Genomic DNA, 237,822 nt, shown 5'->3' with positions numbered 1-237,822 from the left:
CAGAAGTGGTTTAATTCGTAGCAATATATTTTTGTTCTCTCTTCTATCAGCGATCGAGAAATACTTCTCTAAGCACATAGAATCTGAAAATCGATCTGTATATGAATCTACTGTGTCTGATATGATACAGAATTACAGTTTTTCATTTCCTTGCCAACGATATAAGGATTTAATTGTATCACATATGATGCACTACGACATAACTATGAGAATGCGACAATGGGCGAAAATTAATACTCGGGACGTTCTAAAGCAGAGCCGTGAGAAGAGAAATGTTAAAGAATAATCAGTCGATAATATGGCGTATCCATAATTCGTATTTGAGGTACGTGGTGGCGCTACTGTATACTTACTTGTATCTCATAAAGTCGAGTTAGCCTTCTTGAAACGGCTGTTAATTATGGTCAAGTAATAATGAAGGACTTTAAAAGATGTGTGCCATCGAATAGAATCCCACCTAATCTGTTCAGGTTATGGGTCCAGAAACGAAAAATGAAAGTACAATATAAAATAAATAGATACGGTATTGCGCCATTCAACAGTTCTGAGTTTGGAAATTGGCTATATAGAATAAAACTTGTGTTAGAAGAAAATGATCTCAATGGCACGCACAATGAAGGATTCAACATGGAGGAAGAAAATTCCAGAAAGAAGAACCGAGGCTGTCGGATTTTTTATGTAGGGACGCCAAGGCGAAGAATATAGTCGTCCAATGTATCGCCGATAATCATCTTGAACTGATAAAAGAATGTAACACAGCACGAGAAATCATCCAGAAGCTCATCAAAAACTTTCAAAGAACAGGTATAGCATCACAACTACTGTTAAGAAAGAAACTGTTGACTCTTAAACATAACGAAAATGAGAGCCTAGAAACCTTCTTGATAACTTTCGATAAGATTACCACAGAACTGAAGGGATCAGATGCTAAGCCAAGTGAGAGCAAAATAATATGTCATTCACTGTTAGCTGTGCACAATACTTACGATAGTGCGGTCACAGCAATAGAAATGATGGCGAACAAAGATCTTTCAATAGAGTGAATATAGAAAGTGTTCTTCCTCTTCGAGACACAAATTTGTAAGAATGTCTGTAAGTGTTTACATTTTGGTATCTTACGCTTCTTGGTACGAAGCTCGTAAGACAGTCAATGACCGTCTAATATTGAAATGCGGATATGCATCATCAACATTAATATTAATCACGAGGCAATATTCATTTTGTGAATCGTATATAATTTTTGAACTACTGGTAAATTCGAAAAATTAACGACGGAGCCAGGAATCGAACCTGGTATCTAGCGATGCTTTACCGGAGCCTTACTCCACTAGACCACCTAGCCGCCCTGACTCTGATGTCGTTAATTCCTCTCATCACCAGTAAGTTCAAAGTAAGGCTCCGGTAAAGCATCGCTAGATACCAGGTTCGATTCCTGGCTCCGTCGTTAATTTTTCGAATTTACCAGTAGTTCAAAAATTATATACGATTCACAAAATGAATATTGCCTCGTGATTAATATTAATGTTGATGATGCATATCCGCATTTCAATATTAGACGGTCATTGACTGTCTTACGAGCTTCGCACCAAGAAGCGTAAGATACCAAAATGTAAACACTTACAGACATTCTTACAAATTTGAGTAGTATACCAAGGCCGGTTCTGGATACAAACACCTTCTTTACCGACCGAGCTGCTCCGCGCAGCCCAGACTCAAACCCTTTTCCGCGATGACGTCACAGTCTGACGTACCGAAGGTCAATTACCGACAGTTGTATCGATCGAGGGTCAAAATCGTGCTGTTTTACCTACAATCTTACCGACAGTTGTATCGATCGAGGGTCAAAATCGTGCTGTTTTACCAACAATCTTACCGACCGAAGGTCTGTAGTGCTCGCCTGTCCCACGATAGGACTGCTGATGTGTAACATGAACCACTCCGAATTCCTTTCCCACGGTAGGACTGCTGACGTGTAACGTCAACCACCTCACATTCCTTTCCCACCTTATCAACCACCTCACATTCCTTTCCCACGTTATCAACCACGTGACATTCCAAAATTAATGGTTCCGAGAATTGTTTGTCCCAACGTCGCACCGAAATCCTTTGACCGCATACCGCTCGCCGTCGAAACTTGTCGAACGCATTGTTTTGTCTAACCACCTTATCAACCACGTGACATTCCAAAATTAATAGTTCCGAGAATCGTGTTTCACTTATTCGGATGTCGGTTTGATATCGACCACGTGACATTTTTTGGCTTGTAACTGCCGTGTGAACTCTACGATGAGTATTTGGACGGGTTCAGACAAGACCGGAGTGCAAGGTCGGCCGATAGCTGCGGTACATTCAGAGCCAAGGATCTGCGGTGTTGGGTTACTATCGCCCTGGGAATGCCAAAAGGTGCGCGCGCATACACAAACGTAAATCTGTAACATCTGACCAGGTCCACCGTTCGTATAAAATAAGTTAGCACGTGAAACTTGTACATTAGTCAGACTGCTATGCTTGTGAGGCGAAAACCTTAAAATCATCATGATACGTAATAACGAAGAAGTAATTATCGGATTCAGCAACGCGACGTCAGAGTTCTCGCTACAAGATCTTCGGTGGCTCGTTGAGTCTGTCCGGAGAGCTCGTGTGCAACCGCACAGACTACACAGGATATATTTTCAGGACAAAACGTTGATCCTGACTTTTCAAAAATGGCAAAACGAAGTAATTGCAGTATTATCGGACATTGAACCGGATGACGATGAAGGCGAAGCCGATTTCATCGAGTGTCGTCAGATCAACGAGGAGTAAGAAACAAACCGAACCGTACACATCTAATGTTACCCACACAAACACACACACACACACACACACACACACACACATTCGACGAGTCCAAACGAGGTTCGGACAGCGCTTTGTCACAGACCTGAACACCGAATTCAGCGTGTTCTTACCGGCACGGATTGTGTGACTGCTGAACGAGGACGAGACCCAATATCAGAAATTGATGCAGACGATGGAGGAGCGGTTGTTCTTGCAGTATATGGACGGTCAGTACGGTCAAATTGAATTCAAAGATGCGTCGACTCTCGCTTAATTTGTACACATCGTACCTGGACAACGTGTGCAGCGTCTCCAATTATTCTACGTTGCATAACCTTTATGAAAATTGTATACATTGTTTGACGAAGCTTCTTTATTTTATATCATTTTATTTTATACCATTTAATGGTACGACGTTCTGTATTGAAATATATGTATTTATCACTCAACGCAAAACCATCCTGTCCACCTTAAACTCGACAAATTGTTGGTAACAGCAATTCGACTTTTACAATCTGAGAAAGTACCAATTTGAACACCGATGAGCAAAGACGAAGGTTTTCTAAGCTACGTTTTGAACCTCGTAACTGTAACGTGAACAGTACGATGAGATTTCAGCGGACTCAGTCAAGGACAGAGTGCAAGGTCGACCAACATCTGAGTTAGCGTACGTTTAAAGCCGCAGGTCCTACGGAGTTGGGTTACTATCGCTCTTGGAATGCAAAACATGACGACGTTGGTGTACAGATTAGTCGAGAATGAGATGCAAGGTTGAGGTGCAGTTTAGATTTCGTTTGACAAGTTTTTTATAAAAAAGTATTAAATATAATATATACAAGTTTTTATTAATTTTATAAAAAAGTATTAAATATAATATATATATACATTCGGTTTCTCAACAAAAATTTTGCGAAAGGCTTCAACGATTGGAGAAAAGATGAGAATTATCACAACGATCGGACTCTTGAAAGCGCTCGCGGAAAAATTCTAACGTCTTCAGAAAACGGACGGAGGTACGCGGTCGATGAAAATAATACTTGGAATCTGTTCTATGCGACGTTGAATTCTGGAAGTTTCTGAAATAAACTCTTAACTAACAGGATAGAGGTTCTGAATTAAAAACGGATCGTGAAACTATGACTATAAGATCTGGTATTTATTTAACGAAATTAAAAATCTGTTCAGTAATTTAAATGTATTAAAATATTGTCGAAGATCTAAAGAAATTAAAATATTGTCGAAGATAAAAAAGGTTTGTACATTGTGTGACTATAATGATCTGGTACTTATCTAAAGAAATTAAAAATCTGTTTATAAAGAAATTAAAAAATCTGTTTCGTAACTTCTTATCTTTATCTTCCCGGTATAATATAACAATACTCATTACCTTGTACATACAAAATAATGCACACGTCGACGCGGGTAGTTCCGGCGTGCAGACCTTTTTTGTCTTCGTTCTTCCGTTAAAAATCTGTCTCGTGGAGCCATATATCTCCAGATTCGTCGTAAGTCAAGTGTATTAAAATATAATCAAAGACGAAAAAGGTCTGCACGCCGTGAACTGCAGCATCCAGTCGTGAAACTATGACTATGAGATCGTGGAGTTGTTCCTCCTGGAGCTGTGTCTCGATCTGACGGTGTATATATATGCGACGTATGTTCGGTAGATCCGGTTCCGGAAACATCACATCCTGTGGTGCCAGCTCCGGACTTGGTGGCAAGTTGAATACATCGGGAACCATGATCTGAGGAAGAAAAAAAGGGTATATTCAGAAAAGTTGAAGATGTTTCAGTAGTTGAAAAATGTTCAGGTGAGAAACAAATTCGAAAGCTATTAAGCTGAGTTTGGAGATTTATGAGTAGTTGAATATGTTTTTAAAATCACTTGAAGTTTCCTCAATACTTTGAAATATATAGCTAATTTTTTTTGAACAAAAGAAGTGAATGAGTGTAATAAATTGAAAAAAATTTTACGTTAGGTAGCAATTTGTATAAGGACTTACCGGTTCTTTTCTGACAAAGCATATAGTTGAAGGCGCAAGACACTTGAGTTTGACTGCCAATGAGCTGGTCCAGAACTGAAAATTTGAAGATGTTTCAGTAGTTGAAAAATGTTCAGGTGAGAAACAAATTCGAAAGCTATTAAGCTGAGTTTGGAGATTTATGAGTAGTTGAATATGTTTTTAAAAATCACTTGAAGTTTCCTCAATACTTTGAAATATATCGCTAATTTTTTTTGAACAAAAGAAGCGAATGAGTGTAATAAATTGAAAAAAATTTTACGTTAGGTAGCAATTTGTATAAGGACTTACCGTTTCTTTTCTGACAAAGTATATAGTCGAAGACGTAAGACACTTTACACCACTTGAGTTTGACTGCCAATGAGCTGATCCAGGACTGAAAATTTGAAGATGTTTCAGTAGTTGAAAATGTTCAGGTGAGAAACAAATTCGAAAGCTATTAAGCTGAGTTTGGAGATTTATGAGTAGTTGAATATGTTTTTAAAATCACTTGAAGTTTCCTCAATACTTTGAAATATATATATAGCTAATTTTTTTTGAACAAAAGAAAGGAATGAGTGTAATAAATTGAAAAAAAAAAAATTTTACGTTAGGTAGCAATTTGTATAAGGACTTACCGTTTCTTTTCTGACAAAGTATATATTCGAAGACGCAAGACACTTTACAACACTTGAGTTTGACTGCCAATGAGCTGGTCCAGGACTCGCAGTCTTATATAACGAACCCTTGTGTTTATGTTTTGCAAACGTAAAAATGTGATATCGTAGGGTGGTCCCATGTTCACCGAATGTCGTTATCTCGATTCATGTAATTGTTCTGGTGCGTACCGCTCCACGCATCCGAACAGTCTCGCTCGTTGGACAAATCATCGTTATTAACAGTAGAAATTCAAAAATGGATGAAAGTCTGCAGTCAAAATATACCGCTTCTTAACAGAATTTTCCGGAACGGTCGTACTTGGTTATATCATAGATGTTTGACTCACTTTCAGATCAGAACTCACATACTTTTTCCGATACTGCATAATCTGTCAGGTTACGATTCGCATTTTCTGACTAAAGCATTGGAACCTAAATTGACAGGCAAATCACTTACCAAGCAATACTATGTTGTTCACTATAGGGTTTTGAAACAATGCTTACAATTAGGCTTAAAATTACTCAAAATTCATAGAGTTCTCAAATTCAGACGAACCCCGTGGCTCAAAAAATATATATATATAGATTTGAATACCGATTTGCGGAAAAAATCTGACAACGAATTTGAGAAAAATTTTTACAAGCTAATGAACAACGCAGTTTTTGGCAAAACTATGGAAAACGTGCGAAAGTATAGAGATGTCAGACTGATCACGAAATGGGACGGAAGATACGGTGCTAGAGCTACCATAGCCAAACCCAATTTTCACAGCTGCACCGTTTTCGATAAAGATATAATTGTTGTTGAAATGAGTAAGACGAAAGTCAAATTGAATAAACCATTGTATGCAGGTTTCTCATCATGGATCTTTCAAAATCCTTTATTCACAATTTTCCTTATAATTACGTTGAAACGATATTTGAACATCAGACAAAATTAATGTATACCGACGCGGTTGGTTTAATGTACCACTTCACCGCCCCCGATGTTTGAGAATTTTGATCTAGAGATATAGGAAACTTTAAACCATCATACCGTAGCACTGAGCTGATATGCGGGTACGAGCTGATCGCGTTAGGATGGTTGTTGTCGGTTGGGAACAGAGCTGCGGTGACCGACCAAAGAAAGCAGTAAGAGTCGTTGTTTCTGATGTTTACTACATCTTCTTATTTTGAATATCTTTGGGTAGTGGTGTGTATGTGAAGACACCGCCTCGTAGTGGTACGTACTTGTTAATATTCACAGTCAAATTGATTATTTCGATCAACGGTCAACCAGAGTCTTTTTTCGTGGAAATTTACCACTTTGAACAATACTTCTGGTATTTTGAGTTCCAAATCGAATCCATTTTTTTGAATTTCTGTCGGTGAAGATTTCTCAGATGAAATTTTGGGTGTCGTCTTCATGATTTTTATTAATTTTCAGAATCCTTATTTGTTTTTCTTCTTTCAATCGCACATACTTGACTAAGCTATCGTTGTAAGAATTGCGTTAGAAGAACTGTTCCATGCTGACACGGTCACTTTTGTGGGCAAGCAACAACAGTCTGACTCACGCATTATCGAAAATTCGTGGACAACCGTATGCAATATTCTTTGATAGAAATTTCTAGATATTTCTCGAACGAACCTGCAGCGCGTGTAAGATCGCGAGACAGTTCTTGGAACTTGGCGAAAAAGTTTCGCACGCCTCATGTACGAGAGAGCTGTGAGAGTGAACTAATCGCTGGAGTTATATTTATGAGTAGTTGAATATGTTTTTAAAATCACTTGAAGTTTCCTCAATACTTTGAAATATATAGCTAATTTTTTTGAACAAAAGAAGTGAATGAGTGTACAACCTGAGCCAATCGTTAAAGAAGTTTAACATATTGCATGATAGTTGCTTTGGCACAAGACGTTGCTTATAATTTCGATAATGATAGAGAATCGAGATCAAGATTACACCGGGTTTTTATAATTTTTTTTCACAATTTAAACGGAGATCGAGGACATAGAAAAGTATCTTCAAAACGTGCTAAGAAATACAGATATCAGGCTCGCCATCAAACCCAACAATAATACACCGAACAATGCTGTAACTTTAAAAACCTTGAGACGAAAATTCAGCGTGCTGCAAAAACAAATCGACAACCTCGATCAAATGATCAAAGCTTTGGAGATCACCGCGAAGAAAGCCTTGGATACCTTCTACACAGACTTTAAAACAGACAGAGACTTGTCGATTTGTTTTTGCAGCACGCTGAATTTTCGTCTCAAGGTTTTTAAAGTTACAGCATTGTTCGGTGTATTATTGTTGGGTTTGATGGCGAGCCTGATATCTGTATTTCTTAGCACGTTTTGAAGATACTTTTCTATGTCCTCGATCTCCGTTTAAATTGTGAAAAAAAATTATAAAAACCCGGTGTAATCTTGATCTCGATTCTCTATCATTATCGAAATTATAAGCAACGTCTTGTGCCAAAGCAACTATCATGCAATATGTTAAACTTCTTTAACGATTGGCTCAGGTTGTACACTCATTCACTTCTTTTGTTCAAAAAAATTAGCTATATATTTCAAAGTATTGAGGAAACTTCAAGTGATTTTAAAAACATATTCAACTACTCATAAATATAACTCCAGCGATTAGTTCACTCTCACAGCTCTCTCGTACATGAGGCGTGCGAAACTTTTTCGCCAAGTTCCAAGAACTGTCTCGCGATCTTACACGCGCTGCAGGTTCGTTCGAGAAATATCTAGAAATTTCTATCAAAGAATATTGCATACGGTTGTCCACGAATTTTCGATAATGCGTGAGTCAGACTGTTGTTGCTTGCCCACAAAAGTGACCGTGTCAGCATGGAACAGTTCTTCTAACGCAATTCTTACAACGATAGCTTAGTCAAGTATGTGCGATTGAAAGAAGAAAAACAAATAAGGATTCTGAAAATTAATAAAAATCATGAAGACGACACCCAAAATTTCATCTGAGAAATCTTCACCGACAGAAATTCAAAAAAATGGATTCGATTTGGAACTCAAAATACCAGAAGTATTGTTCAAAGTGGTAAATTTCCACGAAAAAAGACTCTGGTTGACCGTTGATCGAAATAATCAATTTGACTGTGAATATTAACAAGTACGTACCACTACGAGGCGGTGTCTTCACATACACACCACTACCCAAAGATATTCAAAATAAGAAGATGTAGTAAACATCAGAAACAACGACTCTTACTGCTTTCTTTGGTCGGTCACCGCAGCTCTGTTCCCAACCGACAACAACCATCCTAACGCGATCAGCTCGTACCCGCATATCAGCTCAGTGCTACGGTATGATGGTTTAAAGTTTCCTATATCTCTAGATCAAAATTCTCAAACATCGGGGGCGGTGAAGTGGTACATTAAACCAACCGCGTCGGTATACATTAATTTTGTCTGATGTTCAAATATCGTTTCAACGTAATTATAAGGAAAATTGTGAATAAAGGATTTTGAAAGATCCATGATGAGAAACCTGCATACAATGGTTTATTCAATTTGACTTTCGTCTTACTCATTTCAACAACAATTATATCTTTATCGAAAACGGTGCAGCTGTGAAAATTGGGTTTGGCTATGGTAGCTCTAGCACCGTATCTTCCGTCCCATTTCGTGATCAGTCTGACATCTCTATACTTTCGCACGTTTTCCATAGTTTTGCCAAAAACTGCGTTGTTCATTAGCTTGTAAAAATTTTTCTCAAATTCGTTGTCAGATTTTTTCCGCAAATCGGTATTCAAATCTATATATATATATTTTTTGAGCCACGGGGTTCGTCTGAATTTGAGAACTCTATGAATTTTGAGTAATTTTAAGCCTAATTGTAAGCATTGTTTCAAAACCCTATAGTGAACAACATAGTATTGCTTGGTAAGTGATTTGCCTGTCAATTTAGGTTCCAATGCTTTAGTCAGAAAATGCGAATCGTAACCTGACAGATTATGCAGTATCGGAAAAAGTATGTGAGTTCTGATCTGAAAGTGAGTCAAACATCTATGATATAACCAAGTACGACCGTTCCGGAAAATTCTGTTAAGAAGCGGTATATTTTGACTGCAGACTTTCATCCATTTTTGAATTTCTACTGTTAATAACGATGATTTGTCCAACGAGCGAGACTGTTCGGATGCGTGGAGCGGTACGCACCAGAACAATTACATGAATCGAGATAACGACATTCGGTGAACATGGGACCACCCTACGATATCACATTTTTACGTTTGCAAAACATAAACACAAGGGTTCGTTATATAAGACTGCGAGTCCTGGACCAGCTCATTGGCAGTCAAACTCAAGTGTTGTAAAGTGTCTTGCGTCTTCGAATATATACTTTGTCAGAAAAGAAACGGTAAGTCCTTATACAAATTGCTACCTAACGTAAAATTTTTTTTTTTTCAATTTATTACACTCATTCCTTTCTTTTGTTCAAAAAAAATTAGCTATATATATATTTCAAAGTATTGAGGAAACTTCAAGTGATTTTAAAAACATATTCAACTACTCATAAATCTCCAAACTCAGCTTAATAGCTTTCGAATTTGTTTCTCACCTGAACATTTTCAACTACTGAAACATCTTCAAATTTTCAGTCCTGGATCAGCTCATTGGCAGTCAAACTCAAGTGGTGTAAAGTGTCTTACGTCTTCGACTATATACTTTGTCAGAAAAGAAACGGTAAGTCCTTATACAAATTGCTACCTAACGTAAAATTTTTTTCAATTTATTACACTCATTCGCTTCTTTTGTTCAAAAAAAATTAGCGATATATTTCAAAGTATTGAGGAAACTTCAAGTGATTTTTAAAAACATATTCAACTACTCATAAATCTCCAAACTCAGCTTAATAGCTTTCGAATTTGTTTCTCACCTGAACATTTTTCAACTACTGAAACATCTTCAAATTTTCAGTTCTGGACCAGCTCATTGGCAGTCAAACTCAAGTGTCTTGCGCCTTCAACTATATGCTTTGTCAGAAAAGAACCGGTAAGTCCTTATACAAATTGCTACCTAACGTAAAATTTTTTTCAATTTATTACACTCATTCACTTCTTTTGTTCAAAAAAAATTAGCTATATATTTCAAAGTATTGAGGAAACTTCAAGTGATTTTAAAAACATATTCAACTACTCATAAATCTCCAAACTCAGCTTAATAGCTTTCGAATTTGTTTCTCACCTGAACATTTTTCAACTACTGAAACATCTTCAACTTTTCTGAATATACCCTTTTTTTCTTCCTCAGATCATGGTTCCCGATGTATTCAACTTGCCACCAAGTCCGGAGCTGGCACCACAGGATGTGATGTTTCCGGAACCGGATCTACCGAACATACGTCGCATATATATACACCGTCAGATCGAGACACAGCTCCAGGAGGAACAACTCCACGATCTCATAGTCATAGTTTCACGACTGGATGCTGCAGTTCACGGCGTGCAGACCTTTTTCGTCTTTGATTATATTTTAATACACTTGACTTACGACGAATCTGGAGATATATGGCTCCACGAGACAGATTTTTAACGGAAGAACGAAGACAAAAAAGGTCTGCACGCCGGAACTACCCGCGTCGACGTGTGCATTATTTTGTATGTACAAGGTAATGAGTATTGTTATATTATACCGGGAAGATAAAGATAAGAAGTTACGAAACAGATTTTTTAATTTCTTTATAAACAGATTTTTAATTTCTTTAGATAAGTACCAGATCATTATAGTCACACAATGTACAAACCTTTTTTATCTTCGACAATATTTTAATTTCTTTAGATCTTCGACAATATTTTAATACATTTAAATTACTGAACAGATTTTTAATTTCGTTAAATAAATACCAGATCTTATAGTCATAGTTTCACGATCCGTTTTTAATTCAGAACCTCTATCCTGTTAGTTAAGAGTTTATTTCAGAAACTTCCAGAATTCAACGTCGCATAGAACAGATTCCAAGTATTATTTTCATCGACCGCGTACCTCCGTCCGTTTTCTGAAGACGTTAGAATTTTTCCGCGAGCGCTTTCAAGAGTCCGATCGTTGTGATAATTCTCATCTTTTCTCCAATCGTTGAAGCCTTTCGCAAAATTTTTGTTGAGAAACCGAATGTATATATATATTATATTTAATACTTTTTTATAAAATTAATAAAAACTTGTATATATTATATTTAATACTTTTTTATAAAAAACTTGTCAAACGAAATCTAAACTGCACCTCAACCTTGCATCTCATTCTCGACTAATCTGTACACCAACGTCGTCATGTTTTGCATTCCAAGAGCGATAGTAACCCAACTCCGTAGGACCTGCGGCTTTAAACGTACGCTAACTCAGATGTTGGTCGACCTTGCACTCTGTCCTTGACTGAGTCCGCTGAAATCTCATCGTACTGTTCACGTTACAGTTACGAGGTTCAAAACGTAGCTTAGAAAACCTTCGTCTTTGCTCATCGGTGTTCAAATTGGTACTTTCTCAGATTGTAAAAGTCGAATTGCTGTTACCAACAATTTGTCGAGTTTAAGGTGGACAGGATGGTTTTGCGTTGAGTGATAAATACATATATTTCAATACAGAACGTCGTACCATTAAATGGTATAAAATAAAATGATATAAAATAAAGAAGCTTCGTCAAACAATGTATACAATTTTCATAAAGGTTATGCAACGTAGAATAATTGGAGACGCTGCACACGTTGTCCAGGTACGATGTGTACAAATTAAGCGAGAGTCGACGCATCTTTGAATTCAATTTGACCGTACTGACCGTCCATATACTGCAAGAACAACCGCTCCTCCATCGTCTGCATCAATTTCTGATATTGGGTCTCGTCCTCGTTCAGCAGTCACACAATCCGTGCCGGTAAGAACACGCTGAATTCGGTGTTCAGGTCTGTGACAAAGCGCTGTCCGAACCTCGTTTGGACTCGTCGAATGTGTGTGTGTGTGTGTGTGTGTGTGTGTGTGTTTGTGTGGGTAACATTAGATGTGTACGGTTCGGTTTGTTTCTTACTCCTCGTTGATCTGACGACACTCGATGAAATCGGCTTCGCCTTCATCGTCATCCGGTTCAATGTCCGATAATACTGCAATTACTTCGTTTTGCCATTTTTGAAAAGTCAGGATCAACGTTTTGTCCTGAAAATATATCCTGTGTAGTCTGTGCGGTTGCACACGAGCTCTCCGGACAGACTCAACGAGCCACCGAAGATCTTGTAGCGAGAACTCTGACGTCGCGTTGCTGAATCCGATAATTACTTCTTCGTTATTACGTATCATGATGATTTTAAGGTTTTCGCCTCACAAGCATAGCAGTCTGACTAATGTACAAGTTTCACGTGCTAACTTATTTTATACGAACGGTGGACCTGGTCAGATGTTACAGATTTACGTTTGTGTATGCGCGCGCACCTTTTGGCATTCCCAGGGCGATAGTAACCCAACACCGCAGATCCTTGGCTCTGAATGTACCGCAGCTATCGGCCGACCTTGCACTCCGGTCTTGTCTGAACCCGTCCAAATACTCATCGTAGAGTTCACACGGCAGTTACAAGCCAAAAAATGTCACGTGGTCGATATCAAACCGACATCCGAATAAGTGAAACACGATTCTCGGAACTATTAATTTTGGAATGTCACGTGGTTGATAAGGTGGTTAGACAAAACAATGCGTTCGACAAGTTTCGACGGCGAGCGGTATGCGGTCAAAGGATTTCGGTGCGACGTTGGGACAAACAATTCTCGGAACCATTAATTTTGGAATGTCACGTGGTTGATAACGTGGGAAAGGAATGTGAGGTGGTTGATAAGGTGGGAAAGGAATGTGAGGTGGTTGACGTTACACGTCAGCAGTCCTACCGTGGGAAAGGAATTCGGAGTGGTTCATGTTACACATCAGCAGTCCTATCGTGGGACAGGCGAGCACTACAGACCTTCGGTCGGTAAGATTGTTGGTAAAACAGCACGATTTTGACCCTCGATCGATACAACTGTCGGTAAGATTGTAGGTAAAACAGCACGATTTTGACCCTCGATCGATACAACTGTCGGTAATTGACCTTCGGTACGTCAGACTGTGACGTCATCGCGGAAAAGGGTTTGAGTCTGGGCTGCGCGGAGCAGCTCGGTCGGTAAAGAAGGTGTTTGTATCCAGAACCGGCCTTGGTATACTACTAATTTGTGTCTCGAAGAGGAAGAACACTTTCTATATTCACACATACTATTACAGCACAAGAAAACAAATTTGAACTTACTGGTGATGAGAGGAATTAACGACATCAGAGTCAGGGCGGCTAGGTGGTCTAGTGGAGTAAGGCTCCGGTAAAGCATCGCTAGATACCAGGTTCGATTCCTGGCTCCGTCGTTAATTTTTCGAATTTACCAGTAGTTCAAAAATTATATACGATTCACAAAAATCTTTCAATAGACTTTGTGAAGAAATCCAAAAAAGGCCTTTAAAAAACCAATGACAAAAAAGGGCAAGTATTTTCGACAAACACGAATATACGAATATATAAGAACGATTCGAAATCCAGATTCCCCTTTGAGTGCTACAAATGCGGCAAGTGAGGACATAGGCAATCAGAGTATAGATTTAGAGGAAAGAAGCCCAAGGAAACTCAACAGAACAAGAAAAAGAAGTCTGTTTTCTAACATGCAACAATACTCAACAGAGAAAACCAGGTCAGAATTTACATTTCTATGCTGATTCCGGTGCCACAGATCGTCTAATAAATTCCGGCGAATACTTTGAACAATATATTGCTTTGAAAAATCCAATAAGAATCGAAGTTGCTAAAAAAGAGAAAGCTGTAATAGCGACCAAAATTGGAACAATGTCGACAAAAGATTGCAGACTAAAGAATGTACTATTTGTCCCAAGCCTAAGAAGTAACTTACTATCAATCAACCGAATAGAACAAGCAGGATTTGAAGTAAAATTCAAGAATAACAAAGTAACGATTTATAAAAACAAAGAAGTAATTAAAGTCGGACATAAAAAGAATAACCTATACAAGATAGAATTTCACTTCAAAGAAAAATCATCGCAGAAAGCATACTCGATACTCAAGTAGCATGAAACATGACACAGACGTCTTGGATATACATCAGCGAAAAAAATGAAAGAGCTAACGAAAATAAACCTGATAAACTACAAAATTTCAAACAGAGAAATATTATGTGAACCATGCCTGAAAGGAAGACAAACGAAACTACCATTCAACAAGTCAGGAAACACCACAGGAAGGAAACTAGAATTGATTAATACAGACCTCCGCGGTCCGGTAAAACCATCCTCTCATAATAATAAAAAATACATACTTACCTTCCTAGATGATTTCAGTCACTTCGTAGTGGTGTACTTGATAGAAAGTAAGACAGAGGTATTAAAATGTTTTCAAGAATACGTGGAAATGGCCGAAGCAAAATTCAATTCCAGAATATCGAGACTCAGAAGCGATAATGGAACTGAACATACAAATAACGAGTTTCGAGGATACTGCAGCAAGAAAGGAATTCTAATGGAACAAACAATCCCCTATTCACTGCAACAAAATGGTAAAGCTGAGAGGCTAAATCGCACACTCCTACACAAAGCAAGGACACTATTAGCAGATTCATCACTTGAAAAGGATATGTGGGGTGAAGCGATATATACCTCTGCTTACATAATCAACAGACTACCAACAGTAAATGGAGAAATACCAGCCGAAATATGGAACAAAAAAAACACCAGACTATGGAAAGTTGAAAATATTTGAATCAGATGCCTACATCTATATCAGAAAAGAAGAAAGAGAAGGAAAGATGACCGAAAAATCAAAAAAACTATTCATGATTGGATACTGTGATAATGGCTACAGGCTGTGGGACTCCGAAGAAAGAAAAGTTATTAGAGCAAGAGATGTAATTTTTAATGAAGAAGATATACTAGAACAGAAGAAGGTAATATATGTATATTAATCCAGAAATACAAAAGAATGAAGAAACTGAAAATCAGAATACAGAACAGACCAGAGATCAAGAACAAAACGAAACAGAAAATGTATCAAAGGAAAAACAAAACAATACAGAAACACACGGAACGGGGAAAAGAATGAAGAAGAAGCCGTTATGGCTACAAGACTATGATTGCCACGAATATCAGGATTGCGAATTTGCAGGTTGGAGTGCAGAGAATTTTATACAAAACGAACCCAAAACAATTAGGGAAGCTTTGGAAACAATCGATAGCGATAAATGGGTTGAAGCAATAAATAAAGAGCTTGAGTCACATCAAAAACATTCTACATGGACTATTGTAGAAAAACCAAAGAACAAGAAAATAATCAACAGCCGCTGGGTTTTCCAAGTGAAGGGAGATATTTACAAAGCGAGACTCGTAGCAAAAGGTTATGAAACTACTAACTATAAGGAAACATACGCCCCAGTCGGTAAGCTATCTACGCTGAGGAATCTACTAGTCATCGCAAATAAGGAAAGGATGCTTATTGCTGCGATGGATGTGAAGACTGCGTTTCTTCATGGAACATTGGAAGAGGAAATTTACATGCACCTACCTGAAGAGATGAAGAATGATAAATATTTATGTAAGTTAAACAAATCTCTTTACAGACTCAAACAGAGTCCCAGATGCTGGAACAAAGCATTTCATAGCTTTATGATAGATAATAGATTTCAATGTTCTCCACATGATATGTGCTTGTATACCAAAGACTGTGCAAGTGATACCTACTGAATGTACTTGAAACGAGTACTGAGATACTTGAAGGGAACTAAAGACCTAGGGTTAATCTATACAAATGACCATGTAATAGGATATACAGACTCATATTGGGCTGGAGATTGTATTGTTAGGAAGAGCGTCTCAATTTTTGTGTTTAACCTTATATGGTAACCAAGTTTTGTGGGCAACTCGTAAACAGAAAACTGTATCTATTTCAATGGCAGAAGCTGAACACGTCGCGCTCAGCTTTCTCGTCACTGAATCCTTATGGTTTAAAGGCCTCTTGAACGACTTGAAACTAAATTGCTCACATGTATTAATATTTGAGGATAACCGGAGTTGCATACACATTGCGAAAAATAGAGATAACAGCTATAGAGTTAAACATATTGACATGAAACACCATTTTATCAGAGATACTACAGAAAGCAGAGATACAGTACCGCTCAAATGTATTTTGATAATATGAACTTCGTTATTACTTTGATTAATCGTTTGTCTTACTTTTCTTAATTTATCTTGATTTTCGAGTAATCGAGAGTTCATTTTCAACAATTGTGTACAACATCGAATTTGTTTCAACAAATAATATTATTGATTTTTGTAATTTATTCTTGCATATAATTAACTCAATTACTATCTTTGTCAAAATACTTTTGAGCGCTACTGTATCATTATTGAATATATCCCATCTGAACAACAAAAATCAGATATATTCAGTAAATCATTAAGTAAGGAACTATTTGTTGAGTTAAGAAGTAGCATTGGTTTGAAAGAATGCATGTAAGTTTATACCTAAGAATTTACTATCAAACTATTCTGTTTCATGTTAACAGAAAAAAGAAAAAACAAAACTTATGTAGAAGCGCAATATTATGGGGAAGTGTTAAAGAATAATGAGTCGATATTATGGCACGTTGATAATTTGTATTTGAAGTACGTCGTTGCGCTACCGTATACTTACTTATATCTTATAGAGTCAAGTTAGCCTTCTTGAGACGGCTGTTAATTATGGTTAAGTGATGATAAAGAACTTCAAAAGATCTGTGCTATCAAATAGAATCCCACCTAATCTGTCTGTTACGTCCGGCGTATCATCTCTCTCTATTTTTCCTACTCGCTAACTCTCCCACAGTTCTTATAATAATAACATGGTCTCTGCCCTGTCCTCTTATCTCTACCTAGTCTCACGCTACTCACTATCGTACTTACTCATCTAATTCTATTCCCTTCAGCATCTTCACGCCTTTTCTGCACCCGTACGTTTCTAGTCTCTAGCGACACTCCTATTCTAAAACTCAACAACGTCACATCCAGACTTTTTACATAGCTTCGTACAGCACACTTCGTTTTTACCGCCATCTCAGCTTCTTGGAAATAAATATATAAGTAATATCTCAAATAAACCCTACGTTATTTAATCCTCATACTGATTTCCGGTTGACCTAGTACGTAAAAGTGAAGCCGAACCGGTTTATTCCTACCGCTCGGGAGTATAATCCATTCACGGACGTAACATTGATGGCAGCAGTAGTCTTCGCTTTCCGGAAATTCAGTGATACAATTATACATGTGTGCTACGCATGAAGTACCATCTGATAGACCAGTTCCAAATTGTACAAGCTCAGTGATGTTAATACAAAAGTAATACCACTGTGTGATAGTGTTGAGGACACTCTGAAAGTCATATTCTACGTCTAATGCAATCAACGATGTCTGATTCACACGAACATCACAAACAAATCCGTATCTCCAAATTGATATTTCTGCATAACCGTTTCCTGCTGCTACTACGAGAACATCTTCATTCTTGCAGACACGAAATCGCTATACCAACATTTTCACGGAAGAATGCAACATCTTCTTCCATTGCTTCTCTTCATCTTCACTTTGTAAGTCGCAACTCCTAGGTTAAAATTTACAACATAGCTACCGAAAGTATTTTTCCGCACCTGCCTCTTACAGATGCATTGGCTCTGATTCCCACGTTTAATGGCACTAATATGCCCGTATCCGAATTCGTAATTAAAGTAGAATGCGCAGAACAAGCTGTCTTAGCCAGAGAACTAAATTTATTCTCCACACTCATTCGCACAAAAATCGAAGGCGACGCGAGTAAATATGTTGAGTCAGATAAACGAGATTCTCTTCGAGATTTGCAAGACTGCCTAAGACAGGCCTACTTATCTAAACAACACCTCCCAGAGTCAGAGAAGGAATTCTTAGCGGTCGTTTATATCGTGAAACATTTCCGCCCTTACCTCTACGGTGAACCCTTCACCTTGGTAACAGACCACGAACCACTAAAGTGGATCAAACACGTGGAAGACCCGACTTCTCGTGTAATGCTCTGGAGACTGAAATTGGAAGAATATTCGTACGTCACAAAACATGAAAAAGGAATAGCGAACTCCAACGCAGACGCACTTGCCAGAAATCCACCTGTCGATTCTTTCCGAATTCTGCTTATTACCTCAAAACGGGCACAACCCGATACGGAATGGAATGCTCATCTACTGACGCCCACAAGTGCGCCAAATTGGCTCACCAACACCCAACACGTGCTCGCGAACCAGGTACGCTATCTTTGTCCACTGGCGCTCACAAACGCATGAAACATATGGACCAGTACCCGACACGAACACGTGGGTCTGCACACGAGTACACTAACCCTTCCCAACGGAGACGAACCAAAACATTACAAGACACGTCCAATTCTGCTGTTACCTCCGACTTAAGTGCCAGTATGACTGACAATAGCAGCGCAATGGAGCCACTGATTGTAAGAGGTAAACCGATCAAGCAAACTACGGAACGAGTTTAACCACTTACCTCATCTAAACCAAACCAAAATTCCGGTAAACTCCAGAGCCGTAGTATTAAAATACGTGAAAAACAGTCTAACACACTGAATCAACGGACATCCGAAGCCACTACCAGCAAAGGCCGAAATTACGCCGCTCGATTCACGGAATTCCTGACAGACGTAACCACCTACCATTAAGGGATCGTCTCAGTGTGACCCTCCGAAAAATCACTGATTTTCGCGAATTTTTTTTTTAATGTTCAAATAAACTAATCGGTCCGGTTTTTTTTATAAATAAATACGTTTATGAAGAATACAAAATGATTTTTTTAAAGTTTATTTATTGATTGCATCATTGTTGTATAAATTGTTGTAATTTCACGTGAAAAAAAAAGGTGCTGCACGGTTCCACGCCGACGGCCGCAATTTTGATCTGAAAAAAAAATTTCAAAAAGATTATTGATCTGTAGGAAAGTCGCTATCGCGCTATGGAGGGATTTTTTTTTTTTTCAAATTTGACAAAATGGCGGCGGTTTGAACAAAAAGTGTCGAATGTGGCCCTTTTTTTCGACAGTTTTTCGTAAAAAAAAATAGGAAGTTTTCAAAAAAAAAAAAAAAGCTTCCATAGCGCGATAAAGACTGACGTTTAAAATGTTCTCCCGAAATTGGAACTAGATATCTTTAAAACTCTTCCTTTGAGAGTGGAAACCGTTTTGAAAAACACCATTCTGAGAAAAACGCGTTTAAAAATTGAAGTTGGAAAAGTTTATATAAATCGTTTACTTACGATCAATCGGCGATGCCAGGTCTTGATTTTTTTCTTGGGGGTTTCTCTCGTACGTCTATCCGTGGTGGATGTCAAAAACGAACTGAAATGCTTGGACAGTTTATTCTGCAAGGTTATAGAACCTAAGCACCTTAGTACACGCGCAGCTAGAAAAACCGTTCCCTTTCTACAAGAAACGCTGTAGCGACCGTAATAATTTGAATTTCGATTTGAAAATTTGAGAGAATGTTTAGAACAGTGTATACTATACGATAATGCAAAAAAAAAAAAAACAATTTTTTGAAAATTTCACACTGAGACGATCCCTTAACGCATAGTAAATTTATTCGAAAAATACGCGTCAATCTCCTCGTAAGACAAGATAACCTAGCCCATTGCATCTCAGCAGACTGCAAAACATCACGAGGAGTCGCGGCACAACTAATCAATAGGAAAATAATCACCCGAGATCAACTACAACAGCTAGATCGTGAAGTAACGAGCGTATTGACACTACCACATGGTACCCGCGTCATTTACAATCTAGTCACCAAGAAGTCCCGCTACCAGAAACCGATTGAAGAAACACTATTCAACACCCTAGCAAACCTAAAGAACTGCTTAAAACAAGATAAAGTCAAATCGCTCTCGATTCCAAGACTAGGCTGCGGCTTAGATGAGTTGGACTGGAACCTTGTTAATCGGATGATCCGTTACATATTCAAAGACTGCGATATAACGATCACCATTTGTGATTATACCAATCCGGCTTATGACTCGACATCTTTTGAATCTGAAGCAAAAACTTCAATACCCAGAATCCCTGCTCCTCCTCCGACTCGTCGGCCGACACGTCAGACCGGCCCTAGGTCGGCTCCAAGACATGCTCCCGTTTCTGCTCCCTCGCGCTACCCAACTGATATCTCGGAGAGTGATTCCGTGACACATGATTTGGAGTCAGCTGTTGAAGACACGGATAGCGATGACTCTGTTGTACCTATAGCAACGCTACCTCCTTCATGCTCACAACGTCGCGACACTCCCGAAGAGCGAAATCCGGACCGCCCCATATTGACAATGATAACTTTTGTTGCTTAGATTACTTCGTACAAAATCAAAATGACATATTCCCAACACCTAACGTAGCCGAAACTAATGACGTACTTCTCATGTTGCGCGACAATTACGCTCATTTCGTATCAGCTGATTGTCGTTGGGCAGAATTGTAATTTTTGGTATTTTATGTTTTCAACTACAGATTCTGCTCATATTTTCATAAATATGACACGTTCATCCCATGATTAACCTAAATCAACCTCCTCTGTTTCGAACTTTACGTGCCGCCATTATTGTTTACAATGGTCTGGCCAAATACCGAATTATGCAAAAATTCACAGCCGCCGAGCCGCAGCCGGACCACCTATTATTCTTACATCGTGGCAGCGGAGGAGAGACGCAAGGTACATGGTATACAACGTATATTACATGTGTGCTGCGTTGCTTATCATCGCGCAATTTTTCTCTCGCACCGGTCGCCCGGACAACAATCCTGTGCCTCTCTGTTTCTCATTCGCGGCAATTGGAAGAGGCGATGCATCCCCTTAATTAAGTTGGTAGATCGATCCATGCTTTGAAAAAGAAACGCGAAGTCAAGAAATCAGAATTTTTTAATCAACAATATTTGTGGTATTTGTTAGTGGAGTAGTCAACATGGACGAGGGGAAGTAAAACACGGTTTGTGGTGTGATTTCACGATAAAAAAAAACGTGGGCAGTTCACACGTGGTAGAAGTGAAACCTTCAGAAACTAAACTGCGAGAATGAGGAGAATGCAGTATCAGGAGTGGAATAATTATTTGTTCCAGCGATGGTAGTTTCATTTCTTTACATCGATAGTCGTTTCATTTCGTTTCATCGAGTTTCAAAGCACTACCGTGCTGAAGAAGTCAAGTTTTGCATTTCCGTTTTATCGATATTTCCGTTACATCGATAGTCGTTTCATTTCATTTCACTGAGTTTGAAATCACTCCCGTGCTGAAGAAGTTTTCACCAACGCTGCAACAGCTCTAAAGAAGTTTTCATTTCAAAACGTAACTTCTGATAAATTTTGAATTGAAATCTGATACTGAAATTTGGTATCTTTTTTGATTCAGGTAACCGTAAATTACCCATATAAAAACATTGAACTATAAGACAATAGATGGAGATAGTTGGTACTACAAACTTATCATTACGTATGATAAGGTTTCCTGTTACTTGAGAAAAATTTATTGAATTGAAATTCGAAGTGTCGTTAACACTGATGATTGGACATTTGACTATTATAACCAAGAAACGTGCATCACAACGTAATCCTGAGATATTTGGAAATTACGTGAACTATGCAGCAAAAATCTTTCATCACTTTTCTTCATAACTGAGACAACTGCCATTCTCTTTTTAAGGTACTTTGAATTCGAAAGATACATTTATGAACGTGGATTGAAATCCACGGTGTAACATATTTTTTTTTTTAATTCACTACAAAGTATATCTGCCATTGGTTGTCTGAATCGCGCATGACATCGATGCATTCTATCTCTTCAGGAGCCGATGGATTTTTAGTTCAGAAGCCATCAAAGACATTTCCTGGTAAGCTTTGGTTGCAGTGATGAGTCTAATCCCGATGATGATGTCAAGGTATGCATTGCCCTTTCACTCGCGACGTGAATGTTATGGTACCTGATGTTATGGTAATGAGGTATTTCTGCGCAGGTTCAAATAAATTGCAAATCACAGACTGCTTGGAGTCAATTATTACTTTACGAACTTTTGGTGTACAAATGAGACATTTGCACATATACTGGGACAATCTCCTGTAACTTGAAAATTAACTGCTCATGCGCGAGTTTTGTCGGCTGTTCGTGCAGGCTAGCCATCCCGAATTCCATCAAATCTATTCTATCAAATTGTTTCTGACGGTGATATAGTTGATACGAATTTTTGAGGCTAGAATCTTGAATAATTGAGGTAGTGACTCAGAAAATTCTTTGAAAATTCAAACATACACATTTTGTGTACGTTGTCCCTCTGCATCGCAGACGAGAATATCGCTACGGGAAGATTTCACCGACCAATGAGACTGAATTATGTGGCGCATCCACAGTTGATTTTCAAGTTTCAAGAGATTGTACCGGTATATTTATTCGCATTAGAGTGGTTCTTGATTTGGATTCGGAGAAATTTTTATCGTTCTGCACCCTGACACTATTCCCCAATTGTCGTTGATAATCTGTCTAAAATCTGACCTCCCTACACCAATTATGGTCATCAGAGCACCAGCAAGCTTGGATTTTTCCTATCCAGGGTTGATATTTTGGGATTGCGAAATTTTACATTTTTACTGGAAAATATAAACACATAGCGATTCAGCATATTTTTCAGTTTCCGCACATTGAATAGCAAATTTTGTGAGCATTTTTCAATAATCAATTCAAATTTGAAGGTGATCAAAAATTTAGTTTCACCTGAAAATCAACCATAAATGAGGAAAATTCAAGCTTGGTGGTACGTAGGTTCCCATTGCTGTAGAGGGTTAAAATTTGTAGCACATTATTTTTGAACGATTTGAAACAGTTTTGGAAGACAATTTTTAGTAGTAATACAAGGAAAGTTCTACTCACAGATTCCTGTTACTGACACTTACCGACATCCTCCCCAGACTCAAACCCTTCTCCACGATGGCGTCACAGTCTGCAGTACCGACTTGAGGTCAAAAACGTGCAACCTTACCGACAATTGCATCCGTCGGCGGTCAAAATCGCACTGCTTTACCGACAATTCTTATCGGTCAAAAGTCAAAATCGTGCTGCTTTATCGACAATCTTACCGACCGAAAGTCTCTATGTTGTGCTCGTCTGCCGACGATAGAGGGTGCAGCGGAGGGCGTGAACTTTGTTATCGACCTGGATGTCTGTGACCCGTCCTGCTTTCTTTTCCCACGATAGGACGGCTGATGTGTAACATCAACCACCTCAAATTCTTTTCCCACGGTAGGAATGCCGATGTGTAACATCAGCTACCTCACATTCTTTTCCCACGTTACCAACCACGCGACATTCCAAAATTGATGGTTCTGAGATTTGTTTTTTACCCACTTGGATTTCGACACGTTATCATCCACGTGACATTCTTTTTGGCTTGCGACTGTAATGTGAACTCTACGATGAATTTTAAACGGGTTCAGTCATGGACAGAGTGCAAGGTCGGCCGATAGCTGCGGTAGTATACATTCAGAGCTATGGATCTGCGGTGTTGGGTTACTATCGCTCTAGGAATGCAAAATGTAACTCGGTTTGAGTACAAGGATCATCGGTCAAGGATGGAGAGCAAGGTTGAATATTACATAAGCTTCGTATTGAAAAAAAAAAATTCTCTCTTAAGAGCCAAGGTAAAGGTGCAAAATTAATTCATGAATATTCTTTAAAAAACTGTTTTATTGAGTACAATTTTTAGGGTACAGTTGACAATCACTTCACAACGATAGTACAATAATTTTATTCAACAGTATCGTAACCAGGATGATATTTTCGCCAGGAATGCGGGACCGTTCTTGTAGATGCTTCTGCGCAGTAACACAAATCGTACACCCTCGCCATCCGAACAGTATGATGATTTTGCAGCCAATTTTGAAGTAATAAAACGTTTTGTGCTGCACAGATTGCGATGGGTATTGTATGCACGACTCATGTTAGAGACACAGCTGAAGTTTTTTGCAAGGTTTGAAGCGACGGACAGCCGAAGTCCCGTAAATCGAAGCTTTCCAGCAAGGAGACACAGTGTGACACTGTGTTACACGGTCGAACACTGTGCCTTGGTGCTTGTTGGAACGCTTTGAGGTTCTTAATTCAGTCACTAGAGTCCGCTCGTGCATTATACGAAAAATCTGGGATCATTGAGCGCTCCAGGAAAAAAAAAACATTTGTGAAACGCGTGCAGATTATCATTGCATTTAATAAATAAATATAAACAATACCATGCGTTGAAAATAAAATCTCTAACTAAAAAATTGGCAGCAATGAATCCGACATAGTGTCCAATCATGCTCCGCAGCTGTCTCCGACTGTCGTTCTGTGTCGTTGTTGGAAAGCACCATGTTCGACACAGTGTCGCTCTGTGTCGCTCTGTGTCGTTGCTGGAAAGCTCCCTAAGTGACTATGCCCTGCAGGGGGATTCTGTAACTCGTTATAAGAATAACGATTCGGAACGCTATCGTAACGATAACGAATTTCGCCGCGTGTAACGACAATCTTATAACGACGGTGCGATTCTGTAACTACGAATAGCGATGCTTTGACGTTACAGAATGCGATAACGAAACGTCGTTATGAAACGTTATCGTTATCTTGTAACCAAAGCGGAAGCGCCGTATCCGTATCTCATGAAGGGGGCTTACTCGTAAGTTGGTATTCTATTTATACTGAACAACTTCAGTCTACTAGTTATTTACTAAAAATCACTAGTAAGTTACCAGAAAATCCTAGTAACTCACCGGCAAGTGGCACGGATTCTCATGTTTACGTTCTATTTTGCACCCGTATTCATAATCTCTCCTCGTCTCAAGGATAAAGGACGCCTTGATAAAGGCTTCCTTAAATCTCAGAGGTGTCCTTGTTTCATAGTCACAACTAAGCTCTCCCTTCTAGAAGGAAGACATATTTAGGGATATGTGATTGCTTATGGTGGTAGAACTGCTGATCGAAGCGCCGCTCGGCTATATTTAAATCTAACTTAAACCGCTTGGCCACAGTCTTACGTACAGGTCTGGAAACTCTGATGGTGGGGGGCGACTCACTTATTGAGTCCGCTATCAATAATTCTCAGATTGGCCGCAAGGGTCACTGTAACCTTCTAGGGTCACCCCCACCCGTGTCTCCGCCGCCCGTGTCACCTGTGAGCGACAGAGATAGAAAAAATTTCTCTCTGTTGGCGCAAGCGTGCTACAGCCTAACCGGCCCTACTAGATAGTAGCGATAGCGACGCAGTGCCGAAACGGTAAACTACAAATTGATTCGATATGTGAGTCACTCCTAGCCACGGTCTTACATACGGAGTTTCCAGACCTGTATGTAAGACCGTGCGCTTGGCTCTCATTGTCAAGTTGCGTCGGTTGATGAGAGTGTATAACCTCAAAGAAATTTACCTGTAGACTGGCTGTGATCTCTGCGTCATACGGGTCATAAGTGCATAGACGCCAAGCGCAAGCGCATGCATTGGCTACATGAAACGAAACAGCCAATCGCAGTGCCGAAGGTTTCCTCGAGGAAGCTCGAGACCTGCCTTGAAAGAAAGAGGCCAATAAGGCTCCTTATTCTGTCGAGGAAGGTCTATGAAACGTGAAATGAGGAACAAGGAATCCTTGTTCCTCATGGAAGTGTGACGTCGGAACGGTGCCTAGTGGAAATTTCCAGATGTTAGACACCGAAATCGTTCACACAAGTACAGTTAGACTCACATCAGTAGTTTGGGTCACCAATTACCGATAAAGTATTGAAATACACCGGACAACGGGCATTCTGTCACTCTAATTGAACGAACCGAGGAAGGAGTAATTATTGGATAAAGGATTTGATTAATTGGCTTACCTTTTGAGAATAATCTGGATATGATGACTTGCAGCGTAGATTGGTGAGAGGATTTAACGGAATGACTGATTTTAATATATTTGGATACTTTGATTAACTTGGATTTATTTTATAAGTTCAGTATTTCAAGTCACAAAAACGGAGTTACTTAGTGTAAGATCTTGAATTAATATGACAAAATGGAGCTGAAAGCTCGCTGGACTTTTGGGCAGAGTAATGTTGTATAAAAAGTTTAAATGCAAAAGGCAAAAGGATTTTACCGCGAGACTGTACCGGAACAAGATGACGAATCTGGTGGTAGAAACCAAGAAGACGATTCGATGATCGGTCGCCGTTTTTATAGGTGTCGATCGTTGCGCAGAATGATCCCCTTCTTTAGATTTTGTCAACTTTTGCGCACCTCCCCCTTTTTCTAGGAATTATAATTAGGGCACGATATCTTCGCCGCATGCACGCCTGTGATCTTAGTTCTTTAGCTATTACTATATTGCAAGCTTTTACATATGGTATAACGCTGCGCTGCTGCGGTGGTGTAGGTGCGGGGTCGTTGTTCTGTAATTTTCCATTCTGCGTGGGCTTGTTGTTGGGGCGTAAGCCCCCCTTGGCCCCTCGGCTGCCGTGCTTCTTCACCGCTGTGGCGTGCTTTCAGCAGCTATTTCCTAATATGGTAATCGCAGTGCGTATGCGCTAGTGGTGACCCATGTTTCGTGGTATATGTGAGTGCCGTGTGCATTTTCGGGGTCACAATGCGCTGAATTCCAGTTCCTGTTTACTTCTTAAATATTCCTACTATCCTGTTCGTTACAAAGTCTATATATTAAGATTGTCATATTGGTTACTCGTCGTTTGTTAGTTTCACAGCGTGTAACTATATAAAATTGCGTATGTATTATAATTGATTACTGTCGTTATTCACCTGGAGTACAATAGCGATTGTTTATGCGACATAGTTGCTATTTGCTTGACATTATTAGAATCGCGCTGCTGCGAATATTCTTAGTTGTTTGTGTTATAACTATCATAACAGATTTAGGGTATTTAACAATTTGATAATTCATGGTCTTAGAGCAGGTTTACATGTGGCTTTCGTATATAATTCTCCTCTGTAATTATTAATTCTTATATTGATATAAATCGGCTTAGAAGCTTCCAGAACGTTTCTCTTATGTTTGTCGGTTGCCTGTTATTGGGCGTTGCCACGTATGCATCTTTGAGTTTATTGCGAGTTGATTTACCTTCAATCGTTTCGTCGGTAAGTTTCCTAATGTGTTCTCTAGATGAAGGTCTGTATGGCTTCACATTGGAGATCTGTATTGCCTTCAAAACGTTGCGCGTGTTGCCTACAACACGGCGTTACGGAGAAGAGTATAGTTCATGCTGAATAATTAGTATTCACGGTTTTGAAGGTTTTGCAGTCTCTAGTTTTATGGATTATTGCAGCAGTGCTATCTTTACATCATAATGGTTATACATTTATCTATGTTTTTACAGTCTTCTATATTCCAGGCTATATGGTATAGCGTAAGTTGCTTATAGTATAGCTCTCAGCTCCGAATGCACAAATGGCATTGTCGAGTGCTATATAATAATTGGATGTAATCGTGTTAGTTAATTATGGTGTTAATATGATAGTGATATATAATAACGTATAATAATATTATAGCTCTTTGTAGTGCGAAGATCTCATAACTTGGTTTTTAAGCTTTGGTTAGTGAATGTCATAGTTATTTCCATCTAGGGATATTCCAAATAGTTAGACAGTTGTTTTAATTCCTTATGGTTACAAGATTCTCGTACTTCGAGTTTGGTTAGTTGATAAAAGTAACATGCAGTAATAATAGTCGATAAAACATACGGACGTTCCGGTCGGATGTTACAGAAGGACTATAAACAGAGAGAAACCTCTATAAATACGGGTGTAACTCACAGCAGAGATGAGTAGGGAGATCTCCAACGCTCGGCTTTTCGTGATACCAGCTAGATTGGAGCGTCGACGTGACACCTAGGCGGCCACGCACCGAAGGTGGCCCATTTCCGACCTGACACCTAGGCGGCCATGCACCGAAGGTGGCCCACAATCGTGTATATATAGATATACTCGGTCCCTCGAGCAAGTGGTTGCCAATCGCATCCTTGTCCCCGCTCGCACAGATGTTTCCAGGAATGCAAGAATTGGGATTTTTTTGTTTCAATTATGAATGTCAGCGAATAAAAGTATCTCCAGATTTGATAAATTTTGGATTCAATTAGCGGACGCTGAACCAAAATAATTAACCATACCCAGCCCGAATACTTTTTTTTTTTTTTTTAATAAATATTATTTTTTTATTGATATGAACATATGTGACGCCTGGTGTTCTCGAATATTTGTACACGCAGTCTATGGAAAAATATAAGAAGCCAGCTCGATAACATTTATGCAAAATGTGCAATGGGCAAGTGGTTGAAGGAAATGTTTTTTTTCTCGAACTGAATCTTCCAGAGAAGCATCAGCGAATTCCAAGCAAGCTCCATAAATATACCGAGCAAACGCGCGATCACGGACGTAGCTGTGGTGTGGCTGAGTGGATACCACATGAGGATGAATTTTCAATCACAGGTTTTTGCGCGAAGTTTTCCTGTATTTAAGTTAATTACTGCTGCCTTTGCTATAATACTGAATTCAAGTCTTAAACAAAACACTAAAAAATAAGTTAACCACTTAATGTAAAACAAAATGTTAGATTGAGCTTAAAATTTAAGCCGGAGTTACATAAACTAAGATAATTACAAGTGCAACATTGTAAATATTGTACATTTATTGTTCATCTAAATAAATATGGTTTCCTCCTCAAAAAAAAAAAAAAACATGAGGATGGAGTGATGCGGGACACGGGTTCGATCGCAGTTCACTCTTTTTTTTTTTTTTTTTTAAATTCAATCCCGGCTTTTTTTTTTGTATTTTCGGAGAGAAAAAACAAATGAAAGAAAGAAAATTTCGAGAGCCGGTCGATTTTTTCCTTCTTTCCTTTTGCTTTTTTTTTTACTGAACCTACCTTTTTTGTAGTGGGGGTAACCCGGAAGAGAAGAAATAATTGAAACAATAAAATTCCGAGAGCGAATCGATTTGTTCCCCGTTTTTGGCGCCTCTTTTTTGATAAGGAAAAGTTTTGACAGTAATGGAAAATAGAGATTACTAAACACAAATGTATTGTTTTTTAATAACACCGGCCCACAATAAAAAAAAAAGTGGTCTGTACTTTTGACCGGACCTACCTATCTTTATGTATTTTGACGCGCTGAATCCGAATCTGGAGTCAGTTTTGCCCGTACACCCTCAAAATTTTGAGTAAATTGCAAAAGACCATAAAAATCGCCAAAAATTAGCAGTTTTGGTAAGAAAAAAATTTGTGGAACTATAGACCAAGTATGATTTTTATGCATTTTGGTCCGCTAAACCCAAATCTGAAGTTTATTCAACCATAAGCCTTATAAAATTTAATTGGGCCAGTGTTATTAAAAAACAATACATTTGTTTTTAGTAATCTCTATTTTCCATTACTGTCAAAACTTTTCCTTAATAAAAAAAAACGCCCATTTTATATCAGTCTTGACGAGCATTTCTTAAGAATTTTGAGAGATGCGAGATCGGAACGACAAAATTAATTCAGTAGCAACAATGTATGGACCCCTCTCCTCTTCGGATATTGACAGCCAGTTAAGAGGCTTCACAGTGTTCAGTTTAGTGCCAGCAGCTCTCGAGGTATCAAGATGGTAAGTGAATTACATAATTATTTTACATGCATGCAAAAACCGGCAGGTTTGACGCTCGTCTATTTACTTTATAGATTAAAAAGAGAAAAAATGGGAAGGACCTGTAGTCGTATTTTATACTTTATTTAATTTTCCTTGAATTGTCAAACGTTTTTATTTTTGATTGTATAGGAAGAAGATGTGTGGGGAATTCCATTCTAGTGCCCAAGAATGTAGTACACATTTTCGATCGTTTTAACTTTTTTTTTTTTTGGGAAAACATGTTCCTCAATTTCCAAATTTCCTTAATTTTTTGGTATTCAAATCGATTCTTAACAATTTTGCGCACAGGTGGGATTTCTTTAATTATTTGTTCCCTAAACCTGAGGATATTTCCTATCTGAAATCACTGTCAATAGGCGAGATTCCGGAAATCATTAATTACCTTTTTTTCTAATTAAAAAGAAAATCACATAAGGCCACTAAGAGCTCGAAATGAAAATCTGAAAAAATTAGAGATGGTTTTTTGTATTCGAAGCCATTAACGTAAAAAATCCGTTTAACGACCATCCTAATAGATATACATTGTATGTTGGGCATTCCACGTCAAATTTGCAACCCATGTACCTCACCCTCTTCGCTTTTGATAATTGTTTGGTATGATGTTGCAACCACGGTTTCAATCGACTTGAAACAGTGTCGGAATTTTTTGCAGATTTCTTTAGCCACCACTGAAAGAGAAAAAAAAATGAAAAACCAATTCCGGAAACGCTTCTTTTAAAATTCTGAAAAAATTCACACTGATTTTATAATTGAAAATATGATTCTTAAGCACGACACGATAACGGGATCTCGAAATTTACTACTTTTCTAGCAAGTTTTTTTTCTCATGCCGGAATTGGAGTTTCTATTTATTTATTCGGTCATAAATTTCTCTATTATTAATGGATTTCAATTTTTCTGAAATCTAGAGGAATGCCAGAAGGCCTGAATATAGTTTATACCATTTCATTCTTTTTTTTCAAGTTATTCAAAGATCCAAGAAAACTAAAAACTTGCGAAAACTATAGTAAATGTAGAGATCCCATTATCGTCTCGTGCTTAAGAATCATATTTTTAATTATAAAATCAGTGTGAATTTTTTCAGAATTTTGAAAGAAGCGTTTTCGGAATTGGTTTTTCAATTTTTTTCTATTTCAGTGGTGGCTCAAGAAATCTGCAAAAAATTCCGACACTGTTTTAAGTCGATTGAAACCGTGGTTGCAACATCATACCAAACAATTATCAAAAGCGAAGAGGGTGAGGTACATGGGTTGCAAATTTGACGTGGAATGCCCAACATACAATGTATATCTATTAGGATGGTCGTTAAACGGATTTTTTACGTTAATGGCTTCGAATACAAAAAACCATCTCTAATTTTTTCAGATTTTCATTTCGAGCTCTTAGTGGCCTTATGTGATTTTCTTTTTAATTAGAAAAAAAGGTAATTAATGATTTCCGGAATCTCGCCTATTGACAGTGATTTCAGATAGGAAATATCCTCAGGTTTAGGGAACAAATAATTAAAGAAATCCCACCTGTGCGCAAAATTGTTAAGAATCGATTTGAATACCAAAAAATTAAGGAAATTTGGAAATTGAGGAACATGTTTTCCCAAAAAAAAAAAAAGTTAAAACGATCGAAAATGTGTACTACATTCTTGGGCACTAGAATGGAATTCCCCACACATCTTCTTCCTATACAATCAAAAATAAAAACGTTTGACAATTCAAGGAAAATTAAATAAAGTATAAAATACGACTACAGGTCCTTCCCATTTTTTCTCTTTTTAATCTATAAAGTAAATAGACGAGCGTCAAACCTGCCGGTTTTTGCATGCATGTAAAATAATTATGTAATTCACTTACCATCTTGATACCTCGAGAGCTGCTGGCACTAAACTGAACACTGTGAAGCCTCTTAACTGGCTGTCAATATCCGAAGAGGAGAGGGGTCCATACATTGTTGCTACTGAATTAATTTTGTCGTTCCGATCTCGCATCTCTCAAAATTCTTAAGAAATGCTCGTCAAGACTGATATAAAATGGGCGTTTTTTTTTATTAAGGAAAAGTTTTGACAGTAATGGAAAATAGAGATTACTAAAAACAAATGTATTGTTTTTTAATAACACTGGCCCAATTAAATTTTATAAGGCTTATGGTTGAATAAACTTCAGATTTGGGTTTAGCGGACCAAAATGCATAAAAATCATACTTGGTCTATAGTTCCACAAATTTTTTTCTTACCAAAACTGCTAATTTTTGGCGATTTTTATGGTCTTTTGCAATTTACTCAAAATTTTGAGGGTGTACGGGCAAAACTGACTCCAGATTCGGATTCAGCGCGTCAAAATACATAAAGATAGGTAGGTCCGGTCAAAAGTACAGACCACTTTTTTTTTTATTGTGGGCCGGTGTTATTAAAAAACAATACATTTGTGTTTAGTAATCTCTATTTTCCATTACTGTCAAAACTTTTCCTTATCAAAAAAGAGGCGCCAAAAACGGGGAACAAATCGATTCGCTCTCGGAATTTTATTGTTTCAATTATTTCTTCTCTTCCGGGTTACCCCCACTACAAAAAAGGTAGGTTCAGTAAAAAAAAAAGCAAAAGGAAAGAAGGAAAAAATCGACCGGCTCTCGAAATTTTCTTTCTTTCATTTGTTTTTTCTCTCCGAAAATACAAAAAAAAAAGCCGGGATTGAATTTAAAAAAAAAAAAAAAAAAGAGTGAACTGCGATCGAACCCGTGTCCCGCATCACTCCATCCTCATGTTTTTTTTTTTTTTTGAGGAGGAAACCATATTTATTTAGATGAACAATAAATGTACAATATTTACAATGTTGCACTTGTAATTATCTTAGTTTATGTAACTCCGGCTTAAATTTTAAGCTCAATCTAACATTTTGTTTTACATTAAGTGGTTAACTTATTTTTTAGTGTTTTGTTTAAGACTTGAATTCAGTATTATAGCAAAGGCAGCAGTAATTAACTTAAATACAGGAAAACTTCGCGCAAAAACCTGTGATTGAAAATTCATCCTCATGTGGTATCCACTCAGCCACACCACAGCTACGTCCGTGATCGCGCGTTTGCTCGGTATATTTATGGAGCTTGCTTGGAATTCGCTGATGCTTCTCTGGAAGATTCAGTTCGAGAAAAAAAACATTTCCTTCAACCACTTGCCCATTGCACATTTTGCATAAATGTTATCGAGCTGGCTTCTTATATTTTTCCATAGACTGCGTGTACAAATATTCGAGAACACCAGGCGTCACATATGTTCATATCAATAAAAAAATAATATTTATTAAAAAAAAAAAAAAAAGTATTCGGGCTGGGTATGGTTAATTATTTTGGTTCAGCGTCCGCTAATTGAATCCAAAATTTATCAAATCTGGAGATACTTTTATTCGCTGACATTCATAATTGAAACAAAAAAATCCCAATTCTTGCATTCCTGGAAACATCTGTGCGAGCGGGGACAAGGATGCGATTGGCAACCACTTGCTCGAGGGACCGAGTATATCTATATATACACGATTGTGGGCCACCTTCGGTGCATGGCCGCCTAGGTGTCAGGTCGGAAATGGGCCACCTTCGGTGCGTGGCCGCCTAGGTGTCACGTCGACGCTCCAATCTAGCTGGTATCACGAAAAGCCGAGCGTTGGAGATCTCCCTACTCATCTCTGCTCACAGATAGTTGCCTGCCGGCAGGGTCATGCGTGCACGCATGTGACGGTCACATCACAAACTTGCGACAGAATACTACCTGGGTATAAAAAAATTACCGAACAAAATTGTAACCATAATTTCATAACACAAGATTAGAGGGAAGAAAATGTCATCAATTTACGGTAAAATTACGGTATTTTTTCATTAATTTCACTGAGAATTTTAATACTAGTCCGTGTTCGTAAATTGGCTGACAGTACTGAAAATTCCTTAGGACAGAGTCAGAGCTATCCACGAACTTGGAAGCGCAAAGGAGATAAAAGATTGCTGACAGTACTGTCAGTCAATTTTCGAACACCGCCCTAGTGAACACTATATTTCAGGTACATACTTTGATTTGTTGGCGTTCAACCGCGCTCTACGCCACTGCGCTTCTATATGAACCCACCCTAACTATCCTCTTCTAGCGTTTCTCCATTTACGGAGCTTGGCAAAGATCAGCGTTCCTAACCTTTATGCAAGATTGTGGTCCACTTGGACATACTTTTGATAACTTTAAAAACTGATTCTTCCCGGCCAAAAAATATGGCAGGTGGTAAAAACTCTCAGGGAGGATTCCAACCGGTTAGTATTAGACTTAGAAATTCCAAAATTAGCTCACTCAACGTAGTTCATCCTATTATAACCTGACTTAAATTTTTAATTGCTAGGATTCTGATGTCCACATTACTTACGAGGATCAGCAAAAGATTAACAAATTCGCCAGGCACAACGCAAAGCTAGAAGATTACAAAGATGAATTAAAATCGAAGCAGGTATTTATATTTGTATATGGTTTCTAAACCAACAATAATATACCTATTTTTTGAGTGTTGTTAAAACTACTCATCCAAATGAAGCTTCATGAAGCTTGGCATAGCCAAGTTTAGGATTGGCCAGGAAGCTTTGGTACAAAAAATTCTTACTTTCACCAACTCGACTAACGTTTTAATCCCAAAAGTGAAACCGTAAAAAATATAGGATATTGCCATTGAGTCTCCATCATGACAGTTTCCAACGAATATCTATAGGTGTTTGTCTTCGGTGATGAATGTTATGCATTATTTGGTCATGGCAGCATTCGAAAAACTCATCTCTTAAATTTTCGACTTTCAGAATGACATAAAAAATCTTGAAGATGCCTGCGATGAACTCTCCCTCTTTGATGACGATGTGAAAATTCCGTACCTCATTGGAGAAGTATTTGTAGATCAGGATTTTGAAAAAACCCAGGTTATCCAACTTTATTATCACTAGTTCTTACAATTTAATTGGCAAATATGGATATACAGGGTGTTGAAAAAAGGTGGATACACCTGGATAGCACGAAAACGACGTAACTTAGAGATAAACTGATGATAGATTCCCGAATCTCGGGCCCAAACACTAATATTACCACGGGATTCCCAGTTTATCTCTAAGTTACTTCGTTTTCAGGCTATCCAGGTGTATCCAGAATTCTTTAGTATCGAAATTGACCCTACGTCACTAGAAAGGGGCTTATGACCCCGGCGATGGTTAATACGTATTCGGACGTAAAATTTCCCGCTGAATCCAAATTCGAACGAAAAAATTGGGTTTTCCATTTGAAATTTCAAAGCTGGGCCTCATAAGGCCCCCCTGGGCCCATCTGGTCCAAAAACTAATATTACCATTGGATTCCCAGGGAAAAATTATTCGGGAATCTATTATCAGTTTATCTCTAAGTTACGTCGTTTCCGTGCTATCCAGGTGTATCCACCTTTTTTAAATACCCTGTATAAAAAACATCAAGTTCAACCCATGTTTGAATATACCTCAGTGAATTTGATTATGTTAAGACTTTCTATTACACATTTTCAAAGTTTTATGAAAATTCTATAAAATTTCCAAACTTGTCCAGAGATAATTTACGTTATTTTGCTGAGATCATTGAATGGCATTGCTCCGATACTTGATATTAACCGTTTCAAATTAATTGTGAATAATTGAAACTTGAATGATCCATCCTTGCTATTATTCTGTTTACAATATGATAATACTTGTTAACTGGTAAGTGCTGGAAATAATTATACATCGAAATAAAATTACAAAATTGCAAAACCCATCCGCTTGCAAAACCTTGGAATGAGAGGACTTGGGTTGAAAACTGCAGCAAGTCGAGGAATACCTGAGCCTCCAAAAAATCTAAGAGTTGTCACATTGCTCAGACACAGAATTAAAATGCTGAGGTTTGAACCCACTCTTAGTACATTTATGCCAGGTTTTCTCCAGCTGTGCTCCTTTATCATGCACATATTGGTATTTACAACGAACCTTTCAAAGTAGTTGCAGACGTATAATGATGGTTACTGGCCATTCATCCCTTATCCAACATAACCTAACAATAGCTTCTGGGTATATACCCTGCTGGGTGTGGCAGGATAGGTAGTGATTGTTATTACTATTACTATTACTACTATCCTTATCATATTGTTATAATTACAATGTAACTATTTGAACTGCAAGATCAAAATTTCTAGTATTTTCTAATTATCAAGTTGTTTTCTATACCAAATAGAATGAAGGTAAGGTGGATTATAATCGTACCTTTGACTAAGTAATGAAAATTTGTAATATATAATTGTGTGAAGCTGCCTCTAGCAATTAGAGGTGAAGGTAAAATACTCTAACGTTGATTAAAATAAGGCAGTGAAATTCAAGAGTCAATGCTTTACGATTCTCAAAAATAGGTAGCTAGTAGATGTATAGAATCTTATGCCTGAAATTGGACTGCATTATTCTAAGTATAACAAATTTAGTGTTTGCGGTAACTAGTTTCAAATTCATCCTAATTTCATTTGTAATAGATGGAGAGCCAGTGACGAAAAAAATCACGTTTTTTGACCATACATATTTTCTATCCTAATATATTCTTCAAACATAGTTTATACGGAATTTTGAAGTCTGGTTACCTTGTGGTGTAGTCTTTGGCTTGGAAGTGGGCCTAAAACGGGTAAAAAAAAGAGATGCAAGAATGTGAAATGACCAAGGCTGAACTTGTTTTTTTCTAATAGCTAATGATGTTTTATTTACAAAATTAATAATGCTAGACACTTGGGTAAGGACCAAAGTACTGCCTGACTCAAACGGCAACTTGTTGTTGTTAAATAATTCGTTTATTTTCAACTTTCGAGTAGAAATGGCAGTAACTACACTTGTAGAAAATTCAATTTTCCACAACTTTGATTGCAAAAATTTTTAGTCTACAATCGATATTTTCTAACTTGAACCTGAAAAAAGGGAGTAAAATTGGATTTTGTTGTGACATCACGAATAGTGAATTCCACGAATTTACTTGTGAGTAGTAAAACAGGAGGGGGTGATGGGGGTGAAAACTGACACGTAAACAAGCCAAGATGACGAGTACAACAAGTTGAGGAAATTGTTACTATAATAGTGGATCCAGAATTGGGCCCACTTTTTGCTGGTAAGCAGGCTGTTGTTCCATCTCCTTCCATCTTACTTCTTGCATTTGAACATCACCACGAATCCGCCATGTATCGACTAGTTTCAAAGAACCATCTTATTATTTGATGGGTCTTCATACTGCCAATATATGTTACATTTATTTATCACAACTAACACGTCTATATGTTTTGTTTGTATCAGAAATCATTGGAGGAAGCAAAAGCAAAGAAGCAAGCAGAAATTGCAGAGCTGGAAAGTAAATCCTCAGAACTCAAGGTAGTAATGAGCGATTTGAAAGCACAACTCTACGCTAAGTTTGGCACACACATCAACTTGGAAGCGGAAGATGAATAGTTTATATAATGCAATTATAATTAAGGTCTAATTTTTAGTTATTCAAGCAGTTGAAGATATGGTTTCAATTATTTTCATACGTACTGCTTATTAATAACCCTCACCGTTATCATTGTTCTCAGTACTCATCAATTTTTACAATTTCAAAAATAAAAAAATTTCACTGCTGCATAAACAATTGTCAGAGTGAAGGAAACTAGGTAATATCAAAATGTAGTTTTTCAGTAATTAGCTCTGTACTGAAATATATTAATTGAACACTATTTCTGGCATATAAACATATAAGTTAATTGTATTCATAAGGTAAAGATACGTAATCTTTATTAAATTCCATTTGTTTTAGAAGTATTAGTTTGGCTATTTATTTGATATTGATTATTCATTAATAGAAGCTTGTATCTATACGAACAACACAATAAACATCTGCTTACACTATCAACTAGCAGTAAGTATTGCAATGCCATAATAATAAAATCAAAGTCTTTCTCGAGTACACCAAGTAGTCACATGGTAGACGTACCATGGCAAGTCGGTGAAAGTATCCGTTACTCTAGTGTGTTAGATATGGATCACAAACTATTGCCAGAATTGAAATATTTGAACAAATTTACCTAAGAATCGCTGATTGACATGAACAGTTTTTCGTATGGTTGCTGAACTATAGATTCGATGTCAAGAATAAAATTTCAAATATAATAGCCTGTGAAAAAATTTTCTAATAAGCCCAGATATAACTAGATATGAAATGTCCATATCAGGCCTGATATGAAAATTAGGCAGATCTGAACATATACGGACAGATCAAACTACATCAGTTTATATATAGCCTGTTATAAAAATTGGCCAGATCTGGTCTTACATGGATCGATTAGATTATATATGGTTATATCTAAGTATTTCTCATACTCATGGAACACAGACATACACCTTCCACAACAATATCACGGAATACAATACACTTAAAACTTCAATTTAGTACAATAAATTATACAGATCTGCGATACATTTATAACTAAAATGTAGAAATACCTGAGAAGTTTTTGGAAACTTCTATATATACTAAATTTGAAATATTTTATCATCTACGAGAAAGGCTGTCATGTTAAGATTGTGAATAACCCGTTAAAAAACAATTTTTCTGTATAACTGCGTTTAAAAAATGGATTTGATTTTTAAAAATCGAAATTATAGAGACTAGAAAAAAATTTCAATTGAATTTTTTGTATTCTTTATTAATTGGAACATGGAAAAACAGTTTCTTTTCAACAAGGATGACTATATGATCTGACATGGACATATTCTAATGGACATATATAATCTGATATTGTCATACATTTCTATATTAGAAAATATTTCACCAAAATATACAAAATCATATGCAGACATATCCGGCTGTATGTATTAAAACTTGATTTTTCATTGATATTTTCTGATATGGACATATATTGAAATATCAGCTCATATATGAATATGACCATATCAGAAGACTTGCTGCCGAGATAAAAAAAGCTATTGTAGCCATATGTAGCCGGATATAGCTGTAAATGCTTAGATTTCATTACCTGATATAGCCTTATGTAACCTGATGCGACCATATATAGATTGATATGTCAATAAGGAAATCAAGTTTTAATACATGCAGCCTGATATGGTCAGATATGTCCGCATATGATTATGTATATTCCGGTAAAATATTTTCTGATATAACATTACATATAAATTTACATCACGTCATATTAAGCTATATCAGACTACATATGGGCTTATCAGAAAATTTTGTCATGGGAGTACAAATCGCCAAATGTTGAAGGGTGTCTATGAAACTCCTTACTCGAGGATTTTCAAAGTTGCAAGATTCCGTATCCTATATCAGAAATGGGAAATTCAAAGTGGCAAACTTTATACCTAATCGTAAGTAACACACATTCAACCCATATTATGATTATTGCCGACAGAAAATTAAGTCAACTAATTTGTACCCAATAAATAGCTTGAATTTGTATAAATAAATTAACTTTACGGCACCCCGAGGCACATTGCTAACAGCTACCCATACTCTGTAAATGGGGGCTTGCCATACCAACTCACAAATGTTTCACCCTTTTGCGGATTCCGACGATCCGACCTTACATGAGACTGCATCATGAGGCTTCGGTATTTATTTGGGAAATAACAGATCGAAGATTGGAAATATCATATCGATGTAAAACGGCGTTCGAACTTGCGATCGGAAGTAGCTGCTAATGACAATCGATACACAAGTTTAACTTGTGAAGAATATATTAATTTCAGAATAATATGGTCAAAGACGTCGAAACTAACGTTAAATCGGAAACGTTTTTCCAAACTGGTTATGCATTACAGTGACCAGTGTTATTTCTGTATGTGGAAAAAATTATCTTGAGATCGTGCCCATAAAAGAATGACAAATATCGGTTTTTAATTTTTTTAACAATGACGCACTTTCAGAAAAAATCACAGAAAATTACACATAACCAGACATTCAAGCTGTCGAAAAGAGAAGGTGGTCACTAGCTAGAATCCACCGGAAATCAGCGATATAAATGTTCAAGAATTTTTAGACGCTCGAGTTTGCTACTGAAAAACCTGAAAAAAATCCTTGACATGTGTACAGATGTCTGCTAGATTTGTAATTTTCTTCATAATTTTTGGAGTTAAAATGGCGGATTTAACGCAAAAAGACTGAAAATCGCGTTTTTTTACGATAACTTCGAACGAAATGGAGTTAGAAGGCTAAAATTTGGTATGGGTCAATCATTCTCCAATAGAAAACAGAAAGTCACTTGCAAAATCCATTCCGAGCGGGGGCATTTTTGGTATGCTTACGCGGCTATGCTCTCTAGGCTTCTAGACTAAAATACACCTTTTAAACTGTAGCATGTGTCAAGGGTTTGATTATATAGGTATTGACTTTATGTTGTTTTTGTAGGTTTGTGTAATAGTTTGTTATTTTATTTCCAGTCCAATTTTATCAGTAAAATAGTGTTTCATAGAATTTTCTACCTCTCCGCTACCTATGTTTTTATTTCTTTCTTAAACACCACCTTACTCTTCTTACTAATATCTATTAGTATAATATGGTTCCATAATTCAGCTGCTATTTATATTTCTTGTTGTATTTTGGCAGTCTGGATCAACTTGATTGTTACATCTTCATTGGTGATTGATCTAGTATGGTGTTCGTGAATTTTTCTTCGTGTGTCTTTCTTTCTGTTGCTGCGTGTGCTGTGATCAGGACATTGTTTTTATAAATGTTTACCTGATATCTAGTGTATTTAATTCTTTGATCAAAATGTGTATCGAGCAGTCTCTTGGTTTTTTGAAAGCAATTCTTATTGTTGGTATAACTTTCTGTGCTTGAATTAGCGCTTTCAGATTCTTTTGTAAATTCTTCCCCAACGTATCATTCCGTAATCTATAACCGAATTAACGGGGGTGGCATATATTGCCTTCCTTGTTTCGGTGTTTACAAAAAATTTTATGTAGAAAAAGGCGTGTATTTCTCTTCTCGTTTTATTGGCAGTGTCTTGGACGTGGTAATGCCATTTTAAGTTTATGTCGTTTTATATTTCGAGACGTTTGAATTTTTTACATCCTGCATTCTTGTTTCATGGTTGCAGATGTGGCTGCGTATTGAGTGTTTTTCAATCCATTCTTTTTTTGTGTTCCTTTGGTTGATTTGAGAAGCTATGCATTTTGTTTTATTCATATTTATGGTCTAATCGTAAGTAGGGTGTCTACTGTCAATGATATATCAAATTCCCTGACATTTCTAGGTTTTTCAGATGTAAATAGACATTTTCTAGGACTCATTTCAATCTAACTGATTACTATCTGAATAAATTAATTCTCTACTAATAAATTCACTTTTTTCATGCAAATTAGTTGAAAGTAAGTACTACTCTATTATATTGGAAAAAAAATTATTGTAAGATACATTTAATCGATAAAGAGGAAGGGCACAGTGACCCTGCTTAGCATTAAACAAAATTCCAAAAGCTATTTACATTGTTAAGGATACTATCTGCAACTCGGATAAAATAGGTGTCAAAATCACGAAAGGTGAGATATTTGCGCTGTGCCGTCAGGTCTTTAAATTGGCTACAGTCATTAAGATCAAGAGAGCTTATGAACTTGGCATGCATGGGACTTGTCCAAGATACATGTCGTCTGTCTCAGCTCTTACTATACCACAGTGGGAAGGACGGACGTCTCAGATATTCACCAGGAATGTAGCAGAGAAACAGCTCAAAGAGCATATTATAGAAGCAGTCGCTTATGGAGTCGGCATCCAATATTCCAGAGAAGACGTCTGACCAGACCACCTTGGACAGTTCAACGGCAATATGGAAGAACGTGACATTTCAAATTGTGCTAGAAGAACGTGACATCTCAGATTGTGCCAGAAGTACGTGACATCTCACATTGAGAAAGAAGAACGTGACGACCGAGGTTAAATTTTAGTCGTGATGTCACGTTCTTCTTTCACAATTTGAGATCCCACTTCTTGTGTCACAATCTGAGATGTCATGCTCTTCCATACTGCCGTCGAGTTCAGAGCAGATCTTGAAATAATCACTTGGCGAAATCAAAAACGAGTTTCCTGAAATCTATAGCGGGCTTGAACTTACAGACTACTCAGATATCAAGTGGCGCATGGAATTTATCACACTTGACATGAGAATAGATAAACTGAGAAACCTAAAAATTCTTGGACGTAGAAAAGACAAGATCGAGTGCTTTAGTGGCAGAATTACAGACATTGTTAAACTAGAAAGTGCCCAGAGCATCGAAACAGTCAGAGATAATGGAGGCGGATTCGATGTTGCTCTTGCAGGGATGAGAGCTTATCAAAGAGAGCTGACCGCTGTGTTGACCAATTATGTCAATCCGGGTAAATTATAGTCGCTGCAAAGTAGGAAATCAAAATCCGGGTTATTCAATGCAAGCTAGTTTAATGCTATCGTTTCAACAACCTTGACACGTTTTTTCGTATCGTTCATCATCACCTAACAATTTAAACGAATATAATTTTGATCTCAACTCTACAAATTCTGACATTTTTTCATTTACACTCATCTTTCATTAAACCAAATACTTTTTGTTATTTATGAACAACATTTCGTAAACATTACCTGGCGGATAATCGGAATGTTCAAATTTATTGAAGTTCTGTTTCATGCATTCTCATATGTCAGGAACGCTAAATTGGTACATAAGGATGTCGGTATCAGTGTACATCAATTTTGATTGGTATTCAACATTACTTTCCACGTAATTTTAGCGAAAATTGCGAATATTAGTTTTGAAAGGTTTAAGATGAAGAAATCGGTTTATAATGGTTTGCTTAGTTTAATTTTTGTTTTATTCGATTCTATTATTACCATATCTTGATCAAAAACTGTATGACTATGGAACAAACCCCGCAATAATCTTATGGGAATTAGGTTTTAGTGAAATCATCTGGATTATTTATATGCTGCAGATCTTGGCATTGTAAACAAAAATCTCCACGGCCACGACCCTCCCGTATGACTAGTTTCGGCGCTATAAAAACGTTCATTCTATATCCAGTATTCCTTTGTGCAAGAAAAACTACGAAAAAAATTATTATTTCTAATAAATAAAACTCGGGCATTTAACCGGACACGGCCACTTTAAGTTTATGGACTCATCCCCTCTTCCAACCTCAGTGATTTTACCTGTAGATGACGTTATCTGGTGGAACCTGGTGCAAATAGGCGTTTTCAGTTCTCCTATGGGATAATGGAGATGAACAAATAGTGAAGAATAATTAATAATAATACATAAGCTCTCTCTGCTATGTAAAAATATAACAAAATAAAATTCTGGCAATCGAAAATAACTGTAGCCCCCATTCTCCCATCTGCGCAGATTTACGCTCATTGTCGTTGTCCTCCAGGGTGTTCAGGTCAAGATGTTATCTGCCCTTTTGTCCATAGAATTTGGATAACTTTTTGCAAATATTTATTTTTGATCCAGCCCTTATAGTATGACGAAAGTTAGATACATTTTCATGTGTCGTTATTGCTGTCTACCGCTATTTTTCCAGCTACCAAAGTATCTGTCATGTTTATTATTCAACACAAAATATCATTTCCTGCTGCCACGCTAAAAACTAGCGCTTATAAGATTACGTTTTTCAATTGATTTTTTTAATCCTTTGCGCCCGTACCGTTGCGCTCTTCAGTACTGGAGGCCAGGCAGATTTCCATATCAATTATCAGCGATGTTAAGAGAGTATAAGATGGAAAATTTTCTTTATGAAATGACGTAACTAGAGTGGCCATCAACTCTTAGACTATAGCAGGCTTAACCCTTATGTGCGCATCTAACTTCTCCTACGTCGATGCGCACCCGGGGTACCCGGGTACCCACCTCCAGTTTTAATTACTCTTTGAGTTCAGATGTGAACAGAGTAAACATAATTAAAAAGTAGTTAAGCTATGTTTACGTTTAAAAATAGCGTGTAGTTGCCACAAACAGAGATCGAAATTTTGTTGTTCAACTTGGCCCCTGACAAAATGATTCCTCACATCAATGTGCTCTGTTCTTCTATGAAATATTGGATTTGATAAAATCTTTTGGATGCTTTGATTATCATTATAAACTACTACAGGTTTCTTTGTATCCATTATCTCTTTGAACAGACCTTTTACAAATAATACTTCTTTTGTCGCATCACTTATTGCTAAGTATTGAGCCTCGGTGCTTGATAAGACTACCGTTTTTTGCTTACGTGATTTCCAACCGATAGCTGCATTTGCAAACATATGATATCCCGTATATGATTTCCTATCCTGTACATCACCTGCCCAATCAGCATCAGCGTATACTTTTATATTGCTATTACTTTTCTGGTAAGATAAGCTATAATCAACAGTACCTGCCAAATACCTTAGAATTCGTTTTGCGGCTATCCAATCTTTTTCAGCATACTTAGCATTGTATTGACTGAGTACGCAAACACTGTGAGCTATGTCCGGTCGATTGCATACTGCTAAGTATGACTGTTTTTGTAGTGACTGGTTTTGCTTGAGACATGTCGAAGCGTCTCAATATCTTTTTTGTGTATTCTCTCTGACTGAGAGTTAATGTTCCTGCTTTTTTATCTCTTAATACTTTCATGCCTAAACACTTAGAAATCTCACCTAGATTCTTAACATTATATCTACTATCTAATAGCTTTACAAGATCCTTTTTCTCCTGTTTGTTATTATTAAATAGAAAGAAATCGTCGACATACAACGCAACTATTGCTAACATATTATCTTTCCTTTTAATATAAACACATGGTTCACTTTTAGATCTAATGTAGCCAGCTTGTTCTAACGTGACATTAGTTTTTTGATTTCAAGCTTTGCTTTCCTGTTTTAGACCGTAAATTGTTTTCCTTAGTCGACAAACTTTTTCTGTATTTACTTCTACAAGCCTCTCCGGTTGCTCCATACAAATCTTTTCATGGAGTTTCCCGTGAAAAAAAGGCGTTGTTATGTCCAAGTGATTTATGTCTAGATTCGTTTCGGTTGCCAAGGCGAGAATAATAACCTTATTGTGGAGTGTCTAATTACTGGAGCAAATGTTTCATCATAATCTACTCCATATTGCTGGCTGAAACCTCTTGCCACCAATCTTGCTTCATGCCTCTCAACATCTCCGTCAGCTGTTCTTTTTACTTTTAAAAATCCACTTACATTTCACATTTTTATTCTTGGGTCAGTCTACTAATTCCCAGACATTATTGTCGTGAAGTGAGTGAAGTTCAACATCCATGGCCTTATGCCATGCCTTCGCGTTTGGTCACTCTAAAGCTTCTTTAGCCGTTTTAGGTTCGCTCTCGGATCCTTGAGCAAAAGTCTGGTAAGTAGTGTAATCATTCATCCGAGTCGGTTTGTTTCGAATTCTTCCAGGTTTTGTTCCTTCTGCTTCTGGAATTTCCTGCATTACAGTTTGATCTCTGCTTCTGAAATTTCTTCTTCTTCTAAAGTTTCATCTGGCAAAACTTGGGTTTGCACTTCAATAATCTTTGGTATATCTTCATTAATTTGATGACTTTCTTTATTTACAGGGTTAGCAACTTTATGCTCTTCTTCAATGAAGATCACATCACGTGTTTCTATTACTTTGCCTGGAGTTCTAGGGTTAGCAAACCGACACCCCTTAGTCTCTTCACTGTAGCCGATCATGATATATTCCTCCGATTGGTTGTCTAATTTTACTCGCTTTTCTTTTGGTATATGTGCATATGGTCTGCAGCCAAACACTTTCAAGTAACAGAGATTTACTTTGTTGCTCTACCATACTTCTTCTGGTGTTGCATTTGGTACTGCATTTGGTAGGAGATCTATTTTGACGTGATAACGTCTCATAAATCGATGAACACCGGCTGCACGCACGAAAAAGTGTCACAATCCGCTGAGCCTGAGCGTGCAAGCGAGAGCGCGGAACAAGCGATAGAGAGGCACGATTGGCTCAAGCGTCGGCTTGTACACATTTATCTCTCTTCTCGCGTGACGTCAGAGCTAGCAATTCGAATAGTTCTGCTACTTGAACGCTGCCACGCAAGCTTCTTCGAGAACTTACGTGTTTGGGGTTTATTTCTAAAATTTAATAAGATTTAATAGATTTTCTTCATAATTTTCAGTCGGATTTCATTTTGATCACCTCAATTAACTGTTTTTCTCAAAACAGTGGCATAATTTAAGTAAAAAAAAATTGAATTAACGAGTGTAAATAAATGTTAATTTACCGAAAAATTATAATTTTCAATTAACTCCTTCTTTGTATTATACAAAATAATGACAATTCAGTGATAATAATTCAATTCAATTCATAAAAGTATGCAATTTTTCATCAATGTTTCTTTATGACGTTATCGCGTAAAACTATCGTCCGTAAACCGACTTTACAGACAACCAATTTTTTTTTTAGGTAAATGGCTGAAAATCGTAAAAAATTGCAGTTATGAGAATGGAAAAAAATTTCTTTCACAAGATGAAGTACGTTTCACACAGATAGTATAACTGTATCTTATAAAACTAGTTAGATGAAGTCAGAGATTATATAAATCCAACAAATTTATATATAATTGATGTATCAAATTATTCACATAGCTGCGAAAACACCCCGGAACTATAAAGTGGAAAACACATTATGCAAGCTTATAAAAAGGCGAGTAAACAAAGAAAGAAGTAAAACTTCTCTGGGCAGTCAATAATTGAAAGTACCTTGACCCCACGCAAAAATATAATAGCAACATTCCAGAAATATATCAGAATTACGGCCATGTCTGTATATATAACTTGCAAAATACTTCCCATAAATATTTCCCAAGTTACAAATACAGACACAGACACATTTCTGAAATATTTTTGACACGTTGCAAAAACATTTCATGCTACAAACGAAACATTTCTGATATATTTCGTGCCACGTGGGTGATTAATATGCAAAATAAAAACGCATTTTTGAGGTGACAGCAGGATTTGTAAGTTACCTTAACCTATCCTCTCTGGTCCCGAATGTCGATTTAAATGCTTATTTAAAGTCCGCTGTAATACTTCGTATTGTACTATCCGCGTTGGAATCGAACCGAGATCTTCACATTACTGGTTGCACGTCTTAACCACTACGCTATATTACCGATTACAAAACTTATCTAATTTTTCCTCTATTATTTTTGCCGTAGCAATAATGAAATTGAGAAATAATAAAATGGCTAATTATTTGAACAATATATTAAATCGATAATAGTGAAGTCTTACAAAGTAGTGACAATGTTAGGTGGCATGTTAAATATGTTCAAAATAAAATATATTTCAGAAATATTGGATACAGCATATTTGCATCGTCAAATATTTAAACTATTTTTGAAATAATGAAACTGTTTCATTTCAAATAACACATTCTTGAATTTTTTCCGAAATATCCGAATTTTATGTTGCAGTTGACATATTTTCGAAACTTTTCAGAAACACCCAAAATGATACGTTGCGATTGACAGATTTCTGAAATATTGGAAATGTTATATTGCATTTGAAATATTTTTGAAATATCGGTAATGTTAGCTTGCAATTGACATATTTCAAACTATTTTCAGAAATAGTCCTGAAATTATTTAATTTGAATCTAATATGTTGCAACATATCTGAAATATTTCTGACATATTTCGTGCTGTATGAGATTATTACGGATTTGCATAACTTTTACACGCATCACAAAAGCAAACATTTTTTTATCGGGCGTTGACTTTTTCATCCTAGTGATATTGTGTAGCATGCTTAGGAAAATTGTTGTCTGGATGAAGAACTGTATGCTTGGAAAAATCTTGAACGCATTTGAAATTGACAAGCATATTTGCTTTTTATTTCTGTCTTGCGGTACTGCTCTCTATTTTCGGATTCGTTAGTCTGAATACAGAAATAGATACATCGCATACAACATGGTCACTGACTCTGCTTTGCCGCATCTGAACGTATGCCAATCCATTTAAAAATTTCTCACCAGCGCATGTATCGAGTTTCATGATAACCGACAAGTTTTTAAGATGATAAAATGGTATCGTTTCATTTGACCGGATTTTATCACCCTCACTTTGTTACAGATATATTTAAAATATTTTTATGTATAAAAATGAATTATTAATTGTAATGTATGATCTCATGATATGTACGAATGTGTATGCCTACATTAGAGTTTTGCGATCAATTGAAAGAGCAATCAATTGAAATCTATGAGTAATCGCACAGCCTTATTCTATTCCAATTTATACAATTGTGCACAAAGTTCATAACTATTCATGGCCATTTACAGTATAATCACATATGGCACGACTTTTTCCAACTCAGCCACACTTATTTTATATTATTAATTGGTTGTATAGTAGTACTACTAAACCGCTCAGCAGTCAGGCGAAAAGGAGACTTTCGGGCCACTTTTGTGCTGGAAAAAAAATTTCACAGATTTATCCAATAATTCAGCGAATTCAAAATGATGATTTATTAAATTACAGTCAAACCGATGAAGTAAAAACATGTTTTCTTTTTAAATGCCCACATATGTGTCATGACACACAAGTGGCACGACTTATTTCTATTCACACGTGTGTCACTAACAGTCAAGAGGTTAAAGGTACTCTCTTTGAATTTGTGTACATTTTTTAATTCACTCGTTAGGAAACGGCTTTTTATTAAATCTGTATGTCATGGAAGATTGAAGTCGGGCAAAAAAAAATATTAAAATAAAAAAGTTATATTGCCTATCAACTATTGCAGTATATGTTATATTTTTGATGGCATCGCTGTGAATTTTACAGGGTATTTAGCAGTGTATTAGGGACGTTTAAAAAATTGGCATCGTGGAACTCGACATTCTTGCTGATTAGAAAAAAATATTTTACTTTGAAAGGTATATTAAAGTACATCTGATTTCTTCTTTTCCATATACTATTTAATGCGATACATGTTATATTCTGGCATGGTTATACATGGCATCAAGAATATAAGATGCATCTCATTAAATAGTATGTGGTCAAGAGGAACACAGGTGCACCTTAATGCATCTTTCTTGGTAAAATATTCGTTCTATTCTGCAAGAATATCGAGTTCTACGATGCCAATTTTTTTATACATCCCCAATACACGGCCAAATACCCTGTAAAACTTACAATGAAATTAAAGGTGTCGCAGTGAAAGAAAAAAAGATCCATTTTCTTTTTTTGCTTAACATAGTCTCTTTGATGCCATTAAAGAACATAACATATGTTGCATTAAATAGTTCATGGAAAAACATGAATTTTTTACGTAAAAGTTTTTTTTGCCTGACTTCATTCTTCCATGACATACATGTTTAGGAAAAATTAAAAAATGTGTAAAAATTCACGGAGAGTACCTTTCAGTAGTAGTAGTACATTCTAACCAATTATGGAACAAATACGAGGGGATGAAAAAAAGTGGCCGAGTTGGTGGAGAATGTCTCATATATATAAATAGTCACATTGACATAAATGGTCATACATAAGTTACGTTGCATAGTGTTGTGTTAATAGGTCTGCTTTGAGTTGAACGATGTTACTAGTTCGTACTTATATACACCACCGCGAAGAACGTGGATCTCGGGTACAAAAATCTCTGACATAGAATAGCCGTGTTCTCGTGTTACGGGTAAGTTAAAAAATTGTTATAATAGAAAACAAAAGAGCACGGAAAAGTTATATGCTTGTGTAAAAATAATTCTGGTACTAAGTAACAATATAACGCGGATAGTAAGTACTTGACGACGAGCATATTTTCATCCTCCTGAATAAAACTAGTTTGAATTGCATTAATTTAATCGAAATAGTTGTTTTTTTTTTCTTCTCTGTCAGTTTGTTTACAAAATCTTCACATCAACCGAATTCAAGTCCTTCTAAGAAGCAATTGGAAATAATATAACGTTATTATAGGCATCATTAGAACACACTAAAATTGATTAGTGCATAAAGACCACCAGACAACAATGTTACGTTATTGGTATAATGCTCAGAATTTCAGCTTTGCAGATTATAGATCTGGCAATTACCAAAGGGATAATGAGTCGTATGATCTATCATTTTTAAACATATGAATTTTTTTTACACTTATTACTGTAAATCAGTTTTTAGAAAGCAAGACATATAAATACAACATTATCTTACCTCACTTTCTCGAAACTGGTAGTGTTGGATTGTAAAAATAGGTTGACCAATGAGTCATCTAGAATAAAAATAAAATGTCAATCACGAACACCTTTTAAAATAACATGGTATTCAAGGACGCTTGGTTTAGTAGCTGCTGCTTAGTACATGTTAGAAATTCGTGCTGTACCATACAACGCTGATAGATTGTACGTCAAATCAAATATTTATTTATTTATTTATATATTTTCATGTGTGAAGCCCAAAGTGAAATGGAAGCGTTTTATTTTACGTATTAGTGAATATAATATATGCACAAGATCTCGTTCGTCAAGTACGAGCTGGTAAGAATACATTTTTAAATGATTAAATTAGCTTCTAAATCAACATAAGTACACTTATGAATAGGACATTAGGAAGAGAAAAAATTTGCTATTTGCCAGCATGTCACCCCCTAAAAGGTTTTCATTGGTTAAAATAAAGATTCTCGGCAAGGATGGGCGTTTTACGTTATGTAGAAGATTGTCCGCATTTGATTTTTCATTTTTGTTCACATTTTTTGAATTTATGAAAAATAATAGTGAAAAAATCTATTCTTATAAAATAGCACATTGAGATTGTGCAGAGTAACGATGAAAAATGTAAATCGCATTTTGACTTGCAATTTCTTGAATTCAAAATTAAATTAAAATATCTGAGATAGTAAGCAAGAAGATTTACGAAGAAATTGTAATTTTGCATTTTAAAGGGCATTAAAATTACGAAATAGTATTTCGATACTTTCTCACAATTCATGGGTATTCAGACTTATTGCGAAACGACTGACAAAATCATGGAAGTATGCATGGTACGTGGTAACGATTGACTGTTATTTTTGTAGGAAATTGAAAACCTTAGAAAACTGTACTTATTCGTTGTTGTATCATTGATCTTTATCAAGTTATAAAAAAGTAATGAAAAATAAAAACGGAGAAATAAAGTGAGGAAATTCTCACTGAGACATGTAGAACTACAATTATTTTTTCTAGTCTAAAATTTATATTGAGCCCAAAAATTACGATCCGTAACATAACGATATAGCCAACGGGAATTGCATTTGTTTAAATTAAACGTTTGTATCCAATTTGTACTATTTCATGAGTTAATTGAATTAATAATCAAAAAGTCGTTAGATACTCTGCTCAAACATCAACTGGAGACTTAATATTACTAATGTGAGACTTATGCATGAGGTAAATTGATATTTTGATCGATATACGCAAAACATTTTTTTAAATCACCATTATTGTTCATAAATTCAAAAATTTTAAATGAAAATGATCGATGAATTGCGGACCATTTTCCACATAACGCAGAATGCTAATATTTTCCTGAAATATTTCTTTGAACCTAAACAATCTTTTTAAGGGGTGCCATGGTGGAAAGTCGCATATTATTATATTATTATGTTTTCCTGAAACACCTCAATAGGACATACATATGTTCCATAAGACTTTGCACACTTAAAATATGTTTAAAACAATCAGTGTCACCTTACTTAGTAGTTACAAATTCCTTATAACGAAATTTACGCTCAGTTACTTGGGTTGTACAGTGCAGATCACATTACTACCATCTTGTCTGCCACTTTATCCCCTGGCAGAAGTATTTTTAGGCGTAATTATTTCATGAACTCCGCGAATGTCGTTAATCAATTCAGACACTCAGTAGCCTCCGCTTCCTTCGGGTGGTAATTTTAGTCTCACCTTAGTGTTGTTAGTACAAACTCCGTTAAGGATTGGCTAGATTCAATTCACACATAGCAAGTTTCCTATTACAAAATATATATGAAACAACAAGTTGATCGTTCACATAATTTACGACACAGAATACGAGAACTCTAAACCTATTTCGCCATTTCTGCCTTTTCATCGTACAAAGTATCTGAATAATTTTAACACGATTCTCAAAGCAGCAACATTAATAACGTGTTCTAATTGAATGGCAATGTGAAGATTCTTCATAAAATACTGATATCATATTTAATGCATATTTGTAACCGTACTGCATCTTGTCAGTGTAACAAGTTGGATTTACCTATTGTTCTGTGCGTCTTCCTGTTTATTGAAAGGTAATTCCAGTATTTTTATTGATCTTTGATATTTTTACACGAGTTGATAAACATTCTTTGACCTACTATATAGAAATCAATAATCCTAGAATATGTTAATGTTAATTACAGTTTTGTGATAGTAATTTTCACATTTATTAGATAATTGATTGCAGAATAACTTCGATGTGACGACCTTTGCCGTATAGAATCCGAAGGTTCAATAAAAATAATATCGCAGTTCAAAATAACATGGATCAAGCTAAACAATTGGTGTTGGCTTTGAAACAAAACAACAAATCGCACGTTGGGTATGGCTTGCAGCAAGAAAGTGAAGCACTTGTTAGTCACATTCTCCAAAATATGGTAAAATCAAGCCTTCCACGTTTCAAGCCTAAAATGAAAAATTCGAAAGATTCTATGAGGTATCGCGAAGAAGGTAAATACGGGTTCCTTTAATTACAAGTAATTAGATTTATTAGGTAACTATTCATACAAACTTTAACCGTAGAACTAATGTACGGGGTCGTGAACGACCCCAGCCATCTTTCAAACTGCACTTTTAAGGTCATGAAGTACTGCTACTTTTACTGATCGAGCAAACTCACCTTTTTTTCCTATATTAAATGAACAAACGAATGAAAAGGGTTCCAATTTCGACGGTACATTGCTCTTTTGAAGCGGAATTCAGGCAAATTACTCATATCCCGAAAATCTTAAGAAAATGAATGGTTTTCTTACACGTTTTACTATTCCCACATTTTGGTAGTTAAACTCTTTCCATGCCTTTGTTTATGTAATATAGGAAGAAAAAGGGCAAGTTTACTCGGTCGATAAGGGTAGGAGTACTTCATAACCTTAAGCCAGAAATTGACATGATCGGCTGGGGACCGTAACTATAATTCAGTTTCACTATCTGGCCGTGAGGTTAGGCCGGCAGTGCATTAGTTGCTCGCTGGTCATTGCACAAAACAATTTTAAAGAGCAGCTGGGATCGCTAACGACTCCCACTCTGTACCTACTGTAAGTGTTTCATGGAAGTACCTGAGCAAATTTCACTTTTTTACTCAAACCGAAACATATGTTTTTTTGTTATGTACTGTAAGCGTCAATAGTCACGTATATTATCTGAAGCCATGTACTTCACACACCGAAGCAATTTTCTCCGTAAACTCGGACGCTTTGTACAAAATGTGCGCTACTTTATTTTCTTCACTTGAACTTGGCAGGATTACTAATCGCATACTAGTTTTCAAATAAAAGAAGTTGAAAATATACGAAAATCCCGTACAAACACTTTTTTTGTTACGTTTTGATTGACTTTTTTCATGTTTCCGTATGTTTCCCATATTCATATTCCAAAATAAAAAATTTTTTCCAACGGGATATAGAGATAGTAGTTCTTTCCTGCTAGTCTAAAGTATCCTCTTCAAAATCGCGTTTAAAGTTTGAAAATCAGTTCATTACGAAGAATGATGTGAGATTTTGTTGAAAAAATAAGGTTTTTGCCGTTCCTTAGCACTATTGGTAGTTAACTAAATTTTTCACCAACTAAACTTCAATAAAATTGGATTTTATCTCCACCATACGTTTTTTTTACTAAAAAATGAAAAGATTGATGCATTCACGAGTCCCATTATTGCTTGCCGAACAAACGTAGGAACGAGAAACGCATGGCGTCGTTAACTACCCCACTCACGAGTTATAAGGTAGAAAAAAAATACGTGTATTCCTAGGGTTGGAAAGATATTTATTCCCGATTTTATTATAATGTTAACCTTTTTAACCTGAAAAGCGAGACGAAAGTGGTATATTTTTTTCTCCCAACTTTTATGGGGAAAAACCAACTTTTTGGAATTTGTGCAAAAAATTAGATTCACAGCAGATATGATAGAAAATGTTCGAAATTGGTGTGGCGGGAGGGCGAGAAGGAGAGAGGGGGAGGGAGAGGCAGAGAGGGAAAGAAAGAGAGAGAAAGCATATTTATTTGATCCTGGAGTGTTACTCCCTAAAGACCACAGGCATATATTACAAAATACCAATGACAACCTGAGACTAATTAATTTTAAACCTAAAGCTAAATCAAAATAACATAGCAAGCGAAGAATTAACAGGAAGAAAATTCAAAAGTAGAGAAGTAATAAAATAAAATAATAATTGTAACCACTACAGACACTCAAGCAGAGACAAAATAAAAATCATACATTCATACAGGCGCCATACACACGATCTGATTAATTTTACACATCGTCAAATCATACCCTATGTCTAGTTCCTCGGGTTCGCTTCACGCTCCTCCGCCGCAATCAATTATCCACAGCAGCGCGATGGAAAAACTGGTAGAGTGGGTGTTAGCATGATTTCAAGCGGTAACGAATTCCAGAAATGCACACCAGTAAAAAAAAAAGATTTCTGATACATGACAGTGCGAGCAGATGAACCTGAAACGTATCCGTACGAGTTTGATTGCGCTGTAACGCAAGGTTCATGCGCAAACACAGTTGGCTATCAAAAAGCCATGGCTCTGCCAGGTATATAACCTTGTAAAAAATACAGCCAACTAGAAACAACCGACGATTACATGGCTGCAGCCAACCGCAGCGTCGCCTATGACTGGATATGCTCGCATCACGTGGAAGACGCATTAAGCAGCGCATACAGTTATTGAGCGCCACCCGAATCGAACGCTCTAATTCCCCTGACAAAGTTGTAAACACTGGAGCCTAGTAGTGAAAAGATGGAAACACGAAGGTGACGATCGGCCGACGTTCTAATGCTACGCTTAATAAGCTGTCATTTATCCGGATTCTATACATAGATGCTGCCGCCTTTTTGCTCACAAGCACAACGTGTTGCGGCCACGACAAGGTATTATTAAGGACAACCCCCAGATATTTAAAGGTGGGCACAAACTCTATGGCTTTATCCCCTATTGTTACCAGTAGGAAACTTGCGTTGAGGAGTCCATTGACATATCGCGAACTGCCAACAATCATCGCCTTTGTCTTCTCGTCATTAGGGTCCAATTGATTTTGAAGAGACCATTGCATTATGCGCTTAATGTTCCTATTAAGCAGATGGCTGTATTCAGCAATCTCGTCCAGCCGGCATTTGAGGTATATTACCAAGTCATCGGCTTAAAGCAAGTGAGAACAACTGCACAAGTACAACGGTAGATCATTAATGAAGATTGAAAAGAACAGAGGACCCAGAACACTACCCTGAGGAACGCCAGTTTGTGAATAAAGCCAGTCTGACAGCTTACCCCCACCCCCATGGACCGCTTGCATGCGGCCGCGTAGGTAAGAGTGAAGTGCCCCCATGGAGAAACCCAACCTCTGAATCTTCTGCAATAAGAGACAATACTTAACCTCATCGAAAGCCTTCGTAAAGTCAAAGAAGACAGCTATAGTGACGTCATGGTCATCAATCCCTTGACGAATATCATCCACAAGCTTTACGACAGCAGTCTGAGTCCCCAACACTTACCAAAAATCAGTCTGCTGCCCGTCAAATAAATTGCGTGACGACAGGTACGACATGACCTGATCAAATTATAAACACTCCAGTACCTTAGCAATGGCACAGAGCCACGAGATAGATCAGAAACCCGAGCACTGCGTTAGACAGCGTGACTTTGGCAGTAGATTCACAAACGAGAACTTCCATAACTCAGTGAATACTTCATCTCTAAGTGAGCTATTGAACAACATGACAATAATAGGTATTAGCAACACCCGAAAAACTATGAAGGCTTGAATGGTCAGGCCGTCCGGCCCCTGTATTCGCATAGTCACCCGTGCCATCGCAGCTTCCACACTCATCAAGTCAACATTCGCCAGGAAAAATTGTTTATCATTCATCACACCTACATCATATTCAGTATCAATACATTCCAAGAGCTCCGGTAAGGGATCACCCGAGGAGATTGATGCTAATTGCTCATTAAGCGGCTGCAGCTGCAGATGCGCCGAAAGTTCACGGTAGGCAGGTTTCATGACTCCCAAATCATCAATCACCTTCCAAAATTACTGTATGTTGTCCGTTGTATCAAACTTCGTCTGAACATGGTCAGATTTTGCACTAAATATGTAGCATTGTCTTCACCTTCCTACGAAGATCAATATATTTTTGGAAAACTGTCTCCGAACCTGACCGCTTGGGTGCACGATAACACGTATCCCTCTGGCGCATAAGCTCACGCACTTTTCATGTAATCCACGGCACGGAGGGGGGGGGGGGGGCGTGTGACCAACACCTTTTATAGCGGGACTGCCCGATCCAGGATCTGATTTACCAACCTGTTGAACACAAAAATCTTACAGTTCATACTCGGCTAATTATGAAGCAGCGAACAATCAAACGATGATACCACATCAGTTACGACTGCCAGGTCAACGTCATTCCAAGGGCGATACTGGAACTGCTTGGCGTTGGATAATCAATGCCATACCTGAAGGAGACGTGAATCAAATCAAATCATGCCCAGAGAAAAAAGTTTGAGAAGACTGCTCCAAGTTGTTGGAGAGCCCAAATCACTGACAATACAAACATCCAGCCAGGAGTCCGGTATTTGGGTGTGCTGGGTGGACTAAAGAGGTACTAACTGCAATCTTTGCGATGTAAGAAAGTCCTTGAAACGGGAAGAGTCATAGGTGAAATTAAGTAAGTCTGCATTAAAGTCCCCAAGGAGAAAAGCAAAATTGTAACGTTACAGACACGCCATATTTGGCGGTCGGTACGAAACAGCTACTCAGAACTTCGGCTGCGAAGTACCCCACACCTCTACTAAAATGAACCTCGGAACACCATCCCTTTCCAACGACGAAGCGGAAGCCACAAGCTGCCCACACAGTCCTTTGTGCAAATACAGTGCAACGCCACCACCATGACGTCCTCAGTAATCGTCTCGAAAAATGTTATGCGTTAGAAGTCTGACTTGCGCATCCATGATGCGTTCATTGAGCCAGCGTTTGGCAACTGCAATTATATGCTAAGGGCTACGCCGGAAGAATTCATGAACCTCACCAACAGGTTGAGGCAACAGACATCAATCACAGCATCAACTATCTCTACTTCTATGAAGCGAAGTTCACATAGTGGCTTGACATGGTTGGTTGGAGATAAGTAATCATACTGTACACGCAATGACAACAACCATTACCAGCGCCGGCTGCAAGACATTTGCCGCCCCGGGCAAACAAGAATATTTTCGCCCCCCGTCTCCCAACCGCTTTTTGACCGAAATTTTCAAACTGATAACTTAAATGAAAATTCACTCGCCTTGCTTTAACGTAGGCAAACGCTCTTAATGACAATCGACATAATTTACATTTGGATGAGAAAAAAAAAAACCGCCTCGAGCCGCCTGTTCGGCGCCCCCCTAAACGCGGCGCCCTGTGCCATAGCCCAGCTTACTCCCCCCCCTCCCCCCCAAGAGCCAGCGCTAACCATTCCCACCTGGGCAGTACACGAGATGCGTCCGATCGAGTTTGACAGCAGTATACATGTATACAGGTTTATAGTTCCAAAATAGATACCGTCACGACGTGCTAATCAGTGTAACCACAATTGTGAAGCGGGAGACCGATATATAATGACAACTCCAGCGCCTAACCCAAAAATGATCAAGGCCACTATAATCGACTACGAAGATAATACTTTCATATAATGATCAATTGTTGAATCATTCAACGTCGAGCACACGTTTCAAAGTACAGATGACACCACATTGCACCACACCAATACGCAGATGCAAGCAGTTTCCGCGGTTATTTCAGAAAGCAGTTCAGATCACGCAACATAACAACATATCAACATATCAAGAGATAGAGTACAAATGAATTAGAAAATACGGAAAGAAAGATATAAAATAGTACAGGAATTGATTAATTTATTTAAAGAAGATCGTGCACCCTTATGTGCGCACCAAACTTCTCCTACGTTGATGCGCACCCGGGGAACCCGGATACCCACCTCCAGTTTTAATTATTTTTTGAGTTCAGATGTGAACAGAATAATTATAAATCGATTTACTTAATTGAGTAAACATAATTAAAAAATAATTAAGCTATATTTACGTTTAAAAGTAGCGTGTAGTTGCCACAAAGAGAGATCGAAGGAGGGGATCTCGAGCGCTCTACAGCCAATTATTGGCTTTATCGAGCAGCAGATGTTCCAAACGTTTGTGGAAGTAGCAGTTAGATAGTTAGATTCCTTTTCAAGTATACAAGGGCCCAGCAGTGACGCATTTGCTCAGTTAAGAACATTGATTAACATTAACATTGATTTGCAGATGAATATATCAAATTTTTCTCTAGTGTGTACTCGGGTACCTTGGGTGCCCCCTGGTACTAACTGTACTTCAAGTTCATATTTTTATTGCAAAAAAATTTTTTTTTTCGAAATATAGTTATGGGAATTTTTTCGTGAAGAGTTAAACTTCCTAGATCCGGAGGCTCAGATCGAAAAAACATTTTTTTCAAAAAATTACAAGCAACAATGTGACGACGTGGGTACCCGGGTACCCGGGTGCGCACATAAGGGTTAATGAGCATCACAATACTAAGAGAAATAGATAAAGTAAATTATCAACAATCCAGATACCTTACAGCTTATAACTAGGGATCTACATCTAGTAACAGTCCTAATCGGCGAGCTGTATCAACAATACAACACCAACTAAGGATTTGCCTTTGACAATAGCAGATGCGCAAACAGCCTAGCGTTCAACATGTTGAGGGAGGTAACCGATGAAACAGAATCCAGGAAGCTTCAGAATCCCAGAGAGGTAGCACTCGATGCACTCGCTAGTAGTCAGTCGCTAACGGTCAGGAGAGCCAGATGAGTCTCGGATTGAATGATGATAGGCTCAGACGCTGCATCACGTTTCGCCAAAAACTCCCCATTCTTGACCCAGATGTACCTAAAGCGACACTCCCTGCCACGCGAACACCGGGGTGTGAGGATGCTCCCCTATAACATCAAGTTCGTCAACATACACATGGGGCCGGGAACGTTTGGCAGCCAGAACACGATTTCGGATATCCGTCAAGTGGAGTCGTCCCAATATCAAAGACTGTTTATCAGTAACCCTCGTGCTTTCAAAGTGAGTGATCTCGATAATCTACAAGTCCGGGACAGTAACTGAAAGAAGCGCTATAGCAGATCGGAAGATAGTAGGTAGATCATCTGCTTCTAGCTAGGAAACACTCGCCAGCAATAGGTTACGACTTACTGCATTGCGTTCCAACGTCTTTATCCTATCCATGAGTTGAGCGATCTCAGCAACGTGGTCAGCACGGGCTGCCTTGAAGGCATCAGTTTTATCCAAGAGTTGGTGGTTCTGAGCAGTGAGTGCATCAACCTTTCCAGAGAGCTCATCGTCGAGTTCTGTGGTAGATCTAGCGAGTTCATCGACCTTGGAAGACAGAGCATCCATCATGGCAGGGAGCGTTGGGAGTCCATGTATCTCTCCATTCAGCAACGTCGAGCTAGCTTGAACCGCTGCAAGCACAGTGTCCAGAGTAGGAGGCTGCAAAGGCGGTTGGTGGATGCCCACCGAACGAGAACTCGCTTCACCAGATATAGGATGCAAGGGCAGCAAACTAGTATTACTGCTGTCAGAACGACATGCGTTACTTCCGGGAAGGCAGCGCCACGAACACCAAAGAGGGCACGAAAGAACGGAGCCGCTACAGACGCAGAGGTACAGGACCTTTACATTGGGTGCCTGACCTGGCATTTGGCTTGGCCGCCTTTATCATCTGGGTGCAGCTGGGATGATAATGCCCACCGCATTTGAAGCAACGTACAGAAGATTTAACGTCCTTCTTACAGCCTTTGCAAGTTCTCACGACCGATTTCACCTGAGTATGGGCAATAACATCAGGCATTATTAGATAAGTTCAGATCAGAGTAGGTAGGTTAGCTGAGAAGAGACGAGTTTAAAGTCCAAACAAATAGATACACACATCAGGAACACAAGCACGCACTAAGCCGAAGTAGTAGAGGCTACACACACCTCTACTATCACAATGTGTCGAAAGTAACACAACCTATCGAATTGGACAGGTGAATAGTACAAATAGCACGTAAAGATGAGCTGGCATGTAGCACTAAGGCAGAGCAGTAACGTGCATACAGAGTCAAAGACAAAAAAAAAAAACACAACTTCTCCGGGGGAGGTGCAGGAGTACGCCTCAAGAAATGTACTGGAGACAAACTTACACAGTATCCCGTACGTAACTCACCGAAAAGTTTAAGAAACTGAGAGCACACATAAACATCTCTCGAGAGAGAGAGAAAGAGAAAGAGATACAGAGAATACACAGCTGTCAACCGCTTCTTCTATAAGTGCCATACAATTATTTTTATTGTATTTCTCAGTTTTTTTGTTAAGCTAATTTCGCTTTCAAAAAAGTTTGCTTTTAGACGGAGGGGCTGTGCCTCGTGACCTCCCCGTAGCGGCTTCGGCCCCTACATGCCCAACCAAGACTTGCAGCCCTAGATCCGCTCCTTCACCCTACCTCTCGCCGACCCACACCCAAATAATAGTGATTGTATGCATTTTTGAGAAATAATTTTTTCATTATTAATCTACGTTCTCAGTTTTTTATACCTAATATAACGAAAGATATATCAAGTTCGTATTTTTAAGTTAATAATGTTCCCAGAGTTGAGTGGGCAATAAAGTCTTATATGTAATACAGGACTAAAGTGGATTACCCCTATTATAAACTGGAAGGAAAAATGAAAAAAAAAGAAAATATACAATAATAGAAAAAAAAAGATTTGCAAAACAGAAAGAAATAAATAAAAAGAAACAGCGTCCGCCATTGTGCGCTTATGGTATCTTTCATTTGTGGTATTTTTCGTTTCTGCCATTTTCGATTTACGTTTCACACCACGGTTAATTCTTCCCGGGAAAGTATTTTAGTTTAGTCATGTGAACAGCCCGTAAAGAGAGCCCGCAAAGAGGGAATTTTCCGGGATCCGCCACAATCACGTAGGCGTTGTCTACAGGAAAATTCATATTTTATAAGTGGACAATGTTGCCGCCTCCATCGTAAATGAAGTCGACGTGCGCAGGCACCGCATGGTGGACCCGTCGCCGTGTTAGCCGACGACCAGAGAGACTTTCGGGTCACTCTGGGGACGCTAGACCCCTTTGCGAAAGTTACTTCTGAGTTTGGTTGGGTCATCCCTTTCGTGTCTGGGAAGGCATTGTATCGCCCGGAGCCGAATAGCTAACGTGCGACACGATGAAGGCGGCGATCAAAATTAAAATTATTTGAAAAACACGACCGACGCCGCGTGGACACAGAGAACGCCGGGAGGTTGTAAGCCAGCCCAGCGTACTGGTAAATCAGAAGAGCAGCTTCCGAGGTGCGGTGTACGACGTTATCGGCGGCGCTCGCGCGTGTTGCCGCGGCCCCCCACCCCTCACGTGCCGCTTATCAGAGTTGGACCTACGACTACTTAAGCGAATGTGCGCCAGCGGATCGTCAGAATTCCGACAATTGTGGAAGAGACCACATATCATAAGTGACGAATTATACCCATATTAAATATTAGGGGCTTCGGCCCTGCGCGCTTCGCGCGCCAACCCCGGGTCAGCGCTTCGTGCCTCACGATCAACCGCTCTTCAACCCCTTATTGTCTAAATTTCTAAAAACGCACAAAGCACTTTTTAGGTATTTATATTATGAACTGTTTGAATCAAAAACCAAGTCGATGTCTCATCTGTGTGCGGAAATATCGTCGAAACCGTAAAAATCACTTTTAACCACTTTTCACCCTCTTAGAGTTTGAATTTATAAAAATCGCTTCTTAGTGAGAACTTACGTTCCGAGGGGAATATGCATTCTAAATTTCAAGTTTCTAGGTCAAGGGGTTTGGGCTGTGCGTTGATCGTACTTGTTCCTTGTATAGAGATAACAGAACATCGACAGTTGTAAAAACAAATAAAACATCATTTTCTATCTTCATCCGTTTGTGTCCTTGTCCTTGTCACCCACAATCCCCTTGTTACATAATAAACTATTTTCTATTTTTTTTTCACTTGAAAGAGTAACCGCGAAAACACCCTTTTTTCGCCCCTTTTTGCGTAGTGTGCAGCAAGAACGGGGAAGGTCGTACAGAGGTCTCCGTGGGCTTAAATTAATCGTCATCGAAAATGTAGGTGCGCATATTTCGATTTTTTTCGATTTTGCGCGACTTACCCCTATTTTGGGGGTGAAGTATGTTTCACCCCAACGCTAGGGGTGTTTTTCCCTTTGAAGATATTTGGAAGAATATTCTTGATATTACTCCTGCCATGTGGAATTCCGCCAATTTTTCCCCAGATTATGTCAACCATTTTTGATTTTTCTTGTACTGGGGGTGGTTTTCACCCCCTGGGAAGGGTAGTTCTGAAATAAAAATGGTTCAAATCATCTCCATATGAATACAGAAAGTCAAATGATCCATTTTTTGAAGTTAGGTGTATAATCCTTAGGGTAATAATAGTGATTTGAGTTTGCTTCGTGGTAGTTCAAAAATGCAAAGTTCTGACATACTTTACCCCCAAAATAGGGGTAAGTCCTGCAAAATCGAAAAAAATCGAAATATGCTCACCTACATTTTCGATAACGATTAATTTAAGCCCACGGAGACCTCTGTACGACCTTCCCCGTGCTTGCTACACACTACGCAAAAAGGGGCGAATTTTGTGGTCACTCTTTGGTACACATTTTTATATTACAAGACAATATTTTAGTACGGGTTTTAAGTGGAAGAACAGTGGTTTAGGTGGCACATTGACAATCACGTCGATTTTTTTTTAAATATGAAAATACTAGCTTTCGTGCCAAGCTGGAAAGTTGTACGGCCGTAGTGCGAACATTATTTTTTGACATAGTAGTCTCAAAGTATATCATTATGGTTATGTTATCCGGCCATCACATGGCACTTGTGTTCAGTTGGACACGTGTCCATAAAGTTCAGCTTTACGGCCGGAAAACGCAACGATACCTAATTGCGTACTTTGCGGCTAGTATTTTAAAAATAAATTATCAAATGTCACCCGAAACCGAATGAATTCAATCTTCGTTACTGATGAACAATTATGATACAATGATAACTGAATATTGGGTTATCGCCTGTGAATAGTTCTCCGTGGGCATAAAATCTCTATCATTTATTTATCTCAATGGTAATATGAATTCCATTTTTTTGACGATGCTATCTGTCGTTTGCACATACCGATCGTATTACTTTTTGTTTCAATCGACTAAAATATGCTATATATTGTACATAAATAATATGTTATGCCACACGGGCGTCAATGACGGTCTTATGCCCATGTTAGATGAGCTATTTTTTGTAATAGTACGCGAAAAATTGTCATATGTATAGTAAATTATATTGCGTTACATCAGGAAATTGTGCCTGGAGGTGCCAGCCCTGGTTGCAATATAAGAGGGGCGAGGGAGGGGGGGGGGGGGGGGGGGGGGGGCTTCCGCGGGGGGTTGGCCCCACTCCACCTATGAAATACTATGAATGCTATCAATACTGAGAAATACTAACATATACATGAAAAAAAAATTAATATTAAACATGCATACGAAAAAATATTTATGCTAACAAATGCACAGTTGAATGGGATAGTTCTTAAAAATATCGTCACGGTTATTTAATTAAACAAACATTGATTCACACAATAATTTGAGTATCATCACATTTTTTTTAATTTGATATGGTTAAAATGTAGATAATGTACAAATACGTACAAAAGGACGGAGCACGCTTTGTGTTGTCGATCGTCAAAGCGGCACTGACTATATGGTGCGGCACGGAGAAGAGTCATAGGTTACACACTTGTACCTGCATGAAAATGGAAGAAAATGAAACTGTGTCTTCTATTATGTGTCGTATATATTACCTATGTGTCATAAATATCGTAAAGGATATATTATTAGGGCATTTCTATAGTACATAGTGGTATAGAAACGCAAAGAACTGAATTTTTCCTGTTACGCCCGTGAGTGTAAAATCAAATTTTACACACACTCTTGCAAAAAAGTATGAACTGCTATCAGTGTTAGGCGTTTTTTTAATTCATCACAATTTATTTACAAATTACGAATGTGATTACTATCGGTTTTTATTGTAATTAAAAATTACGAATGTAATGAAACTAATTTTTTCTTCTAATTAAAAAGTACAATTATCATTAGGATCGTATTAATATTTTCTGAACGTATTTGATATCATTTTTCGAACTACTTGAAATCATACTTTAGACATTCATAGATCATTCCAAGGACATACGAGTAACTTCGAGAATGTGCATTCAACTTGAGCTATGTGAAAAATCTGTGTTTACAAAATATAAGTTATGAGACTTCAATTTTCCGAACATTACATTACTGTTTGATTGGCTTTGTAAAATTTTGTAAGAAACAATACGGAGCTTACGCGAAAGTAAGTGTAAGTTTAAAACAGGCTGCAAATTGAAACTTGCAAATTGCTTCTTCTGGAAAAATATCTTACTTCTAAAAAATATTTGCCGGTATAGGAGCATCGTCAAAAAGTATGGGGAAGAAAGTCGGAAGTAATAACTTGCGGTTTTGAAGTATCTTAGTGCAAGAATCTCGAATTTTTTTTCTATACCATAGGGCTTGATTAATGAGAATATAAAATTCAAAATTTCTCAACATGCAATAAGAATCGATGTTTAAGAATGTTACATAATTACAGTTTTAGGCGCTTTTTTAAATAATTACATTATAATTACAAATAAAGAATTTAATTAGTCGAAGAAATCCAATTCTAATTACATTCGTAAGTTGTAATTAACAGAAAAACCGATGCTAATGACATTCGTAATTTGTCACTGGAAGAAAAACCAATTCTAATAACATTTATAATTTGTAATTAGAAGAAACAAGGATTTTAATGATATTCACAATTCGTAATTAGAAGAAAAGTCGATCCCAATTAGATTTGTAAAAACGCGTAAAACATGCTCGGGTTATATAAAATAATTTGCTGGCCCGGCAAATTTCAGTGTTAAGGACGTTGCCTACCGAGCTCGCGCGGGAACTTTGGCTTCCTGCGCGACTCAAGCCAAGCGGCCAAGGGGAAGAGTGGGCAGGACTTAAGTCTATGCCCCTCGCGTGCTATGGCCCCCCACTCTGCACTCCGTTGGGACCAGGCCGCTTGCACTTGAACGTTCTGAAGTTCTGACGTGCGAGGAATATAACTGGAAGCCCGTATGAGTTTGGCGTGGTTGATGAGATTAGGATACGTTTATCCAAGGAGAGGTTGGCACGTATACATATTATTTCAAATATTTATTGCTTTTGCAAATAATAATAAGTTACGGAAATCATTGAATAATCTTCGTGTTTTCAAGAGATCTATTGCATAACTCGTTGCAGTAAAATGAAAAATATTACAAGAGAAATTACCCGAAACAGCAGTTAGCTAATTCATGATTAAATACTAGGGATGGGCGATCTCAAGCAAAAGATCGATTCTCAGAATCGATTCGAATTAATTTTGAAAAAACCGATTCATCCAAAAAATCGGATACAAAAGATTGATCTTTAGAAGATTGATCGTTATTTTTACTTTTTAGTTGAACTGGAAACCGGTGTCTATATTGGAGATTAAAAATCGTGTCACACAAATGTAGTACTTATTCAACAGTTTTGATATTTAACAATAGTTTGCTTTGGGTCATATTTGTTTATCACAGCAATAGTTCTCATATACATATTACACAAACCCAGCCGACTAGGTGGGAAGCATTTTTTATTAGTTGTGATATTAGATTTATTAAGCGCTAGAAATTGGTCAATTCTTTTGTATTCTCAAACCTATATTATTCATAAAATACGGAACGCCAAAATAGACTTTCAAAACTTTTTTTAATTGAAGATTAAAGAACCTAATCCGATCCTTGCAAACTTGGAATCGATTCTAGAAAAAATCGATTAGTAAAGTATCAATACAAAAGATCTATTTTCTCGACCCAAAAGTTCGATTCTTGAGTTGATCGATCTAGAATCGCGCATACCTACTAAATGCATTGCCATCAATGACCCAGGTCTCACCATGTGGGAGTCGCTGCGATGAAGAGACCCACTCTATCCCGTCCCAACCTCTCAACCATGCCAGGAAAAATCAAAAGTGTCACATACATCGATAGATATTCAAGAGAAAATTAGTAAATCAAAAAAATTGAGTTATACATGCAGGAGTATATTAGAAATTGATAGATAAGGCGTATTGAAAAATCAGCAAAATCTATGGTACAAAATATAATCAAAAGTAATGGCGCGTCAATAAATAAAATGTATACATTCGATCGCGTGGAATACCATACTTTTCGCTTTTCGTTATGACGTTTCATTGGTATAACAAGTAATTATTATAGAAATACAACGAATCTTAAAAATAAACTGTTTCAATAAATATTATGGAATGAAAGATGCAATCATTCACCAAGCGAATATGAGAGATCATTATTCAGAAATTCATTAATTTCTGAACTTGAAAACATAATGTGAAAGCACGTTGTATCCGTGCAAAATTTCGAATGGACTGTAACTGAAAAATGAAAATTTAACAAGCAGGATATACATGCGAGGGTTGATTTGTAACACAAAAAATAAAAAAATGGCCTACACACAAAGAAAACAATCCTTGAATGAAGAATTGAAATATTCTTGAATCAAGAATAGTTTTCTGTGTGTGACATTATTGTGAAATAGTTATCTATAAATGAAAGGAAAAATATACAAATATGTAAAAACTTCTGTATAGTCACTCGTTAGTACTGTCGGTTGTCATTTTCATTTTCTTACGGATGGAAACATCAGTCGTTGAGTTTTTTGATTCGACCGCAGAATTTCTAGCTTCATTTATTTGAGGAGGGTCGCGAATCGGTAGTTGTCGAGCACGTCTGGAGTGTACTATTGCTGGCAAAAGGCAGAAATGAAAAACGTCAGCTAATTTATTTTACAGTTTCAATTTCCAAAAATTGTCGTCGCGAATAATTTTGTCAAAGATCAGTCCTTTCGGCATCCAAACTACGAAATAGCACCACTTCCTTTTCTTAATGTGGAGAAGACCCGAACATAACTGATAAAGCTGAATCAGTGCTGGAGTCAAGTCTCAGGTCTCATCGAGTTGAATAATTGGCTCATTTCGAAACGTGAATGTAGCGTACCGAACGTGGCTGGCACTGAAACTTCAAGCTGCAACAATGTCTTCGATAGCACGTCATGTTTTCAATTCATTAGTGTATTGTGCATTGACCTTGTCCAGTAGATGTCAAATATCACAATCAAATAGTCAATTAGGTAGATCAGTGTGCGGTAATAGTCATCGGTAAGTTTGTAATCGTGAGTGGACGAAAGATGGAAAATGATTTTCCGAAGAATAGGTTGACAAAACACACATTGACAAAGGGACGGTAAATAATAATTCGAAGAGATTGTTAGGAAAATACGGTGTTCTGAATTAATAAAACGTGCATGTTAGTTAGTCGGTCTGAAAATGAAAACTATCAAGTCTATGTAAGCAAACTTGATGCCATTCTATTTATCTCAACCTCTCCCGCTGATAACCCGCCAAATTTTTCCAACCCTGGCCCTTTTTCTTACTTTTCCGTAACACTTTCCTTATCTTAGTCGTAGCGAATGACCGATGAACACTTATCAAGGGATTTTAGATGCTTTACTAATATTTACTCACGAAGAACACACCGAATAACGCTCACGCCTCGCGGTTTGAATTACGGGTTTGCACGTGTTAAATGAAGACTGCTGCTACGGCCGTTAGTTCGTACGACGGGCGGCTTAAGGTAGTACCGTGATAGCAGCAGTCCTCAACTTCCAGAGAAATATCCCCCGTATAAAACATTATAACTAAAGTAAAAAGTAGTTGAGATACAGTACACCTTTGCGCCTCCTCTCACATGCGCAGAAGTATAAAAATTTTCCCATTGCGTCTTTTGTCTGACTTGGCAACGTTGCATTCTAACTCAGTATCTCTTGCCCCTCAAGCATGTGTTGTAGAGAAATGTATTGTTATGAAATCAATTTGAGGTTAGTTATAATTGGAGACTGAAAATAATACACAATGACTTCGCGATTAAAACCTGTACCGTAACCTATATCCGCAAAGTTCTGACATTTATTTCAATTCGTTGGGCCTTTATGGTATTTTAAACTTCCCGCGTAGGGCAACGTTGCCAAGTCACTATTTCTCACGGGTCAGGTTATGAGAGAAAGTTTGAAAATCATTAAAAGCAACAAACTTTAAGAATTATTTACAAAAAAATGAATGCGGCTTGTTTATGTTTTTTTTGAAAAAAATTACTTGTTATATCCTCAATTAATAATTCTCAGTTTTTAAAAAAAATTCTAAGAAAAGTATGGCTGTTATTAAATAAAATGCTCCCTCTAACTACGGTCGGGATAGGGAATACATGTAAATTGTACGACTTTTGATCGCTAATATTGCAAAATTTAGTACCGCAAGGACTATTAAAAAAAATTCCTACGTATAAAGGACACTTCAAATTATGTGTATTCAAAAATTGAAAGATATTGTAAGAAAAGTGATTTATCACGGTACTACCTTAAGCCAGAGATGGCGCCAGCAAGCAATCGCTATTCGCGGCGAAAATCCGCTGTTACATGCTTCAGCTCGTGCAAGTTTTCTCGCAACTCTTAAGTTCGATTTTATTGCTCTTAGTCCTAAATCAAAGGTGAAGAATTTATCTGTGTCGTGTATTTCGTATAATTGTAAAAAAAATTCATTCTTGTCTTATTACAACGGGAACTTTGCTCACTTTCAGTGCTGTTTTCTACGACTCTGAAAAAAAATTTGAAATTCGGAAAAATACACGACACAGATTGCTCCTTCGTCTTCATAATGCTTGTAATAGAAGTTCGATATCTTTATAAATGACGGAGAAAACTTGCATCACGTGAACTTCTGCAAGCAGCAGTTCCGCCGGGAGTAGGCAACGTCCTTAAGAAAATAGTATGTAAACCTCGAGAAAAAACGAGCGTTTGCGCTTATCAACCGCCCGTTTTTGCTCTCGGTGCACAATGTACTACTCCGTCCAATCTGTCATGCCCAGCCATGAATTTAGCACCAGCAATACCTTAAATCACCAAGCACGAGCGATTGAGGTATTGTTCGTCAACCTTAACGTTACATTCCTTCTGGAATTTCTAGCAATCTTTCGCATCGTCATTTGGCAGTGAACCTCGTATAATATATCTATGTTCGCAACTAAATGACAATACGGTTATAATTTAATAATCATAATACTACTTTAATCTAACAATCATAATATCATTGTAGAATAAGTACAATTATAATATATAATATCCTTGTAGAATAAGAAAAATTAATTAAATGTAATGTAATACAGCACACGAATTAAGTTCAAGAGTTGAGGTGATTAGAAAAATTAAGGGCACAGTCTCCAGGGTTAGGTGGAGTAGTAGTGCAAATCTCAGGCGAACTATAAGCATCCATAGATTCTGGATTCGATTCCTGGTACCCTCGTTAATTTTTCAGTCACCAAAATTTTGACATTTACCGCATAACATACTCATGTATTCGTATTGAGAAAAACTTGTTTTTAAAATACTTAGGGAACCAACGATTTGTATCTGGTGAAGATATTGAAGCTATTGAGAGCTATACTAAGAGCTTAGCCTACGCAGATAGCCCTGAGCTAATGGCTTATGCCTATGCAAACCGCTCAGCCGCCTTGTACAGAAAACAATTGTACGAAGAGTGTCTAATAGATATTAACGCAGCATTGTCTTTGGACTACCCAGCGAGTAAGAAAAAAAAATTACAAGAAAGAGGCCAAAATGCTATGTCAGCAGTCATGAAACGAACGAGCAAATCAAATGGCAAATTACATGGTATGAACAGGATAGAAAATAATCACAGCTCGGACACCGAACCTAAAGAGAAGTGTGCATCTGACAGCAGTGTGGAAAATGATGTATGCGAAAAATTCACGTTAATCCCAGACATGGGATTTGAGATGGCTGCTTTAGAACGATCTTTGACTGAAAGTAATATCACGTGTGACGTAAAAAACTGCTCCATAAACAGTCTGGATTGCAAAACCTCAAGAGATATAGAAATACCCGAATATCTTGCGAATGAAGGCCTGCCGCAACTTGCATATGGTCCAAGTAAAGAGGCTCCATCGGCTAGTGACGGAGTACAAATTACGTATTCTGAAAAATTTGGAAGACACCTGATTGCTACTAAAGCGTTCAAGCCAGGGGATGTTATTGCAGCAGAGAAACCATTTGCTTCGGTTATATATGCAGAAAGGTGAGGGAATAAATGAGTATGAGTGATTCAAGGTCTCCTTTGACGGCATTATTTTTCAAAATCACATACTAATGTTACGTGGGGGTGAGAGTGTACTGAGCGGTGGTAGTTAATGATTAATTAATAATCAAAGATCCTCCCACGTAACGACAATGAATAAAAATTAAAACTAAGAAACACTTACCTCTCGATAAGCCGGTAATGTGGGTACGTTGTTGCCTAGTCCTATACAAGTCTGTGAGAATTGTTTAAATGGTTGAGGCTAATTTGTAATGAAATGGGATAGGTTATCGTTCAAAATACATGGTTGAATATGATTTTGATTGTTAGAAGATAACGTATATTCTGCAAACGATTACTATGAAATGAATGAATGGTATAAAAGAAAAACCAAAAAAGGTATAATCATAAAATGTCTGAATTTAAACATAGATAACGTCGACGGACGAATTCATATTATAATGCAGAGAAGCTGTAGAACTAATTGAATTCAACCGTTTACGCTTCTTTCAAAACGTAGGGTTCTTTTAATAATATATGAATAATATATAACTAAACATAATGCTTGCTAAAAACATCTGTCCTGAACGACTATTATTTCTACTTCTGGTCGGTTATTATTATATGGTATCTCTCTTTTTAGATTACATGTAACTTATGTTAATAGTCCAATCCTGCGCTACGGATCAGTCGATCCGCAGAATTACATGCGTTACTTAGCTCCGATTGGAGCCGGCAAAAATATGATTTGGGGGCCGAGCTGTAGACAGGAGAGTGTCTCTCTGAATAGCCAAGGTTATTATCTACAGCTAGGTCACTTGTTTTTGTTTAATACGACGTTATGCAAAATTTGGAATGATGTTTTAGAAGACTACTCGAATTAACTTATCTTTAAATTAGTCCAAGAAACGGGTAGAAAAAAGGGCAGTTTTATGTCACGGCGTGCAGAAGGGATGAGACCTGCGGATTCTGGTAACGATTATAGCCCACATGAACGCCTACTACTTTCCAACCAAAGATTTGACTTTCTAAATTTTTGACACGCGTTTAAAGTTTTGAAAAACAGGTTTTCTACTAGGATCTCCTAAACTATTAATTGTATCTGATGACAGCAGCAATGATAGTCAAATAGAATTTAAGGACGAGATCAAAGATGATTTAAGTGACGAGAGCGATGATGAACCAGAGGTGCCAATAAAAAGAACTCGAGCGAACAGCGTAGAATACGTAGACTTGTAAATATTGATTGTAAAGAATTGTATGTTTAAGAAAACATTGTTAATATTTCACGTTCAAAGAGCTGCAGTTGCAATAAATTACAACGGTAATTAGCCAATGATGTGCGAGGGCGACCTCCTGGTGCCCAAATCTACACGGTCAGCGTTAATTCGCGCTCTTCGACGGTGTTCCGACGATTCTCAATTTCGTCGTTTACACGTGTAAGATGTTGACAAAAAGTATCTTAAGATAATTCTCACGCATTAATCCATACATCTTAACAGAGAATCATTTTAATTTGGTGGTTCCAAAGTTAGTGGGTTATCCTAATTATTGATGATAAGTTTAAATTAAAAAGAGAGATATTTTTAGGCTGAGCGCTGCTGATGCTAATTCAGCAGTCTCTTGTCTCAGTTCTTGGTACCAGTTATAAGAAACAAAGTTGAACCTTAGACTAGGGATCGTTGCTGGTCTCTACGTGACTTTTGCCAGGAGGGGTGGAACTCGTCAGTTTAGGCAATACGATATTTTAATGTTATGTATGGCTGTAGCTTTCGTTACAGCGTTGAAAGGGAATTTTGAAAAACACTTCACGTATTGAGAGTCCTAGTTATATTCTGATTTCGAAAAAGGTATGCCCGAGCAATACGCCAGACGTAACACTAAGAAGAACAATAATGGCTTTCAATTATAAAATTTTGGTACCAAACCAAAGTCAAGTGTGAAAATATATACCTTAATGGAGTGTTGCTATCAGAGTACAGCAGTAGTTAACCTGTTGGCGTATTTTTGTCGTAACTAGAGTACTAGTAAAGTAATGTGAAGTAATAGGAACGAGGCGTCATCACTTTGACATCAATGGACATCTGCAGTATAATGTTGCAATTAAAGAGTATTTCACTAGTAAAGATCACAAGTGATTTTCCATAAAGCCAAACTTGAATAATTTCAACATGAATACTTTTAATTTTTGTCCGATTATAGTGGTTAAATGCTTGTATTCTACATGGAAAAATTTATCGTTACATTTACTACTTTGCGGGTTGTTGCTTAGGTTGGTGACATTATTACCATTTTTGTATTTTTAAATTTTCCCCATGCAAATGAAACTGTCGATCTAGGAACTGTAACAGCAAACAGCGCCAGTTCCTCATTTTGCCAGAGATTGTAATTAATCCAACAACAATTTCTTCCACATATATCTGTTATTTATGCAATTGTATGATAAGCTATCAGAACTCAACTTAACCTACTAGTCATCATTTTTTTTGTATTTTTTTTACACAAGTCCTAATTGCAACAACACATTCTAAATTTTGTAGGATTGTTTAAGGTTTTCATGTCCAAGAAGTGAATTTTCGTATGACCATTTCAAAATCATATATTAAAAATAATGAAAATATAACCATAAATTTCAGCACGTTCTACCTTTGAAAATATTTTTATCATTACATCATATACATCAATATTAGGTACTCGGATAGAATTTTTAAGAAAGATATCTGTATCTTGTTTTTTTTTTTTTTCTGAAGCTAACTTCTAACTCATTAAATCAGGCAGCTTCCTATGAAAGCCCCGTAGGAAGCTGACACAATTAGTAGCCGAACTGAATCCGGAAATTATTGTAAACTCTTGATGCATCGGCTGCTCACGATACATTCAAATGTGAAACTTGAAATCATAATCTGAAATCGAAAATACAGAGTGTTTCCGAGTAAACGCCGCAGTAAATTGAGTTGCCTACCACTGAGGGGGGGGGTATTCCGATAGGTGAATAAAAAATTATCAACTTTTTTTTTTCTTTCATATTTTGAAAGTACAAATTTAAGACCAAAATTCAAAATAATAACGGAGTCACATCATATGGAAGAGAGCGCGGCGTGAACCGCGTGACATCTGCAATCGTATAGCGATCTTCACAAAACAGGTTCTAACGCCTTCACTCACAAGGAACATCCGCGAAGTGTCCGCCTCCGATTTTGATAAAACTTCGTAGTAATGTTAAGTACGCTAAAATAAAAGATCCGTATTTTTTCATATCGGCTGAAATTAATTTTAAGGGGGTGAACTACCCCCCCTAATGCTATTTTTGACAATTCCTAATCTATTGCATAATAGGACCTAATTTACCGACCTACCAAGTTTTATCAAAATCAGAGGCGGACACTTCGCGGATCTTCCTTGAGAACCCTATGTACATACTGTGACGTTTACTAAAAAACACCCTATACGGATATTACGTCTTGATAGAACAAGAATCTTTTTTACAGTCGTAGAGTACATGAAAAAAATATCAGGCAAATTAAAAATAATGATGCTTTAAGAGTATTTGGTTTGACGTAGAATGAATTCTATAGAACCACTGCACGAAATAACCTGGTGAACTAATTTATGATGCACACATTTTATTCAAATTTAGCACACTTCCAATCATACTTATAGCGGATAAATAATAGTGTATCGTGTTACAAATATGGAAAGTGGGCGGTTCCGAGGAGTGTGAAGTTTGCAGCGCAAGTCGCAAAGGCGAGTACAGCATTTGCATGAATGCGAGTGTGAAGTTGACGGTACGAGCAGAAGGGAATTGCTATAATTTCACAAGTGTTGTGTGGATGCAGCATGAGCCAAGGCGAGCGCTGTAATCAAACTAGTCAGATATCGTCGCGCCGCACATGTTGCACACGTTTTTTTTCAGCACCTGTGAAGGAAAGTTTGGTTTGTGAAGCAATGAAGGTACTCTGGCGCTCAATGATACAATGCCTCGAATTGAGATATTTGAAATTGCGCATTGGCGAAAGAAGATTGTGTGTAAAATCGAGCACTTTAGTTGTGCGCATGCACCAATGGCATTTTACCGTACTTTTTGAGAATGCGGCATTTCACGCACGCTACATAGGTTTCACAAAGCGAACTTTCCTAGCAGATGTTGGAAAACGAAACTTACGATTTTCTTGTTATACTATATATTAAAAAATTTGTTTAGGTACTATACGCATTGTAATCATTGCCTCTCTAAATGCTACAATTTGATTGCTTGCCCAAACTGTCCAATGGCTTTGTACTGTTCGAATCATTGTCAAAAATTGGCTTGGGCTGCAGCACATCAAATCGAATGTCGGATCATATCTCTTCTGCCGAATTTACTAAATGTTGACGAAGATAAAATACGAATGCTGACAAAAATTATGCGATTACTGATCATGGTTACGCAAAATGGTATGCTGATTGACGAGCTGAGGAAGGACACGGAAGTAGCAGAATCCAATTCAGGTATTTGAATTCCAGCTGCATTGAATATAAAACTCCCAAGCCTTATCAATAGATTATTGACAGTAGAAACAAATTAAACTTCAATCTATAGGTTTTCATAATATAACAAAAGAAAGTCATTTATAGATTAGAGTCAGAAAAAATTTCAATAGAAATAAGGTTCTTTTTTTTAAGAGCATATTTTCTCATAGCTCAGGCAATCGGCTATGATTTATAATAATTATTAGAATTTTCATCTGTGTTTTGTTATGTTATCAGCTTTTTATAAATTTCAAATTCTAAAATCCAATTGGGTATTTCAAAAATATTTTTTCAGTGGAAGCTAACATTATTATTTCGTGTTCAAAACATCAGAAATATTTCGAATGTTTTGAATGGGCTTGATTCGTTCGATGCAGTATCATCACACCTGCCGATGCACAGTCGCCGCTACTACCGTCCGTGAACACCTTTATTTGAGTGCGTGCGTAGTCTCATCCGTATTGCTTGAGGACGCGATACCTTCACTGCGAAGAAATTTTCTCGACGTGAAATTACCGAGCAAATTAAGAATTTTTTTTTTGACCATGACTGGACGAATTCTAATTTTTCAAGCTGCGCAATACTCAGAATAACGTGTAACATGTTTTTAAAAAACATCTGAGTGCTGTACCAGTACCCCGTACCTCACTAAGAACACAAGATTTGGATAGGCCATAACACTGTCTTGAATACAGATCTGACAACGATCTCGAGTTTCAGATGGTATAGGAGGCCCTCGTTTTGAGGCCAAATTGGTAGTCTGATTGCCGCGTGTGCAGGTGTGTGGTATTTTATATTCATGTACTTTGTTGATCCACAATCTGAATTTGGAATTGACGACCGCTATCCTATGCAAAATATGAGTTTCAAAGCGATCGAGTAAATTGTAAACTAGATCGTTGCTAACGATCTTCCCAAAAACTGTACAATAATTTTTACCAAGGTATGGGGGCTGAATGAATACATGTAATTGGCTCAACAAAATTTACTTTTCAATAATTACTCAATCATTGGTCAACTGTCGGTATTATTGTTTACCTCAGACTGGAACCGTGGTTAACGGCTTATTGACGGATACTCAAAATAAGGTTATGAACGTTTGTTTTCTATACAACCCTACCTATCAGCGCTTTCGACGGCCACAGTATGAACGACAAAACATGCTCTCAAAATGAGGGCATCCTCCACCACCTTTCGTTTCCAAACCTATCTACAAGAGCGTAGACCATATTTTCACTTTTCATCATTCGAGTGCCTCTCTATCAGGTCCCTAATACAAAGTTTGAGACATTGTCCAGTGTCCTTCTTAGTGACACCAGCCTCCACGCGGATCGGTCACTCTGCCGATCGTAAAAATGTTTATAGTAAATTCTTTTTTTTTTTTATATGTTATTCAATCTTGAAATCAATTTGTAAATTTGGTAAAAGTCGGTGAAGCCCATTATTTTATAAAATAAGTGAATGAGTGAAACAGTGATCAAGTGTCGTGAGTGAAAAAGTACGACGACCGTCGTTTTATGCCGATTGATGTTAATTATCACTGACATCTATATTACGGGCTCTTGTGATTGCACAATACAGATTCTTTGAGCTACGTGTAGATACAGAATTAAACCAACGATGATGCGATATTCTGCAATCGTTACGAATTTGCAAAACAGCCCAAATAACAATCAGAAACATTTGCGTCACGCATAAATGGCTAGCAAAAATATGTCCAGGAGAAGGTTGTTCGTTCGCCATGAACCTGACAAATCAATGCAAACCGTAGCTAGTAGAAGAATAGATATGATGCCTTAAATCAGACGGTATGTTACGTATCTTGATTCTCATTAGATTACATTTATTCAGTGTTTCATTGCAAAATAAAATACTCGACTATGCTACAGAACGCAATTAAAAATAGTAGCTTTTATTGCAAGAGTAAACCAAATAAATATACTGTAAAATGCTTTAAGTAATAAGAAACCTTATAGAATCTTTTAAATCGTTTGAAATAAAATCTCTCGAAATCGTTCAAATCAATTGAAATTTTCTGATATTATGTAAACTAGTGAAATATTTTAAAATAAGTATGTTGATTTGTTGTAAGATCAATTTGTAAATGCTGACATAATTCAGAGTGATATTAAGTCTTTTAAAATCTATGAAGTCAATTCAATCACTTGATATTTTGTAAAATCTGATCAAATCGTTTGATACCTGGTGAGATATACTATCTATCAGATTATTCAAATAACGTACGCTACAATTCATATATCACTGACCAATCATTTGAAACCTTGCACACTGGCCTGTATCTTTATGAAACAACTTTTGCTGCAGTTCCAACCATGATCTGCATGTGCTGATATAATATTACATGTAATTCCTTGCTATTGCGATATGTTGACCAATTGTAATTATTTAAATCAATCTATTGTTTACTCTAATACTAATGGTTCCAATGCAATGTCGAATATTTTACAATTATACGACATGTGTTTCATCAATTATTAGTGAACTATTACATATATTTACCACTCAAAAACAATGCTGGAAATGAATTTCATGTTAGTTTGATCGCAGTCTTGGATTATATACTACGAACTCGTTACGAGAAATCACTAACATGCAGGGTGCAACTTGAAAACGGCTATTTATGACAAATAACACTGAAAACTCCAAGGCTGTATATGATGATATCTACTTCAGAAAAATTCAAAAGAAATAATATACACAACTTGAACCAGTGAAAATACACAAAATATGAACTGGAATCACCGCCAACTATACGTATGGGTTAACATATAAAACAAGGAGTCACTTACCTGACGCATAAGATGAGAAAACGGCATTATCAATGGAGATGAAATTACTACTTCCAGCTGCGAATAAAACAACAATGTAATCTACAATGTCTGTTGGCAGAAAAATTGGAAAAAGACGTTACAAGCAAAACTGGGCAAATATTACGTTGAACCAACGTTAGCAAAACAGTTTTCTCTAAAGCGTATTATATTATATTACGTTGTACAAATGAATAAACGCATAGCAAATAAATCTTAATTTCATTTACTAGCCTTCTGTCAGCTCAGACAGAAAAAATTTATCATCTAATGAAAAAGATGTATACATCCCCAAACCATTTGAAAAAAAGAGAATCAATCTCTATTTGATTGTATAAAAATAATATGAATTTAAAAAAAACTTAACGTCGTTAACACAAAAGCTGACGTTACATTACGTTAATTACTTTCTCATATCTGTAATTATATTCTGTCCAATTTTCGTAGTGATTAGTGTAAATTTCTAATCCACTAGCAACGTGATCGTAAATCGATGAGGTTCATAAACATCTGATGAATAATCTAACGTCAGTCACAGTTGACATATGCTCCTTTTGATTTATTTATCAGAACGCATCGTACACCCAAAATCGAACTATAATTTCTCGGACACATCATGTACTTTCCACTTTCGAGTTGTTAGAAAAAAAGATCAGCAGTATTGTTATTTCAACAGGTACAATAGTTGTGGTTTACTGACAGTCAGTTGATTGGTTACTTCAGTGCAGCAGTATCATTGCCGCATACTTACAAAAAGTGAAGGAATCCAAGCAAAAATATCTTGAAAGTTAAAAACATTCGCCAAGTTACCGAAACCTTATTACAATAAGAATACAAGAACAACTTAGGTATTGCCAGTTTCTGTCATGAGATTAGGAAAAAACCCCAAGCCCTAGGATCTCTCATGAGTTATTTTTCTTTCACTTTTTGCATACCATTTGTTAACAATTTATACATCAAAATTCATATTGTGGAGGCCTCGGGGCTTTAGCGCCCGCTGTCTTTTCTTAGATCTGGCTCTGCGTGTACGGGACAAGGGCTTGTCCTAAGGCTTGTCCTTATTCTCGAGACATTGCAATCCTGTAATAAGCTGGGCTTTTGCCACCTGTGAATCCTTTTTTCGGCGACCTGACTAAGAAAAAAGCATGGTTCCGGCATCAAGCGCACATTTTGTATTGCGACAATATTGCGGCGGATGTATTCTCCAATAGTTAAAAAGAGTTTTCATAGTTAGCTTCATCACGCGAATGATTATTCCAACCACGATAGATTAATTTGGAAATAAAGTGTCTGATTTGTGATGGTTTATTCACCTTTTTATGTAATCGGATTCTACCTGAGTTTTTGAATCAATAAATTTGCTATTATCTATTGGCTTGCTTGAGCTTTTCCTTCCACTCCGTGAGGATTTTTATGCCTCAGCAAGTCTTTGTTTGTTTATCAAATAATATATCAAATTTGTATTGTATTGTATTCTATGTTAGACGGAGGTAATCGAGCGCTCAGTCTTGCTGGACCATTATGCTTAGGCCCGTTGGGGCACCCTAGTATGTAGGAACCGACGTGAGGCCGGCCAGTTTGGCAATTGAAGCAGCCTGCTCACCTCTATTTCCGCAATTTTTTCCTCGCCGGTGTAGCTAGCTCCAAGGGCCTGCTTTCGCAGTCCCTCGAGCCCACCACACCGGGTGATGAGGTGGAGGGGAGTCTCCTGCTCTTCCCCTCATCTCGGGCACAGGGACTCCGTTCTGACCCCCAAGTGTACGAGGTGCGTACCCGTGCACCAGTGACCAGTAATGAGACCCATCGCGGTTCTCAGCTCGGTCCTCTTTAGATTGATGAGCGTGGCTGCTAGTGTGTGCGATGCCCCTTGGAATAGGGCCCTCGTATGAACCATGCCCGATGCTCTACTCCAGAGTTCCGTGAAGCAGGTCTCTGTCGATTGCTTAGATAGGCATTTTACATGCCCCGGTGATAGGCCAGCAAGGCAGCCCTCGTCGCTTGTTCGGCGTGAGGCTCCCTCTCTCTGGCTAGATTGTGTGCCAGCTCGTTGCCTTAGATGCCACTGTGCCCAGGCACCCATATACCTAAAGCTTATGCGGTTATTCTTTGCCAGCCGTGATAGAAGACTGATGCAGTCCCAAGTCAGCATTGATCTTACGACGTCTGCGTCCAGCGCATCCCGGTACGCAGGGTTAATCTCGACTCAAAGATCTCGATGTGTCCCATCATGAGGTTGCACTGCCTAGTGAAGAGTACCAGCTTGGTTTTTCTAGGATTGATCCTCAGTCCCTGAGATGTGCATCAGTTCTGAACAAAGTCAAGTGTGTTCTGCACCTTGCTTGTCATAGAAGGATGGTGGGCGCCTGTGAGGATTAAGGCCACGTCGGCGATATATCCCACCGCTGTCACCATCATCTTGTCGAGCCCCGTAAGTAGTCCGTCCATGACCGTGGTCCAAAGCAGGGGGTAGAGTACGCCCCCCTGTGGGCAATCCCTGCCGACTTTGGTCCTGACCTCGGTACCTCCATGATTGGTGGTGACAGTCCTAGTCTATAGCTTCTGCCTGATCCAGTCGACTAGCATAGCACTTATGCTGAACTTCGTGGCAGCCTCACAAATTGCATCGAAGGAGGTGTTGTCGAACGCCCCTTCAATGTCCATAATGTCCATTCTTGTTTCTGGGATGAATACTACCCTGACCCCCATACAGCTCATGGGTATGTAGCGTATTCCTAGGCACGTTCTAAAGATTTTGTTCAGCCTGGTGATCACGGCTTCGCCACCTTCTCGAAGGAGGGCTGGGAAGATCCCATCCGCCCCCGGACTTTTAAACCTGTCAAAGGTGTGGATGGCCCACCTGATCTTGGCCGTCATGATGATCTCTCCCAACGATTTCCAGTTCCACAGTCCCTGAACTGGCGGGCCCGACCCCGAGAAGTGGACCTCAAGCATATGCTTGATCGATGGGTCTGACGAGAAGACTCTGCGGAGCTTCGCCACTAGTGGTAGGGCCTCGGTCTCGCTACAGAACCCTTTCCAGGCCTCTGTCTTTGATCTTTCGATCAGTTTCTTGCATGTACTCTTTCTGGGCAGCCTTATACGCCACCCAGTCCGTGTCCTTGTTTGTCTTAAGGGCCTGGTTTAGGAGTTCTCGGAAGCTCGACCTAAATTTACCCAGCTCTCTGTTCCACTAGGGGACCTCGGACCTATTTACCTTGGGCTTTGCGGGACACGCTGCCTCAAACGCCTGGATTATGGAGGATTGCAGGTGTATTACCTTGCTCTCCACCAAGCTAGCACTGCTCAAATGGCCGCAGGATCCCTGGAGCCTCGAACCCAGTTCCTCTTTATAGGAGTGCCAGTCTGTTGCCTTGGGATTCCTGCGCATCCCGTCGAATCCAACTCGGATTTCGCCGCGAGGGAGAACGTGATGCACCTGTGGTCTGAGAGTGTGTCTTCTTCTTGCACCCGCTAGTCTCTGATGAGTTCCAGAAGCATGGGGCTGCAGAGTGTAAGGTCGATCACTTCTTGTCTGTGTGAAGTGATGAAGGTTGGTCTTGAGCCCTTGTTCAGTATGTCGAGCTCGACTGATGATAGGTACTCCAGCAGAGGTGTACCCCTCTGACTAGTGTCAGAGCTGCCTCAGACCGTGTAATATGAGTTCGCATCGCAGCCCACAACGAGGTGCAGCCCCTTGTCGGTGCAGTACCTGACTAACTTTTAAGTTCTTTCGTGGGAGGTGGTTCCACGGAGTCGTAGGGAAGTTAGGCCGAGCACACGACTATGTCGATGGTTTCACCCTTCTCCCGTTTTGCTTGATCAAGGCTGCTGCCAGGTCTCTACTGCAGAATAGGCTCAGCCTTAGTTCCTGATGCCTGCCATTAATGAAGACCGCCGCCGGGTCCAGCAGCGCCTTTCTCGCACACTAGCATGCCGATTTTTCTATCTAGTCCTCAAACAAGTCCCTCGTTAATCCATGGTTCTTGAATGACTGATATGTCTGTTTGCTCCACGGCCAGGCTTCGGGTATGGATAGCCAAGGCCGCTTTGCAGTGTTGCAAGTTGATCTGCGAAAACTTGATCTTCCACGCGGTCATCGGGCCGTGGGATGTCAGCTTCGCTATTTCGGGGGATGAGGGAATCCCGTTACCGAGTCCCCCCCTCCTTGTCCACAGGGTCGCCAGATGGCTGGTGCCCTTGTAGCAGCTCCGCCGGTGTGGAGGTCGCACCTGGCAATGTCCTTTGCGAACCTGCCTGCACGCTCTTCCGCCAGGCTCTACTGATTGTAAGCTCGTGAGCTTTAGGGGGACAACCCCTGGGCCTCGCGGCACAGCCACCTCCGCCTCCTCCACCTCCTCTTGTGGCATCCCTAGTGCCTCGGATCGCGGACCTCTCACCCCTTGTTCTCGAACCCGAGGGATCCACGTCTTTCGTCGAGGCAGCGGCGCGTGACGGCCTCGTTGCCCTTCGCAGCGCTGGTGCCCTTTCCCGCGGCGCTTTCCCGACCTCGCTGCCTGGCGGGCGGTCGTCCGGTCTCGTCTCCGTCATAGGGCGGCTTTTCTTGAAAGAGATACGCCCCAAGCCGAAATGCCCCCCCCCCCCCCCCTTCCGTGCACTTCTCTCGATTTGGCGTCTACGCCCAACACCAGATGGACGGACTTGAGTCAGTCCATCCTGTCCCAGACCCTCCAAGGATGGGTCGGGAGACCGGCGTTCAGGCGCTTCAGCCTCCTCATGATGGTCTCCGTTTCCACTGGTATACTAGGGATGAAGACCATCATTCTTGTGAGCCTGGGCAGTTGCTCCCTTCCAGAATACCGAGGGAAGCTTTCGCCCGAAGCGTCAAGGTCGGAGCCGTCTGACGCAGTCAGGTGAGCACCCCCTCGTCTGAGCATGTGACCCACAGGACGCCCTGGTCATGCCGGCACTGTTCAAAGCGCGGAACCTCCTTCCAGCGCTCGCACCACCAGGTCACCCTGCTTGGAATCTAGAGTGACCCCGGAGTAGCCCGAGGAGGTAATAACCACCCTCCGGCCCCCGCTGGCCGCCACCACATAACTCCTGGGTCTGAGCTCTTCTCGGTCCCTTTTGGGGGCCCAGTAGACTTCTGGAGGCGTGCCGTCCGAGGGCCTGGATCTTTTTAGACCCGTTCCCTCCGATGGCGCCTGGTTATCTTCTTGTTGCACCTCGGTATCAAGCTGCCCAAAAGATGGGCCGCCCGTCCTGGGGTGTGCGGGTATGGAAAAGGAGGGTCTCCCGCAGTGGTCGTCTCAAAGGAGGTCCCAAAGGCTAGCCTGGCCTTCCTAGCCCTCCTCCTTAACGCCCTACTGCGGCGGGCCCTACCGGCTGTTGCTGTTGCTGGAGGAGCGGCGGTCCCAGGCTGTGCCGATCCCTCCAACCCCCCAGCCCCAGCGGTCGTCATGACCGACAGAACGCTACGTGTCAAAGAGATTAAAGTCTCTTCGTCCGCCCGCATCCCACTGGTTCCGTTGTTCGTTGTTGTCATCGGCAAGTTAGTCTCCGTGGAGACCCCCTCGTTGGGCGTTGTCCTTAAATCTGGGTTTTTGTTTTGGTCTAACTCCATCGGTGTCTCACGAGTGAGCAGGAAAGGACGGTCCGCCGCCATAGCAGGCTCTGTGGGAATGAGGCTAATGCAATGAGGAGGCGGGGGGGCACCCGGTACCCCAAGAGCATCGTTCGCGACACTTGTAACCAGAGTACCATCTAGCCCTCGGCGCGACAGCTTACACCTTGGCTTGGGAAATTGGTCCGTGGCCGGGGTTTTAGTTTCCTTGGGCGGGTTTTCATGCCAACCAGCATCCCGGTTCCGGGCACGGGCGTGCGGAGTCTTCCCTGGCCGTCTTCCCATCCACCACCCGGAGACGCGGCTCGGTTGGCGCTCAACCTGTACCCCTTTGCCCCATGAGGGGTGCGGGGACCGAGAATATATCAAATAATAAATCTTTTCTTCAGAGGAAAGGTATATTAATTAATTGTTCTGAAGTCGGTCGTATTTTTTGTTTAAATAATTTTACATTTCTCAGGTTCCGATCACTTCTCTGTTGTCAGTAAAATGTATCATGGGAAATTAAAATAAAAAAAAGAAGCTTACACTCTTCTATGATAGATAGTTGGTCAAATATTTGGGGATAACAATTGCATCCTTACTGCCACAAGAACGTAAACCCGTCCCATTAATTTTTTTGACTGACTATTATGAATTATCAAAAAGATGATGATAAATTCCGCGTTTTCAAGTCACTTGAAACATTTCTGAAAATATCACAGAAATGATATTCATATTCGTGCAATACTTTCATGAATATTCCTAATGCTTACCGCATAAGTGATTTCATGAAGCTGGAGATCGAAAAAAAAATAGGTTTTTTGTTTTTTTTGAGCCAGTCTAATATATACTATATATATGTTAGATACTCGAAGATTCATCAACGTCATACAACCGGTGATCAAAATGTAACAATGACACAATATGGTGATGCGACATATATACTATGTATGTCAGTATATATACTACATATACACTATGTACTGTGACGTGGATTTTTCCCGCTCTTCGGTCACTCGGAGAAAATGACCGAGAACTTACCTCGTGCACAATAAATCGGCGTCCGCGATGTACCCTGGACCTAAAACAATATCGCGAAATTTGTTGGGCGCCTGGCGTGATTAACACGCCTCGAAATCGGTAATGCGAAATACCGTGACCATATACTCGATAGCTCAGTACCGAGGAGAGGGGAGGGGTAATTTCTGGGTAGAGAGAAATGCAACACAAGTAAGCCAACGCGTGATGTGGCCAAATCACTATAAAATTCCAATAATATATTTCTCGTCAGCGATATTACAAAAAAAAAATAAAAATAAAAATAATACTACGACTGCGCAAGTCGTCCTTCGCGATTCCAAATACAAAGGTTTAAATTTAATCCAAAAGAAATAAGAAAGGGAGAAACAAACCAAATAATAAAAAAAAAAGGTGAATAAATCTAGGAGACCTCTACGGCCGACGTGCGCTAGTCGCCGTCTTAATAATACCCTAACTCGCAAAAACCAAAAACAAAATCGGACTCGATGCGCTGCCCGCGATCGTCCTCGACTACGACGCTACTCGTCACTTAATTATAAACCGCTAAACAAAAACGTGATCTAGATCATACTCGACGCGCTAATCGCAATCGTGATTACATCTAGCTGATATCTTATTTCTACGGACGCTAGTCGCCACCTTACTGATGCACAAAAATTCGTAAACTAAATCAAAAAGACGTCATTCGACGCGCTAATCGCGACCAAATTAATAACTCTAGGAAGCTTTTCTGATCGTGCGAGTGTGTAGCGTATTATGACGCATCCGAGCTCCAGTCGTAGTCCCTATTTCCCCAAAGTTCACAACCCTTCCCGCTAAATCAAGCATTTACGCACGGTAACACGCGACCCCCCCCCCCCCCGAGAGGTGACCCTTTCTACGTACGCAGACTCGACGAGACCCCGTGCAGCGGAATTTGGCTACACTCAATTTCGAACCGAAATTGTTCCCCACTCGAAACCGTGACTCTACGCGAGACTTTACAGGGATCCACTTGACTCTACGCGTTATCGCGAAAACTCAGGCTACGGTCATCAACAAGGAGATCGGCAAACGAATTTCGAGTACTACTCTAACTCCACAAGGGCTAGGCCAACCGGGTGCCGGTGCGCCGATCTACTTGCACTCGAAATGCGTTCGCAAAGAATTAATAGCGCTTACCGCTTCGCAACCACACCAAGAACTCGCCAACTCCGGTTTCGGCCATGGCACACACACTTCTAAGAGGTTTTTTTTTTCTTTCTAAATTTCTATTCTACTCGACTGTCGCGAAATGTCGCCAGGACTCAAGTGACAAGTCCTGCAAATCGGAGCCGCAATTCGAACATGCCCCGAACATAGGCGCCATCCATAGTCAAAATTTTCCCGATCGAATTGGGGTTCTCGTTACGCAATTCTTACAATCTAGCGTATCGCTATCGTTGAATTCCGCTGTCGCGGGGTGTTGATTGGCTGGCCAGTCTCGGGTACCCCGTAGCTTGGCAGTGGCGTGGTGACGACTTCGCGAGGGTACCTGTCGTCAGTTGGGCGACGGAGGGGGGGGGGGCTACGGCTCGCCGGCCACCAACGGGAATCTCGTCCGCCTTGGATTCCCTCGCGGCAGAGCTCTCCGTTGACGCTCTCTCCGTAGCCTCGTGCGAGGCCCTCCTTTCGTCGCGATCCGCCGCGATTGCCATCCAGTAACGTCGTTCGGATTTGCTGCCGATCCCCTGTCTGAAGCCGCATTCACTCGCCACCCAAAAAAAAAATAAACAAAAATCCTGAAAAGTCTTATTCGCTAAACCGGCGATGGTCCCCTCTTAGAGTCTCGGATGCGTGACTGTTGTCCTGGCGCTCTTTTTTCGAAATGAGCCGCGGTCTGCTCCGCGTGCTCCCTAAGTTTATGGTCCGTCTAGAGTTCGGGGAGCCGTGTGGAACGCGCAGTAAAAATGCCACGTTACAGTACATATACTATACATATACTATGTATATCCGTGACATATATGTATAATATGCGTGCAGAATGTAACTCGTTCGATTTTTAGAATCGCGATATCTCAGAAATGATAATTCTTAGGAAAAAAAATATAGACACCATTTTTTTGAATAATTTTATGATCTACAATTTTGGTCTGAGCTATTTTTTTGATAAAATTAACCGTTAACGAGAAAAATCGAAAAAACCGAAAATTTAGACCTTTGACTTTGAATAACTTTTTTAGCACACATGGTATCGATGGCGACTTTTTTCTTTTTCTTTATAATAGTAAATCCAAGGTCTCTACCAAAATTCAGCTCTGTCGGAATTATTGTTTTTCGAAATGTCTGAATTGACCGGACTAAAATGACGGAAAGTGGCATCGAAGTTACCAATTTTTGATCACATAGTAAAAGACACGCTGCTATCGTAAAGTTGTGGACATCGAGGCGATTCGTGAAGCTGCAGGCTGGACGTCAAAATTAAGCGTGTTTGCTCGTTTTTATAACCAACCTGTGATTGAAAAGGCTAGCGTAGTTAGGTCTATTATCAATTCAGTTTATTAAGTGTACACTAAAAGACAAAATATGTCTTAAATGTTTGCTAAAAAACAGGTGTTAAAAAATTGTTTCAATTGTAGAGCCTACGGTGTAATCATATACGGTATAATTAAGCTCGTATCAAATACAAATTGTATTAAACTTTGAACATCTACCTATTGATCTAGAGGACAAGACCACGCAACATAATTGTACAATCAATCGAACTTACCCTGAAGTTCACATTCTCATCAGCATTTGTTGAAGTACAGAGAAAGTATTGTTCGCCTTGTTTGTTGGCCATGTTCAATATAGTATCAGATTGGTGGAATTGGTCTCATTAACTGACATTAAAAAAATTTATCTTTTTTTGAATGCATAGATAGCAGGACAGCTGGTTTCACAGACGATGGAAAGTTGGATAGCTTCAATAGCCGGTCGGCACTCAGTCTTGCGACGAACATGACATCAAGGCCGTTAATTGGAATAAGCGCCTTTGCTTGCATTTCTTCTTTGGCGGTTTTGTTACTTGCTGTAGAAACTGATTTTTTCAAAAAAAAATTCTCACTTGCAGAATTAAAAGACGTCTCAATGTATGCAGACATCCCATTCTGCGGTGCAATTATGCTAAGGGCCTGTGTTATCATGTCTTCAAACTGTTTCTCGGTGAGTATATTTTTTTCGAGTACTTATTAAATTTAAGGAGGTTGGCTGCTGGAACATAGATTAAACATCATGAGAAATGCTAGGAATTTATTACATAAGTTATTTTTTTATAACCTTTGTTGACAACTATTATGAGAGTTTGAACTTCGTTGCTGATATTTCTACCCTACACTCAGAAAGATTTTTTACTATTTTTGTAAAAACCTATCAAGTTATACATTGTTTTTCTTAATATGTCAAATTACTGTCATTACTACAAATCTGGTGTTCCAAAAACACGTCGCTGTTCGGTCTCGGTGTCCCTAGTTCATTAAAGCTGTTAAAGGGGTTCCCATGGTGATTCATACCTACGAGTGATATTCGCCCACTAAATTCTTGAAAATTGAGAAATGATTCGTTGATTCATTAAATGGGATTGGTACCTTGGTCACAGTTGTACGTGAAGTAGTCGTAGGTAGCCACAAACGAGATTGAAGGTACAGTAAAATGTTAACGAAATAGGCTCAAAATCAGAGCAGTTACTATGCGAATGCATGACATTGGCACAATAAACATGGCCGTCGTTCGCGTCGAGTGCAATCACATGGGAATCACGTTTTGAGGATACAATGTTTTTATTAATTTTATTTAATTGAGTACTATTTGTCCCTCAACAATATCATAGCACGAATAGTTAAATCGTAATCCCAAGCTGTAAATTAGTTTAAACGATTCCAATTGAGGAACTGAAAATCACTCATAGATGAATACATTTGTAAGTGAATACCCCACTGCAGAGCCCCTTCCAAAATGCCTTAGATACATTTTCTTACTGTCTGGAAATATTTAGTTCCCCGCCTACATTATTACGTTAACATATTTTTGATAGGAATAAAGCTACAAATTGTCAACTCATAAGAAATAAACGATTGAAGAATGTTTTCATTGGGCTGTGTAGGGTATGATACGGATTTTTATTATTTATGGATATGGATGAATACAATTGACGGCCTCTGGGACTTGGTAAGGGTTGGTCTATGTTAAATCACGATCCCCACTGTCAGTATTTTGTATTATAGTTACCACCATCCTCACCTCCGCGTCCACCTTCGACAGTGGTAGCCTATCGCTGTGAAAAAATGTCCCATCGTTTCATTCTTCCATCCTAATGCTGCATTACGGTGATCACTTGTAGAAAATCTGATTACTGTTTTTCGATTTCCTGTTGTTCGTTTGATAATTATAGCAATCCCTTCATGAGTAATTTCGTTTGGATGCTAGATATTATAGATAGTACTTTGGTACTTTTGAGTAACTTTATTTTATCGGAATAGTTAGATTCGGAGATCGGCATAATGTCTATTTTTATGTTATAGCTGTGTAAAAATACTTTGAATTTTTGGTTCTATTGGAGTAAGCCATTCATTTTCCAGATTACAAACTTTATTTTTCTAAACATTATGACATCTTTGCGACTCTATCAGCATATTCAGTATATTGTCCGTTGTCTACATTTGTTTATGGCGTTATACCTTCTAATATGATGTTAGTTTGCGTCTATACCGATGTGCCAGCTTCTTGTTTGTTGTCTATTGATTGGGTGTATTGGAAATAATTCTTGACCAGTTGGTTTGAAAGTGCTGAATTACGATTCTCCACAGGCTCATTTATTTTTAGACTTACTTTTTTATGGATAGTACGGAAAATAGTTTCTGTTGTAGTTATTTGCCAATATAGTACAGCCAATGCAATTCGTTGGATGGTTGTCTCCATAGTTAAAGCATTTCAGTTTTTTACAGCCTTGGACAACCACTACTTACGCATCCAGGAGATTCAAAAAAGCAGATTTTATTGCATATTTGTACGATAAATTGTAACGCATATGTTGCGGGATGCACTTTTTTTCGTGCAAACGTTCGAACCTTGATGATACATTTCCTTGTTGTTTTTCGCTCCTATTGATCAAGGGGGAGTAGTAATGATTTGTTATTGTTATTTTTAAGGATGTTATTATTGCGTAAGCATGTTTACTATTGTCTCATTTTCTGGTCATGTTCTTCTTTTCATGCCTGTGTAAGTTCGTTTGTATCTATTGCAACGTACACGTTTCTGAACATTATTTTCAAGTTGTTGTATCGTTTCCTTTTAGACCAGTCACAGGGCGAAAAAATTAACCGAAAGTGTAAAAAACTGTTGGTCGAGATTTTATTGTTTCTAACGCTTCATTGAATACCATTAACAAGACTTTACATTTTCCCCTTTCGCCGAGATTCGCTCCGAACTCTGCGATGGCTAAATGGAACAAGCCATTAGTTTTACATATATCTCGTTTTCTGAGCTTATGGGGTAAAAATGGTTCAATACAAAATTGAAGGTGGTGAAAATTCTCTAGAAACCAGGTCCTATCTAACCTTTACTGTCATAGCAATAGATGCGGAAAGTTGGCCAATTTTTGACAAGCACAAAAGACATGGATTGTACTTACGAAATTCCACGTTTGATTTATGCTAGAAAATCTAAATCAATATTAGCGTGGAAGCACAATCTGATAAAAGTGTTTTATTATTTGCTCTGATTCTCTAAAATTAAATTCATTCCATTATTGATAGAACTATTGTCCGGTACATTTTCATATTCATTAAGCTGCATTTCAAAGATTCATTCGGCATATTTTTTCCGATCTGGAGTCTAAGTTTTGTATACAAAAACACAATGACCCCTCTTGCCCGCGTATGTTGGACTCGCAGTGCCACCTGACTTAAACGGGCACGTTCCGATACGAAAGCCACTCTTTTCTCTTCTTGTATCTCCTCCGTTATTTCTATTAGTTTTTGAATTATTAATGTTGTTTCAACCGACGTCGGTCTCCCTTACGCTTGTTGTTGTTTTATGCTTTTACTTATACTTTTTTACTTTCGGTGTGGAAATGGCAGATGAAATGCAGTATATTGTATGTGAGTAGAATTAAAATGAAAGTGACACCTTTCAAGTTAAGGAGAACAGGTTGAAGACTCAAAAAGAATCTAGTATTCGCCAAAAAAATAGTAAATTGGATCAGTTTCGAGAAATGAAATCACTTACTGTACATGTTAAGTGTTAGGAATCATAGACTAATGGAAAAGATAACCGTGCCACTGTTAAAGCGAATACAGGTGAGGGTTTAGTTACTTATGTATTTTAGATGGGGTCTCTAGTTTTTCTTATAAAAATGACCGACGTTTCAAGATATAACAAAAATTTTTTATGTTATCCTCTAGAGAACATGGTAAACAGATTCACTCTCCACCGCTTCATCTCTCTAACATCTTCTTCATATTGATATCAATACCCCGTGACGGTATAAACGATACGATTTAACTGAATCGGGGACAATAGGCGTACCCCCCGCCCCCACCCAGGGCAGTTCTTGGATCTGTCGACGTTGACTTTGTCTATAAAATCGTAGCGGTTGACCACCCGTATTCCGCGGTGGACTGAATTCTATTGGGGCACATAATCCGCGCCATGATATAGTGAAGTAGTGAAGGGTATTGTTACGACAGTAATTACATTGTAGTCTGAAGTTGACATTTCTATTTCACAGCTGAACATCTTGGTAATGATCACTTGTTTGTCATTCGAAAATAATGCAAATAGGAGCAAACTTTAATCAGTGACTTCCGAAGTTACAGTGGTGAATATCAGAAGCAATAGCCAACCTCCTCAATAAACTCTAGTAAATTAAGAGTACTCTATGTGGAATAAAACATTCCGAGTTAATACTAACTAAATTCCATAGAAAAAGTACTTTTATTTTTATATCCACTTTCCCACAAAGCCACATACCGCATACTTCCATTTTCCGAACTCCTGTGAAAGATTCTGCAATAAAAGCTTGAAAAATAAATCAATTAATGACTCACATAGCTAATGAACATATTTTCTCTTAGATCCAGCAAGACCCAGGAATCAAATCTGGCTCGGGTCTTTATGTGCTTCACAGCCTACAAAATCATTCTTGCGCACCAAATACATTTAGACACTTCGAGGGCTTGTCTATGATAACCAGAGCATTAGAACCTATTGCCGTTGGTGAACAAATTTTTACTTGCTACGGCACTGCTCACGGCTGCATGCCACGAAATGAGAGAAAAAAAAGGATCATGGAAGAATACTTTTTTGAATGTGAATGCCCAGCATGTTACAATGATTGGCCAACATACAAAGAAATTTTAGAGAATCACATTGGATCAATAACCAAGAACAAGGATTTGGTTCAAAAACTGAAGCCGTTTAAGAAGAAACTATTGAAAAATAAGTATGACATTCATGCGGTGAAAAGTATTATAGAAATATTACACGAAGAAACGACAAAGCCGTGCGAAGAAATGATCCACGCAGTTCAGTTTTTGAAAAGCTACTACTTAGGTAAATTGAAGTGAATTTTTTCTTGTTTACGTGGCGTGATAGATAATTGATTTTGGTGTTCAATATGATCCTGCTTCAATGCGAATATAAGTAGATAATTCCCCGCAATGAGTAACAATCAGGTCTCAGGTATTTTCCCTAAAGTGCCCATTAATCGTCCACGAACATTGATTAATTATTTCCAGTCAATCGTGATGTAAATCACTAACGAAGAAGAATAAAACTTCATGGGTGTAGATGGTCAAAAACGATTCATTTTTGCAGGTAACATTTCGGTAAATGCAATTTTTCATATTTTAGGGGAAACTATTATAACTAAAAAATCATAAAGTTGTCAAATTTTAACAAGTTATCACAGTAATCTACGTTAACTCAAGGTTAAACAATACAATCGAAGAAAAGACCGAAGTGAACTAGAGGTTATGTCGCTACGTGGTTTTAAATTATACATACTATTCAAAACATTAAAAATTATAAAAAAAACTTAAAGATAATTTCGTCATTCATTGTTTATCTACTTCTACTAATTGTATGATATGACTTCGTACGTATAACTTAAAACCACGCGGTGACATAACCTCTAACTCACTTCGGTCTTTCCTTCGATTGTAAATTGTTATAAAATTGTTTATATTATATTGTTTTACCTTGAGTTAATGTAGATTGCTATCATAACTGGGTAAAATTTGACAACTATATGATTTGCTAGTTATATTTTAGTTTCTCCTCAAATATTAAAAATTGCATTGCTACAATTTTTTTATAGGCTCTGATGATTGTCGACCTCATGCATTTACCGAAACGTTAGCGGCAGGAATAAATCGTTTTTGACCGTCTACATTCACAAAGTTTTCTTTCTCTTCATTGTATCTACAGTCAAGAAAAGTTACACGTAAATTACTTTTACTTACGTTTTGTCAAATGATTTACACACCGTTATTCTAATTAATCACGACACTTAGAATTCAACAATTAGGTTTGTACATCTCTAATTAAGATTCGAGATGTTTTGGTAGCACTTGTAATTTTTACAGGAGTTAGGATATGTGGAAACACACCTAGAATTTTATGAATTTCAATCATAAGACTTTTTTCTCTTGAAAACAAAAAACAAACCTGTTCTTATTCGAACTTTACATAATTGCGATTTATTTAGAAGTTTTTATATACCAAAAAAAAAAAAAAATTTGAACCCCTACAGGACCTTGGGATTTTTTTCTACTTTTCAGTTTGAAGATCTAGACTTAGCTGTCAATATCATGGAATTAGATGGTGGAAAAAATAACACTACTTTCGAGGCGATGTATCGGCTTCCGGTCCTGTAGAAGTTAAAAATAAAATGAAATTTGTTTTGTAAATCAACCATTGAAAAATTGCTTTCGAAGTTACAAATTTCTATCCTGAAAGGGTGACTGTTGTTTGCTCACAGAAAAAAATATCTGTGTTGTATTAATATAAGGGTATTATGATCTATTGAAAAATAGCATATAGCTTGGATTCACATCACCAGTAGTTCAACTTAATCCTTGTAATTTACATAACTAGTTCGATACTTTGCAAACTAATATAAGTCTTCATGGATTATCATATTTTAATAATAATCTGGCTGATAATAATTAATTTTCTTGAGACCTGATTAAATCTTCACACGTGGAACTGTCTATTTATAACTTTAACATGCTTTATATGTAGGTACATAATATAGTTGCTTCGCAGAGTTCATATAGAGTGATACGCTTTTCGGCACGGGTGATGGCTTAACTGACAATTTTTAATATGTGTTCCATCTGAAATTGTTAATACTCTTAGTATTTGGATTCATTTCAGCCAAGCCGTAAGACTCCCCGATCGTGTAACAAGTTTGACATGATATATTCAATTTACATGAGAAAAATACATCATGCAGTATGTTATTAGGTATAGACGTATTTTCATAACTGCGATGCTTGAAAAATATTTTGAATTTTCGTAGAATTTTGAAAATTCAACAAAGTGTTATGAAATTTTATAGGAATTCCATGGAGCTCCTAAAATGCATAAATTTTTGAAACCCCAAGAAATTTTCAGGTCCTAAGTTCGTTGTTAAAGTTAATGAACTACAGGACTAACGTAATAGGAGTATTCACATACAAAATATAATTCAAGATTTAACAGGTCGCTAGGCTAGGATCCACAGTGCAGTAGCGCTTCACCATTCAGAGCATGAGGGGCTCCCTTTCACAACATAGATACGACAAAAAAAATTTTTTGGCTTGAGGGTCAGACCGTGTTTATCATCTGTTTTTGGGGTCGCTGAAACCGAATTTGAAATTCATTTCATCCCATCATGTCAGGTTTTTGACATAACCTTTAACGCCCGAAATGCATCGAGCATTACAATACTTGTATATTATCCATATTCTCTCAAATCAGTCGACTAACAAACGACAACTGGACCGATGTTGGCCGATTCCTTCCAGTCGTCATCCCGCGTCCATGATAATAGCCTTCCTCTAGTCAGAACCAACGCCTTAGATATGAAGTAGATTAAATCGCGGTAAAACTGATCAAAAAGCATATAGGCCAACGTAGCAATTAGGATTAAAATAAGGGAGAGTGAGAAAGCTGGAAACATAAAAAGAATCTTGACTGTAGATATAGCCAAATCGGCGGAAATAAGTTGGGAAAAAGAAAAGCTATAGCATACTCCGCGCTCGAGTTGGTGTGCTGACAAAGAGGGGGAAACCGCCAAATCTGTATAAGTATAAACAAGTACCGGCACGACGGTCGGCACTCTCTTTCCGCGCTCTCCTTCGGAAGCGCTAAATCCGTCGAACCAAGCAATCAGCTGAGGCTAGCTCTTTAGCTGATTTGGTTTCACATTCAATCTTGTTATCGAAAACTTGATTTAACTAATTTAATTCTTTTATTCCCGTTAGAGATTCTCATTCTTTCCTAATGCTTCTCTCGTTAATATCAATTAGAAATATACTAACTACTTAGTATTGGATTATCACTTGTAATTTATAACTACATTTACTTTTATAATCTATCAAGATTTATTATTTCGGTAATTGGCGCCGATATGAGGCCACATTTATTTATTTTTGTTTCCTTATATAAATATTTTTTTATTATCTAGTATGTCATTATTTCTTCAATTTGCTTTCGCATTTCTTTCTTTTTTATTATTTCTGTACTGATACAGCCATAGTGTTGGTAATAAAAATAACCTGTCCTTATAGTCTTCCATAACAACGAGACTAATCATTTAGATCACCGCGATACAGGATCATTTATGCCCTGACGTTCAGCGCTGCTATTATAGTACCACTAACGCTCCCAGGGGATCTGCCATCAATCACTCATATACGCATGCACGGCTGCACGCTATGTAGTGCCACGGTATAAGAATATGAGGTGGTCCGACTGCCCTATAATCCCTGTGTTGAGTTCTGTGATTATTATGTCTTAGTACGACGGAAATCCGCCAGGGACCTCATGCGTCGGTGAGGATGAGGTTAACAATAATGGCGGCGATCTAGCAGACAGTATTCACGAAAGTTTGACGTTTGCATGTGGAAAATCAAATCTGCTGCTGAAGATTACATGAATACATTAATATTTAACAAAATAAAATAATTGTATGATGAATGTATGTGACTATAGCGATAATATATTATAGTGAAAATGAAATGCATGATGAATCGAAAGACCAAGGATTAAATAAAATTCCATCGATAGGCTTCCTTGATAAAGAGAAAACGGTAATCACATTGAATCAATCATGCAAAGGATGCACAATAATAAATGTGTGGGGTAATAATAAAATAGTTACGCATTATGTATAATATTATTATTATCATATTAAAATACATTTCAAAAATTTAACGTTTCTTGTTATGTACAGTATAGTTTGGCTTGCTTCTTTTTTACCCCACTAGTCTTTACCATTTCCCGACTTTTTGTATTAGTTGCTTGATGCATTCGCATAACTGTATAGTAATGTAGACAGTACGCAATGACTTCTTCCTTATGCAAATCACATGGAAACGAGAACTTAACAATTTATTAGAGCATCATCAACTATCACCTGATATAAATTAGGTACGCCATAGTTGAAGTGCTTTTCGCAAATAAAATGATTGAATTTAAGATCGACGCTAATTTGTTTCACAGCACTGGATCACTTTTGAAATATAGGAGACTCTTTCGACAGCTCCTAGACATCCGCTTCGACAATCGGGCAAACAACAATTCACCATTTTCTTACCTTTTGAGTAAACGACAGAAACCCAAACGTTGATCCCGAATTGCCTGTCAACTTTCGTTATTATTACCACACATATTTATTATTGTGCATCCTTTGCATGATTGATTCAGTGTGATTACCGTTTTCTTTTTATCAAGAAAGCGTACCGATGGAATTTTATTCAATCTTTGGTCTTTCGATTCATCATGCATTTCATTTTCACTAATATATTGTCGCTATAGTCACACACATTCATCATACAATTATTTTCTTTTGTCAAATATTAATGTACCCATGTAATCTTCAGCAGCAGATTTGATTTTCCACATGCAAACGTTAAACTTTCGTGAATACTGTCTGTTGGATCGCCGCCATTATTGTTTACCTCATCCTCACTGACGCATGAGGCCCCTGGCGGATTTCCGACGTACTAAGACAAAATAATCACAGTGACCGAGGGCCAGTCGAACCACCTCTTATTCTTACACCGTGTGTAGTGCTCAGACGTTTCGCCGCAACATATACCACACAAGGCACGCCCCACGTTGACTCATCGTCAACTTGCGACTTTGCTAGCGATATCGAGAGCTCGACGCCAATCGCACGCACTAGAGACCTAGGCCGGTTATCGTATTGCCATCGGGGCATGGTGGTTGGTATTGACTGACCGGGTTCGGTCACTTGGCTTAACGAATCATATTCGGGTGCTGAGGGCTGTCAATGCGACGGGACTAGCGATACCTGAAGGTTTGGAGTAAAGCATACGTCGATCAAATCACGAGAGCTGCTCTGGGCCACCACACACACGCAAGTACGTGAGAGGTGGTATTGGCTCATCACGTTCCACGTGTTGATCCGTGAATTCCAACAGAGCGTTGGTTCGGTCAGTGCGACCTTGCCAGCGTTTCGTGCGGGTATTGCACACCAACCATTCACACGTACCGTGGCGCCAATTTTTACTGTACCTCCGCCACCCGGAGAAGTGACCAAGGATTCACCGCGCGCACAATAATTTGGCGGCCCGCGATGTAAGCTGGAAAAAAATTAGATCTTACAAAAGATATCACGAGATTCTGTTGAGTCCCTGGTGTGGTCAACACGCCTAACAATCGTTACTTTCGCTAAACCTCGGCTAATGAGCTCGGTAGCTCAGTACCGCGTAGATGGGAGGGGTAATTTTGGAGAGAGAGCGAGACACTCCTCAACAACACGCTATTTAACAAAAATGAAATAAAATAATATAATTTGTAATAGCGGCGATACAACAAAAAAAAAATAATGATTCAAAATTCGCTCTTCGCGATCCAAAATCAAATAACAGTAAATCGTTCGTAACCTACGCTATTTCTTAATCTATTGAGCTTGCCGCTCGCTAACTAAAATCTAACTCAATATTTACAAATCTCAAACGCGCAACTTTCAATTCGATATCTAGACATATTCACGTTACAGCAATAATTGCTCGAAACTGAAACTATAAATAATTTCTCGACAGTGCGCCGCCGGGCTACCGAACAGACGGCGTTCTCAATATCACCTGACTCGGAGCTTCGACACTACCGCGAGATGACTTAAATCTAAACTTGAAAACTTAAATTAAGATGAACCTTATTCTTTACTTAGCTCAACATTATGCGAAATTCAACTAATCAAATTCTTAAACGCAATCGTAATTCAAGTGCAACCAAAACTCAATAACACGAACTTCTCATCTCAACCGCTATGTAAGTAGACAAAACGAAAACCAAATCTGAACTAAACGCAATCTTAATTCAACGCAAACTCAACCAAACACATTCTTAACTGAACGTAAACTCAACTAACTGCAATTGCAACGTATCCGAACTCAAAACTTTCTCAAAGTCCTCAAAAACGCTATTCGCTAATTCGAGCATTCCACTTCAGCAATTTGCGACATACACGACAGGCGACACTGAAAAACACGATACCGTGACTCAACCTTGTACAGCGGAATTCAGGCTGTACGTAAATTCAAAAACGACAAAGACTCAATTCAAAACCGTGAATCTACTCAACATTCTCAACCCAGCAAATTCTACCCAACTCCATAACGCGAAACTCAGGCTACAGTCACCAAGCAAAAGAATCGGCAAACGAATTTCTAGTACTTTCCCACAACGCAAATCCAAAATAGCTATCCGTTATCCCGCAGGCCTTTACTTTATTAACTTAGAAATTCGATCACGAGAATATTAGCAGCGCTTATCGTTCCACATCCATGCAAAAAATTTTCCAACCCCTTCGTGTTCTTACGGTAATGTTTCATTTTTCGCAAGACTCCAAAAAGCGAACTCGCTATCGAAACTTTATGATTCTGCGACTATCTCGCACGATCGCCAGAACTAGAGTGATCTCAAAATCGACGACCTACCGCAACACCGATCCCGGTACGCTACTTCCTACGTGACGTCATTTCCACAAGAATACGCAACAATTGATCCGTCATCAATTTCGTAGATTGTGCAACTCCACGCACTCCTGTCGGAGCATCGCGACGCAGAACTTGACGCTGGATCGCAATTTCGTCCTCCGCGCAGCTGTATGATGCTTCGGTGGTGAGCGGGATGGTGCTCCCCCGTCGCTAGTCGGTCCTTCGCAAATTCGGCAGTCAACTGTTGGCGGGGTGAGCGGGGAAGGCTGCGGCGCGCCGGCCACCAGCGGAAATCGCGTCCGCCTTGTATTCCCGCGATGCAGGGATCTTCGTTGGCTCTCCCTCCGCAGCCTCGACATCCTTCCTTCGAGATCGTCGCTATTCCGCGATTCCGCAATTTCCTCGATTTCGTTGCCGACTTCCTGCTTAATGTCGATGAAACTCGAAAAACAAAAGAAACAAAAAGCATGAAATATCTTATTCGGGACTCGCTAGTGTCCCATCTCGGAATTGCGGATGCGTGATTCCAGTTCTGGCGCTCTTTTGCCAATACTTTGCTACTGGATATCGGAAGAACCTTTAATTTAAGTTCCGTCCAAGCTTCAGGGAGTCGTTCGTAACGGACATCAAAAATATCACGTTAGAGTATATGTACACGAATGCATAATCACAAGGCGCGACTGTACGACATTTCGGGGTACAGCCGTATAGCCCGACCAACGCAATAGTTCATAGATAAGGGACACGGATATACCTTGATAGAAGCGGTAGACGCCTAGTCGCTACCCCCGGCCTGAGGCACCCCGTGACCAACTGCTGGAATCGGTGGGTCATCCTCCCATCTTGCGAATCGACAGCAGTGAATCGCGCAACCAAAGTCGAGACATTTTTGCATCTAAACGAGACAAATAAATTCTACAGAAAGGAAAGAAGACATACGTCCTACACAGTTGCGGTTGACGCAAAATCAAGACATTATAAACTTAAAAAAAAAAAAATTATAATCCGTGTCCAATTAGCCTGTTATACTTAATATACGAGTATAACCTAGGCCTAATATAACCTCATAATCTCTTCACCCCATAACCATTCGAGCCCTTCCAACTTGACGTTTGATTGAAATCCTATCTACTTGACATTTGTTATTCGTTATATATTATTTTTAAGGTTATGTGGTTATTGGAATTTTAGGTTATAGGGTAAAGAGGTTATGAGGTCAAGGGGCGAAGGGGTCGAATGATTATGGGGTTATGGGCTTCGAATGTAAAATTTATTTGGGTTATGTATAAAACCTGACATGACGGGGTGAAATGGACTTCGGATTCGGTTTTAACGACCCCAAAACTATAGAGTCAAAATGGCTTGACACCCGGGCCATAATCATTTTTTATTTTTATGTGTTTGGGAAAACTTTTTGAGATTTTGTGAAAAACCTGATGAGATAGGGTAAAATGGACTTCGAGTTTGGTTTCAGTGACCACAAAAACATTTAATAAATAGCCCGACACACAGACCAGAAAATTTTTCTTTTTGTGTGGCGATGTAATTAAGGTTCTTTATTCTGCAAGGATTATCATTTTTTGAGGTATCCACACCCCTTGACCATGGTACTTAGGGGTGAAACTCTACTCAATGCCCCCTTATCCCATGAAAAATTCCTATATCCTGTTAAATGCAATGAATTTACTAAACATCAATAACTGAATTAAATCAATAAGTCAATAAATAGTGACGGGCGCTAGTTACGCTGGGAAGTAGTCATTGACATAAATATACATACATAAACATTAGACTGTCTCAAGAAAAAACTTTAATTTCTTTTCGATCTCCCAGTTCATGAAAACATGTTTTATAACGTATTATAGAACCTCGTGAAAGGAAATCTCTTTGTAATTTTTTCATGCGCTGACGCATTGTATTTTTGTATCTACCATTTAATCAACATGTCAGAAATCCAATTCTAACGGTTGGAGGGAGATAATATATTTTCTGTACAACAATTATTATATAATAGAACAATTATTATTATAAAAGGAATACAAAATTTTGATACGGCACCGCTTAAAAAAATCGCATGGCGATTTCCTTTCACGAGGTTCAATAGTATCTTCAAAACTATGATTTTATGAAGTGAGAGATCAAAAAAAAAGATTTGTTTAGGCCGTAACATATATCTTGAAGGATTCTAAGGTTCCTTTTTATTCGTGTCGCTAAATTTATAAGTAGTTAAATTTTCATTTTCAATTGGAAAATATCCACAACAAATTCCAAAAACAGTAGGAAAACCTCTTTTAAAGATGGGCCTTGTGGCCCCATTCTTCATGCGGAATAAAGATAATTTCTCCGACATTTTTGGTACTTTCTTTAACTTTGCTGATGTTTTGCAATATTTAAACAATTAATTTCGACGAGAAAAACTGAGAGAGCTTTTGTCGCTATCGTTAAACAATACATAGATATTTTTTTTAGAATTTTAGAACTTCTTTTCCAAGCAAAATATTACGTTTTGGGTTAATTTCACCCCGTGTGACCGGTATGCGATTCTGCTGAGGTGTGTATTGATTGATGTTGATCGAAATGTTGTTTATTCAATAAAATGGATTTGAAGATAATTTGCCGAATGTAATGAAATATGTATAATCTGGAGATAAGTTTTTATTAAGAGTAGATATTTGAATGAGATGTGTGGTTGTTGAAAGTTGGGATACGAGTGTGTTTCAGACAAAGCATATGGGTGCAGAAAAGGTGTGAGAATTCAGAGTCAGGGGAACGGAATTAGCTTAGGGTGAGGCTGGATGAGGACAAAAGGACAGGATAGAGACTATAGCGTTAATATAAGAAATGTGGAAGATGTAGCATGCAGGAGCAATAGACGGGTAGCAGTACGCATTGGTTTAGTTAGATTACTTGATTTACCCCAACATCATCTGTACGATCGGATCAATGCAGAGCAAACTTCAGGATTGCGTCGTGACATTACTGTCATGACTAGATATCTAAGGGAGAAACAACAGAACTAATGAACAATCCGGGAACCCGTTGTATAGCTTTGAAATAGCTGACGCAATACAAAGTATATCTGTCAGTCAATATGTATATGTCGAAAGACTAATACCTAAATTTTATTAATTATGTAATGTTTTTCAATCAAATATTATTTTTCGGATTTCCGGAATGATGTTATTCTACGTGAAATAGTGTGTAGAATACGACAAAAAAGTTTCCAAATTCTTGGAGACGGAACAAATTTTTTTAATCAAAATTGTTTTATGGTAAATGGAATTCGAATTTCTCTTTCTGTAGAAAAACCGTACTTGATGTTAGAAAATGGGTGAAGTCCGAAAAAAAGTCCGAAAAAAAGAAACTATTAAGAAATGATACAATTGACGTCGTTCTGGTTTGTATCTCTTGAATTTACTTTTGGCAATCAAAGTATTTTAATTGACATTAAAATGCAATAGAACTCTTCGATCAAAATTATTTCTTTTGTAAAAAACTTAACAGATAATGACGGCTATGGCTCCGAGTTTCAAATTTTTTCAACCTTGCAAACAGTACGAGGCATACTTTTTATGGCCATAGGTATAGAATCCAATGTTTTCCGGAAATGTGTGGATTTTTCATAGTTACCAACTATACCTGTATTTTGTATAGCAGTAAAAATTCACGAAACCAGTTATGGTATCCCATGTTGTTATGGGAAAACATCTACCTGGCGGCTCGAAAAACGAGTCAAAATTGAGATTTTTTTCTCATAACCTATGAGAGCGTACATTTTCAGCGTAGAAAAAAAAGAGCCCAGAAACTATAAGCAACGAAGAAATACAAGCCAGTCCCCGGAAGGTATTTTTTGTTGTGTTCGGCGGTGGACACTTTCCAGTCTGACAATGAGCAATCTATGTCAACAATTATCGAAACGAGTTATTCAAGTCACTAGGTTTCACATGTCGTTGACCGTTACCAATATTTTTAATCATTTTTTTTTACATAGTGGCGACGAATTGAAATTTAAGTACCAAAAATTACTAAAAAATTTCCACAAAACAAGATCATCAATGACGTCTAAGTGTAGCTTCGCTTATTTTGTGTAAATTTAATAAGGATCTATATGTAGAGCGATTCTCGAGTTACCGTGTCCACCGGTTTCGAAAACAGTATTGCAAGAAAAACGCGTTCAAAGCTTTGAGTGTGGTTCTAACATTATCGTGACGGTGAAGTGTATAGTTGATTTTTAATCATTCAACCGGGTTGGCAGCTGTTGGTCTCAGAGTGAATTAAAATCTGTCTGCAATAGGAGGTAATTAATCACATCCGCACGGTAGCAGCGACTGGCTGCAACCACTCTTGATTAAAAATTACCTCAAAGTGAGGGATTTATAACTTTACTTTCGGTCGTCGATTCTGTGGCTCTCTGTGGCAGTCGCAGCTTCGTGAGTGATCAATTTCCATTGTCTTAAGATCTCCAGTACTCAAACTGTCGAACCACTGAATTATAATAATATTGGAACCATAGAGACTCGAGGTAAGGAGGCCGAACGCATGTGGCGGAATCGTTGAAAAGTGGATCGTGAAAGTGATGAAAGATCTTGTAGTTCAGGATGTGTCCGCAAGCGATACCAGCGCCTGGTTACGCTGACGGAGCCCGCAGTGGTAGCGCTGCCAGGCGGGTACAATCCGCGGATCGTTCATCACTTTCACAATCCATTTTGCCAGCATTGCGTTCGGCCTCCTTACGGTCGTTGCCTACCGAGCTCGCGCGGGAACTTTGGCTTCACGCGCGACTCAAGCCAAGCGACCAAGGGGAAGAGTGGGCAGGACTTAAGTCTGTACCCCTCGCGTGCTATGGCCCCCCACTCTGCACTCCGTTGGGACCAGGCCGCTTGCACTTGAACGATCTAAATTTCTGACGTGCGAGGAATATAACTGCAAGCCCGTATGAGTTTCACGTGGTTGATGAGATTAGGATACGTTTATCCAAGGAGAGGTTGGCAAGTATACATATTATTTCAAATATTTATTGCTTATGCAAATAATAATAAGTTACAGAAATCATTGAATAATCTTAGTGTTTTCAAGAGATCTATTGCATAACTCGTTGCAGTAAAGTGAAAAATATTAAGAGAGAAATTATCCGAAACAGCAGTTAGCTAATTCATGACTAAATACTAGGGATGGGCGATCTCAAGCAAAAGATCGATTCTCAGAATCGATTCGAATTAATTTTGGAAAAACCGATTCATCCAAAAAATCGGATACAAAAGATTGATCTTTAGAAGATTGATCGTTATTTTTACTTTTTAGTTGAACTGGAAACCGGTGTCTATATTGGAGATTAAAAATCGTGTCACACAAATGTAGTACTTATTCAACAGTTTTGATATTTAACAATAGTTTGCTTTGGGTCATATTTGTTTATCACAGCAATAGTTCTCATGTACATATTACACAAACCCAGCCGACTAGGTGGGAAGCTTTTTTTATTAGTTGTGGTATTAGATTTATTAAGCGCTGGAAATTGATCGATTCTTTTGTATTCTCAAACCTATATTATCCATAAAATACGGAACGCCAAAATAGACTTTCAAAACTTTTTTTAATTGAAGATTTAAGAACCTAATCCGATCCTTGCAAACTTGGAATCGATTCTAGAAAAAATCGATTAGTAAAGTATCAATACAAAAGATCTATTTTCTCGACCCAAAAGTTCGATTCTTGAGTTGATCGATCTAGAATCGCGCATACCTACTAAATACATTGCCATCAATGACCCAGGTCTCACCACGTGGGAGTCGCTGCGATGAAGAGACCCACTCTATCCCGTCCCAACCTCTCAACCATGCCAGGAAAAATCAAAAGTGTTACATACATCGATAGATATTCAAGAGAAAATTAGTAAATCAAAAAAATTAAGTTATACATGCAGGAGTATATTAGAAATTGATACATAAGGCATATTGAAAAATCAGCAAAATCTATGGGACAAAACATAATCAAAAGTAGTGGCGCGTCAATAAATAAAATATATACATTCGATCGCGTGGAATACCATACTTTTCGCTTTCTGTTATAACGTTTCATTGGTATAACAAGTAATTATTATAGAAATACAACGAATCTTCAAAATAAACTGTTTTAATAAATATTATGGAATGAAAGATGCAAACATTCACCGAGCGAATATGAAAGATCATTATTCAGAAATTCATTAATTTCTGAACTTGAAAACATAATGTGAAAGCACGTTGTATCCGTGCAAAATTTCGAATGGGCTGTAACTGAAAAATGAAAATTTAACAAGCAGGATATACATGCGAGGGTTAATTTGTGAAACAAAAAATAAAAAAATGGCCTACACACAAAGAAAACAATCCTTGAATCAAGAATTAAAATATTCTTGAATCAAGTGCTGAGTATTCTTCATTCAAGAATATGTGATATTTTTATAAAAAAAATAGCATACTCTTGATCTAAGAAATAAAATATTCTTGAATCAAGAATAGTTTTCTGTGTGTGACATTATTGTGAAATAGTTATCTATAAATGAAAGGAAAAATATACAAATATGTAAAAACTTCTGTATAGTCACTCGTTAGTACTGTCGGTTGTCATTTTCTTTTTCTTACGGATGGAAACATCAGTCGTTGAGTTTTTTGATTTGACCGCAGAATTTCTAGCTTCATTTATTTGAGGAGGGTCGCGAATCGGAAGTTGTCGAGCACGTCTGGAGTGTATTATTGCTGGCAAAAGGCAGAAATGAAAAACGTCAGCTAATTTATTTTACAGTTTCAATTTCCAAAAATTGTCGTCGCGAATAATTTTGTCAAAGATCAGTCCTTTCGGCGTCCAAACTACGAAATAGCACCACTTCCTTTTCGTAATGTGGAGAAGACCCGAACATAACTGATAAAGCTGAATCAGTGCTGGAGTCAAGTCTCAGGTCTCATCGAGTTGAATAATTGGCTCATTTCGAAACGTGAATGTAGCGTACCGAACGTGGCTGGCACTGAAACTTCAAGCTGCAACAATGTCTTCGATAGCACGTCATGTTTTCAATTCATTAGTGTATTGTTCATTGACCTTGGCCAGTAGATGTTTAATATCACAATCAAATAGTCAGTTAGATAGATCAGTGTGCGGTAAAAGTCATCGGTAAGTTTGTAATCGTGAGTGGACGAAAGATGGAAAATGATTTTCCGAAGAATAGGTTGACAAAACACACATTGACAAAGGGACGGTAAATAATAATTCGAAGAGATTGTTAGGAAAATACGGTGTTCTGAATTAATAAAACGTGCATGTTAGTTAGTCGGTCTGAAAATGAAAACTATCAAGTCTATGTAAGCAAACTTGATGCCATTCTATTTATCTCAACCTCTCCCGCTGATAACCCGCCAAATTTTTCCAACCCTGGCCCTTTTTCTTACTTTTCCATAACACTTTCCTTATATTAGTCGTAGCGAATGACCGATGAACACTTATCAAGGGATTTTAGATGCTTTACTAATATTTACTCACGAAGAACACACCGAATAACGCTCACGGCTCGCGGTTTGAATTACGGGTTTGCACGTGTTAAATGAAGACTGCTGCTACGGCCGTTAGTTCGTACGACGGGCGGCTTAAGCCAGAGATGGCGCTAGCAAGCAGGCTCGTGCAAGTTTTCTCGCATCTCTTAAGTTCGATTTTATTGCTCTTAGCCCTGAATTAAAGGTGAAGAATTTATCTGTGTCGAGTATTTCGTAGAATTGTGAAAAAAAAAATTCCTTCTTGTCTTATTACAACGGGAACTTTGCTCACTTTCAGTGCTGTTTTCTACGACTCTGAAAAAAAAATTTGAAATCCGGAAAAATACACGGCACAGATTGCTACTTCGCCCTCAAAATGCTTGTAATAGAAGTTCGATATCTTTATAAATGACGGAGAAAACTTGCATCGCGTGAACGTCTGCAAGCAGCAGTTCCGCCGGGAGTAGGCAACGTCCTTAACTCTAGTCTCCATGATTGGAACGCTCACTGCGGTGGTGGGGGCTCTAGAGTGAAAGATAGCTGAGAGGTGCAGTGCTGTCCTTTCTACTACCTACTGCGCATGCGTGGGACAGTCTAAGCAAAAATGTAATGTCACTGATGTACAAAAGAAAACATGTACGAAAGGGGTACTGATCTCCGGTGTACAAGCCTTTTGAATAAATGTACAGTGCAAGAAGGACAGCACTTCACCTCCGAGCTATATCTTTTTCTGGAAAGCCAATCGTATACCGAGCCGTGCGGTTAGCGTTTCAGTATTATCATATCTCAGTGGGTCGAACACGTTTCATATAAAATTTCATGACTATGTCAATTTCGTAGATATCAATGTGAAATTTGCAGGGAACATACTTAAGACATATAACTGTTAGAGAGTGTTATAAAACTCGATTTTTTTAACCCCTCCAGTAGATGCGCCCCCTTAAAACAACTTTCAGAATAAGTCTAGCTCTGCAGTCGATAAAAGTAGTGAGGTTAATTTTGTATTTGTAAAATTTACTAAAAACTATTTTCTTCCCAATATCCTTCTTTACAAAGTAAGCAATTTCAAACTCCGAAAAAATGCAGTTTCGCAAAATTGACGTGCCCTTGATAATTTTGCATTGACTGGAGACATAAATTTTTTAAATGTTTTCCTCGAATAACGTATAACTCCCTTATTTCATGTCAAGATCAGTCAGTTCTGAAAATTTATAAAATAAAAATATTGTAAATATATATTTTTTTTAGATAGTGTGTTATGTGAATTTTTTTTTTTTAAGTATTGAATTGGATTGGAATCTTATATTATTAATGTCGGCAAAACCTCCGCATCAATTGCTTGGCACTTGTAGCTAACTCAAGTTTGGGATGATCGTCTTGGCGATGCGCATTATGCGGTGTTGAATAGCATACAAGAAATGTTGCTTACAGTGCTGAAAATCTATTTGCTGATTATATTCTTAATATTAAAAAAGCTAGTCGTGGGACACTTTTTTGTACTATTCGCTAACTAATTACAGATTGACAGATATTGCTAAATGTGGCTTTGTAACATCTTACATAAAATTGGTACTAATAGTAATCTTCTGGGTAGTGTTTTATTAATTTTTGGTAGTGCTTCTGGAATATTGCGCTTCACTTTATTGTGGTTGTAGAACTCACCGCGACTTATTTGTCAGCGGAAAATTTTCAATACTTGTCACTTTTTGGATTTGTTCTTCCTGATGAGCTAGCTCTCATATAAGGTAAGTGTTTGCTTTAAAAATTACTGTGCGTACTGCAGGCCCTTTCCGGTGAAGGAACAGATCGTCGCCGCACTCATAGGCCACCATTGGGTAACTGCAAATATTTGCCCGAATAAACTAATTCGTGATGTCACTACATACGATATCCCCCAAATTTCGAAATATTTTCCATTATGAGTTGTATCATCGTAAGTAGGTGCATAAAAGCCGTGAATCTCAAAATTTGGAAGAAATTAGAGCAGTATGATTTGAGACGTATTGCTGGTTAAGGATGATGTATTAAACATTACAAGAAAAACTTCTCTTTTCTCGCGTAGTTATTCTATTTCAGTGTCAAAAACATTGCGAATGCTGAAAAGTAATTACGCAATTGACTTTTTCAAGCCATGAAAAAATTTCAAATGTCATTTCTGACGGTTGAAAAGCACAAAAAAAATAATACTTTCTACAAAATTGATCTTACGCGACGAGAAAAACGTGTATAATTTCATTGGATAAAAAAAAGGCAAAAATGCGCATGCTGACTGGCGATGAGTATTGCGCTTTCCTACTACAGTCACTATTTTTTTATCTTCTCGGACCTGGTCTCTAATGGGCTATGTAGTAGTATTACTTGAAGGTACGCTCTGTGAATTTTTTCAGATTTGTTAATTAACTTGTTGCGCATTGGTTTTTCTGTTTAAGCTCATAAATCATGGACGATTGAAGTCAGACAAAAAGAAATTAAACATAAAAAAGTTACGTTTTATGATGAACTATTTAATTCAATATATGTTATATCTTTGATGGCATCAAAAGGACTATTTTCAGCGGTAATAAATGTAATTTTTTTTTCATTCAGTGCGACATCTTAAATTTCGCTGTAAATTTTATAGGGTATTTGGTAGTAGATTGAGAACGTTTAAAAGATTGGCACCGTGTCACTCGACATTCATGCCGAGTAGAAAATACATTTTACCGAGAAAGCTGAATTAAGGTTCATCTGAGTTCCTCTTTTCCATGAACTATTAAGAGTCGGAAAATATCTATTCAGAAAGGTATTTTAACGAGCTTTTAGTTTATTCTTATTTCTGAAAAGCGATCCAATAATAATTATAGGGGAGGGGGAGGGGGGGGGGGGGCAAAACGGGGTACTTAAGGAAATACTAAAATTTTGTGAACGTAAACATATTAAATTTTCTTTTTTTTAGTTGCAAACAACGTAAATAATGTCAATTTTCAATTTCCAGTGAGAAAAAAAATTAATTTTTGCGGGCAAAATGGGGTACCCCTAAAAAAAGTAATTTTTTTTTTTCAAGTAAATAAAATATGTGTAATAATTACTTTTTAAATTAACGTTAGTAATAAAATTTACTCTCAACATAATTTAAAAAAAGTTTTTTCTTGTTATTTCCATTTCTTTTATTTGTATTTTTTCGCAAAAATTATATACAAATGTTTTTTTTTTTTGCTTTTAATAGTGTAAAATGATGCTAGAAGACATTTTTGACCACTTACGAAGTTTTCGAAAAAAAAAATGTTTACGAAATTTTTGGGGTACCCCATTTTGCTCGCTTACCCCGTTTTGCCCCCCCCCCCTTCCCCTAATTATTTTTTTTCTAATTTCTCCTGTTTATTTTCTGAAGTTATGAAATATCCATCTTCTAATAGGTCTTCTCATGTGCAGACCATGATCTGAAGGATTTCGTCCAGCGTGATCTAAAAGAATATACCTAAAAGAATATATAATCTATTGCCGAGCGGTTAGAAATAGATTACTTTGGGCTTCGCTTCTATAAAGTGTAAACACACCTGCTGTTATGAAAGTACAGTATTCTGGGTGACAGGATCTCAGTTGTACGGACAAGACGAATGGATAGAACTCCAATTGTGCACAATGGTTTATATTTTGTTTAATGAAATAAATCAAGTAAACTATTGTAAATGACAAACAGAGATTTAGGACGACTAGGGTAATAAATTAAACTATTACAAATGACAAAAAGATTCAGGACAACTAATTGTAAGTATCACGTTACGGTTTAGAAAAGGTGAGTCGAGGAGTAGGCCACCTTGGGTACCGCGAGGGTGACTCTTAGGACACACCACGGATTCGCCGAGCCGTTCCGTTAAGAAATCCTGAGTTTCCATGTAGCCTTTATGCGTGATGGAAGGTCCTTTCCAGTGGCCAGTTCGATCGGTGGGGTGCACCACTCTCTTATCTCCAGGCTGTGATCTCGTTGATCTCACACTCCTCAATTTTGACTAACTCGGAGGTGTCGATGGGTGACAAAATTACGGCTCGGTTTCGTGGGTGGTGGGGCGTTATTCTACAGAGTACCCATTGTGCCACTTTGTCGGTGGTTATGCACTCCCTGACTCATCCAGTTGTGTACGGGGAAGCGACCCTCGCAGGAAAGCGCTAGGCAAGCAGCTTGACGTTTAGCGCGTGTCGCGTGTTTGAAAGGGGTCGTTCGTAACAGTCTCAAAAATTTTGTTATATTTTATAAGATTTTTTTGAATTTTTCAATATTTCAGAGAGTGTTTTTTTTTAAGTTTTTCAATCATACTTCCGATACGCTGGACGAAAAATTCTAAAAAACAATTGCGATTGCGTTTTTTGTCGTTTACCTGCCTACAAAATATTATAAAGCCAATCTGATACATCGACCCAGAATCTTGATCGTGATGTCATGGAATGCACTGTATACAAAATACAATTAGCTATACTGATTTTCCTATAATCAGTCTTCACGGCGAGCCATTTTATGCAAATTCAATGGAAGTGAAACATCAATCAATAACAAGAACAAATCTCTCATTGAGCCATTGAATATTTCTCTAGCTTCGGTCAAAAAAGTCGATGAAAGCAATACACTTACCTGTTAAAATCAACGGTACTTAAAATCTTTAAGAAAAATTATGGGTCGATTCAATTATCAAAGAACTGGTGTTCTAGCCTTGCTTTTGTGGTAAAGATTACCACGGTAGTAAATTACCATGACATTACTGATGATGTATCGAAGGATACAGCACCCCTCCAAATTGACCACACGTACGATCAAACACTTTTATCGTATCGTTGAACGATTGAGTTGCATAGCTTTTGATTGAAGATTATCACCATTCCGCTCGTCGCGCACTCTGGTGGCCGCCTATTCAACTGTATTCCTTGGCCGCACATTAATGCAACAAATGACAGTTTATATTGGAGAAGCTGGTCCTCTATATACCGGGACAATATCTTGAAACATGAAAATCAACTGCGTATGCGCGAGTTTTATCGGCTGTTCATACAGGCTGGCCACATCGAGTTTCAGCTGACAAACTCCGTTTCTGGCAGCGATGTAGTTGATACGAATTTTTGAGGTTAGAATCTTAAATAATTGAGGTAGTGACTCGGAAAGGTTTGAGAAGCATTTGTTATTGGGTCGGAAAGTTGATTCTTCAAATAACGGTCGGAATTTAATGCTTATACTTTTTGAAAATTCGTTTCTTTGATTGAAATAAGAAATCTGTTTAAATGTTGGGCGTTTGGAAGAAACGAAGTAGGTAGGTGGGATCAGTTTTTTCATTCATTTTTATGATTTCATACATTAAAAATATCAATGAAATTTTTTTCTATTAACAGAAAATTAGCCACAGTAATTGCATATCTGCTATTCTTTGATATCTGCGCCTCCATCCAATTCATTACACCTACAGAGATCATTGCCACTTTTGTTGATTGGCGAAAGAAGTAGTAAGTTTCAGAGTTTCTGTCGATTTTAAATCACGTGAAACGTATCTTCTAACTAACTCTTGCTCTCTCATAATTTTAGGAGGTAACATTCAATTTTATGACTTTTGAAAATGAAAGACATCAAACCCATCTTTTAAGAAATTGGAATACTTTACTATCTGGAACAAAACCGTGAATCTCTTCGGCATTTAGTTCAACCAAATTTACTAATAGTTTATAATCAATGTATTCATTCCGATCAATAAATTATTGATACTAATATTGAATATTTTCCAATGATTACCAGAGTTCATCTTACAAATTTCCGTCAATATCCGATTCAATAAGTAAAGGGGACCCAATACTAAAATTGAATATTCAGTAATATTTGATTTATTAACCCTTAAATGATACACGTCTTAGGTATGACTAATTGGATATTGACTAATCGGATTCAAGATTGTGTCCCTTTTTCCTTTAAAACAAATGAATATCTAATTTTCAACAAAGTCATGAAAATATGTTCTTAAATAATCTTCTAATTGCTGTTATTTAGGACCAATAGACTCAATTCAATCCGATATCTACTTCACAGGGCTCCCAACATCACCTTGTAACATGGATATTCAAAAAGAATCCCTGTGTCGCAGGAACCATTATAAAATTCTTGATTTCCACCTCGTGCCACTGGATAACTTCTGTGTTCCAGGTTCCATTTCCAACATCCGGATGACATTTTTTCTGTTTTAGACAGTGCTAACATGAAATGCAGAAATAATTGCAATCAATAGATTCTTAAACTTTCAGTCTCAACGTAGGATCCCTTTAAGAGCGCGAAATTGAATCTGGTTTTAAGTTTTCGGTAAGATGCAGGATAACTCCCTGATCTAGATTCATAATAAAAAGTTAGCGAGCAAGTGAATGCTATTATAGACCAAGTGATTATTTGCAAGGCAACGTGTACTGGTAAGCAAATGCATTCTTTAGAGTTTGCTGGGGTTGGATGAGGCTGAAGCACGTATTATGGCTGCAACTATAAACTACTCAGCTGACACCGTTAACTGAGACCGACTGTAAAGACATTTCCAACAGAAGTTATTTAACATTTACAGATTTAGATCAGTTCATTTTGCCTAGCAAAATTTATCTCTACTATCTAATACAAGACTTGAAACACTATTCATTTGAATTAAATGCCAAAGAGAGTAAAAGCAAGCTTCAAAATAAAATATCAAAATTAAATGGTAAAAAATTTGAAAAACAAATACTGGCTAATAATACTGTTTGGATTACAATACTATACGGAGTGATTCCTCGGTAGAATGAATTAGCAGTAACGGTTAAATAACAAATTTATTGCCGTTGGCTCGATAAAAGTACAATGATCGAATATTCAGACCACGTGATCTGTATTGTATCGCGCTCTTCAACTTTGCCTCAACCGATGCTAATAAGACAGTGATAGCCTGAACAAATTCTCTCGGGCACCTGTTGTCTGACGCAACAACCAGGTTCGATGGTTGAAATGGTAACACCTATCGAGAAGCCAGGGTCTTTGCCACCAAAACGTTTTGAGCATCAGGTGAGGCATGATTTTCCTCTTGTCAACTAAAGTTGAAACTTCAAGCCTGCTAAGAGAAACGAATTTTATCATTGAATACTTGTGAAAATATTGTAATACTCAAAGATCACAGAATTACAAATTTACTTACATACTTCAATGCCTGACAACTTTAGTCTCGCTTTGACAATGGATTGTTTCCTACCTGAAAATATTTCCTACCTATCAACTGTTCAACGGAGTTCACGAGGGTCTTAGAGAGTATTGCGTCAGGTACGTCTGTTGTGAATTGCTACTTTTTGTACTCCTAAGCTTCGTATTTAAGATGAATAATTTTTTGATTCTTTGTTACTGAGTTTATTTGTTTATTTCATGTTCATCGACACTGATTACTGACTTTCAGAGCACTGCACTGTAAAAAATCTACTCCTGACCTACCTTCTACTGGGTTTCAACAATCCATTTATTTTTAATTTTACGTAAACAAAGAATCTTTTTACGATAAACATTGTTCTTACTTACCTGCCTTAGTTTGTGCAGACTCCCACTAGTTAATGACGTTCCACGTTTAACTTCAGATTTTTTCTTTTAATAAATAACTAACCCAATTTCTGTAGCATTTGATGTTTGTTTTTCCATTAATTCCTTTATTGCGTCGATCAAATATCTTCTAATATCGACTACGGTATTGCTTAATGATACTATTAATATAACAACCTCTAACCGCTACTTTATGCGCGAGAGATTCACAGCTCTTGTCACATTTTGTATACGTTGGCCGCCTGCTTCGTAGACAAAAATATCGGTGCGGGAAGACTTCGCCGACAGATGAGATTGAACTATTTGGCGCATAGGCAGTTGATTTTCAAATTTCAAGATATTATCCTGGTATATTGCTCCGTGATGGGTCATCGCCTACTTGTACCAGTCACTTGCGAACCTTTATCTGGCTACCGTTAACAGGCCAATTTTTAATGTTTCATTATCAGACCAAATAAAAAAAAAATATATATTTTATCGTCGAGTGCAGGAATTCTTATTTTGTTCGAAATTGCGGGTAAGATGAGGACCGTAGGAAAATGATTGAAATGGCTATTCATCTGAAGTCGGAATGAAATTATTTATTGCACAAATCAAAGTTACACATGACCTCAAGTAAAAGTTACAGGAATGTTATTTATTATTGATCGCAATAATCAAGAACATAGTCTGTGCTATCGTCGTCAACTCTAGAACAATCTTGGGACCAGGACCGCCGGTTCAACTTCTTTTTGTACGTACTAGGTATCTGAAATCAATGGATAATCCATCCCGGCTTCGTTTGTTCATAGCATTGATGGCGCAAAAATATACGCGTGCGGATATCCTCATTTTACTCTACTCTTAAGCTCTCCATCTTGCTAGATTGTGCAGATTGTAAACAAATATGGCTTCACCATGCTACGGTGAAGTGAACAACCGGACCCAAGTGTTAATACGTAGCTTACAGTCTAAACTATTAGGGAAAAAGATTCGTACTGTGTAAACTGTGTCTTCTTCATAATGCAGGCTCTCGCTGTACCCTGAATCCTTACATGGAGGGCTAACAAATACCAATAACGGCTCTCCTTGTACGTGTGTGGGGCATGTGTTTTCATTAGGGGTGTGCGGTATTTCGGTATACCGAATTTTTTTCGGTATCTCCTTCCTCGAAATCTATCGGTATGGGAATCGGCTGTCAATACTGATACGGAAATATCATAAAATCGGTCAATACCGAAATGCCGAAAAACCGGTATATACTGAATATCGAGAATCGGTAGACAGTTAATATTGAGCTGATATTCGCTGGATATGAATACCGAATACCGTAAGTCACAATAAAGCTCCAATACATACTGGAAGGTGAGAAAGCAAAGCAGAGAGTGGAATATTAATTGTGCTGCTGTCTGACGCCTGCCAGTTTTACTGGCGTCCTATTACGTAAAGGATGCAAGTTTTGACAGGATAGATTTGTGCATACTTGCGAGTAGTTCTGTCCTATTTTTCACAAGGGTATTTGACACACAGTAGTTAGCGGCCGGTGCTCGCCAAGCACACATCATAATTCTTACGATTAGTACGTTTCGCTCATTTGTGTTCAAGTGAAATAGTCATGTGTGGCCTTGGTGAGTCTGGTGAACCACCCAAGCAGAAGCGTAGTCTAGTGTGGCAATATTTTAAACATAAAAAGAGCATCGCTGTTTGTAAACTTTGTACCAAAGCGATCACTCTTAAATATGGAAACACCACGAACTTGACGACTCACCTCTCGCACAAGCATTGTAAAGAATATTACGAATTGCAGAACGAAAAGCGTGGAATGGAACGAAATATATCTTCAAGGTAAGAAACCTATTTTTAGTTCATTGTTCAAACTACTCGCTAGTCGCTAATGACTGAAAACATGTTTGCTAGAAATAAAATTAATACTACGAAATTTTACTTTTTCTTACGAATCACTATCGTTGTACCTAAAATATAGGTATATGCTTTATGTTTGTAGTTCAGTGACCGATGGATCTGTCGCAGACGAAACCGATCCTCGGTCAGACCAAACATAGCCCTCAACTAGTACGGCAACGTTGCTGGCGAACGAGGGCTTCAAGCAAATGATACGAGAAGTGCAACCAAATTACATCTTGCCAAGTCAAAAAACTTTTGCTGAGAGTAGAGTACCTCGTTTGTATGGTGACAGACGCGCAAAAGCTGCATTCATTCTGAAAGAAAAATATTATGTAACGTTGACGACCGATTGCTGGACATCAACAGTCATAGATCCATATATAACTGTTACAATACATTTTATCAACACCAATACTTAGGAAATATCGCGACTATGTCTGGCGTGCCGTAACTTGGGTGCAGGTCACACAGCCAAAGTTTTGCGCGATGCGCTGTTAGATATACTCAACGAATGGAATATGGACGTGAATAAGATAAGTGGATGCACAACGGACAATGCGTCCAACATCTTGAAATGTATGCATCTGTTGAAATGGAACCATATCAGTTGTTTCGGGCATACCCTCAATATGGGTATCGACAAAGTATTCAAGTCGGACCACATCAAAGACGCGATAAAAAAAAGCACGTTTAATGCAAAATTCTATATCACACAGCTGGCAGCTCGAAAGGAATCTTCGCGATATTCAAAAACGTTTAAACCTTCCAGAACGCAACATTCCTTCCATTTGCGAGAATCGTTGGTGGTCTATTTTGCGTATGTTGAAAGTAATCGTTGGTCAGCTCATGGCTGTAGTGACACTTTTCACTGAAACTGAGAAGAGCAAGTCCCGAAACTATTCATTAACAGCAAACGAAGTACATTTATTAACGCGTGTGATTGACGTCGTAGAGCATGTTGAGGGTTGTGTGAGCATTTATGTGGTGAAACGTTTGTCACATCCTCTACAATCTGGCCAGTATTTTCGAAACTCAAAGACATCTTGAACGAGGGGTGTCTTTCAACAACTGAGGAAGTAGACCTGGACACTGACGCGGATAATAATGATAATGACGAGGCTAATCTTCTTAACGATATAAAGTCAATAATTCTGGCTCCCTTGCACGAACGATACTAAAAACCGGAAGCTCAAAATTTGTTACAAAAAGCCACCTTTTTGAATCCACGTTTCAAACTAGAGAATACGACGCGGCGGGAGTTTGTGATCGACATGATAAAATCTGAAGCCTGCGTTATCACAACAGCCCGTGATGATTCTTTGATAGCTCAAGTAGAGAACAGTGTACCGCTAGCAAGGGCTAAGCTAACTGGATTAGCTGCTATATTGAAACCAAAATCACGGTTACCCGAAGAAGTCCCAACCAAAGAACGAAACTATTCATTAACAGCGAATGATTACTGACGAGGTAGAGGCATACATAAAAGTTTCGCCTAGTACTGTAAATGAAAATCCCTTTTTGTGGTGGCGATCACATGCTTCAGATTTTCCGATTCTCAGTTTGCTTATTAGAAAGTATCTGTGCATTCCTGGAAGTAGTGTACCATCTGAAAGAGTTTTCAGTTGCTCAGGTAACGTAGTCACTGATACCCGATCGTGTTTAACACCTGAGCATGTAGACCAACTTGTTTTCCTTGCGGTGAACAAACATGTCATATCAATGTATACATAAGACATAAGACTCTAAAACATAAGACTGTAAATCATAAGATTGTAAGACGTAATAATAGTCTAAATTAGTTGTGACAATAAAGATAATTCAGCATTTTTTTTGCATGAATTTGATTTATTAAATACCCCGGTGGTTTAATGTCCAGTTGATAAGACCCTCTGTTTATTTCGTTAGTGAGTACTTATATTACCAGTATTTGGTACAGTTCAATACAGATTTTTCCTAGTCTTTTTCAGACGATATTTGTAGATTAAAGTCTACCGAAATTTCGATACTCCGGTATTTACGGAAATTTCGATATTTCGGTTAACCGAAACTACCGAATACGAAAACCGTAGCGAAAATCGGTATCTAATTTCCAATATCGCGCACTCCTAGTCTTCATCGATCATAGCTGCACACGAACCATTCGACTTCCAGAACAAGTTGGTAGGGACGCCCGATAGATAGCACTACTCTTAGTATGAACTATAATAATACTGGTACGGGGATTGATTCTTGGATATGAAGGTCGTGATAATGAAGTACAAAAACTTGTTGACGTTTCGGCCAAAGGTGAGGGCCCTCCTCAAGATGAAATAATATAATTGTATCTGTTGAATCAATACACGAAATAGGATTACAAAATTGAAATAATGCAAACAAAACAAATGCATTACAAACATTATATATATATATATTAGGCTGATTAAAAAAAAACGGCTAATTTTTTTTTTCAAAATCCTCACATAAAAACTTTCGAGAAGGTGTGAAAAGACGCCTGTAAAAAGCAGAGCCCTTAATATTATTATTAAGAGGTCGCGCATCGGGAATTTCTATTTCCCGTTCAAATAACACAGGAATAAATTTTTTTAAATTTTGCAATTTCGTATTTTTGTAACGGCTCGTTGAATTAGCGGACCAAAGCATATTTTTGTAAGAAATTTGACGCTCTACAAAAAAAGTCCTTACAAAGTTTTCGATAGTCACACTCCTTCAAAAGTTATTCGAGGTCAAAGTTGAACTTACAAAAAAATTCATGTTTTTTTTTTTTTCGATGATACTATGAATCTTTTCTCATTATTTTGTTATAAGACTTTACGTCGATCACAGTATATGTGTTCCCGATACAGGGAAGTGCAATACGGTGCCCTCACGGAAAAAAAACCCAAATTGGGTGTAAATTCGTACCCCTAACTTTTGCCTTATGGGAAATTAGCATTATCTATGAGTTGGGGGTACGAATTTACACTCAAGTGGGGTTTTTTTCCGTGAGGGTGGCTCTTAATAAAACAATCAATTATAGCCAAATTCAGTACTGAAGCAGAACATCCATCCCTTTCGGATGCAGTAGATGAAACCTTATGGCACAGAAAAATATCAAGGAACTCGAACTTGAAGACGAAGGGCCAACAATGATTATGTGCGACAACAGAAGTACAATTGAATTTTCCGATAATGCAAGGTTTAGTCACAACCTAAAACACGTCAATGTCCGATACCACTCAATCAAAGAAAAAATCGATAAACGAGAAATTAAACTGAACCCAGTATAAACCAATGAAATGATCGCTGACATGCTCACTAAAGCCGTGGGCCCAAGAAAAATACAACAATTTACAGAAAACACAGGATTATCGGATAAATTTCTCAAATAATAAATATGAATTTAACCCTGTGATCAGTATGTGAAATATAAAAAGGCTAATTTCAGTTGTGACAGTGTCTTTACGATCTTGGTTTCTCTACGAAACACGTTTTATACATAAAAAATGTAAGACTACAATGAACTATTCTTTATGTAATGTAACCATTCAACATGTTCACATTAAGGGAGTGTGTTGCTGATAAGTATGCGTGATGAGTAACATGTGTCTGTATGCAAGAATCTGCTTAACAACAAGTTAGCCCTGAGCTAAATCTCGTATTGTTAACACGCACTGTACTTGTCCCCTGCTCCAAAATAAAATATTATTCCTCTATCACGGTATTACTATAAATAGAATATATAAGAAATCGTGGAATAAATTACAAGAGCACAAAACATCAGATTTACTAGATCATAAATCACATATCAATCATAAAGTTGACTAAGATTTGATTTCTTACGTGGATCGCTTTTATTTTACGTTTATTTTCTGACACAACACGACATTGAGTAATTTCATCGTCCAATCCCGTTAGATCCGACCAATGAAATTATTCAGTGTCGATTTGTGTCAGAAAATTGATGTAAAAGGAAAAGGCCCATATTTTATCGAATTTAGAAGATGAAACATATAATAAATTACACGCTGCATTCTTCCATAACATTTTATGATTTATCACATAAATATTTTCGGTAGGTTTGTCTTATACTGCGTTCACACTTGTCAGAAATCACCAACTTTGCGCACTTCAGTAGGGGTGTACGGGTACTGAAATCCTTCGGGTCGAGTCGGGTAAAATGGATTACTTTCGTGTCGGGTACCCGAAAATATTGGAATACCCAAAAATCTCGAGTGACCCGAAAATTCCGGGTTACCCGAAAAACTCGTATTACTAAAATTCCCGAGTTCCTCAAAAATGTTATGTTTGCCTAAAATTGCTGAGTTTTCGAAAATTTTGTTCGCGACTATTTTCGCTTCTCCAAAAATACCGGGATTTCTAAAGTAAACAGATTTTCGAAAATTTCGGACTAGCCGGAGTTTTCGAATTACCCGAAGTTTTTGGACTACCCGAAAGTAGTATACCAAGGCCGGTTCTGGATACAAACACCTTCTTTACCGACCGAGCTGCTCCGCGCAGCCCAGACTCAAACCCTTTTCCGCGATGACGTCACAGTCTGCCGTACCGAAGGTCAATTACCGACAGTTGTATCGATCGAGGGTCAAAATCGTGCTGTTTTACCTACAATCTTACCGACAGTTGTATCGATCGAGGGTCAAAATCGTGCTGTTTTACCAACAATCTTACCGACCGAAGGTCTGTAGTGCTCGCCTGTCCCACGATAGGACTGCTGATGTGTAACATGAACCACTCCGAATTCCTTTCCCACGGTAGGACTGCTGACGTGTAACGTCAACCACCTCACATTCCTTTCCCACCTTATCAACCACGTGACATTCCAAAATTAATGGTTCCGAGAATTGTTTGTCCCAACGTCGCACCGAAATCCTTTGACCGCATACCGCTCACCGTCGAAACTTGTCGATCGCATTGTTTTGTCTAACCACCTTATCAACCACGTGACATTCCAAAATTAATGGTTCCGAGAATTTGCTGATGTGTAACATGAACCACCTCACATTCCTTTCCCACGTTATCAACCACGTGACATTCCAAAATTAATGGTTCCGAGAATCGTGTTTCACTTATTCGGTTTGATATCCAAGGTCGACCGATAGTCGCGGTACAGAGCCTGCGGTGTCGGGTTACTATCGCTCTTGGAATGCCAAAAGGTGCGCGCGCATCCGTACAGCTGCCCTATAAAAAGACGTCTATCGTGATCGTCACTCTGTTCTCATCGTATTCTCATTGTGAACTGTTCTCACTCGTGAAATAACCTCGAAACGCGATGGATCTAGCAAAAGTTAACCACGTCAGCCGCCTGGAGAATCTGCCAACCAAGAAGATGTCGGAACTCGAAATTGGGGGAGTGTACGACGTCAACGGGTTACGACTGGTCAAAACAAAATTCGGGGTACGTGTTCTGGCGACAATCGATGGAGAATACAACGTCTTCTTACCACCGAGAATCGCAAGAGTTCTACAAGAAGATTCCAGTCAGCTGACTGAAATGTGTAGCATGGCCGGGGAAAATCGTCTGCAAATGAAATACCTTGGTGGAGAATTCAACAAGTTCGAATTTTCATGCAGTTATGCGCCTTAAATGAACTATGCGATCCCCCTCTACTTCCACAAAATTCATCCACGGTTCAAACAATGTTCTGTGTGTAAGTCTTACGTATAATAAACAAAAAAAGATAGAAATTATGAATATTTTTTCATTTATCCATCCTGTATACCTTTAATCCTACGTTTTGTATCTAGAATTAGGTCTCAAAATCTAAGAAAATGTCCGAACACCACTAAGCAACGACGGAGGGTTTCGAGCTGCAACTCTACGATGAGTATTTGGACGGGTTCAGACCGGAGTGCAAGGTCGGCCGATAGCCGCGGTCAGAGCCTGCGGTGTTGGGTTACTATCGCTCTAGGAATGCAAAACTCGGTTTGAGTACAGCTCGGTCAAGGATGGAGAGCAAGGTCGAATCTAACATAAGCTTCTGAAAAAAATTCTCTCTTAAGAGCTAAGGTGAAGGTATAAAATTATTTCATGAATATTCTTTAAAAGTTTTATTGAGTACAATTTTTAGAGTACGGTTGACAATTACTTCACAAAAAATAGTACAATAATTCTATTCAACAGTGTCATGACCAGGGTGATATATTCGCCAGGAATGCGGGACCGTTCTTGTAGACGCTTCTGCGCAGTAACACAAATCGTACAGCCTCGCCATCCGGACAGTACGATGATTTTGTAGCCAATTCTGGAGTATGCAAACGTTTCGTGCTGCACAGATTGCGTTGGGTATTGTGTGAAGGTCGCATCTCAGAGACACAGCTGAAGTTTTTTGCAGGGTTTCAAGCGACGGGCAGTCAAAGTCCAACATATCGATGATTTCAACTTTCGGAACGATTTTGAGCAACCAATCTCGTTTTTCTTCTCCTTTTACGTACACGGTTTGAGCTTTGCACAGCCTGTCTTGAATGGTCCGCTCAACTTCCTCAAAAGGTACGGTTCCACAGCTCCAACGTAAGCCGTGAAAATCGCGTTCTAACCAAGAATTTTGGCTTTTGTATTTGACGTCCAGTAAATTCCATTTGTAAGGTGGTTTGAAGAAAAACACTGAAGGAGATGCTTCCGAGTAGATTGAAATTACAGCCAATTCTTTTAACGTGAAGGTGTTGTTGAGAGGTCTACGAAAGCCTTGTACGTCAACGATGAGCTCCATCTTTGAACTGTGCGAGATGGTGGAAACGGGTCAGCTTTTATACCAACTTTTTCACCCCACCACTGAGCGGGTTGTATTCGACAATACGATCGTGAACGATCAAGCAGTACGCCGATGTTTCAGCGGGAAAGTTGGCTTTAGCTTCAAATTCAAGACGGATGTCGACAGGTCCGTACTTCAAAGATTCGTTTTGTTTCGAACAGTCGATAACGAACAAGGGGACGTCTCGAAGGAATTCACTCTTTGTCAGCAACGGCTCGGGGTTCTTGTCGTAGTAGGTAGCTTGGAAGTTTGCGTACATCTCGTACAGGAGCGCGTAGAGATTACGACTCATGTTGAGGTTCAGGTTACCGTACGGATAAGATTGAGAGTTTAAGAATAGCTTGACGTCCGTGATATTGCAATGATCGAAATGACTTGCGTTCTTGCCGGTCTTGTTCTTTCTACTTGTTTGGAAACTTAAAATGACGTACCGAGGTTTTTCAAGCTGAGTGGAAGTTTTCACAGTCCAAACGTGTTTCGATGTCGTGGGAAGTAAGGGATATTCGTACAATTCCCAACTGCGGAAGCTCATCGAAACAGGCGGATCTCTCTGAATGAAATTTAGTAGGTCAACTTTTTTCTGATCCGCGAGTTTCAAATACGGTATTAGCCATTCCACTGCATTGATCGTGATTTTGAATTCCTCCTCCTGAGTCTGCATGATTGCGTTGACGTCAGTTTTTGATCTCGTCAAAATTAACTCATGTTTAGCGTTGACAACGATCTTGCGGTAGTCTTCGGCGAAACCCAATATCATGCTGAGCGGTATCAGTACGTCAAAGTTACCATCGGTATCGGTTAATTTTTTCTTCTCTTCTACATCGAGCCATCCAGCGTTCTCCATCAGCCAAGTCTGACCAGGGTGCAGGGAAGCGTAACCCTTCATGAGACTTGTCAAGCCAACGTTCTTGCTTCTATCAACCTCAACTGCGTTAATTTCGTAGCGAATTTCTTCAAACAGATGACAGATGGCGTTGTTTACGAGCTGTGTGTTCACAGTAGCTGTACCATCAGGTTTGAGGAGTCGTCCGTGGATATGTACCGAACTTTTGCTGGGTAATATGCATAAATCCTGATGCTGAACGGTGATTCGAATTTCATCGCTGTTGTTGAAAGTTGACGAGGCGTAAGGTTTGTGAGCGTGAATCTCGTAATGCGCAACGGATTCGTCAAAGACGACTGGTGTTTGAATGCTCAAGATTTCCTCCTCCATGGCACGTAGCAGATGATAAAAAAGCAAAATCGGATTTTTATTTGTCGGAAATTCCTCTTCCAAAAGGTGTCAGTTTCAGACCCAGAGCTATCAGGAACTCCACGTTTCGAGGTGTTAGCGGTTCCGGAATCGAACGACGACTGACTTGATCGGGGCATGTCGACTTACTGATATACCTACTCTTTGACAGTCTGTTATATACGATTCCCATCGTTTATCGCGATTTGATGTGTAGTCTCACAGTGATAACTTCTCCACGAAAATTAACCAGGTCTCCGTCTTGATCCACTAACCGGAGCTGAACGTGATCTATGGTCTTGACGGTGATCGGAAGGTAAATGACGTGCGACGGTACTTCCACGATCTTATATCCTGGTGGGACGGTCGGGAAAAACTCGTGAATAGTGTGTACTTTGTGTCCATTGACGTAGGCGCCCGTTGTAATGCTACACTCGACTCGCAACGCGTTGACCTTGAGTATAGTTACAGGCACGTCCGATTCGTGAGTTTTGTCAACCTCCAGTACACGTGGTGTAAATCCCAAAAGTTGAGCAATGGAATCATTCGGCTCAAAGTTAATCGTGTGGTTGCATGTGATTTCGCTGCGTAATGTATTATTGTTGGGTTTGATGGCGAGCCTGATATCTGTATTTCTTAGCACGTTTTGAAGATACTTCTCTATGTCCTCGATCTCGTAGCTGCCGGTAGGTATGGTGATCACTTTGTCAGCTACGTAAATTTTATTGTGACCGACATCAACGTTGGGAATCGAATTAAAGGTTAACAGCTCTACCAAGCCAAGAGCATAACTTTTATCACGAGCAAGTTCGATCGGTGGGAAATATTGTGCCTCGAGTATCGAAGAGGTTCCCGAAATCGTTAACGTTAACGAATCATCCATGACTGCGAGTGGTAGACTGACTTTGACGAATCACGCACCATGTTTATATAGCTCTCCACTTAGAAATTTCAGACACAAGTGTCCGCATTCAAATGTATCGTAATCCTGGTACCTCTCATGATTGTATTTGACGCTACCAACGCCGAGGTATTTTATGAGGTCCGAGGGTGGTTGAAGGTTGCCGAAACTGTCAAAGTAATCGATATTATTGTCGCGTTTCTTGTACGCAACCCAGTGTGTTCCCGGACCGTCTTTGTCGTCAAGGTTGATTATAGCTGACTCGTTTTTTCGTGGACCGTTTCCGGGCATTTCGTTTCGCATGAAAACACCGCGGAAATGCGGAACCCTCAAGATTTTTGCATATTTCAACAAGTCCCAATCAGTCAACGCTCGACGTGGTAGCATCGCATCTAGTTTTTTGAAAGATGGAGACCAAGACCTGTTTTGTACGGTTTCATGTGAAGCCCTTTGCCCAACGCGATAGCTTCCATAGTTTTGTTGTGTCGTTTGCTTTCCTCCAATTCTCGTTTAGCCGCGCTCGCATCGTTCACAGCTTTTGCTATACCTGCCGCACCGCCGGCTAACGCACCCGTAGCGCTGAGACCGGCAAAAATAGGAATCAGAAACGGTAGAAAACCACCGACTTTCGAAGGTACCGGTAGGACGCGAGGTGTTCGCACTTTACATTTACCACCCGCTTTTTTAACGGCGTTCTCAGCTCCCTTCAGCGCAGATTCGATAGCTACTTTTGCATCGTTGCTTGGAACCATGGAACGTTTTGCAGCATTTACAATTTTTCTCAAGGTCACATTTTTTGACTTTCGCATTCCCATTCCGAGTTTTGATTTTACTTTCATTGTATTAGCTACTGCCCAAGCGGCTGCCTTCTCACCCAAATTTGCATCCTTTGCGAGAACCCGTTTCCAAGCTTTCTCAGCCAACACCCTATCAGCCTCGTTTCTAACCTCAAGGTTCTCACGATTTTTCGAATACGCTATATCGTGTTCCTTACACGCTGCATCGAGAGGATTGATACCGGAATCGCCTCTCGCGAGTCTTTTCGTCAACTTCGTACCGGGACCGCAGTATTGGTAACCGGGAACATGCAACTCGATCGGAAGTTTGTTGATGATTCTATTCACCAGACCCTTGCCACGATGTTGCCGCCTGCTGCTGCTTCGTTTACCTCTGTACGCGATCATGTTCGTGCGTTGACTGAAGAAAAGTGCTTTAAAACGGGGTATTTATAGCAAATCCGATCAGTCATGTCCGAGATGCGGTTTGAGAAACAACCTACCAAGCTTCCCGTGATGAATTTTGACAAACTTTCGGAGCAAAATGTCGAAAAGCACAAACGGCACGGTGAATTACTCCCGAACAGTGTACGTGCGATATTCTGTGGACCGTCGAATTGTGGTAAAACTAACGCGTTGCTCACACTTATAACCCATCCCAACGGACTCAGATTTGAAAATATCTACATCTACTCGAAATCTCTCAACCAACCTAAATACCGATTGTTGAAGCAATTGCTGGACCATGTTGAGAGTACGGAGTATTTTGCGTTTACCGAGCGTGAGCAAGTGATTCCACCGGAAGAAGCACGGCCCAACTCAATAATCATATTTGACGATGTAGCGTGCGAGAAGCAGGACAATATTAGAGCCTACTTTTGCATGGGTAGACATCACGACGTTGACTGTTTCTATCTCTGTCAGACGTACGCGCGTATTCCCAAACATCTCGTGCGCGACAACGTAAACTTACTCGTGTTATTCAAACAAGACGATATGAACCTGAGACACGTATACAACGATCATGTGAACACCGATATGTCTTACACAGAGTTTAAAAGTGTGTGCTCTGCATGCTGGAACGGTGAGAAGTACGGGTTTCTGGTGATCGACAAAGACAGTGAGCTCAACGAAGGACGATACAGGAGGGGATTCGATTCTTTTGTTAGCCTGGAAAAGGAATAAAATCTAGCGTTTTCGAGCGAGAGACGCAGTAGCGCTGCAGACTCAGTTGCGTCAACATGCAGAGCTCTGAAATTTCCAAGCAAAAAGATGTCCTACATCAGATCGCTCAAGCAAGTGCTGCGATCCGTCGAAAACACAGATTGCTCAAGTCGGGCAGGGAATCTACGACTCAGAAATTGAGTGACGTTTTCAAACCAGTAGTGACTCCGTTGCAAGAACTGGTGAATGTTACAAAAGACACCAAACCTGTCAAACAAGAGGTGGAAGAAATTAAAGAAGAAATAAAGGAGATGAAAAATGAAACGAAAAATGAAACTGTCTCGGAAATGGACGATTCCTTTGCTTCGGCGGGGGATGAAACAGTCGTAGAAACACCGGTCGAGGACGAGTATTTTGCACTGATGAGAGATGCGAAGACAAAAGGCGAATTGGACAACGTGTACGGTGTACGCAACCTCTCAAACGGACTGATGATCGGTGATTCGTTGATATCTTTTGAGAGTGACTACGTTCGTATTGGCGACACGCGTTACCCGAAAACGAAGGGTTTGCTGGAACTTTTGTTCAAAAAGAAGCCCGACGGTTCTTCTGTGAGCGCCGGAGATCGGGAAAATTTTAAAAACATAATCCTCGCAACGAACGCGCATAAGAAGTATTACTCATCCGACGGGGCTGTTCGAAACGATAACAGTTACAAATTTAGAAATGTCATTGCCGAATTGATGGATTATTCTCCGTCACCTCGCCGAAAGGGTAAAGGTCTACTTCCGCAAGCTATGATCACTCGACAAGGTGTTGAAACGGAATACGTCTTCTGGGATGATCCAAACGAGTTGGTAGAGCGTCTTCGTTTACTCCTGGCATCTCAGGCAGCGGGAAATCCGAGTCACAATAACGAAATAATCTCCATTATCGAAGAGCTACGCGAAGCAGGAATCATTTATTAAGCAGCTCCCGTCATTTTTGCATTCATTACCGAGATGAGCGTCGACGTGTTTGGACGTCAGCTGAATAAAAACACGACCGCGAGCACTCGCGGTCCTCCGGGTGTCGGGTTTCAAATAACAGCGGACGGGCATTACGATATACGGAACAAGAGACTGTGCAACGTCGCGGATCCCGCAGAGCCGAACAATGCTGTAACTTTAAAAACCTTGAGACGAAAATTCAGCGTGCTGCAAAAACGAATCGACAACCTCGATCAAATGATCAAAGCTTTGGAGATCACCACGGAGAAAGCCTTGGATACCTTCTACACAGACTTTAAAACAGGCAGAGACTTGTCGATTCGAAACGCGGAAATCATTTCCAAATTGGACACCAGACTAATAGCGTTGGAATATGAACGAGGAAAAGCAAGCACTGGTGACGGAACTGCATAAGCCTGCACGCCGGAATTACCCGCGTCGACGTGTAGACGTGCGCGGCATCGACGAGACCTGGCAGGCGGATCTTGTTGATATGACGTCGTACGCTGGGCAAAACAAAGGCTACAAGTACATGCTCACAGTCATTGATGTCTTTTCAAAGTATGCGTGGGCTGTACCGATAAAGAGCAAGTCTGGAGATGATGTTACAAAGGCAATGGAATCTGTGCTTGTCCAAGGACGGGTACCGAAAAATTTACACGTCGACAGAGGAACGGAATTTTACAACTCGAAATTCGAATCGCTTATGACACGCTACGGAATCAAACTTTACTCCACGTACAGTAATTTGAAGGCTTCGATCTGTGAACGTTTCAATCGCACGCTGAAAGGTAAAATGTGGACACGGTTCAGCATGCAAGGAAGCTACAAGTGGCTCGATATCTTATCCGATTTGGTTTCGGCTTACAACAACGTCAAACACCGAACCATAAGAATGAAACCGTCGGATGTCACCGTTGCAAACGAGAGGCTGTTGTTACGTCAGGCTTACGGAGGGCTTCGAGCGATACCTACCGTATCGGCAAAGTTCAAATCCGGCGACAAAGTTCGAATCAGCAAATTCAAAAATGTCTTCGAGAAAGGTTACACTCCCAATTGGACGACCGAAATATTCACGATAAGTCGAGTGGAAAATACTCATCCTGTGACGTACAAGCTCAAAGACTACCGAGATCAACCCATCGCTGGTGGTTTCTACGAACAAGAGCTCCTCAAGGTTAAGCATCCGGATATCTATCTGGTGGAGAAGGTGCTCAAGAAGCGTGGAAGAAAAATATACGTTAAATGGTTAGGTTTTGACAATACACACAACAGTTGGATAAACGAATCGGACATGTAACATTTTAATAAATTTTTTGTAAAAACGTATGTCCCTCTTTATTTTATATCCGACACACAACAAGTATGCGTCTTTTTAGACAATCGACAGACATGGTAAAGTTATAAATTACAAAGCTTAGGCTTGTAGCCCCACGGAAGCGTGTCGGTTGTATTTTGAAACACGATCCGCTTGTCGTCATTCCAGCTCAGTGCTACTTTCTGCTGTTCTACGGTGTATACCTCGTGCTTTCGACTCATGATCAAATGCTGATTTGAGGATAGATTTTCACGTTTCAACGCACAGTCCAAATAATCGTTGAAGGTTATTTTTCTTAACGCTGATCCTCTGACTCCTTTGGCACGTTTAGTGTCTGTCTCATCTCCCATGACTCGGAACGCGTACAGTTTAGCTCGTAACCCTACAAATTCGAGCATGATTTTGCCGTTGTTCTCGTCTTTCATCAAACCGAGAACTTTTTTGTTCGCTAGAGGCATTCCGTAAGCGTTGTCAAGCGGATAATCCGACGTGTCAAATTTATGTAAGTCCTCCTTCATGTGTTCGTATATATCGGGGACGGTAAAATTGTAAATTAAACTATCGGTATCCGTGTACATTAATTTTGCTTGGTTGCCAAATTTCTGTTTAATGTAATTATAATGAAAATCATAGATGTACGTTTTCGCTAGATCCATAATGGAGAAACCTGCGTACAATGGTTTATTCAACTTGACTTTCGTCCTACTCATTTCAACGATAATTATATCTTTGTCGAACACGGTGCAGCTGTGAAAATTAGGCTTGGCTATGGTAGCTCTCGCACCGTACCGTCCATCCCATTTCGTGATCAATCGAACATCTCTGTACTTTCGCACGTTTTCCATAGTTTTGCCAAAAACTGCGTTGTTCATTAGCTTGTAAAAATTTTTCTCAAATTCGTTGTCAGATTTCTTTCGCAAATCGGTATTTAAATCTATATATTTTTTCAGCCACGGAGTTTGTTTGAATTTGAGAACTCTATGAATTTTAAGTAATTTTAAACCTAATTGTAAACATTGTTTCATAACGCGGTAGTGAACAACGTAGTTTTTCTTAGAAAATAGCGTGGGTGTCAATTTTGGCTGTTTATTGGTCGAAATCGGAGGTACATAGTGCTCCGGACACAGTGGTAAATCCTTATGAGTTTCATGCAGTTCCTCAGGATATTCCAAATCAACCTCCAGTATGTAACCAAACTCCGCGTCGTCCGAGATGGTTAGAACGTCGCATTGTCCGAAGTCTGATAACCATTCGAAGGAACTGTATGGCAGAGCAAAGCTCATAGCAGCACCGTACAAATTATTAACGTCAAAGTACATGAGATAAGATTCTTCGACCTCAGGATCGAATTCCTCTCCCATATATCTATTGTTGGCCTTTGCGTATCTGTTCGAACACTGTGATACACCACCACGAATACCCTTTTCGATAAACATAACCATGTCTATGTCGGTGAGAAGCTCGAGTTCGATGTCTGTACATTTTAACATTGCATCAAACGACAGACCGGGCGCTGTGTAGTAATGTAACGGGTCCAGTTTGTACGTCGTCCAACAGCTCTGTCGAAAGTTTTGAAAAACGTCGGCCAGTAAAAACACGTCCGTCTGTAAATACAAGTCCGAATACTCTCCCAAAGTTTGAACGTTAAAAGTTTGCCAAACTTTACATGCATGTGCGTAGTCGTCGTCTGATATATCCCGATCATTTAATTTTGAGTAAAATTGATGTTTGGATGGTAGCCGTGTGTCCTCGAGCTTCTCCCAACTGTCTATGTATTCGTACGGGAACACTCCTTTTCTGGTCAATAACTGAAATTTGTCTGACCTATGATAAAATTTTCGTGTGATTGATTTCTGATCATCACCGAGATACGTTGCTAATTTCTCAAGACTACTGGGCATGAAGCGGTACGAATCTACGAATCTAAACTTTATATCTGTCCCCTCGACGTATTTTGTAAATGAAATGTACTTTTCTTTGTTTACGGGTAGAAGCTCAGTTGTGCCCTCGAACGATGTAGCCAGTGCTTTGATCAGGAAATGTGAATCGTAACCCGACAGATTGTGGAATATCACTGGGATGGTGTGCGAATTTTGGTAATTTAGATTACAGCTGCGGTGAGCAGCACCACGGTACTTTCCTGTGAAATGACAGTGATCCCGATGTTTCACGTCTGTGAGCGTAAACGGTTTTTCACAAATATGACAGACCGCCGACAAATCAAATTCGTTGATCTGATTGAAATTTAGTGGTTCCATCGGTACAACAGTCTTGTAATATCCATCTAACGAAAGTGCCAATTCCTTTAACTCGTTCACAAACCATTGGATGCAAGTTTCTCCACGATTAATTTTGAATTTTGAAAGCGAATCGTCAAACGCGCAATGCAGATAGTAAGCTACACTATACGGAAGATGCTTCTGATAAATTGTTCTATTTTCCCCAAAACTTTCACGCGTGGGTTGCAGTAAACATTCGAGATCCGCGTAAATGCAGAATGGAACGGTTTCTTTGTGCTTGAAATTTTTGAATTTTAGTATTTTTTCCTCATCTGTAGGTAGAATAACTTTGGTTTTGTTTAAATTCATGCAATCAGCTCGGTGCTTCAACAAACATCTTTCGAAATTGAAATGAGACAGACACCTATCGCACAACCACGTCTGATGTGCGCGTTTGGAAATTTGGGAACTTGTTAATCGAGACAGATTTCGAATCCATGTAAAATGAAAGATTCTATTTTTTTCATAATTTACCATTTCATCATCATCGTCATCGTCAGTGGTTTCAGTTTCTATCGCCAAAAGATGAATTGTAGGTTTATCAGACTTATTCTGACTCAGGTGAATCGGTACTATTTCACTTTTTTTCCGATCACCTTGGTCTATACCATAAACGTTAATTGAAAGGCCGTTAAGCTTCTCAAATTTTGAAATGGTGTTTTTGTCTAGAGACATAGGAAACGTTATACCATCATACCGTAGCACTGAGCTGAAATGTGGATACGAAGTAATTTTGCTGGGATTGTTGTCGGCTGGGAACAGGGCTGCGGTGACCGACCAGAGTAAGCAATACGAGTCGCTGTTACGGATGTTGACGACAGCCTTCTTATCTTGAATATCTTTGGGTAGTGGTGTGTATGTGAAGACACCGCCTCGTAGTGGCACGTACTTGTTGATATTCACAGTCAAATTGATTATTTCGGTCAGCGACCAGCCTGAATCCTTTTCCTGGAAATCTTCCACCTTTTTCAACAAACGCTCCGTCGCGTTTTCGATGAACCATTCGCTGATATCCGTTGTCTGGAGGATGATTTCATTTCTCGTATTAAAAAATTTGATCTCTTCCACCGTGCGATCATCTCTTCTAACTTCAAATTTACAAGCCAGGATAACGTTGGCTTTCAAGCTCCCGTCTTTCTTCAGAGCGTTTTTCAGTCTCGTCACAGCTAGTACCTTTGCGTCTTCTAGAAATCTCTCCACATCTTTATGCTTCAAATTGACGATGGATCCAGTTCGAATTCTCCTCTCGAAAGCTGATTCCAAATCTTCCCACCGTACTCGATCGCTTCTTCGCCGGCTTCGTAATCCGTCACCCACTTTCTGCAATTGTTGAAATTTGACTGTCAACGATTTCAGAATTCCAATTGTAGTCAAAATTCTTGTCTTCTCCCCGATCGTTGAGGCGTTGTTGCGTAAGATTTTATTCAAAAGCCTGATATTTTGGGTTCCGAGTCGAATCCATTTTGCAATTTCTGCCGGCGACGATTTTTCCGATAAAATCTTGAACGCCGATTCCATAACATCGATCAATCTCAAACACTTCGCGGATTCCATCTTGAGCTCTTTCCTCACGTATGCTTGACAGCTTGTGACGTAATGATCGTTTGCAGTGATGAGCGTCCTTTTTTATAGGGCAGCTGTACGGATGCGCGCGCACCTTTTGGCATTCCAAGAGCGATAGTAACCCGACACCGCAGGCTCTGTACCGCGACTATCGGTCGACCTTGGATATCAAACCGAATAAGTGAAACACGATTCTCGGAACCATTAATTTTGGAATGTCACGTGGTTGATAACGTGGGAAAGGAATGTGAGGTGGTTCATGTTACACATCAATAAATTCTCGGAACCATTAATTTTGGAATGTCACGTGGTTGATAAGGTGGTTAGACAAAACAATGCGATCGACAAGTTTCGACGGTGAGCGGTATGCGGTCAAAGGATTTCGGTGCGACGTTGGGACAAACAATTCTCGGAACCATTAATTTTGGAATGTCACGTGGTTGATAAGGTGGGAAAGGAATGTGAGGTGGTTGACGTTACACGTCAGCAGTCCTACCGTGGGAAAGGAATTCGGAGTGGTTCATGTTACACATCAGCAGTCCTATCGTGGGACAGGCGAGCACTACAGACCTTCGGTCGGTAAGATTGTTGGTAAAACAGCACGATTTTGACCCTCGATCGATACAACTGTCGGTAAGATTGTAGGTAAAACAGCACGATTTTGACCCTCGATCGATACAACTGTCGGTAATTGACCTTCGGTACGGCAGACTGTGACGTCATCGCGGAAAAGGGTTTGAGTCTGGGCTGCGCGGAGCAGCTCGGTCGGTAAAGAAGGTGTTTGTATCCAGAACCGGCCTTGGTATACTACTCCCGAAGTTTTCGGATTACCCGAAGTTTTCAGATTACCCGATGTATCGGATTACTCGAAGTTTTCGGATTACTTGAAGTTTTCGGACTACCCGAAGATTTCGGGTTTGCCAAAAAACCCGACCCGAATCCGAGTTCAAGTACCCGAAATTTCGGGTACCCGCACAGCCCTACGCACTTGTAACACAATATACTATTTATCAATTCTTAGTCTATAACATATTACTGTTTGTTCCATTATCTTTATTTTGGTTAGTTGCGAACTTCGAAATTGAACCTCATTTTGCCGCCACCAGCTGGTTGCCACAACTTGCAATTCATACGAGCAATGACAACGTTGCAGTGGCACATATTTGTCTTTCTTTTTTCGAGTGTCAGCCATTTGTTATTTTTTGTGTGGGACAATAAAAATTAATATTTTGTCTTTTACTTCTAGTATCTAGCAATATTTTTAGTTTTAGTATCAGTTTGAAAACATGCACAAAACCTCCTGAAACTTTACAGCTCTTTTTCTTGCAAGCAATCTTCGATAACGATGACTACGATTTCATTGGAACAGTTGGTGCAATCAGCTTGCAATAAATATACGGCTCTCATATGATTATGGAATAATTTTCTATGGAACGAATTTTCAATGCGTCCTTCCGTTCGGAATATACTAACGAAGACAATTTTGCAAATTTTGACTTTACCTACCCTCCAAACCACAAAATTTTGGAAATTGTTAACGTTTTATAACTCTTTTGCGTTAGAACCCCTTTAAAAAATTAACATTGGCTATATGCGATGGACATTATCAAAGCATGTACATATAGTATACTGGTGGATCATTTTAATCTATTATGGGAAATATCTCAGACTTATGGTTGGATACAGAAAAATGTTTCAGATAAAAGTTGTTGAGGTCAAAGGGGGTCAACTTTTGGTACAAACAACTTTGACCTTGAATTTGTTTTTGAAAGTCATTTCAAGGTCAAGATAATTTTTTTAAATAAGAAGACCTACTTTTGACTCCGGATTTGAAAAGTGCAGAAAATTTTACGAACAAGGTCATGGAAGGTCATATGACGGTCAAATTTACGAAAATTGTTAAATAATGTGTGTTAGCTCGGAATAACGGTTGGAAACATCAAAATGTTTTTAAAAAAAGTTGTCAAGGGTGGAGAGTTTCACATTCTGGTTGCAATAACCTTGACCTTGAATTTGTGTGAAATAATTTGGATCTCAAGGTTATGTCACGGTCAAAGTGATTTTTCAAGCGAGAACCCCTGCTTTTGATCTTCGATTTGGTAAAAATAAGAGAATGCATGTTGGAAATGCTAATCAAGGTCATAGGGTGCTTTATTACAGTGAGTTCCCCTTGCCTCTCACTGGGGTGCTTGTTTAACATGAATCCCCTTGCCTCTCACTGGGGCGCTTGAGATCCAAAATCAAGGTCAAGGTTATTGCAACCAGAATGTGAAACTCTCCACCCTTGACAACTTTTTTTAAAAACATTTTGATGTTTCCAACCGTTATGCCTAGCTAACACACATTATTTAACAATTTTCGTAAATTTAACCTTCATAAGACCTTCCGTGACCTTGAAATAACCTTCAAAAACAAGTTCAAAGTAAAAGTTGTCACCAAAAGTTGACCCCCTTTGACCTCAACAACTTTTGTCTGAAACATTTTTCTGTATCCAACCATGAATCTGAGATATTTCCCATAATAGATTAAAATGGTCCACCCAGTATATAGGTCTCCTAATCTGAGTAGGACTAACAAAATCGAATCCGCACATATTGTTATCAACGGTTAATGTTTCGTTAAGGCCGCATGCACTTTTTAGTGTAATCAGAATTAGAGTAAACAGATTATATAAATCCTTTTTTCCAGGTGTAGACTTAACTGCTGCCTAGTACAAGGAGTGAAGAAACGTGGAGTCGTCAGGGACTATTCTTCATACTTGTGGATGTATTTATTTATTTGATACATGATGTTGGGCTACCAATGCATATACGTAACAACATCCCAGGTGAAAATCGGATAGCAAACTTTAAATAAGATTGAATGTACACGTCCACTTATTTAGTCAATATTATAACTTGAAGACGTATTTAATCCCTATCCTCAAAAATATATGTGTAACTGACATCCCTATTTCAATGTCTGCATTTACTAGAACTGTGTTCATACTGATTTTAAGGTTACTTCATTTAATGGTACTTACTTTTATCGTATTTGAATGACTTATTCTAATGCGCAATGAGTTTTTTTTATTTAGACAACGTATTGGAATGGCAAACATTGTCATTTTAATTTAAGCTCATTGGCGCCAACTGGATGTATAACGTCATGTCGTACCGCCACACCGGTTCATTATGTTTTTTTTTCTTCGGTATCCATTCTGTTCTCTGTACACGCCAAAAATAAACGGCATCGTGTCAAACATTTATCCCCTTATTTTACCTTGTTTATACCCGAACCACCCACATCCAACAGGTTATGGGCACCGAGAAACAAAAACAATTAGGAACGCAAGAACAGTAAAAGTGAAATTAGTGGATTCCATTTAGAGTAAGAATCAAGTAGAAGTGAGGTTCAGCGAACACATGTTCTTCGAGCACTCTTCGAGCCATGGATTAGCAATCCAGCAATTCAAGGAGTTCAATCTTCTTGATCAAGAAATTATCTCAACCAGCGGACTACAAAGAGTGGAAATTCGCCATTCGCATGTTATTATATCACGAAAAGCTTTGGAAATATGCGAGCGGAGACATTAAGGCCGACGACGACAGCTACAATACAGAAAAGAATCGACAAGCCCTCTCCACAACATGTTTATCAGTCGATCCGAAACTATTCGGTCATTTAAAAACAGCAAATACAGCGAAAGCAGCGTGGGACAGCTGGGGAAAAACATTAGAACAAGATACGGCTGAAAAATTAGGTATGTTACAACAATTAATATCCACGTGACTGGCGGACTGCAAAGATATGAACGAATACGTTGATAAGATGATAAGTATGTGTCTAGAGATAGCGAGAGTTTAATAGTTTTAATCCTAGAAGGTTAGCGAAACGGAAATGGGGTTTGAGAATTCGTGGAGATCGAAATAAAGAGAAATATTCACTTTGTCGGGTTCACTTCATTCCGCGCTTAGAGCAGTACTGAGGGTTACAGCTGATGCGAGAATATCGCGAAGAAGAGAACATAAGAAAAGTAAACATAGAGACGATAGAAGCAAAGAATACAAAGAGCGAGACAGATGTTGCAACACGTGTGAGAACGAGACTTTAAATTTCAGAACATGTGAGAGATACATTGCAGATACATACCTATATCGCGACATACATGAGGCATTTACCGAAACATTCTGCTCGCCTTGTCAACGCACAGTAGTTCACAAAGACAAAGCTGCATCAGATTTGCAAGAAATTTTGTTAAATTTATACAGAGGATAGAAATTCATACAGATAACGGTAAGACCTTGACGATAGGTCTGGTGAGCGTGTCACGTGCGGAGCGGTCTCGCACGCGACTGACTTCACCCTTTAAGTTATCCGCAGAGGTTTATATTTATTTTTGCGTGGATAAGAGGTGATCGTCCTCTACAAGGCGATCCTTGGGAATAGGGGTGGAGGATTTAATGATATTAATGTAATAGAATGTTTACTATGGGATCAAGTTTTAATGAATCAAATGCAACTGAAAATAGCAAGCGAAAGCAGCGGGTGAAATATCTGAGACGAGGAAGCTTACATAAATGTTCTTAACCTAGTTGTTCTCGTTCATACATCTAGTAACTCGTTTGGTGGTTTCTACTCCGAATTCTCACTCTCTCTCAATTATCACTATTCTTATTACTACACAGCTCGATTGAGTTCGTGGCTCGAGGTTCAACACTTATTACTACTTCAACGACTAACGCCGCGACGCGAGATGCTTTGGAATACCGTTTGTAGAATCAGAGGGGTTCCCACTCTAATCGTCGGTGATTCTAAGTCTGATACTCTTCACACAACAGCTTTGAAGGAGCCGGGTTCCGTAGATGTCGTTCTTAGCTGTCTCTAACGGGGACTGCCTTCGCTCGCTCGTCCGACACCCCTTGGAGCGTCGGACAGCGAGCGAGGTTTTTGCTGAATTTACAATTTTGAATAAAGGCTCATCCTCGAGGCGCGTGATCTCGCGCTCGTCTCATCCCGGTGTTGATTACACCCGGGATCTGGCGGGCGCGGGAACGCTGACGTTGTAGCGGTCAACTGCGCCGCTGCGCTTTCGCCGCGCCACGAACTGGATTATAAGATGGTTAAATTATGTGAATTTAATAATGAAATTAAGGCTATGCATCCTCGTCTACTTTAAAAGCGAATATTAATAAGTAATGATGAATGCATAATAATAAATTTATGTGTATGTACATGCGGCGTTCGTGACAAGCGTAGAGGATTGAGTGCGCACAGTTGCAACCCGAACGAGACCGTCTGCACCTGGGTGCACTGCCGTAACGCGCGCGAGAGGCCACTTCGAGGGCATGTATCGTTCGACCGCGACGAGAACGAATGTGTCGGTTTGAATGTCGTTGGTCGGATGCCACTTCGAGATGCTTTGGAGTCGCTGTAGATACTCTGTAGACCATCGGTGCCAAAATCTTTCGAGCACCTGTCGCAGTAATTGCCAGCGCAATAACCTTGATTCTGGCAGATGATTCAGTGATGGCTTTGGCACTGTATTGAGAGCTGTTCCGATGAGAAAATGCCTAGGAGTCAGAGCTTCAATGTTCGCTGAGTCGTCAGAGAGAGGACATAGAGGTCGCGAATTGAGAACAGCTTCGATTTGCATGAGAAGCGTGGAGTATTCTTCGTACGTGAGTACCGCGTCTCTGATTACGCGTTTCAAATGGAATTTCACTGACTTCACGCCGGCTTCCCAATTTCCGCCGAACTGAGGAGCGGATGGAAGGTTGAAATTCCATTCTGTGCCGTCATTGGTGAGGAGATTCGCTAGATGTTCGAGTTCGCGAGATGATGCGCTGAAGAGTTTGCGAAGTTCGGCGTCCGAACCGACGAGATTTGTGCTGCAGTCACTTGAGAGTGATAAGCAGATTCCGCGGCGGCCGATAAGTCGTTTGAAGGCTGCAAGGAAGCCTTCTGTGGAGTCGTCTGTCACTAGCTCGAGGTGTATAGCTGATGAGGCGAAGCACACGAAGAGTACAATGTAACCTTTGTAGGTCTTTGCTGCTCGCCCCTTCCGCATCTTCAAGATTATGGGCCCGGCGTAGTCTACACCAGAGTGAGAAAAGGGTCGAGATGGCAAAGTTCGTGATGCCAGTAGCTGACCCATCAGCTGTTGAGCCGTCACGCTTCGTTGACGAGCGCATTTTACGCAACGCAAGATGTAAGAGCGAACCGGAGTTCGTCCACCGATGATCCAGTATGGTCGTCGGATTGTTGCGAGAGTTACTTGAGTTCATCCATGTAATATTGCGAGATGAGTTTGGTTGATCACCAGCATCGTGAGTACTGATTCGAATCAGTGGATGCTTCATGTCTGGATCAAGAAGCGAGTTGCGGAGCCGCTCGCAAACGCCGAGTAATCTAGACGAATCAATGAACGGGATGAGTCGAGAGAGTGGGTTCGATCGAGCAAGCGTTTCGTTAGCGCTGATAAGCTAAATATCCGAGGTCAAGTAGGCTTGTTGCGTTGCTTTGACCCATTAGAGACGAGTTGCATCGAGTTTGTGAGGCGCGAAAATTTGATAGAGCGATATTACTTTTCTGTTGCGGAATCGTTCGTTGACACGTTTGCAGAGCGCAGTGATTCGAATGAGTCGAGTTAAGCTGGAGTAGCGTTCGATGAGATCCCATAACTGAGACGATGGATCTTTAAGTGTCGTTCCTACGACCTTTTTTCTTTCTTCAAGGTCAATGCCATCGTCGACGGAAGGCGTTGCTAATGGACAAAAGCGCGAATGTTGTTTTGTCCACACGAGACCGTTCCACCAAAGATGATCGTTTTTGAGTTGTTGAGAAGAGAGTCTGCGATAAGCACAATCCGCGAGATTGTCTTCACCAGCTACGTGATGCCATTGGGCGTCAAAGATGCACTCTTGAATCAGCGCGACGCGATTTCGAACAAGGTCGTTCCACTGCAATGGATTCTCTTTAATCCAATACATTGTTGTTATTGAGTCTGTCCAAAGATGTACAGAAAGGTAGGTGAGACGGAGAACGTTTCGTACGTGAGAGAGATGTCGCACTAACAACACTGCAGCGGCAAGTTCGACCCGAGGGGTTGTGACGCGCGCGGAGCGAGATTGTTCAGCTGATGCCGGACCGTGCTTCGAAGGATCAACCTTTGTTTTCCCTGATACGAGAGAGACGCGTATATCGTCGTAATCGTTCATTAACCGAAGATACACGAGCACACCGAGAGCAGCATGAGATGCGTCCGAGAAACCGTGGAGTTAGACGGCGAAAGCGGTTGACAAGAGTCCGATCCATCGAGGAACCGAGAACGCATGGATATTTTGGAGTCGAGAGAAAAAGTCTTTCCATCGGATGATCAGATGATTCGGGAGGTGATCATCCCATCCGAGCTGAGCGATTCAGAGTTCCTGCATTAAGATTTTTGCACGCACTACTACCGATGCGAGCCATCCGAGTGGATCGTACAATCGAGCGATTCGAGACAATACCGTGCCTTTAGTCGCGATTGACTTCGCGGCTGCCACGTTAACCCAACAGCACGATAGAGGCTAATTTTCAAATGAAAGAAATGAAACTATTTTTTTCAGCGATGAGGGAATTTCTTCCAGGATTTCTTCGAGATTGGCGGTCCACTTTTGCAGAAGGAATCCGCCCACCTGGAGGAGCGCGTTTACTTGGCGAATCTTCTCTTGAGCTTCTTCGATGCTGTCAGCTCCTGAGAAGACGTCGTCGACGTAGGTTTCGTAGAGAATTCCATTGATTGCGCGAGGAAACCGATAACCTTCGTCCGTGACGACTTGACGAAGGGTCCTTAACGCGAGATATGGTGCACTGGCCAGACCGTAAGTGACCGTGCAGAGGTGATACGAATCAACCGGCGAGTTCGAGGAAGGTCTCCATAAGATGCGCTGCAGATCCCAGTCATCTGGATTAATGCGAATCTGCCTATACATTTTTTCAATGTCAAAGACGTACGTGTGCTGTCGCTAGCGAAGTATGACGTCTGCGAGATCTGTCTGTACTTTCGGACCTACGTGCAAACAGTCGTTGAGAGAGAATCCACTGCTCGTTCCACGAGACCCGTTGAAGACTACGCGGAGTTCAGTTGTTGAGCTCGTTTCGCGAACGACACCAGGATGAGAAAGATGGAACACTCTTTGGGGGTCTTGAGGTTTATCTGACGCTCCAGACATGTGACTGAGTTTTTCACACTGATCGAGAAATTCGTGATATGCGTTATGCAGTTCCGCGTTGGTGGAGAAACGTGTTTCCATACGCATGAGAGTCTTGTAAGCTGGAGCACGTGAGTCGCCAAGGTCTGAGGTTGATGCTTTGAGAGGTGATCGAACGATGTACCGCCCATTAGATTACGAGAATGAGTCATGGCGAAATGCTCTTCACATTGAACGTTCTCAGGCGCGAGTTGATCTGGTGATGCCGCGAATGCTTGTTCTTGCACCCAAAATCGTTGCAGAACCTGGAGAAGTTCGCGGTCAGGTGAGCATTGAAAGTTGTGAGCTGGAGTCGTCGGATGTTGTATATCCGCTGAGATCGGCCCTGAGAGAATCCAACCGAGCTTCGTTTCTTGCGCGACTGGTGTGTTGATCGACCCTTTGCGTACTCCTGTTTCGAGGAGATAGCCGTAGACATCGGCGCCGAGAACGATTTCTATTTTTCCTGGCCTCGCAAAGTTTGGATCGGCTAGTTCGAGTCCTTGAAGGTGTGACCACTGTTCATTGGACACTTCTGCGGATGGTAAATACCGGGTGAGTCTGGGCAATACCGATGCGTTTACGATGCACGAAAATGCTGAATTCATGCGTGAGATTAGAGTCATTGTAACTACACCATTCGTTGAATGCGAAACCGCTGCTCCGATTGCGACGATCGAAATGGATGAACGCGAACGCGAGAGTCGGAGGCGTTGTGCGAGAGATTCCGATACGAGAGACATTTCTGACCCTTGGTCGAGGAGTAGCCGAGCTTCGAGATGCTCTCCGGAGCGAGAGACTACTTTGACGAGAGCAGTAGCTAGCAAGACCGAGACGCGATGAACATTGTCTGCGCAAGCGACATTGCTGGAAGCTGCTTGGCTGATGAGAGCCTGTTGAGAAGCATTTCCCTCCGTGCTTTGGCTAGGAGTTGGGATTACTGCTGTCGATATGTCGCGATCCGTGGATGTGCGATGCTACGCGTTTCGGTTTTGCTAGTTACTACTCTCGTCGAAGTAGTCTCTCGCTCCGGAGAGCATCTCGAAACTCGGTTACTATATGAAGGGGCATATCTTATTATCGACGCGGGCTAGGCTGGCTGTCTGTCACTGATTCCAGGAATCATGCGGTGGCTTGCTTGGCCTACAAGCTTCTCCATCATGAATCGCAGCACTTCCTAAAAGATTTGCTGGTCAGCTGCGAAGCCGGACGCTCGCTGAGAAGTCAGCAATACTCCCAGCTGTGTATCCCTAAACATCGGACGGATGCATATAGTCACTCCTTTGCAGTCTCTGGACCATGCATCTGGAATTCTCTACCTGAGGCAGTCAAATCGTCTCCATCCTATACAACCTTCAAATCTCGACTGAAAAAACACTTTGCTGCGCTGCAGGCCGTGACTGCTAATTCTGCTTGATTGGGGTCTGGTCTGTGGTATGTGCCGCTAAGTGCCGGGTCGCCCGCCTCTAGCTATGCTATGTTCGTTATTATCCTTTTGGAATTTTCATCCTAACTGCCAGTTAACCGTTAATTGTAAACTGTAAACTAGTATGTAAGAGAGAGTGCATTTATTGAGTGCATTTATTTAGAGAGTCTTATTTGCCACTCTTGTCACAACTGATCTGCAACATTTGTTCAAATTTGAATAATAAATATTATATCTGTCTATCTATCTATCTCTCCAGAGAGAGAGAGAGCGAGAGAGAGATTGATTGATTGAATTTATTATTAAGGCTACGGGGTACAACCCTATACAGCCGTGAAAAATATAGTATAGCAAGAGAAATATCACTTATACTTAACAATTCAAAATTGGATGAATTAAAAATTAAAAAATAAAAATAAGAATAAGAAAAATTAGAAAAAATTAGAAAAAATATAGTCTCTAATGAGAAAATATCACAGAGTAGTACCTGTTTGATGTTTGTAAGTAGTTAAGGTTATTAATCAGAAGTAAATGCCAATTAATATCACTATCGCTAATTATAATTGTGCTCCTGGGACAAGTCCCCTATACACGTGAACCAGATACATATATACGTATACATTCAGCCGCACAAATAATATATAACGTCAAGAGAAGGTGTTGAGGCACGATTGACGTTGGTAATTATAATATGTTTATACCAATATTGGTTGTATCAGGGGCAACAGTGGGATAAGGTTCAGGGGCGATCAGGCCGACACTTGGATCACATGTCTCATATGTCCCCTCGTACATCTCTCTCAGCCAACCAGGCTGCAAGACTCGTCTTAAAGACTGCGAGTGAGACCAAGCCAGTAATTCCTGGCGGTAGACGATTCCAGAGGTTAACTCCAGTAGCAACGAATAATTTCTGCAAGAAGTCTGTAGGGCAACGGACGGGCGCCAGTGAATTTGTATGTTCCCGCACTAGTCACAGGTTGACTCTTGCTGTAGGCCGAACCCTTTCAAGAAGGTAAGGGGGCTGGTTCTGGTTTATTATTTTGTGCATGAGACAACCTGCAAAGTACAGTCACCTGAGGGAAGGTGGAAGCCACCCTAGCGCTCGGCGTGACGCGGTTACAGGATCTTGTCTCCTAAGATTGAGCACAAATCGCACTGTATTATCAAGAACCACGAGCAGGCGCGAATCTAGCACTCCCGAGATGTCGACAAGTACAGCACAACAATAGTCAAAGCGCGGATGGACCAGGGCGCGCACGAGCCAACGACGCACGTTCACTGTCAAGAGCCGTCTATTGAGTCTGAGGAGGTACAGGGAAGAGTTTGCCGACTTAACGACCGAAGTGACATGCCCGTTCCACCTGAGTTCATCCTCAATTGTTGCCCCAAGGTAACGCACCGACTGAACGAAGTACACTGGCACACCGTTGACGCGTACCTCCTGAATAGAAACCAAGTCAATATCTCGAACATAATAAGCACTTTCAATGACCATTCCCTTTGTCTTAGACTCGTTCAGGCTTAGTAAGTTGCCTGTAGCTCAATCAGACACCGCATCCACGTCCTCCGCTACACGCCGCAAGATTGCGCATAGATCGGCCCTGGTCCCGTGCGCGTACAGAACAAGGTCGTCTGCATAGAAGATGTGCCCGCAGGAGTGTAGCACGGATGGCAGGTCGTTCACGTTGAGCGAGAAGAGTAGCGGGCCCAAAATACTACCCTGAGGTACTCCCGATGCGATTGGGAGCCACGATGATCTCTCGCCATCTGCACCCACCACAGATTGCCTTCGACCCGAGAGATATGAGGCAAAGCATTACAGGGTATGCCACGACAGACCCAGCCCCTTAAACTTCAGTAGAAGTCTTCTATGATCAACCAGGTCGAATGCTTTTGAGAAGTCGAAAAAGACTGCCACTGTTACTTCTCTCCGATCCATGGCTCTCCTACAATCGTCTGTGAGTTTGAGTAACGCGGTCTGAGTACTGTACCCCGCTCGGAATCCCATCTGCAGTGGGTTAAGCATGTCTCCATCTGTTAGGAATCGTCTCAATTGACGGAAGACTAGTAACTCCGACACCTTGGATAGACAACGCAAGATGGAGATGGGCCTGTAGTCCGCCTCAGTCACTGGGCTGCGTACCTTTTTGATCGGCCGAATCAAGGAACTTTTCCATTCCTCGGGAAATACCCCGTGCCCCAGAGAGTGATTCGTCACGTCCAAGATTGCCGGAAAGATCACTGGTAGGCAAAGCCTCACAGCTCGCAGTGAAATCCCGTCCGAACCCTTCGCATAAGATGATGCATCTGACAGACAACTAGCTAGATCATCAGGCAACACATACGAGAAGTACAATCGGCTGTCGTCGAACTCAAGCGGCTCTTGCTAGATGTCGTCAATGGTTGGTACACCTCGGTTGAGGTGACGGCGCTGTACTGATCCGAAGTAGTCATTGATTCGTTCAATAGGGCAGCATAGAGTGGACTCTTCGCGATCCTTGACCATACCAAGTTTCCTCAGCTCGTTCCAGACGTGACGTCCACGCAGTCCAACAAGTCTAGTCTCGTAATAGTAAGCCTCTGCCGCCCGGATAGCAATTTGTGTGGCGTTATGTAGCGTTCTCGATGTTATCCGATCTCTCTCATCTTTAGTTTGTAGGAACCGTCTATGGGCTCGATTCCGGGTGCGCATGATTGTGCGAATTTCTTCAGTGATCCACGGAGCTGGCGGAGCAGTTACAATCCTGGTCCTAACTGGCACAGCCTGGTTTACGGTACGTCGAATGGCACCCTCCAAGATACGGAGACGCTCATTAACGTCGACCGCTTCGAAAAATCTTGCCCAATCTTGTTCGAGTAATATCTCCCTAACTACATGTTCATCCACACAGTCCCAGGCTCGATACTTGATTGTCTTACTGAGCACTGATGGGACTTGGTACGAGTATTCTATGAAGTGCAGATCATGATTCGACAAGAACGAAACTGCCAGCTTCGTGTGTCGCTTTCCGTGTCGTCGATGGTGATAATGTCCAACCAAGTGTCGACTGTCCCTTGGTGATGGGTGGAACCATGTTCCACGATGGTAAGCCCGGCGTTCTCTAGCATATTCCTCACCTGTATCGTACGGGCTGATGTTGCCAGAAGGTCAGCATTGAAGTCGCCCATAGTCACGACATGGTTGTATCTCAACATAGTCGAAAGGTACAACTCCTTGAACTCGTCAAAGTCAGACATTAGGTCTACGTAGGGTGGACGGTACAACACAGAGACAAGGACTTTAGCGTGGTTGTCAGCCCAGACCTCTACCATAATAAATTCCGGAATCGCTTTATTACCATCGCGGCAATCAGCCGACATAGAACGCCCAATTATCCGAGCTCTCAAGGATTCGTGCACGTAAAGCGCGACTCCGCCACGACGCCGGCCCATCCGATCATGACGAAGTAAGGAGTATGAGGGGAGTGAGACCATCGCATCTGGGATTTCTGACCTCAGCCACGTTTCTGAAACTCCTATCACCCTATATTGAATTTCCTGAAAATAGTCCCTGGATTGGTCAATATGGCAGACGATGGACTGTGCATTTACATGGCAGACCATGAGATTAGTGAAACCAAACCTGCTTGAGCCGCCTCATTTACACTCGATGAAAATTCGTTGACCCCCTCCGCCTCCGTGCCCCCATCATTGCGCAGTCAGCCTTTCGTCACCTTCCGTGTGGTCTTAACCCCCTTAGAAAGGTTAATTGAGTCCTTGTTGATGGCTCTTACTTGCTTAGAACCGGATGGCCTAGTCGCTGATAACGTGCTGCTAGTTGAGCGGGCCCGATTCGTTAGTTGCATGTGCGATGTGGATGCCACTGCACTATTAGATGGCGCGATTCCGATCTCATCCGTGGTGGTCCTGTCTCGAGCCAGCACTGATGTATCGCCAGTATCGTGGTCCAAATGAGCCGTCTGCGGTCGTAGCATGGCAGGTCTTTTCTTTGTCCTGTCCTCGCTTTTGACGATCCGATGTCCATCACCATCAAATACCACTCTCAGCCCTATTTCGCCGTCCGCGGTCCGTCGTCTGACCTCCGCCCAAGCCTCTGCATGGTCCGCCGCTTGTGCCGGTGTTCTGTCTGGGTTAATCGAGACTTTTTGATAGACCTCGTTTCCCTTGAGGCGATTTGCTGATGTACGAACCGTTAACGCGATATCTCGTGAGGAACACTTGACCTTGATTAGCCGCGGACGGAGTCCATCAGCACTCGTTCTACCGATCCTCGTGATGTTAAGCTGCCCAATTTCGACATCAGGTAAGATCGTCCTAAATACGTCACCGACCTGCGTAGAGTCGTCAGAGGCTAAATCAGCTGGCTCCGGGAGTCCGGTTATTATGATGTTCGAGGCACGTTTCTCTCTCTCCCTGAGTTCAGCGGTGACTGAGTTTACGAGACTAGGATCCGCGGTGCTTCCCACCTCGCGGGCATTGTTTCCACTAATCATAATTTCTCGGATCTGGTTACTCAATTCATCTAGCCTCGATCACATCGACCTTAGAGTCAGTCGCTTGAACGGCTACACCGATTTCATCGACCTGCGTCGCGACGTCCTCTATTTTGTGTTCGAGACTATCTTTTATTACGCGGAGCTCTACGCAGATCGCCCTGATTTCGGCTAAGATGTCCTCATTGCTTGCATTCCCTACACAGGAGACTAGCTAATACACTATTACACAGTAATGGATTCAGAATCAGGTTTGCATCATTTTCAACTCTAGAACGCAAATGAACCACTTCTATTTGATTAGGGATTGAGATTAGGGTCATTCGAGATATCTCGGTCTACCAAAGAGTTGTTAAACCTTGACGCGGTCAGGTGAAACGAGTTTTCCAGTACCTTTGTTCGTGGCACACTAGTCAATAATGGCGCAAGAGGATAACGCGGAGTAATACGCCTCTGTGCAGTATTATTGCTTTGGGTAGATAGATCAAATAAATAAGCAGGTTTACCAGAGGCAATAACAGCATAGGCTAGTGTGACAATGAAGAATAAGCGTCTATTTTCAGCAGTCAACCAGCCAAAAGATAACCGATATGGCGTTACGGGTGCTTGCCAAGAAATGTAACCGTAGACAAAATGACCACAAGTGTTCAAAAGACAGTGAAGTTTTAAATTTTGCTATTTCGTTAGATCATTATAGACTGTTGCCGCATGATCAAAATGAGGGAAGATAAGAGACTCAACAAGACGTTGTCTAAGAGATCGCGAAAGTGCATGCCTATGAAATCGTAGAGAATAAAGTGCCCCAGGAACACGACTAGAGATCTGCCTAACATGCCTATCCCAGCTTAAATTTGAGGAGAGTTGAACTCCAAGATCAGATACATGACTAGAATAATCAACTTTGACACCATCATTTATTACACTCGGAAGTGTGGACAAATCAATACTTGAGATGTAGGGTTGACTACCCATGATAATCAGCTTCGTTTTGCCACGGTTTAGCTTAATCATATTTCGCTGTGCCCACTCGAAGACACGCCTTGCATATTCAGAAAATTCAAGTATGTGTTCACGTAGTTCACTAGGAGGCAGTGAAGATAGATACGCGTATCATCTGCATATATTCCGTGTCTAGTATGGATAAGGACATGTGGGAGGTCATTAATGAAAACGACAAACAGTAATGGCCCAAGTACACTACCTTGCGGAACACCTGCAAAAGTTTCAATTGGATCAGAGTGGAAGTCAGCTTCACCACGAATCACCTAGATTCGGCCCATTAAGTAGCTCGCGAACCACTTGACAACTCTATCAGAACAGTTTAGCGCACGCAATTTTTGTAAGAGTAGCCTGTGGGAAACAGTGTCAAATGCTATCGAGAAGTCAAATAAGATTAATGGTATAACCCGACGCTGATCAACAGCCAATCTTACTCCTCCATGAAACCTAAAAGAGAAATTTGAGTTGAGTGACGTGGTCTGAAACCTGACTGTCATGAATCTAGAAGATTGTAGGTATTGAAATATCCAAGCAATTGCCCGTGTATCACGCGTTCAAAAAGTTTCGAGAATTGCGAGAGAATAGCAATGGGGCGTGTATCAGACGGTGAAACAGGCGAATTCACCTTGGAGAGAGGTATAATTGAGGCCAGTTTCCAACAACCAGGAAAATCACCTTGTTTTATGGATCTGTTAAAAATCTCAATTAAGTACGATCGGAGAACTGGGTAAGCCATTTTGAGCATTTTTTTCGACACTAAATCAGAACCAGTGCAATTCTTTTGAGTCTTTGATACTGCCCGATCAATATCCTCACCAGTTACGGGTGTGAATTGGAAAAGACCCGGAAGGTCACTGCGAAATGGACGACTGACCGTATCAAGAATTTCACTTGATTGAAAAGGTTGCGACGCACGAGAAACAGCAGCAAAGTGCTGGTTCAATACATGAGGAGAGAAATACTTGAGCAGTGAGGGAGTTTTTGGTGCAGTCAAGTTCATGCTTCTAAATATATTCCAGGTAGATTTGGAGTCTAAGGATGTGTCAAGTAAGGACGTGTAGTAACAGCCATATCAAGCTGGAACCGCCACATTCGAAAATCGAAAAATTTCCTATGGAATAATTAAGGGCTAATTAGAGGCTAATTGAATGCTCTATTTTCGAATTAAATGCTCCGCGTTTTTTAAAAGAAACCTGTGGCGGTGCCAGCTTGACATAAACCTGGAACCGCCACACCGAAAAAAAACAGAAAACAGGTGAAATTTCGGAAAAGTGTTAGGGTCATAATTAAAGGCTAATTAAAGGCTCTTAGAATTCCTCATCTTTAAATTAATTACTGGGCGTTTTTTAAAAAAAACCTGTGGCGGTGCCAGCTCGAGATAAACCAGACTTAAAAAAAAACGGAAACGATGTCAAATTTCGAAAAAGTGTGAGGGTCATAATTAAAGGCTAATTGAAGGCTCCCGGAAAACCACCCGCTTGAATTAACTGCTCCACCCCCGAGGGTGGAAACCACCAAAAAACTCGAAAAATCAGTGTAACTCTCGGACGCAACAACTTACAGAGTTCGTACTAGTGTCAAAATTACTCCAGAATTAAAGGCTCCCGGAAAACCACCCGCTCGAATTAACTGCTCCACCCCCGGGGGTGGAAACCACCAAAAAACTCGAAAAATCAGTGTAACTCTCGGACGCAACAACTTTTTTGCAATTTTCTTGCATTTAAAACAGTTGATGGTCTATGTAAACTTTGTATTCGTATTCAACGGATTAAAAAACATGAAAATCATGCTTAGTTCAGCTCCGCAGAATTTTTTATATCACCAGAACTGCCAATTTTCGTTATTTTTTCGGTTTTTCAAAGTTTTCTCGAAATCTGAGGGTATAGGGGTAAAACGGACCTCGGATTCGGATTCAGCGGGTCAAAATACATAGAGATGGATGGGTCCGGTCAAAAGTACAGAGAATTTTTTTTTTTTGTGTGCCGGTGTAATTAAAGGCTAATTAAAGGCTCCCGGAAAACCACCCACTCGAATTAAGTGCTCCAACCCCGGGGGTGGAAACCACCAAAAAACTCGAAAAATCGGTGTAACTCTCGTACGCAACAACTTACAGAGTTCGTACTAGTGTCAAAATTACTCCAGAATTGAAGGCTCCCGGAAAACCACCCGCTTGAATTAACTGCTTCACCCCCGGGGGTGGAAACCACCAAAAAACTAGAAAAATCCGTGTAACTCTTCGACGGAACAAGTTACAGGGTTTCTAGAGGCGTCAAAATCACTCTTCAGTCAACAGCTCTCGATACACTCCCCCTACAAATCAAATGCTTCACAGTCCACCCACAAGAGTGTGATTGAGACACGAACTTTACGAAGTAACGTAGCAGGTGGATGAAACAGGAACCAGGATTTTCAATGCGAAGAAATGCTCGTGCCGCGTGAATTCGTTACAATTTTTGTGTCTTGTACTTTGATTTCAGAATCGTCACCAACGAACGTCATCCCAGCGCAAATGAAGCATTGTTTTTACAGTTATTGATTTCACTTGTCTGGATTGCAGGTGAGTGACGGAGATTATTTTCTATGTATCTTTCTCCACACTATAAACATTATTCGTCACCGCCACCGACGTCACCATCACAGGAACTTAGCCCTTTCTTCTCTTTTCAGACGCTATCTAGAAAGATAGACACAATGGTCTAAATTGTGCTACAGGCTTGAGAAAGTGAGTGCGTTATATAAAGAAAACTCCTACTCCAAATTTCAAATCTTCAGAAGCTGCCGATCTTTTTATGGCCTGGGAGTCAACGATAGCCGGGTCGTTTTGGCAACATCAATTTATTTAATGAATCATCCGTGTAACGTATAATAGTAATATGAACATTCTTCAACGCACCACCGTGACGAGGGCTTACGGGACAGCTTTATTCACGATTAGAAATCAACATAAAAATTCAGAGACGCATAAGCGAAAGTGTTCTTACACATTGATTGGAACATAAGAATTTCACAAAATATCGTTTTCCGCCTGAATTTCACGATTGAACTCGTCTTTCACCGATATAAGCAGGCGTAAAAAAATCTAAAAAAATTTGTATTATCAAGGATGAAATTAATTGCGATGCTTTTTTTTATAATAACAAACACGAAAAGAATAGTGTTTCACCTATAAGTTACACCGACGGTCGTCCAGGACTGTGAATCTGCGTTGGGCATGCGGCACATGAGCGACGAGGTTAGAACGCTGCATCTTTACCTGCCTTAAAGACGATCGTTGGTGTTCTGAATGATTGGAAGACCATCGTGGAGCTGTTTTTTCCATGTTATACGTTTACTCAGTGAACAAATTCAAACTCTGGCGGATAGTTGTAATAGATCTTTTACTGTAAGAATTGAGACTCAAATATACTGGTAAAATTCGCAAAATTCCACCACTTATATGGGTGGAAGACAAGCGTGTCGTGGAATCCAGGCGAAAGATAATATATTTCTAAGTTTCTTATGTTCCAATTAATGCGTACAATAAGTTTCGCGTATATGGCTATAAATATTGTTTGTCAATTTTTTTGCTGTAATTGTAACCTTCCCGTAACTTCCAGTCGTGAGGGTGCGTTGGAGGTTGTTCATATTGCTATTAGGATAGAGCCCTTACGCGGATCTCGAGGTGTGCATAAGGCATTTATTCAGGGATAAAAATATATATATATATGTATATTTACCTCCAAACAGGTTCAAATGTTCCATTTGTGTATAAAAATACGCCTGTTAAAATTTGAACTCTTATTATTAACATTATGAGGGTGCGCACCGTACTTTTCTTTTTTCCATCAGAAAAACATGGGCTAAATACTTCTTGCCCCTTTCTATTTTTATAACTAGCTTACGATGCGTCGTACAGAAAATTCACAGACAAATTTTCGTAGAGAATTGAACACTCTACAAAAAAGGTCTCCTATTATTTTTTGATAAATTCACTCGTTGAAAAGTTATTAGAGGTCAAAAGTCATGTAAGAACGTCAAACACTTATGAAAGAGTAGTTTTATCAGAAAATGATAAGATGTCTTTTCTTGAACAGCGTTCAATTCTCTACAAAAATATGTCTATGAATTTTCTATACGGCGCATCGTTAGCTAGTGATGAAAATCAGAATGAGCCAAAAACAATTTTCTCTCATGTAATCCTTATGAAAAATGGAAAAGTGCGATGCGCAACCTCTTAATGTTAAAATTGAGAGCTCAAATTTTGAAAGACGTATTTTCGTGCTGAAATGGAAGTTCTTAACTTGTTTGGAAGTAAAAAAAATTACTATTTTTAAACTATCTAGCTGTACATTCAAAATAGTTGTAAAATTGATTATTCGATATTATTATGAATTTGACTTATAGTTAAGACCTCAAGAAACAAGAAGATATTTTTCCAGTATTTTGGGTATTATAAAGTTTTAAGTGGTTTAATGTGCCGCGAATGCAAACGGCTCATGTTTACCTTTGGTGAGGTACGAAAAAACGGAGTATGGTTTCAGGGTGAGGGCTTACATAGCTTTACAGCACATGATGTGAATGCAAATATGTCGATATATTGTCGATTGATGTTCCCAACACAGAAGAAAAGTTAAAAATGGCAGTTTTGATTATTTCAAAAACTCTTGCAATTGAAATATTTCCCGAGATGTGCGATGCCATGATGGCTAATATCACGGTCGCCTACACACAATCCACATTCTACTGAAATCATACATGCTGTGAGTACCAATAGCTATTTTGTTGAGTAAAAATGATTTTTGCCTACCGATGAGATTTAATATTAACAATGTGTACTTATAACCAATTACCGGCGAATAAAATTGATGAGTTTTTGATACATAATGGAATTTAACACAGGTCATTTAAATGAATTTACTCAAAGCGCTTAGGCATTGACAAGCTTTTTTTGCTAATTGTCGAAATACCCTCTGTTCGCCTGCATTTTTGTGATCATGATTAATTCATATTTTATTATTAATATTTTTATTATTAATTATTACTGATTTACGATTCTGATTTATGGGTGGATCAGGGGCGATAACGTCGGAAATGAACCAAGTCAACGTACAGTGAAATATGGTTTGGATGACGGTGACCGGCTTATACGGGCAGAACACATTATCGCAGCAAAGTTGTGAGGGAAGAACAATTTTCAACAATGTTGACACCCGATCCAATAGCACTCCACATTTATACACCAGCACGAAGTTACGGGCAAAACCAGAAATTACTCTATTTAAAATAGTCTCGGGAATCATGGATTGAAACGGGGTATCATGATTCCTGATAGCGACGAAGTAGTGAACTTTACTGCAAAACGGTCCCGTGAAACTTGAATTCTATTGTACTCCTAACAGAACAGAATAATCGGTTTGATCGTTGACGAAACGTGAGATCAACTGAACACTTAAGAATTTTGTGTACCCTGAAATTCACTCAAATTTCTCTGCTGATTTTTGTAGGGCTTGTGTTGTTGAAAATTCTTCTGTTATCAGAGACAATTCAATAATGCATTGTTTTGAAGTGACCGAAATCTGGAAATTAGAACGGATTACGTCAACTTGTATGGATTTTCTGAAACACAAACTTTTGAACTGTGCAGCGGAGAGCCTATGATTGAGAGACTAATGTAACGCCTCCGAAGACCATCTAACTTAATCCGTCCGAAAGTAACACCGATTTTTCGAGTTTTTTGGTGGTTTCCACCCCTCGGGGGTGGAGCAGTTAATTCGAGCGGGTGGTTTTCCGGGAGCCTTTAATTAGCCTTTAATTATGACCCTCACACTTTTTCGAAATTTGACATCGTTTCCGTTTTTTTTTAAGTCTGGTTTATCTCGAGCTGGCACCGCCACAGGTTTTTTTTCTAAAAAACGCCGAGCAATTAATTTAAAGATGAGCAATTCCAAGAGCCTTTAATTCTGCAGTAATTTTGACGTGCGTACGAACTCTGTAAGTTGTTGCGTCCGAGAGTTACATCGATTTTTCGAGTTTTTTGGTGGTTTCCACCCCCGGGGGTGGAGCAGTTAATTCAAGCGGGTGGTTTTCCGGGAGCCTTTAATTCTGGAGTAATTTTGACGTGCGTACGAACTCTGTAAGTTGTTGCGTCCGAGAGTTACACCGATTTTTCGAGTTTTTTGGTGGTTTCCACCCCCGGGGGTGGACCAGTTAATTCGAGCGGGTGGTTTTCCGGGAGCCTTCAATTCTGGAGTAATTTTGACACTAGTACGAACTCTGTAAGTTGTTGCGCCCGAGAGTTACACTGATTTTTCGAGTTTTTTGGTGGTTTCCACCCCCGGGGGTGGAGCAGTTAATTCGAGCGGGTGGTTTTCCGGGAGCCTTTAATTCTGGAGTAATTTTGACACTAGTACGAACTCTGTAAGTTGTTGCGTCCGAGAGTTACACTGATTTTTCGAGTTTTTTGGTGGTTTCCACCCTCGGGGGTGGAGCAGTTAATTCAAGCGGGTGGTTTTCCGGGAGCCTTCAATTAGCCTTTAATTATGACCCTCACACTTTTTCGAAATTTGACATCGTTTCCGTTTTTTTTTAAGTCTGGTTTATCTCGAGCTGGCACCGCCACAGGTTTTTTTTAAAAAACGCCCAGTAATTAATTTAAAGATGAGGAATTCTAAGAGCCTTTAATTAGCCTTTAATTATGACCCTAACACTTTTCCGAAATTTCACCTGTTTTCTGTTTTTTTTCGGTGTGGCGGTTCCAGGTTTATGTCAAGCTGGCACCGCCACAGGTTTCTTTTAAAAAACGCGGAGCATTTAATTCGAAAATAGAGCATTCAATTAGCCTCTAATTAGCCCTTAATTATTCCATAGGAAATTTTTCGATTTTCGAATGTGGCGGTTCCAGCTTGATATGGCTTGTAGTAACGATGTGTAGCTACATCTATACCGCTCCTAACACGAGCTCGCAAGTTGATAAATAATAGTTTGTCAGAGGGACGACCATAAAGATGCGCTCTACGATATGCAGGATCCCTTGCTTTCATTAATGCCCGAATGTCAGCCGATATCCAGGGCTTATTCCCTGCACGAATCGTAATAGTCCGCTTAGGTGCATGAACATCAAAAACATTCAGTACACTATCGGTAAGAGTTTTAGTTAATAAAGCCAAAGTAGAAGATGGTGGTGGAGAACTCAACGATAAGTCGACGTTAGTGTCAGAGATAGAGGATAGGCTCAGCCGATAAATCCAGTGCCAGTCTGGAATGAAGTTCATCACAAAAGGAGTTGAGGTTCACGCTTTTAAGATTATGAAGAGTAATAACATTTGCTTTCCTAGCCAGTGATGGAAAATTGTACTCAAATGAGATGAGATCATGACTAGCTGCAAAAGGAGTATCAGTCTTCGTGTAAGAACGAACCAAATTTAGGGTAGGTATAATAAATAGATCAAGCCAAGTATGACTCTGAGTACCATCCTCGCGAAAGATATGATGAGTAGGTACTGATGGAACTAGCTCTAAGATATGTTCAAGAAGGAGATTACTAAAATAATTTGAGTCCACATGGTCTTTATGCATGGTAAAATTAAAGTCACCTGTGATAATAAGATCAGTGTAACTCATAGATAACTCCAAGAGTAGATCAAATAATGCAGTCGGATAGGTTGCATGAGGACGACGATAAACAACTGCTAATAAGATACTAGTTGACTTATGCTTAACCTCCATAATTAAGTATTCTGGTTTATTATCAAATTGGTAATTAAAACTAGCCAGTAATTTGGTTTTATAACAATCACGAATATACAGAGCAACTCCCCCACCCTCCTTTTCAATACGATCTTGACGATGAAGATTGTAGCCATTAAGTCTAAAAGGTGTATCAGGGTTTTCGGGAGTAAGAAAAGTTTCCGTGAGAGCCACAGCATCATAAATAGAATTTGTTGAAATAAAAACGTCTAAATCGTTAAAGTTTGCTGAGATGTGATTTATAATATTATAATATTTATAACAGATTAGAAAACATCCTCTTGAACTGAAGTGTTGATTTTTCGGCTGAGCGGTACAAAGTCATTGCGTGTTAACGGGTGCCTGGATTTTGTTGAGATCTTCAACTGAATATATAGGAATAAGGGGAGTTCTACTGCTAGCGCGCATGCAAACAGATAAGTTTCGAACAACGGGATTCAGGTAGTTAAGTGCTTTTGCTTTCAGGATGGCCTTACGAAGTAAATCATACGTTGACTTAGGCCAGAAGGGATTCATAAAGACCCGATGATTACCACCAGAGCAAAAAATAGTTTGCGAGGTCTTATCTTTAAGTAAGTGTGACTGAGATATGACATTATTGCGTACAGTCGGTGAAACAAGTTTTACTACCACAGTGATGAAGTCATCAGTTCTTTTCTGTTCAGTATCAGGCCCTGCCTGTCTAGCATAAATTTCAGCATCAGCTGGGACCGACCGTGCAGACGGCCAAACTCGAACAGTGAATACAAAGTTAAAATTTTGCATGTTGTTTGTTGCATTAAATACTTTTTGAACGGCATCTGAATAATTATTGGTTCCACCTTTCGCTATTCCAGTAATGCGTATTTCACACGAATCAGTGAGTAACTCCCAATCCATAACAATCTTAAGGGCAGATTTAACTTCGTTCAAATCGTTCCGATTGTCCCAGCTTTCAGCCTCAAGATTTGCGATTCGCGTAGATTGATATTCAAGTTTTTTATTTACGCCTGTTACAAATGGATCAAATTTCGGGGTAGATCATGCCTCAAACCACGGTGGCATTTTATTACCCATGTCTACAAAAGGATCTGAGTATGAGGCTAGTGAACAGGTAACTTTGCTTCTTTGTAAATGCGTTGGAGATGGAGGGGACCGATCGCCAGTTAATCTTTTACGAGATCCCGTTGTATTAACAGTCGATGACAAAGGAGTCGAGATAAGTGAGTCGATTATGCGTTCAAATTGCACATCACTCCCACTAATCGAACTTACAAGAGTAGAGGTACCAGGTGTCCCATCATATCCAATAATATAATGCTAAATTCCACTGCCAAGAACCCTTTAAGTACGAATAGTGGAAAACGTTACCACACGACTATATGTATATATATTGTAACGTGGCATTTCGGACAGACATACCCGTTACAAGGTGCTCCCTGAACCTTGGGCGGAATCCCGGGATAAGGGTTTCGCGGATCGAGTCGCGATAATAGTAAGGGGCGCCAGAACGGGAGTCACGCATCCGAGCTTCGACAGGAACGTAATAGAGGATTATGAATAAGATATTGCAGGCTTTTGTTTATTTTTTTTTGGAATACACCGCCCACGAGTCAGCAACCACCTCCGCCGCCGAGGATACTTCGAGGCAAGGCGACATCGCGGAGATCATGCGGGAAGGATACCGAGGCTGCGGAGGGGGAGACAACACAGATCCCTGCAGCGCGGGAATCCAAGGCGGACGCGATTCCCGCTGGTGGCCAGCGCGCCGCAGCCTCCCCGCTCACCCCGCCTACACCTGAATAAAGCAACCGCGAGAGACCAGCTAGCGACGAGGGAGCACCACCCCGCCCAACCCCCGGACACTGTAGAGTTACGCGGAAGACGACATCGCGGTCTAGCGTTAAGTTCTGCGCCGCGTAGCGATGGCAGGTGCGCGTGAAGTTGCGCAATCTTCAAAATCAATGACAGATCGATTATTGCGCATTCTTAGGGTAATGACGTCACGAAGGACGAGACCGGCGTTGCGGCCGATCGACCATGAGAGATCACTCTCGTTCTGGCGATCAAGCACAGCGGTGTTATCTGTTGGCGTTGAAATTGAGTGTCGGTTTTGCTTTGTTTTTGCTACTGGAAGAAATTTTGGGTGTCGTAGCGGGAAATTATATTGAGTTTCGTTCTAGTCTCCTTCTGTTGCGTGGGGAAAATTTGACTGGCGTTACGAGGGACGATGGCCGACCACCGCCACGAGGGAGTCGGAGCTTTTGTATCATGGATGTGGAGCGGTAAGCGTTGCTGATATTCTTGCGATCGAATTTCGAGAGTAATCAAGTGAGGGCTGATCCGAGAGAGGATAGCCGTGCGTAATTTGCGTATCGAACAATCCTCGAAATTCGTTTGCCGAATCTTTCGTTTGGTGACCGTAGCCTGAGTCGCGCGTGTTAACGTAGAGCCACGGTTAAGCGGCCGAGAAGGTCGAGTAGAGTTCCGGGTTGGAGTCGCGGCCAGCTTGCTGTAATTTGAGTGTAACCAAATTCCGTTACACGGGGTCCGGTTGAATCAGTACGATAAAGTGTAATTTCTCGTGTAGGTCGCGAGTCGTCAAAAGGGGAGCGTTCGAACTCGCGAACCGCGTCCCGGCGTCACAGAGAAAGTTGAGCTCGGGCGCGTGATAGGAAAGTTTTCTTTTGTAGAGGATAGTCGCGGGTAACGCGAGGAGCCCCCTTTTTAGTATGGGCTTCTGAGTTATTAATTAGCAATAAAGTGGTGATTAACGCCCGTAGGCATAAGTAATTTTCTAGATCTATTGCCGATCGCGGTTAGCGCGTTGGTCGGGATTTCGGTTTAGTTTCGTCGACGAGTTTGTTGTTAAGTTGGCAATTAGCGCCGTAGTTATTAGAGGACGGTCGCGGCTAGCGCGCCGAGTAAGATTTTAGTTTTAGTTTTGGAGATTTTGTTTATTAGTAAGGTAGCGACAAGCGCAAGTAAGAATAAGTGGTCGTTTAGAGTTAGTCACGTTTTCTTCCTTCTTTTCTGGTATATTATTTTTAATTTTTTTTTGTTTGTTAACTCTAAGTAATCGAGTAAGAATCGCGAATAGCGAATTACGCTTGATTATTTCCCGTCTTGTATTTTGAGTCGCGGTGAGAGACGCGACGTTAGAAGAATTATTTATTTTTGTTATTATTTTTTTTTTGTATAAGGATTGGTGGAAAATATAGTGATGGATTTTATTATTGCTTTGTAAGATAACGTGTTGGCGTACGTCTGTCGTATCTCTCTCTACCCAAAAATTACCCCTCCCCTCTCCTCGGTACTGAGCTATCGAGTATATGGTCGCGGTGTATCGCATTACCGATTTCGAGGCGTGTTGATCACGCCAGGCGCCCAACAAATTTCGCGATATTGTTTTAAGTCCAGGATACCTCGCGGACGCCGATTTATTGTGCACGCGGTTAGTTCTCGGTCATTTTCTCCGAGTGACCGAGGAGCGGGAAAAATCCACGTCCCAATATATATATATATATATATATATATATATATGTAATGTTTGTTGTACAGGAGGGTTGGTGTTGTCAGATAAGTAAACCAAATTTGTTTCTCTGTAAATAAGAGTTTTTTTTATGTTATAACCGATGTTACTATTTACAATATTTACACACGTGGCCAGTTACCTGTAAATAAGAGAAACGACAATTGAGGCCACTTATTCGTCTCTCTTTCACTGCTCTGTATACTGTTTATGCTCTTTGTCCTGGCACGTACTCTCTCTTTTGTCTCTTCTCTCTATCTGTCCCTTTCTATCTCTTCCTCTCTCTATCTCGACTCTGTTTACCTGTCAATCCATTTCGTACTCGACGAGGCATCTAGCAGGTGTCATATAAACGTGCGTGGAGATCATTAAGCGCGCTAAATATAAAGAGAATATATTCTCTTTACATATATATATATATATATATATATATGTATATAGAGAGAGAGAGAGAGAGAGATTCCCACGTTTTTTTTTGAATTTTTTTTTCTCTCTACCATTTAATATTCAATTCTATCCCTCTGATGGTATATTTTCCTTTTATATTCATTTTTCCAACATGGACAATCTCTGTCATATGCTGAATGATCTAGTTTCAGGTTTTTTATTCTAAAGTTCCTGATTTTTTGCGCGCAATTAATACACTGTTTTGTCCCAGCTTTACATTCCTTCGTTGCATGTGGTCCTGTGCTATTTCCGCACGTTTCCTGTCTTTTACTATCTTTAGCAAAATGATAATTCCCGCAGCACTTGAAACATCTTAGAATCTCTACATAGTCTTGTACTCTGCATATATTCCACCCTATTTTCAGCTGTTCCATCTACAGAAATTTCTCTCTGGTCCCAACATTAAAAAACACTAAACACTAAGCAAAACACTAAAAGCGTAAGAAAATTCATTCCTGACGGAGGTCCCCCGACTGCACACATTTTTTTTATCCACTAAAGCTGGACAGCACCAAATATATTTCTAAAATTTTTAGTTTTCTAATCACACTTCAAATAAATTTAGGGAACAAATTAACTTAACTAAGCTTTCACCTTAAAATTACTTAATCTCATTCAACATAACTTAAACTTAAGGTTCAATTGAGTGAAATTGTTTTTAGATTCAGTTAAGTACAAATTCTGTGTAGGCTTAAATAGTAGTTTAGGTTAAGTTGTGCCAGATAAGAAAATTTTCAAGTTGAAGCTTCGTGAGCAATGTTTTTTACATTCGAATCAACTGTCACTAATGTCACTATCTCAAGGTAATGAAAAAACTCTGACTCCATCCACGAGTAACAGTACTGAGATTATCATTACGACTGCTTCGCTGCAGCTGAATTTCGATCAGAAAGATGAGCTTCAACGTACAATTCCAATAAAAAATGTGAAAGAGGTTGCGCCTAAAGAAAATTTACATAAGCGATGATCGGGGAGAATGGATTATAAACAAGTGTACGAGAGATTATGTAGCAACACACGGGTTACAAATTTTTCCGGTACAAAACGAGACTACAGCGATGGAAAAGCACGATGTTTATCAGAATCATTATTTGACAGAAAGCTTGTTAATGGTGAAATGGTTCCAGGTCCGGGGCTCATTTACTCAGTTAGTAAAGGGTCTGTATACTGTGCAGCTTGCCATCTTTTTAACGTAGACTGTTCTTTTAATGGAAAGGCAGGATTTAACGATTGGAAACATGCAGAAGATCGTGTTACTGAGCAGGAGAATTCCAAAAATCACAAGAAAAGTATGCCTCAAACAAAGATCAGATACTTATAATAGAATAGATAATGAATTACTCGTTCAATTAGACACAGAAATCGGGTATTGGAGAAATATTTTGAAAAGAGCAGTCGCTGCTACTAAAGCCTTAGGTTCACGAGGGCTTTCATTCAGAGGAAGTGATGAGAAATTTGGCTCGTCAAATAACGGTAATTTTCTGATGCTTATCGAATTTCTCACATCGTTCGATCCATTTTTGAAAGAGCATATCAGGAAATTTCGAAATAAAGGATCTGGTGGTACGAGCTACTTACCAAAAACTATTTACGAAGAATTTATAAATCTTCTAGCGGAAGAAGTTTCCTCCACTATAATTCAAGAAGACAAATTAGCAAACTATTACGCCATTATAGTGGATTCTACACCTGATATATCGCACGTCACCAACTCTCTTTTGTCCTTAGATATGTAAAAAAAGATGGAACACCCGTCGAACGTTTTCTGATGTTCATTGAAAATTTTGGATACAAAGCTGAAGATTTGTTAGTTGCTGTGATATCAGCTCTCGAGTTTTTTGATCTTGATATCGCAGATTATCGAAGTCAGTCGTACGATAATGCGAACAATGTATCAGGAATTTATTCAGGTTTACAGGCGAGATTTAATGAAATTAATAATCTAGCAGAACATGCTCCTTGTGCTGCTCATTCCATGAATTGGGTTGGAGTCCACGTCTGAAGCGGCTTGTTTCTTCCACACAGTGCAAAATTTGTATAATTTTTTTACTGCATCGACACATCGCTGGGATATTCTGCAGTCACATACTGGAAAAAAATTGCATTGAAATCTCTATCTGCAACCACATGGTCAGCTCGTCATGAAGCAGTTCAGATAGTTAATCGACACTTTGGCGAATTAATCGAGACTTTGATTATTCTTGAAGAAGACACCAAACAAAATGCAATCACGAGATAAGAAGCTAAAGGTATTCGAATTCAACTGGAACGACTTGAAATAGCATTTATGCAAATACTTTGGCATTTTTTGCTCTCAAGATTCAATGTTGTCAACCAAAGATTGCAAAAAGTTGATAGTAGTATAGCTAATGTGATTGATGACTATCGTAGCCTTATCAAACTTGTGACTGATTCACGAAATGAATTTGAAATCTACGAAAAGAATGCTTTGAAAATCTCAGAGGTTCAAGGGTACAAGACAACTGTTTCCAGAAAAACAAAGAGAAAATTACGTGCTGATGAATTGAATTACGGGCGGAATTGAATGAATCGGAAATCATAAATCCTACCGCTATTAGCATAAAAATACTGCTGCTGAAACTATAGAAGATCAAGACTCACCAGGTAATGGATCTGGCGGGTTAGAACTACGAAGCACTAGTCCTGAAAGTCGAGACTCACCAGGTAAAAGACTTGGAGAGCTGGAAGTGCGGAGCGTTAGTCCTAAAAGTAAAAACTTACCAGGTAAAGAACCTGGTGGGCCCTTTTAACCAAACAAAAATTTGAGAAAAAAATTGATATAAATACATATATCAATTAAAATAAATGGCCGTCTACGTCCTAATTGGCATAAGTAGTGCATCACAACGCGTGTACTCACATACGTACTATACTTGCTTAACAATGGATAGTGTGCTCCAGCAAAGACACATTAATTTTTGTAGTTAGATTTGATTGTTTTGAAACTGAACAATAGACTAGGACCCGGGTAATATATGAATAGGCAAGCCTGTTTGTAACAACACTGTGGAGATTTCAAGCCACACTTTGTATGGAGATCTGACGGTAGGACTCATCATTGACTGTACCTAGGTACACTCTAGTGCGTGTCACAGTCATAAGATGTCATACATGAAATCAGCATGAGATATACTCATAACACAGTTTGGAATTGTTGAACAGATTAATGAATCACTTTACAGTTGTTGGAATCTAAATAAAAACGTATTAAGGCTCTTGTAAGGTATATGGTTCAAATAAAAGTTTTTATTTGTACGTTTTCATGTAAATGATGTAGATTTATTATTTATAAATTGAATATCATATAAGGGTTGAGATAATCAGCGTCCTGAGAAACTTAAGTCACAATGAACCTAAGTTTATTAAAATAATTGTACTTTCCGCAAGCGTTATGAATTCCTATTCAAAATTAAAATGGTGGCGTATCGGTGACACAACTATACATAATTGAACGTGAAGGAACATTTGGTGTGGCTATTTTTATTATTAGTCCAATTGATTATCTGTTCGTTATTCATTACACAATACTAAACTTTTGAGTGAATTATTTTTAAGATATTGGGAATGTATTAATTGAAAACTGGAGCACACACATACTAGGTATGATGACACATCACCATGTAGAGTACGGAATGGAACCTATCTACGAATGTTGAGAACACACGACTGAGATAAGCAGTAAACCGTACATCAACTTATCCAAGCAATTGGTAAACTATATAGCATCAGGTTCCATGTAGCATCGTCGAAGTTATTGTGTCTGATATGTTTGACCTTTCACTATGATGCATAACTTATCTCGTCAGTAGCGCCAAAAGATTTTATTATGTGAAAAACTGTCATGCCTATGACAAATACTTTTTATGGTAGTACTTTAAGAAAATTTTGACTTCAAATTTGATATTTTTGAATACTCTCCGATTTATTGGTCAGCACATTCATAGTTTATTATATGCTTTCTGCAAAGAACTTAATTTAACAATGAGAAGAGAAGAAGCATATCATAGGTTACACAGAATCGTGTATTCTAACATTCATAAGCTTGGTTAACAATTCATCACGAATCCAAGTAATATTGTATTATAATATTATTAGTATTAATATCCAAGTATGAACATAACTATTAGCTAAGCTCAAGTCTTCTGGTTAGAAATGCAATGATTTTTGTAGGTTAGAGGGAAATGAAGGAAAATTGTGGGGAAATGTGAAAACTTCAAGCTGACTGGTTCAATAACAGCACCAAGTCATATTTCCCTTTACTTTTTCAAATGTGCCTTCCTTTGCTCTCACTAGTATGTATTATGGAATTTTTTTCAAAAACGGCCGATGTTGGGAAATGCTGCGAACAGTGGTGTCGTGGCAGCTGGTTGATGATCTCCAATACTTTTGAGTAAGTTTCCTTGTAGTAGACTGTCCAGTGCTTTTTGTACAGTTGGATCATTAAGCAGCGGCGACGGAGTTACTCCAGAATTTGGGGCTGCCGTAGTTGGTGCGGGTGTTGGAGCTGCTGGCATAATACAATGCATTTACAAGTTTTATAATTCATCGTTAAGAACAAATGTTGACTACTAGATATCTTAGTTCTATCTATAATATATGTTAAGAGAAGAGAAAACAATAATTCACTTGCAATTGTATACGGATAAAAATATACTATAGAAGCTGCAATAAAAATACCATAGGCAGTTGATTGAACAGAGAAAAGATAACGAAACCTACTGTACTGATATTAGTGTGTTCAATCAGAGTATTGTACAAGCCAAGATGAACAAATCAAAATAATTCAATACGAAAATCAGAAAATACATCGACAGAAGTCCAACATTTGTTATAAAGCAGTCTTTTGCTAATAGGAAGCTCGAGTTCATTGAAAGATTGTTTTCCAGTGGGGGCACTTTTCATATGCTGAGCCGGCTATGTTCCCTGGATCAAAAACGACCACTAAATTCTTATATTTTCCAATTTGTTTTGCTATACATACAACTCATTCGATGCAATGACATGTTTACTTCAATGAAATAATGTTTATCAAAATTTGAAGGGCAAACTGTGATCATCAGGGATGAATAGGATCAGCTGTCTGGGTACTTGCTCAAATTCTAAATATTGATACCCGAATTCATCCGATCATAGTATAACCAAGAGAGTTTTAGTATAGTTCAGCAAGAAGTTATACTAAAATGTTCAATGATATACTAGATCTAAGAATCAGTCGAGTCTCGCGAACAAGTGAGTCAATCTGACTGATTGTCGTTTGAACACTGCAAAACATAGTTTTAATGTGAGTAAAATAACATCCGATTTCCGATTCAGGTACTGATTTTGGATTTACGAAAACTATACCTAACCAATACTAACAATAAAACCATTGATTAGTTTCCAAAATCTAGTATTAAAATTGAATAAATCTCAAGAACTTGTTCGACAAGACAAATCAACGGACGACCACGGGAATCGAATCTGACATCCGTGGAAGCCTATTCGTGGACTTATACCCACTAGACCATTAGGCATTCTTACCGCTGTTGCGTCCACCTTCCTCATCTTTTGAGTTCAGTATTATTATTGTACTGTGATAGTAGAGGGATCTGTTATTGACTTCAAGTACACTCTTTCATTTAGGCAGCATCATATGCACTTTCGGCCTTTTTCTTGCTTGGAAGGTTAAGTTGGCCAACGCAAAGAATGTTGAAGGCATGCATCCGCGGTCTATGGTACGAAATATTAATGACTAGTGTGTCGTATCAAATGTTATTTATTTTATCATCCACGAGGAAACATATATATTGCTTTGCGTTGGGCAACCTCACTGTCAAAGCAATAAGAAGGTAAAAATGCATATGACGTCGCCTAAACGAAAAGGCATGCTTGAAGTCAAGAACGGATCCTAATTAAGAACCTTACCTCTGAACGTATATACTGGCACCACAAGCCATGTAGAGAACAATGAATACAGCAGTTGTGATCCAAACATCATGGCGTAAGCTTAGTAAATCTGAGTCTTATTACACTGGTAATAAGGTTTTTTTTTTACCAATAGCTTTTGATTACTGATAACAAGGGCTGTATTAGCATATACGATAACTGTAATAGAATGCAACTATACGTAAGCACAGAAGTAGTAGTCATTAATCAGTTGATTTCTATCAATGCATGTAAGCTGTACGCAGTGTGCATTCCATTAGTGAAATAAAATGAACTCCTGTTCAAATCATTTAGAATGTATATCAAAATGTGAAATCAAAATCACTTGAGAATTTCTGTTAAAGGACTAGAACACAGTTGTAAATTTGATCATTTAGAAATCCTGTCAGTACACTGTTTCAATATTACCTGTCAAAAAACAGTTTATAACAAAAGTAGATCTGCAGAAGAAATTACTTGTACCCCAGTTTGCTGGTGTGACTGGTGCTGGAGCTGGAACAGGGCTGGGAACGGCTCCCGGAATTAGATTCGGTTTGTTACTGTTCAAGATGTTCAGAATTCTAGATTGAAGTTCGGCCTGCTTTGGGTCGCTTGCAACGGGTGAGGCAGACGTAAGATCTTTTGCATCTCCAAGTTCAATTTGGACCTGCTCTTCACGTTTCATTTCCAAGTACTTTAAAACTCTATCATACTGTAGAACAGTTAGCTGCCGGTTATCTGCTAACATGTTCAGTAAAACTTGTACAGCATCAGGATGGCGATCTGTTGCACGCGGTACGTTTATTGGTACAGAGCGTGAACTGCCTGCTCTGTAGTTCGTGAAATCATGATTTATCAAAGCAATCGCATCTTCGACGGGCATATTTCTATGTTCTGGAAAAAATTTTTTTAAAGATGCTAAAAATACCAGAACGCATAAATTTTTTGTAATATTTTTAAATCTCAATATAAATGTCAATAAGCACGATTCGCTAATCGATATCTTGCAGCTTTGATAAAATACTAAAATTGCTTCTATCAGCATTGTGGCGATTGAAATATCGCTAGTGGATGCAGAAGCAATATTTGGTATCAAATCTTGTCATAGAAATTATCCGAGAGAAAAACGTAGATACATAAATATTAAATTATTCCGAAAATTGACAGTAAGTAATGACTCTTCATTCCTTCACTATGAGGTGCTAACGTTTTCGCCGGTATGTCAACAGAGTGCACTTTATCAACTTGTGGTAGAAAGCCAACGCGGAAAATGTTCTATTACGCAGTCATTAGAATTGAATACATCACTTCCATGTTAGGTGACAAGAAGACTCTCCAAGGGGTGCCTCAAGGGAGCTAATAAGGTGTCAGTACACTCGAAATTGTTTCGTAATTTCCGGAATCACTTAGCGATCTCCAGAATCTATTAGTAATCTCTGAAATCACACTGAAATCTATAATACTAAAATAAAAATATGTATTAATAATCATCAAAGTAATCATTGGTAGTCATGAGCAATCATGTAGGATTATTTACTTGATATTATTGTTTTTTCTTTTTTGCCGATAACTGGCTCGCTCAAACATTTATGCATGACTAAATTAATTATAGTTTTTCTTTTGATTATATCGGAGTTTTGTAAACAAAAAGCTAAGAATTCTTGTAGATATTTTAATAAATTGTGGTCTTGAAAAATCACATGAAATCATGCGAACTCCTGGAAATCACTTAATCAAAGTGGATGTTTATTTTTCAAGTAATCTGTCGTCATTTTTCGTAATCCTTCGTGATCTCTTGTAATCGCTCTATAAAATGTAAGGAATCACGAAATCCGTAATCATCGTGTCAATGTTTGCCCCTGTGAAAACTCCTTGGGATGGTCAAATCGCTGACAAACGGGTTTCGATTCTTTTCAAGTACGTTGTAGAGTGACCCAACCCTATTACCAGGCTACCGACATTCCCATCAACGCTCCCTGAATTTCGAGAAAATTGATTGCGAAGTTTGGCGCGTCCTTTATATAATGTATATCCGTAACCGTTGCAAGCTTTCAAATCAACGAACGCAGCGCAGTATAATCCAGGAATTATAGCCCGAATATGACCATTTCGCTACGTCATACCGATTTTTGTAATGGTAGATTTCACAATAACATATCGGAATCCGTGATTATTTTTTTTAACCGCTTCCTGACCACGGGTCGATATTTGGAACAAGAATTTAAAAAAATTCTACCGCGCGAATATATAGTAGAAAGTATACTACCGCGTTCTGTTGATACTCATCACGATTTCACGGGAAGCGATGATTTGGTTATCTAAACACTGTTTGAGCACTCTGAACTTCTCCAATTTGAATTTCTCCACTATCAAATAATTTGTGTGTGTATATTTTACCCGTACAAGTAGGAATAAATAGGTAAAAGAAGAATTGTTCCAAATTTGGAACAACGGCAGATCAAGGTTAGTATAATACAAATTTCAATTATGATATTTTTAGCTTGGCAAATGTTCAATAATAATAACATAAAATATGTTTGCACGAAATTATGATGATACATCTGAATAAAAAATCCCACATGAATTATACTTTAGTTTTTTTATCGAATTTATTCAGCTCATGCAATCAACTCGAAGGGTTATTCGAGCAAGTACGAGGGCTGTTCAAATCCCACCTGAAGATTCGGAAAACAGTGACGCTGAAGACAGTGACGATGATTACTCAGATGAGACTCGGAGGTAAAATGATTGTTCCACCTCGGGTACGACAAATAACTCGCAGCGCGTAAGCGCTGTATTTTATAATCATTCCAATGCACAAAGTAGAGAAGAGGGAGCAACGCTCGGAGTAAAGTTTTTTTTTGAAATTGGCCTGAGAATTTTATGTTTGGTCAAAAATTAAGTTTCTCCATAAATAATTCCAAGAAATTTTATTGTTCTAAACATCTTCCAAAAAATGTTACAAAAGATTTTTTTCGAAAAAATGAAATTTTCAAAAAAAAAGACAATATAGAAAAAAAAAAATACTTTTGAGGAGAAATAATTGTTTTTCAATTCTGAGCTGAAGACCCACTTTGCCTCAGTTTCTCCCATCTATGCGGTCTTATCGGAATTTTTGATGAAGTATTGGCTCATCGTCAAGATAGTTACAGATCTTCTTCCCACAACAAATGCGCTATATATCACAAAAGAATTTTCAAATATTTTTTTAGGCGAGGAAGATTCTGATGACGATAGTCAAGAGGCCGAACCTGCAGATGACGATTGTGAATCGAGTAAGAGGTCTAAAGCAGCCATACCCAAGTGGAGAGTAGTACCTCCAGAAGAAGGTGAAACAGAGGTGCTCGCTCCGATACCAGACAGAGCTTTACTGGTCGATGTCGAGAAACCAGTCGACTACTTTAGACACTTTTTTAACAAAGAGTTGCGCCTGAATATTGTCGATCAATCTAATCTACACGCGACTCAAAAAAATCCGATACATTCATTGAATACCAACCGGAATGAAATTGAACAATTCATTGATACATGTATGTTCATGTCGATATATCGCTTGCCCCGAAACTGATATGTTTTAGAATAATGAGACGCGCGTTGATCAAGTAGTCAATGTATTTTCTGATAACCGATGGAGAGAACTGAAAAGAAACCTTCACCCAAAACGCGATCATTTATTCAAAATACGCCCGTTCATCGATACACTTCTAATCAAATTTCAAAATCTCTCAAAGCCACAAATATTATGCGTTGACGAACACATCGTTCCAACTAAAGCAAGGTCAATGCTGAAACAATACAACCCACAAAAGCCTCATAAATGGGGATTCAAAATATTCGTCTTGTGCGATGCAAATGGGATTACATACAATTTCGAAATATACTGTGGGAAATCCACAACAGCTGTAGACATTCCTGGTCTAGGAGCAAGTTCCAGTGTTGTAATTCGATAAGGCAAAGTTATACAGCGAGACGATAATCGTTTATTATAATATTATAACTGATTTGGCTCGATAGGATTGTTTTTAAAACTGAAAGAGTTAGGTATCGGTGCTCTTGGAACTATCAGGATAGATGGTTTTCCAGGCCTGACATTCTCTGCTGATAAAGAATTGAAAAAACGAGGTACAGGTTCTCACGAAGAGAAAGAATGTATAGTGAACGTTGTGACAGTCAGAGCAGTGAAATGGTTCGACAATAGAGGTGTTTCACTCGCGTCAGCATTTCAAAGTGCACAGCCGGTCGAAAACGTTAGGCGATTCGATCGCGGAAAAAAAGCAACGATAAGTATTGCTTGGCCCAGAATAGTCAGAGCTTATAATCAGTATATGGGATGCGTAGATCTCTTGGACAGGACCGGACGTATATTATCGAATCTGCATCAAGACGAGTAAATATTACTTGCGGTTTTTTTTCACTTCATTGACATGGCTGTCGTGAACGCTTGGCTTTTGTACTGAAATTTTTGTGTCACGAAACAAATCAATATAAAAGATCAGCTGACTACCATCAAATTTCGAATAGCAGTGGCACAAGCGTTATGCTTGCAAAAAAAAAAAATTTTTCGAAAAAAAGGGGGAGGCTTTAAGCAAGTGAAGCCGAAAGTAATAAGAGAAGACATCCTACAACTCCAGTTCCAGAGATTTCTGTGCGTCTTGACGCACTAGGTCATTGGCCAGAAATTAAGAATAAAAGGCACAGGTGTAAGTTTTGCGCCAATAAAGCACAAGTTTACTGCCAGAAATGTAAAGTATACTTATGCCTAAATCAAAGCAGTAACTGCTTCGTGGAATTTCATACATCAATCCGACTTTAATCAATTATAATTGACAACTAATAATTATTAGTTAGTATAAAAACTATTGGTTTTTCTTGCCTTGACCAGGTAATCTATAATCGTTGAGATCTAATTTTCTAAAAACTTGTTATTTATCGATATAGTATAATGTATAAGTATTTATTATGGTTCCACGTGTGGAATAAAGTTGAAATAAGCGAAAATAAACGTTGCGTTAACTGATAAAAAATAAGATTATTTTTTTTTAATTTTCTAATCCTTATGAGCCGTTGTTCCAAATTTGGAACTTTTTTTTCGTCCAAAAAATCTGAAAAAAATTAAGTCACTATTCTATAAGGTTTCTACAAGGTTAATGTAGGGTAATGCCTCACGGAGCCAGGCGCAGACCTCGGGGGTGAGAAAAACCTAGATTCTTGCTAATCGCACCCTAATAAACCACTTAAGACAATAAAATATTTGCCAACATTTTGTTACAGTCTACATTACTTGCCGCTTGGCCTATAAGGAGGTATTCTCGTTTAGAGGCCTAAATTTCGGGCATTTTTAGCGGATTTGGTAAAAAGAAAAATGTATTGTCACCATCTATTTTTTTTTAGTCTTTTTTCTTGATGTTTAAGAAATTACAACGAAATTTTCGTTTGAAAAAAATAAGAATTCAGAAAGTGATAAGCCTCCAAATATGCAGCCAAAAAAACAACGGGTTTAGGTGGTTGACATGATTCCAGTGCTCCCATTCATTCACAACAGAAATAAAACTAATTTTCTTGATTACTAAGCATGTCATTATGACCAGCACCGAAGAGAAAAAAATAAAAAATTTAGAAATGTCGACTGCCTAAAGAAAAAGTTAATTTATTACATTTTATTTTCCGATATTGTAATTTAAAAAAACATAAATAATAATCATTTCGCAATTCCCGATGTCCGGGTTAAAGAGGGATGTACACTAAGATCCATACCAAGTTTGAAGTCAATCAGTTGAGTAGAACTCAAGATTTTATGTCAACCAAATTTAGAAATTTAGTTCCCGAGTTAAACGTGTTTAAAGTTTTAACCTCGGTTTTGACGATGACTTTTGTGTCAGATGAAATGGAAATTTTTCTTACTCTTGATCGGCGGTTCGTGGGATATATAGAAGGCTTTTTGCGGCAATCGCAGCTGCCTCATAGGCTGATCTTTTTAACCTTGAACTCGACTCTTTTAAAGCGCACACCGTGCATTTTTTCACACGAGTGCTCATAACTTTATCAACTTTTGAAAATTCGACATGGGCTTTGGGCCAAAGTATACTTAAACGATGTAGCTATAATCCGAAAAAACGATTTTCTTGCATTTCTAGACTAGAATACCCCTCACAGAAAACTAACATTATTTACTAACTTTTCATGAGTCAATCACATGTACGGATGGTGATTGTATCGTAGTAGAAAGTTTCGCAACCGCTTATATGTCCTGAAGTTCAGTCATGAAACATCGAAGCACGTAGCCGTGCGGCGCGCATTCCGGCGTACTATCCGTTCGCCCCGTGTACAAGTCTCGCTCTGTGTTAACTATTTTTTTTTCTTTTCTTTTTTCGCAACTTATTTTAAACGAACATACAATCGACATTTCTCCCACGAATGCTGCTTTTTTGAATTATATACTCGCTAGAAATTATAGAAGTATAATATAATACCCTGCTATATTATTTACAAATCCGGGTACTTGCTGCATATTCAACATTATTATACGGGAAATTGCTATGTTCATTTTTCATAGAAGTGCAATTTCACAGAAAAATTGAAAATTTTCTACCTGTGGCGTCCGGGTTGTTTTCGGAGAAATTCGTCCACGGCCTGCGACCTTTGATATTTCATTGTGACCACCTGTCCTAGACGGCGAGGTCTTTTGTTTGTGTACTTTCGAGGAGAATTCGAACCAGCAAGAAGGACCGTTGCTCATCAGTTGAGCACGACATTCTGAAGAGTATTGACGTTTTGCAATGGAGATTGGTGAGAGTAGTTCGTTTGTGGACAGTGCATTAACACGCGAGGAAATCCAAAACTTGCTGAATGATGACAAAATTGATTTGTTATGCTCTCCAACCACCAACAAAGAAAATCAAGAATTGGCTGACGGAATATGTGTTAGATACAACGACTATCTTTGTTCGGGAACTCTGGTGGCAGATAGCGAAACTACCTTACTGTAATTTTTGTTACGAGTCTAATCTCAGATGTTTATTTTAACTCTATGGTAGTGACTAAAAAAAAAAAAAAAAAAAACAAGAAGCTAGAGCTTCCCGTTCTTTTCGCCGATTCGTTGTACCTTGAATATCAAGTATTTGTGTGTAAGATTAAAGACTATAAATAAAGGATTGTTCTAACAAATTATATACAGACCATCATTACCATTACCAATAACAATATGGTACCTGAGAAAGTTGTTGATTGAACATAATTTCATATCCGTGACACAGAGTTCGAAAATCAGTACACGCTCGGTATTAATCGGCAGAGAATTATTGAAGCGATTTTTCAATATGTACGGGAGTATGAGTTTCACCGAACAGGAAGTATTATTCTCCATAGAAAACGACGACAGCGTTGGTTTTGAAAGATGCGACGAAAAAACCATCGAAGTGCTATAAAAACCCGTACCAACGAAGAAAAGAAAGGTTGGCAAGGACACTACTTCCTCGGACTCTAACGAAGAAAAAGAGGTACAGACCTATGACAAAATTCTGTTTGCTACAAAAGTGAAGGCAGTACAGCTTGCAGAATTGCACCCGAAGTGATCCATCAAATCATTGCGGTCGAAATCTACGATGCTCTTGAAGGACAAATCACAACTAGCGAAATGGAAAGCTGACATCAAAAGAGGCGGTACACGCTTTGACAAACTGGAAGTAATTGATCGTTGTGTTTATGATCGGTTTATCGAGGCAAGGGAACAAAAAGCAGGCCTGTTGACGACTCGCATGCTCAAACAGTGGGCAATGGCGGCTGCTTTTCAATTTCTTGATGGGAATTTTGAATTCAAAGCTTCAGACAGTCGGGCGATTGACTTAAAAAAGCAACACAACATATCCCAACGGCATGGGACGAAATACATTAGTCAAAAAGATAACACACTCGAAGAACTGCTGGAGACTTCCTCCAAACATCAAGAACAAACGTCTAATATGATTAGCAATTTCGATCCAGATTATGTTGTAAGTACCGATCAAACGGGGTGTGAGTATCGGATTAGCAGGAAACGCACATTGTCACACCAAGGCGAAGAAGCCACCGAGATAGCTGTGGGACAGATAAATAAACTTACGCATTCCTATACGGTACAACACGCGCTCACTTTATCCGGAAAATTGCTGCCGAAGGTATTCATTTGTTTACAAGACGTTACCGGTAAATTTGGTCCGCGATTAAAAAAGAAGTGGACGAATTCATGTTGCGGTACAAAAATATTTATGTAACATCTACGAAATCAAGGAAGCTTCAGTAGCACATATACGAAGAATTTTTAGACGAGATAATGGCGCCGTATGTGGAAACGAATCCATTTTTGTACATCGTCGATTCGTGGAGTGGCCAAACATCTGCAGACTTGCATCAAATGAAATTCACAGACAAAGATGGACCCCAACGTGTACTTTGTCCGTAATACCTCCGATGTGCACACCATTTTGCCAGCCGTGTAACGTATATTTTTACCGGCAACAGAAAAATTATATACGACACTTCCAAAACGCGCCGTACCTGCTGCTCCATGATAAGGAAATCACATCGAGAGAACACATGATCAAAATTCATTCTCTGATACACGACCAACTACGGGCTCCAGCATACGAAATTATAATAAAGTAAGCATACTTTTTTTAGTAATCGATATTTTCGGTTGATCTGATGCGTACAACCGACATACTTCATGTTACACTTATTGTAAAAACAATTGTGATTTTTTAAGTAGATATGTAAATAATGAAGCATTATTACATTATACATGATAAATGTTATTCCATTATTATATTATACTTCTATAATTTCTAGCGAGTATTTAATTGAAAAAAGCAGCATTCGTGAGAGAAATGTCGATTGTATGTTCGTTTAAAATAAGTTGCGAAAAAAAAAAAAAAATAGTTAACACAGAGCGAGACTTGTACACGGGGCGCACGGATAGTACGCCGGAACGCGCGCCGCACGGCTACACGCTTCGATGTTTCATGACTGAACTTCAGGACATATAAGCGGTTGCGAAAGTTTCCACCCACAATATCTCGGGAACGGCTGCGTATCTGAGCTAAAGCCTTTAAAGTTTATTTAGTATGAGTCCCCACACTACCACCCTACCAAGTTACATCCCAAAACTCCTGGGCAATCTCCTGGTGTCTCCTCCATAGACATATCTATAGTATGATACCGCTCGGGAAGTTAGTAGTTTAATATAATCAATTTCTAAGGTATCTATGACAAGATTTGACAAAATTGGTCGCTCTACTGGGAGGTCAAATATTTGCCTATATTGACTACTGGTCAGAAGATGGGGTTATTGAGAAAATGTGAGAAGAATGGACTATCTCGCAAAATAATGTAGACTGATATATTTTGCAAGATACGTAAAAATTGGACTATTTCATCTACATTGACTATAGTATCAATGAATTTAATTATAGTAATCTCAGGCAAACTAGCCCGTTCTTCACGAATTTCAAGAACGATCTTCAGTATTTTGCGATATAGCCGGTTCTTCACACATTTTCTGAAGTAGCCCCTTCTTTTCACCGATGATCAATTTGACGCATTATTGAAAGTATATGTATACTAATGTAACATACTCATAGTAAATTTTGACGAAAAGTGGAATAGGCACATGTTAAAATAATGTCTCTCTAGACAATCAACCACAACGCTTTTGAAATATGAAAAAAAATTTGGTGGGTTATCTCTCCTGAAATTGAGAATTGAGAATATAATCATAAACGAGGAGAAAGTGATTCACAATACCTTGAGGTAGCCCGTGTAAGATATTGAGAGTGAGAGATCTGTGTTCTTGATTTATATGTGTGACCACAACAGCATACAAACATCCACGACTAGCAATATTTCCAAGAACACGACTCAATGGGACATCTTCGTTAGGAAATAATAAATCCACTGTAAGGCCAAGATTCTTCAACCTCATTTCTATCGCCTCCGCATACTCACTATAAATTTCATAAAAATAAATATAAATGGTTTTTAATTAATTGTTGAAGAATAAGTTTGCCGAATGTCAAGCATGGCCATTGTATTTTTTATACAGTACTTACGTCAAAACCTTGCTCACCACGATGATCTCACAATCGTTCTTTTCGGCTGCCACTGAGGATTGGTAATCAATTGAGCCAGACAGTGACCTGAAATATAAGATTGAAACAAGAACAAGTAATTTATGGTACTAAAATGCAATTGATAATTTAGATATAGTGGACTGTAATGATCTCTTTAATGAGAAAACACTCAACATCCTGATAAGTTATGGCTTGTTCTATCCTTCACCCGTAAAAAATTAATAGGTTTAATTAGTTCGAAATTTCGTCCTTATCTAATGTGAAATGTATAATATGGCAGGGAAAATCGCCTACAGTTGAAATGTGATGACGGAGAATTCAACAAATTCGAATTTTCATGCAGTCTTGTGCCGTAACTCTTAAAAGTTGATTCTTGAATTGCCGAATGCGTCTATAATTTTCTACTGCAAAGTAATAAAATCGGATGGGCAGGAAGCTAGAAGCAGGAAGATAGTCAGTCGTTTACCAATGTTAGATACAGTGAAAGACAGATGGCAGCAAATTGTGGAGAAATGGGTAATAGGAGTGTGAGTGAAAGGTAGGCGGAGTGTACAGCGAGAAAGTAAGCGAGTAGTAAAGAGTTGACAGTGAAGGTAGTAAAGGCCGAATCACATAAAACTCCAGACGCCATAAGCATAATGCAGAGACTATAGCGCATGCGCACTGTTCACTGCACGTTTGTAACAGCGCATGCGCTATAGCTTCTGCATTCTAGTTATGGCTTCTAGAATTTGATGTGCTTTGACCTTAAGAAGAGAGTAAGAAAAGCGTAAGAGAGCTAGGCATGTGTGTGTGTCAAGTGATAGAAGTAGAAGAACGAGTAATCTCACATGGATTTATTTAATCTTGCGGCCCTAATTTATCGGCATATTGTTAATGTACTATTATACAGAAATATATAATTTGTTTTTGCTCCCGACTCATGGGCTGAATTGAATATTTCCTCAGAGACATAATCTTCCGCTAGCTAGACCATTCTCTGTACGCACCGTTTCTCTAACAATTAGAAGTGGGATCACGAAAGATTAAGAAGGGAGAAAAGTAGTATATCAGATTTTACAGACAGAGAAGTAAAAAGAAAAATCAAGAAAGTACGTGAAACAAAATACATAGAAGTGGCTAGAAAACATGATAAAGATGGCGTCCGAATAAGCGCGTTGACCGTTAATTTAGAATTTCGAAAAGAAGATGCCTGACGAATCAGATTTCGACCAGTTCACGCAGAGAGCGCTGGGTAGAGACAGTGCGCAGCACCACGGCAACCGTGAGCGCAAAAGGATAATAATCACCTAACGTCCTTACCGACAGTGCCAGCAGGCACAATCATGCAATAGGCTTCATCAATACCGACAAGAGCGCAAACACTCGCGGAAAGTCAAACCCCTGTGAGCAACAGCGAGTTGAGTCAAGTGCTGGCAGCAATGGCTACCATGTTACAAAATACGAAGATTCTAGAAGAAGTTCGTAATGAACGAAGAGGAACACGAGAAACTATGCACTATAATATAATGCCTAATTTGTCAAGCACAGACATTTCCAAGGGACCGAAAACCCAATTGAGGCACAAGCATGGATGAAACAGTTAGAAGCGACAGCGACACTACTTAGATGGACATGCGCTATAGTCCTTGAAACCGCAAAAATCATTTAACGAAAGCCGCGAAGAATTGGTACCTCAGCCGCGTAGATACCATTATCGACTGGACGAATTTTTAAGCTGCATTTACTGAAAAGTTTTTGCACGGGAAATCAATGATTAAGGAATGGCAGGAAATGACTGAACGAGTACAAAATTCTAAAGAAGACACACGTCTGAATTTTCTTGATAAGCTACGACGATGTTGAGCACTGGAGCTATCGTTTGCAGAAATTAAAAATTAAGTTGCAGTAGCTTGTGGTCAAGAGACTTCAGCGATTTTATTCTCACGACGGAAACATGCGATAAAGATGCACCGTTACAAAGCATCGTGGAATATGAACGAGTCACTTTAGACAGAAAACGCAGAGCAGCATTAACGAAGGCCGCCTGAGTAGCAGCTACGCCAGGATCAGCCGGGATAGGAGGAGTAGTGAAGGAAAGTAAACCGAATACAAGTGTCTACGTCAAGTCACCAGAAACAGCGTGCCGCAAGGAAGGGTCCAAGGCAAACTGCTAGCGAAAATCAACGATTGTGTTATAACTGTGACGGTATAGAGCATTTGCCAAAAATTGTAATAAATCATCTATTAAGTGTTATGCGTGTGGAAAGAATGGGCATACTGCAAAAAATTGCACGAAACCGAAACCTATGTTGACAGATGAGGTTAAGAATGTTGAATGTGAGTCGAATGAAAGTAGTATTAATAAATATGTTAAATATGTTTATGTAAATGAGTGTAGTCTCAAAGCTTTGATAGATACAGGCAGTTCGGATTGCAGTATAAAAGCATCAGCAGTTATAAATGCAGGGTTTAATGTGATTAGATAGCCAAGTGAGTTAAGAGGATTTGGGAAAGTTGGAAATGTCGTCAAATCTTGCAGAGTAATCATAGTAAAGGTTGTGGTTGATGATGCATCAGCTCACGGAGTAACGTTTAGAATCGTACTGGACGATTTTCAACATTACGATGTAATACTAGGGCGCAATTTTACCGAGCTACCGCACATAATTTATTTCAAACTGAGAGATCAACTTTATTTCCAAGAACGCAAGGACGAACCAGCAAATTATCCAATCGCGGTATCGAGTCAAAATAACGACCAGTGTAACATAGAAAAGAATGTAATCCTCGGGCCTGGAGCAATTCAATTTATTGAAGCGAAAATTAAAAGTACAGTGCTCCCCCCCTAAGATTTCAGACTCGGGGCTCTGGTTCCAGGAAAAATATCTTAGAGAGGTATCCCCTCTACTCTTAAAAGGTGGGGTGTATATGTAGACAGCTGACTTATAGTAGCGGCTTACGCGCATGCGCAAGTAAACAACACTGAGTATAGTGGGGAAGCCGAATTGCGGGGAAATGATAGTAAAATGAGGGGAAGTAATATCTTACAGAGGGATATCTTAGGGGGAGCACTGTACTGAAATTACATTACCGATTATAACTTTGGGGGAAGAAAGAATTGCTGTAAAAATGGACAGTAAGATAGGCGATTCTACTGTGAAAATTGAGAGTATGCCTGCGGCAGTCCCACGAGTTGAATCAGTCCGTTTAAACGAATTAACAATAGACCCAAGAATAGCTATGTCTGAACGAAACGAATTAGTTTAGCTGTTACACAAATATCGAATTTGTAAAATTTGCTAAAGATCTTACCGAGTTAGGATGTACATCGTTGGTAGAAATGGATATTCAGTTAAAACCAGAAAGTACCCCTGTTTATTCCAGACCATATAAAACCGGTATGACAGACCGTGAAATTGTAAAGAAGATAATTGGCGAGTGGAAAATGGCAGGAATTATTAGGGATACCACTTCACCATATGCGAGTGCACGCTTACTTGTCAAAAAGAAGATCGGAAATTACCGACTAGCTATCGATTACCGACGATCAAATGCCAATAGCCTACTTATTCATTATCCCTTAATAAACCTGGATGAGCGTCTTGAAGTATTACATAGAGCAACTGTATTTACTATTTTAGATTTAGCACACGGATACTCACACATCCCATTAAAGGAAGATGCCAAACAGAAAACAGCTTTCATCACCCCTGATGAAACGGGTGAATTTCAACGAGTCATGTTCGTACTAATCAACGGCTCATTTTACTTTGCCAAACTAATGAAACAAGTTTTTGGATCACATGACAATAAAATAGCCATCAGTTACTTTGATGACATGTTTTTATTTGCATCTTCTTGGAACGCGTTAATGAATAGGTTAGAAACTATTTTGCAAGTATTGAAACAAGCCGGACTAACTGTGAGTATCAGTGAATGTAAATTTGAAATGGAAAAGTTTGAATATTTGGGATTTAATTTTGGCTTGCTTACAGATTAGATATAGAGTTAATAACGCTTGGTTGACACGTAATTACCACGGAATACCATGTAATGCTGGCAACAAATCTCACCGGAATGTACAGATTAAACGAAAAATCGTGAGAAATGCGTCTTATGCATACGTCTAATGGGTGGAAAAGAAAGCATGGCTGACAGAGATCCTCAATGATACAAAACTGGTCATTAATGTGGAAGATTTGCACATCCTGCCCCCTGCATTGGGAAAATTGAAACATATAGAAGTAGCGCACTGCCGCAACTTAAACCACGGATGCATTCCATTGGAAAAAATCAAAAAAAAAAATAATAAGGAGTGGCGTATTGGTATGACGACAGCCCTAAATACATCCTAGCATACAACTGCGTCTTCGAAAACGTCTCGTGGCTGCAGAAGTGGTGTTTGAAGGAGTGCATCGGTTGTCTAGAGAAATCACTCCACCTGTACAATAAATTACATGGTTTAAGAGTAATGAGGTCGGAAGACATTGCATTTTCACTAAAAGAATTCACGTTCGCTTCAAACTCTAGCAATGAGGTGTGAAATAAACTGCCTGAGAATACGAAAATGTATGACATCGCCAGTTACCGCAGATACTACCTGCATTATATTGCAATTCACCTAGATGTGATGGTGATATATTGAATGGACTAAGTCCCCTAGTTGAAGACCGTCCACCTAAAAAATTTAGACAAAGCGTCGAGAAAAATACTAATAGAATTCATTATAATTATATACTTATATCTAGAAAATAGAATTTATTACGATGTATACATGTTGCAAAATTGGCCAAGAAGTTTCGGTTAGGTGGGTGAGAAGCCATGAATGCGAAGGAGATACGTCACGCATCCACGCGTGAGTTTTGAACTAGTATTGGAGCAAAGAGTACGGGATAGAAGATCAGCGCGCGTACAGACTTTCGCAACGCCATCTGGTGAATCTGAGGAGAACTAATCGATAATAATCGATGTAACTGCAACTAATCGATATGCCGATAGCGTCTTTTTTGGTTTCATCCAGCGTGCTGTTGTCGCTTCAGAAAGGTTAAGTGTGGCGGAAAGATTATCATGCCGCATGTGTGTGCTGTAGCAAATTGCCGTAATCGCAATCGTTTTCATCAAAATATACATTTCTCTGCCCTACCGAAAGATAAAAGATTTTAAGTACAAATTATACTTTCTCGTTTACGCAATTGAATCACACGATATCATGTGTTGGAATAACCAAGAAATCTATAATGTCATCAGCGCGGTAAAATGGCTTCGATTTTCGGGACACGAACAAACCGTAGACAGGGTTTCCGCATTTGCAACCTACATTTTCAGCCAACAGACATTTGAAAGCGTTATCCTCGTCCCCTTTTAATAATCGGTACCGTACCATTATTGTATGGTGCAAACGATGAGCATCCGTTTTGTGATGAGCTAGATGCGAAGTCGCACAACATCGCAGAAGGTACAATTACAATATAATTGTTTTAATACTTATATGCAATGGGATTGTTACAGTTTGCAATCTATTTTACTGAATATGTGAATCATTTGTAATATTATGACACTTGTAGAGCCGAAAATTCACCATCAAATCTCGCCAGAATCCTACCCGAATCGTGCCGAAATACAAACGGGTGTCACAATTTTATGAAATATTTTCAATATTAACGTTTAGTAAATTTACAGATGCAGCACAGCACAACGAAATGGTAGTATCATTATGCCAGCCGCAGAATGCCCGCAATGGTGAGATTTTAACATAGTAATGTAAATAATGTTGTTGAAAAATCACAAATTTTTGGCGATACTGCAAGCCACAACTTATACATACTTCCATTCTCCATAATTTACAAATATCTAATTAGTTGAATCAAATATCCAGTGCGGTTGATTCTGACATTCTATTTCATAACGAGTTGGAGATAGCACAATCAATCCCGCTGGGTTCAAATGTGTCAAATAAATTGTACATAATTATATACAATTTCCATTCCAATTATTACGGTCGTAATCGTTTAATAGTGAATTTGACATTTTATTGTATAGCATACTACGATCAATCATGTTCACTTGTACAAATAAATGTATTATACATATTATACAATATATCCATATCTCCAAGGACATGGTATACATGATGCAATTTAAATTCAAAAATTAACTGATATTTTGAAATGGAGATCATGTTTCTTCATATGTAAAACATATTTTGTAATTTAGGTACACCAAATGCGACCGAACAACATGCCAGCCCTGTTAGTGCGCATTGCAACCCCGTAAATAGTCAGTCTACCTCAGCCCTTATCCTACATCCTACCGTACCTAAATTTTATATACTCATTGTGATTAAAGTTTGAAATTAAATGTATCTCAAGTAACTGGAGTTACAGCATTGGAAAGTCATTCGTTTTTATTAGATGAATCAATTATTTTACTGTAAAAACTTACATATCTTTTTAACCAATTGAGTTCCGTGACTTTTTTTTTACGAAAATTTGCGGAAAAAATAACCGCATTTTATGATGAAACTTTGAGCCGAAAAAAAGTTGGGGAACGAGCTTAAAATCACGTTTTTCAGATTTTTTTTACCTGGACATCGAAATAGACTTTATCCCGCAAAACCATCGAAACGTACATAAAATTACACAACTTTTGTCCTACTTGACTTTTTGGCCTGGACGTACAGTTTGGGAGCTACAGCGATGTGAAAAAAATAATCACAAATTTTGGATTTGGTGTAACTCGCAACTTGTAAAAGGTAGAATTTTTATTATTTAGGGGAATTTTTTTTACAACCCATTAATTGACTAGACCAAGTTTGAGACAAATCGGAAGGAGTGTGGACAATCAATTACACATTTCGTATGGAACTCCCCATATATATATATTCGTATATATTGTTACAAAGGGTGAAAACACCCGTTTTGTCCCCTTTTTAATGATCTAGTAGTCATCATAGATAAAAGTCGTTTATAAACCTCTTATGTCTTTCAAAAGAATAAGGTTGCTGCGTCAACCTACATTATTGTAAAAACAGTCTATCTCGAGACTTTAAAAGGAGAGCTTCGTCACAAAATAAATCCTTTTCCTCTCTTAATTTTCCGCTTTGTAACATTGGTGTCAGAAGTGGGATACTTCTGAATCTCGACAGAGTTTTGAGTGGATTTAGGGTGATAAGAAGTATATACAAAATAATGCAACGATCTCCTCCGTCGAGAACATCACGCGCGGAGCGACGAGCTGCCGGGCGCGTTTCGTTCCTTGAACCGGCGTTTCCTCCCGTTTCTCCTCGTTTGGAAGCTGAGGTTCAGCCCCAGCCCCAACTAGCTCTCTTGGCACAGCTCATCCAAGGAAATCAAGATTTACTGATGCGACAGATACAGCAGCAACAACAATATCAACAACAGCAACAACAACACCAACAACAGCTACAACTGCAGCAACAAGAACAGCAGAATCTTCTGCACGAACTCCTCTCGCAACAGCGTCAACAACAGGAAATCGTGTCCCAGGCGCTGATCGGGATCCTGCAAAGTGTGCAGAAGCTTCAGAAGCGGCCGCAGGAATTCCCCATACGCCCAGTTCCGTCCCCAGGTAGAAGGACTTCTCTTCCTTCAGTCCCGATCCCAGCAAGGAGGACCTCCATTCATTCAATTCCGGATCAATTAAGGTCTGACGCCATTTATGGGGGAGGCGAAATTCCCCCTGTTGCTAAAAATTTTGCACCTGTTCATGTCTCGCGACAAGCTCAGGTTAGCTCTTTTCCGCAATGCCACGATGTTCCGTCACGTGATATTTCAGAAGTAGTTGAGCCTCCTGTCGCGTCGTCTCATCCTAGCGTGGATATTCAGTCAGAGTTCTTGGCCTTTTTAAAATCGCGCGGAACTGTCAATGTTCTCCTTCCGCAGACTCGGAGCTCGTTCGGACTCAATCAGGTCTCTGTACCTGCCGCGAGTATTGTAGAGTTGCCCTTGAAACAATCGAATTTGAAGCCCGGTTCGTATGACGATTCGTCTGCTTGGAGTCTATACGAACGTCAGTTCAACATGATAAGTAAGGTTAATGGTTGGAGTCCGTTCCAGAAAGTAGCTAATTTGACAGCGTCTTTGTCTGGTCCGGCCTTGGTAGTTCTTGGATTGCTTTCAGATTCGGATTCTGAAAAATTCGACAGCATTTGTGCGGTTCTTAAGCTTCGGTTTGGCGAAGAACATCTTTCCAAACTTTATTTCACTCAGTTTGAAAATAGACGTCAAGGGCCCAAGGAAGATTTAGCCTCTCTCGGAAATGACATCGAACGTCTCGATCGACATTCCCTTACTGATTGTGCAGAAAAAGCTAGAGATCAGATAGCTCGGGCGAAATTCATTAATGCGATTCGGAATCTGGAGCTTCGGTATCATCTGAGGCTCGCAGCTCCAACTTCTCTACATGAAGCAATTATTAAGGGCTTAGAATTAGAAGCCATAAACGAGGCGGATTTAGGTTCGCGTCAACTTCATCGATTAAACCAAGCTGAACCTTCAGAAAATTCTTCGTCCCGTCCTTCAGACAATCAGCCTAGCTCAGATTCTCTTCCAGGAAGGAAAAATAGTGGTTTCTCTCGTTACAATAGATCAAACTCCAATCGGCCTGTCTCAGAGTGCCAGTTTTGCGGCGTAAGAGGACATATCGCGAAGAATTGTTTCAAACTCGACCGTCAGTTGAAGACTGCGGAAGATTCGTGGCGCAATAATGCCTCCAAGAGAGCACCCTCTAATCCGGTTTGGGCAGCGCAACCTTCTGTTCCTCAGAATTCGGGAAACTAGTTACCGATGTTTCGAAAGGGCGGATATCTTCGGTTTCTTCCAAGTTCCTTAGCCCTATTGCTTCACAGTTCGTCGTTAGAGGCCTGCGTCGTATCCTCTCTTATTTTTCTAACCAATATGTCAGTTTCTTTGAGTTTTTATAGATTTTCCCCGACGAATCTGCCGCCTTTGGCTGTTCCCGATGATACCTCCAGCTGTGCTATTTGTCCGGTTATAGCCTGGGTTCTCCGGATATTCAGATAAGATCGTTCCTTTTCTTTTATTGAATGAGTTATAAGTCCAATCAATCGCGTATTTTTCCCCCAAATTTGCTTAGCGAATTGGGAATCATCCGCTTCCTCTCACTTTTGTCCTCCCAACTCTAAGGTGTGCTGTGTCCGGAGGAAACCCCGGGTCGGTTCACCTGTCCTTGTCTTGATCCCCGCAAGAACTTTGAAAGAAAATCTCTTCCTCTGGGATCCCTTCTATCTCCTGCCCTTCGGTCTGTCTCGTGTCTTCGGCCAAGGAATCTCATGAAGAACTCACCAACTCACCTTCGAGCACTGACTGCTAGATCACTTTTTTTTTAATTGTTTATCTTTTCCGAGTCGGGTCGACTCTTTTCCTCGGGGGGGAGTAATGTTAACAAAGGGTGAAATCACCCGCTTTGTCCCCTTTTTAATGATCTAGTAGTCATCAATGATAAAAGTCGTTTATAAACCTCTTATGTCTTTCAAAAGAATAAGGTTGCTGCGTCAACCTACATTATTGTAAAAACAGTCTATCTCGAGACTTTAAAAGGAGAGCTTCGTCACAAAATAAATCCTTTTCCTCTCTTAATTTTCCGCTTCGTAACAATATATATGCAAGAAGGCGCTAATCGTGACACCCGAACTTAGTACGGCACTGTTAGCGACTATGTGCGCATTGTAAGCATGGGCGGGGCTTGCGCACCTTCGATTTCTGCAAGTGTGACGCGTTTCCGGTTCCACGCGGTTGCAATAATCGAGGTCTTAGTGTAGTAAAGTCTGCGAGAAAGATGATGTTGATAAATTTGGCAAAGACTGTGCTATTTACTATTTAGGTAGCTACCTATGCAAAAGATTTCTCAAACACAACAACTCTGACTGTAGGGCACTGCTTATCAATCCGGATTCTCAAATGAGTACACTTGACGAACACCAAATTTTTACATTGTTGAAAACTTACAAAAATTGTCAATTGCATCATTGCCAAAAAGTTGTTTTGGAATCGATACGAGTTTGGGAATAAGCATTCAACATTTTCAATTTAGATCACATGCTTGTTAAAAACGTTGCGCAAATCCTTTATGGGATATTTAACAGTGGTCCTTCACTGAGATTATGTTCGCCGGAACATACTGAAATTTTTATTAAATTATATGCAACAATAGGATGCCATTGGGAAGCTCGATTTTACAGGAGAGTATCGGGTCCTAAAGAAATGTTGCACGAGTACTCCAGATATCTACGTTAACTTCTGTTCGAAATTACGTTGTTGTCGTTGTCGTTGTCGTTCATTCAAGTTTATATTACGGGGCATAATGCGGATTATTTCTAGTCACCACACTAAACGCCGCGCGCCGACACGCCCCCTTGACTGTCATGTGTCCTCGTGTTCATATTTTATCTGCGAAGGAAACTTTGGTTCATTCTGTGCTCCCTCGTTCTGACTGAACAAAGTAACTACTAAGTGCCGGGTTTCCATATGTGTCATACCTCAGCACTCTACTGCTGCTCCCAAAACTACAACAATACGATTGTGATCAAATAAATTACAGAATTGTCAGATTTATCCAGATAACCAGTGATTGAGCAGTATTTATGTACCTCTGTGCATCACAGTTGGTATCTTAACCAAAACACACAATAGTCGACCAGATAACTCAGTAGTCAACCACATGACTACAATAATTAAGCATCCAAGTGGTCCTATTGGTACTATAACCAATGCACAAGTCAACCCACATTGACTTTTTGATTAACCATATGGCCCTTAGCTCTCTGGGCCAAGTAGAGCTATCGTCGCTATTACATCGCATCATCTCTGACTACATAAGTGAGGTAGGATCTTTGTGATTTGCGATTAATAAGCAGATGCATGGCTCATGTATACTCACTGGTAAACCAAACTTGTCACTCACTGTTATCACTGCTAACATCGGCGCCTTGTGACTGTTCATTACCACTACGAGTATTACAAGAATCCAAAAGGCATCGTCAGATACTCAAATTTACTATACGGGGTTCAATCGAATTCTCGTGAACAGGTAACTGATGCCAAGCAGATGCCATGTCCAAAAAGTTGTAAAATATTTTACTCCACTCGACCATTGTATCTGGTCATTTATGAGCGATAATGGATACCTATCGGCTACGGTATCACTATTGAGCTCGCGATAATTCACGCATAACCGATCAGAGCCATTTGTCTTTTTAACCAAAAGTAAAAGTAAAAGGTTTTATTGTACCGGCTGATAAAAGTTCTTCAATTTTATTGCGCACAACCTTTCATCTGGGCGAAGACGGCACGGTCTTCGACACTTCGTTGGGCAGTGCGATTGGGTTGTATCAGTCTTATCTTCAATTCGCCTGTACTAATACGTCCTGTAGGTGATCTCGTAACAAACGATGAAACGAATTCGTTTAATAACTTGACGAAGTTCAATCTGTCCGTACCAGCTACATCAGTATCAATTTCATCAAAATTGTCAACCCTATCGCCAACTTGACATATGTTGACATATTTTGTTCTTCTTAAACAAAAATTATCTTGCGACACTTCAGCTGTGAAACTCTGCGCAATCAAATCGCGAGCATTCAAGATATCATGACTAAGGCAGTCATCTGGTACGACATGCGAAAGCATCCTTATGGCGTACTCGTCAATAGTCACTTAGGACAAAATCTGTAAGTCACTTACGATAAGAGACCTTCCAACACCAAGAAGAGTCACCAGCATTGAATACATTTGTCAGAAAATTTATTGGCTATCGATTCTTTTATCGGAGAGCATTCGGCACGAGCATTAAAACAAAATAGATACTTCTCACCACATTGCATTAATTGTGCAGTGACAGATTCAATCGTGCAGATAGATGTCAACTTCATACTCTACAGCCTGCTTCGATGGTCCGCCGGCCGCATTGCTTTTGTCTTTGATTTGAAATCGAGAAGTAATATGACCGCTCTTACTTGAAACAGGTGACAGTCTTCTTCTTCCCTGAGGAATTACTAGTTTTATTTTTGCTCCTGCTGTCGTCTTTTTTTTTTCTTACGATGCCGACAATCATGAGATTTGTGAGCCATTTTATTACAAACGAAAGAAGTCGTTCTCGGTCTCTTATTAGCAGTAAATTTGTCACCCTCGTCGTTGACGATAGAAGTAGCAAATCGTTTTCGATATGCACTAGCCGTTAGTTCTTCCAGCAATACACTTCGTGAATTTATGTCGTTAGTGAACACAAGTTGCTGTAATCGCGGCTCACGTTGAACACAATATGCTAGCACTGTAACTACAGCTATCCGCTCAAGTCATGGATTTCCAACGAGACATCAACGTGGTCACCAGTCTGCTGATATAGGCTGACAAACACTGATCTTCTTTTTGTTTTCCTCTATTTACCTGAATTATCACTGCAGCTGGAGTTGCAATCGAACCAAAAAGGGCCAAAAAGAGTTTTTTGAATTGATGTTAGTGCGTCGGAATGGTCAGCTGCGTTGTTAATCGCACGATCCGCTGACTGGACGGTCGAACGCATTACAATACATATGCTATACTCGTATTGTAACTGACAGCTGGTCGAGGTCACCTCCGACATCAGCTATGGCCGTACATACGACAGATCACAACAATAACAGACGGTGACCGACGCCTCGCTGACACATACTAACTCGATGATCCACCGGCAAGGTCATGGATAAGGAAGAGACGACGACGATGTAGCGTGATGAGCGATCACGACGAGTATAAATAGAAGAACCGCCGAGAGCATCTTCAGCAATTGACCAGCACAGCGCCGAACCAACTCACAATTCAGGAGTAGATTTTGTAAAAGAGCAGTTGACCGGCATAACGCCGAACTGACTCACTCGTTATCAACTCTGTTAAGGAGCAGTTGACTGGCAAAGAGCCGAACTGACTCACCTAAGTCTTGTAATGAAGTGTTTCTCGTCTGGAGGGCACTATCGAATTTAGCTTCAGTAATTTATACGATAGAGATTTAAGCAAAACGCTTATTTCAACTTAGAAAATTTTAATAAAGTATAGAATCCACGAAAGCACGGGATGTCTAGGGAAATAGGAATTTGAGCATAGAGCAAAGTAAAAAAATTTGAACCATGAAAACGATTAGAAACGAAATCTATAAATTCTTGCAATAATATTTTGTTTTTGGTATTTTTCATTGTTGATTTTAAGGATTCAGTTAGTTTGACCGCATAGCGCAACACTATATCATTTCTTTTGTTGTTTTGAATGATTTATTTTAATTAAAACTTACTTTGGTTGATTATCAAAAGTTTGTGAGAGAAGTTCGTGACCAGGAGGTTGATTGAAGATGAAATTAGTCGAAAATTCCGGTCAGGAGAAGAAGTTTAATTATTTGGAAAACGTAAACATAATAATCGACGTTTCGGCCGGGCCCTGCCGACCATCCTCAGGAAAATTTCTATAATAATTAACAAAAAAGAATGCTTCAAAACACAATTCTGAATTGAAAGCAAGGAGATACGTTCATAAGAATAGTTGTTGTTGTAAAAGTAAGTGATAAATTAAACAATTGTACACATGTTTGAGTGACAGTTTGAGGTTAAGCGTAAAAAATTTTTACGGATGGCGAAAGAAAGGAAAAATACGTTTATAAGAGTTAAATTTCTTTCGCCATCCGTAAAAATTTTTTACGCTTAACCTCAAACTGTCACTCAAACATGTGTACAATTGTTTAATTTATCACTTACTTTTACAACAACAACTATTCTTATGAACGTATCTCCTTGCTTTCAATTCAGAATTGTGTTTTGAAGCATTCTTTTTTGTTAATTATTATAGAAATTTTCCTGAGGATGGTCGGCAGGGCCCGGCCGAAACGTCGATTATTATGTTTACGTTTTCCAAATAATTAAACTTCTTCTCCTGACCGAAATTTTCGACTAATTTCATCTTCTATCAAAAGTTTGTACAACGCGTTTGTTTCTCTGTCCTACACGGTTTTTTTATTCAGAATTTCACCTTCCGTAAAAAAAACCGACAGGCAGCCAAGGTTGTCCCTGGTCTGCAGAATCGGTGTTGTGTTTGGGTCATCAACCCAAGTGTTGCAACTAATGTAGCTACGACCAAGAGTGGAGGAGTAGAAAATGAATACACAAACTGAACTTGATTTGGGTGTATTCAAGGTGCCATTGAAATCGAACTATATACAGAGTTGTGTGATACAAGAGTAACTACTATGGCGACACTCATATCACGACTGACCTCCTCATTCCTCAGCTCATTCTTACACCTTATTCACCTTATACACTCACACACATACATGCATACATTATACAAAGCATCATATTGCTTGTAACACCAAGGCTAGAAGTAGGAAGGCGACTCTGTTTACTCCGAGTTCGCGGTCAGAAGGGAGCACCGGGAAACCCGTATCTCCGAACAGATGACATACACATCACTCTCTTGTCTCCGATCGGTAGCAAAAGCGACACAGCTCTTGTCTTACGTGAGGGAGCACAGGAGGGAGGTGCTTGTTCATAAACCAAGGCGGCTTTGGAAACACTTAAGTCCGTATAACCAATTGATTCAGGGTGTTTTTGGGTCGGAAAGACCAATCCTTCTTTTTGCCCATCAGAAGAGTTCCTTTATATTAACAATATTTACTTTAATTCTAGGGGTTAAGGCAAAAGAATTACACAATAACGGAGCTTTCTCACAAGTACATGCCTCAAGAAAACCGCACACGTTACAATATATTATATGTATATATGTTCTGTGACGTAAGCTATGTCTAACTCAAATAGACAAGTTGTAGCTACCACTTTCTACTACGTTTGTTTCAGGATGAAAAATCTGCTATTCATTATTTTTTACACTCGAACCAAAGGATAAAAAAAAATCCACTGCCGATACGACTTTATGCGATTAGCCTGTATGATTTTTTTTTAAATTACGGTTTAAACGTGATTTCTAAATATATAAAATAAGAAATTCTGAGTGACTTATTAACGTTCAGGCCAAACGTTTGAACTTAGGAACATGAAATTTATCGAGCATCTTTCTTTCATCACGTGAGCAGCCACAAAAATTATTTTTTATTTTTTTTTTTCATATTCCACTTCCCCGGAGATGAAAACGGGTAAAGCGTGTTTTTCATGTATTTCTCGATATCTCTTCAGTCCAGTCAGCGAGATCGATTTAGTTGTTGCTTATAGCGGCAACTTATTTGAATATCTAAAAATGTTTTCGAGCATTTTTGGAAATTTGATTTCTAAGAGGATGAGAATGGGCGAAACATGTCTCCGCCGATTTCTCGGCATTTTAAAGGCTCGATGCAATATCAATTTGGTTTTTACTAACGCTTAACATAGAAAATACCTATAAACGCATATCAGTATGTCAAGCACAACTCATCACCCCCCAATAAGACTAATGTGTTAGAACATTTTGATTGGTTTTTCACCTACTCCCTACGGATGAAATGGAGGTTATTGGAAATGACCAGTGAAAATAAATAAAAGCTCACAGTCTACCTATATTTAGTTTGAACATTTTGAGCATACTTTTTTGCTGTTTGTAATCGCAAAAAAGTATACGAGTATAATGGTGCTTCAGACTTTACGCCATTGGACGAGCCAATAGTGTTTTGCAAAAATGATGGAAAATTTTTATAATCATATTGCTAATATAAACTTACATGCAATTATACTCCATGCAAGTAATGACCGTTTTATAGTTTGAAAATTAGTTATCAAGGTGCGAGATAGCGATAGCGAAGCATTGCCAAAATACTTGAGCTGACGAACGCTAGCCACGAATCATTTACTCAACAAGTCTAGTTGACGGTACAATTGTGACTGTTGTATATATGGAGTGCCAATGGTTGGTCAAACTGGAAACCATTCCAGTTTGAACAAATCCAATTGATATGCAAATTTTAAATTACATCAGTTGTCAAATTATCTTGAAAATGACTTCTTGAATTTTTTCTGCAATGAATTGATACGATTTTAATGACAAACCTACTTTAATGGTAACAGTAGTAATGTGAAAGATTCAATTTATGCTGTGATATTTTCAAACATGTTTTTATGATGTAATAGATGTCATTAAATCAAAAGGTGGATTCATCAATCGGTAACATTATCACTATATGCTTGATCGTTGAGTCTTACTACTATTATTACGTGATTGGCAGAGAGGTTACATGCAGAGGAGTACAATATTTATGTTCAATAAGTTGAGTTCTAAGAGTATTGACGAGTAATCTCTCTATCTAATAAAAAAGTTTCAAACAAATGAACGTAGAAAAAGATTATAATAACAATAGTAAAAAAAGATTATAATAACAATAGTAAAAAAAGATTATAATAACAATAGTATACGCATGAAGTTGGCGGTGGGGTGAGATACCGAAAACAAAACAAAAAGCATCTAGCAAACCCTTTGACAGCTGTCACCGGCTGTTTATGACAGTCTTTGACAAATATCTTTATAGGTATCTGTTTCTGACGCGCAAAAAATGAACATGCAAACGAAAATTATAACGATGATTCCCGACAGGAATTGTCTTTTTCGCGCGTTGGCGTATTGTGTATACGGCACTCAAGATCGACACGCAGAGGTGAGACTGAGTATCGTTTCAAATATAGTGGATAATTGGTCTACATTTGCGGGTTTTATTACAGGTAATGAGTCAAACGGTGCTGTGATTAGGTGACCTGGTGATTACAAATCACATATGAATAAAAATGCAATATATGCAGCTGCGGAAATTTTTAAGATATGTTAAATCGAGTATCGCGAAGAACAAATTCATCCACACCGGATCGGATCACAAAATGGAACACAATTCTCGCTACTCTTCACCGGTGACGGAGAGAGTGGACACTTTGATGTCTTGCAGAACCAAAATAAAATTCAGATAGTGAGTAATAAGTATGAAAAGTAACAATCAAATAATAGTAAATCTAAATATATCACCAAACAGTCAAAAGGACAGCCAGGATTTACGATGACAATGGAGAAAGGAGGAGTTTCAAGCAGCAGATAAGGCGATGAAGATGGTGGATGGTCGGAAGTATCACAAAAGAAAGAGGAAAATAAAATTGTAAGTGCGAAGAACCAAATAAGCCATAGAATAATATCCACCAAATATTCGTATAACCAGGAAAGAGGACGACCAGGATCGATGTTGACCACAAGAGAAAGAGGTGTTTTGCGGAATGAACATCAACGCAAATATAGAGAAAAAAATAATATAAAGAAGGTGATTTTGGAGAATAACCGGCAGAGCGGCAGTAAAAATAATTCAACGAAGGGTGTCGAAGAATTAGAAGAATTGATTGCGATGATTGATTCGGAAAATAAATCGAGAGGACGACCAACCAATGTGATGTACATAGAAGAGCGAAAAATTAGACGACGGGAACAGCAGCGAAAATATAGGGAAGCGAACAAAAAATATCATACTGGCTTTTCAAACAACGAACAGAAAGGAGGAGTTTCAACCAGCAGACAAGGCGATGAAGATGGTGGATGGTCGGAAGTATCACAAAGGAAAAAGGAAAATAAAATTTTAAGTGCGAAGAACCAAATAAGCCAGAGAATAATAATAAACAAATATTCCTATAACCAGGCAAGAGGACGACCATGATAGATGTTGACCACAAGAAAAAGAGGTGTTTTACGGAGTGAACAGCAACATAAATACAGAGAAAAAAAAAATATAAAGAAGGTGATTTTGGAGAATAACGGGCAGAGCGGTAGCAAAAATAATTCAGCAAGTCAAGGAGATAGACAGATATCAATAGAGAAGGAACACCAATTTTCAACCAACGAATGGAAGCTTAGATTGATGAAAAAAAGAAAAGTAAGCACAGAAGGAATTGAAGTGGACAGCAAGTGCAGGACCTGTCATCAAATCAACATGAAGGAATTCGCCTGTCTACTAGACAATGCGTAAGGAAATAGTGAGGCGCGAAGCGCCGAACAACGAGGCGCGCAGCGCCGAGTGCCCGAGGCGCGTAGCGCCGAGATGGGGTTGGCGCGCGAAGCGCGCAGGGGCGAAGCCCCTAGTTTGCAAAAAATATTTTTTGTCATTCTGCTTCCCATTTGACTCTCTTCCCGCCTCTTACGCGAATATCAGTGAAAAGAAATGTACAGTATTTTGCAGGATTTGACATACAAATACAGTAACAGTTGACTATTACATTTGTAAACTTAAAATTTAAAGTGTGCGTCAGGGAAATTAGAAGTTTAATTACTGATTTTCAGTAAAAATGCGTGTTATATATCAGGCTGAATCCATCTCAAATCATACAGGCCAGCAGAAGTCATCTTCCATAATTGCTCGGAACTGAAGTATGTTCTTCCTCGCCCAAAATAAGCGGACATATATTTGTGTTTTGATAATCATATCAATTATGAATATGAAAAAAATAAAAAACGATGCTTCATTTTTCAGAATCAGAAAGAATGATAAAATAAAATAATTGTATAAATCAATTGTAAGCCTCTTGTGTTGCTCAAAAATAGTCGGCATGAAAAATATATTTAACATACAATCCCAAGTAGTAAATCGATTGAAAAATGCTTCTAGGAAATACAAAAACTGATATTACATTATTTTTGCAGGAATTCGCATCTGCAGGGAAATGAAGAATTGAATTATATTCAATGGAGGCCTTCTTATTCTTTACACTATTCCGGAGCGTATCTAACCATGTAAATATGACTGCCAAATCAAAATAAGTAAAAAAATCAATATCTCGACAAATAATATTAAATCGATATTGCCGTTTATAGGATATATAGTGTATACTCTCTACCAAAATATACTAAATTTTCAAAAAAATCGAAACTGGACTTTTTCAGATGAAATACTTTTTGTTTTTGTTTTTTCAAATCACTATATTTTTTGCAATTTTACCAATATTTCGGATTTTCATATCTGATTCGATGGAGTATGAAGTTTTGCGTATTTCAAAATAAGACTTTTTAGAAAATCTCAAAAATTGCGAAATTGACGGTTATTTTTCGGAAATTATATATTAAAAATCAGGAAAAACCGATATTTACCATATAATCATAACAAATCGTTATCGGACGTGAAAAATTGATATAGATAATAATAAAATATACGTGTCCGCTTATTTTGAGCGAGGAAGAACATACTTCAGTTATTATGTAATATGATCTCCACTAGCCTGCATGATTTGAGATGGATTCAGCCATCAGAACTCTAAAAGAAGGCAATATCTGTTTTAATTCAATTTGCATGAACGAAATATTTCAGTCATCGCAACTTTATAGCAGAAACAGGACTGGAAATGTTGTAAAAATCTCCCAATTGATTTCTAATTCACAAAAGATCAAGGAATATTTAATTGAATAATAATTGTATTAAGCATAGACTACAATTTGCTGTGAAAGCATTTAAACTGTAAAACAATACGTCAGATGCACACAAAAATAAAATCCCCGACTCTGGCGTGAAAGGATAAAGAAATGAATTCATATAAGACTGCCTCAAACTTATACGATGTGAATCGAAAGGCTCGCCATTTCATATAACAGTTTAAGAAAATCACTCCAAGAGTGTAGTACCTGTACTTTTGACTGAAAAATACCTGCATATTTTCCTAATTATGCATTAGTAAACTTAGTATTTAGACCCGTATTGTACCTACCTTCATTACCAAGGACGAGTAATAAATATTGTTTTACTAGCGTACCACTTATGCAATGTGAGAAATCAAATTCTGTGCAATAACATACCTGTCTCCCTGTTTGCCTCGATCCCAATCACGCCCTGTTTTGTCTTCATTATGGCTTCCTCTACTTAATGGACTCCGATCTCTGAAATTCACACCTCCACCACCACTGGTTGTAACACCAACTCCGAGGCCACCTCCCCCACCTCCGATTCCACCACCACCACTGTCTCTGTTTTTATTTCTGTTTTTACCACCTCTATTCCCTCTCGGTCTTCTACCTTGGCCTTGATTTTCTGCCTGATTACTTTGGTTATTACCACCGAACATGTTGCCTACTCCTCGATTCTGGTTTTGGTTCCCAGCACTACCACCTCCGAATTGGTCACTTCCCGCACCCCGATTCTGATTTCCCGAACCTCGATTCTGATGACCAGTAGCAAATTGTTCTCCGCTGCTCCGATTTTGGTTCTCAGCCGCAAATTGGTCACCACTACCTGCACGATTTTGGTTGACTGGCCCACGATTTTGATTCATGTTGCCAAATTGATCATTTACGGCCCCCCGAACTTGGTTTCCTGTTTGGTTCCCCCCAAACTGGTCGTTTCCAGGCCCCCGAGAGGGGTTTACACCAAAGGAATTTTGATTAGATCCTGGAAACTGTTCATTGGTGTTGTTTCGGCTTAGATTACCCCCTCCAAATTGATCATTAGCAAAATTCTGATTCTGCCCACTATTGAAGCCTTGATTTCCACTTACAAACGAATCGTTGGGGCTTCCGAATTGGTTATTTCCAAAAGAATTGTTGCCTCCTGGTTGCAGTGGTGGAAAGTTACCCTGGTTATCAGATCCCCCTCCGCCACTGGATGTTCCAACACTAATTACCCCTACATTGCCAGGTCCTCCCCCTCCTGCGGTAATACCACTACTCGCGGTCTGGCCATCCTTTTTAGCAGGTCGGACATCTGGATGTAAAAGAAACTATAATTATCACAAAAACAAAAAGAGGAAAAATTAATAATATCTTCATTCATAAAAATGATTTTGTAATTTTCAATTACGTGATTGCTAGACTGTGGATGAAACCAGCAATATTTGGGAATAAACTCTTGTACCTTTGCTATTACTCATTTCAGAATATCTCAGGGTTTCTTATTATCTTGGTAAGATTGTGATATATTTTTCATATGATTTTTAAGATTTAGTAATATATGTGAATTCAAATTGCAGAATCTTGATGAACAGATTTTGATTCAATTCATTACATTTACCGTTGATAACATTCTACAGCATAAAACGGACTACTAATTTACATTTTCTTAGTTATTACTATGTACAATAAATGCTTGACATGGTTACTTCAAACCAAGGATTTAGGATCAAAATTCTTTTCTCATACATTTCTTTTTTGGGAACTGCATACAATTAAGTACATTTCTTTGTATACCTGATAATTTTAGTAGTAATGATGAAATATATATGAAGGTGATCTTCATTCAGGCATATTCAAAATTTCTGTTAAGAAACTTCAAGTTGATTTCTTTAAATTTTATTGTGATTTAAGCGGAGACTATGGTGAAAATTAAATAAAAAATAAATAATTCAGTTTTTGAAAAGACTAAAGAAGACATAATCAAATATTCTTTCCTACGGGGTGCATATTATTGTACTACGTGTCACGGAAAAATATTTTAATCTTCTGCAATGAGAGTGTATGTGTAATAAATTATTGGCAGATTTCCAGCGTACTGCTGTGAAAAGTTCTTTGCACATTACAATTTCATCGCAGAAGATTAAAATTTTCAGGGTGTCGACTGCAATCGAGAATTTCAATCCCAGCACTGTTCCAGGAATCGCCGAGAAAAATAATTGAAAAATTCAAGGACATTAATTTCGTTTGCTCATGAACTTTTCAGGATACGATAAATTGGTCAGGTAAGAAATTAGAAAATTTATACAGCAGTGTATATATAAAGTGAATTGCTGCTAAAGTGAATGGTCCGTTTGCTAAAATTTAACATATTCAATGCAGTGTATTACAAATGAAATGTCGCAGTATTCTGTAAAAAATGTTGTATATTAACTATTCCAGGACAAATCAAAATATTGCAGGGCTTTTCGAGGACTTAAGGAGTGATTTTTGTTTTCTTGAGGATACTCAAGGAGCAATAGACACCCTGAATTTTCTTTCAGGACATACACTGCGATAATCTCAATCTTGCAGAAAGGGATATTTAACTACATATTTTTAAGTTATTCCAAAAACGAAAAATGCGGTATTATTAAAATTTGATTGAAATCCCCATTAGAATGGTAATTTTTACGACTGTGTTACATGTAAAAAAAAAAAAAACATGAAAAAAAGTAAACCCCTGCAACCTCATGCCTAAGAGATTAGCCTTAACCGATAATAACCTAAACGTCAAGTTGAAAATATTGAAAAAATTAAGGTAACTACTACCCATTACACAGACATTGTGGTTTGCCATTTGTAGGCTGCTAGTGGTTCAAGAGTCCTAAAATTAGTTTGTGGCGATTTATTCACTCCTACATTCGACACTTGTGAAGACTTTCCCAGTATATGTATAGTGGAAATGAAAAGTTCAATGATACAACAGATAATTGAAGATGCCTGTGGATGATAATGCAAGATACAGATATTGTGTCAGATTTGAAGGGTATATTACCTATTCGTCTGCCTTTAAACATGTTTCCATTTTCATTCTGTATTGCTTTGAGTGCTGACTGTTCATCTTCAAACTGCACGAAGCCAAACCCTCGGTTAATTAAGGAACCAACAACAGTGCCATACTTCTGAAAATGCTCCTCCAATTCATGTTTATTCATGTCTTCTGTCTGAAGATGACCTACAAATATTCGGCTGTTGATGGTTGCCGGATCTTTCAATAATCGGGCAGCCATCGTGTAGCAGATTTCTGTGTCTTATATCTGTAAAGAAAATTGTAGAAATTTTTTAAAAATAAGAACAACTTTTCTGCAAAGAGGATTGATCTATAAACTGATTATGAGAAATTGGCCAAGCAAGTATTTAACTCTCAAAAGGCATGTGTTACCTGCGAGAGAATTGTAAATAATAGATCGTTTTTTGCGGTGGCTTGAAATTAGGAAATTGTTATGAAATGAGTTGAATACATTCCAAAGAAATGGATTTTTTATTAGACAATTTATCTAGTTTAGTTATAAGCATCAACATGTATTTTTTAACAATAAGATTTTTATTTGCAGCATTTACTTGTTTAAGATGTGTATGATAATTCAGTTCCAGGTGTCTTAATCCAGGACTTAGTAGGAATATCTCTCAATATACTTATGCCCCTTGAAAATGTGTTATATATGCAGATGAGTCTTTTATAACGACCAGATCGAAGTTCGTAAAACGAACATAACGAAACATGGAATGAAATGTGTATTCCGCAACTTATAAATTGTTAGAAATGTAGTACACACTCAAGCATAAAGACCTGAATAAAACATAATGTATCCATTCTGCAACTGGGAGCCATACAAATTAATTCTCAAATTAACACATGGGATGAATAAATTAATAAATTAAGACTGATCAATGAATGAACAAAAAGTAAGGAGATAAATAACTTTTTGCTACACGTGCTTGAAAATTTTGATTTTTGAAGCCTATGAAGTAAGCATAAGGTGTTCTATTTCCAAACAATTTGGAAGACAATATTGGTGTAAGCGTAAGCTACATAGCCCCAATTGCACGCGCTATGAGTAAGCATGTTGACACCAAGGGTTAGAGTCAAGCCAGAGTTGAGTTGGAGTCGAAACAGAGTCTAGTTGGAGTTCAGTTGAAATTGAGTTGGGATCGAATTCAGGTTGAGTCAGATTCTGATTAGAGTCGAGTGGAATTTGGGACTGAGTTAGGTTAGTTAGGTTAATGCAAATTTGTTTGATAGTAAATTATCAGTGCTATTGCTTCTGGACTCATCATTCAAACCTCTTTTGTTGCACATGTGTTTCACAATGCTAACACAACTCTAACCCGATTCAAACACAACCCTAACCCAAATCTGACTCGACTCCGACCCTTGATATATATGTGCTCAGTAGCACCTTCGGTGTTTGTCAAATCACACTTTCCATCACACTTGCTGCAAGAAATAATGTATGCTACATATGCTAATAGGCGATGTCTGACTTGTGTGATTACAGCACTTGCTTTGGCTTACGCTGCGTTCACACAAGTACTCGTGCAATTGCAGCACTCACCTTAGGCTTGTACTAACGAATTCAGATCAGTATTTGTGTGAATACAGTACTCGCCTTTGGCTCAAGCTGCAAACTAAATACTCATCAGAAATTATTCACTTTCCACACTATAAACACGATTTACTATCTTAACCAAATTTGACAGTGAGAATTTGTATATTTGACTTCATACGATTCACTGATTGGTCACTTTGCAGAGATTTTATTTATGAAGAACTATCTTTGTTTACAGCTGTTAATCGCAAATGACAAATTTCCTATTGAAAGAAAAAAAATTTTATAGTAGCAAACTTTCACAAGGAACACATCAGTAGCCTGTTGGGTGACAGTCCTAGGTCATCCTGTACATCAATATTCAGAACTTCATGTATATTTTCTAGGTCAATTTGTCTCTATGGGTTTAATCATAAGTCAACATTCACAGAGATCAAACAGCTAAAAGACAAATTATCAGTACTATTTATGCACATCACACATTAATGACCTCAAAACTTATATCACATGGAAATGAGTTTGAACATTCTTGTACGTTTTTTATTTCCATCACTGATAAATATGCAATGTGTATTTGCAGAATAAAGTGCCCTGTATGGAATGACGTTAGTCATGCAAGAAAGATAGGAATTTTTTTTAACCTATGTTAATTCATCGCACAGGCCTCTAGAAATTGTCACGTTTTTTTATTACTCGAATATCACAGCCATGAAAACCTATTGGCAACTTTGCCAATGTTCATCAATCTGACAGAGGGTTTAATCACACTATGTAATGTGCCATATATCTTCGGAATGATTGCAGAACTCTTATATGACTGGTCGTATTGCACTTCAATCACTGTCCATGCAAATAAACAGCGTAATAAACATGGAATACCCACGACTATCATGATTTGTTTTAATAACAATAAAACATGACGAGTTGTCCTTTGAATAGTCAAAGTTACAGAAAGTAAATGGTGATTCTATACTTACGAAGTGTAATATACTCCAAAGAACGTTTATGTTCAATTACTATCGAGGTTATGTTTGCCCCAGTCAAACTGAGCGTCAGTGATCAACTACGTTGACATTACTATCCCAAGTACTTGAGTAAAATTTATTTGCTGCTTTCTCGTCTTAATTAGCGGCTATTTCCTCCTAGAAGGTACAGGTAATATATACAAGTTGTACTATGTTTGTCGAAACTAAACGTCGTGATGTAGAACGCAAGATTAAATTTAATTACAGTCCATTACGTAGACGTGATTATATGGATAATATTACATCGCGTTATACATACATAGTCCCTTTGAGTATGCTGGAAGTACACAAATGGTAATTTTATTTCACGTTCTATTTTCTGCCTTGCAATAACAATAGTCAACGCCAACGCGTAGGTACATGGCAGAGGGTACGCAGAGTTTCGTGAACTTGGTTTCCTACACGGTTGCGTGTGTAGGGATGCAGTTCCATTGCAACAACGGATTGACGAGGTTTCTCTCTGGCGGAACAACGGAATGAAATAAACAAAAGTTACTAAATTCCGAATCCGTTGATAGTGTGACGTCATGTGACGTCGAACGGCACTCCAACAAAAATTCTCACATGCTAGACAATAGAAATAAGCGCGCGAGTACAGTTAGACACACCTCAGCAATTACCGATAGTATTGAAATACTTGTATTGGACAACGATGGTTCATTCGCGCTAACCAGATAGAACCGGAAAATCGGGCATTCTGTTATAAGGTATTAAAGTAAGGTTTTTTTTACCTATTAATGAATGACCGAATCTCAGCAATGTAGAGTTGATCTGACGAATCGAAATTCTTTTGAGAAAAATATTGAGTTGAATGTGACGTCGATACGGTACTTCGCGAAAATTTCCAGATGCTAGACACTGGAATCGATCACGTAAGTACAGTTAGACTCACATCAGTCGTTCGGGCCACCAATTACCAATAAAGTATTGTAATCACTGATCTCTATCTATATAGTGATTGTAACATACCGAAAAACGGTTATTCTATCGCCCTGATCAGACATATCGAGGAAGGAGTATCTATTAGATAAAATATTTAAATTCAGTGCCGGATTAAAGGGTGGGGGGAGGGTAACCGGGCTGAAGCCCCGAGGCCCCCACAATTTTTGGTAAAATTTGCTAGCAAATGGTATGTCAAATCACTCTTCTGAGAAAAAAAAATTTTAGAGTTACATTCCCAAACATTGAAATTACATTGAGAATGTATTTATTGTCGATGGTGTCGAACTGCACTGGAGAGCGCTCATTTTCCAAAATGAAAATTATAAAAAATAGACTACGAACTATTATGAGACAAAACCGTTTGTCAAAGTTATCCGTACTCATAATCAGCATTGAAAATGATTTACTCAGGGAGCTGAGTTTTACCAACATCATTAATGACTTTGCGTCGAAAGAAGCTCGCAATATGCTATTAGCCTAACGATATAATTTAATGTGACTCATTTCTTGTATTTTACGATACCAACATGTGTTAGTTGACAGGATTGTATATATCTCACAATAAATTATTGCTTCACTATAAAAATGAAAGTTTCCCATCTTGTTTGAAAAATAATTAGGGGCCTCCCACTTCTTTGTTGCTCTAGGGCCTCCACACCTGTGAATTCGGCACTGTTTAAATTGGCTTACCTTTGGAAAGTGACCGGGATCTGATGAGTGCAGCGTAGATTTATTAGAGGGTTTAATGGAATAACTGATTTGGATATATTTGGAAATTTGATTAAATTGGATTTATTTTGTAGTTCAGATTACAAGTCACAAACAACGGGGTTATTGGTTTTAGATTTCAAGTTAATAGACCAAAATGGAATGGAGAAGCTCACTGAAGATTCGACAGAATGACTTAAAAGTATAAAAAGTTTAAATGCAAAGAGTGAAAGGATTTTATGCCTTCAATGCCCAGTCCATTCTGTGTGATCCACAGTCTTACATGCTGTATTTATGGCGCTCGTAGTAACAATACGGTAATTAGTTTGAAGTGGGCTAAGTTTGGACAAAATATAGTTAGCTGTATAGCGCTTCTCGCATCGACATATATACATATATATTGTATGGACTACGCTTAGGCCAATAGAATACGGCCACCTGGTAGAAGGAGATAGCCACTGGTTGAGGTCAATCTCCGTGGGAGCTTTCCAGCAACGACACAGAGCGACACAGAGCGACACTGTGTCGAACATGGTGCTTTCCAACAACGACACAGAACGACACAGTCGGACACAGCTGCGGAGCATGGTTGGACACTGTGTCGGATTCATTGCTGCCAATTTTTTAGTTAGAGATTTTACTTTCGACGCATGGTATTGTTTATATTTATTTATTAAATGCAATGATAATCTACACGCGTTTCACAAATGTTTTTTTTCCTGGAGCGCTCAATGATCCTAGATTTTTCCTATAATGCATGAGCGAACTCTAGTGACTGAATTAAGAACCTCAAAACGTTCCAACAAGCACCAAGGCACATGTTCGATCAGTGTCACACTGTGTCTCCTTGCTGGAAAGCTCCCCGTATATATCTTTCTACTCTGGAGCGTAGCAACATGATAAAGAGAGAAAGCAATTGCCCTCCACCTCGTTCCCTCTGTCTAAATCTAGCGGACACTTTTCGAAGGCCTTCATGTTGGAATTGCATAGTCCATGTTGATAGCTTCTCGCTACGCCAGTTGTGGGATCTATGCACGAACTAAGAGGATCTATGTTAACTCCCGTTATTCTAAGATATAAGAGTTTTGGACACCAATCCTCGATGAACCAGACCTCCGTGAAGTTGGCCCCCCGAAGTTGTTATTTTTAAATCTAATTAATGCAATTCGTTTGAGAATCGTTTGAGAGGCTTTGAGAGTAAAGAAAAATCGTTTGAGAGTTAGTAGTTTTTCCGGAAAATTGATTTTAATTTTGGGTGTGAAGTTGGCCCCCATATTTTCTATCTCCTCAAAAAATGGACTTAGACGTTTAATTTTTTTTTTAATCGTTTGAGAATCGTTTGAGAGGATTTCAGAGTAGAAAAAAACTGTTAGAGAGTTAATATTTTAATTGATATTAAATAATCATTCAATGTGCGATTTTCCCTAGGATTAGAGCACTTCCGGTGTGCGCATTGTGTGTGCGCATTGTATATGCGCAAGATGTCTGCGCAGTGCGTCTGAAATCAGCTGTAGCGACCGAGATTGACGAAGAAATACGAGTTTCGAGGATGCGGATTATCGTAAATCGAACAGGTACGAGATGGACATAGAGACGAAGCTGAGCAATTTTCTCTCAATGACACCAATGGTAAGAGAAGAATTGGATGAAAGTATTGGAAAAAGACACGAGCGTCTAAAACGGGAAACTTGACGAAATCTTTTTAACGCAGTGCAACAGAAAGTGAAATCTTTTATAGAACGCCAAAATTGATATTTACTTGCAGATAAGGAATAATGCACTCATAATTGGAAGAAACGTAGAATGTCGATGGGCTTATAATATATGTCAGCGATGTTCCTGTTCGTCTATCCCAAGATTTCTGTGTTCTCAGATCTTGTAAATCTTGGACCGTGCTTGCAACGATCTTGCGAACGATTCATGTTACTCGGCTAGGCGTACCATCCCTTGTCGCATTTACAAGGTAAATAAACTGTGTAGCTTTTGCGCAGCGAAAAAAATTGTGGGACAAATACCATGACTAAAAATTTCACAACAAAGCTATAAAATAAACGTCATTTTTTTTAGTTCTCACTATATCACGTATCGTTTCCCTGTGTTTATAACCCCTGAATTCCCACAAGCTTCAATATTTGTTCACAACTCGACGATGTTTGGCAAGATCATTGAAAAAACGTCGGATAAATTTATTATACGGCTTTTTTCCAAAAGTTCTTTCGCTCTTTGAACATTATTGCTCTCGTTGGAATGTCGCTCAATTTTTTGAAGGATTAATTGATTTTGTTACTGGAGAACACAAAATGAAACAGAAACGCCAGTTTCTTCGGCGCAGAACACTCACGACCAGCCTCCAGCTGATTTTAGATACACTGCGCACGTACACCGCGCATATCCATTGCGCAGGCCGGAAGCACTCGGAAACTAGGGGAAATCATGGGGAAATCAATCACTCAATAATTATGGAATATCAATTAAAATATTAACTCTCTAACGGTTTTTTTCTACTCTCAAATCCTCTCAAACGAATCTCAAAAGATTAAAAAAAAATTAAACGTCTAAGTCCATTTTTTGAGGAGATAGAAAATATGGGGGCCAACTTCACACTCAAAATTAAAATCAATTTTCCGGAAAAACTACTAACTCTCAAACGATTTTTCTTTACTCTCAAAGCCTCTCAAACGATTCTCAAACGAATTGCATTAATTAGATTTAAAAATAATAACTTCGGGGGGCCAAGTTCACGGAGGTATGAACCAGGATGACTAACAAGACTGAAACTATACAGTTTTAATAAATTGACTTCATTTTTGTTATACAGGGTGTCCCAGTTCCAAGTGACCAAACTGATAGGGGTTACAGGGGAGTCGAACGGAGTAAATTAACCCGAATAACATGTGGTCTCCGAAGTCGCGTTCGTGAGATACACCGATTAAAAAAGTCTCGCTAAGCGCTGACATGTAGGCAACTGAGTATACAGCAGGCAGCAGTTAGCGGTCTTGTTAATGCGCACTTGACTACTGATGTGAAACATAACGCTTTCAAATTCACGAATTTCAAACGGAGACACTCTTGACATTGAATTTTCGCCAAACATGCCGGCGCTTAGTGTGCTCGGTTACTTAGAGGTGGGACACCTTGTATAGTAAATTTAACTCACGCGACTCAGCTCAGCTCAGTTATTTAGACATACCTATAAGAAAGCCTATGATCAGCGTGCATCCTCAAGCATATTCCCTACATATAGTCAACTACTTCAGTGATGATATCTTTAGTGGAAATCATTGTTCTGTGTTGGCTACAGTTTGATGTAAGCCGACGAATAACACCTCTGAAAAATAATTTGTTCGTGAAATAATAGTGTCCATACCCTGTGCCCTGCTCTATCTTAATATCTCCACGGGTGGTGTGAATCATGGTGTGAGTATACTAGTTGTGCTCTTTGCGGTGAAAAACGCTGACAGTGTGTCCCATCTGTGCTGAAAAAAATAAATAACAAAAAATTATGTCGTTGGATCAGACGGTGTGCGAAGGTAAAAAATGTTTAAAAACATGCTTATTACGGTATCCGAAAAAATTGAAGTACAGCTATTCCTAGAATTGGCAATTATTATGCAGGTGAACGCATTTGAGGTTATGTTTAAATTCATCATTGTTTTGAAATGATCGAAACCCATCTATTCCATGGCATCAGATTCATCGTATTCTATAATTAAAAATCGATTAATATGGTATAGCATATCTTATACACGTTAAATGCAAATTTTTACATATATGCTTGCTTACCCTAATACAAACTCATTAGCTGGCTGCAGTCTCTTGAGCAATCTTCAATCAATGATTATACATTCAAAGTTTACTGGTAATGTTCCAGACCTGAAGGCATTCGAAAGACGTCTTACAGAAGTTATTGCTAGTCTACAGCCCTCAACACTCCGTTGGAGAAGTACGTTGCAATAATACTAACGTTTATTCCATATTCTTTCATTTTTCTTTTTCATTTACATGGTAAATGATGACATTTTCATTTATATTAGTATTATTTTACCATTGATAATTATTTTTTATTTGTGTTCAGCATAACTCAATACACCCTAACTTTGCTGGAGATTTTTCCAATATTTTTTTCTCTTTTTCCAACGTCCGATCCAGACTCTACGACTCATTCATCCCTAATACTCCAATAGTCACATTGGCCAGAAAATTGACCAAGTTCTGTTCAATCTACTTATAAGTTGAGCAATTTTTTCCAAGGTAGACTTGATCCCAATGCATATACCCTAGGTTTTGTATTGAATAAAGTGATGGATTTATCATGTTGAAGTTAATGATATTATTGTAAGGATTTATGCTGAGGGAAAATCTTCATTTTACACAAGGATAAAGTTTGTAACGTTATCGTAACGAAACATTGGAAAGAAATGGTCTATTGGCTTCGTTTTACAGTGATTTTGAAGGAACTAAGGTTTCAAATATTATGATTTCAAAAAATTCACGTGCGTTACCTGTACCTGTAGGAATGTCTCTAAATTCCTAAATCGTTCTTGTACCCCTATTTTCATTGAAATTAAGTATCCAACTGAAGCAAGCGCAAGGATATCTGAGGAGCCGTGCGGCAGGCGTGGTGGGGGCAACTTACGCCCTTCTAGCTTTGTGCAGCTTACTTGCAAAATAACATATTTACGTTAAATATGGTCATGGAATAAATCGTTTTCTGTTTGTGTCACATATCCTGCACTTAGTAGAGCAGACACGTACCGACTGACTAGGGTGGGTGCACCATTGAATAAACGTTTCAGTGCATTATCAGTTTTACGAAAGGATTTCTTTTCACTGGGCGATTATGGCCTGATAATACCGATACTATTCGACACAATATGCCCTCAATATTTGGATTACCTAGTTGAAACAAAGTATTCGAACAAAATATATATATAAAGAAAATATATTTAAAGTAAAAATAGCAATTTTACCAGTCATTGAACGCTTTAGCTCAATCAATGAACAGACTCTTCCCCAGTAATTGCACAGGCTTATTTAGCAAATGATCATCGAGATCCAGTGGATGAATAGTATAAAATAAACATTTATTTCACAAGATTTCACACATAAAAAAGACCTCCGTAAAGCTGGCCCCCCACTTGCTCAGAAAAATTTGAAAAAGTCATAGATTAAGGAGCTATTTATGAGCTCTACAATGCCGCAAAGCATGATTTATTTTGACCACATGAGAATTAAGAGCTAATTAGGAGCTCCTAATATACGTTGAAAATAATGTCGTAAAAACAACTCCTATGGCTATATGCACGCCCAATCTCTATGAGCGGAAGAAAAAAAATACCAAATCATGAATACTGGCATGTTATGTGAATTCGGAGCTTTTAAATACCAACGATGACAATTTTTTATATTCAACCCTTAGTAAAACACAAAAAAAATCACCCTTAAAATTCATCGCAGCGAATTCTTTCTTACGGCAAAATGTTCAGCGATTTAAGAGCTGACAGAATATGCATAATTTGTTTTATGAGCTACTCCCCCCTGACCACCCCCCGCTCCGATTAGTTTTCCATCATCACAGAACTACCCTTAAAATTTATCGCAGCGAATTCTTTCTTGTGGCAAAATGTTCAGCGATTTAAGAGCTGACAGAATATGCATAATTTGATTTTTGAGCTACTCCCCCCTGACCACCTCCCGCTCCGATTATTTTTCCATCATCAGAAAAATACCCTTAAAATTCATTGCAGCGAATTTTTTCTCGCGACAAAATGTTCAGCGATTTAAGAGCTGATAGAATATGCATAATTTGATTTTTGAGCTACTCCCCCCTGACCACCCCCTGCTCCGATTAGTTTTCCATCATCAGAGAATTACCCTTAAAATTCATCGCAGCGAATTATTTCTTGTGGCAAAATGTTCAGCGATTTAAGAGCTGACAGAATATGCATAATTTGATTTTTGAGCTACTCCCCCCTGACCACCCCTCGCTCCGATTTGTTTTCCATCATCAGAGAACTACCCTTAATATTCATCGCAGCGAATTATTTCTTGTGGCACAATGTTCAGCGATTTAAGAGCTGACAGGATTTTTGTTCCACCTTTTTATACTCCCCACTCTGGTTTAATTAGTTACCTCCGAGTACAAACCTATCCTTAAAATTGATTGCAATGATAAGGGTGCAATTTATCGTCTTATTGATCCATAAATATTGTTCATTTAATCCGAATTTCCATCGTTTTGTGAAAACAATTTATCTTGCATTACTCACAACGTCGAGACCGTGACCTACAATCTATCTATCATAGTAGTTACCGTAGCTATCGGCTAACAAACAAAACATAAAATAATTTTTTCCCAGTTTCTCAAATCATAAACGTTTTTTACTCCATTTATACATTCTAGAAATTTTTTTTATGTTTTGCATGTTACCCAGGACTCACCACGTGGAGGTTGCTGCAAGAGAGACCCGCGCTTGGGCTTATTTTACCGTCATTGTTAGTTGCTCATAACATTCGCCACTGAGTAATTCCGAACTTGCTAATGAAATAGCATTCGCAGCAAGTACGTTTATACGTGTGTACCATAATTGTGCATTACACGATATAGTCGCACCACAAAAATTGAGCTATTGCTGTTCAGGCTTTCCGATTGCTTAAAGCTTATTTGCAATTCAGTCTACATTCGTAGATCGTTAGAATCGAACGTTTAAAATCAAATTCTACGTCTTTCTCAATTAATCAATCGAAACATTACCGTTGTGAAATTCCATGATTTCTACCATAAACTCGGGCTATTCTTGTGTATTAAGATTTTTTAATGATTCACGTAGCATCAGTAATATCGGAGCCATGATAAATAAAACAAAATTTTACGTAATCTGCATCGATAATGACATCACAAAACCCTAACAATTAACTAAAATTTCCAAAAATAGTTTTGCTTTTCAAATACCGTTAATCTGCAAATACCAAGAGGAAAAACTGAAATATGACTGATTTTTTCTGCCAGAACCGACTACACATGTACCTACCAGATACATAACGCATTTTGTTGGATTCACGGGATGAGTACGAACCGTTTACGGATCATTAGGCGTTTGAATTTTTGGGCGTTAGCTCCAAGATAGCGTATTATGTATCAATCGACTGAATGAGCAACCTATCATGGCGGTAATAAAAGCCCCATGTTTTCCTAATAGACGAAGTTTAGTTTGGGAATTGAACATTAATATACTGATAGTGGATTCACTCAAATCTCAGCAACAATTTCAACTTTCGAGCAATCCACAAATAACAGATATTTTAAATATTTTGTCACAATTGAAGCTCATGAGCTTGTAAACTTGACGTACTGTCTCCTGCCAGCAATTGTTTCAAAGTACGTAAATGATAATCTCTGACCGCGCCTTATGTTTTCCCGATAAACGCTTTTTATTACCTCGAATATCATCGTATAAGATCCAACTTTGATCTCGTCTATACGCTATTGCCGTATAATGGCCAATATCGTTGAAATCAGAATTTCAGAAATTATAGGTGGTGTAAAATTTACAACGCCAGCTAGGTGGTAAGGGTTATCCATAAATGGTAACTTCAACTCTGTTGGGACGTCTTTCAGGCAAATCGTAGTATCTGTTGTGGCGCTTATGTCGTAGGTTTCGACAATAATGTAATTCCCTCGAGAAAATACAAACTATTACCATTCCCAATTCGGAACGTGACAGTTTGAATATATTACCCTGTGAAGTATTAAATAATTATTTAAACAATAATTGTTAACCTGTTTCAAAAATAGTTGTCACATATCCATTACAATCGTTTTCGCGACAAGGACGTTGGTTAGAAAGTATAACAATTCTGTCGATGGCAGAGCTGAATTCTGAATTATCAACATCGTTTCTCTCAATCTGAACTCGTGGAAGTTTTGTGTGTCGAGAAGGACAACCTTTGTCACACTGTGACACCTCTTCAAAACTCGGCATATCTATAAATAATCCTAAGCACAAGTCCCCTGCCGTTACCTGGCAGTCGATAGATTCGCAATTACCCTGACTGCGCGTGGATGGATATAACGTTTTTAAAATTTGCGCTCTTCGACGATAGCAAGTGGCGTGTAGACCGAACGACGACACTTATGAAATTATTTCAAAAAATGGGTTAGTATCCCCAATATTCGCAACGATATGCTTAAAATTCACGCGGCCAAAGAGATTTGAAAAACGACATCTAACGCGTAGGTATTACTAAGGATGTGATTGTTTCCATCCAATCTCACCGACATTAGAGTCAGTTCTTCATTAATGGTACTTTAAATAGTTTTTCATCTAACAAAAACTCATTGGATACATAGTCCGTGTGCAGATTACGCGAATTTTCCGACTCATTTTTTTATCTTTTGCTGCTCACCCCCCCCAATTTTCTATTTGATTCGATGCGGCAACGTTTAATATACTTTCCGCGTGATGAATTTTACACGACTTACATATATGTATGCTTCTCACCGTAACCTTCTTCTTCGCCATTTACAGGTGTCGAACATTGTTCGAAAACATGCGCAGCTTTCTTACAGAGAATACACGTATGTGCTCCAGAAGGTGTATCACCATTTGCGCATACCGGACATTGCGGTAATAAAGATGGTAATTCTTCGGAATATCCCGTTGCTGTAGCGTCACGTCTTCCGCCGCTAATGCACTCTACTCCATCTAGCACATTTGTGACTTTCGATGGAAGAATGAGATCGGATGGAACGCAAATCGTTTCGTTTATTGGATTGGTCACATTAGCGAAAGCTACGTCGATTAATTTGGCATTCCCACTTATATATTTGACATGCTTTGTTATAAAATTGTCTGCCCGTGTCAGTAAGGTATTATTGCGTATAATCCGATTTTTTAAATTATTAAATTCTGATTCTACGGCCGCGCTCGATGCCGGCATCCGGCTGTATCCGAAAGTCACCCTTATACGCAGGACCACAGAGGTAACCATTTTAAATCTCTGACTAACCGCTCAGCTAACTGCGGTAAAAGATGAGTATTTTCGCGGTCCCCTTCTTCTTCAAGAATTATATTTTGAACCCCCAAATCAATAGTCCGTCCCCAATCCTGCCACGAAGGAGGTGCTTTGGTTTTTGCAACTTAAAAGATCCTAGGAGGTGGGTAAAAAATGTCAGTCGCGCGAGATGTCGATGGAATTCAGTGATAACGGACATTGTCGGGGCACGTTGTTTTATTACCGCATCTTACTGCACCCCCAATGTCTGTAAATACTTCAGGGTACATAACTATACCTGCAGGTGCGAAGAAACGTCGAATGCAATAAATTTCGGTCAGTATTTAGCCTGAAAGATGATTTATACATGGAATTAGGGAATAAGGGTTGTTTACCCCCTTATGGGTTAGTATTCCTTATGTTAGGTTGATATCCTCAGAAAGTAATAAAATAGTAAAAAATTTTAACCTTGGGTACACCTTGATGGTGTGAAATATAGGTAAGTTACGATATGGCTGGTGCAGCTTCGACCAATGCTACGCCACAAGACGATTGCGCTGAACGAGTAGGGGTAATAAATTTAGTATTGTGGTAATAAATTAGTAAGAAAAAGTAAGAAAATCTCCCGTTCGGTTTTTTTTAGTGGGCTGATTCGGCTGGTGCAGCTACCAGGACGTCATTTGCTCTCCCTTCGATCTCCTGTAGTAAAAGGGTCAGTTTTTACTTACTCACCCTTGCCTGCAGGGGGATATATACATTAAAGAGATCAATCCATTTGTCTTCGAATAGAACTGCTGTCCAAAACCTCTATTCCATCAGGCACGTTCTGCAGGGTAATAGATTTACAGCTTATACTCTTACGTATGAGGGTAATGAGCCGTTCACCCGATCCCTCAGGTCTATCTTTTCTTACACAATTGATATTGTTGAATGTTGGAATGATTTTTGATGTCTTCGTTTTCATTTCCGAGAGGCAGAGAATGTCGCATTTGATAAGAATGTCTGGAATTTCCCAGTACTTGGACTGGATCCCATTTACGTTACAGTTTACTATTTCCATTTTAACATGTCCATCCCATATCTTCACTTCTATATGTATACACGTGTGTCTATATCTTTTCACAGGAGCGTCCTTCGTTCACCCCTTTGCGACCAGAGGGGCTCGAGTGTACCTCCTCCACCTTGTGTCTTCGTCCCACATAACTGGTATCATGATGTTGAAAGAGAGCTGAATACCTTAATGAAAATGAAGGGCTGAACAATATGTAGTTGCACAGATTCTTTGTAAATTTGTCGTAAGTTTTTGAAATATAACAGACTCGATTACTAGGGTGACATTGGAAAATACTGCAAAAAATTGGATAATGCAATCTCAAGCTTTTGGAGTAGCTGCATCTTATTGAACGCCTTGGACCGAGTCTGAGTTTACAATGGAATACTCACACCTTTGTCGAAAATCTTGATTGTGCAGGGTAAAATTTTAGAGCTAGCAAAAAAAGTTACGTCATTTAACTATGAAAACTTTGGATCTTATTACATATTTGTTGTCTCACCGTCTCTAACCGTCATCCAATTTCCACGTCCGTCCTTTTTTGCCTAAAACTGATCTAAGATGAGAGCTTGGGAGCTTCATATTGCGCTATATAACCGTAATGTAGCATTGATTATTAAATTTTATTCTGTAAATCTGTTTTCATCGTCAGGTCCACATCAAGTTTCATTATACAAAAAAAATCTCGCATACCAGGTGAATATAATTCGTTTTCTGATAAGTTAAGTCGCATTCATTTGGTGAATTGCTTCTTATGTAAGATATTTTCAAGTTGAATATTTTTATTTATTTTTTCTGTATCTATCCTTGGCTTATTCTTATGATAGATTATTAAAAAAAATTTCGTTCTGAGGAGGCCCCCCACTCGGGCCGAAACGTCAACAATTTGACTTTTTTATTGACCTGCATATCAAAGAAAAATACTTGTTCATCATTATCGAGGTCAAGAAAATCACATTCTTATTAGATATTATTATAGTCTTAGTATCACTAAAATTCAAATTGGAAGTCTACCCAGGGCCACGGTAAAGGCACATAAACTTGAAAAGAAAATCAGAAAATTTGACATAAGTGAGATTAACTTTTGGTTTAATAGTAAAGAATGACGTTTTATGTTTAACGTTAACAATGGCAGATGCTTTGGTTGGTGTAGTAAACAGCAATTAAGAGCGCGTAAAAATGTGTGGTATTAACATCATAATAGTAAGGTTGAGATAGCGATTACTATTTTAAAGAATTCTTTCAAATATTGTATAAGAAAAGACAAAGAAAAAAAATGACTAACAGATTCTAGCAATTATTTTCGTTTTCCTTATAAATATTTTCAGTTGTCGATTATTATTATCACAACTGATTCTTATCAAAACATAGATTACGATTAAGTTATTTCATACCAGTGAAACTTATTCTGAAGTCGATGTATCGTTAAATTCGAGTTGGTTGTGGCACCCAGATACTTCATAACCAACCGATCGTCTTGAGTTGCAATCATCACGTTTCGGAACAGAACGTCATCCTCGCACAATACTTTTGCCATCCTCGACGGTAGAAACACGCTGAACGCCTCATCAACATCTACGACTACCTGTTGGCCAAATCGTGTCTGCACTCTCCTGATACGTTACTTAATAATTTTTGAAAATCTTCTAGTCTGACAGCTTGCCCGTAAGTAAAAATTCCTCCAGGTTGCCAATTTTGTTCAGTTTAGTCAGATCCATTTTTGAACTGTTTTCAACTTCTTTACTTTATTCTTTATTCAAAATTCAAACGTTCCAACTTCTACATCGTTTCGTTGAGCTGAGATGTTTCATAAATACTTTTTTCTTCAATCCTTAGATGTTTTTTAAGAATACGTAAATTCACTCTTTTAGTTCTACTAGTTGTGGAGTTCTCTTCAGCAGAGGAGAATAGATGTAAGACTGACGTTCTTACTTGAATTTTCAATTTTGATAGCCAATTTTCTCTGACCGTGCAGTCTTTTGTCTCCTAGAAATTTCTAGAAGCTTCATAAGTTATTGAAACTCAGCATTAAAATCGAAACTTCAGACGAATCCCAGAACTGGTTGTCTTCCTAATTTCCGAGAATTTTTCATCGAAGCAAGTGCGTATCCCGAACCTTCCAGAACTTCACGTTTTTCTGATCCACGCGGGCCGCTCGACGTCACGTTGATACTTGTCACTCAATCCCGAGAGCTGTTTATCTTCCTAAATTCCGCGAATTTGTCATGGTAACAAGCGCGGATCGAGAACCTTATAGAATTTACCGTTTGCCAATCAATGCGGGTCTCTCGACGTTGTGTCGCAGTTTGTCTAGCCATTTCGAGAACTGCTTGTCTTCCTAAATTTTGAGAATTCGTCGTTGCAAGTCTTCCAATGTCTCCCTTCCCTCGCTGGTCATCGGAGGAACTGAGGCACTTTCTCGACGTTAATTTACTGTGAGAGACCTTCTAAAAGCTGACTCTTACCAAAGTTCCCAAGGGTTCGCCCCTGTGACTCCATCTTGCTTGATACATGTTAATGCTGTGGTAAAAGTAGAGCCCGGGATTTTTTTCCGATGAAGATCGAAAGCAACCCGAATTTTATCCGATGATAGGAAAAACGATAGTAACATATGCTGTTGCGGTAAAGGTAGAGCATGGGAGTTTTTAATGATAAAGGTGAAAAATAACATGAATCTGGATATTTTTATCCGATAACTGCAAAACGATGGTAACGTAGAGTGCAACGTGGGTAATTACCATCTGATGATCAATAAAGTCAGCCTCAGTGGGTATAAACTCCACCTTTCAACATTCTAGAAAAAGGTTTGTGTCTGGGCTTTATGCCCAGATCCAGAATTTGTATCCCGAACTCTCCTTGCTCCTCTACACTCCGTATGCCAGGTTTTGTTTCGGCAAGAAGTGCTCTTCGAATTATGTAATTAAGATTTGCAGTTCGTCCTTTTCCCCTCCCGTAAAGAGGAATGTCGTATATATTTTAAAAACCGTCCTCTCCCATGTACTGGAGGAGCTGGGTACATTGGATAGCCTCGGTTTTTGTGCGCCTCAGATGCAATCAAACAATTTTTGTATTTGGCTCGCCATGTCCGCCAATTCTCTGCCCCATTGTCTGTCATTGACATCCGTTGTATTCCTCTGTATCTGTTCGCCCTTAGACTTTGCCACTTTGATCGGTCTCTAGTTGTAAGTTAGATTTGAGATTTCACCCAAAGACTTTACTTTGATGCGAGTGAATTTGTATTAAGGTATGAGATTTACCTTAATTTAATTTCTCGCATCGAAACGTCTTTCACTACCGACTGCGCCATGCAATGTTACATAAGGTGAATTATCAGACACGCGCGTATAAAGTTGTGTCTCGAACCTAACTGCTGACACTCGTTTATTGACAGCACGCACCACTGCTCAGAGTCGTACTTCTCACATGTCTTTTTACAGTTACTAATAAATAAGTATCTCCTCAAGATATACCTCAAAGATTCCTCATACAAGATGGCCGAAGACGTGGATAACGAGAATTTAGAGAGAGAGAGAGAGTTATAGTAGAAAAGCGCTATGAATGTTGCTCTAAAATAAAACCGGCTCGCGTGGCCGTGTGCCTAATTTGTAGTTCGCTGTATCACACCAACTGCTTGGAACGCGTCAAATCGCTGTGTGTTGTTAACAATCTTTTCGTCGTATGCTGCAAACCGAACCTAACCTCAAATAACAATGACCAGGAGACCAGCGAGGATGTAGTAATGCTTACAAATATTATCGCAACCTTCAAGTTGGAGATAGAAAATCTTAGAAGCGGAATAAATGCAACAGGTGAGACGGTGGAAAAGGAGTCGAGGAAAACCGGCAACCTAACCATACCAAGCGCGTTGCTGAGCTGTTTCATGAACTGCCGCAGTCTGGATGAAGAGTGCAGGGAGTGCTTCGGACTAAAAATCGAGAATAAGCTGCTAAGAGATCGTGTCATAGAAATCAAGGAGAAAAACTTGCTACTTGAAGAAAATAACCTAAGATTGATAGAGGAAAAAACTGGCGCACTACTCGCAAGCTACACAGACATAACCAAACATTGAGGCGGACCGGCGGGTGTATCTCATTTCGAGAAACCTCGAATACCGTACATCATCATAAAGCCAAATGCTACAAAAACCAGAAAAAAACCCTGCGTGAGATCAAAGAAAAACTTTATACGAATAGTGTTAACCTTAACGTCGGCAAAGTGAAGGAATTGCTAAACGGTGAACTAGAAATCAGCTGTGATAGCCAGGACGATGTCTAGCGCATGATAAAAAAATCGAAAAGAATACGGGGACACGATATAAGGTGAAATTTGAAAAACTGTCGAATGCATGCATAAATATCGTTCAATCGTTTGTATCAAGGAAGAGTATGAGCCGAAAGAACTGGAGGAAATGTTGATTCGGGCACATTTCAAGGAGATTGAGGACCCAACAGTGAAAGTTAGCAGCTTGATAAAAATTGTAGGCAAGGGAACGTTCACGACTTATGTAGACGTTAATGCCAGTGTTTACACGAAATTAAGGATTACTGAAAGAGTATTTATTGGCTGGCAAAATTGTACAGTGTACGACGCCCTGAATGTTGAAAAGTACCATACGTGCTGTGGTTACGGTCGCGGTGCAAATAAATGTACCATGGAGACACCGTATACTCGTTCTGTGCAGATAGACATGATTCGAAAGAACGTGAGAAACGGACAAGAACGAGTACCACAAGCAAACTGCGTCAATGTGAACAAAATATTTCAGCGTAACAGAGATATAAGTCATGCAGCAAATGCAGAGGCGGTCTGCGCAACCTATAATTCGCGCCGAGACTATCTAATTTCTAAAACGTATTACCCATCTGGAGACCTAATATCAGGATAAGCTTTATTGAACTTTATAACAGACTTTGAGAGATATAACATTGACACTCTGCGTTTCAAGCGACACGTAAATTGTAATAACCTAATTTTGTCGAATGAGTCCTATACGGTAATTCACCTTAATATAAGAAGCTTAAAAAAGCATTCGGAGGAACTTGAAGTCATCCTTAAAATGTATAGTAGATGCTTTGACGTAGTGGTTTGCTCTGAAATCTGGGATATCGATGACGTAAGGTTGTACCAGTCGAGAGGATACTCTCTGGTTTACAATCATGGAAGAGTGAACCAGAACGACGGGGTTATTGTGTTTATCCGTAACACTATACAGTTTACGCACAGATAGACCAAATCGGGAAAGTTAAAGTACCGTGCATTAAGTTTACGGAACTTGTCCATAGTAGCACAAAGATAGTAGTGGTTTATCGGCCTCATACGGTCGAGCCGATAGAATTTGACCAAAACCTTAACAGCATCAGACCAGAGGAACTACTGCTGATTGGTGACATCGAAATAAATATACTAAATCCAAACAACGTCGCGGAAGAATGTCTGATTAGCCTAGCAGAGCACGGTCTCCTATCGGCAATAAACTCGCACACCCGTACGCAAAATGATACCCGTACCTGCATTGATCGTGCGTTCATCAAAACTGCGGCATCGATTCAAAGTATTAATGCGGGAGTTGTGGAATCTAATATGACCGATCACTACCCAATCTTTATTCAGCTTTCGTGCAGAATACCAACGCAAAAGGTCAGCCTACGTGTGGTCAAAACATCCGTAAATAAAGGAAAGTTACTTGTTCGATTATCAGTTGAAGAGTGGAGGGAAGTATACAAAGCGGCAGACGCTGATACAGCAACGGAAGAGTTCATACACAAGCTAAAGCGGCACATTGAAGAATCAATGACAGGAAGAAAGATTAGGATTCCCGCAGTGAAAAAACCGTGGTTCTCTGTCGGGATAATAAAAATGATAAAGGCGCTAGACTCGTTGTCTTTCAAACCTGCAGTTAAGGGAGTGACTTATATCGTACCGTAATGTGGTAGTGTCTGTGCTAAAAAAGTCGCAAATTGCATACCATAGAGCTAATATAAGAAACTCAAATGATAATCCGTAAGAGACGTGGAAAGTGGTTAGTTAAATTATAAACCCGGACAGTGACAGGATGACAGTGAAGCAGGTCGTTAAAAACAGTAGTTATAATCAACTGGTCTGAAATAGCAACGGCATTCAATAATTTTTTCGCGAATATTGGTGTTGACCTCATGATGAAAATTAGGAGGAATACTGATGGAACTATGAATATACAGCGGGTAGTAAACTCGATGTTTCTCAGAGAGCTGGACGCTATAGAGATTAGTAAATGTATCGATTCATTAAAAACTAACAAAGCACCGAGAATTGATGGAATCACGGTAAAAATTCTAAAGATCTGCAGTGCTTTCATATCCTCTCCAATAGCATGTATAATTAATAAAAATAAATAAAAAAACACCTCTCGATTCTTTTCATATTTTTTTTTTTCGTGATATTCGGTTACTGAAAGAAGTGGTCGTAATTTTTTTTCAATTTTTATCTCAATTGATTTTGGATTTACATATTTTTGAAAATTTTCCATTTTTTGAGGACCGTTAAATGTTTAAACGCCTATATTTCTGGATCTATTAGTCGGATTACAAAATATGACTATATGAAATTAATCGGAAAGAAGTGTACTTTTCAAAAAAAGTATGTTGAAATAATTGTGTTTCCCCCTTCATAGTGAATTCTTCGTTTAAACATCTTCGTAAAATCAATTTTTCGCAAAGTATGACATGACTCGTAATTTTCAAAAAATTCTCAAAAATCCTTCGAGAAATATCAAACATTTTGAGCTGTGGCTGGTCGTGGCTGTCTCCTTGCATCTAAACTTTTTTTGGAATTCAAAAGATTTTTGCTCGATTCGGGAAAGGAAGCAATTGTTGTACTTATCGACTTTGCCAAAGTGTTCGACACACTTCACCATGAGGTGCTGCTGGATAAGCTGGAACGATATGGATTTAGCGGTATCGTTCGCACACTAGTCAGGAACTATTTGATTGATAGATCACAAGTCGTTAAAATCAAACATCAGTGTAGTACACCGGAGGCAATAAATTATGGGCTTTCGCAGGGGTCGGTGTTGAGGCCAATGTTTTCTTTTTTATACAAACGATATATTCGAAAGCCAAATCGACAGAAAGATTATCAGCTACGCCGGCGACACTGCGCTTATATTTCAACAATGATCTTGGGCCGAAGCCAAGGCCAAGGTCCAACGTGAGTTCCCAGTTATTAGGCACTGGCTTCGTGCACATTATTTAACAATTAACATGAAAAAAACACAATAAATTATCTTCGAATGTCACCGTGATAGTGTTCCGCAATTTGATGGGATTCAAATACATGAGAGAAATTGTGAAAGACAGGGCAAATACAACTACCCTGCCCTGGCAAACACTATTTCGATGATATATTTTGGAATTGTAATCGACCAACACTTTTGATGGGATTCCCATCTTGAGTACGTAGCAACAAAAAAATAAGATTCATGCCCTGTATTTTTTATAAATTACGACAGGAACTAAACGCAAAACAATTATATCAAATATACTACACCCTCACTGAATGGATACTTTCGTATGGGATTATCGGGAGGGGAAGTGCTAGGGATAACGTCCTAAACAAGCTGCAGTCCATTCAAAATTGCATTATAAAAGTTATGTTACGGAAGGATGTACCCCTTAGATGTACTGTATAGCCAAACAACTATACTGGACATGAGGCAGAAATTTTGCCTTAGTGGGATCGAGCTCAGTGTTAGCAATAACCAAATGATCCCGGTAATCCGCAGTAGAAGTACAAGGACTACGGCAAATAGAAATATAACGGTGAACCAGTGCAAAAAAAGTATCGGCCAGCACTCCTATAAATACGTTGCGGCGAGGATAACGAACAGTATCACAATAGACCAGCGGGAAACAATATTTAATTTCAACAAAAACGTACGGAACAGTGTACTGAAAGTAGTGGTTACAAACATTTCCAATGTGGCAATGAGAACAGTAATGTAGTAATATAAGTGGCAATATCATTATCTAGATCAACAGTTACCTGTATCTATATCAATAAAAGTGGCAATAATAATTATATGACATACACTTGGGGACAATGAATCTGAGACGGCTAATTTTTTACACTAGACAGTTATGTTGGCAACACAGAGAAACCTACAGCGCCATAGTCGGCCGAGCATGAACCAAACTCAATCTCAATCATCTCAATAAACATAACATAATTCATGACCGTCGAATCTAACCTTAGAATACCGCGAGGATAATGACTTGTTGACGTGTCGATCCAAATTCGCGTATACAAGCATCGATATCATGCCTTTTTAAAGCTATTCCAATGGGTCAAAAAAAGACCTGCGAAATACCCAGAAAATGTTAGCTAATATCGGATTTTGATTTTTTTCTTTAGAATGACGTCTTTTTTGAAAAAATGTTACAAAATTACAGAAAATTACCCACATTTTCAACTGTAAAAATAGAAGGTCATCCGAATTCACTCTTTGAAAAAAAGAAACATCCACAGATGGGCTTCTGATGGTCCCGGGTTCAATCGAGGGTTCGATTCATGCGGTCGTCCGTTAATTTTTCTCATCGAAAAATTTCTCTTCAATTTCTCACTTTCTAAAACTCCCTGGAACTCGGCAATCTGAATGTTCAAGTATTTTTAGCAGATGCAGCTGGCTACCAAAAATCTGAATAAAACCCTTGTCGTGTACAGAGAGATCTGCTGGATCTATAATGCTTTTATAATTTTCTAAGTTGAAATGGCGCAGTTATCGCGAAAAAACTGAATATCATATTTTTTTGCCATAACTCCAAGAAAAATAGAGTTAGAAGACTCAAATTTGGTATGAGTCAGTTATTTACCGACACAAAACAATAAGTCACTTGCAGAATCTATTTTGAGCGAACACTATGACAAAAACTGGTCTTATATGTCTATGAGTATTACTCATCCACCATTACCGATTACGTAGCCAATATACCAAGCCTGTGTATTTATCAATTCTCCCATCTGTCACATTTCCGAATAATATCAAACTGCACCATTAAAGGTAACTATATTTAATAAAAAATGTAACACGATATTTATGCACTCTGGATAATTCTGGAAGATGCTTGCAACTTTTATCAATTGCTGTATTGTGTAAAATAGTAAAAGGAAACATTGTTCAGATAACATGAAAAACATCATGTTTATATGCTTCAAGAAATATTTTGAATATGTCTATGAGAATGTTGCTAGTTACTTAAGTGAAAAATTTCCAAAAATTTGGTCCTAAACATTGTTAAGAAAACTATGTATACATAGGTATAGTGTTTTTTTTTTCTTTTTGCAGCATTGCTAGGTGTCATATCCGTATGCACAGCAGTCGGCGCCTGGCATTGGCTCACAGATCCTAATACGTCAGCAGTTTCCTTCACACAGAGTCTTTGCAATCATCCATTTTTTACCGTGGCTAGCATTGTACTAGGTAAGTACATCTTAGATCAAATTTTTGTACATTTTATAACATATGTGGATTTTTCCACACTGAGTAAATAGAACGGATACATGACGCCCGAATTTTAGATATGAACCATATTGCTTTAAATCACTAATTGTGTCTCGAAATGCACTCACTCGTCTATGTTGCATATTTCATTTATTTGAACAGTATACAAAGAACTCAAGGAATTGAACTTATTCACTAGAAATGCAGATTACTTCTGAATTTTGAAAATGATGGTGTATTATACTTGAAAAGACAATTATCCTGGGTATATGATTGAAAACCACGATGGAATTAAAAGAGATGTACCATATTTCCACATCTTTGTACATAAACGCTGCGGTACATTTTTCATACTTTACACAGGCCCACAAAAAAAGTGTCTGAACTCGGCATGCGAAACATGTTTTCTTACGTACTTTTTATCGCTGAATCCGAATCTGAAATCAGAATGTGGGGCCTTCCGGGCCGATTTTCAGTAAATGGCGATTGACAGTCAAAAAATAGTGATACACAGTCGTATGAGTTTTCGAAGTTACAATCATTATAACTATACGTTTTTGGGGTCGCTGAATCCGAATCTGGGGTCGGTTTGACCCTATCAGGTCAAAATCAAGGTCATCTCAAGGTCAAAACGATAAATAACTGTTAAAGCAGAGCCAATCACCATAACTATACGTTTTTGGAGTGGGTGAATCCAAATCTGCGGTCAGAATGGGGTATCCTCAGGGTCGATTTTCAGTGAATGGCTGTTGAAGGTGAGACAATTCCGAAAATCAGATGTAAACATCTAATCTATAATTTAAATTTAAATTCCCCAGATTCGGATTCAGTGACCCCAAAAACGCATGGTTATGGTGATTTTCACTGCTTTAACAGTTGTTTCTCGTTTTAACCTTGAAGTGACCTTGATTTTGACCAGACATAGTCAAACCGACCCCAGGTTCGGATTCAGCGACCCCAAAAACGTATAATTATAATGATTATAATTTCGAAAACTCATACGGCTATGTATCACTATTTTCTTACTTTCAACAGCCATTTACTGAAAATCGGCCCGGAAGACCCCCCATTCTGCCTTAATATTCGGATTCAGCGATAAAAAAAACATAAGAAAACATGTTTCGCATGCCGAGTTCAGACTTTTATTCTGTGGACCTGTGTTATCAAACATGTTATTTCGTATAATTTGACTAACAATAAGGGGTTAACAGACTGTTACGAACAGTGTAACAGGCTACTTTTTAGAAATTAATTCCGGATAAAATAATGATGCAATAGTAATAATTTTTTTATATCAATTCACGTACACGTCAAGGAATATGTTAAAAAATTGTGTTATTGTATTCCAGTGATTAAATATTTTGCAGCCCTTCACAACAAAATGTAAATCACCTTGAGTGAATTTCCTTTTTTGAGATTTATAACACTTGGTTAAATATTCTTCAGTGCAAAGGTTTGATAATGCCACAGTATCGACGGGACAAATCTGCGAGTGAAATTGTATCAACTTCAACATTTCAAAATGGTCAGAATTAAAATGCTTAACGGCATAGCCGGATAGGCATGCCAAAAGTGCCCCCGCTCGGAATGGATTCTGCAAGTGACCTTCTGTTTTCTATTGATGAATGATTGACCCATACCAAATTTTAGCCTGCCCACTCCATTTTGCTCGAAGTTATCGCAAAAAAACGCGATTTACACTCTTTTCGCGTTAAATCCGCCATTATTACTACGAAAATTATGAAAAAAATCACAAATCTAGCAGACACCTGTACACACGTCAAGAATTTTTTTTTCAGATTTTTCGGTAGCAAACTTGAACGTCTAAAAATTCTTGAACATTTAGATTGCTGATTATCGGTGGATTCTAGCAAGCGACCGATCACCTTCTCTTTTCGACAGCTTGAACCTCTGGTTTTGTCTAATTTTCTGTGATTTTTTCACATTTTCCCTAAAGGTGCGTCATTGTTAAAAAAATTAAGAACCGATATTTTTCATTCTTTTACAGGCACGATCTCAAGATGATTTTTTCCACATACAGAAATAACGCTGGAAACTGTAATTTGTAATCAGTTTGGAAGAACGTTTCCGATTTAACGTTAGTTTTCAAGTCGTTGATCATATTGTTCTGAAATATAATATATTCTTCACAAGTCAACTTGTGTATCGATTGTCACCAGCAGCTACTTCCGATTGCAAGTTCTAACGCCGTTTTACATCGACTAGATAATATTTCCAATCTTCGGTCTGTTATTTTTCAAATAAATACCGAAGCCTCATGATGCAGTCTCATGTAAGGTCGGATCGCCGGAATCCTTGACGTGCGTACAGATGTCTGCTAGATTTGTGATTTTTTAAATAATTTTTGGAGCTAAAATGACGGATTTAACGCGAAAAGACTGAAAATTGCGTTTTTTGCAATAACTTCGAGCAAAATGAAGTTACAAGGTAAAAGTTGAAATTTGGTATGGATCAATCATTCATCGATAAAAAACAGAAGGTCACTTACAGAATCCATTCCGAGCGGAGGCACTTTTGGCATGCTTACCCGGCTATGCCCTTTTTATATGTCAATTTTAGAATAAGAATCACAAACCGAAGTTATTAGATTGAGAGTATGTGGTGCAGCGGACCTCTACATGTTACACGAGTTGACTTCGCGACTTGTTCTAACAATAAGTATAACTGCTGTGAGATGACTCCCACATGCAGAAAAAAAATTGCTTGGATTTATAACGGCTTCTTTCCGGGTGGCGAAAAAAATATTTCACTTGAGAAAGCCAAATATTTGTAAACCCAAAATCCTATTTTGTTGACCTGAAAAAAATTTGTTTATATTTATTTAAATAGTTTTTCGCTACCCGTAAAGAAACCACTGTGAATCGAAATAATTAACATTTCAAGTGCACTGTGCCCATTGGGTAGTTTGCACAGCGAAATACTCATGGTATTACTACGAGTTATATGTAACCAAGATTTTTGTTTCTTCTGAATTTCAGTCATATTGTTCATGATGGGTGTACACAGACGTGTGATCGCACCAAGCATCATAACGCAGCGAGCTAGAAGTGTATTGGGCGATTTCAACATGAGCTGTGATGACACAGGAAAACTTATTTTGAAACCTACACGACCACCTCATCCACATGAAAGTTAATATATATGATGCTTAGAATCATACCGTAATATATGAGTGGAATACGAATGAATCATATATTTGCCCCAATTTTGAAGGGGTGTATTATTGAAAAGTCATAACCAATTCGTTCACAGCAATAAAAGACCCCTGTTCTACCACAAAATCAGTTCCTCATGCTGCTTGAGCCAAGTTCGTACTCGTGAACCAAAATTACATTGTGTGGTACTATATGTATTATTCATCTCTTGTGATGACTATCTGCCAGTGAGTTGAATAATCATTTTGAGATGACTTGTTCAGTAAGAAAATGTACAATGGGTAATCTGTTATTACCTTGTTACAATTTATTTACATAATTGTCAAAACATTGCTACAGACGATTTTAATATCAAGTATCTTTAAGTATTATGGAATTATAAAATATTGAAATTTTCCCATGGCCTTCTGCGCGTGTATTGAAATCTCGTGAATAAATAATGATTAAACGGGTAAATTTATTTTAATTGAGCTCTAATGAACATGTAGGGCCTCTTCTTGGCAGTGGACGAGGTGTGGACGCTCTATCATGTCACGAATGAATTATTCATCGGGCTTGGACCAAACTGTAGCCACATAATAATGATTTCCACTCAGGATATTATAGAATATTTTATATTATTACTGAAGTGGTTGGTAATTTGCGACGTTCGCAACATCAACGCGGTAGTTAATTTTGGTCACCAGTCCTCCATGAGCCAGGTGACTAACAAGCCTGAAGTTATATATTTTTAATAAATTAACTTCCTGTTTGTTATAAGTAAATTCAACATTTGTGACTCAGTTATTCAGTCAGCCTGCATCCTCGAGCATCTTTCCTACAAATTCAGTATTTGTGGCGATCTCTGCCGATGAATGAACAGTTTTACCCAAGCCCCTCTTAACAATTTATGAATTACTTTGATATTGAGTACGTTTACACGGCGTCCTTATTCCGGTTAAACTGTGGCTGGCATAGTAATACCGAATTTAAAAATGTGTGACATTTAAAAATGGCGCATTACACTGGATATAACGGATTTACACGCATTTTTAAATGCGGCATTACTATGTCAGCCATAGTAAAACCCGAATAACAGCACCGTGTAAACGTACTCATTGTCATTATCAAATGCTGATATAACAATAACGCTATGGGTTATACGTACAAATTTTTTTATTCGTATTATTCAATCCATGAATAATTTTCTCTCAAAAGAAGGCCAGAAGGTGCCACTTGACATCAAGAATGCAACGAAATAAAATTTTATGCTGTATACTTTGTGTCCCATTGTTGTGGTATCGCTTTGGTCCAAACCTTTCGTATAACGTGTGAAGAGGAATAGTAAGTGTGACGTCCCATATGCACAGAGAACACGTATCACGGAAACACGAAACGGTAAATTTCCCTTGAGAATGGTAACTTTTCTGCTTATCAATTCCGTTCCGTAGCTCGTTTTCCCACCTGTTCCATGTAGCTCAAATAATGGATCGGACCGTGTAAATATACTTTTAATTTCCTTTCAATTTCGGAAATGTACTTTTATTTGCATCATATCTTAAGTACAAAGGCACGATTAATTGAAATACATACAAATCAAACCAAAATCCATTTTAGAATTTTAAGGAAAAGCAAATGGACATCAATTTCCCGTTATTCCGGTCCGTGGATATGCTACATAAGAGCTAGAAAAACGCGAACTGGGACGGAACGACACTCACCCCTGTCTTCAAAAGCACAAGCTTATGTAGTATGTACCGAATACATAGGTAGAATGCATAACCTTTGTTGAAACGTATTATAATTTTTAAAGCGTCTTGTGTCAGCCTAGTGACCACTCAGGAAACTAACGTAGTACCATATGCACATGTCCGACCGTGTGAGGAGACAACACATTTTAAACTTTGTACGAAACTACCCTATATTTAAGATCTGTTAAAGTGAACAGTGTAAAATTGTAGGTGTATAAAATAAATATATATTATGCGCCCGTGTGCGTTTTGCCGAAAAAGGCCAAAGAAGTGAACAGATCTATCGTTTCACAAGTAATAGCGGCAATAGAGTTCATGATAGAGTTGTCACAAAAAAAATTATGCTTAATTTCTCGGTCACTCAGGTTTCCCAAATGTCAACAACAATCGGCACTGCAGGTTGAAATTATGAACTTACACAACTGGTTACCTGAAACATGCAGTTTATTGTGATCCAATGATTTCACTAACGTCTGCTTTAATAAACGAGGTTTTCGGATTTGCCTGCTTAAAGGAAGTGTAATAACTCTGTTTGATGCCGATGAATCAAGCTATCAAAATTAAAGTACATTTTTATTCATATTTTTATTACATCTATGCTGCCGAAATTGTTGACTGAAACGCATAAATACATATTGAAATTCACCGATGTTCGAGCATGCGCATACAGTACTACGTTAGTTCCCTGGGTGGTAAATAGGCTGATTCGGAGCGCTGCAAAAAATTTACAGCAAACTTGAGACAAATGCTCCGCAGGAAATTTAAATGGGTGCACGTTTTGGGACTTAGGTTATTGATAAATTGAATATAATGTATGCCATGAACATGTCTATTTTATCTGCATTTCGTCCTTTGTGGAATGTTTCTACTCTAAAATTGAAAACAGACGCTTTTGAGAAACAGTGTATATCTCGGGTCTGAAAAATAGGTAATTCATAAGAATTCTGAATCAAAGAATGTAAATTGGTCAAATTATATACAACAAAGCACATGTTATTTTGTGCTGATTATATTGATTTCACTTTATTTCATTAATACCATCGTGACTTAATTAATTGCAGCATTGAAACGAGCAGAAATATTTAAACAAAGAATTTATCGTCAAAAAATGTTTCGATTGTAAGTAAAATTGACTCTGTAGTAACATGTAAAAAATTTAATTCTTGCAAAATCACAAATGTAAATATCTTGAATTAATAATATATAAATCTATAATTAAAAAATTCCATTATTAAAAAGAAATTATGATCAATGCAACTTCTAAAAAAAAGAGCATTTGTAAATTCGAAAAGCTGTTACGTATACCTACTGTTACGGGCAAAACCAGCTCGAGGACGATTTTAGTCGTTGCTTACGTCCATATAGAGACGCCTTGTTTTAATTATTACTTAATGGTCAGAAAACTAGTTTTGTTTATATAAAGGTCCCTTTAGGAGAGCATCCACCGTGTAGAGTGGTGGCAAGCGACTGACCTGTCACGTTGGGTGACTTAAGGGTCGTCCGCCACGTAAGCAGATGAGGAAGATAATAGACTGTTACAGAGGCAGTGGCATAGCCCCGTGGCATGAGGTCGATTGTAAAGGTGGGCTCGCTTGGCAAACATTGGATAGTAGCGGGAACAGACGACTAAGCGCATGCGTCGACAATGAGCAAGCGACCGGGAGAAAGAAGAGGGGGAAGAAGCCTGAGGCCAACAGCAGCAGCGGCAATTTCAGCTCAATTTTGGTTCACACTTTGTACTGTGCACCAGGGAGCCCTTCCCAAATAAAGACACGATACACTACCAATTCAACATTTTCGTCTCGCTGACTCGCTCCTCCCCCACCCATGTACTCAATCTTACTCGCGGGCAGGTCGTGCAAATAACACCTACCACAAGTCGAGCGTCACGATTTCCCCATTTTAATTGGTATATGGTATCCCTATGTGATGAGATAGAGTCCCTACAAAACAATGTATATCACTGACACCGGGCTGTCGCAAATAAATTTCAATTGCTCGCGGAAAATTTGTCTCATTTGTCCCAAAGAAATTGGAAATGGTTTCACTTAGCAGCCCCAGTCCAGTATCCAGTTGGTATAGAGATCAGTATCTTGTAGGGATCGGTAGCCATTTTCTTCTAATCCCTTCCTCTAGTTTCTTGTGGTACATAACGCTTCTTCCGTCGACTCCAATAACTAAAGCTAGAACATGTAAGGCTAGAGATCTATAGGGTTGTTGTGGTCTAGCCGTCGGGATGCGTATGAGTTTCGATGATTTCTATTGTGTTGTGTTAGTCTTATATTTTTAGTGTAGGCTTTCTCGAAGTCACTGGCTTTAGTATGTTCTAAGTTTAGAATATCCTTACTAGTTTACTTAGGTGTAATTGAATATTTGTATATTTTATCAACTAACTAGAAATGCAATGACTTACCTATAAAATCTAATCGTTGCTTAGTTAGTATTGATCTCAATTCTAAAATTGCATTATTGGAATTTTTACAAAGGTAGTTTATTTATAATCCTCATCGGATTTTGCATTGCTACCTGGCTCAAACAATTAGGTGTTAAATATTGAATGGTCATTGTCCTAAAATTTATTCGTGTGTGCATGCGCATTTGGAATGGTTTCCTTTTAGAATCAGTATTTCTCGTTAGAATTATTGACCTAAAGGGCTTAATGTCATTATAATGATGTATTCATCATTACACCTCTTAGATTAATATTTAACTGCTTCGCTCTACAGAGTCATCCGGTGAGTTGGTTCACCTCACGGTGTAAAAATAAGAGGTGGTCCGACCTCGCTACACTCCCCGTGTTGAGCTCTGTGATTATTATGTCTTACTACGGCGGAAATCCGCCAGGGGCCTCATGCGTCGGTGAGGATCAGGTAAACAATAATGGCGGCGATCTAGCAGACAGTATTCACGAAAGTTTGACGTTTACATACGGAAAATCAAATCTGCTGCTGAAGATTACACGGGTACATTAATATTTGACAAAAGAAAATAATTGTATGATGAATATATGTTACTATAGCGATAATATATTAGTGAAAATGAAATGCATGATGAATCGAAAGACCAAAGATTAAATAGAATTCCATCGGTACGCTTTCTTAATAAAAAGAAAACGGTAATCACACTGAATTAATCATGCAAAGGATGCAGAATAATAAATGTATGGGGATAATAATAAAGTATTTACCTATTATATATAATATTATTATTCTTATATTAAATTATTTAAAAAATTTAACAAGACTTTTTTTTACGTAGAGTATAGTTTGGTTTACTTCTTTTTTACCGTACTAGTCCTTATCATTTCCCAACTTTTTGTTTTAGTTGATTGACGTATTCTCATAACTGTATAGTAATGTAGACAGTATGCAATGACTTCTTCCTTATGCAAATCACATGGAAACGAGAACTTACAGTTTATTAGAGCATCATCAACTGTCACCTGATATAAATTAGGTACGCCATAATTGAAGTGCTTTTCGCAAATAAAATTATTGAATTTAAGATCGACGCCAAATTGTTTTACAGCACTCTACCACTTTTGAAATATAGCAGACTGCTTCGTCAGTTCCTAGACATCCGCTTCGACAATCGGGCAAACAACAATTCACCATTTTCTTGTCTTTTGAGTAAACGATAGAAACCCAAACGTCGATCCCAGTTTGCCTGTCAACTTTCGTTAATATTACCCCCACACATTTATTATTGAGCATCCTTTGCATGATTGATTCAGTGTGATTACCGTTTTCTTTTTATCAAGAAAGTGTACCGATGAAATTTTATTTAATCTTTGGTCTTTCGATTCATCATGCATTTCATTTTCACTAATATATTATCGCTATAGTCACATACATTCATCATACAATTATTTTCTTTTGTCAAATATTAATGTACCCATGTAATCACCCATGTAATCTTCAGCAGCAGATTTGATTTTCCACATGCAAACGTCAAACTTTCGTGAATACTATCTGCTAGATAGCCGCCATTATTGTTTACCTCATCATCACCGACGCACGAGGCCCTTGGCGGATTCCCACCGTACTAAGCGAAAGTAATTACAGTAACCGAGGGCCAGTCGGACCATCTCTTATTTTTACACCGAGGTTCACCTTTAGTGATTTCGTTGTTGTGTCTCTGATGTACTCTCCAGGTGGCGTTCTGTATAGTTCAACATTAAAGATCTACACTCCCTCCCAAACGTACATGCGCGTTGCCCAAAATACAGCGTTTTGGAAAGAATTCCAACATTCATGCTAGACGATTTGTATTCACGATTCCGGAGGTTCGGTAGTCACTGGTTTTATGGATTATTGCAGCAATGCGTTCAGCTCTATATTGTATCCAGATATATCTATAGTATTACAGTCTTATCTGTTTCCACAGTCATATGGTGTAGCGTAGATTGCCTATAATGCGTATCTAAACTGCGTATTGATGAAGGGCATTTGAGTGATTGCAGCTGTATAGATTAATTGTAAGGCAGTTACACAGTAACGACAGAGAAAAATTTCACCCCGAAAATTGTGGGGATCAATTTGCATTCACAATATCTGAAAGAGATCGTCCTGAACGATAATTATAGATTATACATTAGGGTGTAATGTGTATTGTAACGTTGATGGATTGAGAGCACCTTGCTCGAGAAAATAACGTGTCAATGAATTTCTTTCTCCGGTACCAAATTAGACATTTTTATTTATTCTCTGAAAATGAAAAAGGAGCTCCGTATTAAGGAAAGGAACCGTTGATGGTGATGTGCTTTTCAAAGTTCTTTTCTGTCTGTCTATTTCTAGTTAACTAAAGATTTTCAATCTATTGCAGATTAGGCTGTTTGGTTTTTTGTACATGCTTCTACACAAATGCAGGGAGTGATGCCATTATTATGCGGAAACAAACTCTGACTTGCTGTACCTTAGCTGCACTAACACTTTTTTCACGGATACGGGTTGTGATACTGTTACCAGAATCCCTCCACTAATTTTGATTTTTTAAACCATAGCATGCCTAGTGTTGATTTTATCTCCTGTCTTACAGAAGTGGGATGCACTTCGTTGCTGCACCACAGACTCGGATGTTACTCCGTCACTGTTCCCTGAATAACCTTAGTTTTGCAAACGTGAGAAATGATTCCATAGCTGCGTAACAAATGCAGGATTTTCGTCCATTGCTGTTCCTGGGCTGTTGATTAATTAAATTGCAAATTATGCATACAACTTGATAGCTAGTAAAGAAGCAAATGTGTTTTCAACTAAAGGCCGTGGGAGGATATGCATGGGTTGGCTGCCCTTGCTCGGATTTGGTCCATATTAGGCTAGTAAATTGTTATCATTATAGAATCGATTTACCAATTTAAAAAAAAATTTTTACTGGAGTTATAAACAAATATTGAAAAATCAAATAAAATAAATTTTCTCCAAATTGGCACAACCGATCTTGATAAATGAAATATATGTTATAGAAAGTATCAAGGCAGTTTTGAAAAAAAATTGTGAATTAATTCCGTTAATGAGAAGGGGATAAAAAAAATTATCGAAATTTTGTAATAATTTTTTTTCAGTGAATTATTCTTTGTACCACCGCCATTTTTTATCAGTAATATTCTTTCATTCTAAGTTACAATATATGTTTTTTTTGGAATTTTCAAAAGGGTACCTCATAGTTAAGAAAAACATTTTTTTGGCCCATAACATGTATGCGATTTCACGAGAACTGGGGGCTAACTCAATTTTTTACTTACGACTTAATCAAGTAAGCATAATTTGAAAAAAAATGCAGTACTGTTCAGGGATCGATTATTAGACAAAGTGATGGATAACAATTTGATTCCAAAGATTCGATTATACTTCAAAATCGCAACATTTCTACATAACCAATTCGGAAAAGCGTTGCAATTGGATGCCACATTTTCAAAAGAAATTCTAGTCAGAATGAAGCATGTAAAGAATTTCTTATATTGGTAGGTCAGGTGCTATAAACGCATAATGGTGATGTAAATTTTATAATTATATAAATTGTTATACAAATAACATTGGCCAGAAATATTGATGTGAAATGAAATAAAGCAAGACAAAAATAAATACTTAAAAATAACTCTTATCTTTCTGAGGCGTCGTACGTTAAAAATAAATGTTTATCCTTCATGTTGAGTCGTCAGTCCTTATATAATATATATTTCGATCAATCTGGTAATTGGTGTCAGAATTTTCTTAAACTTTCCCAACTCGAAAGGCTTACACAAAACAAATAAATAAATAATTAAAATTCTGTCTCTATGCTTATATGTTAATTCGAGGTGTTACACTGATGATTGATGTGAATGACTCTACGGGTACTGACCGACTGACTATCCTCGCAGCCATACGAAAATCGACACCACACGTATATGTGTGAACAGATACATGTGACGTCCATATTCTTACAAGCATCGATTGATTGTCGAAAATCATGCTTATCTTGCTACGGCCTTCAATGAAAGGAAATTTACTCAGATATTTCACAAAAGAATTTGCAACAAGGGTGCCCATGCACATGCAAAAACATAAATCATATAAACTAATAATCTAATAATAAGGTAAATTAAATATTGTGTAATTCTTTAGTCATGCTCCTGAATTTGGTACAAGTTGAGTTTTCGATTCTATTATTCAATCGTTACGATTCTTTGCAAATGTCTATTTCATTCTGTAGGCAAATAAGCCGCTATGCTTTATTTCCGTACAATGTCACGACCACGGTCTTACATACAGATCCTGCAACTCTGGTGGTGGGGGTAGGCTAGGAGTGACTCACATATTGAATCAATTTGTAGTTTACGGTTTCGGCACTGCGTCGCTACTATCTAGTATGGCTGAGTTACAGAACCTCAAATTTCGTTATTTTTGGCCAGGTTAGGCTGTAGCGCGCTTGCGCCAACAGAGATAAATTTTTTCTATCTCTGTCGCTCACGGGTGACACGGGTGACCCTACTAGGTTACCGCGACCATTGCGACCAATGTAAAAATTATTGAAAGTGGACTTAAGAAGTGAGTCACCCCCACCACCAGAGTTGCAAGACTTGTATGTAAGATCGTAGTCACGACCGAACTTGTAGCCACCTAGCGGCAACGCGAAACGACGAGAGAATACCAAGATGGCTACAGACATCAGCCACACGTCAAGTGTACTCCTCCGTTATAATAACAAACAAAGCATATTATACAGTAATGAAGTGTTCGTATATTACATACAACTTGATCTATCGTTTATTCAAAAGCTGCTTGGTCTATAATCTTTCATCGATTAAACGAAGAATAAATAAAGCTAAATTGAGTCGCAGAGACGTTATGACATGCTTTACTCCAAAATTGACATGAGTCGATCGGACACTATACTACGGGGCTCCTGACCAGTGTGTTCCAGGCACTCGTATTTATACTGATTTCCTGCGGCAGGGATGACGTTCGAACGACGAAAAGATTAGTCACGGTGTTTGGGTTGTCCGTCGGGGTGACCTATCTGTTATATGCTGCATCTGTTCTTCTTCTTCTTCTTTCCTTATGGCAATGACCCTGCAGAGGAAATGCCAATGTCTTTTTATTCTATCCCTAGATTATCCCAGGGGTTCCTCAAACTTAGGTGTTGTATGTATTGATTGTTGAAGAAATGGTCTTCGGCAGTTGTGCTTCGTTCAGATCGAGTCTTGAAGGTGAGAACCTGCAATTCATGCGTTGTCTTTCTAGCTGGCTATGGTAGGGGATGAAGCGACATCACAGACATGGAAAAAAATTGAACACGAAGAACACTGGAACAGAGACGTAAAACGTATACTGGATATTTCTTAAACACATGGAGTTATATATGGATTGAGGTCATTTTTTAATATGAAGTCGGCTAAAGCTAGTATGATTGGGGTTCGACTTTTAAGGAACAGGTTTTGCAGATCGGTACCGGGAATGATCTTATGTTTATTGAAGAAATTTTTGAGTTTAACTCTTGGAAGTTTAAAATAGGGACATTCCCAGAAGAGGTGGTTAGCTGAGATAAAAGCGTGATCGCACGCGCATGCCTGACGAGCTGCCAGGCACATTCTTGATGTAAATCAACAATAGAGTTTGTGAGATGTGACTCCAATGAAAGACACATGTTGATTGGACATTTTCCTCTGGCTAGGGAACAAAATCTGCAACAATAAAACACAAAAATTCCTCGAAATAGAGAAAGGAAACAGAAAACATTCAACAATTCCTGCAAGGCAATTGCATTTCCAAAACTTACTATTATTCTGGTTTAAACAAAATCAAGCGTTAACAACAACAAAACAATACTTCAAAGATAACTACTGTTTTTCAAACAAATGTTTATAAACTCAGCTACCTTTATACCCAAGTACATTTTGTTAAATCCACAGAATGATTCGTCATATCCACGAATACTTTTTAAATGGCTAGACTCCGTTAAATCCACGGATAAAGAAAGGCTATAGTCCGTTAAATCCACGGAACAGTTTGTTAAACCCACGAACAATAATTAACTTTTTTTTTAGTCAGTTCTGTTAAATCCATAGAACAATTCGTTAAATCCACGAATATTTTTTTTTTGGCCAGTGCTGTTAAATCCACAGAACAATTCGTTAAATCCACGAATATTTTTTTTTGGCCAGTGCTGTTAAATCCACAGAACAATTCGTTAAATCCACGAATAATTTTTATTTATTTGGCCAGTTCTGTTAAATCCACAGAACAATTCGTTCAATCCACGAATAAATTTTTTTTTTTTGCTAGCCAGTTCTGTTAAATCCACACAACAATTCGTTAAATCCACGAATAATTAGTTTTTTTTTGGCTAGATTTCGTTAAATCCACGGAATAGTTCGTTAAATCCATGAACGCAATCAAAAGCAGTTTTGTTAAATCCGCAGAACGATTTGTTAATACCACGAGTTTGTGATTGATGGCTAAAAGAAATAAACAATTACGAAAAAGATTTCGTTACGAATCACAGAAAATTAGCTTCTATATCGCAATTTCAAATAAGTTAAAGAATTAAGGTTCAGGGTTTTCCTCTTCAGAGGGTGCCATACGATCAACGTGCACCACTCTAAATTTTCCACGAGGAAGTTTCTGAACTCGATATGTTACATGGTATAATTTTGATTTTACAACATATCCTTTTAACCATTTACTTTGTACTTTCGGGCATTTTTCTACGACTCTTGTGGGGGAGAGGAGCCAAATCTTTTGTCCAGGTACAAAGTTGATCATATGGGTCTTTAAGTCGAATCGAGATTTCATTTTGTCACTTTTGAGATTTAAAGTTTCCCGAACTTGTTCATGAACACCGATTAACTTTTTTTGCAATGAATCAACATAATTAAGCGGGCAAATGTCATCGGAAACACTGTCAACTGGCGGAGAACCACGACGGATGTCCAGAGGAAGACGTAATTCTCTACCAAACATAATCATAGCCGGAGTGAATTCTGTAGTTTCATGCCTAGAAGAACGATAAGCAAGAAGGACAAGGGGAAGCCATCTATCCCAATCCTTCTGGTTATCATTAATGAATTTAGCGACATAATTGAGGATAGATCTATTTAACCGCTCTACTAAACCATTAGATTGAGGATGTAAAGATGTAGTTCTCGTTTTATGAATTCCAGGAATTTTCATTAGTTCTTTTAAAATTCGAGATTCAAATTCTCCACCTTAATCAGAATGAATTTCAAGAGGAATTCCAAAACGAGAGATAACATTAATTATCAGAGCTTCAGCAATGGTATGAGCTTGATGATTAGGAAGTGGTATAGCCTCAGGCCATCGCGAAAAATAATCAGTAACAACAAGAATGAATCGATTGTTGTTGGAAGATTTGGGTAATGGACCTAAAATGTCAATAGCGATTCTCTCAAAAGGACAACCTACGTTGTAAATTCTCAATTTTCCTTTCGTTAATTTGCTAGGACCGTCTCTACTAAAACAAATAGAACGTCTCTGGCACCATTTTTCAACATCTACTTTGCAAGAAGCCCAATAAAATTTTTTACGGATGTTGTCCAACATTTGTTGACTTTGAAATGACCGCTAATTGGAGAAGAGTGAGAGATATTTAGAATTTCCATAGTAGTTGAAGTAGGAACTACTATTTGAAATATTGTTTTCGATTGATTAGGAGACTCCCAACGACGATACAAGATTCCGTTTTTCAATTCAAGAGAATTCCAATATAACAAATGAGTCTTAATATCGCGACCTAAATGACAAATTTCTTGCCACTCAGGGCGTCTATTTTGTTGTTTAAATTGGATCAGGGAATTGAGAGTGAGATCTTTGGATTGAAGATCACGCCAATCAAAACTATCATCAACTATGCAAACGGTTCGATAGACTTGTCTTTCATTTTCTTCATCGAATGAATTAATTTTGTTACATTTCTTGCAAGTACAAGGGCGACGAGACAAGGCGTCTGCGTTGTTGCGAAGATGACCAGGCCTATGAGAAATGTCAAAATCGAATCTAAAAAGAAATTCAAGCCAGCGAGCCACTTGACCCTCGATATTCTTGAAAGATAAAAGCCATTTCAGAGCTCCGTGGTCGGTTCTAATCAAAAATTTCCTGCCCAAAAGATAGTGACTGAAATTTCCTACCGATTTGATAACTGCCAAAAGTTCTCTACGCGTTGTACAATAATTTCTTTCAGCTTTATTTAAACATTTAATGAAATAAGCTATTACTTTTTCTTCGCCGTTTTGAATCTGCAAAAGGGTAGCACCGATAGCAGTTAAAGAAGCATCAGTATCGAGAATGAAATTTCCATCGGGAATTGGGACAGTCAGGATAGGTGGAGAAGTGAGAGCAAGTTTCAATTGATCGAAACTAGATTGAGCTTCCTTAGACCATCGGAAAGGAGTTTGATCCTCAGTTAGAGTGTATAAAGGTTTCGAGACGTTGGCAAAACCTAATACATATTTCCTGTAGTATCCGCATAGACCAAGAAAACTTCTGATTTGCCGTCTAGTTTTGGGAATAGGCCAAGTTAGAATGGAAGAAATTTTTTCTGCATCGCATTTGATTTCTTCTCTGGAAATTATACGTATGT

General features: G+C 38.8%; 5 protein-coding genes and 1 long non-coding RNA gene across 17 annotated transcripts; 3 read left to right on the top strand and 3 right to left on the bottom strand.

Annotated features, from left to right (window-relative positions):
* The first annotated feature begins 34,314 nt into the window (after positions 1 to 34,314).
* Pfdn4 (prefoldin subunit 4) lies at positions 34,315 to 38,383 on the top strand. The gene is made up of 4 exons (XM_046611884.2): positions 34,315 to 34,489; positions 34,576 to 34,680; positions 35,021 to 35,137; positions 37,535 to 38,383. The coding sequence occupies exons 1-4, from the start codon at positions 34,451 to 34,453 to the stop codon at positions 37,685 to 37,687; spliced, it is 414 nt and encodes a 137-aa protein (XP_046467840.1). The 5' UTR covers positions 34,315 to 34,450; the 3' UTR covers positions 37,688 to 38,383.
* Positions 38,384 to 49,823: 11,440 nt separating this feature from the next.
* Positions 49,824 to 136,103, top strand: LOC124212079 (SET and MYND domain-containing protein 4). Of its 7 annotated transcripts, none has more exons than XM_046611854.2 (7): positions 49,824 to 49,890; positions 52,633 to 52,909; positions 70,137 to 70,839; positions 75,041 to 75,327; positions 87,662 to 87,945; positions 91,854 to 92,331; positions 135,545 to 136,103. In XM_046611854.2, exons 2-7 carry the CDS (start codon positions 52,723 to 52,725, stop codon positions 135,565 to 135,567), a joined length of 1,962 nt encoding a protein of 653 aa, XP_046467810.1. In that variant the 5' UTR covers positions 49,824 to 49,890; positions 52,633 to 52,722; the 3' UTR covers positions 135,568 to 136,103. The 7 variants fall into 7 exon arrangements, with proteins under 7 accessions (XP_046467810.1, XP_046467794.1, XP_046467829.1 ...); XM_046611838.1 differs by having other exon boundaries at positions 49,834 to 49,890; positions 52,647 to 52,909; XM_046611873.1 differs by lacking the exon at positions 49,824 to 49,890 and adding an exon at positions 50,527 to 50,725 and having other exon boundaries at positions 52,647 to 52,909; positions 87,854 to 87,945.
* On the bottom strand, positions 113,278 to 114,189 carry LOC124212123 (uncharacterized). The gene is made up of 3 exons (XR_006881572.2): positions 113,988 to 114,189; positions 113,617 to 113,670; positions 113,278 to 113,532 (listed from the first exon to the last, which is right to left on the bottom strand). It is a non-coding gene; the product is annotated as an uncharacterized lncRNA (long non-coding RNA).
* A 1,953-nt stretch (positions 136,104 to 138,056) lies between the features above and the next one.
* On the bottom strand, positions 138,057 to 138,905 carry LOC124224779 (uncharacterized). The gene has a single exon (XM_046636981.1). The coding sequence runs from the start codon at positions 138,903 to 138,905 to the stop codon at positions 138,057 to 138,059; it is 849 nt and encodes a 282-aa protein (XP_046492937.1).
* Positions 138,906 to 162,917: 24,012 nt separating this feature from the next.
* On the bottom strand, positions 162,918 to 201,129 carry Neos (nuclear receptor coactivator protein neosin). Of its 5 annotated transcripts, XM_046612403.1 has the most exons (9): positions 200,930 to 201,129; positions 200,623 to 200,787; positions 198,091 to 198,352; positions 196,163 to 196,368; positions 195,468 to 196,063; positions 175,678 to 175,764; positions 175,373 to 175,572; positions 166,079 to 166,489; positions 162,918 to 164,198 (listed from the first exon to the last, which is right to left on the bottom strand). In XM_046612403.1, the coding sequence occupies exons 3-9, from the start codon at positions 198,323 to 198,325 to the stop codon at positions 164,005 to 164,007; spliced, it is 1,929 nt and encodes a 642-aa protein (XP_046468359.1). In that variant the 5' UTR covers positions 198,326 to 198,352; positions 200,623 to 200,787; positions 200,930 to 201,129; the 3' UTR covers positions 162,918 to 164,004. The 5 variants fall into 5 exon arrangements, with proteins under 5 accessions (XP_046468359.1, XP_046468333.1, XP_046468349.1 ...); XM_046612377.1 differs by having other exon boundaries at positions 195,468 to 196,368; XM_046612393.1 differs by having other exon boundaries at positions 162,918 to 164,195; positions 195,468 to 196,368.
* A 4,250-nt stretch (positions 201,130 to 205,379) lies between these two features.
* On the top strand, positions 205,380 to 229,115 carry Cnep1r2 (CTD nuclear envelope phosphatase 1 regulatory subunit 2). Of its 2 annotated transcripts, XM_046621046.2 has the most exons (4): positions 205,394 to 205,850; positions 206,192 to 206,263; positions 221,685 to 221,819; positions 224,840 to 228,695. In XM_046621046.2, exons 1-4 carry the CDS (start codon positions 205,823 to 205,825, stop codon positions 224,995 to 224,997), a joined length of 393 nt encoding a protein of 130 aa, XP_046477002.1. In that variant the 5' UTR covers positions 205,394 to 205,822; the 3' UTR covers positions 224,998 to 228,695. The 2 variants fall into 2 exon arrangements, with proteins under 2 accessions (XP_068991508.1, XP_046477002.1); XM_069135407.1 differs by lacking the exon at positions 206,192 to 206,263 and having other exon boundaries at positions 205,380 to 205,850; positions 224,840 to 229,115.
* Positions 229,116 to 237,822: the final 8,707 nt, after the last annotated feature.

Source organism: Neodiprion pinetum, chromosome 1, assembly GCF_021155775.2.
Source record: "Neodiprion pinetum isolate iyNeoPine1 chromosome 1, iyNeoPine1.2, whole genome shotgun sequence".
NCBI lineage: Eukaryota > Metazoa > Arthropoda > Insecta > Hymenoptera > Diprionidae > Neodiprion > Neodiprion pinetum.
The sequence above is the reverse complement of the archived record's forward strand: the minus strand, read 5'-3'. Positions and strand labels throughout refer to the sequence as shown.

Excerpts from the sequence above, each read along its gene's own strand:
- Pfdn4 (XM_046611884.2), top strand. The coding sequence starts at position 34,451 with ATGGCAGGTGGTAAAAACTCTCAGGGAGGATTCCAACCG. Across the intron at positions 34,681-35,020 it reads ATGAATTAAAATCGAAGCAG|AATGACATAAAAAATCTTGA; the intron begins GTATTTATATTT and ends TTCGACTTTCAG. Across the intron at positions 35,138-37,534 it reads AGGATTTTGAAAAAACCCAG|AAATCATTGGAGGAAGCAAA; the intron begins GTTATCCAACTT and ends TGTTTGTATCAG.
- LOC124212079 (XM_046611854.2), top strand. The coding sequence starts at position 52,723 with ATGGATCAAGCTAAACAATTGGTGTTGGCTTTGAAACAAAACAACAAA. Across the intron at positions 75,328-87,661 it reads AGTAGCAGAATCCAATTCAG|ATAGCAGGACAGCTGGTTTC; the intron begins GTATTTGAATTC and ends TTGAATGCATAG. Across the intron at positions 87,946-91,853 it reads TGTCTTCAAACTGTTTCTCG|ATCCAGCAAGACCCAGGAAT; the intron begins GTGAGTATATTT and ends ATTTTCTCTTAG.
- LOC124224779 (XM_046636981.1), bottom strand. The coding sequence starts at position 138,905 with ATGCGGAAGGGGCGAGCAGCAAAGACCTACAAAGGTTACATTGTACTC.
- Neos (XM_046612377.1), bottom strand. The coding sequence starts at position 198,325 with ATGGCTGCCCGATTATTGAAAGATCCGGCAACCATCAACAGCCGAATA. Across the intron at positions 175,573-175,677 it reads GTGGTGAGCAAGGTTTTGAC|TGAGTATGCGGAGGCGATAG; the intron begins GTAAGTACTGTA and ends TGAAATTTATAG. Across the intron at positions 164,199-166,078 it reads AGTCACACCAGCAAACTGGG|CAGCTCCAACACCCGCACCA; the intron begins GTACAAGTAATT and ends GTATTATGCCAG.
- Cnep1r2 (XM_046621046.2), top strand. The coding sequence starts at position 205,823 with ATGTCGTTGGATCAGACGGTGTGCGAAG. Across the intron at positions 205,851-206,191 it reads GGATCAGACGGTGTGCGAAG|ACCTGAAGGCATTCGAAAGA; the intron begins GTAAAAAATGTT and ends GTAATGTTCCAG. Across the intron at positions 221,820-224,839 it reads CGTGGCTAGCATTGTACTAG|TCATATTGTTCATGATGGGT; the intron begins GTAAGTACATCT and ends TCTGAATTTCAG.